General features: G+C 40.9%; 3 protein-coding genes across 22 annotated transcripts; 2 read left to right on the forward strand and 1 right to left on the reverse strand.

Moving 5' to 3' along the window:
* The first annotated feature begins 10,827 nt into the window (after positions 1 to 10,827).
* LOC135256858 (receptor-type tyrosine-protein phosphatase S-like) lies at positions 10,828 to 202,678 on the forward strand. Of its 19 annotated transcripts, none has more exons than XM_064339080.1 (37): positions 10,828 to 11,121; positions 38,684 to 38,801; positions 53,668 to 53,742; positions 96,286 to 96,472; positions 106,506 to 106,651; positions 107,385 to 107,526; positions 124,389 to 124,577; positions 140,127 to 140,237; positions 148,551 to 148,820; positions 149,354 to 149,935; positions 150,716 to 150,852; positions 151,060 to 151,204; positions 159,595 to 159,909; positions 162,680 to 162,873; positions 163,903 to 163,929; positions 165,306 to 165,423; positions 168,379 to 168,972; positions 169,881 to 169,975; positions 170,373 to 170,626; positions 170,909 to 170,996; positions 171,460 to 171,687; positions 171,898 to 172,055; positions 172,675 to 172,710; positions 172,958 to 173,073; positions 176,151 to 176,198; positions 180,425 to 180,522; positions 182,423 to 182,546; positions 184,270 to 184,445; positions 186,231 to 186,350; positions 190,097 to 190,251; positions 190,608 to 190,893; positions 192,370 to 192,548; positions 193,782 to 193,908; positions 194,348 to 194,473; positions 196,641 to 196,795; positions 197,315 to 197,450; positions 197,784 to 202,678. In XM_064339080.1, exons 4-37 carry the CDS (start codon positions 96,391 to 96,393, stop codon positions 197,850 to 197,852), a joined length of 5,826 nt encoding a protein of 1,941 aa, XP_064195150.1. In that variant the 5' UTR covers positions 10,828 to 11,121; positions 38,684 to 38,801; positions 53,668 to 53,742; positions 96,286 to 96,390; the 3' UTR covers positions 197,853 to 202,678. The 19 variants fall into 19 exon arrangements, with proteins under 19 accessions (XP_064195150.1, XP_064195149.1, XP_064195152.1 ...); XM_064339079.1 differs by having other exon boundaries at positions 10,828 to 11,117; XM_064339082.1 differs by lacking the exon at positions 53,668 to 53,742 and having other exon boundaries at positions 10,828 to 11,117.
* A 27,559-nt stretch (positions 202,679 to 230,237) lies between these two features.
* On the forward strand, positions 230,238 to 237,316 carry LOC135256860 (thromboxane A2 receptor-like). Of its 2 annotated transcripts, XM_064339088.1 has the most exons (5): positions 230,238 to 230,595; positions 231,088 to 231,121; positions 231,232 to 231,330; positions 231,838 to 232,700; positions 234,643 to 237,316. In XM_064339088.1, exons 4-5 carry the CDS (start codon positions 231,915 to 231,917, stop codon positions 234,940 to 234,942), a joined length of 1,086 nt encoding a protein of 361 aa, XP_064195158.1. In that variant the 5' UTR covers positions 230,238 to 230,595; positions 231,088 to 231,121; positions 231,232 to 231,330; positions 231,838 to 231,914; the 3' UTR covers positions 234,943 to 237,316. The 2 variants fall into 2 exon arrangements, with proteins under 2 accessions (XP_064195158.1, XP_064195159.1); XM_064339089.1 differs by lacking the exon at positions 231,088 to 231,121.
* Positions 237,317 to 243,351: 6,035 nt separating this feature from the next.
* LOC135256861 (PDZ domain-containing protein GIPC3-like) lies at positions 243,352 to 252,660 on the reverse strand. Its single transcript, XM_064339091.1, has 6 exons — positions 252,256 to 252,660; positions 250,948 to 251,133; positions 249,909 to 250,089; positions 248,059 to 248,168; positions 245,357 to 245,438; positions 243,352 to 244,032 (listed from the first exon to the last, which is right to left on the reverse strand). The coding sequence occupies exons 1-6, from the start codon at positions 252,505 to 252,507 to the stop codon at positions 243,887 to 243,889; spliced, it is 957 nt and encodes a 318-aa protein (XP_064195161.1). The 5' UTR covers positions 252,508 to 252,660; the 3' UTR covers positions 243,352 to 243,886.
* Positions 252,661 to 272,160: the final 19,500 nt, after the last annotated feature.

Consider the following 272,160-nt stretch of genomic DNA (forward strand, 5'->3'; position numbering starts at 1 on the left):
TTCCTCCATTTTGATAATGACAAACCAGCTTTTGCACTTTTTTGATGGACAACGATGCAGCAAAATGATTCAGCAAATCTCCTCGCATTGTACTATACACCTTGCCATATTGGAAAGATCCAACTGAAAGTGAATAATACCACATCCGTAATGACAGTGTGTAGGTGCAAGTGGGAGCAAGTTTCCCAAGTTTCATTATTCATGGGAGTGCAGCATGAATAATGAAACAAAACCATGATATCTCCTCATTCTACAATAAAGCATGTGCTCTAATGTGCTGCTTGACACATTAGTGAAAGCATTTATTAATTAACAGTGCCAGAGGCAGTTAAAGTTGAGCTGCATAATTAGAAGCCACCAATGATAGTTGGTCACTAACAAGGAGTAAAAGGAGTAAAAAATCTTGGGAAGCCAAAAAAGAATGAAAAATAATCTTTTTAATGAGTTCCCACTCATCATTTGTTTGATTTCCAATTATTTACTTCAGCTAAGATTTTAGCAACAGCACAAGAGCCTGTTTAATCAACTAAGGTTAGAGTAATATAGTGACAATGCCACTGTTGATCCAAATTAAAATTGTTGAGAAGATTTCAATTCCAAAGAAACACATTACTGAAGTGTTCATATCTCAGAGTGTGTTACACTGAGATTTAGTGTAGCAGGCAAGCAAGAGAGGCCAAGAACAGATCCCTGGGGAACTCCTGTGGTTAGGCTGTAGGACTTTGAGAAAGTATCATACCAGGTCATCTGTTATGAGTGGTCACAATCTTATAAGGATTATTATTTGTAGGGTGCTTATTTCAGGTGTGAACAGAATGTGGATTTGCATGTTTTTGGGTAGTGCTGGTAATGGGGTGCATCTGTTGGTAACAGGGAATCAGAGAATAAAAAGACCTGAGAAAGTTGGTTTGGGAGAAAGCTTCTGGGGAGGTGAGTTTCCTAGTGGAGATTTGTGGTCTGGGTCTTTGTTTATTTTAGCCTGCTGTAATCAGGATTGGGAGTTTTTTAGTTCATTTTTGTAATTGAATTAGCATGTGGAGAGGGCACCTGGTGGCAATTCTGTGTCAGAATTTGAGGAATGCGAAGCTCATAGTGTGCAGTTTGGGTGCATGTGTCTGTTATGGAATTTCTACTGGTGAAAGTGTTGCTTCTGTCTGTCAGCTGTTGGTAGCTCAGTGGTAGGAGAGAAGACCTGGGGCAGAGCAGAGCATTGGAGGATGTGGAGACAGCAGAAGGCTGACTATGTGTGGGACTTTGGCTTTTATTGAATGTAGGTAGGCCTAGCATAGTGGCACAGACAGTGGCTACATCCCACAGGGTTCACTTCTTTTGCGTTAGTGTGTATGCGTAAGTGGTTGCGTGGGAAGCTCCACCTCCTCACTCAGTAACAGAAGGGTTTCCCTCCTCCAAGCACGGAGTGGTGGAGGGGGTTGAAGTACAGTAGGATTCACCATGTGCTAAATAAGGGTGTTGTGAGGGTAAGCATGGGTTTGCACAATTTTTGTTCAGGGAAACTAATCTTAGTGGAAATGAATACATGCTAAGATTGCAATGTAGCCTACCTGCAGTGTGTTTCTGGGTGTGGGGAGAAGGGTACACACCCAGAAACACACTACAGGTAGGAAGTACACTGAGGGTATGGGGAAAACGGGGCAAAAGGGAGAGTATGGTGTTAATTATCTTGACCATTTTCAGGACTGTGAGAAACAAATAAGCTGGGCTCTTGCCTACCTAGTCCTGCATTGCTTATTAAGGGGCGACATAGCTCAGGAGGTAAGACCGATTGTCTGGCAGTCGGAGGGTTGCCGGTTCAAACCCCGCCCTGGGCGTGTCGAAGTGTCCTTGAGCAAGACACCTAACCCCTAATCCCTAACTGCTCTGGCGAATGAGAGGCATCAATTGTAAAGCGCTTTGGATAAAAGCGCTATATAAATGCAGTCCATTTACCATTTACCATTGTGTGTGGATTCCTGTAAGGTAGAAAATAATATTGGGCTATTGGTGAAGGGGGTCTCTAAGCTGAGTTTGGAGTTTTTAGCTGTCGTTTAGTTGCCCTCATGTGGTCTAGGACAAAGAAGATCCTAGGAGATCCTACTAAGCCTGTGCAATTAATTTTTGTCCCCTTTGTCTTTGGTCTTAATCTCAAGGACCAAACAATGTACTCTGCTGAAACCTTCACCACAAGGGACATTCAATAAAAATAAAAATTTTTAATAAATTTTTTTAATAAAAGTTTTAAATAAATTTTCACATAAGCATGTTTTTGCCATACATGACCCTTGCATTTGGACAGAAAAAAAAAGAAATACTAAAAAAAAAAATGTTTTATGCCAGTTCTCAGGAGGATATAGCCACTGCCTTTACCAGACTCTTAGTGTTTACCTTGTGCTGTATCAAATCTGTGTTTTAACATTTTGCATTGTAATAGCAACATTACATCAATTTTCTCATATTCCCACTGTTGATTTGTAAAAATTACTAGATGTACTTGGAAGATGGACTTACAATTATATCTTTATGTCAGAGCTAGGGTATATTATATATTATGGAGTTTTGTACGCTGTAAAACCTAATGCAATCCAATTTGCTCACTCTAGTCAAAAGTTTATAGGAAACTGCTTGCACACAAAACAACCCAGTATTGTAAAAAGAAAGTTTTGAGGAGTTTCGACACAAAGATAATGTATCACATGGCCACTATCTGTCTCCAGATTTTTGTCAATTCAACCCAAATTTTTTAATCACGTGATTTAATATTTTATGTTTTTTTGTATAGGCTATACAATTCTATGTCCGGGAGACTAAGGCACACATGACAGTTTTTATGTTTGTTAAATAATAATATTTAAAATGTTTTATACTAAATAAATGACTGTACTACAACTTCATAATTTTGAGTACAATTCAGTAATATTATTATATTATACAGATATTATAACTTTACAGTTAACTTAACCCCTTTGCATAAGCCAGCTAGTTGCCAGAACGCCAGCGAGATTGTTCAGCTCATGTATTGCTCCTACAACCATTCTATGAGTGGATGAAAACCCTGTATTATAGATTTATTAGTACACAATTCAGAACACCAATGCTAAATATTGAGTTCTTAATTGCCACTATTGTCATGTAGTTCATCCATTTAACAAGCAAACCCAGCCAATCAACCTTTTTTAATCTCAAGAAACCATTGAGAAAGAATCCTCATTTACAATGGTGTCGAGTTACAGCCCAGTCTCATCTGCAACTATACGAACCAAACACAAAAAAAATGGACAATAGCATCTAGCTGGGAGTTCATAAAATTAATTCCTATTCCATAGCAATAAGATAAATCTATCAATAGGCTGAGAGACTTATCCTCACCAAGTTGGTATGGATTCGGGGAGTGAATCAGTACAGGAAAGCGAGGAGGGCTCCTGTGAGCCTGACAGCTTTGATTCTCTAGAGGAGGACACATACGAACTTGGCAATTACGTCCCCCTCAATATGTTAAGTATTACTGATTGAAATATTTAAATTATATACAATTATATTAATTATATATTTTTCCACTCCAGCTTTGCCTTTTAACATATTTTTATATTATTATATTTGCATTGGCTGTAATTGATAACTGTTAGCCTTATCAGCTCATTGTGGCTAGCTTTGTCAGAATTCATACCACTCACAATGAAATTGAGTGACTTTGAACAGGTTGGTGCTATTGTCTAATGAGGACATTTCATACAGTATGAGCATTTGTAGGTAGCTCAGTCATATGTTATGTGACACACCCCTGGAGTGGACAGAATGGCTGGGAGATGTGGGAATTGTGGTTTTCATCAGTATTTTTTTAGCCAGAGAGAGAGTTTATATTAGACTGCAGCTTAAAAGGTAAACACTTTGGTTCAACTGCAGACAATGAAAAACGTATCTGTATACAATCAGCTACCGAATACACTACATTTCTAAAAGTGTGTGGGCACCCGAACATCACACCCGTACGGTATGTAGGGGAGAGCGGGGAAGTACCAGTAATGGTTTTTGTATTTGGCTCAATTCTGAAAATATTACTAGGGAGATAGATTAATTGTTTATACACACTCACCGGCCACTTCATTAGGTGACAGGAATGGTACCCGGTGTGGTCTTCTACTGCTGTAGCCCATCTGCTTCAAAGTTTGACATGGTGTGCGTTCAGAGATGCTCTTCTGCATACCTTGGTTGTAACGAGTGATTATTTGAGTTACTGTTGCCTTTCTATCAGCTCGAACCAGTCTGGCTATTCTCCTCTGACCTCTGGCATCAACAAGGCATTTTCGCCCAGAGAACTGCCGCTCACTGAATATTTTCTCTTTTTCAGACCATTCTCTGTAAACCCTAGAGATGGTTGTGCGTGAAAATCCCAGTAAATCAGCAGTTTCTGAAATACTCAAACCAGCCTGTCTGGCACCAACAACCATGCCACGTTCAAAGTCACTTAAATCACCTTTCTTCCCCATTCTGATGATTGGTTTGAACTTCAGTAGATCGTCTTGACCATATCTACATGCCTAAATGCATTGAATTGTTGCCATGTGATTGGCTGATTAGATGTTTGCGTTAACGGGTGCAGTTTGCAGTTGAACCTAATGACCTAATGAAGTGGCCGGTTAGTGTACATATATATATAGCCTATACAAACAACCTACATCCCTTGGCTATGATTGCACCAAATTTCTTGGACGTACCTTTCACTAGCAATCTGACCAAAAGTACCGAGATGTTACATTTAACCCTGAGGTTGAGGTAAAAACGTAGCGCAGGGTAGTGTTAATAGCTTTAATGAAATTCAATACAATTCCATGTTGTATGATACAAGCAGTATTTAATTAATTTTTAAAAATAACATTTATATGTTTTTTGTGGCCTACCTATATCGGTGAAAATATATCACAAGACTGTACATTATTCTCCAAGTCTCGTTTAATGTCTGTTCGATCAAAACAGCTGTATCATTCGATGTCACATGTCACCATGTTGCCTAAAGTTAAAGTTGATTTAAAGCTTAGTTAAATAAATGTATGAAGATCCTGTCTGAGTCTAACAAATCCAATCAATTTAATTCATAGGCTACCGAAAACAGGCTAACAAGTCACGAAACAACTGTTTATGAATCTTATACATTCAGATTCCTTGAAATACACACACAATACATTCGCTAAAAAACACTTCCGCTAAAAAAAAATCACTTGCATGTAGCCAAAACAGACTTTTGGCAACATCTCTTAAAGTATTTATTGAAATCTCCCTCTGTTCGTTGGAGACAAAGAGAGCAAGTCTGCGTGTTTAACCTTAAATATGTTGTTTGCTTGGTGCATCTACCTAAAAAGTCTGTGTTACATTTTATGCTGCATTGGGTTTTGCCCTGCTTTTCCCTATTGGTTGAACATCTCATTACGAACCATGGGCATTAATATGCCTTCTTTGCTGCAGTAACAGCCTCTACTCTTCCTGTAGATCTTTCCAGAAGGCTTTCCAGTAGATCATGGCTGTGAGGATTCACTTCCAATCAGCCACAAGAGCATTAGTGAGGTTGGGCAGTGATGTTGAGCCATAAGGCCTGGCTCGCAGTCGGCATTACAATTCATACCAAAGGATTTTGATGGGATAGAGGTGAGGGCTCTGTGCAGGCAAAGCTCTTCCCCACCAAACTCAGCAAACCATTTCTTTAAGGACCTGGTTTTGTGTAAATTGTCATCCTGAAACAGGTAAGGGCCTTCCCCCCTGATGTCACAAAGTTGGAAGCACATAATTCTCTAGAATGTCATTGTATGCTGTAGCATTAAGATTTTGCTTCACTGGAACTAAGGGGCCTAGCCCAAAACCAAATTGTTCCTCCTCCACCAAACATTACAGTTAGCACTATTCGGGCCAGTACAGTTGGTACTATGCATTCTGCCAAACCCAGATTCGTCCGTCAGACCACCAGATAGTGAAGATGAATTTCTTAATATAGCATACTACAGACTGGCTAGGCGTGTCAGTTCTGTCCTAATTATTTATGCATTCACTTTTGATTGACAGCCTGGGCTGCTCACTCCCACTGACCTGGATCAGCGCTCACTCCACGTAACGTCAGTTGTTAGCTAACGTTAGCTAGTTATTACATTACATTACATTACAGGCATTTGGCAGACGCTCTTATCCAGAGCGACGTACAACAAAGTGTATAACCATAACCATGAACAAGTATGACGAAACCCCTAGAGAGAAGTACCGGTCCAAGTGCAGGGAACAACCGCATAGTTCAACTTGGACCCTGAAGGTTAAACTGATTAACACTAAACAACGAGAACGGCAACAACGCAATCTATGGAAAAAATACAAGCAGTAGTTAAGACAGTTAATGCGCCTAAGTCACCTACGAAACAGCTGCCTAGTTACAACCCTAAGCTTACAGTCATTTACAGGGGGGCAGGGAGGGATGGGGAGAGGTGCAGCCTGAAGAGGTGAGTCTTCAGTCGTCGTTTGAAATGGGTCAGTCGTTATCATACGACTGTAATAATGGATAACGAGTACAGCAATTACAGCATTAGACATATTGAGCTGTATAAGTATGAGCCCATTGCTGTTAATCCTAGGACCTTAACGTTATAGGATAACCTACGTTAGCACATACCATTATCGATTGGATTTTTTTTTTTTTGCGGCAGTAACATTATAACAGTCTGGAGAGTAAAGTAATGTTACACTTGCCAGCTACGTTAGCTATATTTACACAAGATAAGTACAGCTCGTTGCTACATTAGCAAAATTATCAATAGCCAGGCAGCAAGTAATCAGCCAGACAGCAAGTAAATTGGGGAGATGAGGTTAACGGTAACGTTATAGTTTGTAGGCTTGATTCGTTTAATAGCAGAACGTCATCTAGTCCGAACGGATGCTTACCGGAACCAGTCCATTCAACCGGTAAGCGTCCATTCGGGCTAAACATCATCAACAGCGAAGTGATGTGAGGTTAGGACGGCTAACATTATGATTTGTAATATATCCTTTTGCGTTAGCTTCGTCTACCCTCTCTGGCGGACCAACCACTGATGGGTGATGGAAAACGCGTCACTAACTATGCGCCGCTTGTGATTTTTTCCCCGGGAATGTCGCCACAGACACCCAGTTCTTTAATCATAAATTATATTATTAATAATAATAATAATAATAATAATATAAATTAATATAATAATAGGCTCAATCACCATTGTGTTACCTAATTCGGCGATAGATAGTGACTTAACAGGCATTTATTTGAATGAAAATCTTCAAGATTATTACTTTAACGTTAACTCATTGTATTAAGCAAAGGCTTAATTAGATTATGAATAGCATCAACGCTATCTAGGATTCCCTGGTCGGGTTAGTTAGCTATGTTGCGTTTCATGCACATTGAGCTAGGTAGCATGCGTAAAACACCTAAAGTAAAAAGACAAACAGACCTTATCTTGATTGATTGTTGGCACAGCATCTGGCTTTAGAAACGCTGTCTTGGCAAAACCCATCCTCTTCTGTTCATAACTGTAGAATGAATCAGGGGTAAAATGTGTACTGCACAATTTTTTTCACCTTTGATATTTCTAACTTTGCACCATTTTGTTTTTCTATATAATCGATCCAAACCTTTCGGAGACTTAGGTCTTTTGGCAAGGCGTTAAAAGATGCATTCCTATCTCTGCAATATTTAATCACACAATAAGGCATTGTGGAACTGGATAGTTAGCTAATGTTAGCAGCAGACTCGCGCAATATGTATTTGAGAATTTGGTCATGGCTTTGAACTTGGGAGTGCACACTACATAAATATTCATACTGGGTGAGTGTTTTGGCCACCGCACATTGGCTAATGCAAATTAGAAACATTTGTGATGTCACGATCTTGGTCTCAAAACCACCAATACCAAATACTCCACCAGGCGGCAATGTTGAACATTGTATAGTTTTTAGGGGAAAAATTTTTATTCATTACATACATGTATGAAATACTTTTAAAATCAATGTGTAAGTAACCTTATAGTCTTTGGTCATAATATAAGCATTTTAAAATCATGATTTTGACTGCACAGGTTCTTTAATGAGAAAATTCCCTGCCTAAAATAGACATGATTTATTGTGTTACCACAACTGCTTTGCCCCATATATAATGCAAGTAATCGTGCTGCTTTCACCTAATATTGGACATAAAAGTGACCATACCACACTTAAAGTTCCCAGCAGCAGCAGATTGGCCACATTTCACGTCAATCAAGCGTTTGTCTGTCAGGCAGAAGTCGTAGCGAATGGGATGAAAACGGCAAGAATTCCGCATTCTTTAAAAAGACACGGCGATCTACCAGCATGGCCTCTGCGATTGACGTATTGGCCACCCCTGACATACAGTACACTTTAATTTCTTTGTCATTCATGGTCAAGGAAAACATCTTGAATCCATTCATGTGTTTCTTTCATTTAGAACATAAATACAGATATAAATTAAACATGTTGAGGTCTATTGCATGCAGTGGGCTCCAGAATTATTGGCACCCTCGATAAATATGCATTAAAAATGCTTTAAAAAAATGCTAAACTAAAAAATAATTTACATATTGACATAAGCTTTATTTCCCAACATGTGTAAACTTTTTTTTGACCATTGCTCCATGTAGAACTTTTCAGAATCATTGATATCTTTGGGTTTGCGCTTATGGGCCCTCCCTCTTCAGTTCAGACCACAGGTTTTTGATGGGATTTAAGTCTGGAGACTATGTTGGCCATTGGAAAACATGGATGTTGATTTCCCTTAAGCATTTCTGTTTAGATTTTGATTTATGCTTGGAGTCATTGTCCTGCTGGACAATCTACCTATGATCAAGCCCTAGCTTCTTAGCAGAGACAACCAAATTTTCTGCCAGAATTTCCTGGTACTTTGTTGAATTCATTGTGCCATTGATCTAAAATAGTGCCCCGGGACCTCTGCAGGCAAAACATCTCCAAAATATCAATGACCCACCTCTATATTTGACAGTAGGTATGAGGTGCTTCTCCTGTATGCATTCCTCTTTTGCTGCCGAACATGTCGATGGTGTATATGGCCGAAACGTTCAATTTTGGTCTCATCTGATAATAGCACTCTCTTCCAGTCATAATTCTAATGAGGTTTGGCAAGCACCAGATTCTTGGTTTTGTTTATTATGCTCAGTAAGGGCTGTCTTCGTGCCACCCTTCCAAAGAGTTAGTTGGTATGGAGGTGCCATTTTATGTTTTTTTTCAGACTTGTTGACCGCAAGAAACAAACCAATCTCTGCAATTCTTAAACAGTGATCCTTGGGTTATTAATGGCCTACCTCACCTTTTTCCTCACCATGTACTTGCTTCCTCTTCCTGGCAAATTTGCAAACATTCCATATGTTTTACACCTTTTTATTATTGCCCTTACAGTGCTAAGTGGTATGTTTAACCGTTTATGTCTTTTTTTGTACCCATTACCAGACTTGTGACGGTAAATTACCATCGGTCTCTTCTGAATTGACAGTTATTTGGCTTTTCCCATGCTGATGGATGACAAAGGGATTTTGTATGCTTGTTACCTCATTTTTATTCTCTAGTGAAACTGGAAGTGATGGAATGACACAATATAGTTCCTTTAGACTGAGATGAACTAAATTAAGTAAAATTGTATTGCCAATTTCATTTTGTTTGATTTTACTTACAATAATAATTATTGTTAGGGGTGCCAATAATTATGGCACCTATGGCTTTCAGGAAAAATTTGATTACTTAATAAAAAACTTTGAAGCATAAGAGTAAATGTATTGAAATAAAAGTATATAGTTATTTGTTTGAACATAACATATAGATTATTATCTGTCATTTATTATATGCAGCCCTTTTTCTTCATTTTTATTAAGAGTGCCAATAATTCTGGAGCCCACTGTAAATATAGAATCTTACAAACCTATCCATACATGTTTTCCCCATTAATGTACTGTATACTTGTACACACAGGGCCAATTTACTTGAAATAATTTAGAAAACATTGGGCAGCATGGCTGTGGAATAGTGGAATACAGTTTGTTTCATTTGTGTGAGCTAAGAGACAATATTGTTTCATGTAACCTGGCACAATTTTTGTATCAATACGTTTAGTGGCAGGCCGATATTTGAAGTACTGACTTACAGATATTGCTTTGTATGTGTGAGTAACTTGGCATTTTTGTACGTTGAATATGTAAATAAATAAATAAATAAATAAAAATCTGATTATATACATCAACTGTTACAAAAATAAAGTCATTGTGTTTTTGAAAGATGCATGTTTCAGACCTAGATGTTCAAGTAGGTTTGTATTGATTTTAGTAATTAGCAAATCTGACGATGTCGGTGGCAGAGCGGAAAACATGCTCACAAATAGCCGGCATGTAGAGTTTAACCAGCATGTAGAAACACACTCACGTTTGAAGTTCTGCAGATCACTTATAGAGCTAATGAACCTCTAACCCTGATTTTGAGTAAAGGTATAATGTCAACAAGGGATTATTTTTGGTTGTAGATACATAATCTTTACATTTAAAAGAAACCCCATAGTTTCTTCTGTAATTGAAATCCCTGCTTTCTGATTTTGGTTTATTTATTTGTTCAACACAAATTCAACGCATTAGAGTTTTATTGGCCAGAGCTATTTGTAACGGCTCTCTGTACATGCAAATCGAATGCATCGATTGTCCGATGACTGGTAGAAGATGCTCGTTGTCGTGGGCATTGGGGAAGGACTAAGGTATGACTGACTTCTACACGTCATCGGAGGAAAGGGAATGACAGCAAGGGAGTAGAAGGGGAGTGTGAATAGGAGGGGAACGAGGAGGAGATAAGGGGGTATCGGTGACATCACCTTACCGCTTCGAACACGGCTAGCTGTGGTTTCTCGTTGTGGGACTGAATAGCAGAATAGCAACCAGCACAGTCGTGGGATTTTAAACAATATTCACTCCAAGACCCCGGCTTCCTGGATCTGTGGAAATTCCCATTTCTACAAAGGAATATTGCTGATTTACATATTTTCGCTGGAAGATGTGAGGGCATGTAGTTATATATTTGCACAATAGAAACAAAAAGGAACATTAATCGAAAAGGTGAGTAATATTTTTGAAAGCAGGCATCAGTTGCTTATACGGTATGTTCATTGTTCCATTTTCACGAAACCCCCCGTGTTTGCTAAATGCCATGCTTTTGATAATGTGAGGCTGTTTTTCAATTCGCTGTTCTGTTTAGTTGTCATTTGTCCGTGTAAGTAAAGGACTGCGAGCACGAAGAAAAATGACACAATAAGATAAGAGCGCGAGGGGCTGATTAGACTAAGGTAGTCCCGACGTTTATCCCTCCCTGAAAGGTTCAGCGCTGTTCAATAGAGCTACTGTATTTCACCATTTCATTGTTAGAGTTCTGTGCCGGTTCCCCTTCAAAAATAAAGGCATGTGTGCATATGTATGGGAAAGATATTTTAGTATACACCCCTTAACATTTGACTTTTGCATTCGAACTCGCTTAAAAATCTGGAAATATGGAAAAAAAAAAAAATTGGTTTCCGCTTTGTTTCCCTTCTACTGCTGTGCACTTATCTGGTATGAGTTCCAGTACAATGATGGGTTCATAGTCTTACAATGATTGACGTCCCTCGTTCCAAGGAAATATTTTTGGCAATAATAAATAAAATATAGGCTATGTTTTGTTCTGTTTCTAACATTTTGTGTTTTACTTTTTTACAGATCCGAATTAAACAGTTTAGAAGGTATATAGTTTCGAGTGTAGGCTAAATATAACTCACATTGGATAATATTTTCATTTGAAATATTTCATTGTGATGATCAGGTCAAATCTTACTTTGGTGAATGAGCCTTTTATTGTTGGTTCTTTCTTTTTGTTGCTGTTGAGTTGATTTATTTAATTTGTCAGTTGAGTTTGTAGAGATTTGCATTATTCTAACATTGCAGTTGAGGTATTAAAATTCTTGAGCAACGATCGGTGTCCATCTCTACAAATCCAGGTGACGATGTAAACGGTTTTCTTTAGCTTTCTATTTTTCTCGCATAAATATATACCCCGATAACGCCCTGGATTACGACAGTGTATACACATGCATGCTTCATTTGAAATCACTAAATCATTACAGAGTCACTACATCTTGCTCCTCAAGCAGCCACACGCATGTTCTTTTTGTTTACCCATGGAGCGCTTGCACAACCTTCTTAATTAACTTTATGTATTTACCTTTATAAATTCAATATTGAGTGTTTCAATATTGAATTTATTTTTAAATGTTCGTTAAACCCCAAAACCTGTTTTATAATGATAATTTCGTCTATTAACTGTTTTAATCTCCTGAATATGTATACATTTGTTTTTACATGGCTTTATATCATGTTTAACATCGTAAAAAACGATCTGCCTTTTGCAAAGTGTGTGCGTGCGCGCGCGCTTGTATGTGCATGCGAGACATTTTCAAAGTGTGTGTGTCTGTGTGTGCAAGAGATTGTCAGAGTGGGTATTGTCGAATACCCTAAACAAACTGACAGTATTGTTCTAAGAATAGTTGTGCACTATTTGTTTTACTATGATCCTGTCGCACTGCCGCTGAGATGAGTCCTCATAAAAATGCGCAATGTCTCAGCTCAGCTTAACATGGGCGGCTCTTGTGCGCCGCTATATTGCAGAATGCTTGAGGGGAAATAACGCAATTTGAGACAGAGTAGAAAGAGAAATAATGTATTAGTGCTTCAGACAGATTCTATCTGATCAGTATCCTACAATCTCGTATTTGTAACCAGATTATTCGAAGTGGTTATGATTATCACTCGCAGAGTTTAATGACTTGGTCGGTACTGATTGCAGGAAGCAGGAAGCATTACCAAGCCCAAGTCAATTCATCTTTCTTCCCCTGTAGTAATACAGTTATTGCTTTATTATCTTGTCTGGAAATAACTTATAGGTTACCACTGTGATATAAACTAATGATGTTTGTAATGATGCTTTGTATTTCAATCTTTACTGCTATCACATTAAGAAATATGAATTGAGCTGATTCTTTGAGGGCGCCAGATGGCAACAAAAAATGCTGTGTGGGATTTGTGCTTGGTTACAGATGCGTCAGGAGCTTTCTACCACTCAGGTGTGCCCATTATCTCAAACTAGAACAATGAGGAAACACTCGGGTCATTTTTAGAGTGAAGAGTATTCCTTTGTCAGATATAGATTCCTGGAAGGCACATTCCATGAAAGATCTTGTTTTAATAGTCTAAAGAGAAACATCTCTATATGATGCACATTTGCCACCAGCTTTCCAAGCCACTTTGGGAGATAGCCATAAAGATCTGGGAAGCTTTCACACCTTGGTGGGTGGTCTCCAACAACAGTGTAAAAAAAAATCTCTTGGCACCTGAGTTCTTGTCACAAAGTAATTATGTCAGGGGTAGGAGGTCTCCATGGCATTTGCCATTGTTTTTATGTGCCATTAAATATGTGTAGAAATATGTGTAGAATTTTTGGTGATTTTGCGATTTAATTATTTTTTATTGAAGGTACATCACAAAATCATCATACTACCTTTGTATTTGATTTTTTGTATTTGTATCTGAACTTGTGAATAAATGTTGACAGCTTGTTTTTTTTTTCTTCTCCAAGCCCAAAATCAAAAGCACATAGGAGATCCGTCTGTTTGATGCAACATGCAAGGGCACAGAAATGTGTTTGTTAGATTTGAGTGGAACATGATTGCTGGGTTTTAACTCCTACCTTTATTTGCATAGGAGTTGATCACTGTGATTATAATTGTATTGATCTCAGTTTTGTCTTTTGGCCTTCAAGGGATAAGTTACAGCATGGGACAATTTAAAAAATATATATATTTAGCAACAACTTAGGCTACATCTTTCTGGTGGCTGGCCCTTTCCATCAATAGCATACTCAGGGATGTAGCAGACTTTGTGGGTGCCCTTCCCCCTTTTAGTCCAGGCCTTTTGAGGGCCCCGCTCTCTGCCTAGTCAGTTCCACTGTTACCCCTGTTGTAAAACCCCCGAGCACAGTAAGAAAAGCACTTCAGTAAAATGCAAAAATTTTGGAGCAAGTACACCACTGCCCACACACTTGCATCATCTTTGGGCACCTACACAATAAAATTCTAAATGTTAATGTAACTATAGATTTTATGAGTGCTAGAGGTATTAAAATGCACTGTATCAGAGTTGATTTAACACCAAAGATTTTGCTGCGTATGGAATATGGAAACCCCTTTGGGTGAAGGACACAGATTAGCTTCTTGTTTGTCTATCAACCCCTGCTCACGCTTGATGTGACTATATTGATTTCCATTGCTACATAAGCATGTTACTATTTTTGAGTACATACATAGTTGACATAGTTGATTTAACTGAGAACAAGAATATTGAGAAACCATTACCATGTACCAGCACAGCTTCACAATACACACCTATTATACACATCCTGCTATGAAGATTGTGAAAGCATTTGATTGTGAAGACAATTGAAAGCTAAAGAAGGTATTTATTGTTCCCTGTATAATATGCATTGATTGCCAAGGCAAAGCAATAGTAAAGACTAGGTTTGGCTGTATGCACTGTAAGCAAAGGTCCCTTTGGCCCAAATCAATCAGCTGAATAGGCCAAGGTTGAGTGTCTCTTGCCTCTCCCACTGCTTGCTGAATTTTGTTGCATGCGGCAAAGATAAGAGTGAGCTAGCTAGTCAACTTGGAAAGGCTTAATACGCTGCTGCACCAGTTGAGGCATCTCAGAGATTAAACGCCTGATATTCCGTAAAGAATGCTAAAATAAACGGAAAACATGAAAGAGACTCATATTTTTATCTACATGATATTAGATATCAAGCTCCAGTGGCAGCTGCTGAGCTGAAAATTTAGAAGGCAGAAAACTTCCCTTCATCCGATCAACTTAAAAGAAATCATTTTCCTTTTTAACAATACAGCGATTAAGCGAAATTGTATGTACATACAGAAAACCCGAAAGCCAAAAAAAAATTTTTTGCAGTAAAAGTCGACCAAAAACATAGATAATATGTTAATAAGATAACTCGTATGTACGACAAACTTGACCGACTCACCGAAATGTTTTTTTTTACCTTGCCTTTCAGGGCCTCTACCAGTTAAGACATAGCGCTGGCATTGGAGCAGGATGTCCATAGCCTAAAACAAATTCATGAAAACAACCAAAATTGGCTCGATTTGCAAAAGAATGCTGAATTAGCATGTGCCTGTTAATGTGATAACCTCTGCGGGAAATATTTCCAAAATTTTTTACAAAAGTTATCTGTCCATGGGGCAGTGAACAGTGGGTAGCACTGTTGCCTCACTGCAAGATGGTCCTTAGTTTGAGGACGGCGCCTTTCTGTGTGGAGTTTGCATGTTCTCGCTGCATGTTTTCCTCTGGGTACTCAGGTTTCCTCCCACAGTCCAAATACTTGCAGGCATTCGATTCCTAAATGTTCATCTCAACAGCCACCACTGCCAAGCTCACTTGCTATGTTAAGCTAGCCATTTAAATAGTATGGGCCCCTCAACACTGTTAGCTAGCAACTGCACTTTGAAAACTCTAAAGCAAAACTGCAAGCTTACATTATATTTGAATTGGTTATGTTGCCAGATATTGATAAAAAAAATTTAATGTAATGAAACATGCTCAGGTTTAAATTGGCTAACATTAGTTTGTTGCAAGCCATGTGCACTTTGGACACAGTATTCCCATTTATAATGAGGAGATTTTTATCATTTAGAAAACCAAATTATAATTCAAATGTGTGGAATTGAGAATTACAATCTGTAATTAGGTGTGGAATATAGAAAAATAATTTGAATTTTATTATAATATTAAATTAATACATATCAGAAACATTTACAGTTATTGATACCACATGTTTATACAGGCTTTTTAAACCATGTCCTCTTTGTCACCATAATGGCACAACATTAATTTGAATATTCCAAATTTTCTAGGATATCAATCAAGTTCAGGATATAAAGTCTCAGAAGCATACTTAATCCATCACAGTTCTGTGCAGAATGTGCAGGTTTGCCAAACATTTATTGTCACTCAGGAGAAAGTGGGTGGTCTTTACACAATAAGGAACTTCCATAGATAACTTTCTAATAAACAGCTTTTTTTTACGATTCTGACCATTTATGAGCACATTCTTATTCTAGCTAATCTCATTTTAAATTCACAGATCCATTCTATCTTTTGAATAAAACCTAAAATTAGATTTTATTAACAGTAGAATATCCCTACCAGTGAAATGTTGGCCATCTTTTTGAGATGTTACATGCTTCTTGGTTTGGCAGGGATAGGTTGGCGAGTTCCACATAATGGATTGTGAGCCATTTGGTTAATATAGGTAATAATAGTGTTAATATTTTCCTTAATTCATTCAAGTATAAATGAAAATACAAACACAATATATATTATGTCAGTAACAAAGGAATACTGATACGCTTACACTCTAATTTTATCTATCCTCAATTTTCATTTCTTTTTTTAATTCTCTGAGGTGTTAATTCATAGGTATTGGATCATTCCTTGATCCAAGGTCTGTGAGATGTGGATACAAGCTTAATAGATTACACACAGAACTGCAGGAGTTGTATATAAACATGCAACTTGCCCTGTGATTCTTCATCTGGATGTCTCTAGTAAAAATTGGATCCATCAAAAGTTATTTGTCAAAAAGAATAGTATCTATAAAGCTCTTCAGGTATTATGTTTTACAATTAAAAAAGCACACTCCACAAAGTTGTTCCAATCCAGTTGTATCATACTTCACATTTACAATTTTACATGTCCTGAACATAACACCCTAGATGGACACATACAGTAAATTCCTCCAGGATCAGCACATATGATTGTCCACTTCTGTTTGGACACTCTGTATAAAGGATTGTGTTTTCTTTTTGAGTACTAATTTCTACTTTTTAGCTGTACCAGGGTTCAGCATGCAGAAGCACATGTTGTTGTTCCTCATATTACATTTAACCTAAATACAGCAATATCTCTCTCCAGAACACAGTTCTAACATTAAATCAATTACTGATTTTTCTCTTTACTGATCAATTACTATGTCTTATTATTCTTTGTCTTACGCCGGTAGTACTCACATGTGTTAATCAGTAATGAAAATTCATAGATCATATGGATGACTTCATAGATATAATGGATATTTTGTTATTATTTGATATATCCTGATAATGCTGGCATTTAATAGCTTTACTATGCACAAACATAGAACTAACCCTACATGAACATGCAATACTTGTCTATTGGTGTTATGAAAAATAACCATGTTTTCTGTTTTCATTTAATACAAAAGTAAATTGATGTTAACTTAGATAACAGGAGAAACAGGAAAGACTGCAGACAAATTAGTTAAATAACGATAGACAAGTAACGAGAGAAAATGCAGACAAATAATGTAAAACACTGTACACATTACCAGCAAACATTCATCACATCTTCATCATGCAGTACATGCTGACACTAGCCACAATTTTTCACATACTTATGCAACACACAATGGCACATGAAGAAAATGAAGAAATTCCAGGCCTAATTACATGAAAGCTTTAGGAAAATTATGGTAGCATTGCTTTCAAATAGTGTTTTTTGAGTTTCTGTGGCATTTTCACAGAACTTTTTTTTACACAATAAATATGTTCCAGGACTGTGTAGGCAGTGCTCTCATCGCAAAATAATTTCACAGCCAATTTTTACAACCAAATGGAATTCTAGCCATAATGTTCTCCAATATTTTTGAAAGGTTTTGTGTTAGCTGAGAGTATAGAATTGGCTGAGGGTCCAATTCAGAGGTGGTTGAGGGTCTAATGTAGAAGTACCGGAAGGTGCAGTACATATAAGTGGCTGAGTGTGCAGTGTAGAAGGCGGGGTGACTATAGTGTGAATGGGCTAGCCTTGATTGAAACTCAGAGAGAGAGAGAGAGAGAATGGCTAGCTGAGAGAGAGAGGGGGGGGAATGCTGTCTTGTTAAAGGTAATTTATTTCCAATGTCACTGTGTTGGGCAAAGAGGACATGACAAATGTTTGGTTGTTTATTACTCCAAACTAAGTGCTCGCGGGCTGGCTTCCAAAGCAAGTGGTTCCTGTATGTCCTTGAGGGAGGTGTGACTGCTCATCTGAGATCCCCCTGGGGCCTGGGCAGGCCCTCCTGTTCCTGCTTTGGTAATTGCTTCTCTTTAATGTTCGTCTGGTAATGGAACTCGATCACGTGTTTTGAATGTAATGGCAATCAACCAGCAAACATACAATGCAACCAAAAGGCCTTTTGGCTAATCAAGATGAGAGGCTTGCTTCCAGATTAACCATTCAAAACAGAACACTTGAAGTCCTCTTCTGCATGATTACAGTAACCTTGGACTGCTTACTTTTCACTGGGTACTTGGCAGCACCTGTGTTCTGCCATCAAAGGTATGTGTCTGATGGGATGGAGGACATGTTTCTGAGGAGGGTCTTGCGGTGGCTCTGAAGTGCAAAATACAAAAAGAAACACAAAACCAAAACTTGTGGTATTGAGGTTCAGATGCAACATACAAAAACAAAAGCCTTTGGCCCTGAAGTGCATATGCAACATATAAAGCCACAAATGTGCAGCCCTGAAGTATAAAAGACATACAGTACATACGAAAAGAAAATATAAAATCAAAAACTTTCAGTCCTGAAGTACAAAACACAAATACAAAAACCTGCAGCCCTGAAGTGCAAAAGAAAAACGTACAAAAAGAACATATAAAAAACTTGCGACCATGAAGTTCAAAACATAAAAACATAAAAAACTTTTAGCCCTGAGGTTCAATAAACAAGTCACATTTTTGTGTTTCAGTGTTGCATATGCACCTCAGGGTCACAAGTTTTTGTATGTGTGTTTTTTGCACTTGAGCCAGCATAGGACTCCTGTCTGTAACCCTTGGTCTTCCAATGACTCACCACCAAAGGAAGAGTGGGTGTTGCTGCAGGAAAAAAAACAGGACAGAAATGTCTTCAGCCTTACCTCTATTTTAAATTTTGTTTTTAGAAAAGAGGTAAGAGAGGCTGAGTTGGGCAAATGTTTTTAAAAATATATATATTTGGGGTGTGTGTCTGTGTGTGCGTGTGTGTGTGTGCATGCATGTGTGTGTAAAAATGTGAGGGAGAAAATTTTATTTAATTAAATAAAATAGTGCATTAAGATTTTAATAAACCAGGAGCCTTGTTAGACACAACAATGCATATATTCCTTTTCTGTTAGTTGTGTGGATTTGTGAGTTTTTTTTTTTTTTTCTGAACCATGTACCCAGCAGAAATTAAAACTTACATTATTGTGACCTTCATCAAAACAATTATTTTGCCTGGCGCATGGAGAAGAAGGAAGGTAAAATGGACAGAATGTCAAAAGTATCCGCCTGGTACACTGCACGTATATAGGTTCAAAGTATGTATACACACACAAAACAATATATTTGCAATAAAAAAATATAGCTTGGGGGCACTGTATGTCCTGAGTAATGTTTGGGACAAATAATTTTTTCTTTTTTTATTATTTGGCTCAGTACTCCGCAGTATTAGATTTGTAATCTAACAATTCACATGTGGTTAAAGTTCAGATTTTCAACTTTCATTAAATGTTAATTTTGTACATCTTGGCTTCACCATGAAGAAATTAAGGGCACCTTCTATACCCCATTTCAGGTCACCAAAATGTGTGGGACAAGTGGTTTCACAGGTGTTTCTGATTATTCAGGTGGATTTGCTTCCCTAGTGGACAGCTTTCAATGCCTAGCCTTGATTCTAGACCTTTGCATTGCCTTTGGAGTCTGTTACTGGTGTTTTTCAACTTAAGTACTAGAGTTGTGCTGATGAAAGTCAAAGACGACATTATGAAGCCAAGAAATAAGGGGGCGAAAACAATCAGAGACATAGGCCAAACATTAGGCTTACCAAAGTCAACTGTTTGGAACATCATTAATAACACAGAGAGCACTGGTGAGTTCAGTAATAGCAAAGGGCCTGATAGGCAATTTCTACTTACCAAAGAATTTTCACCATAATGAAAAAAAAAACCCGAAATACCTGTCCGACATCAGAAACACTCTTCAGGAGGCAGGCGTGGATGTCAGTGACTACTGTCTGTGGAAGACTTCACGAACAGAACTACAGAGGCTACACTGCAAGATGAAAACCACTTGTTAGCCATAAAAACAGAATGGCCAGGTTACAGATTGCTAAGAAAATCAGTTGAGTGGGGTTCACTCTGTGTATTAAGTGAAAACATCTTTACTCTTACAATACTTCAATCAACTGAAAACATCATTTATTTATGCACATCATAGGTAATGTAATTTAATTAAACTGCATTCAAGAGTTTTTATCAAAACTTATTGAAGTAGCAACGAAAAAGTACCAGCTCTCTGTACTAACCTATAACGTGAGGGAAGACAAAGGTGCACATAACATTCCTCCCAACACATTTTAATGTCACTACCTGTCGGAGTCAATGGAAAGCATTTTTGCAGGCGATGACCGGATTTAAAAAATGTATATTACTAGCCATATATATATATATATATATATATATATATATATATATGTTAAAAGTGTGAATAAACATTTTAAAAACCGAATGACCTTCACACAGGATACTGATAATGTGTCACAGCTGCTAACGTTAGCTTGCTTATTAAAAGTGGTCTTTTGAGCACACAAATTTGACTAAAAAGTTTTGGGGGGAAATTTATTCATCGGCATAAATCTGATGCAGCTAACAGTGAAGTTATAGCATCAGATTCATGTAACAGATATCCCTTTATCAAGTCACCACATTAGCTAGGTAATTACTAAGCTGGATCAAGTCTAGTAAATGTAATCTAATTTTCCTTTTTATCTGTCGTTTACACAAGCCAGCTAATGGTTGCTTACTTTACATTTGTCGGAAGTTAATACTTATGTCTTTTTTTTTCTGATACAACATTTCACTACAGTCTGATTTGGTACAATGCATTTATTCACATTTTCTACACGTTCTCATTCATTCACATTGTACAGTAGCAACCACAAAATAACGTCAAAGTAAAAAACTGAGCACATTCCTTTGAAGCGTCTACCTAGAAAAATCTTTTTTTGACTCAGCAATTGGTTGATCAATAAATGCGCCGATAACATTGTACAGAAGTGTGAATTTTTGACTGAACTGCATGGTATTTTCCCAACTATTTCCCCTATTTATGAGACATGCCGCTCATTTCTCATCTCAAGATTATCATTGGATTTGGATCTACATGATTTCCGTGGGTTATCCCTTTCAGGATCAAAACAAGCCTGCAGAGTTCTGGAAAAACATGAGACCAAGATTCACTTGTATCAGAGTCATGGCAAGACCAAAGTGTGGAGGCCAAAAGGAACTGCCCAAGATCCAACACCCCTCGCCCATCTGTAAAACATGGTGGTGGGGGTTTTATGGTTTGGGCATGTATGCCTTGCAACAGAGACTGGCTCACCTATCTTCGTAGATGATGTAACTGCTGGTGGCAGAATTCATTCTGAAGTGTACTGAAGCTTCTTATCTGCTCAAGTTCAAACAAATGCCTCCAAACTCATTGGACGCTGCTGCACCCTACAGCTAGCCAATGATCCCAAACATACTGCTAAAGCAACAAAGGTGTTTTTCAAAGCCAAAAACTGGAAAATTCTTTATTGGCTAAGTCAGTTACTTGATCTGAACTCAGCTGAACATAAATTTCTTATGCTGAAGAGAAAACACATGGCAGCTAACCCCTGAAACAAACAGGGGCGGAAGATAGCTACAGTACAGGCCTGGAAGACCATTACCAGAGAAGATACTCAGCACCTGGTGATGTCGAAGGGTCACAAACATCAGGCAGTCATTGCATGCAATGGATATGTGACAATGTACTAAACATGACTGCTTTTATTTCATTTACATCACATTAATATGTCCCAAACATTGTAGTTCCCTGAAACACTTTACAAAGTACTGTCATTTCTACATAGTGAAACAAAAACTGTGGAATCTAAAACTGTGGAATACAGAGCAAAATCAAGAAAAAAATATGACTTTGTCCAAAACATTATGGAACTCACTGTATATCGCTGTATATATCATTACCTCCTACTCATCTCAGCATGTCAGTGGCTTGATGACATCTTTAGTATTCTAACAAACCAGACTAAGGCACAGTCAAAATCGCCTGTCAGTCAAACCTTAAATGTCAACTGCCAAAGGGAATGACGAATGGTGCCATTGGGTTTGCTTGTATTTATCAACTATATGCCTGACATGATGCCATCTCAACTACGGCAGTTTGCTTCATGGCTATTGACAAGTTATCAGGCAAGGCTGCATAATGTGCTCCATCTGTCACGGCACAGGTTTTGAAGATCTTCTTTTAGATTTCTAGCATCTTTTTTGCATTTCTACAATTTGAATATGGTCTAATGCCATGCATTGGCACATTTCTTTTTGACTGAATACAATATAGCAGTGTTACCTAAATTCTAAAGTGTGGCAGTGGGACTATAATAAATCAGCAGGAATTTTCTGATATGTCGAATGATGATTAAGGATAACAGACATCATAAATACTGTACGTGTCATTCAGCTTGTGCCTAGTTAGCTGCAGTACATCTACCTCTTGAAGATGGCATGCACGGTGGGCCTCAGGTTGCTCCATTCGGACCACCATTCGAAAGTCATCATATTTAGTACTTGATTGCAAATGACTACCTGAAGTTTATGACCCATAGACATCAAAAGACGACAAGTATCTTCCCAGGTGGTTCTCTGCTAGGCCTGTATTACAGCCATCTTGAGTTCCTGTTTGTTTCTGGGGCATTTTACCTTAGGTTTTCATCTTCAGCAAGTGAAACGCATGTACATGAATTAAGAATGGGCACATTACATTGCAGGCATTTAGCAGACGCTCTTATCCAGAGTGACTTACATGGAATCCAGTTATACAGCTGGATATATACTGGAGCAATGCAGGTTAAGTACCTTGCTCAAGGGTACAACGGCAGTGTCCTACTGGGGAATTGAACCTGAAACCTTTAGGTTACAAGACCAACTCCTTAGCCATTATAAAACACTGGCTTAGCCAGTCAAGATCATTCCAGTTTTTGGCCTGCCCTGTCTTGCTGCAAATTAAAGTTCTATCCAAAGAGTTCTGAGGCATTTTGTTGGACCCAAGCAGATAAGAAGACAAGTCAGCCAGTTCCAATGGCAGGGGTTTTTCTTCACAATTGAAAGTATTCCCTTCTCTACTACAGTGGTCTTCTGTGGTCAACCTGGAGTTCACCCGTGCATTCCTGCATCCTAACAGTGTATGAAACAGTTGATTTTGACACAACCAATTTTTTGGCTATACCCCGATCGATATATTATGCTTTACTGACAAAATTCAGCCTGAAGGTGTTCGATGAGGTTGAGGTCAGTGCTCTGTGCTGGCCAGTCAAGTTCCGCCACACCAAACTTGGCAAACCATTTCTTGATGGACCTCGCTTTGTGCACATGGGCATAGTCATGCTGAAAGAGAAAAGGACCTTCCCCAAACTGTTGCCACAAGGTTGTAAGCACACAATTCTCTTGAAGGTAATTGTATGTTGCAGCACTAAGATATTAAGATTTCCCTCAACTGGAACTAAGAGGCCTAGCCCAAACCGTGAAAAACAAACCCAGATCATTATTCCTTCCCAAACTTTACAGCTGGCACTATGCATTCGGGCAGGTAGCGTTCTCCTGGCACTCGCCAAACTGAGATTTGTCCCTCAGACTACCAGATAGAGAAGGGTGATTCATTACTCCAGAGAACTGCTTTCCACCGCTCCAGAGTCCAATGGTAGTGTGTTTTACACCACTCCACCCAACGCATGACATTGTGCATGGTGATCTTAGGCTTGTGTGGCTGCCTGCTCATGGAATCCCATTTCATGAAGCACCCGATGAACAGTTCTTGTGCTGCGATTGCTTCCAGAAGCAGTCTGGAACTCAGTAGTGAGTGTTTCAACCGAGGACCGACAGTTTTTATGCACTATGTGCTTGGCGGTCCCATTCTGTGAACTTGTGTGGCCTACCACTTCACAGGTGAGCTGTTGTTGCTCCTAGACGTTTCCACTTCACAATAATCACACTCAAAGTTGACCGGGGCAGCTCTAGCAGGGAAGAAATTTGACAAACTGACTTGTTAGAAAGGTACCGTTCTGTGAAAGTGCCACGTTGAAAGTCACTGAGCTCCTCAGTATGACTAATTCTACTGCTAATGTTTGTCAATAGAAATTGCATTGCTGTATGCTTGATTTTATGCACCTTTTAGCAGTGGGTGTGGCTGAAGCATTCGGATCCATTAATTTGAAGAGGTGTCCGCATACTTTTGGCCATATAGTGTATTTGGTCCACATGCTGATTGACAACAAGAACAGACTCCAAATGCAGGAAACAACTCAGCTGCCAATTGCGTCCCCTAAAATGGGGGACTATGTGTAGAAAGGTCTGTATTCCTACTCAGATCACACAATACATATGTAAATCTTGTTAAATTAAAGCTGGCAGTCTGCACTTTAACCTCTTAATTATAGTTTTATTTCAAATCGAATGTGCTGCAATACAGAGCCAAAACAACTAAAAATGTGTCACTGTCAAAACACTTAAACACTGCACTGTATATTTCATCTGATGAAATACATGTTTTCAATGTACAAAAATGGCTAGTTACTCGCATGTACAAAGCACTGTCTACAAGTCATTAATTCAAACTGGCAAAATCTTTTTTTTTTCTTCTCACCTGAGCATATGGCCTCATTTATAAAATATTTGTTTGCACAGATTAGATTATGAATTGTGTGTACGCCAACATTGTGATTTATAAACGTAGTACCTGATGTGAAAATACGTGAATCTCAAAAGAAGCTTTATACCATCTGTAAAAAATACTGTTCCTTTGCACTGTGCAGCAGTAATGCAGGTATGGAACAAAGGTTTTACTGTTCTCTTCAGGGATACAGTATTAGAACTTAATGCCTTTTCTAGTGGAACTGGTTTGGTTTTATAAAAGCAACAGCAATATATGAATCTTGTGGGCAAGATTCAAACAAAAAAGCCATCAGCGACTACATATAACTAATGTGGGCTCTTAACACCCGGAAGTAAATTATGGTATTAAAGAGTCATCTGAACATAATCCGATGGGTCATCATGTATTACAGAAGTGGCTCAGTACTGGATTGGCATTTCATCCAAGAGAAGCATGTGTGAATCACTCCTAGAAACACTTTATTCAAGTCAAGGTCATATGAAGGAATGGAAATCTGTTGTTTCCATGGGGTTTGAAGGAAGGATTACATCTTAAATGATTTAATTAGAATGTATCACATATTTGTATCATGATATAATGTATTCCCGAACAATATAAAACCTTTCAGACCCTGGAATATCAAAACAAGTTAAAGATTATTTTTTGTGCTCTAAGTCTATGGTACACTCCACTTGTTCTCAATGGTGAGAGTTTATGATGGGTGAAGCAGTGCTTGTACAGACTCAAATGCAGAAATAACCAGAAAATATCTCATTGATTCCCTGCTGATAGTGAAACATTGTGACTTGGTGGGTGATACATATGTTATTTTCTATTTCCTCAGGTATTGTTAGGATCAGGGCCACTCACAGACTTTTTGGGGAGCATATGCTGAAAATAAAAAACCTTTCAGGCCTAATTTTAGACTGCATTGTGATTATTCTGAGAATTAAACCCTCATTCACTCTGCTTGTAGTTTTGGAGCTTGACAAGTATCTGGTGCTTTCACTTTAAGAAACCGTGCATGTGGATTGCAGAACTGTAAATTACATTTATCCTTTTTTTAAATTCCATGGACAGCATGACAGCTTTGTCAGACAAATAAAAGCACAATTATTGAGATGCACAGCAGCAGCTCAAGTCAAATTATAACAGGCTGGAACTGCGGCATATCAGGAACACCACGCCAGTCCCGTTACAAAAGCACTCACTCATTTGAAGGGCATCGGACGAGCCTTGCGTAGAGCAAAATCATCAACAACAACATTACAACTCCCTGGGTCTAATGCTCTTGATAGAAAGTATAAGCAGTCCATTCAGTATCTCCTGTCCTACTGCTCTGCAGGTAGCTCTTGATTAATTTTCATTTAGAAAATGAGCACTCCACTGTTGCAACTGTGGCAATATAATAAAGAGAAGTGTACTACGCACCTCACTGAAGGTAGGCATTGCTAAATGGTTACACAATAAGCATTTTTGCAAGTTAAGAGACTGAGGTGTGTTGAGCGATCTCACCTCTAAAACAGGTCCTCCACTTTTCTGGTTATAAGGCATTTGATTTTCTACATTTTTTTTTGTTAGGACTCCTTTTCGCTATCTTTCTTTCTCACTTGCTATCTTTCTTTCTCACTAAGTGCTATTTAAATTTCACCACCAAAACTAATACTAGTTCAATTTTACTGCCGAAACTATGTATAGTTACATCATTCTGCATCATGATATTGAAAAAATGGATGCATGACCTTGGACAACAACAAACAGGCATATTACCCAGCAATTTTTGCATATCAGAAAAGAAGACATTACGAAAAGAAAGTACCGCAAATAATTTATATAATGATGTTTGCAATATATTTTCTCTATAAATTTGCTCAGACGCTATTATAAATTTCAAAAAGTGATTAACCCTGAATCCAATAGTTAGTTTAGCTAAGGATATATATAGGCTAATTCATATGCCTGTAAAGGCTTGGCTAATGGCTGTTAAGTTTGTAACATTTTTCATACCATGTTTAAGTTTTCCTTTAATGTTTCTGCATTTTTGGGGAAAGGAGGCAGGCCGCAGAGGGGTAGAAGAGGCATTTTAGGGAGCAATCCCCCAGTGCCCCTGCCTACATCCAGCCCAGGCACTTTTGGTAAGTTAGGAAATAAAAATAAAATACACGGGGTCCAAGTAACCTAACAAGCATTGCAGTGCAAGTACAGTGACTCTATGAAGGCGGATCATTTTCATGCATATGTTCCAAGTGAAATTTTGGACCATGCCATCAACTTAGGGACCTATCTGGCGCAACAGTGATTTCAGGTGACTTTATGAATCTTTTTTGTTATAATTTGACCTATGTAGCGCCACCATGTGGTGGGATTGGGCTATAATTGTATGTTTGGAGCCCTGATCTTGTAACTGTCAATGTACATACCATGTACCTGTTTAATAAATTTATGTCAAATGGTACTGGAATTATTAGCATTTTTGTGAAACGCCACACCCATTGCAAATTCATCGGCTTGTAATTTCTGCCACATTTTGATAGCAGTGCTCAAAAAGTAATACCTGTATGAAGTACTGTGAGTTGACCCAAATTACCAAAATTCATCAAAAGTTTGTTGGAGGAGAAGCATTTTAATAGTTTTTTAAAAAAAAAATCAAGATGGCAGATAATGTCAACATGTACATATTAAATCAGGAATATGTTTTGTTTGGCATGGGCCAAGGAATCTGGTGAAAAAAGAATATTTGGCCATGTAGTGCACTTAAAGGCATCCAAACATTTTCCATTAGGCATTGAAATGCATGCTATGAATGTTTGAATTAATTATAACCACAGTTTATTTAATAATGGCTTAGAAATCCAGTTATCGTTATATGCTGATGGCACCATTTCCCCCCTCCCCTCAATCGTCAGCTCTCCTCCCTCAGTCCCGTTAATCATGACAATTTTGTCATATCTGAATAAAAGCCAAACTGTGAAAATCCATTATTCTTCACATAGGATCCTTTACAATTACAATTTTGCAATACTTAGCATAGCACAGCACTGATTAAATGGCCTGCCTATCAAGTAGTTGTCCTTGGGCTCCACAGTCCATTGAGTTCCAGTTAGACAAATTTGCCATATTGACCCTTAGCATTGTCTCTATATACGTATCTGTTCCAACTAGTGATAGTATGTTTTAAAAAGTAAATGAAAATATTCATTTTGAAAAGATAATTACTCACAATTGTATAGTGTAATAAACCATCAATATACAGTGTAATAAATGATCAAATGAGGAGGAATTTCCTTATTTTAGTACAATTCATGAGAAAAACAGTGGATAATGAATGGATGATGAATGGATGAATGGGTCACAATGGTATCAACTTGGCATGAATATGGTGGCTCAAAATTGATTCCTCAGAGTGCCCAACTCTTGGTTTGATACTGTTTTGGACATAAAACGTTACCCCATGTATTACCCATCATATTTTCAAGATATATTTTTAGATTTTTTGTACCATTTGCATAATACATACAATTCATCATGTTTCTGCGCTGTCACCATTAATGCTTCTCCGTAATGTCAAAAAAGTCCATGGATATGAGGGTAAGGGAGAGTCATTTGTTGGACCTCCCTGGTAAGACGGTTACAATTAGCAGTGTCATTTTCACTGCAAGTTACAGATAGATAAAAATAGACTAGATCATAGCATGTTAGTTGTGTACGAGTCACCTTCTGTCTTTGAAAACCTCAAAGACAAATGGACCAAAAACATTAGTGGCAGCAGTCTGAAATTAACCTACTCACAACATGCACATAACTGGCCATTTGTATAAAATTAAAGGAAAAATGTTGAGTCAAGGATCTTGTGTTTTTAAAAAGAAATCACTAAGCAATGCAGGCCTATACAGTTAGTTCATCATTAAGAAAAATGAAGTACTCGAGTACGACTTGAAAAAAAGAGAAAATAATATAGTTAATATATAATAATATAATAATAAAGAGAGTGGTCCATATGTATTTGGACGATGACACTGTTTTTGTTGTTTTTGCTCTGTACCCCAGCACATTGGATTTGAAAGGAAACAATATGATGATAAAGTACCAACTGTCAGCTTTAGTTTGAAGATATTTACATCTGGGTGATCTGTGTAGGAATTGCAGACCTTTTTATGCATAGCTCCCCCCCACCCCATATTAGGAGACCAAAAGTCATTGGACAGTTGGCTGTGCCACTGTTTCTTATTTGTGTTGTTGCATCATTAGTTCATGTACAAGAAACCTAACAAAAGGTCTAGAGTTGATTCTAGGTGTGGCATTTGCATTTGGAGTCTTTTTCTGCTGTCTCCCAACATGAGGACCAAATACATGTCAATGGCAGTAAAGCAGGCCATCATGAGACTGAAAAATCAGAGATACCCAAAACATTAAGCATGTCAAAATCAACTATTTGATACACTGTTAAGAAGCAAAAAAGCACTGGTGAGCTCAGCAATAGCAAACAACCCAGTAGACCAGGGAATACCACTGTATTGGATGACAGAATAATAATTTCAGTTGTCAAGAAAGTCCCTTTTCAACTGTCAAACAGATCAAGAACACTCTCCAGGAGGTAGGCATAGATGTGTCAAAGACACCCATGAAGAGAACACTACACCAGCATAACCTCAGAGAGTTCACCACAGGATAGATCCTGCTGGTAAGCCTCAAGAATAGAATGGGCAGATAATAATTTAAAAAATAAAAAAACCCACAAAAACAACTATAGTCCTGGAGTTTAGAGTTAACTTAAAAAAATACATTAAAAACTGTAGTCCTAGAGTAAAAAAAACAGTTTAATGGACAGAATAAATGAGCATTAACCTGTACCAAAGTGATGAAAAGATGAGTGATGAAAAAGTGTAAAAAAAGAAACAAAACAACCCACCCTCCTAATCTAAAAAACATCCTGGAGGTAATGTTATGGCTTGGCATGTATAGCTGCTACTGGAACTGGCTCGCTTCTCTTTATCAATTATGTAAGTGCTGACAGCAGCAGCAGGATAAATTCTTAAGTGTAAACAAATGTCTTATTCGCTCAGATCCAACCAAATGCCTCAAAATTCGTCACCTTGCAGCACGATGCCTCCAAACATACTACCAAAGCAACCAAAGAATTTTTCAGCCAAAACCGGGAATGTTCTTGGCTAGCCAAATCAAACACAACTTAAAACTGACTGAACATGTGTTTCACTTGTTGAAGACTAGACTGAAGGCAAAAAGCCCCTGAAACAAATAGGAACCAAAGATGACTGCAGTATAGGCCTGGCAGAGGTAAACCAGGGACAATATCCCGCATCTGGTGATGTCTATGGGTCGCAGAGTTTAGGCAGTCATGGAATGCGAAGGATTTGCAACCAAGTATTAAATATGATGACTTCATTGAAGATTATATTACATTTTTCAATTACAGTCCTCTAACATGGGGGAACTATGTATTAAAAGAACACATTCTCATCCGAACTCGTCAAATATTGCAGCTTGGGCAAGGGCTCTATCACTATTCAACGCGTTGGATAGACTTGGGCGTCTTCGGTTGATGAGTTAGGCAGCCCATTGAATTGAATTACCAAACCTCTGCGGATTTTGACGCTATGGACAGGCAGTAGCCTGAACCTCAGCGCAAATTCGGGGCTCGTATTTGTAGATAATCAATGCTATTGTGACCTATTCTAATTTAATTACTTAAAATCACGTACACATATACCAAATTATACCAGAAATTATTTTATTATAATACTATAGGCTACACTGAAAATTATTTAAAAACATCACCATGAACCTAGGCTAATGCATACTGGGTGACGTAGTTTATTTCAGTAGCCTTGTAGTCAATGGGCTACCTAACTCATCAACCGAAGATGCCCAAGTCTATCCAACGCGTCGAATAGTGATGAGAAGAGCCCTTGCCCAAGCTGCAATATTTGAGTTGGGATGAGAACGTGTTGATTAAAAAGCAGTAATTTCGGAATGGATCACCCATGGATGTAAATACCCTCAGATCAGTGCTAACAGTCTGCACTTTACCTCATAGTCATTCTTTTATTTAAAATCCAATGTGCCGGAGTACAGAGCCAAAACAACACTGGACCGCACCATTTATAGTGCACACTGCAGCATACAAAGGATGGGAAAAGCCTGTAAACTGTATGACATACACTGTGCCCTGAAGAAAAAGTCACCCTCTAAAATATGTGACTGCATCCCCAATCTGAGCAGTCTAGATCCTCAGCTGCTTCTGCTACTGGACCTCAGGCCAGCTATGCAAAGTGTCTGCTACATTTGGCCACTATTTTCCCCAAGCCTCTGATGTCCTAGACTTGGTAAAATCTTCTCTAATTGGGTCCTTGCTTGCTGTCACCAGGGGAACCCACTGCACTGAATCAGGGCCAACTCTTGGTCACAAGCCTCCATGAGCTTCGCCTTTAATGGGACAAATTGTAACACCGAGGTGTCCTCATCTGGCAACACAACCCACTGTTGAATATTCATGAAGAAGCCCATGTGGTAGAGGGGGTAATTCAATTTGTATGCCCTCTTAGAATAACAACACTGCAGGGAAAACTCTTGACTACAGGGATCTCACTAGCCATTGCTGTCATACAACAAGATGGCCTTGCACATGAAACCTCCCGGTCCTCCACAAACACCTTCAACAATATCTATTTTCATTTCACATAAAAGTTTTTAGTTCACTTTCACAGACACAGGCAGGTCACATTAACCTTGTAATTGCAGGTAATACAATTTATCTATTTGCTTTGGTCCCCTCCAGCTGTTTCCCTTGAGCAAGAAGAAGAGTGAGGTAGAGATTGAATCTGACCCATGCCAGTGCTGACTGTGGCTGGCAGGTCCTGCAGGGGTGGCAGGCAATTGGCTTTGTGTTCCCCAAGGGACATGTGGGAGGGATTCAGTTGGTGAGGATAGCAGTGCTCATTGCTCAAAGGACTATTGTTACCCATCCAGGCACCCATGGCTCTCTGCACACATGTATGATTGGGTCTACTCCTCTCCCGCTGTGTATGTGCACGGCTTGTGACTGTGGTGTAAAAAGAAGCATCTGGCTGACACCATGTATTTTGGAGGAGAACCACAATTTGTCCTCACTCTCCCGAGTTGGCAGCAGGGGTCGCATATGGACACACTTGTATATAGAATTCCAAATTCTGGTGCGATTGGAGATGCTAAATTTTTTAAAAAGAAAAAAGAGAGGCATAAGGCAAAAGTAGGAAAAAGAGAGTCACTCTCAAACTTCTAGGCTCACAGTACATTCATGGGGCCTTGCTGTGCAAATTCAACTTCATGATGAATCACCGCAACGTAGGAAGTCTGCATACTCCAATGATAAACAGAGTGCTTGGGTATGGACCAGCTCTGCTCTGGGGGAAGTATGCTGTGCCATCTGGATTTAGTGAGGCAGCCACCCAACTGCTTTCAACCACACAAGTTCAAAAATATGTGCTCATTCCTTACATGTGCAAGGTGTGCATCCTGTTTGAGATTACCCATGTATGTTTGATGTTTGTATTTTAGTTTGAGTGAATGGGATGTGGGTGGCATGACCCTTTCCTTTCATTCTTTAATTGGAAACACATTTAGCTTTTATTACTGTAAGTCCTTTTTTTAACTTTGTTGATTCATGCTGAGGGCCAGATCAATATAAAAAGCAAAGACAAAACTTGCTTACATTTTGTGCAAGAATTCCTTTGATGTTCTTGTGGATGCAGCCATAACTAATGGAAATATTATTTGTTGTTCATTCTAGTCTTTGTGTGCCACAAACCATTTGCACTTTCAAATTGGTAGCAAGCTGTAAATGTTTTATTTTTAATATTGCTAAATAAAAATCTGTAGCCAACATTTTAATAAAATGCAACGTGACATTGTTTAATTATTAAATGAAGTTGCATAACACTAATAGTTTAATGACTAAACAAATTCATATTGACAATGTTTATGTTTTACTGTCAGTCCTCATTGACCATGACACATTATAAATAAATGAGCCACTCAATTTTGTTTTAAAACCGGGTATTTTAAAAACAGGTATTTATATATCAACTCCATAAATAGATGCAGTTGACATATTTAAAATTTGAATGATAAAGTCTGTAAAAAAATTGATTGCAGATTGGAGCACGATGCTTTGTGGAGGTGTTTTACTCCAAGTATCATTTAAGATCTATCAGTCTTGCCCCAATGGTAGGGAAATGTACCCTTTTTCATGATTTTCATTTTTGTTTCTAATTTAACAGTAAATCAACATTGTTAGGGGGAGTGGGGTCCCCCCTACTTGCTGTCCTACTGGGGCAGCCTTATGGTGGATGCCATGGAATGGATACAGCTGAGTTCTTAAAATATAAATTACTTAATGGTCTTTGTTCCGATTCTAACTGATAAATGTGCAAGCTGGCCCGGAAGCCTTACGTTAGAATAGCCTGTCAGGAAAGACACTGCATGGCACAGTTTCAATCCATTAATTCACAACTGTATTGATGTAAGAGGATTTGCAAGCAAGGTTTATCAGAAGGACAAGTGTCATAGGTGCAGCATTTCACACAGTATGGCCTTCAATATTAATGATGAGCCAGGCTATGAAAAAGAGCGGTGTCTGCACAGTGGGGGTTTACAGTGCTCATGGCACAGACGCACTGCAGGGGGGCAGATAACCTTGGCAATTAGCATGTCTCACTGCGTGCATGCATTTAGGGGATTTCTGCTAGTGATGGGGGAAAAAAGATCAAGAGTGAAAGAACAGGGATTTAGTTTCTGGCAAAGTGAGGCCCCTGCTTTGACCTTCCTTCCGACAATTCCCAGTCATTCGGACTCTGCATCCATTCAGCAATTAATTATTCAGAGCTAGCATTCGTTATCTGTGCCTTTCTCATAGTGAGCCCTGCTCTTTGGGAGAGAGTGTGTCTCTCTGTTGCTTCTCTTCTTTCTTCCTGTTTCCTGTTTTTCCCCCACTGGCTTTCTATATTTGAGACCTATGTTTTGCAGGTCCCCGTTGTCGCTGTCATTCTTATATCCTCAGTGCTGGTGTCGACTGTTTCCCATTTGTCGGGTAACTCTCCATCAGTCTGCCATCAGGGATTCATCAGGACATCTCCTAGAGATTACTGAAGTGTATGGTGGTCAGTTGGATTGGGTGGTTGCAACGTCAGTGATTGGTGGGACCAGGTTCCCATTAGTAAAGTCGCAAGGAAAGACAAGAGGTCATACCTTAAAGGAAACAATTATGTTACTATATCGACCAGTGCTTAATTGACTCTGGTCTCTCGTGGAGGGGGCTAAGGCTATGTGACAGATTGCTGCTCATTACTTGTCCTGCCACTAGATAGGAATATACATAACATACACTGATGCCCATGGCGAATGTTAAAAGAGGAACTTGCGAACAGTGAAGAACCTTCCAAGCAGAAGAGCAGCCAATTGTTACATGCAGGAGTTTATGTTTATGACAAAGCAAGATGTAGAGCCAGATTCAATCAAATGCACTTAGACTGTTTAAGGGCAAATTAAATTCAATCAAACCCTCTGGCATATTTCACTAAACACTACTTTGCTGGCTTTATTGAATTATGGTGAACAGAAGTAAGAGGACCCTACTAATGGAAATGAGTTTTCATCAAATGATTGACACTGCTTATTCTGTTTCATTGGTCAAGCCACCTTTAAAATATCCACCTTTCCAGGCAAAAATATCTATTTGGGTTCCACATTTCCCAAGCTTGCTACACTCTGCTCAGTGTTCTTTGTAGCACTGGAAGATTTCAAACCATGGGGAAAAAGACACTTAATTCAAGATAATTTTTATCATGTGTTCAAGATGTATTTTATTGAGCAATTATAGTCATTTTAGAGTTCAATATAAGCAAATTTTTGTTGTAAAATAATAAATAAATATATAAATAATGTACTTACAGTTTATAATATAGAGACTATGATAATCCAAAAATAATTGCAAAGATTGGAAAAATACTGTTTCTACCATTGGTTAATCTAATAAAAAAATATATAAATTCATTTTGAATTGATTTTGTTTCATTTGATTACAAAAAATAAACAAAAAAAGGTTTCCAGGACAAGACCAAGACAACTTGTGTTCCTTAATAATATAGCCTAATGTTTCAGACATTTTTCTCATCAACACATCTCTTTGCTTGTGGAAATCGCAAAAGAGCCACAAAGCAACTATGAGCAATCTCGGTCTGATAGTTTTTTTTTTTTTCAGAAAGTATTCACCCCTTGTTACATATTCATAAATTCAACAAAATAAATTCAAAACAGTTATGATGCAACATTAAAATATAATAATATGTATATTATATATAAAAAAATATATAATACAATACTAAATTTACTAAAAATGCATACTTCTGTAAATGAGAACTGTAATTTACACTTCTTATTGACAAAAGTATTCATTTTTTTCTATTCTTACAATGGACCGAATGGTACTCTTAGGAAGGTTCAAAGCTGTACCAATCTTTATGACCTTCTACAGCTTTTTTGCCTCCAAAGTTTGGTCTCAAAGTTCCACAGCAGCTCCTTGGTTGTCATGACAGCATGTCTCATTTGATCTGACATTTCAGTTGCGCAACGTTATTAAGTCAGTGATATATATTGTGCAATCATGCAATTGGACACAGGTGGATTCAAAATCAGCATAGATGGACCACATTCAAGTATTTAATGTGATCTCTCAAGAAAATGGAATACACCTGTGTTCAGTTTAGGTTGTTAATACAAAGGGTGTGAATACTTATTAATTTATATAATTCTGAAGACCTCTAAATACTTTAACTTTACCATTTAAATGTATTTAAATTAGCCTTTGCAACACAACAAACATAAATACTCAATGGGGGATGGAAACTTTCTGACAGCACTATAACACCTATGAAGATATAGTTTTTGTCTGTAAAGAGAAAACAATTCCCTCCTATTTTTCAAGACATTCTGAAAGCTCCTAGTGAGGGCTAGACTAGGATCTGTAGCATGGCGGTTAGTTAACACCTTCTGCAGGCTTCCAGTAGTAGCCTGAGGGCAGGGGTAAGGGGGGGCGGGGGGGGGGGGGGGGCTGCAGAGTGGAACTCACTATCCAGGCTCCCAGAGGGTGAGGGGGGGGCTCTAAATGGCCTAGAAGAAGAAAGTTTGCTTTGGGAAGAGGGCCCAGACTGCATTTGCACAGAATTTCATGCTACACCCTGCTGAGGAGTGCACATCACAGATAGTGTAATAAAATAAAACAACTCCCCATGGATTGCAGGTATCAAAACAACAAACCATAGAATGAAAACAAGATAAAGTAAATAAAGTAAACCCGCATCCAGAAAGCAGAAACAATTTATCTCCTCCAGATGACATAAGTGGCGTTACCTTTTTTGTTTTTTTTTTGCTTTTCGGGGCTGTTTTTCTTGCTTACTCCATGCGTTCAACATGGAAAACAAACTGTTGTTTGAAAGAAGCACTATAAATCTGGATGTTTTTTAAGCTTCTGGAATAATGTATTCTTCCAAGGGTGTATGGATGCAAATAATCAAAATCTCAAAATCTCCACAATTAATGAGGGATAGGTATTTTGAGACAAATGCCTCCATGAAAGACACTTAATAACTTGCCCTGAAGCTTTTTACCTTCAGCTGTTTGAGACTTGGTTGAATGCAATCACAAGCTTTGTCATTGCACCCACCCCTGCTGATAGCCTGTAGTTCCCTGGGTAGGCCATTTTCCGGAAAACATTGGCTGTCCACACAATCTTATGTTGGTACGTGTGTTTGTACATACGTGTGTGTGTGTGTGTGTGTGTGTGTGCGTGCGTGCACTCCTATGCAAATGTGTATATAACTGCCTGAATAAAGTGTATATGCTTGTATAGTTTAAATATACTGTGAACAGTATGTCTCATAGGAAATCTAACCATAGGAAATTTAAAAAAAGATTTGAATCTAAAAAAATACCTTGACCTTTTAACTCGCTCACCAAGATAAAATGTAATTCTGTTTGCCAGACTGTTAAAGAAGCCTACAGGCAGTAACTATGTTACAGTGTGCAATATTCTTTATATTATTTTAAATTATTTTGGCTTTGTAAAACTTCTAGCTGAGTTTATTTTTTGTAGTCCAGAATACCTGTGCAGTGGGGCACCCAAAGCAATTTCTGAGGATGTTGGGTAAAGAGTGGTGCATTGTTCTGGTATGGGAATGAAGGGTCTAAAAGGCCTTTTCAGTGATGACAGCTTCAATGTGTCTCCCATGCCATTGACTGAGGTGGAATAGGAATGACAAGGCACTCTCAGTGGATTTCATTATTCTCTATGGAGTGGCCTCTGTGTCAGCCCTCTTCAGGGCCTGTTGCTAGGATGTTGGCAGGGAATTTCCTGCCTCTCTGTGACCATGAAAGGGCTCTTTTTCAGCCAAATCTCAGGGATCGGCCGGTGCTTTGTTAGGTGGGGGGAGGGGGGGCGGGGGGTCCGTGGTGCCCCATCTTTCTACTGCGAGACCCAGCTGATTGACAGTAATTGCTAGTATTACACAGTATCCTGTCCTCCTCTGATGTCTCAATCAATGACTGTAAACTCAATGAGAGCCCTTCTCTATCCCAGCTCATTGTGTCTTGTTGGGAAACAGGCACAGAGTAAAAACGACTTTGTCTCATTCACTAAAAAGACTGAAGAGCAGACAGGTGTACACAAATACATCTGCCACAATGTAACACCAATTTCAGACAAATATAATATCAATTTTAGGATGGCTTAATGATCTTCATCTGCACCTTCATTTTTTCACATTATGGGTTTATTAGAATTATTTAATGTAGAGTATCCAATTTCACTTAATAACAGTGTTTCTGGTTTTAGCCACTTTTTTATTATGAAAAAATTGGTTTTATTGGTGAATGCAATAGGGTAGTAATGCTCATTAGTGGATTTATGATACCCTTTATCAGACCCTACCAATGAACTTCAACGTGAACTGTTCTCAGTTGATTAAATTAGCTCTTTTCTTACAGAAACTACTAAACCACTTTTGACACAACACAATACAATGTCTATGCATTCATTGTTCTTTTCAGAATATGTAAACACAGCTGGATTTCAAGCCGTTGGCAACTTTGAACAATCAAACAAAACATTGTTTGCTATTGGCAATTCACAGAAAAAGTGATAGCTCATTTACACCCTATGTGATAGAGTAGACAGGCATGCAGCTGCAACATTATCATCTCACAGTTTTGGTTTTTCTCAGACAACCTCAACTGAAAACATTCACGTCAACTGGAAATATTCCATTCCCATATCAGTTGTCATCTGCTCTCATTGAGCCTGGTGATGGGGTGGTAAACAATGGCATGTTCTTACTATACAATTCTGTCTGGCAAAATAACCATTTCTATTTGCATGATATCTGTCGCCACACGACAGTGGTTGTAACATTACAGAAAGGTAGGGGAAGAGTTAAGAGGAATTATCAAGTTATATTTGTCCCATTCTTCCTGCCACGTGTGGTGACAGTCCAAACCATCACATTCCCTACAATTAATGGTGCTGGGCTTATTTGTGATTGCCTATCAGGTAACTCAATCTGTTATGGCAGGAACACAGTTGGAGGAAAAGCGATGCCTTGGCTATTGGAGGACTAGAGTGGTGCTATTCATCAAAGTGTTATCTGTGGCATTCTTGAATTTGTTCAAATCACAAACAAGACTCAGTTATTTTGATGGACAATCTTGCAACATATACAGGAACTATATTTTTATTGGTGTCACTTGGTATACATTACTCCTGTGTTTCATTACTTTTGGCAGGAGAGCAGAGAGCCAAGTGGAAGACTTGACATTTGTGGAATACAGATAAGTGAAGTTTACACCACGCATAGAGGAATCACTCAACTCACTGGAGCAGAAATACAATATTAAATATGAGGTATTTGATGGATGTGAAAACTCTCTATGTCACTAGACTGTTAACGATTACTGTGCACCTTGCAAGGCCATGCTTATATAAATCATTTCGGTAACAGTCAATGACTCTGTGTGAGCTTAGTATGTCCAACCTTCTTGTTAATTTTATGTATTTATTTTTTTGGGAAACGCTGACTCAAAGGTACAATGCAATGTTGAAGTATACTTGAAGTCTGTCATTTTATACTTTAGCATAATTAAAGTTTATGTAATTATACTTCAAGTATTCTGAAGTATTCTATTTTTTCAAATGGGAAGGCCTTTGAATTTCTATCATGTTCAGTTTTTGTGCCTTTGAGTACTAAGAGTTGCATTGTTTTAAACACAAGGTCATAACAAAACTACAAAAAAGTGTCCAATAAATGATTGGTCCCTCACTGATTTTAACATACTCCCTCTAGAAAAGGCTAAAGTTTATTTTTACTGTTAAACAAGCACTTTACAAATCCCAGCAGGTTATTTAACAAGAATGTGTTTCCCACATAATAAAATGGCCAAATGCTGACTGAGATTTTATGCCAACATGGCCGAAGCACATTCAACAGGGAGGTAGTTCAAATCTTGAAGTGTCAGGTCTGATTGAAGAGTCCATATGTGCGAATTCCCCTTTCCAGTCAATCACTGGGAGGGAAAGAAATGATCTTTATTGACTACATGTCCTGTTTAAACGGTGACGTGCAGCAATGGATTGCAGAACGTGAGGTTAAGCGCTGCTCATGCTAGAGCCTGCATGGTGAATGAGGACATGCATTTGTTTCCAAATAAATTTTATTTAGTTCATTTTACACTGATTGCAGTGTAAAATGTTAAGCTGCTGATCTTTTCCATGCAGCATCATACAGTACAATCCTGAGTTCAGTGTAATTTAGCTGAAAGTCATAAGTTTTATTGAAGAACCCTGCAAATGTGGTCAAATGAAATTAAATCTGTTTCACAGGCGCTTGGATGCTTGGATGCCAGAGTGAGTTGTATTGTGTGTGAGTCATGGTGATGCAACCCACAAAACAGCTTTCATGTTCCGCTTGGACTCCATTGGCTTTCCTGCAGTTTACTTTTGGGAGGGGTGCAAATTCTGATCTTAAGTCTAGGGGCAATGACCAATGCCACAGAAACCATCTTTCTCTGTCTGCAGGCCTTTCTAGAGAAGCACTCCTCTTGTCATGCCTATTCCTGTTGAAACAAACATTCATGACATTATGCCCAGATGACAAGGAGGTTGTGTTTCCAAGCTCTGTATGGTATCAACCTAATCGCAGTCTTCCAGTATACCATCCTGTGTGTTACAGCATCTGTTTACTCGAAACGACAGTGTTTCAAGTAAAGTCATGTGACATGATCATGAGCTCCGTAGAATAAAATTCAGCAGTTGGGGTTGTGGGAAACATCCTTAAAAACGCAACTTTTTCTTGATCTTTAACCTGATTCCCCATCCCTATGCAATGACTTAAGAGTCCAGAATTGCTGCCTTTGGTGTTTAATGTGTGATTAATCCTCTGATTAGCGTAATCCAATGTAGAGATAAAAAGGAGCCTCCCCTCCCCCCTTCAGCCAATAGTGGACTTCTCCATCGATCTGACAGTCTGCAGAGAGTAGTGTCAGCTGAATGCCCCCGTTCTAACCTGTACATACATCAGGCGCAGTGAGAGAGCGCCAGGTAGCACGAAAGCTAAACGCATTGAGCAATGTCTTTGCAAAGCTTATGAAGAGGTGTTCAGTCAAGTCCTACCAAAACATTTCAGTGGAGTTAGGTCCAGACTGACTTTGACAGATAATTTAATGTTTCAAATATTTTGGATCTTTGTCTTGCCGCATGATTCATTTTTGATGCAGCCTCAGCTCACAGATGCATGATCTCATATTTGTCTCTAGAATTTGCCGATGCAATGCAAAATTCATCATTCTGTCAATGATGCTAAGCTGTCCGAGGCCTATAACAGCATCACATCCACAAAACATGATAATTCTGCCGTTATGCTTAAAGGTTGGAGTGAGGTTCTTCAGTTTGGAGACAGGGTTTGTTTTTGCCAAAACAAGACATTGTCACTATAGCCAAGACCAGTTTGTCCAGAGATTCTTTCAGTACTTTTGTTATTGGAAAACTTGATATGAAGCAGTGTCCTTTATATTTGGAATTCACAGACTTTTTATCAGGACTGTAACTGACCTTTCTTTATGACATGGAATCTGTTGAGAGGAGGAAGGTTCTTGTGTTTTGCATCACTTGCTATCAGGCCTGTAAATGGGAACAATTATTTGTTGCTGGAGTCTGCTGGGGTTGATGGATACTTTTGTTTTTTCTAAAGTTCAGGAGAAGAAAACTTATCCCTTATATCATGTGGCTTAAGTGTGAAAACTTGCTTCATTGTGAGAGTTTCACCATCTGCAGAGTTTGCAGAACTCCTTTACAGATTTCGAAGCTGTCACTGGTTTGTACGATGGTGTTTCATGGTGGCTCTATGACAAAATAAAACCCAGCACAAATGGTCAGTTGTATTTGTAAATCTGTTTAGGACCATTTGCTATGTGCTTGGTATTGTCCATGTTAGCCACAAGTGTTAGTGATTGGCTAAAGAATCCAAAAACCTTGGTCTCAAGGTCCGCCTTGTTCTCAATTGGCAGTTGATGGAAAGGAAACCACAAAAACCCACAGACTTTGCGCTCCCCTAGGACCTTAGCTTGACACCCCTAATGTGAACAAACAAAAGCCTTGGGTGTACTTGAGGGGTTACTTGACTTGCGTGTGTAATTTAGCAGTGTAGGCCCTGGGAGAGCTACAGTAGCGCACAAGTTTGACTGATTGGAGAAAAGCCTGTAGGTCTCCTTGATGCCTGTGATACAATGACAGGTGTGGCTACTACACTATGATTGGAAGCAAATGAGAACAGAAAGGACATGCTGAACCAGCCAATTTCCCCTATCCTCCCCCCATAACATAAATAAATCCAACAAAATCATATATATAATCCTATATAGATAAAAATATAAACCTTACAGAGTGAGAAATATGCAGACTCTGGCTTTATAAATGCCCCTAAAAAGGCAAATAGAAACACCTGCTGTAATTACCACCAATCAACCTGCCTAAGAGGTGAAGGAACACCTTCTCCCCCACACTTCTTGGCACCACAATATCCTTGTCTTGTTTTCAGTGCTGCTACCTAGTGCTTAAGAGGTCACTTTTCCAAAATAAAAGGTTTGATATTCGGGCTTTCCAGCATTCTTGACTCTCATATGTCTAATATAATCATTAAACATAATTTAATTAGAAATTGTTTCATAATCCCCATTTATTCATGATCATTGTTGATGATATATATGGATTTAAAATATACAGGATGGTTAGGGTATTTGTCTAAACAGTCTGACTAGGAGTGTTAGATTTGTGTTACTTTGCTTGGTACGATTTTGCGTTCCGTCTGTAGTACTAGCTTGGAGTGTCACTTTGAGGTTCACTACTTTCTGTTCTTTTGTAGAACTTTTGTTTTCATGGTGATAAGTCATAAATTGTACAGGTTTTCCTTGGCATACCAGGCCCATACGATTACTGAGCTCACCAGAGCTCTTAGTGATGTCCCATACAGATTTTGGCAAGCCTAAGGTTTGGTTTTCTACATTTCACAGCCTCATAATGGCTTCTTTGACTTTCATTTCATTTCACCTCTGGTCCTTATGCGTGTGTGTGTGTGTGTGTGTGTGTGTGCATGTGTGCGTGTGTGTGTGTGTGTGTGTGTGTGTGTGTGTAAACTACCCAAGATGAAGAAAGGCAAAGACTGTCAGATCTAACCAAGGCTGTCAGATGTGACAAAACACCAGACAGCTGCAAAGCTCACAACACTCTGCAAAGGGAGGCCAGAAGTCAGGACACAAAGCACTGTGCACCTTTGGTCCCTCTCTCTCTCTGTCTCTGTCTGTTGAATGAATGAGACAGGCTCCATGCCAGTTCTCTGGAACTTAATCCCTACAGGTCTCCTGGGACTCAGTCAATCTGTAGCCTTATTTCCTCATTTCTTCCCCTTTCAGCACTTAAGCTTCAAATGGGACCGAATGAGACCAGACACAGAGAGCCCTTTAAGAGCGGGACTGTAATGGCTGTTCTTTAAAAAAGAAAACAGAGGACAGTACAGTTATCACAGAGCTGTATCACTTCCGAATGAGTAACGGCTCCAGTTGGAGCACTCATGGGAATTTGCTGAGTGTTTTAAGAATGGAGGTGGGGTGAATCTAAAAATAAAATTGCGCGTATATCAGTTGCTGTTGGAGTAATACCTGCTACCATCTTCCATGGCGGCACATTAGTGTCATTATTCTTAGGGACCCTGAGACTCCAGCTGAACACCATATCTCACAGTGACAATGTTTCAAGTTATCATGGGTATCTTGTTCAATACGTTTAAACTTTATATTTAGCCTATCATTAAAGTAATATCTTCAAATGACACCTCAGCCATGATTTCTTAAACATTTTTAATTAAAAATCTACAGTTATTTTGGTTGAACTAAGTAATGGATTGGCTATTATCCTCAAAAGATTAAAAGTGATGAGTCGACAGTGAGTATGTTTAAAAGGAGGAGCTCACAACCTGCACTCCCACACATATAATCAAAAATTATTTTTTTCTTCGGATACCAGATGAATATTTTCAGAAGGCTCTGATTACTGTTATTGTGCACCAGTATCAGTAAGTAGTACTACTGTGCTTTAGTGTATGTTTGCATCATTTATGGATCATAGTCCTTCATCGGGGGAGAATTTCAATTAAATCACTTTCCAAGCTCGGAGTATCGAGCACAGTCGCATGCTATTGTGCGGCTCTTTCTTAATGAAAGCAGATGAGAGGGCTTATCTGGGCTTTACAAACCCCAGGTCCCATGCAGGCAGAGTCAAAGACCACATTCAGTGCTGTACCATGGTCTATCAGCAGACAATGCCAAAACTGGCACCACCTCACCTGAGCTGATTCCTCAGGATTTATTAGTGCTGATTATTTTAAATTTTGCTGCTTATTTCATTGTTAATTATTGGTGAATTAATTATTGTTTTTAGTGACTGAAATGTTGTCTGAATTTAACACTGAAAATATACACATAACATATACATTTCAGTTAATACTCATTTATTCAGACAGGCAGTAAAGTAATCGGACTGAGTGAGCGTGCAATACATCCTTCTGTTTGGTCCTTTTTTCCCTCACCACTGCTCCATATTGCTCTCCCCATTTTTAAATTTGTACATTTTTGGGAGCTTAGACAGCTAGGTGAAATAGATACAATTATATTCAAATACTAGCATCTAGCGCTGCCACATTTTATCATGTATAATTATGGAATTTTATATTGGGTCTTATGTATTGTAGACAAAGTACTTTGGCAGATATATATATGGGTCACAAATCTCTATAAAGAGCAATTGATTTCAATGTCCCCTTGTTACTGGAACACTGTAAGGTATAAAGCGCAGTACCAGGGCTCACAAACAGAATGGAAATTATTTATTATAATGAATCTGCCAGTTTGCCAGTTGGGCCACATCTGTGGCTGGCTGCTGATTTGAATTCCCACTGTCACTGAAGGGCACAGAGATTTATTTTCAATGTCCAGCAGGGCAGTGCTGGCAGGGTCAAACAGAAGCTTTCAAAATGCATGTAGTACTATGAGATGAAAACGAGAACATTTTGTTCTTCCTTTCAGTTCGTTTTGCGAAGTTAATACATTCTAAATATATCAACTGAAATTAAAGGCATGCCTTTTCATTTGTTGTGAACTAACACAGTATATTAAAAGTAAAGTGAATATCATTCTTTTATTTTTAAAAACAATTTTACTCGCCCAAAGATATGTGTAGTCCCGTCCCATTAATTCAATATGCTCTCTAAATTTTTTGAGTGCAGACCAGCAAAAGTTACCTGAAGCACATTCTCCCAGCCACCACTTCCTTTCACTCTGCAGTCCGTCAGATAAACCGTGCAGTTATTCTGTTGGAGGACTACGCATGCACAGTTAGCATACAGACTGCATGTGCTGCTCTCAGGCAATGAAGTGGGGAAAACCCTGTGAAATTAAAGCCTCTGTCCTGGGACCCTCACAGTCAGGATTAGGATCTCCAACCATGGAGTGTACCAAGGACAGGTGTTTTAAGTGGGCATTTTCACATACCTTTTTAATATAATATTGTGCTTGTGAACATATCTTCTCTATTAACTAATTATGTATTTGGTACATTCTAAAGCTCACATTTTATCAAGACTGCCTATGTTGGTTTAAACTGTTTTTGATCAATCATCGTGGGAATCCTCGCCACTCACGCATACAAAGTACTGTCTATAAGTCATTCATTAAGACTTGCAAAATCTAGGTCTGCTATCAAAAGTATTGATATCAAAATAAGGGCAAGTTACAACAAACAATATTGTTTGTTGCACAAGTTAAGCTAATTGCTACCCAATGTTTCCTAAATTATTTAATGTAATTTGGCCCTGTGTTTTTTTCATCTTGCTATCTGAAGAGAACGTGGCCATTCAAACATTATGTGTCATCTGAAGGTGTCAAATTGCCAAGCTATTGTAGTGGAAATAATGTGCAATTCAGCTGTGTTACACTTAAAAATATTAAAAAGGACCACACTATTTGTTATAATCTGCCTCCAGTGCTTTGGGTGTGAATGATATGCATTATTATTATTATTATTATTATTATTATTATTATATTATTATTATGTTTTTAAAATTGTGTTTGCAAAAGGATTTTTATTATTTTACATTGTGTATTTATGTATTAACCCCCCCCCATTTTCTCTAGTGTAAATTATTGTATGTTTCTTGGTATAAATATCTGTTTGTAAATGTGAATGTTACATGCTGCTAGAAAAACTTCCCCATGGGGATAATGAAGTATTCTATCTATCTAATTATCTATCTATCTACAGCAGGGGTGGGCATAGGATATAAAAATATGCCTGCCATGAGAGTGCCAAAGAAAAGAGATAAGTGAATACCAGGGCAGGGGGAGGGGGGAATTTATGATTGCAGGAAGCAATTAAAAACAATGATTCTTGACTTACCCAGGTCCTGTTGTGCTGCGGAATTCAGTGTCCATATCCCCTGGTACTCTAATTGTAGGCTACTGATTTCAAAGGTTTTACTAATTTTCATGGTTTTGTGTTTTTAAGATAATGTCGGTATTTCTAACAAAGAATTTTAACAATTTACCAGATATGGCACAATACAGAATGTAAATTGGTGAATAATGATGCAAGAATGGCTACTCTGAATAGGAACAATGCCCTTATTGTCATTCTGCACTTCATGTTGCAATGCAATTGGAATTCTCTCTAAACTTCGCTGAAATTGAATTATTATTGCTTTGTTGTTCATTAATGATATCTCAGCAGATACCCTACCGTTAATTTTATACAGGGGAAAAAGAGGCACTGAATTGATCGGAACATCAGTCTAAGAAATCTAGGTGATGAATACATTGGATGAAGTGAAACAATTGCATCCATCTGAATGAACTCGGAGGCTCAAACCACTATCCACCCTTCACGAAAGCCCCTTCTGTAGTGTTAGTGCCTTTTCTGTTCCAGCCAAACTTAAACGTATTCTACATGATTAAGGATAGGCCTAAAACATTATTTAAGCAACACATAACTTTACACAGACAATTTACTGAAATGATGTTTTCAGCTATTCCACCTTTGTTTGTGTGTTAAGTAGCCTATAGGCAGGCTAACTTTATAGACTGGCCAAATATTACCGTTAAAAAAACACTAAATCAAACAAAAGATTGAAATTGTCTATGTCAGCAGCTCATTGTTTGTTAATGAATTGTATTTTATCGGTCCAAACTTTGTTGAGTTGGAATTATCAAAAAAATAAGTTATCAACTTGCCACTGATCAAACATTGACTATTTGTGATGGTTAGCTTGTACTCATTTATAATGTAAACACAGCTAGATAGCCTTGCTTCAACAAAACTTCCAAAAAAGTTTTGTAATAGTGTAAAGTGTAATATGACTTTTATTGCCATATATTTTCTATAGCTTTGCAAAGATGAAAGTGAAATAAAAGCGATAGGTGAAGAATGGGAGGTCTCGTTAAGTTCAGGGATAACATTGGACAAAGTGATTGGTGCTTGATTTTTAACAACCAGACAAATATGATCTTAACAATGAGCAACTAGATAGTCGCTATGTTGGCAGTATTTTTCGTTCAAGTAACGAAACGCTCCAGACATTACATTTTTTTCTCAGGCATTTAATTTCATGGTAAAATGAGAAAAAATTAATCAGTGGATACCGTCTTTCAGAAGGAACATGTCTTCAATTTCATTGCCTTGTGATTCCGTTGCAATCTATAACCAATATAAACAAATATCGACAAATATACAACTAGATAAAGTAGGCTCATGACTCCCCATTTTTAACCATACACAACTAAATTATTATCCAGATGCTGTACCCCTCTCAAACAAACTAAATATTCAAACCCAGGAAATGAGCAATAGCTGATTTGAAGACAACTTAGGCAATTTTAATGACTTTAATGATTTTATTATAACCAGCAAGTGTACAGTCAGCACACTTTATGACTAACTTACACAGCTAGGTATACTCTCTAACTAGTTAGTGACACCTACCATATTAGCAATCTAGCTAATTAACCCAAAAGAGATGACGCCCCGCTCATGTTACAGAAATTGCCAGTCCCAGAAAATGAGCGATAGCTGATTTAAATGCTGGCTGTATACTATAGCTCCAGGTATATTTAATTACAAGTCTAGCCAGCTGAACATCAAATACAATGTAACAGAACTACAGCTCATGAGCTTAACTGGTCATGCAAAAGAAAAACAAAACAAATGAAATATCCCGATATTCATTACACATCTGACATCCCCATCTGTGTGATGATATTTTGCCTTGCGAATGCCAAAATCTATTTGTCATCCATGTTGGATGAACAGTTTCTGAGGCTAAAATATCGCCCACTACGATACAATTGGCAGCGCGGTCATTAGTCAGCTACTGCAGAGGTCATAGTTCAAATTATTTTAACTTTGGTGCGAGGCAGGCTCGGGGAGGTGCCCTACCTGGTGCTCCACTTCGCTGGCGGCTTGGTGGGGCACAGATGCTTTCAGCTGGTGTGTTTCCCCTTCCATTGAAAAACAATGGTCCACAAATCACATGGGTACTTTTGTTTGTTTGGTGTGAAAACTGCTTAAATCATGAATAGGGTTGGATACCGAAACCCAGTAGCACTATGGCACCGATTTTCATATGATCAGTACCTACCGAACATTTTGCAATGCAGATTTCAGTGCTGTCTCCACTAACGTTACACTCGCTCTGTCGACTAAGTCAGTGACAGCATGTACCGTTAACAAGCTAGCTATTGTTAAACTCAGTCATAATGCCAAAAACGAAACTAAAGTCTAAAGTGTGGCAGCAATACCCATCCCTAGTAATGAAATTATATTATGTGGCATTTGCATGTGAAATGAGAGAATGCATTTACAGAAATATAAATGACCTTCACGAATCTCCATAGATTATACAGCTGTAAAAGCAATAGTTTTATTTGGCACTTATTAGTTGGCAAGCAAGCTAGCTTCCACACAAAACTAAAATGGTGACCACTAAGTTTTTAAAAACATGTTCTACTGGCTGAAACAGCATCACATGTGCACTTTTTCATATGTCCATTCTTCTTGTGTATCTGAGTATCCATCAATTGGTTGCTTTGGTGTGACTACTTTGATGAGATATTGTTATTGGCAGCATGGCAGAAGAAGCTAAACGTGCAATGAGAATAATTACTGATTGTGGGACTGGAGCATTTGTGATGACACAATCGGCAGGAAAAAGAAGAGGGAGAAAATGTAAAATAACCCAAGTTTGGGGCTTTATTGTGGAGTTGTATCTGAATTCTGTGTTTACATGGGGTCAGAACGTACAGAAGTTAATGTTTTTAATGGCTGAGAGTCTGTGGTCGTTGTGGATATTTATGTAGGAAACCCTGAAAAGTGCCAAACTCACTGTGCTGTATAGGTATAGGGCATGCTCCTCCAAGCCGTAACTTGGCAGATGGCATCCCTGCCATCCCAATGCCCTAGCATTGCCTGAGGGAAGGGAGGCTTTCAGTTGCCTGGAATGACAGCATTTCATTGCTTACAAGTGACCCTCGCTGGTCAGTTGGGCCCTGCAAGTCTACCTATTGAGCTGTATGTGAAGTGTCTTTCTCCATCTCATGTCTGTGTGAGACTAACTTGAAATATGTGGTGTAATAAGATGTAGCAGCTAATGTCATGTGCTTTGGGGGAGAACATATGATTGTCTGCTCTCCTCCAAATGTGTAGCTTGGGTTGTAGCAATGAGGATTGATGAATATTGTAGGGTATTCCAAATTGGGACAAAAGCAGAGGAAACATCCTACATATCCTCATATGTTGCTTCTGTTATGTGGAATAATAGATATCCCAAATTGGCTTTTCAGGGAGTTAAAAAATTGAACATATTATTATGTAACACTGCTGCATTACATAGTAAGATGTTCAGTTGTTTTTTCCTGACCTCGTTTTTAATCTGTCCTTGTTCTGTCCTTCAGCACCAAGAGGTTGATGCAACACTTTCTGAAACCACTTGTTAAGCAATCAACACATTTAGGCTCTGTAATCATCTCAATTAATCATTGATTTACCACATAGGAGTCCAATCTTATGCGAGGAGGGCTGATGAGGGTGCAAGTTATTGTTCTAGCATAACACTACAACACCTGATTCAACTTATGAACTAATCTTGGTCTACAGTCAGGACCTTGATTAGATGAATCAGGTGCTGTAGTGCTGGGCTAGACCAAAAACCTGCATCCAAAACAGCAGGTTTTAGATACGATTTAACGCCTCTGGTTCAGGCCATGGCACCCTTACATCAACAGGCTCTTCAATTGGTCCTTACTTATATAATTGATTGCATTGTTTTGGCTGTTTATCACTGATTACTGAAATTACAGTGCTTAAGTTATACTTTGAGGTTAAGTGGACTGGAATACCTGTAAATGTTTCCTAGGTCCTGTGCTTAGGAAAAAAGCTTGTTGTCCTAGTGATACACTACATGGCCAAAAGTATGTGGACACCTGACGTCCAATATCTCATCCAAAATAATGGCCATTAATGTGGAGTTGGTTCATCCATTGCTGCTATAACAACATCCACTCTTCTGGGAAGGCTTTATACTAGATATTGGAGCAGTGCTGCAGGGACTAGCTTCCATTCAGCCGGAACTGTATTTTAGTGAGGCTGGGCACTGATTGGGTGATTATGTCTGGCTCACAGTTGGCTATCCAATTGATCGCAAAGGTGTTGGATGGAGTTGAGATCAGGGCTCTGTGTATGCCAGTGAAGTTTTTTCACACTGATCTCAACAAAACTATTTCTATATGGACCTCGCTATGTGCTGGGGGGCATTGTCCTGCTGAAATAGGAAAGGGCCTTTCCCAAACTATTGCCACCACATCGTAAGCACAGAATCATCTAGAATGTCATTGCATTAAGATTTGCCTTCACTGGAACTAAGGGGCCTAGCCAAAACATGAAAAACAGCCCCAGACCAAGATCCAGATACTTGTGGTCATATAGTGTATTGTAACACGGCTGCAATAATGTAATGTGTGTAACATGCCTAGAATAATTACTTAACTTACTTGCTGAAGCCCAGCTTAATATAAATGCCACTATTTTACATCTGTGTGAATCCACCCACCAATGAAACCAGACACAGAGTGGCAGCAGCCAGGAATTCTATGCTTGAGATATATCAGCTGATGGGAAAAGCTGCTAATAGGAGGAAGGAAGACAAGCAACCATTCAGTCCATTATTGCCTATTAGAGGCTGGTGTCATCTTAGAGCCGGCCATACACTTGAAAATATTTATGTCATGACTAGCATACCGACTTCCCACCATTATTTCGCTTTGGTTGTCTGTTGCTGTTTGAGGGCCATTATGAAACATTTTTATGCACTTATTATTTTTTAAACAACTAGCCATAGAGGAATGTCAAATAGAAACTACTGCATCAGGTCTAGGCACTAGCCAACACGACATTACTGAAGGGCAAATTAGCTTTAATTTCCATACCGGTTAAATCAAAGGCAAGTTTCAACACAAACCTGAATAAGGTTTGTGCAGAGAAATTAATTCATATTCATTTTCAATTACAGCACCAATTAGGTCTTGTTAGTATGCACAATCTGCACTTAAACATAATCACTTCTACAGGTCTGCCTTGACTTCCTGTTTTCACTCACATTTATTCCTATGCTAGCAAGCACCCAGCTGGTAAAGGGGCAGACACCCCACCGAGTGTATAACAAGTCAAACTATACAGGTGCTGTGCAATCAAAATTAGTACCATTTGACAGAATCCAGGGGAGGGCTTGCTTCTTTTGTTAGATGCTAGCAAAGCAACATAACCCTACGCTTGTTCCGCCTGTACACATCGCTTTGTGGTATTGCAGTTGCGAAAAGGAAGGAAAACAGCACGCAGACTCAGAACATGCTTCTTTGGCGGTGACCCAAGGATCACTTAACTTGGGAAAAACCTTTTTTTAGAGATGTGCTTATGTATCTCACATAGACCTGAAAGACTGACAAAGAGGTAATTACAGATGAAGGCACGTACGCGGCAAAGAAGGGCACCGCACTTACTGGACACAGACTTCATTTAAGACTGATGTCTGCCTCAACTGCAGTCCAAAGATAAAAGAAACAATGTGTTCACAAATATCAGTATTTACTTAAAGCAAGTGAGATGCCATTTGAGATCTTCAATGGACACCTTGATATTTGTTTTTACTATTATTGCTTCAGGTATGTGTTATCACATACTTGCAGTGGTAATAGTAGGAGGACTGTAGTAACATTTCTTAAAGCCAAAAACACAAGGTTAACTGCTCCACTGTGAGTAAATTGCTAATACTATCATTGTTCAGATTACACCCCAATTTAATTTTCTGTCAAAATGAAATGTACTTGTGCTTGTATGTAATTGTAATTGCTTGTGATCATTACTGAAACTTCCTCTGCCAATTTTGGATTGTGAAGACAAAGATGCAATGTCCTAAGCACTGCTTCCTTGCAATCTGCAATCTGCCAGTTTTCACAGACAGTGAATTGGAGGAGAACACTTCTTGCTCATCTTGTGCAGGCAGATTTTGGACACCTAGCTGACCAGAGGGGGGGGGGGTCACTGGTGTTGGAAGAGACACAGACGCGTCGCCATCTGAAGTTGCTCTTTCCCCGGGCGAGGCTACAGCTAATTATGCATCACCACGCTGGGCTGCCAGCCACAGTCAGCACTGGCACAGTCTGGATTTGATAACTGACCATGAGGCCTATCCACACACTAGAACAGTGCCTTAACAGGATGTGTCATCTAGCAGGCATACTAGACTGTTCTTAGTGTAAAATTGGCTGGCTAGTTGTCTAGCTATTGACCTGTTGGAACATCACGCATAAATCTATCCAAAAGAAAAAAAGATTATACAGGATGCGGGGTAAGTTTTTTGGTTTTCCACCACAGTTTCATTTTCTCCGCAATTTTCTGGGCACCATAATCCACTGCCATCTGGCTTGACAGTAACTGCACTCCTTGCTAATATGTCACAGGGTCACAAGAAAATTTCTGGTCGAAGCAACCACCTCAATCTGCCACTTCTATCTTGGCTGACGAATTGGCTTTCCCTCCCTTAAACCTGTTTTATTTTTTAGCAATAGATATTCTATTTGTGTTGCTGATTTGCCACTCCTCTGCCCGTAAAATACGGCGTGGCCAGTGTCCTACTGCTCTGTCTCCGGTCAGCATTCCCCCTGGTCCCCGTAGTGCTGCATTCAGACTGATTAATGAAGCGTCTGACTCTGGAACAGCCGTGTGCATTGGAGCACTGGTGCAACTCAGCATATGCAGAGAATGAACGCTGCACACTGAACAAATTGCCTGGGCACTCATCTCGGCGGTTAGTCTGGGAAGGCTCTGAAAGAGACCCTGCCCCTACCCCAGGTGCCGCGTGAGGCACTTTGGCTGTTATGATTGGGTAGGCACGCATTAAAGCCTCCCGTCAGGATGAGGAATCGTGTCTGCCTGCTGGCTGGTTGTCGTGGAAACAATGCCCTCCAGGGGATCCTGTAGCCTGTCTGAAGGCTGTGCAGAAAGATCAGGGAGCAAGAGGAGAGGAGAGAGGGAACAGAGGTGAAGAGAAGAAAAGCTCTACACGGGCATCAGCTGCAGACGAGGCACCAGGAAATCGAGGCACGCCCTAATAAACAATATTGTATGGAGACAGCAAATCTATCTGGATTGTACTATTACATTCAATAATGGCCCTTATTAATCATGTCCTCATTCAGCAAACTACAGCACAATAAGCTTGTTAAATATTAACCTGTAAGACAACTAGATGTTTATGGAAGCAAGTCATGCACAATCACATGCTCCAGGAACTATGCCAACAACAGCCAATTTTGGTTTAAAGTCAGTTCATTCACTCATTAACAGAGGCTCATTCACTTAGTATTGACTTAACAATGTTGAATGCTAAGTAGTAGGCACTGAGTAAGTGTAATAAAGGAAACCTATCTTTCAGGGCAGGATAATTACTGGATTGCTTCGGGGGTGAAGGAGTAATGATCAGAAAGCAACCTGGAACTTTCAGATTTGTCTTCTTCATTCATCAATCCATTTCCTTACAGTAGTGGTCTTTGCTGTGCATCTCCATCAAACACGCTACAAATTAGACTAATTCATTTTCATCTTTTATTGTCTCTTATAATTGTAGGTATATGCAATCTGACTGAAGAATATAGAGAAAAGGAAGACATGAAGCTAAAGGGTTTCTGAGCACAACAGTGAGGTAAGGCCCTGTAACCTTTTCTTGAATTTTATTATTATTTTTAAATCAGAGTCAATCTTCTACAGAAAGATAATCAAACAAATTAAATTATTTAAATAAAATATGTTTGCATTCTGAACTCCAAAACCAACTGATATTCACGGTGAGATTTTATTTAATCAATGGGCAACATAGCATCTGAAGGTGAATAGGTTCTTCAGTATGTGCTACGGGCTTTGATATGGCTTGCAATATCGATAGATATAAATTTGCCTTGCTGGGTAAGGGTAAAAAATGAAACATTACACTAGGAACATTTCGTTTTGTACAATAAGATGAACAGGTTATTTGTTATTAATGAGTTTTTTTGTATCTAAATGTAAATACATTTAAAACACAATATATGAGACAGATCGCCACCAAAAACTGAGTTAGGCTACAGTCTATTTTTATGCAATCCTGAGAGACTAGTCTTTGGCCCCTTCTTTTTAAAGAAGGGCCATCTAATATTGGGAAGCCTGAGACCAGTGGAACAAAAAATCCATAATGGAAGTTTATAGATTTTTTACAAGATCCACTTCAGGTTGTTTGCACAGGGTCTTCTGCAATTGACTGAGAAGCAAGCCTCTTCCTTTCTGGAGCGCATTTTATCCTTTCATCTTAGGATCGACGCCTGCTCTGTCATCTTGGTACCTTTATATTTCTTATGCTGGTTTTATGAGCCTCTTAATGTGCACTTTATTCTTGGCAAATTTAATGAAAGATTCTCCCGTGTTGCAGAGACACAGTTGAAGGACCCTGGCAGAAAAGGTGCTGGCTTGGATTCCAGCCTTCCAGAAAATAGTAATATTTGAACAGCTGTTCAAAGCATAATCAATTAAATGATATCCTGTCCAGCATGAACTGCTCCATTTAACTGCATTAGCATGGTACAGTACATCCGGACCGGCTCCACGTCAACACTCGTGTGGTATGGGACGGACAGTCGACACTGGGAGGCAGTAGTGTCTCTAGGTTAAGGAGGAACTCCAATGAAATAAGTATTTCAGCTGAAACTAGCAATGCTAGTCCCAAACGTGTTACATGAAGGATTGTAAAATTTGGGCCTCTTCATATTCAACTACTGCAGAGGCTAAACAGGCGTTTCTGTATCAACTGCAATGTGTACAACAGAGCGTTTCCATTTCACTTTAAAAACAAATTGTTCGGATTTTCATTTTTAAAAAAAGAAGCGGGCTCACTTGTGAAATGGACACACTTCTTTTGGCCCAAACAGGTCTTTGTCACGCAGCAACATGTTCAGTATTAAATCAACTCTTCCAGAGTACATATGGTTCCAATTGGAACATGTGTACTCTGTCAGAGTGAAATTAACACAGAACATTTTACTGTGTACTTGGACATGATACTGGATTGCATGAACAATACATTTGGAGGATGATTCTGAATTTCAGTATGAATAGCAAGCTAATGTTAAGCTTTTGTTAATGATAGATGGGCGCAGTTTTGATGGACTACACAACTATCATTTCTTACTTTTATGCTCAAATGCATATTTCTTGCATCCCAGACACAGTACCTCTTGACATATAATTTTCCTACCACAAACAAAACCTTTATTTTTATTTATTATTTTTGCTTCTTGTTCCAAATTTATTGATCAGAGGGAACAGCTTGGTGTGTGTGTGTGTGTGTGTGTGTGCGTGCGTGTGTGCGTGTGTATGTGTGTCATGGGGCGGGGCATGGTGGGGCGTGCAAAAACATCAAGAAAATACCCTCTAGTTGTTTCCTAATCTATTAATAATTACTGTGATTAATCTGTAATTAATCTATATATTAATCAATTATATTCCAAGATTGGGCCATATTTCACCATCAGGAGGGTTAATATTTTGGTTACACTGTATGAACATGACAACAGATAACTTTCTTTCTCCTTTAAATGTCCCTAAATTTACCATGAATCACTATGAACTCCAATAAGTATTTAAGAACAATAGCACAACATTATACTGTATGTATTTGTGTAGATATGACCTATGCATGTTTATTGATATGTATTTACTGTTCTGTGTGGAAAATATTGCCACTTTCCATACTAGCCCATACGTATACTACATTATATCATTTTAACTGTGAATACCCACATTAGGGCAACTCAGAGTCAGTCATGACTTGTGTTGTTCCTGATTATGTGAAGTGGTGAAGTGGTGCATGTAGATAAGCATAAAACAGCTAATTTTACTCCTTAAAATTAGTATTATGGACCATTCCAGAAATGCTGATAACTGTGGCCATTGAATTACAAGAGTCACCGTTTGCAGGTTGCAGGTCTCATTAGTGACAAGTGTAATAAGTACACTTCACTTTATACTTCTTTATGATCATCTTTTCAGTGACAGGAGTATTTTTTACAACACTTTCTACTTCTTAAAAACTTAATCACCAAGTTATTTTAGAAACATCTTCATTGTGTTATTGTTGCTTGAATTTTACTACTGGATTGAGGGACCTTGCTCTGTGTACATAGTGTACATTATGCAGATCAGAAATATTAATTCTTTTTTAGAAGACTGCAAGCTTTGACCAGTACTATACATATCATTAGATAATTGATCTGACTTTCACAATCATATCCAATAATTATTCAGATAAGGAGTGACCATTTCTGTTGCAGATGTTGAACAACTGTTTTCAACCTCTTAATTTACCATATGAAACCCATCGATAACCAGATAACAGTGATGTCATTTGACAATTTGACATTTACAGGACAGTTTTTATATTGTATAAGAAATTCTCCAATAAAAAACTAGTATTATGCAGCTCATGGCTTTTAAAGCAAACCCGCAATCACAGTGTTTCATTCCATCATCAGCAAATAAACTCTTCAGCATAACCCCAGGACATGGAATATGGATCACCAGCAACTCTTTTTGGCTAGAAGACCACATGAGGAAAACCAACCAGTGGGGGCGACATAGCTCAGGAGGTAAAAGCGGTTGTCTGGCAGTTGGAGGGTTGCCGGCTCAATCCCCTCCCTGGGCGTGTCAAAGTGTCCCTGAGCAAGACACCTAACCCCTAACTGCTCTGGTGAATGAGAGGTATCAATTGTAAAGCGCTTTGGATAAAAGCGCTATATAAATGCAGTCCATTTGCCATTTACCAAACATGGCTTTGGGCTGTGAGATTACCTGTCTAACAATGCATGGAAGAATCGATTTCCACTGCATGACAGCAGGCATCTTGCATAGCTCCATCCTCAAATTCCTGTCATCCATGTTGGGGAGAATAATTTGGGCTACCTAGAAGGTGTAGAATATTTTATGGAAGTTGATCTTGAGAACATTATTTGCATGCTTACCAAGACTAAAATGATGCATTTTGACATAAGAGAATGCAGGGTTTTGATGCACAGGAAGAACACGTCCTGTATAGACAAGGCCAGCTGCTTCTTTTTTTTTTTTAGCAGATTGGGGAATGGGAAATCTTGGATACCCTGGTTTAACATTAAATTCATATTGCTATATCTACGTGATGGGGTACATCAAAAATTTAAGGACAACAAATTGTTTCTACAAAACGTACAGGTGGGTCTATCCAGATTCTTGTGAATCAGGAGATTCTACCTATACCAAAATCATTATTTGGCGACCCCATCCGATTGTAGTCCACCTGTGAAATGACATTGAGACTGGTTTTCAAACAGCGATGTCGAGGTTCAAAAATTGCTGTTTTATACTGGAAAGCTGAACAACATAAACATACCCTGAGCTCATGGGAATATTAGTCTCAGTATTATTAATGTGAATTTGATACTTTATTAATTCCAAGTGAATAGCAGTCAGGTTCCTCCATGAAATTCCCAGAAGAATGGCATTGCTTACAAGGTGGCAACAGGTGTATTTCATGCTTTTGAAAAACAGCATGATTTACTTTACACTTTAAGCAGGCTTATGTCTGTTTTGAAAAGGACATGACTCATTCAATACAGTGGACGCATTTGCAGTTTATGGAGACCTGAACCTGTATATTTGGTCTCAAAGCTGTGGGACAGAATTGGCTCTGAAGCCAACCTGAAGCCAGAGTTCATGGGAGGTTGTTTTACTACTTTTTAACCTGAATCAAAGGGCATTCGGTTTAATGGAGCAGTCCCTGCAAGTGATATTTCTATGGTACCGGGTGGTTGTTTAGAATTCCTGTCAGAGTTCCTGCCACCACATTATTGTGTGTGCCTGACACTATGCTAGATGTACGCCTCCATAAAACACATCATAATGCTAAAGCAATAAATGATCACTAGTCAATTATAGACACATATTATTTGGAGCATTTTTACAAGAAAAGGAAAAGAAATTAACCTTGTATCTTGAGTTCATTTTGCTATAGCAGGATATACTATTTCATTTTAATCTGGCGGTAGTATACGTTAAAATGGTGTCACATGTAAAAAAGAAACAAATCCTTGCTTGTAATTATTCTCATGCTTGTTACGTCCATCTTTTCAATTGAGTTTGAAACCTGCTAAAGGGTCAGAGAGCTGCATTAATAGAAGGGAGCTCATTGTGTGAAAATGCCCTGTGGCAAGGAATGGTTGTTTTAAATCTAGTTCATTCAAATCATTGATTTTAACTGCTATTTAAAAACTGTTGGGGTCAGTCATTTTGTGCTAGCTAAGACATGATAAAAATCTAAATTACCTCAGGAACAAACTAGAACATTCATCTATCATAAGAAATGAACTGACTCACCTCTCTGCCTTCTTCATAAAAAAAACAAATATCTCACCATTTCAAGGGCCACTGCACTGAAGTTTTGATTTATCTGAATATAAAAAATCAATAAAAATAAGTTCTTCCCTTTCAGCCTTTCCTAATGAATATATTCAACCAGTCCTGCTGGCAAACCCACCTAATCCTGATTGATGCCTATCATTTGTTAAGCCCCAGCTTGCCAGGCAGAGTTAGAGCTGGTTGAGAACACTCTGCTGCGCGAGCATTTCCTTTCTTTTGGGATAAGGTGTCGACTGGGCAGGACCAGCTCTGCATAGGCATCAAGGGCAGTTGTCTAGGGTTCCATTCTCTTTTTAAAAAAATGACAAATGAAGGGAAAATTAAAGAGAAAAAAATAGACGTTGTGCATCCATGATGGTTGGCAGCCACCCCGCTCCCCCTCCCCCCAGTCTGTGATCTTGCCTAGGATGACTGAAAAGGCTAGAGCCAGGTCAATATGGAGTCGTGGACTTGTTTAATTAATGATTGCTCTACATCGACATAGAGTTATTGGCTGTGGGGTGTGATATTTGTATGTGCATGTGTGTGAGGCCTTGTGCAAAATGTTTGTGCACATACAGTATGTATGTGTCTGTGTAGGAGTGTGTGACAGAGGGCATGTGTGTGGGTAGATTGTGGATGTGTGTGTATATGTGTGGTGTGGGTATGGAGGATTGCTGTGGTGTTACAGGCATTGCTCTGACTCCTCTGTTTCCACGGTTAATGTTCTGTTGACCTTAGTCTTAGTAAACACAGCTTGCTCTCTTTTCCACCAAATAAGAAGAGTCAGTGACACAGTAAGGAGAATGTACCCTGCTTGGCTGACTGTTCAGAGGGCCATGGAGAGGAGATGGCCCTTGCTTTCTCTCCACATCTACAAGAGTGTTAACAGGCATGACATTACAATGAAAGACTTAATACATCATTAGTTCTGCAGAGAGAGAGAGAGAGAGAGAGAGAGAGAGAGAGAGAGAGAGAGAGAGAGAGGAGAAGAGAGAGAGAGAGGAGAGAGAGAGAGAGAGAGAGAGAGAGAGAGAGAGAGAGAGAGAGAGAGAGAGAGAGAGAGAGAGAGAGAGAGAGAGATATTATCTGGTCATAGAAAGAAAAGTTCTGTTTGTTCATGTGGGAAATGCATATGTTTTACTCCTCTTTTCCGGAGACCATATAATTTGCCTTCAGGTAAGCAGTCTGCCTGAAGCATCCAACCTTTTTCAGTCTCTCTTGGGGCTTGCATCTGTGTTTCTGTGCCAAGACACCACCTCTCGTCTGTTGATCACCAGTCAGAGAGCTGCTCATGCATACTCAACCCAATCTTGCATAATGTACAGCTTGGCAAACAGGCCACAACACAGCAGGAAATGTCAGGAAGCAGAGATCTGGAAAGGGGCTGGATGAACGTAAAATGCATGAAAGTATGACAGGGTACGGTTATAGCAAATAAATAAATAAAATCAAAGGAAGAAAATGGTCCATATAATTAATATTTGCACTTAATATTATTCTCTGTGTGTTACACTCTCAAGTCTTAAAAAAAAACTTCATACATACAGAGCATACTTCAGCACTGTATGTCTGGAAGATTAAGAGATAAACTAATATAATCATCTAAAAGCAGACAGTGTACTGTTGATTGTTAGGTGTTGTGTATACCCTATATGACTCTGTTGAGTTGGATTTGTCTAAAACTTGCCAAATGCACAAGTAACATTTAGGTAATTAAGATTTCCATATCTCTCACAGGATGTTCTTATACTTAAAGTTTGTGTACTTTGAGGAAATCCTGCAGGGGAAGCAACAACATGTACAATTACCTTGCAAGCAATCCTGTGTGAGATGGGCCCTCTGAGAACTAAAGGTGTTTAAACTCCTGCATAACATTGGTCAGTTGATTTCAAATCTACACATACCTTTTAAGAAATATAATACAAACAGCAGTGACTACTTCTAAAAAGATGATGCAGTTCATAAATAACATGCAGGTGTAGTGTTTTTAAGGGATAGTAAGGATCTCACATGTTTACCAAAATAGAAATTTACCAACATTAAGATAAAATATTGAGGAAGTAAGTGAGAGGTCACCTTGCAGGTGGGTGGTCGATCCCCTACTGTTATACGCTACATGGCCAAAAGTATGGACACCTGACATCTCATCCAGAATTATGGGCATTAATATGGGGTTAGTCCACCCTAACTGTTATAACGACCTGCACTCTTCCGGAAAGCTTTACACTATATATTGGAGCACTGCCACAGGGATTTGCTTCCATTCAACCAGAAGAGCATTAGTGAGGTCAGGCACTGATTGGGCAATTAGGCCTGGCTCGCGGCAAAGTTGGCTTTTCAATTGATCCCAAAGGTGCTGGATGGGGTTGAGGTCAGAGCTCTGTGGAGGCCAGTCAAGTTCTTCCACAATGTTCTTGACAAAATCATTTCTCGGTGGACTTTGCTTTGTGCCTGTGGGCATTGTCATGCTGAAACAGGAAAAAGCTTTCTCCAAACTGTTGGGGAAGCGAAGAATCATCCAGAATGTGATTGCATGCTATAGCATTAAGATTTAAGGGGCCTTGCCCAAACCATGAAAAACAGCCTCAGACCAAGGGGTGTCCAGGTACTTTAGGTCATGTAGTGTACCTTCTAAGCTGTGATCCCTTCTCTGTTACTCTCTTCGTTTTCTACCTGCCTGAATAAAGCAAAAAATACAAAAATGGGGCAGACTGTCTGGTTTCCTTTAAAAAAAATGTTTTGAGAAAGTGGTGTTCACTGGGTCAGACCCTCAGCTACCATGACGTGTGACATACTGTCCCAACATGGAAAAAGCTTTAAGCACCTTACACAGTAAAATGTTCAGTCTTGAATCAACTCTAACAGAGTACATATGGTCCCTACTGGACTCATATGTGCTCTGTTCGAGTTGAATTAGGACTGGACATTTTGCAGTGTAGAAAAACAAATTACATGTACTGTACATCATCAAAGGTTTCAAATAAATAGAAAAACAACTTTTAGCTGTGAGAGAACATTTGGTGCTCAGTGGATCAAACAAATGAAAAAGGAGAGTAACAAGATACTCTTTCAACCAGAGGAAAATCAACTAAAGCAAAAAAGGGGACTACAAAGCTCACTGAAAAGCATTTGGAACAACTGATAAAATATGAACGCTGGAGTTTATTTCCCAAGTGTACAAGACACTCAAGTGAAATAGGAAAATGAGGAAAAATACCTTTAAAATGTCTTTATTATTTTTACATTTCACACTGAAATATCAAAAGAACATAAAATGAGGACAGTGTGTTCTTTTAATATTCTTGCGTAATATGGCAATATAGTAAAAGCTTTTTAGCTTTAGAGTACTGGCCTATGTACAGTATAATACTAAACATTATGATCAGTCTGTTGATTTGGGAGTGGGTGGAAGGTAGGCTCACCTCTTTACTTTGAGCCCCTTTTGCCTTAGAGACCCTTTGATTGTATTATACACACTTCATGCTCAATACAACCAAGAGCAAAAGGTTGCCACGACACAATCAAGGAACAGAAATGTCTGCAGTTGGCATACTTGGTTTATGTTGTAAACATACGTACGTATATATAATACGATGAAGAATGAGACCCCCTTCACCCAAAATCTCTTCATTTAGCCAATACCAGATACTGTATATACAGCACTCTACAGCCACTTGAGGCAGGTTCAAAGAGATTGCAGTGAAACAAATAAAAGCTTGTTTTAGGCCATTCAAAACTAGTTTTAAACATCAAGGAGAATGTGAATTGTGTGGCAATTCCAAAGACTAATGTGCTTGTATGACAGGGTTTTGGACAATTCAGAATTTTGGAATTGGTTCAATTCATGGACTGGATTTTGGATTAGAATTAAAATCCAGGATTCTGAATTTGAATTTCAGGAAGTATAATGTATAATTATAATAACAACATGAACCATACAGGACTCATTCATTTTGACAAATGTGCATTCACCAGCTATAAAAACACTATTAAAACAATTGAAACAATTCTAATAACTATAGAATTTAATCTTGTCAGATGTAAAACAATGTTATGAAAACATAGTGCAGGTTGATTTTTATTTATCTTTTAAGTAATGCATTCTGGGGAGTAATAAATAAATAAATAAATAAAATTTAAAAAAACTTAACAAAAGGAAATTAATTATGTTAGACTAAATACAAACTTACATGTATTAGCATCTACTGTGTTTCTTAAAAGTATTGGCATTTGTTCAGAAAGTGTTACTTTTCAATAATAAGTAATTTTTTTCAAATCCTTGTAATGATATGCAAATGATATCACATAAGCAAACAATTGTTAATGTGGTAGATAAAATTATTTTGCCACTGCATTGTCATAGAATTAAATATCATTTTCCTGCATTCAAATTCAGTGTAAAGGCTATTCTATATAATATCTGTGTTATTATGAAGGGTTATACAAGTCACAAATTAAAATACAACTGAGTGGGCTATAACAAACCATATATTAGTGAATCAGCACAGGACAGTCTATACAAAACATTACCATTGTTAAGGAAATATATAAGATGTACGACATGATCGTTTTGTGGGCCACCGCCAGCTAAGAGAAGACGAGAGATGCTTTTCATAAATGTTTGGGGTTTGTGCAAACTCAGTATAAAATAGTGTTTTCTAAGCTTACTGGAGATGTTGGTGCTGGCGGATCAGTAGGCTACTGGAATATCTGTCCTAACAGTGCCATTCTATGGGGGGTATTTTCATGACTGAATAGCAAATTAAGTGGTGTTTACGGGGGAGGGGGTGGGATCCCCCATCCCCCCTTCCTTTTCGATGCCCCAATTCTATTCCTTCTTTCCCCACACAGATCTCTATGGTTTCAAATAACGGCTCGGGCTCAGACCCTCATCTGCTTTCACTCCGTAGCGTCATTCAAACGAAACATCTTGCGATCGCGAAGACTACGTACTTTTTGGGTTGTTCGGCGAAGGAGAAAGTGGATTAAAGAAAGATATTTCAGGCTCTGAACGAGAAAAAACTCAATGTGTAGCACAGAGTAATAGCCTATATTGTGCGGCGCATATGGAATCCAGCTGCTGCTAACTAAAACAACGTCAAATCAGTGGGGGCATATACTACGGGACTGTTGCAACTTTTTTAAAATTTATTTTTACTGATAATCGAAAGTTGCGGATTTACAATCCCGAATTCACCGTTTTAAATGGATGCTACATAATCTTTTTTTAAGGAAATTCACTATCCGCTTCCCAGTATACACCATTACAAGGGTCGGCTTGAAATCAGAAGGTACTGAAGTAAGTTCACTTTTTAAAATACATGTATTCAATCAGGATGTGTGTTCGCTTAAAAGCTTGACGTTTTCTCTCCATAAAATGCAGCATGTAGCCTTGTTCCTCGTGAAATAGTGGTTTTCATTGTTTAGACTTGGAAAACATTAACTTTAGTGAATTTCCAACATAAGTAGCCTACCATAAGATTCAACCTTGTTTGCTGACAGAATAGTAAGTGTACGCTAGTGAAAATAACCTAATTCTATAAATTGGAACAAGCATTATTTTAAGGCGGTAATTCATGCATCTTTTTGTATGATTGATGCATTTAATTGTAATTAAATCGAATCTGCTTTTTCTAGAACCTACTGCCTTTACCAGTCTTCACATTGGGAAAATGACAAAGCAAAAATGCACAAACAAGCTGTGCCCACAGAATAGCCACCAAGGTCTATTCTTCACGGTGTTTGCCGTTCTTTTTGCTCCACCTTTGAAATCCAGTGTGTGTGCAGGGTATTAGCCCATTCTTTCGTTATGCTAGACTGTTTTGCTTTGAGAACGGCCCTCAGGACATTTCGAAGTGTTGAAATTTGTGGACATGAGGTAGCATTATTGACATAGTTCGCTCCAAAGATTTTCGACAGAATTGTAGGCTATATGACCGATGGCACGGACCTAGACGTTGCATATTGATTTTTTTGTTCGTGATTTCACTGTTTCGCGCAGTGGCACAGATGTAGTTAATTGCACGCATCTTTTTGTGACTTGCATGTTTTACTTTTAAGTTGCTGCAGTTGGAGACTAAGTAGCCTAGCTAGAGAATGTAAACATTATGACGTGTCGTTATTTAAATGTAGCCTACTTATATAGTAGCCTACTGTTATAAGAAGTAGGCTATGTCTTGCTAGTGTGGTTTATTTAAGAATGAAATAATGCATCAACCGGCGAAGAAGCTTGGAGAAACGCATCAGAGTATGTTTGAGAATATAGTCTGCTTGAGGGAATAAAGCTCATTCTCTGTCCACAAAGCCCGTCGTCAGTAAACAGTATTTTCTTCCCTTACTGAATTGAATTTAAAAAGATTTTATTTATGTCTGTGCGTGTTTTCCCCCTCCCCCCCTATAGGCAACATTATTCACTGCGTTACCATTCCAGAATTTATTTAGACATAAAGAATGCAAACCAATTAATCAATGTCACCTATGCTGGACGAATGCCGATCAGGCTACTTAAACATAACAAAGATAAATTTGGAGACAATGCTGGCCTTTACTAAATTTGTTTAAACTTTGCAAAATACACGATTAGTGATAAATAAAAACTGTAGGCTACATGCAAGACCTGTCCAAATGTAATCGTCGCTCAATTTGACATAGCTAATTGCTTGCCAGAGTGCACTTTTAACCAAAGATGAAGAGTCAGTTGGCTATACTTTCTTTCTTTTTTCTACTTTTGTGGACAGCGGTAATTTGAGAGTTCAGTTAAACGATTATTTAAAAATTGTATCAAACATATACATCAGAAATGTTCCCATACGTTTGAGGGTACATAGTTGAAATTATTATGACTAATGTGAAATCAGTGTTGGTTAATGAAATAAAAGCATTCTAGATTCTGCTAAATATAATTTGTATGATTTCATTTTTTACAGTTATACATTTGATCCATTATAGGAAACAAATTTAATTGACCCACTCAAAAAAGAACTTTTTTGTTAACAGGTTTAAATGGGCAAAACCCACCTCTCCCTGTTGTTTTATTATACTCTAGGAATCATTAGACTTCTATTTTCTAGTCTTCATCTTGTAATGCTGTATCTAATGAGAGGATTTCAGAGGACTTAAGGGACTTAATCTATTGTACTTTTAAAATAAAGAGTTTCAAAACCTTGTCTAAGCTTCAGCCAGTTTAGGGGTTTGAAACACTGAAGTCCGAAATGTATCAAAACAACTTCCAAGTTGATTGAAAAATCTCAGTAGGAATTTGAAAAGCCAAAATCTTTCTCTGTCAGAGCAGGGTACACACAGGGTTTGAAGCGCTGTGCTGCTTGGAGTATTTAGGCCTTTTTTTGCGCCTATAGCTAATGCAGCAGAATTTCATGAGGAGCTATAACTTTCTGTAATGCCCGGGCAAACAGAAAAATGGAGAGCCCTGGTGTCAGTCTTCTAACTGCCAAGGTGTATGGAGTAGACTGCAGCAGCAATGAAGATTTAAACTCTGCTACACTTGGACTTGAATGGAAGAAAGTCACATCCCTTTAACAATAAAGAATGACTTTCTTCCATTCAATCCCAAGCATACAAGTGTAGCTGGAATTCTTTATCCTTATTTAGCACTCCGGCATAAATCATAAATTGATGCGTTGTTTTGAGATGCTCCTGACTAGCACAAACTTTTCTGTTGTTGTTTTTTTATATCTTCAGTCACGTTAGTCACCTAGTCTAGAGCCCTGTCTAAGGTTTGCAGATTTAGCTGGGAGAATATTTTGTCTTGCAATGCCATATTTATCTTTTTGCAGCAGTCGGCTGTATATGTGCTGTTGGAATTGATTCGTAGGGCCTCTGAGTGGGCCTGTGAGTGAGGTACTCTTGTAAATGCTGTTTTAAAAGATCTTTATCTGTCTTAAAATTTTTCATTTCCGTCGTTGTTCTCTGCATCACAACAAATCGTTCCTGATGTGCTGTTAGCACCTGTGTTGCTAACAAGCTTTCCCCCCGCAGCTTGTATCATATTTCAGCTAAAGTATACAAATTTACAAATGTACTTTTTCTCTGCAATGTCTTGACTGAAAATACAGTGTACCTTAATGAATTTCTTTATCTCATGCCCACAACAACATGAAAACCATGCATAACAGTTTGTAAACATGAGGTTGTGGGGGGAAATTTATCGCTCCCTGTCATGTGTGAACTGATATCATCATTACAGTGTAGCCTAAATGCCAGCATCCATTCAAATCCCTGTCTCTTTGGTGGCCTGAAGGGTGATGATGACACTCCATTAAACCAGGAAAATAGTAGAAAGTAGTAGCCTAACTAATTGATTTGTTTCACCCACAATGGTTGACGAAAAACATGGAAATGTGATTCTTGGGTAAACCAACCGCCAGATCACAGTGCAGAATGTGCTGTGGTTGGTGAATGAACCACCAACCCTCCTGTCTTTCAAACTGTTGCATCGAGCAAGCAGAGTACAATTTGGAACTTTTTTGTGGTACAATTTGATGGTCAGGTGTATGAAGCCACTCAAACAGCTCAGAGACAGAGACTGTTGCTACATCGATCTAGATCACAGCTATGAAACCCTTCTGCCGCTTTTCATGAGTTGAAATTTCAACCCGTGATTGATACGCTTCGGCTATTTTCTAATGCCATACATGCAGAATTTGATAACTTTTTTCACCTTGATGTAGAAAACAAGAAACTCTTAGGCTACATCCCGATTTGTGTTTACTGATAGCGCAGTTCACAGTTAAAGCAGAGTGGCTTCTCCGAGTTGTTTAATTAACGCCCGGCTTGGACAAGCTCAGCTGTTTTCGCTCATGTCCCCTCCCCTGCCCCCTTGGCTCAGGCTGTAAAGTGTAAGTACCAGCTGGTGCTCTGAGATTGATGTGCCTCCCTTCGGGCCATCGTGACATCCCTGGTCTTTCATAAAGGCACTCCACCCTTCGCCCAACTTAGCACCTTTACGAGGTTTGGGACGAGGTCGCTGCCCCTTTTGTACTGCTTGGGGTCACGTCTGCAAGCTGCTGCTGGTCTATTTATTTTCCTATTACGCTCGACCAGCTGGTTTATGTGACCTAGTGAATCACACAGACAAAATTCTTATGTGTTTTTGTGGTAATACAAGTTTAAATTAAAAATTTCCATTTAAAACGTGGTCAAGTAGTTGATACGGCACTTTTTTCAGGATATGGGCATTCCTGTAGGTTGGCACTGTGCTGTTTATGTCTTTCTTCATTTATGCTTGATTAAGCATTATTGTTTTATAGCAGTGTCACTGCTTAGTTCAGTCCCTGGACAAGGCTGATTTGAAGAGCTGAATCAGACTGGTGGGCTTCCAGTAGCAGTATGGAATAACAGTTTGGAAACTGGACTTTTATCAAAAGGGCTGAAATTTAAATTCAAAGATGTATTGCTGCTGTTGCACCTTTAAACAAAATACTGAGGGCCAGATGTTCATACATAAAACTTGCAGCAAAATTGCAGCCTGACGAGGGTATATTGGTCCATTCACAGTCTGCGTGAAATTAACATCTTATTTACTAAGGCTACAGCTAATTACACCATCAGTGAATGGGACTGCCTACTAATCACATTTTGTGTATGAAGCAGTGCCTAAATGGCACAGTTAAAAAAAAAAACAAAACAAAAAAAAACTCCTGTTTAGTGCTTTGAATATGTTCATTGGATGCAGGGAAATTAATGTAGGCCTATATGCTGGTGTGCCATAATAGCATATCTCTCGCTATGGACAGTGCAAAAAAAATGTGGACAGTGATATTCCAGCTGTGGCGACAATTGTCGATTGAATTACACCAGATGCAAGAGTGTACTGTTGCAAGGAGCTTGACTATTGCCGGGATGGAATGGGAACGATGTGTGGGAAGTTCTAGGTTATCCTTTGGTTTTTCTTGAGAGTAATTATTTCTGTGGCTGGATGTTTGTCACAGAAGTAGCATGCGGCATGGATTCCATGATCTTTGAACTTTCTTTTGGAAGTTCCCTGTGTTTAGTGCTTTCTGTGATTTTTTTCGGCAGTTTTGGATGATAATTATAACGCAGCGTGCAGTCAGCTATTGTAATCCAAGTACTTGACGGGTCCTGTCAACAGTCTTGATGCTGCTTGCCTCTTCTTGTCTAGCTACGGTAATGTTTAACTTGTCAGTGGCAACAGACACTCCATCAAAGACTCAAACCTTGCAATGTAGGCTACAACATGTACTAAATCCAACTAATTTTAGCAATGCAATTTGAGCATGCCTTGCTTCTAACAATGTTCTGTTAATGGCAAAAAGTCATTTTTGTGATGGACTAAAGTGATTAAATACACCAGCCCATCAATTAATTTACTCATATTTTTTTTAATACCTAGCTAAATGTTGGTTAATATTCCCTCTGTTTTCAGTCACCGCAGAAAAGATTACATTAGGCTCCACATCCAGGGAGTGATCTGACTCACATTAAAATGTTTCCAATAATTGCATAGAAAGCAGTCCGCATATCTAACATAGCTTTGCTAAGTTAGCTATATAGATACTCTAATCACTGAAACGTGTGGTGGTAGGCAGCCAATGCTAGCTAACTTGTGTTAATATTTCCACTGTGTTGTGTTGCTTGGCAACCATTCAGTAATGTTGTTATAGAACTATATTGCTTGGCGGAAGAATGTTATTGTATTTTTTTTTCAATAAATGATTGCTTGAACATTGCTGTCTTTTTTATTTGGCTATAATGTTATTGATATTACCGCCATTTTATAAAAACAATAAGGCACGAGAGACTGTGCTAAATTGTGAATATAGTCAAGGCTAAAGGGTTTGGAGGCACTTCACGTCATGCCTAACAACGCCCTTTAGCTGTGACTATATTCACAATATAGAATGGCCTCTCGTGCCTTATTGCTTAAATGTGCAACTCTCCAAATCCGTCCATCAAATGCCCACCCCCATCCCCCAACTCAAATAACATGAAAGCAGTTGATGGCTCACAGAAAAGATTGGTGGGAAGGAGATCTACTTTTAGGATTCACTGTTGTATTTACAGCTGTCATTTCCTCATATCAGGTCAGGAAATCACTTGTCAATGAACAAGTTATTTATGTTAGGCTACATGAATAGGATTGACATTTTTACAGGTTATCTCACCAGAATATCCCACCCTTCTATTTTTAATGTCGGCATTCATAATATTTGGTTGTTTGAATCATCCAGAAAAAAAGGTGGTTACATGATAATCTCACCTTTTGGGTACTTTTTGATATTATACCAAATTTCTCAGTGTTTGAGCTAATATGAGATTATTATAGGGTATGGAAACACTATGAGGTGTGCTGGAGGGAGGCCTTCTGGAAAATAGAACGGAACACAATGCCTGAGGTGGAGCCTGTCTCTCGCTGCCTGGCAGTGAAATGGGGGTGAGGGCTGTAGGGGATAGTGTGGCTCAGGTGCTGGAAACCACCTCATTTCTCATTCCTGGCAGGCGTGGACATGGCCATCCGGGGCTGGGATGGGGGAGGGGAGGTGTGTGGGATGGGGGAGGGGGAGAAAGTCAGTCTATAGATGCTGAAAGGCGTAGTAGGGAGGAACCCAGGGTGGTGGGGGGGGGGGGGGGGGGGGGGGGTAGAGGGGTGTTGTAGAGAGAGCAGGGTTTTCATGTGCTAAAAGCTGTTAATCCTCTGGCTTTTGTGTGGGGACAGAGCTTAGGGCGATCGGGGTTGGCTTGACCCTTTTCAAAAGCCCCCCCTTTGTTGCTGTCTCTCATCCCAAATTGATGGACATCTGGTGTGCAGGGGGAGGGGGTAGATTGGGCCAGGAGTGATAGGGGGGTGGGTTGAAGGATGATGATGATTGCGTGATTGCGTTGGGAAGAGGGGGGGGGGGGTGGATGTCATTGACTGATGCAAGTAATGGTGTGTAATGTGAGAGAGAAAACATGGGCCCCATGGGAAGGAGGGGGCTATTAACCATCACCCTACGGCCGGGCCACCATTCACACAACCGGAACTGCTCCTAAAATTAAGAGAGATATCTTAGAATCAGGAGGAGCACAGCAAAACTATTGGTGTAAAATCAGCTGTGACAGAGTGCATTTTACTCTGTCAGAGAGAAATGTACTCTGGCAGAGTTCTTTTTTTGGGGGGAGGGTCTGTAAGTGTTGCTTAATTCTCCAGTCTACATTCTCTCATACATTACTAATGTATCAGTCCTGGCCTGTTCCGATGTATTTTCAATGTTTACAATATGTAGCCTAAAGGGTAGATCCATTAGTTATCTGTTTACTTCACTGTTTGTGAGAAATATCAAGGCTTTGCTTGTGCTTTTCCCTGACATTACATTCTGTGCTACTATAGAAAGCAAATCACATCAGAAATACTCTACCGTCTAAATCTCACCAGTTCATACGCAGAGATGCACAGTCATTAATGTGTGGTATAAAGGTGTGGGAGAGGACATTTTGATGAAACAGAATGTTTCTGATCTGTCCTAGCGGGGGCTATTTCAGTGGTCACATTAACGCAGGATTCTGCATTTTTTTACGTAGAACAAGCCACAATGGAGGGACAAAAAAACAGTGTTCTATAAATGCATATATTCTGAGGTCTTTTTTTTTTTTTAAAGATTAGGCCTACATTGCAGCTGATGACCCAGACTTGAACTACATGCAACAAAATAATTACTTGAACCAATCATCTTAAGGTGTCTGACATTTGTGTTTTTTATTTGTCAGAATATTTACACCTGTTGGTAGCATTGCAAGATTGCACAGCGAAAGCACTTAATTTGAATGAAAAGTCAAAAACCAGAAATCACTCAGGGATTTTAATATTAGTCTGTGTTTCAATTTTTTTTGTTTTGATCTGAAAGCCAATCATCCCACTAATTCCACTATTAGGCTATATCCCACTTCTGTTACAAGTGTAATGATAAAATTTACGTACATTTATTTTGTCATTATGTCCTGTGTTCCAACAACACAGCTTTCCATGGGCTAGTGTGACCAGGCAAGGTAGATAAGAGCTTCAGAAGGTTTTTGCCATGTTTCAGACAGTTTCTGTTAACTTGAGGTGGAAACCTTGTGAGTACAGCATTTTACTGTGAATTGTTAAAGGGAGCCTTTAAGTGTCATGTTTTTGAATCCTTGGCCTTCTTCCATTTGGATCGCCATATAAAACTTGGTTCCTGAAGTATAATATGTATTAAATCTTTTGTCCTTACCAAATTCCCAGATATAATTTGGCAAATTGGTGTGTTAGCCATACAGTAAAATGCATCTTGTAGATTGAATATGAATGAAGAAGCTTGTCCTGGCTGACACAGATAAAAGCTCTCAGCTCATGATTCACTTTTTGAACTTTCTGTTTTCACGCAGTCTTTGAAGATAGAAAAGCACTGCAGCAGCATAATTGACAGGAGAAAGTAACCTAAACATATGACTGAATGAACAACTCTGTGTCAAATGAAATAATCACAATTTATAGTTTTGATCCTCTAAGAACAGACCAAAACAATCACAAAGAAAGATAGTGTGTATTAAACAATACATAGGTGATGCATTTTCATTTTGTAGCCTGTGTTTTAATAATTCTGCATATCCATCAGTATAATATGATAGGGTGTACCCAACCATGAAGCATCGTCCCATTTTGGGCTGTGGGCTTTGAAAAAGCTTTTATAAGACAAAACCAAAGGACAAAACTACACTTTATCTTCCTGTGGATGGTAACTGTAGGGAGGGCTTGAGAAGATAAAAGCTTAAAAGGGTTTACTGGGTCAGAAATTGCTGGTATCTGTGCCAGGATGTTGACAGAGCGGGGTAGATGTTCATCAATAGAGTGTAGATGAAAGTAGATACAAAATCATGATGGATATGTGAGTGGGACTGAAAGAATGGAGATTGATTTCCTTTGTGTAATGTAATACATAAGAACATAAGAAGAAAATAATATTTACTGGTAAAACTTCTACTAAAGAGCCTGGTAAGTTGTTCTAAGCATTGTCTTATCTCTGTAATGTCTGGCCAAAAAAAAAGTTGCTCACTCTAATATTTCGTTGGACCGCCTTTAGCTTTGATAACGGCACGCATTCGTCGTGGCATTGTTTCGACAACCTTATGCAACATCACAACATTTATTTACCTCCAGAATTGCATTTATTTTTGGCCGAGATCTTGTATTAACGACGGGAGAGTCGAACCAGTCTGAAAGCCTTCTCCAGTACATCCCAAAGACTTTCAGTGGGGTTAAAGTGAGGACTCTGGTGGCCAGTTCATGTGTGAAAATGATTCCTCGTGCTCCCAGAACCACTCTTTCACAATTTGAGCCCGACTGGCTTTGTCGTCCTGGAATATGCCCATGCTGTCAGGGAAGAAAAAATCCATTGATGGGATAACCTGGTCATTCAGTACATTCAGGTACTCAGCTGGCTGCATTTTATTGCCGCATAACATTGCTGAGCCTAGACCTGACCAACTGAAGCAACCCCAGATCATAACGCTGCCTCCAGAGGCTTGTACAGTGGGCACTGTCCAAAAAAATCCAAATTTTTTTTTGGCCAGGCAGTGTATAATGTATTCAAGTGCAGTGGCCATGTATAGCCTACTCAATGCTGATAAAATTACCATATATTAGTGAACTTTCTTCAGAAATACAGAAATTTAATCTTAAAGCTGCAGTTGCTATCTTTTTTTTTTACAGCGGCATGCTATTGTACAATTAGAATGGCGTAACATAAAGTTACTTTGAAAAATAGTAGTTACTGTAGCTAGTACTGTTAATCTGAAAGGATACACAGTCTGTGCAGAGTGTCAGAAAGCCCTGGGTTTATCATAACGCCGATTCGATACTCTGCTGGACGTTGTACAACCAGACCTGTCTGACTGAAGTTGTCTGCCGAACCTGGGCTTGGTGTATCGGATAACTGTTTGTCTGGGATAGAGGGTAGCCTTGTTCAACAACTTGCATTTATAAAATAAATTAACATTTACAACTTACATGTATAAAATATATTTAGCTAACGTTAGCTATTGGGAACCATCATGGAAAAGAGCTAACTTTTGGGTAGCTTGTGAACTTTGTAAAACCATCACTTCATTAACTACTGACCTGGGTATCTAAATGGAAAATGTGGTACTTATTGTGTTATTGGTAAGCTCTGCAACAATGAGAACGATTCTATTGTTTGTCCTGGAATTGGAGCTGAAATTTTTAGTGTAGCATTAGCTATGCCAGCCTGAAATCCTGCTTGTTGAGGAGTTGCAGTTATAAGTGTTGATGCACATTCATGACAAGCTGTGGGGAGAAGCAGAGTGTGTGTCTCTTTCTCTGCGGGCGGGGTCAACAGGTGTTTTTATTTTAAAGATGATTTCACAACATTGCAACCGTTAAGAACTGCAGCTTCAAGTGAGTCCTTTTACATACCACACTTCCCCTCTGATGCCCCAGATCTTCCCCTCTGCCATTGCAAGCACCCTCCCTGCCATACCAAACATCCTCCCTGTCACCCAAAACATTGTCTCTGTCACCCCAAACTTCTTCTCCATCACACCAAACTTTCCTCGGTGTCACCCCAAACATTGTCTTTGTCACCCCAAACATCCTCCCTGTCACCCCAAACATCCTGTCTGCCACCCCAAATGTCCTCTTCGTCGCTCCAAACTTTCCTCAGTGTCACCCCAAACATCCTCTCTGTCATCCCAAACATTGTCTTTGTCACCCCAAATGTCCTCTCTTGTCACACCAAACTTTCCTCACTGTCTCCCCAAACATAGTCTATGTCACCCCAAACGTACTCTCTGTCACACCAAACTTTCCCTCTGCTACCCCAGACATCCTCTGTCACCCCAAGAGTTTTCTGTCAATCCATCCCTGTGCCACCCCAAACTTCCTCCCTGCCCCATGAAACTTCCTTTCTTCTGCCCCAAACTTCTCCTCTGCCCTGTAACTTCACTTGTGCTGCCCCAAATGTCCCCTCTTCCACCACAACTTCCTCTCTGCCACTCCACAGCTGCCTCTTGCTGAAGAAGACGCAGAAACAAGGAGCAGGAGGTAGATGGAGATTGTAAGGAAGGCATTTGCAATGCAAATAAGAATGTGATTATGTATTTGAACATCTGACTTAAGGGAGGTCAATTATAATGTAGAGAGCAGATAAGGACATCTGGAAGCCCTGTATACTCAATTTTTTAGTCCCCTGCTGATTTTCTGATGTATCACACAAAGAGATGGGCAAACATGCATGAAAATGTATTTTGATCCAAATAACAGAATGTCCAAATATCTAAGTGCATCTGTCAAAATGTATTACAGAATACTAGTTCCGGAAGGGAATTAAAATAATACAGTGTATTGTCTTGTGAAAATACAAGAATATACTTCTTGAAAGACAAGACAAGTTGTAAAATGTTTGGAATTAAATGACAGCATCATTGCTACATGTTTTTTCTTCATAACTTACAATTCGTTTTCTGCACATAAATTTGTCCATTTGGAAAACATTGGCATGGATTCTGTCAGAAAATAGTTTTTTTCTTTAAAGACCCGATTGTGATATGGAAATGTCTGCCCCAGAGGGATGCTGTTACAGTGCATCTCCTGTGTTGCACGTAGCAATCTTGAATTTCAGAAATATCTGGAAAAAAAGAGATGGACAGCTCCCTCATTGCAGCTTTGCTTTTTGTCCCAGCTTTGGTTTGCATTGTGGGTATTATGTATTTTTAAAGCAGAGCCTGTTTTGGCAGTAGGCTAATGGAAAGGCCTCTGCATTGTAAATCACAATACAGTCTTGCTCAGTGTGTGTCTTTAGAGAGAGCTGCATGGAAACAGATTTTGCTGTAAAGAGACTTACATTGTGCTCTTGGAGAGTGTAGAGCAGTAAAACTGATTGATTGAGGCCTTGCGATGCGCTTCACTTTGTTTTTCTGAAGTTCCACAGAGTCTGCCATCTGATTCTTAAGGACAGAGAGAGGCACAGCATAGTTGACTTAAGTAAGCCTTAGCTTGGGAGATTATAGGGATTTGTCCTGACTACATTTGAAGATCATCGTCAAAGTCTGTAGAATGCATATACTGTTTTTGTAGGGTTTTTATAGGGTGTTTTTTAACTTGAGAAGAGGTGAAAAGGCTGCTGTAAAGTTTGTCTTATTTTTTGCTTTTATGGAGTTCAAGATGTCACTAGTCAACCATACAGCTATTATTTTTTATGCATATACCTCTTGATCTCTTCTTCCTTTTGGAAGTTTGGTGATTTAATGAAACAAATAGGCCTAAGTGGAGAAGAGCACAGTTAAGCTCACCATAAGAACATGCTGTTATTACAATGTTATTTATTTACCACATCCGTTGTCCACTGCAGTAGTTGGCTAACTACCTGTCTGAGTCTTGGTTATAAGCTCTGCAACTCCTTATTTAGCATATGGCTAATGATTTCCACTGTAGCCTTTTGTATACCATTGCTTGAAATTAGTTTCCTAGTTAGATATTTAGAGCAAGCTGTAGCACTGAATGCTGTTTCCAAGCACAGCAAGTGTTCAATGATGTAACGGCTCTATAACTGTTAGAACTGCCTTCTGATGTGAAAGTTAGTGAACAAGAATCAAGTGACTCATTCAGTGTTGCCAAGCAGTGTTGTAAGCATCTATATCCGTTTAAATCATTACACCGAGGCACTGACACCCCCTCGTGTTGTGAGCGGAATTTCTATGGAAACAGCGCTACTCTGTAGCTACAATATGCCGATCGAGCAGCCCAATCTGGTAAATTGTCAGCTAGAACGCTGATGTAGCTGGCTTTCTACATGGATATATTTTGGTAAGGAAAATGGACGGAGCTAAAAAGAAACAATCCTGCAGCTGCAGTATATAACCAGGAAGGGAATTTATATCCTACACCTGGGGGAAGTCTGTGCCAGGCGATGCGCGGAGAGGCAAGTACAAATCTTTCTCCATTTGCCACGGAGGGGAACAGTATGTGAAGTGATATGCTGCCAGGGAATCTCACCATAAAACTGCCATGCAACAATTAACAAGCATATCATCAGCGCCTTCACTTTGTATGAAATCCACTGCACGGTTGCAAGAGTGAACCGTCAATTAAAATGAGATGTGTATGAAAATTCTGAGAATTATGAACAGTTTGCAGAACAACAAATGTGTTAATATCCCATTTTTTAACCATTAAAACAGTATGCCTTACTCCTGTGGTATTTTTCACTGATGGTGTAACGGTGTAAAAATCTGGATAATGCCCAACCCTAATTGAGATTTTCCATGCATCTATCAATTATTTGCACTGTAAACAAGTGGAGTGGAGCGAGTGAGAGCTGTCAGCTGTGGCTATAGTGAGCAGCCATTGCCAGGCATTGTTTACTCCAGTGCCCCTCCCACGAGAGAAAGAGGCAACACTGACTTCATTTCTCTAAGATGGCAAATGTCTCGTGCAGGGGACATTGTTAGAGAACGGACATTTTGTGGACATGCTCAAGCTTAATTGAAGCATATCCACAAATGTTTGGTTAGTGGATGATTACTAACACAGTGTAATTTTCTGTTTGTCCTAAGTGAGGATTGTTTCCCTAGTTTTTAATTACTATTTTTATTGCAGTAATACAAAATATAAACAAAGCATTTAAATCTAAATAAGGTCAGTAAATATTATTTATTTTCTAAATTATACCTGATTTAATAAAGCGAATTAGTAATGAAACAAGTGTTGCTGTTTTTATCCCCGAACCTCTGTTAATAGCATTTTTATGGTGACACATACAAATTCTTTCTTTTTTTTTGACGGATTGGCGGATAAGAGTTTTTCAAGGCTTGATGCTAATACTAGTATTTAGAGAGGCGGGAGACCAATATTTTGGCCATCTATGCTTAAGATATAATCTGCTATTTGCCAATCTTTTAACTTTCGTATAGAATATGTGCACTGTACATGCACGTAGTAGTTTGAGTTAATAGTTTATTGCGATTTAACGCTGGGCAGGATACCAATCAGTTTCTTTCATATTGCTCATATAAATGTACATAATAAATTTATAGTGAGCCCCACAGTCCCTCATGTGATTCCCATTGTGTGGATAAACAGAGAGTCGCAACAAACAGTTTACATCACAATGTTTTGTGTGCCTATTTTGTTTTACATTGAACATAAGGCTGTATAGGGCTTCTGCACTGTTACTCAGATCAGTCTCTCGTCACCACATCTCACCACCACCAAGCTTAGATTTAATGCATGTGGGTTGGCCTGAGTCTAAATTACTCCTGTGGCTCCAGCCATTTTAGGAGCATAAGAAAGCATCAAGAGCAGAAAGCCTGTTCTCCAGGGGGTGGGGAGTGACTCGAAAAACACTGTCACATCCAATTCTTTTGTAATTGCCAGTAGTAAGTTGGTTCTTTTCCAAAATTAAGTGTTACCTGGAAAAGTCCCTAAAAGGCAGTTTAAAAAGGAACACTTGCTACCTGGTGAGCCATAAGGGATCTCAGACAATTGGGTCTCAGACATTTTTGGGTGACTGTTATTATTATTATTATTATTATTATTATTAATAATAATAATAATAATAATAATAATAATAATTACATTTATATAGCACTTTTCCAAATGCTCAAAGTGCTTTACAGTGAAGGGGAACTCACCTCACCCACCACCAATGTGTGAGACTGCATGTGTGAGGCTGGCCCAGGGCGCGACATGATCTGTATTGTTAAAATGGCTGAGGTGACCCTGCCCTCACCCACTTCTGCTACTCCACTTGTCTTAATAGTGGGTAGGAACTCAATCACTCGGGGTCAGGTTTGGAGATATGGAAGATGCCAGTTCTGAGCATCTACTGACATGATTCACTTTGAAAAGATAAAACCAGACGTCTCCCTTTGCTAATCCAGTGTAGCAATAGGTCTGCTTTGTTTATGCTCTCAATTATTATGGAATTACGCCATAACAAGGCAATGGTCACACTTGATCTAATCCAGTATGGATCAATTGCTTACATGACTGCTTGTGCTTGACCTATTCATGGGTGAAAGTGTGTATGAGTGGGTGCAGGGCTGGCTGTCCGCTGTGGTACACTTGGGAGAGTGTGGGGATTCTGAGGCCTGCAGACTAGGGAGCATACAGCTAACAGGGAATGGAGTAAAGAAGAAAGTCCAAAACAGGAGAAAAAAAGAGGCAGAGAATGTAAAGTAGGGAGAGATGACAGCCTCTGCTCTCGCTCCTCAACTCTGATATGGTCTAATCAACTCTGAATTACAGTATGCTGCTCTACTGCCTGTAGGTATCCTATAGGCTGAGTGATTAATGGCTTGTGTTTCAGCAGTAGGGTTTTGTAGATATGAATGATGGGACATGTTTTTTCCTCATTAATCAGCCATGATAGATGAAAGTACACCATCAAGAGTGGCTCTAATCCCCCGTAGCTCACATTCAATTCCCTTTTTTCTGTTTCTACTGAAGCTCCTTTTTTAACCCAAAATGCTCAGCATCCTCCACAGAGCAGCGTAATAACGCTGCTCAATGCCATGCTGTGCAAGCTGCCCACTCGTGTGCGTGTTCCTGCATTCATATGTTGGTGATGCAACAGCAGTTAGGCTACATTCAAATCTAAAGGGAAATATCATGTAAGAGTCTGGCTTACGTATTGCTCATCACATTAAAACAATCATGCCATAGTCTTCTGGAGTTATGGCCCGACCCCCCACTATTGCAACAATTCCGTATCTATTTAGCTGTAAATTTTCATTTAATAGCGTGTTGGTTTTGGTTTACCTTGTATCTCCTTGCCTTGGGAGCAAAGGACTCATCTATTGCTTGAGAACAACATTTGAAGCAGCTGCCTTTGAAGATGGGGTGCCAGTCATTGTCTTTAGCTGACTTGTCATTGCGTTCACTTAGCTGTTGCGTATAATCATGTACCGTTGCTTTATAATGCTGAAAGTGTGGACTCATTTCCCTAATTTTAAATTAATTCTAATTTCTGAGCCTGTTCTTCTCTTTAAGGTCATATTTACTGTGGAGGCAGTGGAGGAGTAAGCAGAGTGCAGTTAGCAGGAGTTCAGCTGGCTCCTCCTGCTGTCAGAGCATCTGAGAAAGAAGGGGTGTGGAACGGGTAATTCCTGCCAGATCCCAAAGTCATGACACCTTCATTTACCGGGTCCTGGAGAAAAAACGAAATGCAAATTTCAGTTTGCTCCCTGCTGCGTAAACAAAACGCACTCGGCATAATTGCACCTTTTTCTCAAGGCCTCTTCAAGGAATTGATTTTCTTTCTCTTTTTTTTTGCTCTTGTTATGTTTAGTTCTGGATTTCACTTTAAGATCTCTCTGTCTGGGTGTTGCATCTTTTTTCACTGTACAGTTTTTTCCTTCGATCAGCAGTTGTGTGTCTGAAGTCACCAATGCACAGTAGAAACACGTTAGTGCTTAGTTAATGATTGACCCCATGCACCAATCTTTGATGAATAGGCCTCAGTCCTTTTATAGATTGTTTCTTTGACTGCAGCCAGGACTTCCCTTCTAGTGGCTCTGGTGAGGAATGCCTACAGTAAGCTTTCTTTGGGTTTTGAGCCCTGGAAGGTCATTATCAGGGAAGCAAAGCAGTTTTCTAGAAGCCTGTCGATGCATCAAGGCCATCATTTTGTAAAGTGGAACCCCCCCCCCCACCCAACCCCACCCCGACCCCTACCCCCTGCACTCAATCTCTAGCAAGACTTTGTACTACCATCATACAATTATGCGACTCATTTGCTTCAAATAATTGCTCATCACAGTGCTTGTGAACACACCCATGCAGTCACGCATACACACACACACACACACACACATACTCCTGCTGAAAGGTTTTTTCTCTGAATAGGGTAGAAATGGTGGATGGGTAGCTCAGTGGGTGTGCGCGTGTGAACTGATAGACAGTGTGGCTGGATTAGACAGTGAAATATGTCCTCATTTGATCCCTCTATCTGCTGGCTGGCTTTCTAAGTTGCTTGCTCTCATTACACTTGACAATTAAAGAGGGAGTATTGGAGACTGCTTAATTTTAATAGACTTCTAGACTGCCTGTGGACAGCGCACTTACTGATTGTAAAAGGAAAAAAAAAAAATCTTCTGAATAATCCCGCTGCCTTAATTAACTTGAGAGAGCGGCACATTGCTGTGTGCTCTTTATGTTGCGCGGCTGAAATAATTATTAAAAAGAAGAATAAGTTCAATATAGCCTACATATGGCGTAGTAACCTTTTACTTTTTTGTTCTTTGTTTAAAAATGCAACTGCACTTTATTCCCTGTCAACTCCTTTCCTTCTCACTGTCATTAGAAAGCGGCTCTCAGGCTCTTGTTTTTCATCTTGAGTACTAAAAGGGGGGGGGGGGGAGAGTGGAGAAAATCTTGGTGACTTTTGGCTTTCGGTAATCAGATTAAGGAGAATGAAGCAGTCAGGTGCATTTCACAGGGCCCGGAGTTTCCTTATTGGGAGGATGAAAGGGTTGTGCTCGGGCTCAGGACTCCTGTCAGGATTTACAGTCTCACGGTGCGAAGGCATTGCTCCGCATGCCAGCAGCACAAAGCTACACTTATCCAACCCGGTTATCCATGCTGCACTGATTAAAGCTTATCGCATTCTCATTACACTGTGTAATCAGAGAAATTACTCACACATGCACACTAGGCATGGGCCTGTGTGAGATTTTGACGGTGTGATATAACCTTAGCCAAAAATACCACGGTTTCATGGTATCTTGGTATTACACACTTCTAAAATGTGCTATTGTAAAATCACTAGGTTAACAAAAAATTAATCTTACACATAATTTTTTTTTTTTTAATGAACAAAATAAATATATTCAAATATCAGGAACATTAGTGAACATAATTTACATATAGAAAATGCTAAATAAACATCTTCAATTAAAATTTAAGTAAATTAAGTCTCTCACCAGTTTGTGTAATTTAACCTGTCTAGTTAAGGTTTGGAGACATGCCGCAAAGAGCTCACTTTCAGTCCTGGTTGTGTTCCTCCATTAAGCTGTTTCCACCTGCATTTAAATCTAGGGGCTAAAATATTCTCTGACTTTGTCTTTTTTGATTGGGGGGGGGGGGGGGAATTCAAGTGTTCATGTTTTCTGCCATGATAAACAAAGCTTCCTGCTTACTGGATCCATGCGAAATTACCGCAGGTTTCGTTTTTAAAATATTTTGTCCAGGAAATCACTCCATAAGATAGTCATTATAAATCGCATTGGTTGAAAATTGTGGAGTCAGAGCACCATCCCATGTCTGTGGTAAATATTATGAGTAAGGTCTAGTACCACTTTGTGAATACTTATTGGCTGGACCGCAACAGCAGGGCCAGCCCTACAAACGCGAATGTCTGTGACTGAGTGAGTGACTGAGTGAGTGATGAAATTACACCATTGGTCGGCCGAGTTATGAAGTTACACCATTGGTCTGCCGGAACACGCGTGTTAGGTCCAGCCATACACTAGGTTTAGACCTGGTCTTGTTTTTAAAAAAAGCTCATTCCATTGGAAAGGTATGAGGGGAAATTTCAGTGGTTTCGGAACCGTGGTATACCGTAGTACAGTATACCGTGAAACTGGAAACCAACCCATGACTAATGCATATAGATGCATACCCTGCCCCCCCCCCCCGCCCCGCCTTACACACACGCACACACATACACGTTATACCTCGAGCTCACGCTCAGTAATGGCATTTGAAGTACTATTTAATATTGTCTATGTTAACGTCTCCATTTTAAAGGTTATCTCCCGGTTTAACTGAATCATGCCCACTCAAAATGGATAGCATACAGAGTGGTCTTTATTCTCCCATTTGTCTACGTAAAAAACCTCGTGCCCCGCTCGGTCCCGAATCCCTGTTTGCAATCTGCCAGCGACACCCCTGCCCCGGCCTATAAATACACGCGCGGCTCTCAGGAAGCTCTTTGGCAGGCTCTCCCTTTCCGGTCTCCCGCTTCGGTGTGCGAGGCAGGCAGGAAGTCGTTCGGCCCCCGTGTGTTCCGGACCGCGTGCCGTGTGGTGAGGAGGAGGAGGAGGCTGGTGCGGAGCGCGAAGGTGATTCACCGCCGCGAAGCAGGCTGTCGCTGCGTGGAGCTCGGATCCGCTACCGTTCTGACGAATGCAGTCAGCGTTTATATTTACACGCGAAGAAGCGCTCCTAATTACCTCTCGTGGAATTACCGCACACACGGCTTCTGGCTCTGTTCTTAGAAATAATTGCAAAACAGGCCCCGTGGCCCATATTCTTCTCCTATGAAATTTTGCTTTATCAGCCTTATATTTATATTCGTGTTCTTCTTTTTAAATTGTCTAGCGCTCCTGTTGGTTTTTTATTATGTTGTCACCAGCACTGAGCACCATGCAGGTTCCCTAAGTGAGGGCCTGGCAGGTAACAGGGAGGGAGCCAGAGAAGTGATACACTTGCTTACAATTCACCGGACCAGGCCGATGCAGGAGACAGCCCCAACGCTGTCCTGACTGCTGAGTGAGGGTGCCCTTCTCAATTACTTCACAAATGGATTACCCTGCTCTCTGCCAGTCTTCATTTTCGCTCCGCTCTTGATTTTTTAATTTAAATCATTTATTTGAACAAACCTGCTTTCCAGGTTTAAATCAGCTGGAAGTAGAAAAGGTAATTAAAAGGAGCTGAACCTCTGCTGTTAATTCTTGTAGTTTACCATCTAAATCCAGATTAGATGCCTTTATGTTTTTTTTTCTCTCCCCTGGCCGGTTTTTCAAAACATTTGGAATAGTGCATTTTCCCAGAGGCACTATGTTTAGGACTGGCTGTGGGTGCCAGGGGTCACTATTTTGGGAGGAATTTAGGTTTTTACAAACCCGCTCATTTGCAAGAAAGTGTACATTGCCAGATTTGTCCGACCATTGTCTTCACTGTATGGTCCACGCTGGAATTCACATTTTGGAATTCCCCGAAAGGTCAAGAAATGGGACAAATAAAAGATTTGCTGAGCCCTATTTAACAATCCTTAACTGTGGGGTTCCCAGCCTCATGACAGCCCCATTGCTGTGTTTATATGGATCACTGAGATTGTTACACAGGTACGAAGAGGTGGTGCCTATTGTGATATGAAATGTACTAGAATATGTGAACTATGGGTCATTCTTGATTATTTGGATTGTATATATTGTACCTTTGTGGAAATACTCTTGAAACAGGGTTATCTAAATTTACACAAAAGCTACCGCTGTCTTGTCTGTATCATATATTTGGCTGTTTTGGTCGAGGGATGTAAACGGCTGCCATATTGTTTTCACCAGGCACAATTGTTTTTACACATTCTTGCTTGTGTGTGTGTGTGTGTAATTTTACTTTTTTATTTTTTTTGGGGGGTGGGGGGTGGCGCACTTGAGAGTCAGTACTGCTGTCCAATTACTTCAGCCTTCCAGGATCTAGAAGTTGTCCAGGATCCCGGCTTTATCACAAGTTATCTGCCTGTAATACAGGTGTATTGTTACAGCTGGACGAATGTGATTTGTATCCCTGTGCCTGTTTGCATCCTGCCTCCTGTTTCCTCCTTCAGTCCTACTGTCCTGTAAAGGGGACGGCCGGGCAGCCCTCTTGTAGATGGCCAGGGCAGGCTGTCCTGTGGACAGACTGGGCAGAGCTCTCCTGCCCTGTTTTTGACTTTACTTTTGTTTGACACTCAGATAAGACTGCTTCACTGCAATATGGTTTGCTTTTTCCGTTTGAGTCACATTCAGTTTCTGACCTGTGACGTCTGCATTTCGATGTGGGCTCAAACATTTTATACTTCAGTATCAGCCCTTGTGATGGGAATTGCAGCTGTGTCTAATTTATGTGTGTGTGGATGGGTGTCTGGGTGGTTGTCTGTGTGCATGCGTGTGTGTGTGTACGAGAGTATTTATGTGAATGTTTGAGTTTGTGTGTATGTGTGCGTGTGTGTATGTGTGCGTGTGTGTGTGTGTGTGTGTGTGTGCGTGTGCGCGCATGTGCGTGTGTATATGTACGAGAGCGTGAGAGCTTTAAGCAGGGGTTATCTCCGTGGCCTGAGTGATAGGGGAGTGAGAGATGGGAGTGGAGGTTGAGAGAAAGTGAGGGATGAGGAATGAGACGGTGGGAGAGCGGTGTAGCGGGAGGACTGCGGACAGACAAAAGGGGCAGTGTTATCGGCCGGAGCAGACCCAGCGTGGCTCAGCTGCTTCACATTTCCATGGGAGAGTCAAGGGGGCCAGCTGCGCCCCCCCCCCCCCTCCCGTCCCTCCCCTCACCCCTGACCCCTGCCGTGTCATCCGCGCAACCAGAGAGCCCAGGCGGGGAGTGAGCGAGTGTGTGTGAGTGATGGGGAACACTCAAGAATGACATTTCAGCCCTCTGGTTCAAATTATGCCTTAAAATAGGCTAACCCAAATCATAACCCTGAACGCAAAGCGTAGATATGAACCAGGCCTGGAAAGAGAATGTGCTGGAATTGGTTACAGCGGTCCACACAAAATGACTTTAAGTGTCTTTAAGACGGCTCCATTGGAGGGGGGGGGGCTCCTCACCCCAACACTCCAGGCTCACCATAGCAACAGGATGTCCTATGCTGTGGCTTTCTGGTTGTGGTTGCTAAGTTGCCATATGTGACCATTCCGATTCCGGTGGTAGTGTGGTTGCTACCCTGCCTCAATTCTCCCGGTGCTTTTTGTGGTGGATCTTTACCTCGCCTCCTTTCCTGCATCACGTCTCTTTAAGACGTTCGCTGCTTTGACAAACCCCACACATTGCTGCAAGCAGTTATTCCCTGTCCCAGGAGAGGTGTAAAACAGCTGGAGTGGACCAATTACGCATCACCGTTGTCACAAATGACTTTCTGCCTTACATCTCCCAGGTGAAGAAATGCCTCCATCAGGATTTTTTTTTTTTCTTTTTCTGAATTAAGTTTGTAGAACACGGAGATGTACGGGCCACGTGCCAAGAAGGCGTAATGCCCTGCGGGGACCTGTTAACATTATCGCGCGCGCGCTAAGGCGCTCAATCACTCGCGCGGTTAGCATTAATGCACACGCGCACGCACGCGAAGGCACTCGATCACGCGTGCTGTTAGCGATAGCGCGCACGCAGCCCCGGTGCTCGATCACTCGCGCGACCGCGCAGCTTCTCGCACCAGCCGGGGGATCGCTGTGTTTATTGTTGCTTCGGCGGTGTGCGCTGCCCAGAGGTGATGGATGAGGAACAGATGAAACGGCTGCGTCTGCAGATTTCACCACGGTGTAAATGTAAACACGTGTTACTCCTTGACTTCTATGGTAAAATGTGAAGGAGGCCTGTTGCCTGGGCAGGATTAACTGTTCTCACCGTATGGCAGCAAAGAACAGTGCTCAACACAGAATACACACGAGAGAATTGTCTTTCTTTTTCTTGGTCAGATCGTGGCGTTATATACATCTACCTCACTGCATGCTTATGCTGTGTTCAGAAATGAAACATTTATCGGTACAAATAAAGCTGCACGGATAATAGATTGTAAATACAGAATTCAGAATCACCTTCTAGTTATTCACTAGTTATTAAAGCAAAGATGCATTATTTTGTTGGGGAATTGCAAGAAATTTCAGTAACTTCCACACAATTCCTAAGAATGAGATTTTTTTCTTTCTGTTTTCCCTCTGTGTTCCTCGTACTCCATTTTGTTCAGTAATGGTCGGGGATGTGGACTTTCTGCTGAGGCACTCTTTTGTGTTGCTTTGTCAGGGTGTCTCGCCTTCTGACAGACATTCCTGAGCTTACGACCCAGGCACTGCTGTTCAAACAGGTTCGTGTAAGGAAGAGCGGCTGGCCTCTGTCCACACAGTCCGCTGCTGAATAAATAAGAGTGGGGCCTTCGTTTGTCGGAGAACCAAAGAGGGGGCACCCGAACACGAAGAGCCGCAGCCACATTACTGCAGCCTTTGCCTCCTGTTTTGGTGAATACAGCTATGTCTGAAATGGCCAGTGTCAGGTCAGTGCTGGAGTTCACCACACACACACGTGACAAAGAAGCACGTGTGTAAATGGCCAGAAATGATGGAACTATGTTTGGAATGGGACTGCTATCGTGTTTCAGTAAAGGCTTAAAACTTGTCCTGTATGCATATGAGAGCTATTTGAGAGATTTTTTATGTAGAGTGGGGGCACTGTTTCCAGCTATCTGTCTCCGTATGCATTGTGTACTTGGCTCCCCTGAAAAATGGGGCGATTACCCGTGAACGCCACCAGTTACATGATTGCCTTGATTACAGTTTCAGTGCATTCAGACAAAGAGCACAGAATATTTCCTCCCGTCCTGGTTTTTATTATTCCAGAAATGTGAGGGAATTGAACCCATATGAATCGAGGTGAACCAGAATTATTCACATTCCTTTTGTAGATTTCTCAATCTCTCCCTCCCAATCCCCCCCCCCCTCTCTCTCATGGATAATGTGTAAAGTGTTTGCTGTAATTTGGCACTGATAAAGGTGCCTGTAAAGCAAATGAATATAACGTAATATTTTTCCCCCTTTTGAAGAGGCTTTGCGATCCCAGGCACCGAGAGAGCTGTGCTTATGTGCTCAAAGCGTGTGAGTGAAGGGCCACATTAAGCATGCAGCACATTACATTTCTTCAGAGACCAGGTGGCAGAAGCTTTATCTCCTCACCAACATTATTTTTTTGCACCACAGAACACTGACAGTCACCCTTTCTCAGAGGAATACTGTACACATACACAGGAACGGAGCACCAAGTGGAACAACTTGAGATTGTTTTTGTTGTTTCTGTTGAATTCTAAAGTGTTATTTTACAGACAGAACTTTTTTTAAAATTTAACACCGTTGTTGTTTCCAAGACAACGCCTGGAAATAGTAATCTTAATCTTTTTAAAAAAATTCCTCCCAGATTTTTCACATATTCTGCATCATATCGGTCCTTTGTCTTTCTATCCCAAAATAAAACTAATGCCTCAAATAATAATGACAAAGTGAAGAAGCTCAAATAGCTTTCCCAGCTGTTTGACCTTTCACCTTTGGCATCTCGTGAAGTCTCTCTGTTGTTGAGTTAGTAACACTCGAAGGTGATTAGAAAAGCACGCTTCAGAACCGTAGGAAATGGGCGAGGGCCGTGTCTCAGCCGCGGTCTGTCGCCGACACTTCAGTCCAGCGGGTTGGGAACGTTGAGGGATTTCATGGCTGGCCACGTGGCGGTGGGCTACAACAGTAAGCTTGTGTTTGGGTCCCACACAGAGCCTGTTTACAATTGTCCCTTATCAAGGCTCTGCTCCGAAGGGGACAATATGTGCCTGTGTTCACTGGGCTCTCTTTGAGGATCGCGAATACATTAAAAAGACTCATGCCATATTCCTGCTGTCCCACTGCTGGAGTGAGTCACACTCTATAGCAGTTGCCAGTTTATGCTCCGATCAGGTGATTGCTGTGCCGCACAATTCTTTTCTTGTACTGTTGAGAACCTTTTCATCAGAAAACCAAGGGAACAAGATGTTTCCAGTTTCAAGTGAGAAACGAAAGAAACTGTGTTATGTTAGGATTGTCAGCGGGTATTTCCAAGGTTAGCAAGGAGTGTAATGGGAGATAATCTGTATCTTTGTAAATCTGTATTGCCTTTCTTCTTAACTGCGTCATTTCAAGCATGAAATTAGCTACTGTTCCACACAAACTTCTTTGTTTCACACACTAAGAAATCTCTTTGTGTGTAATGCAAGCGGCTTGCATTTTCAGACATAAAAACCCCTGTGGAACCAAGATATACACAGTTGAATCAGGCTTTTAATCAATTGAGTATAGTCTGAAACAGCAAGAATGCTGCAACAATACAATTAAGAATACGCCTCTCCAAAAATGTCTAAATCCCAAAGTGGTGTTCATGATACCTGTTTGATTCACCCCAAACTGATTATTGCAGTTTTTATTGTTTTCTTTTAAAATGCTGCAAAATAACTTTTTGACAGTTCGAAAGCTCAGGGATCAAAATGGCAGACTATTTGTGTGACGACAAGCACTGTTTTAACTCAAAATGCGGTTCCTTATCAAACTTTATCAAAACACTCAGCATTTATCATTTTCATTGTGAAGTTTCTGTGTTCATCTGGAAAATGTGTGTGTCAATCAGTCGTTGTCACCTGAATTCATTCATAATATTCACCCATAGTATAAAAAAATTGAAGTTCCTTTTCTAACTTTGGAAATTTGAAAAAGGGCAATGCCAGCCTGCCTGATGTGTCTTTTGTGTGCACATTGAAAACCCATGCGCTGTTCCATGAGGGAAAGGCTTCTGTTTTTTTTAATAGCAAGGAAAAAAACACAGGCACAGTCCTAGGGTTCCTCTCTCTTTTGTTCGTCTTTGGCATATTTGAAATTCATTGGTGCAATCATCAGCCGTTCTCTCAGAATGAACATATGTGGCCTTGGCCTGCCCAAACATAGGTTCTGCTCAAAAACACACAGGCTGTCTGTGACCCACTTACACCTCCTGTGGAATAAGCAGGATCCAGGGCAGGAATGCTAATGATGTTCACTGGAACTGCTGTCAGCAATAACCATAACTGACAGCATAATTGTCTCCCATTGAAAAGAGCAATCTTGCACTGTCCCCACCGGGCATGCCAAAAGAGCAGGCAACACTAACTGGACCCAAGGCTGGAATGAGTTAAAGTTTCACCAACATTAAACATACCCAAGACTGGAATGAGTTAAACGTACACACCGCTTTAAACAGACCCAGGACTGGAATGAATTGGTGTTAACTATTCATTGGTGATGTTTACAGTGTGTTCTCTGAGCGATGTACTTTGTGTTCTGAGCATACGGGCATTTTTGCTTCTTTGTAGTCCGCCGGGAGTGTTTTCAGAAGGGTGCCTTCTTTATTTTAGTTTTACGCACACTTGCGCAAAAATGTTCCTCTTCATGTGTTTAGATATCGCTTTCGGTATTTCAGTGTGTGCACCCACACCTCTCCCTCCCACCTCCCCCCTACTCATTATTATAAACAATGGCGGCGATGTGGACCATAAAGAGGCTACAGTCTCCCGTCTTTGGCGGAAGGCCAAGCGTCGATGTCATTGCATCATCTGGGACTGAGGGCTTTCTGTCCCCTGCCGCGCGTCTCAGAGTTGAACCCAAACACGAGCGGTACACCTCCCCAGCGTCTCCTATCTTTTGCTCACATCCACGTGGGTAGCGGTGCTGTGGAGATTTAATGTAAATGCCGTTATTAATAGCAGGGAGGCTGTAGCGGTGGTGTCTGGTTTCACCCTATGCATGGTGAGCAAAATGGCAGTCACAGAGAAACCTTTCATTATGCTGTAAATCCCCTAACCGGCAGATATACCTATGAATAAGGTGGCTGAATTGGTACATTAAGTGTCCCGCTGTAAATGGATTATGTGTAAAATGTGAATGTGTACGTGTACTGTGTGGATAAGGGCGACTGTTTAGTGAATAAACGATCACAGACTACAGCAGTCTTGGGTTTTCTGTTGTACAGACAGACCAGGTTAACCTTCTGTTGGACACCTGTCCTGGGCAACCTGAAGTATTGTGCTAAACACTGTGAGAGTAACACTTCAATTAAACAAATCCAGCCCTGGGGTTTTAGTCTTTTGAAAATGGCTGGTCTCACAGCTTGCTTTTGTCCACAGGCAGTAGCCTACATTTTGAAGCCTTGCTAGCAACAGAGATGAAAATTGCTGTTGGGTTTTAAAACTGCCATCACATATTTGTTTACCGTGTCCCTTTTGGTGAGTTTGCACTAAAACATATTAAGCTTATGAATTATTTCATAAAGTAGCAATTCATTTTTATTCTTTAAAAGTCCTGGTCACCTTCACGGCTTTGATCTACTTGGAGAACAGGTTGACTTAGGAATAAAACAAAAAAAAAGGGGGGGGGGGATCCATATGATAGACAGCCAGGTGTTCTCATTTACATAATTTTCCTGCTGATTAATGCAAATTCATGCAATTCCCCTTCAAAGTTCTGAATGCAAGCTTACTTTTTAAATGTATTACAGTGAGCAGTAGAAATAAGCGGTAAAACAGAATGAAAATATGTCTGGTGAGGCTCAGGGTATTTTTAGCTGAATTTTTGTCTGGTTATCCTCCTAAAAATGTAATCTCTGTCATTTTGAGGCATGAATACTATGGTGCAGTAAACAGTTGGGCAGAACTGGGCCTGATAGGCACCATTTCAGAGCTGCTATATATTTAGCTTGCCATAGGAGGAAGGGAAGGAGGGAGGGAGGATGTGAGAATGTGTTTGTGTGTGAGAGAGAGAGAGAGAGAGAGAGGGGGGGAGAGAAAGAGATGGGATGTTGTGGAAAGATGCTTTTTGGCTCAATGTGATTTGTATGAGATCATCAGTGACACATCAATTAGCACTGTTGTAAATAAATGAATAAAAAAGGGTTTTTTTTTTGCAATTCTTTCATAGCCCACAGGCTTGTAGATTGGTATTTAAATTGACTAGACAGATAGAATTGTCTCAGGTATTCTGTTCATTTGGTAAAATTGATTATTTTAGTCTGTTAGTATGATTCATTGCCATCATGCCAACATGCGGAACCCTATGCACCAGCATTCATATTAAATAATCAGTGTTACAGTTATAGTGTGTGGCACCATGAATATAAGCAAATGGTCCTTTTTATGCATAATTGAGTCACTCGGATTTTGTAGTTCTTGAGTGAGTGATAAATCTTATAAGAGCACAACGGTTGTTTGCTTGTTAGGCAAAGAAAATAACACGTTGTGTGATTGCAGAGGCCCCACTGTGCACCGACCTGACGTTGAGTCAACATTCCATTGACATATAATTTTCTTCGGAATTTGAATACGCCGAATTGAAAGCGAGGTTTCTTTGTCAGGGTCTGCCGTGCTACTGCCATTTTTTTGATTGATACACTCAATTTGCGGCCTCATGCAATGGGCCACAGTGCATCCTGATCGTCCCCAAGGTGACAATTACCGTCGAAACTATGTGAATAGTGAACAATGCCCCATGAAAAACGCCAGTGATGCATTCACGGCCCATTAAATGTAATTGCGCAATATCACTTTATGGACCATTTAAAAAACAAAAATAAAAACATGCACATCCAAAATTTAAGATGGGTGGCAAAAAAACAACAGACTGGATCAGAAGGATGACAAGTAGCCTAACATCTGACAAAGAGCCACAATGACTGAAATGCTACTAGCCTTTGGTACTAATAATTAATTGGATTACATCACTTAGCTTAATACCTATGACCCCTTCATTTAAAGGAAACATGAACAGTCTGCTTTTTTGGTGATAGAAACTTCCACAGGAATATTAGGCTAGATAGAGAGAGAGTTTTTAAAAATATGCCTAATTTTACTAGTGTTTTAGAGTGACAGATATACAGTTTCTTTTTTGTCTGGAAATAAATCCTCTAAAGGTCAGCTGGTCTATAAATATATATAATCCACCACTTTCAAATACTCTCGAGTTTTGCCGAATGCATTTTGTGATTATGATATTTATAGGGCATGTTTTTGGGCTACAAATATAAGAATAAAACATAGCGATCTAGTTCTGTGTTGAGTCGCACATAAATTATGTCCAATTCCCTCCTCCCTTGTGCCCCCCCACCCCCACCCAGGCATTTGAATGGTCCATTTTCACAACTTGCACCTGCTTGCATTTAGTTTGTTATTTTACCGATTTTAACTGCACTTAACACTTTTGTAAAATAAAACATTTGTTATATATTTTGTCTGGATCTCCGTCTTTTCGCTAAGGTCAGTTAAAAGACAAGCATACACTGTGACTTGCTGGGGCTGTGCAAACAGCTGGAGCATGTCTGTTTTTATTCATTTTTATTGGACCTTTATTGCAGACACAGCTGTGTTTTTAAATGGATGTTTGTTTTGATTATTCCATTGTTTCACTGGGTGCCTTTGCATCTAGGCCCTTCCCTCACCCAGCTCCTCTCAGCTGAAAGGCAAATGTGTCCGTATAAATAATTAATGGAAAAAGCCATGTCAAAGTCAGTGGCCCTGATCACATCTGATGGCAGGAATTCGGAGGAAAAAAGGGCCATCGCGCTACTAGGAAGCTTTTCAAAGCAGCTAGGGAGTGGAGGATTCAATGGAATTCTTTATGAGTTAATGCCATGTCCACTTGTCCCATAGTCTGATCCATATAGAAGTGAAGAACGTCTGTGTCTGTGGTTATGGGTGTTTGTTGATAGAGGTCTTTTTTATGATGAATTTTTTATTCATTTTCTTCATAAGAAACAGCGCACACACAGACACAAAATAATTTTCTAGAAGTAGGACAGTCAAAAGGATCATCATCTGTGCTGTAATAGGCAAAACAAAAAGGAAGCCCAAAGAAATAAAAACACCCATGAATCTAATGTAGCTGAACATAAAAAAGGCAGCTGACATGGGAAGATAAAAATGGACTTATACTGCCTGCAATCTAATATGAGAATTACGATAGGAGGTCTTTCTGCATTTTGTATTTCAACAAGGGCTAAAAAAAGGGTCTGTCTTTTTAATGCTTTAGAAAAATCTAAGTTGGCCAAGTTTTGAAGATGTTTAAAAATGATCCTCAAGGAATGTTTTGCTGGATGTCCCTGGTGCACACCAACTGCCAATTGACAGATGCTTGCAACCTCACATTAAACACTAGATGTTTGGTTTCCGCAAGTCAAAATATTGGCTAACCTTGTCCCTGTCTTTGCAAGGCTATTTGTATGCTCTTGTGTCCTGTGCAGACATTGATTTCTTTGATTGTACAGTCCCTTCCAAACGTATGGGAACGGTAGAATGAAATTTGGATATATGCTTAAACAACTGTTTCCGTAAAGTAAAGAGTAAAGTAAAGACTGTGAAATAAATGTGTACTTTTGTTTCATATTCATCTTTTGATCTCAAATACAAATGCCTTATGTAGCAAAAATAAGAAACACTACCGTTACCATACTTTTAGAGGTCACTGTATGTTACTCTGAACAGTGCAGCATTGTTTGGTGCTGTTTTTTTTTTTTTTTTTTAAATAATCCTTAAATTCTTGTACCGGGTGTAAAAAAGTGAACGATTAACCTGTCAACAGTGAGTGGCGAGTTTTCTGTCAGTCGATCAACACGGACTTGATCCATCCCTGAAGGTGAAGCACTTTCTTCTCTCATGGGAGCCTTTCCTGGCGAAGCTCAAATTTTCGCAGTGACATGAGAACAATGGGGGATCACTGCCGGGGCTCAGGAGAGTCGGGTCAAATTTGTGTGGATAAAGCGTCTCCGTATAATGACCTGTGTGTTTGCACACATACAGCGGTGTGCGAGTGCCTTATTGTGAGGCGTGCGGGTGTTACCACATTTGATTTGTAGCTTGGCTCTGGCTGCTTTGGTTAAGAACCCTTGATTGAAACGGTCACCTGTGTCCACGAGCCATGGTAGAGGCATGTAGCGCTGATGAGATGAGCGAGGGCGTGTCTGCTGTTCCTCTGTAGGGCTCTCTGAGAGTCCCAGTTACAGGTGTTGTGCCAGAAGCTCCCATAATCCCCTTCGCCGTGATCTGAATTCCACTGCACGAACGCTGAAAGTAGCAGGGCAAACAAAGCGGCTAAAATTGATGTCAAATATTTAGTGAGTACACATCCCGGCTTAAGACAAACAAATAGCTCGGAAATAGGCTTTTGTGTTGAATTGGTTGAATCGCTCACAAAATATGCCCCCCAACCCACCACACCCAGATTGCCAATTCAAGAATAATCTTGTGTATAATTTTAGAACAGTGGAGTCTTGTCTGTTATCCAGATGATGGCAGTATAGGGGAAGTGGTCCAGAGATTCCTCAGATTAGCCCAGGATGTTAGCATGTTTCCTTTATTTCCAAAAAAGTAGACAACTGTAAAATAAGTTAACTACGGTATATCTTGAAGTGATGTCACTGAAACAAAATAATGGTACCTTGTTAATTCCCTTCATGCAATGCTGCAACCGTGAATAACCAGAAATTAGTACAAAATATTTGTGTGAAAGATCTTTAGGTGAAATGTGTGCTTTTACAAATTAGAAATCAGCCAGACACATACAAAATCAAACCAACTATTCCAAATAGTGTGACATATATGATAATAATCACTTTCTTTTCATATAACAAAATCATGACGAAACGTCCCTCCTTCCATTAGTGGAATATTATTGCGTGTGAACAAATAGGCATCAAATGCAACATTCTGCAATCCTGAATGCAGTATTCCTTTTGTACATAATGCTAGCGTATTTATAAATGGTGAATATTCCAACTGTCAGAATATTAGTATGCATGTATTCTAGACACTAGACACTAGACACTCTACGGATATAGAAATGGCTTTGCAATATATACAGTTTTACCCTATTTAACTAACAACGGGGTGGTTGGTCAGTTTACTGACACACCACCAACAAATATTCCAGTTTGAATCACCACTTCCAATTGCAGTACCACCTACATGAGACTGTGATCTAGTCATCAGGAAAGCGCATTCTGAGAAGTTGGGACACTTCAATATTCAACAGTCAGTGTCAACCTTCTGTTTGCTATTGATAAATCCAGTGCTCCACTGTAGCCACTGTAGTTTTCAGTGAGATTGACGTTCTGGAGCAGGTGTTTTAGTGGTCGTAGCGTTTCCAGTTTCTCCACGTGGGTCACATGAGGGCTATAATAGACAGAGCACCCCAAGCAGAAACTGGGTCAGAATTTTGACTCCTCCCCTTGAGGGAGGAGAGAACTGACCTCTTTGTGAAAGGTTAACTCAGTATTAACTTCTGTCAGATAAATTTATCTATTCCCTTGCCTTGTTTCATTTTTACAACTTGAAATAGTTATATTTGGCTTCCTGGGATAAGATGGATGCACTGAACACAGAGAGGACCATTGCTTGTTAACCATACTTGCCCCTTAAGTAAGGCATAGCATCTATGGTTCATTACTGTGGATGAAAAGCACCCGCTGCTTTAGATTTCTGTACCTTGTTTCAGATTTTATCTCAATGTCAGGAATGGTTGTCACTTGTCACATATCAAACCTCTAACATGGCATGTGCGCAAGGGTGCTTAGGTTCCATGTGGTATGAATGATTTTACATTTATGCTGCCTTGTAGACTCGATGTCTGGTATTACTTTGTGTATCACGCAAAATGCGTCTCTCCCCTGATAGACCTCAGTTTCATTCTGAGCTGTGCCCATGGCCTGTGAGCACCAAGGGTTTCATGGAAATCCTCCTAAAAGAGAGATGTGGTCTCAATCAGTGGGGCCTACCTAACCAATTACTAGATCTGTGGATGAAACCGATAATGATGAGGTCTGTGCATAGTGTCCGACCAATTAAGATACAGGACCGGTTAATTAGGAATTAGGACCTTGTAGCTGCTCGTATTCTCATGCACATATGCATATTTCCATATACAGCAAGGATGGCTTTTTCTGTCTGCTGGTGTATGGAGAGCAATCACAGGCTCACTTTCCTCCCAGTCACTGCTTATCTGAGCCACAGACAATACAGACCCTTCATTTGGATGTTTTTCACATTCAGTTTTAGCAGGATTATAGGCGCACACACACCCATAGTTTTGTGCGGGTGCTTGGCAAATAAATAAATAAATAAACCATAATAAGCAAGAAATACCCCGACACTGCTATTAGACTCAGAAGTGGCTTATTGAATTGAATTTGTGTGCAGCGACAAGGTTCAGGCCATTCAGTATTTGCTATTTTGCGCAGCATAAATGAAATGTTGAATGATTTCTAAATATTTCTCCTGTGTGTTTATTTTTTCTACAGAGGACGAAGAGGTTCTGCGTGAAGCCCCCATCTGCACCTCTCCCCCCGCCCTCGCCCAACCGTGGGGCCTCAGCTGTCCAGCCAGGTCAAAGGTCATTTTCGAGCATGCGGTCCACCCTCCACCTCCCTTGCCTTCTAGTGCCTCTGGTGGCCCTACTAGTGCTGCTTCCAGGCTGCAATGCCTTGTGTAAGTCCCCTTTCCTGGTGATTTTGGTTGTGCGCTCTCTCTCTCTGCGAAGCTGCACCACTCTTCTCCGTTCATCTATCTCTTAGTCCTGCGTTCCCATTACCCGTCAAGTGCATTTACTCATTAATTTCAGAGCTCTGAGTTAGAATTTGTTCTGCACCATTTCTCCCCTAAGATGGATTTAGAGACGCATTAGGAAACAAAGCAAAGAACGGAGCGCTAAGTAAGAGACAAGGTAATAAATAAAGCGGACAAGCCTCCCCATTGTGTTTTGGAAAGAGGGAACGTGATACACGACTAAGAGGAGATGTAGGTGACTGAAGCTGGTTGGCAGCATTGCGTCCGCATGCAGCTTACCTCCTGTGTCACAGACTGATGGGGAGCGAGGGGGGCTTCTGATGTTTTTTTCTGATGGAGTCTGTGGATTACAAGGCGCAATATTGGTTTGATACCCACCGTTGTTGGAGCCAGGACTGGATTATATTCCCCCATGTTTTATGCGGCTGTCCTGGGAGACAGGAGCTTGGGCGTGGCCAGTTTCTGTTTGTCTTTTATAAATCTACCCGTCTGCTCGCTAATTTATCTTTTTATTACAAACAACATTTCTCTCTGTTTCTCTTCTTTCTTTCTGTCTCACTCTCTTTGTAGTCGTCTAAATGTATTTACACTGTCTTCGTTGTAAAGGCCTGCAAGTATCCGCTGGCCATTGCTCTGTTATTTTTAACCATGCCCACATAACCATTTTAACCCACTGTCTGTCACACCACTGCCCACTGCAGCCCACGCTGCGGCTGAATGTAGCATTAGCTAGTTACACTTATCGTTGCCCGGTGTTGAAAACTTCCTCCCTTCCAAAGAAAGGTACTGTTTCCCTCTTATGATATGCAATCAGCGTGGGGGATGGAATTAGCTTTATTACACTTCTAGGGTGTGATATCCTCCGTAGAGCAGGAAGCATAGGGAACCAATCAACCGCTGCTGAGCTGAGCTGAGGAGGCCCATAAATTCTACTGTGTGACAGAAGAGCAGTTAAACTGAGCTATTTTTGAATGTGGATTGGACTTCCTGTTCATGCTGAGCCAATCAGCATTGATTGATCAGTTGGATATAAGATCCCGGTGCGCATGAAATGCAGCGGTGAGTTTCCTTTTCCCATGCATATGAGCAGAACAGATAAAGCCAGGCTTCACCCTGTGATGAACCTTGCACTGTAGGACATGTTGTCTACAGGGCTGAGAATCACCTTTGCAACAGGCAGTGTTCTTTTCCATCCATTAATCGTAACGGAAGACTGAATTAGCCTGAGGTAGAGGTTAGTTTCAGTGGGAAAACTAAACCAATAGGCATGTCCCAGAGATAAGCTCTGAAAGAAAGACCAATCCATAACTAGACAGTACAATAATGTAATAGCCTCAAGTTGTTTTGCCTTCTTATTTTAATAAGTGGGTTCTCCTGATTAAAATGAACACAAATTAAAGATATTTATCATTCCCTCCTGACGTATTATTTGGTGGTTGTTAATGTTAATTGATTTGGTAAGGAGGAAACCCATGGAAGGAGGAAACTCTTGGTCCACTGTTGAGGAAGGTACCTCAGAAGGGCGATATGAATCATATCCAACGCCACTACACCATACAATAAAGTAGCCCACCCAACCTTGATTACCTTCCTCTTTGTTTACATTGCGGAAAAGATGTCAGTTGCCTTTCTCTCTTTTCCTCTCTCTCTCTCTCTTTCTCTCCCTCTCCAGTCTCATAAATCAAACCCCCAAAGGAGGCATTTTTAATCAAAAAGAGGAAAAGAAAGGCAGAATAAATCATAATGAAAACACTGCCCTGAGCCTGGTTTGTGTGTGCATGTGTGCATCCACATTTATGGAAAAAAAAGCCTGAAGAGAGGGTGTAGAGTCACTCTTTCCTTACAAAAGCTTATTCTGTCACCTGTAGCCTTCAAGGATGCACACATCCTTGTCCTTGCAACCCTGTCACTTCACAAACTAATGCTAGCACTTGTGCGCATCTGCTCAGTACTGCACAACAGATGATCTGCATAGGCGCCACGCGATTGACGCTGACTCTTGCCCAAGGTTGACCAAACTGTGCGTTTTAAGTAGGAGTCAGCAGTTGAGTAGTGTTTGTCACGGTGATTGAGGGTTTAGCCGGATTTGCGCGCGGTGATGATGTGGCAGCGAGCGAGCGCCGGAGACGGGCCGCGCTCGACGGCGGTCGCGCAAACACTCGCGGCGTCGCTCTCTGCTGCTGCTCGCTCCCCGGAGAGACGCGCTGCATTATTAAAGCCTGCTGTCAGCAGGGGAAGAGAAAGCAATTTCCAACGTGGCTTCCTGCTTCCCCCTCGCGCTCAATACTCCTAGCGAAGCGCGTACCTCCCGCCGAGCCGGATTCCTGGGCTCGCGCTATAAAAAGCGCCGGCGCAGACAGCCGAGGCGTGTCACGCAGTCTGACCGCGAGCGCAGGGCTGCCGTTGCCGCGTCTGTCCCCCGACCTCTCTGCTGCAGGTGCTTCAGCGGGTGGCGGTCTGTGGCCAAACACAGGCCCGAGCGGTCCCCCTTTTGAATGCCGTCACCGCATCGCCGGTCTGCTCTTTAAAGGCCACCAGCGGACCGAAAAAATATGAACACGCTAGCTCGCATGTATTATTTAACACGTGTTTCAATTGGTACATGAAAGCGATTTTTGTTCTTCAGTCAGTGTTTATCTGAAAGTACGACCCAGCGGACGCGCTCAGTTGGACAGAGCTTCACGATCAGACTCACGCAAGCGCTGTTTATCAAAGTTTGTGAAGGTTTTATTTCTACCTTGCGTGCCTTGTCATTTGGAAAAATGATCATTTTACACGTTGGTAGGTTCAGGTTGGTATTGTTATTTCACTCAACGTGAGGTAGGTACACGTGTAATGTTCATTCGAAACACATCTCCATTTTCTCAGAGCTCATGGGTGTTGCGCATGTGGTCGCTCAATCATAAAGGTGTAGGATCAAGCTTGCAGTTGTCCTTCTTCCATTGTGTTCTTTATGTTGCAGTAAAGTATTTCATTATTGATGTATCTGGTGGTTTACTTCACTCTATGAAACTCAGTCTCGCGTAGCTCTCTAGTTCTAATTGACTACAGCTCAAAGTGACAGGACTGATTATTGTAATTTATTTTCCATTGAAGTTGCCAAGTGAAAATTTGAGGACTCTCAGGGGGTCATTTTTCTCTCTCCTCACACCGTTTCTCTATTTATCTCTCCATCTCTCCTTTTATATCCCTCTATTTATGGGTGTACCAATAGGGAATTTCTGAGCTGGTTCTGTCTGTATGTCTGTCTGTCTTGCCTGTCTGCCTGTACTGATGCACATGCAAAGTGTGTAGTCACGCAGTCAGGCCTGCACATAATTTGTAATAGTCTTATCAGCTACAATCAAATTGATCAGAGCTTTATGTTCCTATCTAGTACATGAGTAATATCTATTTGATCAAATCAACGCTTAAGCAGTTAAAGGGTTCACATTCTGAGGTTGTGATGTTTGATATGGTTTCAGTGTAGGTTTTAGTGTATTGTTGTCAATTTTTGTGTGCAGTGAAGGATACTGTACATAATGTAGAGAAGTATCTGATGACTGGCTGACTTATCATGGCAGGTATAGGGTATTTTAGGGTTTGCGATCTTCAAAGGAGCTGGTACAGCTATGTTTTGTTTACAGTGGCTGTGCATATGAGCAGATTAAATTTAATAGTGTTTATTTGCAATTATTATAAATGTTAATATCAGCTTTTATATCATCCCAGCACTTTTGTCTTTGAGCATAGTGGACATGTATGCGGCATAGAAAATTCCAACTGAAAATTATTTTTAAATGATTATTTTTTAAGAATAACTGGATGATAGGCTATATAAACCTCTGGAGGCAGAATGTCATTGTCCAAGCTGCATTGAAGTTACCTGAAATGTACTTTTGTACTTTGGACCACAAAATGTCCTATACCTGTCTTTGTACAGCCAGCAGGCCGCCAGATGTTTCTTTAAATATCTATAATTATCTTTCCAGTAGTTCCCAGTCCTGTGGGCCCACCGTGTATTCTGGTTTTCATTCCTCCCATCATTGCAACCTCTGAATGTAACAAGCTGCTGAATTTTTTTTTAATGAGATGCTTAATTTCTACTGGAGGATGATTTATCCTCTCAAGGCCATATATGTCAGAAATAGCTATGCACACTATGAAGAATAAATGTTCCATATTCACATTCCAGGACATTTAATCACTCAGAAGGACTTATGCTTTCATTTTCTGTAATGTGCTCAAAGCTGTATGGACTAAATGATTCCATTAGAAGGAGGTAACTTATTTAATTGATTAAATTTTATGCTGGCAGGTGAAATCAGCCAGGTCCTAATTGCTCAAAGAGTGGACACCTGGTCATAGAAAGTAAACCATTTGTGATAAATGAAGAGTTCAAAGACAATTAAGGCCAATGGAAACAAGCCAAACCTGCATGGTGTTAAATTAAGTTCAAGGAACTAAATGAAAGTAATTAAACATGTGTTCCACCAACATAATTGATCAAGGGATTGTAACAAAAACCAGGATACACAGTGGGTTCTGAGTCTGTGAACCACTGCCTTAATCGTTTGGTTTAAACTATGATATTAGCTGTCATGTGAACAGTTATTTCTGTGTTTTACAGTATTTCTCCTAGCTGTAATTTGACTTGGGAGGCCTAAATGTGAACTAACATTGCTACTAGTGGTCTGGGGTCTCATTATGTTACCACGGTTTTAAGTGTAACATTACAGTACTTAGGGAAGTTTTGGGAATACAGGCAAATTCTATGGGTGCATGTTTGGTTATTTTAGCACAGTGATGGTTTTAGGGAACAAAGTCAAGGGGCATCCTGTATGGGACAAAGGGCATGGTGGACAAACCATTGCTTTGGTTGAAATACAGCATGGTTTGCAACCCCTTGCACATACATGGTCTGTTCCAATCAGTTTTTATATACTTTTATTTATGGTGTTTATGGGTAATGAATATTTGTGTCTATGGGGACTGAGCATGTTTCGAACGAGGACCCCAATTTTGTTGTTCAGTGTCAACATGCTTTGGTGTAGCTTAATTCAAATTAAATTAGCCACTGAACCCAATTATTTAATCAGTGAGAGTTGTACCAACAGTTATTTACTCAAATGTATACACATGTATGGTTGCAGTGATGTTCATTTATAATTTTTTCCTTTGAACGTATTTTTCCAAATAACATGGATTGCCAGTTTGTGTAGAAACTCATTGTATTCAGAATTCAGATCTCCATCAAAAATGTGCTTGTAATTTCACGTTTAAAAAAATAAAATAACCATTAACTTTGCTTATATGATTCATTAACCTCAACTGAACAGATTGCAGGAGTGCAACACTTTGAAGATTTTTTTGCCTAATGGCTTGAGTGAGTCATGCGAATGACAGCTTGGTAAAACTGACCCCCTTGCCTGTGCACCAGTCATGAATATACTGTGAACTCCTATTGTTCTGCTGACTGAAGTCAACTTGAAAAAGCCTCTGTTCCCAATATATTTCACCCCTTTCTAAACGAAGAACATTACTCAAATTTTTTGAGCTCCTTAAAGTGTGGTTCCTAGAACTGGACTGATAAGGGTATTTATAATAATGATATAGCTAATATGATATATGGTAGAACTTCTGAGATATGGCAAATGAAAGTCTTTTGGGACTTGGAAATGTCTGTAACTTTTAAAGTGAAGTAAAATACAAGACATTTAATCATTTGAGTCTTCTTATAATTACTTGACATTATTTTTTTAAAATAGGTTGCTGTCACTATGTAGCTACATTAATATTAATCAGTAATTAAGCCGGCAATAATTGGGATCTCATTACTCTTGTTAAGTTATTTCAACATCAGTCGTTTCAATGACCTGATATCTTTGTCTTCTTTTACAAACTATTTGGTTTTGTTCTGCCGTTAATCAACGATATACAAAAACTGCTATTTAGCAATATGATCAGATAGGCCCCTTTGTGTTATTTGGTGTGCCTTGTTCTGGATATTATTTGAATATTAGAATTCTATTTAAGAATAGAATTTGAGTCAGTGACACTAGGAGACTGATAGGGCATGAATGTGTATGCTACCTTCCATTATCCATTCTGTGACGTTTGTATATCTGAAGTTCTGTTGTATAGTCAACATTTTTTAGCTATATTCCAGCATTTTATTTTCCTAGTCATAAAGGTAATTGTGTTCTCTCGTCTATTAATTTTAAGAGTTGTTTTTTCTCTTAAAATTAATTTCGCTGGAAATCTCCGCAATATTAAATAGTTGCCTAAGGGATCACTGTTTTTATGAAATAAGGACTTCTGAAGTATTCATATCATTGTTGCTCATAGACCTGGGAATTCATTTTTTCTGTTATTTCATTACTATATGCATTTTTTTGTGTCTGGAATGGGGAAAAAACAAAGCTTGTTTTATGTGTGAATGCATCTTAATTTTCCCTTCCAATTTTTACATAAGCACAACAAATCTTCAGGTTACCATGCCATTTTAAGTGAATGAATGCATACTTCATTTTCCAAACATGTGCCACATTTAATTATTTTGCTTGGAGATGGGGCTCACAGTAACTCTTTTTCCAGTTGTTTGCCGTTATCCTGAAAAACACCAAACAAATGTATTTGGCAGACGTGGCTCCAAATAAATTGAAATTGCTGTACTTGTTAGTACTGAAACTGAGCTTCTGAAGCTGTTGAAACAGTTCGGTCTTCCCCAAGTAGGGACTGGTTTAGACATGGAACACCATATCTCTAGCATGTGACATTAATCAATCAATCAACTTTTGGTTAGAAAATAAAACCAGCAGTACTACTCACCTTGAGCGACAGTATCCTTGTTTTATCATGTCTTAGTTATTATGGCTTAGTTATTATTTGTACTTGACTTCTCAGTACGCAATATTGTGAAAAGATATTGCAACATTTTACAGCTGGGACTTCAGAAGGCAGTCTGTGTTATGAATTCTGCACTTTAATATGCAGTTAAATACAAAAGTATTGGGACAGTGACACAATTTTTGTTGATTTGGCTCTGTACTCCCGCACACTGGATTTGAAATAAAACAGACTGCCAGCTTTAAATTGAGGGTATTTACATCCATACCTGGTGATCTGTGCAGGAATTGAAGCCCTTTTTTGTACATAACCCTTTTTATAAAGTACATGTCAATGGCAGTAAAGCTTTGGGTGTGTATATCTTAGGTAGTCCTGTTTTCTGATTGATTTTACAGCACATTTTTTATAAGCTGTTAGCAGGTCACTAGAGAGAAAGAGCAGACTATGTAAGATGCATTGGTCCTGGAATTGTCTTAGTCCCATTTAGGGAAATCAAATCAAATCATTTTTATTTGTATAACAATTTTTTACAGAGAACTGTTGCAAGAATGCTGTGCAGAGAAACAAAATGCAAAAACCAGGCCTGAACCCCCAAAAACCAGTGAGATTAAAATAGCCTACTCCTCTGGCTGGCTGGCTGTAAAGTAGAGGTAGAATGGATCGTAACAGAAATGTAATCTATCACAAGGGATAGGGATCTATCACGGCAAATAATCAGTTGGGTTGAGCAGGTTACAGCTGTGGTATTAAACTAGCAGGTGAAATTGAAATTCCAAATGAAGGGATGTATAATATAAAGAAAAACATGGGTGGGATTGTGGGATTGGTCACGTGACCATCGCATGTGTGCTGGGAGATAAGAAATTTAAATGGGGCTGGTTTCCTCAGGGTTCATCTCCTTTCTCTCCTTTCTCTCTGTCATCCCCAATAAACGCAGGAGATATCACAACCTCCTGAATCAGGCTGCCTCTGGGTCCTTAATTATTCATCTGCTGTGTTCGTTGGGTGTTTGATCATTAATACATATCTGTGCATTTTGGATTTAACAAGTTCCCCTGGAGAGCTGCTTCTCTTTTCTTGTTGTGCTGTTGTTGACCTTTTCCCCTTTAAAAAGAAATCATAAAAGGCACAACCAGGGGGAAAAAGGGGGCTATTATTAATAATCTGGGATCCTGCTTCAGCTTTCATTGAGTCGCAAATTTCCGTTAACACTAGAATGGCCTCGATTTCTACTCGGTGTCGCCTTGAAGCGTTTGCATTTTGAACAGTGTAATTACTCCATATAATGCTTAACCTTGCAAAAATGATACATTTGTTGTATTCAGGCATGTTATAGGACACATTGGAAGACAAAAAACTTTTTAATGTACTTCCAGAATGTTTTTGTACAAATACATAGCCTACAACATTCTTCTTTTATTCATTGATTAGCCTAAACACCACATTCAAATGAACACTTCAGCACTTCAGTCGTCAATAATGTCAGTAACTGGATAATTATTCATTAGGAGAGTTGAAATAATAATAGAACATCTTAGAACAGTAGTACTTAAAATTTGCTCTGTTTAAAAGTGTGCCTACAATATTTCTTGATATCTCTTATAGTTAGCATTGGTATGCTATCAGGAGCTTTCTTGCATCTCTGAATTAAGTGTGAGAAAAGTATTACTTTGTGTTGTACATGCACATGATGTCACATCCATACATGCTTGTATTATAAGCATGTAGCACCTACAGTAAGTGTTGCCAATGGCTTTGGTTTATGTTTTATGTCCCATCTCTGTGCCACAGAAAATGTGTGTTGTGTTATTACAGTCTGGGGAAGATCTGATTGTTAATTTATAGCTATAAGTTGACAAAAATAAGACTTTGTAGACACCATAGACTTTATTTTATTTCTATTCATTAGCCCTCCATGAAGCCTTCTGACTGCAGTGATTTTTTGGAATTTTTATAGAAGTTTAGCTAGCTTGGTAGCATTTAGTTTTATCGTTCCTCCTCAACATTCCATTTCTTGAAAAAGCAGGCTCAACTGTCTCCAGCTGTTTCCTAGCAACACCTGCTGCAGGTGCTGACAACACCAGCTGAATTAAAAAATGAGTAACACAATAACCATCCCTTAAATGTAATGCTTTCATTTTGTTGCTATCAAGCTAGCATAGCTGTCTTGCCATCTGTTTATATAGCTACCCTGTGGGCAGTTATGAATATATTATGGCTGGACAGACATTATGAATTTGACTGACCTAACGTTAATATATGATGACAATTTGTTAAGTTAGTTTAATCATTGCAATGACATGACTAGCTTTGTAAGGAATTGCATTAAAGGATTGTGTGGAAATTTGATGGTCATTCTCGGTTTGAATCACATAAAGGCAGGTGATTCAAACCGTTTTTGATGTTGATGTTGATCTAATGTTGGTTTATAGTCAGTCATCTTCTAATGTTGATATTGTGTCACATAAAGGTAAATAGTACTGTGGCACTCTTACGGGAATTTCCCTGCTGTTTTTGGCTTTGTACACAGTGACTTAAAACATAGTTTTTGTCTGAAATGGTACGTTTTAATATATTTCTAAATAAGGACTGGGTTACAGTTTTGAGCCACACACCTTGCAAGATTTCCAGTATCTTCCAGTATGTGCCATTATTTTCGTCCCCATTTGCTTCTGCAGTATGTGAGAGACTGATGCTGGCTTGGGATGTGCCTACTTAGGCAGCATTAAAATCCATAAATAAGCTCTAGCAGTTTATTATTCATGGCTTCATGCAGTATTAATGCAGGGATCAGACTGTCAAATGTGCATGTTTTCTGTAGTGTAATTACTGCAGCATCCGAACCGGGGCAGAGCCAGTTTGTACAAGCTATTCAGAGCCTTCATTCTCTGCAGTCTAGAGTCCCTGCACTGAATGAATGTATTAAACCAACCAAGCGAGGCATCGTGAAGCATCGCTTTTCACAACCGCGGCCATCACGTGAAATGCCATCCCGTTACTAATCTGTACGTCCAGTAATTTAATTACATGTAGAAGAGGCCCCGGCAAGTTACTCGTAACCACGGCTGGTTGGCTTCAGGTTTACGGTGTATATTTATGGTTTCTCCGCCTCTCCTTTTCCCTGCAGCTGCCCCTCGATTCACAAAGATCCCCGTCGACCAGATAGGCGTGTCCGGGGGCGTGGTCTCCTTCATGTGTCAGGCCACGGGTGACCCCAAGCCTCGAGTGACCTGGAACAAGAAAGGGAAGAAGGTCAACTCGCAGCGCATCGAGGTGAGGGCTAAATGCTTGGGTACAGATTCGCTGGTGATACACCGCACCCCCTACAGTACTTCCTCCATGCATCGGCAAGGATGCGCTGGTAATACATGTGTTTGTTTATGAGGTGAGCTTGTTGGGGTTCTCTGCTCTATGGAGCACAGATTGCAGATGCAAGGCAGTGATTATGCTCAGTGTGCCTTAATTATAACTTCCCAACTCCCATAGAGCTTACAGTGTACTAAGGAGATAAAACATTAATGAGAAAAATAAGCAAAATAACTTGGAGTGATAAACAGATAAATGCAATCATTATTAGTCCCCATACAGCATGAACAGAGCACCATCATTTCAGGCCTGCTACATGGTTTTTTTTTAACATGGCTGTTAAAAACTTGTTTAAAAAAAAAAAAGTTTGCATAATGTTACAGATGGTACATTTTTGGGCAGATGTATATATCATTTATTCATTACTGCAACCTACCTCACAGTTTACAGGGCTATTGTCTTTCATAGCCCAATAACTTTTTAGCAAAGTGATGCATATTTCAGCACGTCCTTTCCCAGATATCGTTTGTGAAGGATCACTGCTAGTGTAAAAGCCTGCGGACATCTATAATGTTTATACTCGTCTTTATATTAGTTCCAAAAGATTTTTATGTGTAATACACGTCATGCATGCATCAGGTAGCTAACAGATTGGTCCGCTCTTCTTTGCCCTCACGGTCCGTCCGTTCCTTTCTCGCAGACAATCGAGTTTGACGAGGGTGCCGGAGCAGTGTTGCGCATCCAGCCACTGCGGGCACCGCGAGACGAAAACATCTACGAGTGCGTGGCCAACAACAGCGAGGGCGAGGTCACCGTCACTGCCAAGCTGTCCATCATCCGAGGTGAGTACAGGAGGGAACCGCCAGTGATGCCTCCATTTCTGCCATTAAGCTCATTATATGCATTCTACATCAATAACAACAACAACAATAATAATAATACATATTTATACTAACATGAAGAAGACTTAAGAGTGCAAAGATGAAAATGAAACAGAATCCAGATGGACTATTAGGAGTATAAAAAATATAAAGCACTGAAAAAAGCCCAGTTAAAAAAAGTTCAAAGGTATGGCTACACACATTTTAAAGCAATCTTAATGAAGTTAGTCTTTAAAAGAGTTGTAAAAGATTACAGAGATTCTGTAGCCTGGGGGCCATATGTTTAAGGCTTCTGAGAATTTGCTTTACTTTATATTCATTTAGCAGATGCTATTATCTAAAGTGAATTGCAGTGCAAGCTGGAGAATCACTCCTAAGAATCACGTCAAGAGAGCATTTAAGAAAAAGAAAATAGCTTTGCCAAAAGTTTGCGTATGTCGAAAGGCTGCTCACAGTAATCGTTAGGGAAGAGTAAGAACAATTCTTAGGAGCGGATCTTTCAAAAGACTGTAGGCTACTTGAGGATTTATCAACAGAAATTTGTACACAAATAAAGAAATAATATAAACTCCTCTAGTCAGAATCAAAACCTGTGAAAACTGCATTGATACTGCACTGTCTTTTTTAATAACAACATCTTCAACATATGAAGCCACAATGTGCACGTGAGTACCATCATGGACTCTGACAACTCCAGAGAAGCCGTGTCATTGGAGGACACCTGACCTACTCACTTTGTATGACCTGCCTGTATCACACTGCATATATCTTTATGTAATACAGCAAACATGGCCAAATAGGTGTCATTTTGTGTATGAAATTTTTGGACAGTTTTAGTTAATACTAACTAGTTTTGCTTTTATGAATTAGAATGCTAGTCATGTAGGCCAGGAAAGGTGTTTTATCTCGCAGAAACATACAGGTATATAGCTTGTGATGGAGATTATATTTGCTCAATTGCTAGTAATTGCTGCAGACACACATATTGCAAGATAGCTAGTTAGATTTTACATATGATGCTGCCAATATTTAAGCTTGAGGTCAGGTAGGTAAGGCACATTGTGCCGTAAGATTTTGCATGAAAGCAGCTTGGATTCGCAGGGTTGGTCTCTTCAGTTGGTTGGAAAATCAATCATTTTTTGAGAGGTGAGATGTGAGTTGCAATAAGGGCCATAACTCTCTGTTATGGTTCTAATTAAGACAGTGGGCCGAGACCAAATCATCCTCGCTGCATGTATGTATATTTACCTTCAGCTGAAAGCAGTTTTAATAATGTTTCTTCCATGATAGCAAAACTAGTTTCAGTAGATGGTGAATATGAATCTATGAAAATATTTGTCATAAAAAGAATACATTTTGTCTTATCTGACAATAACAGACAGTTACAATTGTTCTGAACCGGATCTTTCATCAAAACAGCGATCTCAAGCATTGGTTAGTTGTCCACAAAATAGCATCTCATTCTCCAATACTGAACCCAATGAGAAATTTGTGGTTTGAGTTGAGGGCAGTCTGAAAGCACAGACTTTAGGATTTAAAAAATCTTGAAGTATTGTGTAGAGAGGAATAGTAAAAGATCCCCCATTTTTTAGCCAGTTTCATTAAACAGCATAGAAGATGACTCAGTAGTGTTTTTGGTGAAGGGAGCATGCACAAAGTACTTGAAAGAGGGCTGTGAATAATTTTTTCATCTTTTTGGAATATTACTTTAAATATTTTTTTCTGAGCATTTGTATATGTATAAAAGAATAGAATTTTTCAAACCATGCAATATAGCATTTTATACAGCCTTCTTTACTTATTTTTATCAAGGATGTGAATAATTTGAGGCCACCATGTCTTGCTTTAAAATTATTGGTGTGATTTTAAAATAAATTCCAAAATGAAATTCTAGCCAGTTTGGGGTAATATGAATTATTGTATTTGCCTTACCTGAGAGCTAGCTGCCACATATTGTACAAGCTTAAGTATATAAATGATGGCCTCTACAAAAGTAAATTAATTTCAAGCAGTCAATGAGTAGGCACTTGAAACAATGTTCTGTGTATCAAATAACATTGCAAGTATTAATTATATAAAATAAAGGGAACTTAAAATAGCTATATAAATAGTTCTATAAGTGTAGCATTATCTGTAAACCTTAGCTGCAATGGTGTAATGAATATGAGTGTCCGTGATGGTAGGAGTTAGGCACCGTCTGTAGGTGGGGCTGATACTTGAAGAGATGCAGGCAGCTTCTTCCATTGTGGCCCCAGGGTGCATAAGAGGTGTGATCAGGTGTTATGACCTCAAAGGAGTAGCAACCAGCATTAGAAAATGAAGGTGGCCAGATTTTAGTGCAAGGTCTGATACAAGGTTTTCAAATAAAACGAAACCAATTCCTCTCACTGCCCAATTAGCCAGCAAACTGGTTTTTCGAACCTGATGCGAGCTGCATTCGCCAGCCAGTGGAAAGAGGTGAGAGGTGAGGTACCTGAAAGTCTCAGGAGATGGAAAATCGGACGGACCGCCGCTTTCTGGAAGTGCGATAATGGCACGCAGCGGGCGGCCTGCCAGTGGCACATCTCAGAGAGCCAGCACAAGCGTCTGGACCGAGATGTGGGCGGTTATAAATGCGCAGGTTCCTCTCATGTTGTAAAGGGACAGCCAACAGGACTGAGTCACCGATGCAGTGTTCCCAGTGTGGAAAATGGTTGTTCATGACCCCAGTTCTTGGAGATGTGTGCGGTGTGCAGGGCCATACAAGCAAGCTTAATAGAAAGTGATAGAAGGGCAATGCATTAGGTGGCACGTACAGAAGTTCTGTGTGAGAGCGACTGAGTTTTGCATGGTGGGTAGTCGTGGCCTGTGTGTCAGAGTAACATGACTGTAAGAGTTAGCAGCAGTATGAGAAATCACAGATGAACTTTGGCTTGGGAAATGCATTGGCTATTTTTGGCAGAATAGGTTTACTTTTTAGCTGTGGTGGAAAGGTGCACCTGTACAAATGGAAGGGTAATGATGGCCTGGTGAAACAAGGGAGATGGATGGGGATGGAGGCAGAATGTGACAGCGAAATTCATTCAGGTTTGGAATGGCTGACAGGATCCGCTGTGGCAGAGACAAGCACTGCAGGAATTAAAACATGAAAGAGAGAGAAGAGAAAAGAGAAGAAGTATCGGGTAATGGAAACGGGGAGAAACCTCTACAGCGAGGTGAAGATGGAACCGCATCAATTGCTTGTGTATTTGAAAGCCACAGCTTGTTAGCTTTGAAATACATTTATACACTATTCCTCCTGTTGAATGGAATTGCAGTATGTTTTCAGATTTGAGCAGTGTGTCAGAGATTTTAATACGGCTTGATGTTACTGTTGAGTTCAAGCCGTTCCCTACAAACCAAAAGTTGGAGAGCTTTGTGTTTCGTCAAAATAAGGATATCTTTGGGAATGCATAAACAGTATTTATGAAATGCCATATTCTGATTCAAATTGGAAGTTGTGTGCCAGAAATGCAAAGATAACGATCTGTTTCCACTAAAGAACATTTTTGTCTAAGTGTTTGACTTGAAAATAAATGCTTTAGCTGGTGTCTTCATGGCCAGCCATAGTCTTAAATGGTCTAACAGTCCAGAATGTATTGACTTTCATTCCTACTGGATTTTTAACCACATGATCCCACTAAACATGAGACTGATTTAGCCATTGATGCTTCCTTTCCCAGTTCTAAGAGCCTAGGAACAACTGCTGGACTATGGTCCTTCATGACCATTTAAGAACATCACAGACTGGGCATTGGTCCCAATGTTCTGTAAATGCCTGTCTACAGCACTTGGTGTTAGTAGGACCCACTTTCCTTAACCACATAATTAAAGGCTGTTGCAATTGCACCAATGTTATTCATTATCAATAATTACATTCAGATATTTGAATTGTGTATATATTTATTTGCATATCTGCCTTTGCTAAGGATAACCTGCGCAAAAAATGTGTGGTTATCCTATATTTACAAATTCGGCTCCTATGTCCTTGCCACGTGCCTCATTACAGCTGAGTTCTGGACTTGGCAGCTTGCAAGAGCTTCTGACTGGGACACTGTTCAAGCGGAGGGGAACTGTGGGCAGCCCAGTTTTACATGAAAATCTCGGGCTTGGCAGGGCCCAGGTTGACTGCGTAAGGCACACAGACCCAACGCCTGGGGGATTGCCTCCTGTCCATCTGGTCCTGGCCTGTCATCACTGCGTTGTGGTCAGGACACGGTGGGCGAGGCTGAGAAATTGCAGCTTGTTTTATGGGAAAATGCAACATGCAAGATACCACCTACGAGCTGGGATCATTTGTTTCTCTGTTTTTAGAGCATTTCGGAAATGAATAGCAACTTCGGAGCTTGCAAGAGAAACTGGCGCTTCTCTGCCTGAACTCTGCATGCACCTGCAGTTGCCAGGGGAACAGTGAGACATTGCTGCATCGCGGAAAAGATTGTTTAGATAATTTTTTTTGTATTATTTAAACATTCATTTACATGAGTCTTTTAGCTGTAAGTAGCCAAAAGCTGTATCCCACAGTAGCCCAGTCACTGAATTCATGATGAAAAAACACATTGACATTAAACCCCTGCTTTTTATTGAAAAGGCATTCTGCACTTCTGTATGAAACTCTGTCTTTATTTTCTGTTGCTCCATTTAGAAACTGGCAGTCACTGTGCCAAAAATTGAAAAATTATTCACTGACCCCCTAAAAAATTATCAAGCTGAACTCCTGGAAAATGGGGAGGTCTTCAACTCAGCATAAAGCAATGGAGAATATAAAGAAATAAAAACGTAAGGCATGCCAAAGAGACATAAGCTGGCAGTCAAGCCCGAAGCTCCATCTCTGTTCAGAATAACTAGTGCACAGTGGAAACTCTGCCTTGTGGGATTCTGGGTATAAGCAGCTATGTGTTTTTTTAAAGCTTGCTGCGAATGATCTGGATTAGCAGAGCACGGCTGTTTATTATTCTCTCTGAATTCCTGGAGGGCCTCAGGGGCGCTGGAAGAAAGCATATTATCGTGCATTAGAGCTACTGCTCAGGTTCCGTGGGGCTCTATGGGGTCTACATGGAGTATGCCTCTCCAAAATGGAGGCTGTAGGCAGTGGCTAGGGTGTGTGATTAAGTGCTCTGGGAAGGTGTGTGCTCGTGCACACCTCCCTGTGCGCATGCACACGAGCTGGGCAGGCTGGCTCGAAAATTCATCTTTTCTCATGCTGTCAACATTCAGAGAAACAGGATAGAGTTTGGCTTACTGTTTGTAACATGCACCATGGTAAAACCCTTGAAGAAGACAGATGAGTGTAGACAAGTTCCCAAAGGAAAAGGAGAGAGATTCTATGAGAATAAAAATGGAAGCAACCTGGAAATTCTCCATGAAAGAAGAATGCGTTCAGAAGTGCCTGAGCTGACAGGTACGTGATGTTGGTGGATTGGTTGCACTACCGTACAGCGGAACTGCATTTTAAGGCTGCAACTGCAAATGATGATGCGACTGATGCACCCACCCCTCATATTTTTGCCCATTCTTCACCCTGTGTTCCAGCTGAACACCCCCCCCCCCATGTCCCTGTTCATCGATCCACACAACTTTATCTGAGATAATCTGTGTGTCTGATCCCCCCCGCTGGTGCATGGCCGTAATTAGCAGAGGCAGGACAGATTCGGGGTGGCCCGAGGGCTTCCTCTGTCTCCCGGAGGCGCAAGGTTGTACAACATAAAGCCCATGAGCTCAGCGGCGGAATACAGGATAAGCTTTTCGGTGACTTAGCCAGATGCATTGAGAACGAACGTATCTGCGCTTTAGCACGTGTGTGTGCGCTTTAGCACGTGTGTGTGTGTGCAAACTCAGCAGCCTATAGCCTGTGAACCAAACTCAGCAGCCTATGGCCTGTGAACCAAACCCAGCAGCCTATAGCCTGTGAACCAAACTCAGCAGCCTATAGCCTGTGAACCATACTCAGCAGCCTATAGCCTGTGAACCAAACTCAGCAGCCTATAGCCTGTGAACCAAACTCAGCAGCCTATAGCCTGTGAACCAAACTCAGCAGCCTATGGCCTGTGTACCAAACTCAGCAGCCTATGGCCTGTGAACCAAACTCAGCAGCCTATGGCCTGTGAACCAAACTCAGCAGCCTATAGCCTGTGAACCAAACTCAGCAGCCTATAGCCTGCGAACCAAACTCAGCAGCCTATAGCCTGTGAACCAAACTCAGCAGCCTATAGCCTGTGAAACATACTCAGCAGCCTATAGCCTGTGAACCATACTCAGCAGCCTATAGCCTGTGAACCATACTCAGCAGCCTATAGCCTGTGAACCATACTCAGCAGCCTATAGCCTGTGAACCAAACTCAGCAGCCTATAGCCTGCGAACCAAACTCAGCAGCCTATAGCCTGCGAACCAAACTCAGCAGCCTATAGCCTGCGAACCAAACTCAGCAGCCTATAGCCTGTGAACCAAACTCAGCAGCCTATAGCCTGTGAACCAAACTCAGCAGCCTATAGCCTGTGAACCATACTCAGTTCCTCTGAGAAAGAGGCTACTGCATTACCCATTACCCATGACGCTAGCTGACTAGCGCAGGCTCCTCAGTGTATATAGCGTTGACTGGGGTCTACTCAGGGTAGGGCTAGCTCTCCAGGTTGCAGGTGGGGAGCTGCTGCATGTGGCAGTTGCTGCACTTCCTCTCCTGAGAGTGCAGGAGGACAGTCGGTGTTAGCAGAAATGAGCGGTTCCATAATGAGATCTCTCAGGAGCCGGTTCATCGCCTGCTGAAGCTCTTATCCCGAATTACCGCGAATTTGTCTCCGCGTTCCAGATAACCGACAGACAGAGGGAACTGCGGAGCGAGGAAGGCGGAGAGCAGAGGAAGGCTCGATGTGATTAAGCCTGATTTCAGATCGTATGAACACTTCCCTCTGTGTATTATCTACTGCTTCTACATGTTGTTAATTGGGCTGTTCCAAGCCCAGCTGTCAGCTGCTCCCTCGTTCAAAGTGCATTCCTGAAGACCTTTTCTTATTGGGGGAAACATATCTATGTTTCTTCTTCATAGCATTCTTTAAGTAAGGTTTAGAAAGCTGATGAGGTTCTGAAGTGTCTCTTTTGACACTGTTCATTGTTTTGCTTTGTGAGTCGCTTTTGGGAGGTCTGCTAAATGAATGCAATTTAAGTAATTCCTTCACTGTTAATGACAGTGGTGCACATAATCTGCTTGATAAATATTGACTCTGAAAAGCCACTGAACCGTAGTTCATTTGGTGAGAAAAAATGCACTTTGCTGAAAATAGATGCTTGATAAATGTGTTTATACTGCTTGATTCTGTACTGTTATAGGGTAGATATTTCCACTTCCTGTACTTTGAACAAGGGTTTATAGGAATATATATATATAGGTCTCCACATTTAGAAAGGTGGCTTTAAGAGACGTTAGCAGAGAGCATATTGTAAATCATGGTACTTGTCTGGGTCTGGCTCACACTAGGAGAAGTGCACGGTGTTGCGCCTCTATTCTCCACCGGGCTGCCGGCTCTGTCTGCTGACCCTTCACGGGGATGCGCCGGAGGAAATTCAGTACGGCGTGATTTTCCGGACTCTCGATCCCGTTAATCCCGTGAAAGCCGGAGAACAACGGCGAGGTGAGAAACGCGAGATGGCGGGATGCAATCTGCAGCTCTCCCACGCTCATCCGTTCCGGCCCGTGCCAGCATCTCGGAGGGCGACCTTTCCTCCGAACGCTTGGCAGAAAAGGAAGGAACCGAAGGAGAAATCTTCGGCGGAGCCTCCGAAACCGCGTGCGCGCGGCTTTCTCCCGCCCTCTGTTTTTAATGTGTTTTCATAACGCGAGCCCTTTCTTCGGCCTTCTCGAGATCGGCGAATCTCAGTTCCGGTGGTTTTATTGAAGGGTGTGTTTTTCAGAGCGAGGGCTTAGTGTTCTGTTTATCCGCAGCCTCTCTGTGGAACAGAGAAGAGGGTCAGGCCCTCTAATTTGGCTTTCTTTCTCAGATGCACTGCTGAGACTGCTTTCTCCATGTAACCCCCCACCCCCCCCCGCCGTCAGGCAGTCAAATCTTTTGTCACTGAATCTTTCCGCTGAGAACATTACATTTAAATTGAGATGACAGACCGGGCTGCGTGTGGGACGCGGGGCCGGTTGTTGTCTGTGGACAGTCGGTGCGGCCTGTCTGAGGAAAGAAGACAGCCCGTGACCGGTGGAGAGGCATTCTGGGAGCCTGGGCTGTAATTAAAGACCAGCTCTGAAAGCATCCCGTCCCCACGCCCCGGCCGCATCAGTAGCCGTATGCTGCGAGCGCGGATCAGCGCGTGGGCTACGGAGACAGCCGCCAATCTGTGCAGGGAGTGGGATGGCTCCGCCCACGCCGCCAAGTCACGGCGACAAGGGCGGCACCCGGGCTGGGGTTCGGCGCGACCATTTGTGAGGGTAGCAACTCTGAGGGGAGAGTGGATTAGCAAGGCAACAGAGAGGGAGGCCGATGGCTCCCTCAGTGGGGGGTTGAGAACAAAACAAGGAAACAAGCCGAAAATATGCCTCAGCTGAACAAATAGATAATAGGGACACATTTCCTAGTCCTTTTCAGAAAGAAAGAGAGGGCTTGTGGTGAGGCAAGCCCTTCGGCGGTGGTGCCCAAGCAGGCTGCGACTGTGCAACAGGCTTGATGAAGACAATCAGAGACAACTAAACTGATTACTAATCGGCCTCAGCTGTGTGTATGTATGTGAGGGCACTGCTGGTCAAGCTTTGGCTGGTCTCCTCAGTCTTAGGAAGAAGGGAGAAGAGACAGCTGACAAGCACTCAGTGGGGGAGCAGTTCTGTCTCCTCCCCTCAATCATCAGAACCTAAAATACCCACACCCTTTTCTCCTTTTCCCCAGCAGTGCACTTTTTTTATGATTTAAGAGTGATCTTTATGTCACGACCATTGCTCAATTTTTAACATCCTATCCAAGCCGGTTTATTATTCATGTACAATTATTCATCGGATTTCATTTATACAGATAAAACATGTTCTCTAATCAACATTCCACCCTTCTGCTGTCGTGTTTGTGGAGGCATTGCGGGGAGGGGGGAGGGAGGAACCACTGCCTGTCTTTCTAGCCCAAATCCGTCTGATAAAGCGAGCTCCCGTTTCCAAGCGCCGTCTCCGTCTGACTTCGCGCGGCAGCAGATGTTAATATTTAAAGAGCACTCGGCTGCTCAGCCTTAAAGCGGGCGTCGCACGCTAACCGCGGCGGCGGCGCAGCCTGGCGCTCGGCTGGCACGGACGCGAAGCCAACATCTGCTCCTCAGACTCCCTGTTTACTCGTCCCTGCTTTTTCAGGACCGAAATCATATTGGGAGCCGTTTTTAAAGTGCCGGCTGATGTCTGCTCGCTGATAAGCAGCGAGCTTCCGTTCCCAGGTTGTTTACCGTATCCCGAACAGCACCATTAGTTTTGGGATGTTTGACTGGGGGGGGGGGGGCAGACCAGAGATTACATATTTGAGGGGGTCATGCGTATGGGGATGGTTGCATTGGTGACATTCCAAAAAATGAGCGTTGCTTGCTAAACTTATTTTGCTTGTTTTTTCTGCGTATCACCAGAACTGAGGATGAGAGACTTTGGGGTCAGTGCACTCTGGGGCTCTTGCTGTTATTGCAGCGATGTTCCCCACACTTCAGATTGCATTGGTTTAATTGCAGCGATATGCTCCATGGTTCAGACCGCATTGCTGTTATTGCTGTGATGTTCCCCACACTTCAGATTGAATTCATCCTTGCGATAATGTGCTCTGTAATGTGGTTCAGATTACGCTGGCCGCGGCCTTTCTGTGTGGTGTTCTCCCCGTGTCTGTGTGGGTTTCCTCTGGGTACTTCCATTTCCTTCCACAGTCCCACAGACATTCAGGGTAGGTTAATTGGAGAGTCTAAATTCCCCATAGGTGTGAGTGTGTGAGGTAATGGTGTGTGTGCCCTGTGATGGACTTTCAACCAGTCCAAGGTGTATTACTACCTCTCGCCCAATGGGTGCTGGGACAGGCTCGCACACCCCCCTCAACCCTGACCAGAAATAAGTGGGTTAGATGATGGATGGATGGATATTTTGTGCAAGGTTCAGATGGGATGTGACTGTGGTTCTGATTGTGTCAAGACCATATTATTTTCTTCTATGACTGAGTGGAGATACACATTACCTGGTCTTTGCATACTTGAGGGTGGAATGTAGAAGTCAGCAAGAAGTACTCCACATCATCTCCTGATTTTCCTACCTGTGATTTGACTATGCCAGCTGTGCCACCTGAACAGTCCTATTGAACCATAACTGTGCAACGATAGTTATTGCTATTCTACAGCCAAACAGTACAGACTGCAACTCTGGCAGTGAATCAGTGCGCTAAAGTGTGATAGCCGTGCTCTGACTCTGCTGCCTACCCATGATTCCACATGGCTATCCATCTCTGTTTTTTTCTCCTTGCCTGAGTGTCTTCCCTTGGCGCAGTAAGCCCCAGTGACTGCACTAGTTACTTGTGACCCCTGACTCCGTGTGATGCATTAGGTGGGTGATGCGATCTGATATGACGAATGTGAGAGGCAGTCACACAGTACATTACATTGAATGTGTTCCATTAAACCCTTTCAATGAATTGCTCATTGAAGCTAACAAAGGCTCGCCCTTGCATTTGTGCCAGCTGACGCAACGATTATTACTCAGCGCTGGTTATTCCGTCAAAAAGGATGATCTTTGGCAGGGAGCTACACATCCATCCGCGCCGTTACTGCTGATAGGGTTGCGACTCATTGACTCATTGGATCACACCCTTCCCTTCTTGTTCGTCCTCCGCTTTTTAGTGTCTCCTGCTGCTTTCCCCTAATCATCCGAAAAATTCCTCATCTTCGGCCTGATGTTATGTGTTTACATACCTTTCATGTCATGGCTGCCTCCCTGCCACCCTCCGCGGCCCCACCCCCCTTCCCACCCCCATGGTTTTTCTCACCCCCTTCCCGTTGGATTCCGCCTTCGCAATTAACGGCAGTGAGCAATTACTGCTTTCATAAAACTGTGTGTATTTCCTCCTTTCTGTGCGCAACATTCGTTAATTTGAAGCAGCGCTCATGGAGGTGCAGCCTGAGTAGCGATTAGCTGTGTAATTATACAGCACACAGGGCTGGGCCATTGTTCCCCTCAATTGTCAACTGCCACAGCTAATACCAGAGGTTGCTGTTTGTTTTCTTCCAATCTCTGCATTTGTAATCTAGAGTGGAATAGAGCTTGTACACAGCTTCCCTTTAGTTATGTGGATGGGGGTTTGAAGACTCATAGTAGTTAAGTTCAAGCTTCTACCTAATTTGCTGAAGTAAAAAGCAGCAATTTAGAAGGAACCCTCTGTTCTGAAATGAGACTAGGTGGTTCACTTTCCAGGTGAATTGCATCAAACTACCTATCCTTGTACACATTCTTTGATCACTCGCAATTTAAGTGGCCCCCTCTTTCATTGCGATTCAAAAATAAATAAAAAAAGTGGCTCACTCTCAAAGATGAACTCCCTGACTGCGCTGTGCTGCGTTTCTCCTGTGGGGTGATGTAAGGCTCCCAAACACCCACCCTACGGGGCAATTTATCGCTGTGGCCCCTCGCGTTCAGGCTGTTTTGTCTCTGATGCTGTCGATATGCCCACAGACTCGCAACAGGCGAGAATCAATGAAGAGATAGCTCCTATGATCACTGGCAATGGCTCCTCCGGCACTGGGGTCGGGCTGCTGAACAGATGCATCCCGAGCGCAAACTCCAGTATTTTTTGAAAAACGTGTCTCCGCGCACCTTCTTAGTGTCTTCTGAACCACTGCTGGTCTGAGCCTTAATTTGCACTCCGGAGGCGAGGCAAAACTCCAGGATTCAGGGGGGCAGCGGCACATAGTTCATCCGTAAGGTGCGGAGAAAATCGATAAAAGTAGACCATTAGGCAACACGCGCTGTCTTCCACACCTCAGTCCTACGTTGGAACAAATCACCGTTGAGCTTACTTAAGCCCAGAATTCTAACAATGTGATGCCGAGCGCACAGCGGTATTCTGAGGCTTCTGCATTCTGTTAAACGGCACAATGGCTTCCAGTCAGCGCTCCGCTTTAGCATTCTGGCCCATTCGCTTCTTGTCAGAAGTGACTGAAATTGAACATGAATGATGTCCACTGACTCCACTGAATCATGCTAAAGACCCAGACTGCTTGCCTTTTTTACTTGTCCACCGTCAGGTCTTGGAGTCGCCCACATCCCTCTAAATCTCATCAATACTTCTCCATGGTGATAATGTCATGTTCACATTGAAAGATGGGCACTAAATTTAGTATTTTGAAAACCACCTTCCTGCACTATCCCTGCCCTTGACCGTGGCTTTTCCACCTGTTACCTTCTGGCTCAGTGAGGGCCAAGGGAATTAGGAAATAAAAAAGGACAGATATTATGCACAGAGAAGGCACAAAAAAATACTAAATCCTTGAAAAGTTACCATCACTGACACTAAACTTGTGTGTCAGTTGTGTGTTTGGTTATGGAAATGCAGTTAGTGATGTCCATGGTTACATTTCTTCAAAGGTTTGAATTCACTTAAAATATAAATATAAAACATATATTAAAATAATAATTTATTGTTTAATTTTTTTTCTAAATATAGATAATGCTATGAATGCTATTGATATTGATAATGCTTAGTTTGTATTTAAATAAAACAGCTAGCCTATACATTCTTAGCAAGTGCTTTTTCATTCTGTCGAGCAAAGAAAACAGACTTTGTGCAGAATACAAAATATTTTAGCTAAATATTCCCATGGAATAATACATTCCTTGCAGGTTCTTTTTGGCCTGGGCTATAAAACAAATAAACTGTTGCAAATGCATGTATTGCCTAGTCTGGTCACATCTTCCTTAGAGGTGGTCTGTAAACTCCTGGTGAGAAACAGAGGAGTGTACGCTTGCTGTAAGCTTGCGCCGTCCATTACAGTTGACCCTATGCAGGGCCGGAGTGTTTTTCTCCATTATGTTGTGCAGGCCATGCCGACGCCACGTCGTTTGAGGTGACAGGCCACATTCCCAGAGGGCCCCATCTACCCTCCGCAGCCAGCACCCTGTCACCCCCTCTGCCTGGCCTTTCCATTATGTGAAATAACCTGCTTTCGGTCTATGAGCCGAGTGAATGGCCCTGCGTTCTCTCTCTATCTCTCGGTTTCTTCTGTCCCGAAGTCCTCCCACTGTGTAATTTAAATTCTGAGCACTTTACTGGCCCACCGCTAGCCGTGACGAGGTGTAATCAGTTAACTTGATTATGCCACAGATAAAATTTGATTATTTCTGTAAGTGAAAATAATACCATGGCTGATAAGAAGCGAGAGGTGTGTATGACAAACACGCCATCGGCAGCACCAAGCCTGGAAGGGTAAAGGTCAGTTTCCATCAAGCATACTAATGCAAAAAGACATTATAAATGAAGCAAAGGGGCTTGTTCATGTTGACGAGCTAGCGCACGGCATCTGTTTTTATCTGATTGGTCAATAAGCGTGGGGACCATGACAGCTGTAGCACTGCCCCCCATTTTTTTTGCTATTCACATGTAGGAGCCCGTGTATAAATACACTTTTAATTTTAAATTGCAGATTGTAGAAGTAGGCCTAGGAGTGAGGCAGAGAGTCTGCATGGTGCTAATAACCCACTGCGTCTAATCAGAGGTGGGTTGGTAAATAAACAAAATTAATTAATGGAGAAATCAAATAATAAAGTTTTATGTGCTTGTTAGTTTGTAATATATTTAATATGGAGACAGTTTAATTAATTAAAATGACAATATAATTCTGTAGCATTGTTACCAAGATTTCAATATGTATATTACGTTTTGGAAGTTAAGCATTTATTTATAGCCTGTCTACAAGTATAGGCTCTGATTGGCATTTTCTCCCTAATCAAGCTGTACATCTCTGGTGTAGTTTCAGAATTAGGATATGATATATTTCCATTAGCAATATAACGCAATTACAATAACAATAAGTCTGTATACTGAAATGTTTGAATCTTTAACTTCATTTTAATTGAAAAATCTTGAGTGCAGATGTTTTAAAACTGTGGTTAATGGTTAGTCAAACATTAATAAAGGTTAGCAAATGTAATGTTTGCATTTTCCAAAGATTACAATTTGCACAAATACAATAGAAGAATATGTAACATTCTTGTATATATTTTTTTCAAATGACCAATCCTGATTTTCATCTCCATAATTTTGGCGTTTTAAAGGAGGCATAATTCAGTTGTTACTGCTTTCGTAAGTGGAAATCTACCCCATTCTTCTACCTGACTATCTAAAATATGACTATATGAAGATGTGATATGAGCTTCTGGTTTGAATGGAGGCGGTTCTTCCAAAGCAACACATTAGCCTGTTTTAGAATGCATAAATAACCTCATATTCATTCCCCTTTCAAGGTAACCATGGTACAGTCACATCCATTCCCCACTGAGGTAACCACTGTACAAACACTTACGTTCCCCAGCGAATGCGACCGTGACGCAATGGCATCCATTCCTCCCTGCAGATAACCGCGTCTCAATCGCGTTCATTTCCCTGGAGGCAATCGCATGGAGTCAGCGTCCGTGATTTATTTCAGCAAGCAGACCGATCACGGGGAAGGATTTACGCCCGTCGCTCGCGGACTGACATTTAGCAGGGCCACAATTACGGATAATTAATGGATGGTCTCAGTGAGAGGTCAGCTGTCAGCACCGCCCAAATGCCAGGCTTCCACGGTCGCCTCTCAGCGGTGCGTAACAACAACACGTATTTGCACATTTAAGGAGAATTGTCGGGAATTTAAACGCGAGACCCGAAAAAAGCCAATGACAAAAAAACGGTTAAGACCTGAAATGAATGCTAGGAACAGGATGCTTTCAGCACTAGCGGTTGACTAATTGGGCCATTGTGGGGAAGATATTATCAAGATGATTAACGTCACAAAGAATCGTGGCAGTGATGTTCCCGCAAGGTCAAGTGGAAACTAGATGTGTAATATGGCTGAAGGGAAGTTCTCAGCTTGGCAGCACAAACCATTATTGGGGTTCATTTAGCTATTGTATGTGTTTGGATGATGTCATCCTCATTTAAGTAGCAGGTAATGAGTCCCACAATTATGCTGTTCCAACTGACGAACCAGCCATGCGAACACTTGTTCCAAACTGCCAAAGTGGTGTACAGTAGTTTGGTGTTTCTGAGTCAGCTGTTGTGGTTTTTAAAATGTGTGGGATGGTGCACAAGGTCACTGAAACCTTGAACTAATTATTATGGACAAGGAAAAAATGTATATTTGTATGAAGCCTTCATGTTTTAGCCTTGATGGGGTTGGATGCTTTTACTTTTTCTGGACAAACCACACAGTTTGATGGGGATCAGCAATTGCTAGAATTGGAGAGCAGACACAAGAGGTAGCAACAGCCATTGTAGCACAAGAAACAACAGGTCATATTCACTTTCAAGTTAATGGATTTTTGTCTGACGTATCTTTTTGAGGGTAATTTTGTATATTCTGTACAAACTGTCAGGAGTTAGGCAGCTAATGGAATCAAAGAAAATAACTACACAAGCAGTGTTAAAAGCAGTGTGTTTAACTGAGTTGTTTTTTAGTTAAGGACAAAGTGCATTTCAGTCTGGACCCAGGGCTTTGCTACAGTCGATTAAGTTGTGCCACTGATTTAATTAACATCGTGCTTTAAAAAAAAAAAAGAATCCTTTAAGCATAGAATAAAATTTCACTAGCTGTCAGAGGAGTCCCATCGGTGGAGAGCCGGTTGGGTCGAGACAGGCCTCTTCTCTGGATCAGGGAACATTCGCGTTTGGAGATTTATCAACAGGGGAGATGAGAAGGTTCACGGGATCGCTGATAGCCGAATGCTGCTGCAGAGAAATTATTAAACTTTTCATTTTGCTCTTTCCCAATACCCTGGTGGGACCCTGCAGCTCGCTGTAATTACATAATTGCTGGGATTTCGCCCACTGCAGCGTTCAGTGTTGCTTTCTCCCCCAGCCATTTTCCTTAACTCAAACTATATGATACGCTTCAGTGTGAGTCAAATCTGATCACTCATCGCACATTCAGGTTTACTTGTGACTGTTAAAATATGTTGTAATCAAGGATGCCCCTTCCTGTCATCAAAGGCTCTGAGCTGTCCTTGATTGTGATAAGTATAGTGTATCAAAGTAATTGAAGATGAAAATGGGCAAAATACCTCTTTGAGTACCAAAGGTTGTTTTGAAATGCAAATGAGGAAATCGAGTCACTGTTACTGTATCATCGACAGGGCACACTTGCAAAAAAGATGGTAATAATATCGGTGGAACCTTCCTAAAGATAAGGGCTAAATTAAAAAACAAATAAAACAGTAAAACTATAAAACAGTTTGGAATATGTTTCATGTTTTATTTGTTGGATTATGAAAAAGAAATGTAACCACTACATTGGTATGGCTGTACTGGTCATCATGTCACACAAAAGGGATAATACCCCAAAGGCTCTCACTAACTAGCTTACTTTATCATCAGATTTCAAAGTGTGTGTGTGTGTGTGTGTGCGCACGCTTGTGTGCGTGTGTGTGCATGTGTGTTTTTTCATGTGCATGTGTGTATTTAAACTTAAACTGCAATCTTCATCCATCATGCTGTCAAGTTAACCTTTATAATTAAATGTGCTGGAAATTTCAGGTATCTCTGGTGACGTGATGCTGCTGTTTGCATGTTACGTATGGTCTGTGAAGGGCAGATTAATTGTTTTTAAATTATTTATTTTACAGAGGACCTGCTACCAATGGGCTTCCCGAACATTGATATGAGCCCTCAGCTCAAGGTGGTGGAGCGCACACGCACGGCTACCATGCTCTGTGTCGCCAGCGGCAACCCTGACCCCGAAATAACCTGGTTCAAGGACTTCCTGCCCATTGATCCCAGTGCAAGTAATGGGCGAATAAAACAGCTGCGATCAGGTAAGTGTGTGAAAACACTCAGCTGTTCCCCTCGAATGTATGCTTAATGGATATAAAGTAAACAAAGTTCACAGGGGCTATCGATTGCTGTTTGATGTAAAAAGTTGTGTAAGTCGCTCTGGATAAGAGCGTCTGCTGATTGCCTCTGATGTAAGAATGCTCTGAACCACAGAAATTTTGTATTATTTACAGTTTGGGTACTCAAAGAGGTACATTTTTTTTGTAAATACAAGTTGCAAATGACTGGAAGAGAATGGATCACCCATTAATGCATTGTTTATGTTTATGCTTATGTGTGAATACCCCCCAAAAGAAGGTGTTTGGCATATTTAACATGCTGCTTCATGCTCATTCATCTGAATTGTGAGGAACGACCAGCTTAATTACTGTGTAAACCTTGCATATATACTTATATAAATGACTTACTCTGAGCTAAAGCCAATGCGATGCATCTGGAAAAAAAAAATAGTAGAGAAATTCATATTCATACCAATAATTATGTGAGATAAAAGATAATATATCCATCTACTTTCTATGCTTTTGCTTGACATAAAAAAAAAATAAATAAATAATGATAAACTACAATGTAAGTGCGGTTTATTTGTCAAAGAAGATGAAACAATGCCGAAAATCTAGACTTAACAGAACACATAAATAACCTCCCTTCTACCGAGAATAAACTGTTGCCTCTTATCGAAGTAGCATTAGGCTTGGATTTCGTCCTTGAAGTAATATTACACTTGGGCCTTATGTTTTTTTTGGGCTTTGTTTGAAGGCACCGCACTCCCTTCAGAGGGTGGGGGGTGGGGGGGAGGCAGTGGCCATCTGGAAATGTTGTCATGTCTTTATACCGGAGGACAGCAGGCGACCTTGGGGGACTCAGGTTGAGTTTAAGGATGGCTGAGTTTATCCACAGATGCGGATGCCTGCAATCGCTGGCACTCGATCTGCCGCAGAGCCCGGCCCCCAGCGGGCCCCCGCGGGGCTGCGGAAGGGGTCACGCTGAGACGCGGTCCCCCTCGGGTCCCGCGCGGCAATCAAAACCGCTCAGGCCTGCAGCTCTCTGTACGGCATCTGTATTCTCCACCGGGACCCGAGAGAGGGGTGTTTCGCCCACTCGTGTCTCACTAGCTCCAGAGCTGGGCTAGCTCACTGCTGTCACTGGACTTAATGAACAGTGTCCCTCACTCACATGCCATCGAACGTTTTAAAGGACACTTCTGGCTGAAAAGGAATCAGTGGGTTCTCTTACAAGCAGGATGTAGAATGCAGTTATGTTCGTTCCTTCTATAAAAATCTATTTGTAAATTAAATCCAGGGAACATGACGCAGGTCATGTGTCAAATGTCACAGACCTACATCTGTGTAGGCTCTGTCCGTTATCAGGCTGTATAATGACATGGTTCATTAAAACTGTTTACCTGGATTTTATTGTCTCTTGCTATAGTACCAACCAAGTCGTATTAACTTTGACTTTACTTTGACTTGCATTTACTTTGCTGTGCTCTCAGCAACATTGGGAGCACCAATTGTCAAGCCAGAGAATTCTCAATTTCTGTCAACTGAAATCATCTTACAGTCTACAAATTTTTGTGATACTGGTTATTTTATCATCCTACTGTGAGACTGTGTTGTGCACTAGGCTTTATTGGGAGTGCCAATAGTTGAACTTTGGAAGGCCAATCGTCCCTTTATGGACTTCCTGGTTTAGGCACCATTTAGGACCAGAGCAGATGAACAAAGTAGAGTGGCAGTATTTTGCGGTGCAGGGCGGATGACCGTTGTGTCAAAGTATTGGCCTTCCCTCTTGCTCGATACCGCTCTGGCACTTCAACCCCTCGAGCAGATGCTCTCTCAGCATGCGATTGCGTGTCACCGTGGTGCTGAACAGACATAGCTGGCCTGCTATAAGATTGCACTTGCAAAGAAAATGACTAAAAATGCAAGTGTAGAATAAAATATGATGATGGAGAAAGGAGGTGAACAAGCGTCTGGAGATGTTGTTGCCACTAAATTAGCTGGTGGTTTTAAAAATTTTAACAGGGGAGCAGATCTGAGCTATGTTTTTTTTTCATGAGGGTGCTACTGTAATGGAGTGCACCAATGACACATTTAACATACAGCAGGATTTTTGCTAAAAAACACTAAATTCAGTGATGCTCACATGCTCTGTTCATAAATGCCTCTTGTGGTTCACGACTTGGTTTGGGCATTGTGTGTTTCAGGACTTCTTGGTTTTGATGACTTGCATTTATGGACATGGTTTGGGTAGAAGATTTTAAAAAAATGTTCCTTTAAAAGTGTTATTATTATTTCATACTGGTGACTGATCTCTCAGTTCACTCAATGTTATGGTGATAGTGAAGACCAACAAGTTTATATTTGTTGTATATGTATGTTTGTTTTATCTTCACTAGTTTATTATTCCAAATAAAACTAAATATGTTATGTCTATAAAGTTTAAAATGGGTGTTTTTGGTGTTTGTAAGCACATGTATACACAGCAAAATGTGCAGTGTTAATTCAGCTCTAACAGAGTACATATGAGTGCAATAGGGACCATATGTACTCTTTGAAAGTTGATTTAATGCAGAACATTTTACTGTGTAGATAGGTGCACAGAGATAGCACTATAAAATTTCCTAATTTCATACAGTGACTGCAGGTATTAACCATATCACGGTTTAAAAATTTTATCAATTTTGTGTAGTTTTTGCTTAATGTTTGTAGCCACTAGTACTTTCATGTTACTTTGTTATTCCAAGGTTATCCATCAGTCCGTTTATTGGAAAGCAATGTAATAAATCATCTCTTATATTGTTATTGGTTCAAATTTTAAAATAATTAATAATTTCGTAATATTTTGATTGCTGTAATAAACAGTTACAAAGATAAGTGGAGGCATTTGTATCCAAAATTGAGTCTAACTTCAAAGGCCTTTTCAAAACCCACAATAAATCATCAATCATTCTTGGATTCTCAAATTTGTCATGATATTCAGTCATTTTTTTGAGCTGTTGCATGTATCACCAGCAAATATTCCCTGGAGAAACCAGTCTGATCTTATTGAATGCTATCTGATAAAATATTTTTGCATGTTTTGCTATATATTTTGAAAGATTTTTTTACATTGCACCACTGCAGTGTACATGATATCCAATTGTTAAAGTGCACTGGGTCCTTATATCGTCCTTGAGCATTCTGTTTCATTGTGAAACCTTCTCATTGTGTATCTGCTAGGAAGCTGTTAGTTAAAACAGGCGAGCAGTGGATGCTTAAAATGTTTGTAGAAGGTTTTATAGGCTTCAATTGGAATTCCATGGAACCCAGGGGTTTCGCCAGGCTAAAATGACTTAATTGCTGGGATTTCGTTTTCCTCTGAAATTAGACCCTCATAAAAATTCCTCTGTGATTCAGAGTTTGGGGGATAATTATTTGGAAAAAGTGAGTCACATATATTAAGAGGTGGTGGAAGAGCAGATGGAATAGCTTGATGATCATGATGTGATGATTTTTTTTTTTAAATTTTGGAGTAAGCTGGAGTTTTGTTTCTCGAGCTGTCCATGTACTGATTTAAAGCATACATTAATTTGATAGTCTTTTTCTTTGAACGTAAATTTTTATTTGAATTATTTAATTGAATTGAAACTTAAATTGAATGCACTCTGAAAGCTTCTTTAAGAACACCCCATTCAACAGGAGGGTTCACTGATCCAGCGTTATGCAAAAGTAATGATCTCTTTTGTTTTTGCTATAAATATATTATCATCTTTATCATCATATTTTTGGTTAAACTTCCAGTATCTGGCACCCCTTGGGATTTCATTGAGCACTAAATGTAGCATGATACATTGATGATCACATCTAATGACTATTTTTGTTACTTTTGGGGTAATAGAGATTGAAGTCAATGCTATTTATTTATTTATTTATTCATTCAAATTTCCGTGTACCCAAAATACCTCTGGTTCCAAAAGGGTCACAGCCTTACTCTGTACTCTTTCAATGTGTTATTATTCTCTCATATCTGGCACATCTAACTTATCTCCAAGCAATATGTAGGATTCAATACAGATATCTCACCCATGCTATAAACCATTGAAGGTCAAAGTCATTCTGCCTGGTCAGGAGCTCCATTTAATCATCAATTAAAAAGCTATTCAAACACATCCATCGGGGGCGATATAGAATATATAAATATAAGTGCATTTGTTACTGTTTTAAAACAAATTTACTGGAGTGAACATTAAGTTGTGCAGATCAATAATGTCAGTAATGCTTTACAATATTTGGCTTAACAAATTTGTAATGGAAGCTAGTATTTACTGTGGGAACCCGATATATCTTTATGATGTTTATTAATGGAATTATATTCTGCATTAAATGCATTTTAATAGTTTAAGGAATAAATGTTTGCAGGTCACATAGTAAAAGCCACTACCTGTGTATTTTCATTTTGTCTTAGAGCTGCAGTTGGGGTTCCTGCAGTATTACAGTACATGAAGATAATATAAGGAATTGTGCTGAAATATTCAAAACAAATTAGAGACGGTATACAGTAAACTGACCTCAGCCCTAAAACGTATTATTTTTCCCTTTTCTTTATTTTTCTTATAATGTTCAGAAGCCTTTGGTGAGTGAGTCCACAGTCCTTACGCTGCTTTGTAATGCATGCCCTAACTTCCCTTAATGCCTACCTTATTTCCTTTTCTCTCTCTCCTTCCCACTTACATCCGAATCACACTCATCCAACTTGCTCCATGAGAATAAAAGACTACTTCTGATGATGAGGATGAAATATGAAATAAATGACCGTCCATATCTCCCCCAGCTCCTTCTGTGCTATTAGAGTTCCACAGAGCCATCTCGCTGCGCTGCTTTCAGGGTAAAATGGCTCACAGACTTGGGGACAGAAGTGCAGCTACTCCTTTTATTCGCGAAATTGTTTTTAACAGCGGAAGCAACAGAAGTGGCATCGAATTGTCTCATTTGTATGCAGTGCAGTGGCTCATATCCAGGGAGATAAACTTCTGCTGGCAATGCACCGAAGCCATTCTGCTTAAGCGCCTTGTTTATTAATAAAACACCACTCAAGCATTGAACTTTCCGGTAAGAAAACGGGTTCCCCAGCCAGAACTTTAAGGAGACAACGCTTGAGATTTTCAGCGCTATTTTAGAGCAGAGACCCAGAATCACTCGTATTATTCATGTCGTGGTTGACCTGTAATGACGTAAATAAAGCGAATGGAAGTTTTTAGAACTATGGGCGCGTTCCTGAGCTATCCATTTCTGGCGGACAGAGAGAGAGAGAACGGTGAACTGCTAAGATGCAGCTAGCCGGAGCAGCAGCATGGCAGCCCATGAAGATGCAGCAGGGCAGAGAAAATCATGCATTGCGTAGCTTGGAAGTTCTAGGCTTACGAGCAAAACTGCTCCTGCCCCCTCAGTTTCCCTCACACAGCTGCAGGGCGAGAGGCCAAAAAAGCATCGAGCGAGAATGCTGTGGCCCCTGGATGGCAAACCCAGCTCTGAAGCACTAGCTCTCAATATAGCGATGCACCCTATAAACTAACAGTGAAGATTCGTAACAAGCTTTTCTTAACAAAAAGGCCAAAGAGAAAGTCTAAGCATCGTTCCCGGATTCCAGTTTTTAAAATGTCAATGTCCGAAAGGAGCTTGCTATCTGGTGAGGGAGAAACTGTGAGGAGGCAGTAGCATGTTTTGGGTAAACCAGGCATCTCCTTTCCCTTCCTCCCTCTCTCCCTCCCTTCCTTCTCTTCCAGCTCTTCTCTTTTCCTCCATCCCAAGCCACACATTATCTGAAGAAGTAGTTGGCTCCAAGACTGTCCTGCCTTGGTCTCTTGCGTACAAAAAAAGGACTTGAAAAGCTTTGTATCAAAGTTCACAAGTTTGCGAACTCAAGTTTTCTGGAACTGAGATCATTGTATTTTTTTTTTTCCCCTCCAGATCTTATGTTTGCTTCTGCTATGGTACACGGCAAAGTCATTTACCGGGTCCTTGTCATTCTGCTATCTTATTGCCATGATTCCACCCCCTGCTGTCAGATGTTGATGCAGAAGCGCAGAGAGCTGTGAGAACTCTCTCAGATCCTGATGTTCAGGAGCCATCGCCAGAGAGGCAGAGCACTGCTGTTTGAACAATCAAAGCCCAATCTGTCAGCCAGCGCAAGCTACAGTATGCTGATGAGCAAATCGCCTGGAACGAAACACCCCTCACGGCCGTCACTCCCAGTCGCGTAGCCTCCCCCCCCTCCATCTTTAATCTTAACCGTAAAGAACCCTATCCTGTGGTTTACAAGCCAGTTGGTAGAAAAGGCTTAATATCGTTTCCGTCCTCAGGGAGAATGGAATTTTTCAGTATGCCTGCGCAACAGGCTCTTTTCCTTGATTGAGGATGCAGCCTTTAGTAGCGTTTCAGTCAGAGCTGGGCATGTTCCAGTAGATGATATACGGAACACACCCGGGTGTATACACGCTATTTCCGCAGCCTGTCCCTTGAGCCGCAAGCAAAAAAAAAAAACATTTAAATGGTCTGAGCCAGTAGGGTCCTGCTGAGGTGAAATTCGTGCTGGGCTTGATTGTTTTTTATTGTGGCAATCTCTTGCTCTAGTGGAGGGGGGAGGCCAGAGGAGGGGTGGTGACTGATGGGCACTCTGGCAGAGGCAGAGAAGTTGAGGAGGAGAGGGGAGTCCAGTGGCTCGGTTTCCCCCCACACAGCTGTCCCTCCCTGCGTGTGTGCGTGTGTATGTGTGTGTGTGTGTGCGTGTGAGTATGTGCGTGTGTGCATGCATGTGTGTGTGTGTGCGTGCGTGTGCATGTGTGTGGATGAACGTGCTGACACAGCATGCCTAGTTTGAAGCGTTGTTGACTGACTCTAGCACGTAGCAGCGTGCAGTACGTCACCGGTGCATTAAGAATGCAGACTCTCCTTTACCTCTGACTGCTGTATGCTGCCTCTGTGTTGTCAGGAGTGAAAGAATCGGAATATAATGTTGTCTCATTTCTGCCAGTGTGGTTGGATCAATCTGGCCCCGCAGGAGGAATGGAAAGCTGTGAATCCGGAATCCCATCCCTTTGTAGCGCTGCCCTGCGTCCAGCCATTTTGAGAGGGAGCCATTCTCATAGTGTGCGAAAGGTCACTGGAGATGGCTGCGAATCCTGGTTCGGGTTCCCAGAATTCAGGGTCGGACTGAAGGTCAGACCATGAAAGGCAGCTGAGGTGTGAACAGGAATTGCTTCTGCCTTTGAACGGGAAGTGCTCCTGTTCAAAGGCCGAACACAAACTCCGTCCGCAATTTGTCTGCAGGTGTAAGGAGTACAAGGAGCTTCCGTATAATAGCCTGTTATGACCTTGTTACTCAATTTCCCAGTGGCCCCCGGGGTTCTTCCTCTCAATCAGGCCTTAAAAACATCAGAGTTTCTGACCTTTATCGCTGCTGTCAGTGTAGATGTAGTGGAAGATTTAATTCATGGCCACGTACCAGTCTGCTCCTCCAAGGAGAATGGGTCTTTCTCATCTGTTTTAGTTCTTTTGATTTGTCCTTGATGTTGTTTGTCCTAAGTGCAGTGAAATCTCTTCAGAATTTAAAACCACACTTTGAACTCTCTGGAACATAACCCTCTCAAAAACAATCTGACTTCAGCTTTGAAAAATAACCCCCCTTTGTTGTATAATGCATCCTACTCTCTCCTTTCAGCACTGAATGGCAGTGATCCATCATAGCTTTGCTTTCACTAATGTTCCATCTTAACCCTAGCCCTATGTAACCCCGCCGCATTAACCTTAACCTAATATAACCACATCTGACCAAAACTAGGCCTGAACCACAACAATAACCTTAATTGCAACTAAAAACATCATGTATGCTTTAAACTAACTAATGATATGCCTTAACTTCCCCCTTTTTTGTTTACTCCCTGTTTTGCCAAGTTATACAAAATGCAAGATCCTTCACATTTCTATGGTGCCAAGTGCTCAGCACTAGTATATATTTTTGTTAAGTATTGATGGTTGCTAATAATAGATGCATCTAAGAAACTGTCACCTTTGCATTGGGAAAACAGCAGTATGAGATGTGAAGCCCAAAGTGATAATTCCACAAAAAACATCTCGCTCCAAGTATCACACGATAACTGCTCCACCCATATTCACATGAGTAACTAGCTACTCTAACATTCGCTTTCAACTAAACACTTTTATTCTATTTTTATTTTATTTATTTTTTTACAGAGGGTATCCCTGTACGAGGTAAGGCAAGAATCAGATGCCTGAATACTAACCAGCAATTAAAATAGTTAAAATAAGCTTTTGGCTTTCCAATTTCCTCAAAGATAAGTGAAACTGGAGGGCTGTTTTAATGTGTGTCATCCTCTTAGTTGCCCCCCTTCATGTTTTCATGCCTATCCCAGTTGTAATAGTGTTTAATGTGTTGTTGAACTTTCTGTTTTAGCAGTATTCTGCAATCTTTCTCGGTTGTAAAAAAAAGAAATACAGTATGTTCTGTTCTTTCTTCAATATTTGGGTTCCCAAGCTCATTTCTTAAACGGGGGGTGTGTAGGTGTGGGTTGGAGTTGCCTATCGTGTCGACGGGCGAGATTACCAGGCTAATGAAATGTTGGGTAAACTATTCAGTCATCCTTGACATTCTCCACACTGTTGAGGGAGACAGAACTGGGAGCGCCATGCCCACATTATGTATGTTAATGCGCAGTGCAGCGGAATTACATTGCCTGGCAGGAGACGCTGTCAGAATACGGGATAAACCTGCATAATTTACATTTCATTTAAGCCCAGCTGAATTTCAATGGCGTTTCGAGAAAAAGAGAAGCCTACAGGGCAATGAAGACTTTCAAGATGGCCGTGATGCGACTGCGATCTCGGAGGAAACGGTCATGCTGATTCTTTTTTTTCCCTCTTGGCTTTGAGTGGCCAACGCCCAGTTACCTGCTGCCTTTCTGTCTGCTCACTGGGTCGTTGGCGAAATCAAAAAAAAAAAAGAAATGGGTCGTATTGACCCGTCCGTAATGGGTTAGAAAGAAGCTCCGCCCACATATCTTCACTCAGCTATATACTGCAGGGATTAAATGATAAGCTTATTGGATGGGATCAATTCTGGATGAAAAAGTGCGCGTTGTAATAGTTTTCGTACATTGTAGGCATCAAATCTTGTGTAAAATGCCTTTGTTCGGCAGGAAAATAGGCGGTTAAGCTTTTCGATGTTTTTCATGGCTGCTGCTCCCGGTTATTTCACAGCACTCACTCTGTAGTCTGCCTCCATCACCCAACAATTGGCGTCAAATTGTGCACAGAAAATGCAGCATGACTCATGGATTCGTCATTTGCATATTGGCTTTAGCGGGATCCACGGTGGCATTTGTCATGATCGTAGCGCCGTGTCTCCGGGGGGAAAGAGCCGGAGTCCCAGTCGCAGTGCTGCGGCCGCGGTCTCCCCCGCAGGCAACGCGTTTACGCGCGTTAGCGTAAACAGTCGTTCTCCCCCCGAAGAATTGTATTAAATTCCCTGCCAGCTGAGGAAATGTTGCTTTGTGGGTAAATAGCGAGATTACCGGCGAATTCGCCCATAAGCTGGCCGGTGGGCCTGTGGCATGGATGATCGCTGGGTTTTACAAGGGCATTACGAGCCGTCGAGATGGAAAGTGACATCATTGGCGTCGTGATTGTCCTCGTGCTGGAGCTCTCACATTTACCGGCCTTGGGGAGGTGGCTGAGCTCGCTCTTCTGAAAAGAGAGGAGAGGCTCTACATTTCTGCTCCACTTATCAGCACCTTTCAAGGTTTTTGTCCACGGTGCTCTCTCATTCCTTCTCCTCCTCTGCCTGTTCTTCTCTCTCGGTTTAAATAACCAACGTCCTTTGATCCTTAAAGAGGGGAATGAGCTGATTTGATAATTAACAGTTTCTAATGCAGGGGAAGTAGTTCTAAATCCCCTGTGCAATAAAGGTCAAATTTCTTTTTTTAGTTTTTTTTTTTTTTTTTTCAGATGATAACAAGAACAAGATAAGTTTTGTGATCATGCCATGGCACTTGACAAAATAGCGGAAGTTTTAACCCCAGAACCTTGGCCAGATTCCCTATCCAACTGTATACATCCCTATAAGTAACCCCTTCACCTCTGAGTAACTGTGGAATCTTTAGCATTCCCACCCATCCTTGTTTGTCTACAGTATGTTGTCGCACTGAGACAGAAATACGTCCCCATTTAACCTCCCTTTCAAAACAAAGTTAAAATAATTAAGGATCAAATTTAGAAAACACTCAAATGACAGCATAATTCAGTTACCCAGTTAAATAACATGAGCAAATGGTTATGGAGAAACATGAGAGTTTTGAGGGTCAATGGGGCAGGTTGAGCATAAGTGGAGGCTGATTATAGAGGCTGACGTGTTAGCTTTTGGACTTTGACTGGCAGCAAACATTAGTTTGTTTTTCAGTGTTTTTAGTCTGGTGTACAGCATCAGACAGTCCTCCTCTCTCTGTTACTGCTGCTTTCACTTCCCTTTAACCACGAAGATAAGAAAACCTCAAATCTCATCTTCTGACCCATGTGACAGCATGCATGCATACGACCAAAGTCAGAACGGAGAAATGGGTACATTTAATTACGATCGTCTCTATTGTCATCATTACCGTCCGTATCCGTTTTCTCTCTGCCTGAAGAATTCATTACTTCAAGCACCATACAGGCTTCAAGCATCAAACGATGTTTTTTTCCCCCCCATCTTGATTTAGAGTCCTGCTTTTACTGCTGTAAAATAATGAATAATAATGTCTTGTAGCCTCGTGTGAAGGATGCTAGAACTCTTTTTGCTTTGCTTTGCTTTGCTTTGCTTTGCTTTCCTTTGCACAGGAGTGAGATGATTCATTGTTTTATTCTGGTCTTCCTGAAGACAGACTGTGATGCCACTGGCTATACAAGGTCTGCGCAGAGCCACAGGGTCCCAGAGTCGTAAAAAAAGGCAATCTCAGACAATGCTCGGCGAATGGTAATTAAAAGAGCCGGAAGGGTGAGACGTGCGGTGCAGCCCGTAGGGCAGTCGCCTTTCAACCATATGCGGCTCCCCCCCGTGTGGGCGGGGGGTTCAATACCTTCCATGGCACTTTCTGAGCCAAAGCCCTTTCCCTCTCTGTCTCTGCTTTCTACCTGTCTGAAATACATTATAAAAATAAAAAATGCAATGAGGCCAGACTGATGGGAAGTGGAGAATATGTGGCAGCTAAGTACAGGGACGTCAAAGACATTAATAGAGTTTGGATTGCAGGAATTTAAACATGCTCCTTGGTTTGTATCAGTGCACTATGCATTCAGTTGGGTACTGTGATGAAAAGAATGGTTTTTTTTTTCTCCATAACTGATTGTGTACACAAAGATGTGAAGCCATGATTATAATAGTAGTACTTGCATGTGCATTTACCTGTTTAGCAGAATGAATTTACTTGAGGAAATGAGGCAAATTAGCTTACTCACGGGTGCAATAGTAGTAACCCGTTTCATACAGTGTCCTTAAAACTTGTTTCTAGCACCACACATTCTCCTTAGCATGTAACCTTGGTAAGCGTTTAACGTGCATTTTAGTCCTTATCTTCAAGGCATCCCTGCAGGCCCTCTAATTACAGTAATTCATGGGAAACGGACAAAGGATCGGGACTAACTTTACCATTAAGGGGACTTGACACCCTTTGTATAATTAAATGATTAATTGAGATGATTAGGTACCACAACAAGTTGATTGCTTAACAAGTAGCTATAAAAAGCCCAGTATCAACCTCTTGGCGGTGTTGGAGAACAAAAGGACAGGTTAAAAAATAAATCGGGAAAAACCCATTAGCTGCTTACTTTCAAAGCAAGCAGCTTTAATAAATTATTCACAGGAGTCAGCAAAGCGTAACTTTTTTTTTTTTTTACATTGTTTTAGCAACTAGATGTTATCATTTGGCTGGCTTGCTAAAACACATTATTAACTGTCTGTAGCTGAACAACAAAGTAATCAGTCTTAAAACAGAGGAGTCTGTGGGCCAGAATTAAATAGGCATACGAATAAAATGAAAGCTGTGGATGCTGTAGCCGCAGATGAATTGCATGGTCTTGTGACGCGACAAGATCAGGAAGATGATGAGTATTTCAGAACGTGAATTCACAAGCCTGTTTCTTTTGGGATTTATTAAATGCAAATGTCATCAGAGTACATATGTTCTTGAGTCCTGTTGACTGGAAAGAGTATTTACCAAATATCAAAAATGCAATTTTAATCGCAAGCTATCTTTATATCCTATGGCAAACCCTTTATATCTAATAATTGAAATATATAAAGATAATTGAATCTGTTTATCAATTTAGCCATTTCTGACTCTTGACTTATGCCTATATTTGATAGAAATTTAAATTTTAAGTATTATTGTATTAGTATTTTATACTAATAATAATGATCATTTTAAATAGCATTTTTCGACACAGTTACAAAGTGCTTTACACAAAAATAAGAATAATACCGAGATAAAATGCAAATAAAGCTAAGAGGAAGAAACATAGTTACATTTTAAAAGAGGGAATTCAAGCAATATAAAAGAAACATAAAACAAGAATAAAAAATAAACCCGTCAAAGACTAAAGGAATGACGTCCCATAAAAGTACATTTTAGGAAGTGTTTTTTTTAAAGGAGGACACAGAGTTTGCCAGCCTTATAGCCCAGGAAGGCTGTTCAAAAGCACTGGGGCCCTAACAGCAAAAGCCTGGTCACCCTTATACTGTAGGCGGGTCTTTGCAACAGCCAATAGGGCCCTACGAGAGGATCTCAAACTGCGCACTGGCACATGCAGGGTTAGAAGGTCAGAGCTGTAGCTCGCGACCAGACCACGAAGTGCTTTAAAAGAGCTTTTTAAAGTCAATTCTAAAACGTACCACCGACCATTGAAGAGAGGCTAAATATGGGTATGTGAGCAATTTAGCACTTAGGGCTTCATTTTATATAAGTAAAACACCTCATTTACACCTCAGAGAAGACTATTTGCCAGGGTTCTATGGCATTTAGTATAAGGACACCATGTAATCTCATGACCTCATGGAATAAAACAGACAATAATTCATGCAAGGACGAAGCCATGCTATAGCCACTAAAGGAACGAGTCAAATGTTGTAAAATATTGGTGTCAAGATCAAATTCAAGTATTAATAAAAAAGCAAAATGTGGTTAAAAGTTGAAAATGACAGCTAAGAGGCATAAAAAATAGAACATTAATTGGTTTGGCTCATGTGCTGTGCTCTGTTCCAGCAAGCACTCAGAAGCTCCAATGACTGATGGAAGTGAAAAGAAAACGCTGCTTTAAATAGAATAAAGTAAAAATTTCAGCCTTGGGGCCTAGACATTCTCTCTGAACTAATAGCTGCAAAAATGTAATGAAGTCTTTTGGGACCGCACATTCCAGTACTACTGATGAGAGAAAAGTTTTTTACCGAGAATTGCAATGCAGAGAGACATGAATGCGCTTTGGTCTCTCCACCAAAAAAAAAAAAACACATGGATCTACACATGCTGCATACATGCTGCCACAATTGAGTTATCATTTGATTAGCCATATGCTGTTGTTATCTGCATTCACTGTCAAGGCTTGTAGGCACGGGGATGGGTGCTAGAAATCCTTCACTTTCAGTTACAGAAAGAGCTATTGCGCTGTTGCTATGGAACCTCATGAAGATGGATACATATTCTTCAGTGACCTGAGGAATGCAAATGTGACCCGAACACAGACAGCCAGTGCTGCTCTGTTTATGTGACTGACGTGCCTCGGAGCTGAAAGCTCTTCACAGGCTTTCAAACTCATGACGCTCCTGAGATGCTGCACAGTGTGATCCAAACCCACCTTCTGCAGTCCTAGAACATGCCGTACCAGGGACTCCCGCAAGGAACCGCAGCGGTTAAAGCCCACGCAAAATCCGAGCCATTTCTGGGTTCTGTGAGAACGCTTGTCTTCTGGGTGTTTAAAAAAAAAAAAAAAAATCATACGTGATGGGTTTTGGAATTTGGAATAGCGTGAAAGCTACAACCGCCAAGTGTTGCCATAAACTAATTCCGCAGTATTTCCACTGCAAGGTGTTATAAATTGAGAGAGGGGAAGAGGTGATATATGTAAATAAATGCAATAGGGTCAAAGTATGGCTGGCATGGTTTGATGCATGTAGGCATTTTTAATATGTTTTCTTATACTTATCTTGAATTATGGAATACTTGAAATTGAAATTACAATCCTCTTATCGGTTCTCTCAAGACATTTTTGACATAGACATACTGTAATCCTTACCACGGATAAACTGTGTAGATTATTTGGTGTGCGTTTGTGTGTGGTTGTGTGTGTGTGTGTGTTCAGATGTGTTTCAGCGCTAAACACCTCTGAGGGTGGCCAACCAGTGCCATTCTCCTGCTTGTGTGTTTTGAACTGAATGTAACAGCATACCCCACAGCTTGATTATTTATACTGCTTATTTATTTAACTATTTTTTGTGCATGTTAAATGCCATATTCCTGCTCTCATTTTTAATGTATTTCCCATGGATCGAAGCAAAAAAACTGAGAACTTCACATGTAAACATTGCTTTTAATCATCATCTATAAGTGGTAATTGCATTATCAATGTAACTGGTACAGTGGGAATAGTTAATTGACCAAAGTAAATCATTCTTTTGTTGGCCGAAGATTGAAGCACATACAAGAAACAGACTGGTGGCCTAAACCTGTGCATTGAATTGTCAATGTTCCACCGCTAGGGGTCTGAGTGGAACGTGTGCAAAAGTATAACTAATTAGGATAACCTTGGTTGTTAAATAGCATAGAGAAAGTTTTCGTGGAATGTTGGATAGTGGCATTGTATAGTGTGATTTTACATATTTACAAAAATCTAATTGGTTGGCCAATGGAGTAAATAATGTGCCAGTCAGCTGGCTACCTAGCTGAATGATTATCACAATTACTAAGAGCCTTATGTTAGCGATAATATCAGAAGCTATATGGAATATTTGTATATTACAATTATTTTAAATGTCATTATTTTGGTAGTTTGTTTGAACTCATTTTATTAGTATCTTGGTGTGTCTGTCTGCTTAAATTACCTGTCATGTTAAAATTTGGTTAAATTACCTGTCAAATCTGTTACCTGTTACAAATTTCTACACTACAAATATTTTGCAAGTGATAATGAGCTGCAGTGCTACGCAATGGATTTGTGATTTTTGATACCTCACCATTTGCTTAAACAACCTGTTCAGATTCATATTCACCCCCCTGTACTCATAGATCTGCTGAAGAACAGAATACCGCTTGACTAAATTCCAAACGGTCCATTTGTTAATTAATTAATTTATTTATTTATGTATTTTTTCTGTGGGTTGAAGCATTCAGGGGAGGGAAGAGTTGCAAATGTAATATATGTATATACAACGTGATGCATAAAATCCCTTTCTTCTCTCTCTCTTTCTCGCTCTCTGCTTTGTCTTGTGTGTTTGTTTTTTTTTTCCCCCAGGTGCCTTGCAAATAGAGAATGCAGAAGAGACAGACCAGGGGAAGTACGAGTGCGTCGCTTCGAACGTGGAAGGCGTCCGCTACTCTGCTCCTGCCAACCTATATGTGCGAGGTAGGGAGCAACACGGTCCCAGCACCCCCAGGACTACATCAGCGAGCGGCTGTGAACCGTAAACTGCCATAACATTTTCTTCCTTCCAGACAAAATGGATCCCACGCTGCATGACCTCTTTTAAACAGGAGAAAGATATATTTCAGGAGGGGCATTTTCTCAGTTGTCTGCAATGGTTATTTGCATTACTTGTATGTGCATAAACTGCTTCTACTTACTGTAAAGGTCAGCCAGGTAGACTCGAAAGAGTTGGCGTCTGAAATGGGTGGGAACTTAAGTACAAGCTTGGTGTATTAATCCGTTCATACTGTGGCAAAGCAGGCCTGGCCACACACAAAATGTGTTCATGGGGTAGTATACCGTAGACATTCTAAGAACGTTGAGAACTGTGTTTTCAAAATGGTGTCTTTCGTATTGTGGAAGATATGAGAAGATGGTGGAATGTACTGCACTAGTTGCACTGTATCATCACTAGAAAGTGTCTCTGACAGGTGTCTATCCCCAATGATATGTCAGGACATATTGACTGGGTAGCAAAAGGCATGACAAACTAATCAAAATAGTATGCATGTATTATAAAGTATGGTAATTGGTTCTTTAGAACAAGCATGGAACTTTTCGAAATATGTACTTAATAAATTTACATAACTTTCTGTCTACAAATGAATACTTGTATTGTTGTTTCATACAAGTAATGCTAAAGGCTAACTAATCCAAGTATAGATTTTAATGAATCAATTCAAATAAATTTTAACTTAATTTTATTTGTGCAATGCATATTAAAAAGATTATGCTTTTCATGAATTAATAATGGGATTTATATGGTACAGTGGGACACAGACAGGTGAAGCATTTATAAATCATCTGTACTATTATTGAAGTCCCGGATGAAATGGCAAACTAATATTGTAGAGTTGATAAGTCATTGCAGAGTAGGAATCCGTTTTTGGTCTCAAATGGCAAACTAGGAAATGTTAATGGAGGAATGTTTGTTCTGCGTACAGTTTGACAGCTCATTGATTCCAACTGTGGATGAGAAACAATGCTGGGGGAACATAGAGCCCTGCTCATGATCATGGGTTCTTCTTCTGTGTCTTTTTATATAGAAGACACCCCGCCACTACCCCTCCCATTCATGAGCCCAGTACTGTGTGTTCGGTTCAGTGTTGGCGTTGCATACCAGAGCAGTTAAATAGGGTCACTGAATCCAGACAATAGGAATGTTGATTTGAATACATAAATATTCAGTATATAGGATCTGTTGTGATTCAATTTTTGTATAAATTTAAAAGTGTTTATTAAGATGTATTTTTTTGGGAGTAAGTTTCACTTTAAACTAGTAGCTACAGCACAGGATTTACATTGTGTCTAGACTTTGTTATTCAACAGGATTAGAGGGATGTGGAGCCTGGAATCAAGGCCAGTAGCAGTGGGAAAAAAAACTGTCAAAATGCTTAATTTGGGATTTCTTTTCATTGTATCTACTAATTCTAACCCTGACTGTGCCATTTTATCAGTTGTTTGTTTTTTATTTACTTATTATATTTTCTAGCTATTTGATTACTTTTATTTGATTTTTTTATTCTTTCTTTAAAGCAAGCACGCCGTCTTGGGAGCACTTTACAAGCATCTCGGGAGCACTTTACAAGGCCAAAACACAACGGTTATTAGCTATGATCAGGAAATAGTTGATTATATTAAATTCCAACTTCCTGTATAAGCATGGCTACTGTGGGTTTGGAAGAAAGCAGATTTAGAGGGCAGGCTTCTGTATGAAGGATGCCATTGGTATATACAACAGAAAGAGTGGACAAACGGAAAGAGAAATGTAGCAGCTTAAAGCCTTGAGGTGGCCTTTTTTACTCTCTCTGTGTTTCCCCTATTTCTCTCTTCTCCTCATGTCATTGTGTTCTGCATCAATCCCTTTACATCCCTCAGAGCTTCGAGAAGGTTGGTGTGTTTTTTCTTTTTAACGTTTTTCCCACAATAAAATAATGTTTAAAAGGATTCAGCATATTTATCTGATAATATCAACAACAAAGTGAAAATAACCACAGATGTTATAAATATTTAAAAATAATAAATACATAAATAGTTCCAAGATCATTTTTATTGCCAGAATTTTCATGAGAGGAACCGCTCTGGTCGGATTTTGTTTTTCATTTGAGTTTGTTTGCACTGTGGGCCCTTTCCTCCTTCGCATCCTGTTGTATTGCTTCTGTCCAGAACGCTTCTCTGCGCTCGTTGTCATGGAAGCCCAGCACTTGGAAATAGCAGGTCCTGATGCATGATGGGAGAATGTTGCAACGCTTGCATGCCTGAACAGAATTCCTTTGGGTGTTGTCTCTCTTTCTGCATTTCCTGGTTTTTTATTGATATTGCTGATCTGTTCCATTCTAACCTTCTTATGTTGTTGTTGTTGTTGTTTATCCGAAATAATTTTTTGAAGTTTGTAAGTGCGTATGTGTGTGTGGGAACGTTTGCTTTTATTTTGGGTGGTTATATTTTGTTTATTCTTCAGTTCTTAATATAACACTTTATTTGTCTGCTTTTTAACTTTTTAACACAATGGATTTACAATTCTAAAAATAGAATGCACAGCAGCCAGTTTTCCTGTCTTCTGTTTATTAGTAAAGGATCTTGGCAAACACAATCGACTATTGGGCTTCATTGGTCTCAGTAACAATTTCACACATGTGTTTTACAGAGGTACATGGATTAGAATTTAGTAAATTCTGAGTGCGTGGAAGGTTTGCTCTGCTGGTCAGCAGTACCTACAGGAGATGGGATTGGTCTGTTGCCTCAGAACCCCATGTCTCTTGGCAGACAGTGTGCTCTGTCTGATGTTTTTATTTATTCTACTGCATTATGACAAGATATATCTGATTCATTAAAAAAATATATATGAAAGTCAGTAACCATGGTTTAACTGAATAAAACAACAAACAGGCTATTGTTATTCTTACCCATAAGATTTCATTCCAGTATTCGATGATAATATGTATTACTGTTTTAACAGCTGTGTTACTTCCCTGAGGAAGTCATGTATGTGCGCTAGTCTTCAATTAGCTTGAACAAGTCTGAATTGAATAATACATCACGTCCTTCAGTAAATTTGTCCGTATAAGAATTAATTATTTGAATGTTGCTATCGAATACAACGTGTAGAGAATTGCCACACGTGATGTTTTATATTCATTACCTGGGTCCCTGTGCCTGTTGAGTTATGTGCACCCAGGATCCAGGGTGAGCACATCAGTGGATAAGCTAAGGCACAGTCAGGATTCAGTGCAGATACAAATTGATCTTTCCCGTAAATTGAATGTGCTGTGCGAAAGCACGCCCAGCCATTCGGACGAGATAAAATTATGTTTGTCTCCAGTTTCAGTGCAGGGAAACACATCTCACCGAAACTGCCTAAAAAGTGGATATTGGACCTGCTGTTTACTACACAAGTTGACATGCCATTAAGAACAGTTAGCAGCTTCGTACTATTGGGAGTTTGCAATAATGGTGGGAATGAAAACCAGCAGAGACAGTTGGTTGCCAGGGCAAGTTTGGGAACCAAGTGAATCTGTTTCCCACTTTAATTACTGTAGTCATAATGCAATGCATTTCTTCATTATACACGCCTTTTCCTAAGTAGGGGAGTTCTCTCATTACTTATGAATTACATTTTTATATATTTAATATGTTAATCAGTGAGATATTTAAATCTGTTTTTTAAATTGTAAAATTTTATTTTATGCATATGTGAAGTGGATTTTCAGATTAGTAATTGAAGGGATTAATAAATTATTGTAAGAGAAGGATAACTTTCTTATTGATTGAGGCTGACCAAACACATCTAAATGCCCAGATTGAAAGATTGTGCAGTTTTTTTGAGCCTGTCCATATTCGTCTTTTATGAATATGGAAACATATTTCCCAGGTATTGTGATGCAGGAAGGCTGTGCTCTGTACATGTGTTTGTTTGCTGGCTCCGGGCTTGGCTTGCTTTGTTTGGCATCTGCATGATCTGCTGTGTTTTTGTGAAGTCATGGATGACAGCAAGATTACCCCCTTTTTTCATGTATGAGAAAATTTTTAATCTGGTGTAAAAAAAAAAATACATTATCAAATCTTATAAGCCCTCTGACTCATGCTGATTTTCATGAAAGCTCAGATAATATGCAGAAAAAAAGAAATGGCATTCTGTGAAATTTATAAGTATGAAAATGCGCATCTAATAGAGCTTGATTTCAGTTCAGCTAATTGTAGCCTGCCACACAAATAAGAGCAAATGGAAGTCGTATTACGACATGTAATTTGGTGGTATCTTTTTAAAAAAAATTGCAACCTATCAGGACAGACTATACACTATTAGTGATGGTTTATTCTGGCAAAATGAAGCAAATCCAATATGCTGTGCAAATAATTTTCATGCTCACAATTGGCTCATAGCTCCCATTATGATGTCTTTACCTCTGGATGCGATACCCTGACACATGAATGAGAGGCTCTGGGCCTCTCTCACCAGCCTCTGAAGGATCTGAGTGCTTCCGCTGTTTAACGGGCACTTAAGGAGGGTGTAATCTCGGCTTCAAGGTGGCTCAAAAGGCTGCGCATCATTTCTGCTCCGCTCGTTTTATTTTGGGCGGAAGACACGCGCTCTGTCTCGCCAAATTGGCTGGCAGTGCCCGCCTTCGACCTTCCATTTCTGGCACGTCTCTGCCAGCCGTAGAGTCAACGCGGGCCTCTGGCGTTGCCTGCGCCTCCTCACAGGAAATTTGAGCTGTCCGTCTCGGCACCGGGGCTTGAAACAGGATCACCTCAGTACCCTTACTGCTTTTTGCTGTCCTTTGCTAGCCAACTAGACCAGGGCAATTAGCACTCCTTGCTGTTACAAGATGGTTTCAAGAGGGTTAAGATTAAGGCAGTGTGTACACACCCTATAAGGGAGTTAACCTCAGTGATATGACATGGACCACATTCAGCCTGTCCTGTAAGTAACACTGGCCTAGCAGTTACATGACACAGTATTGAATTCAGACTGACACGTGCTACGTACAGGTGCTTTAGACATATTACAAATAATTAGCATATTTTTTGTTTGTTTGTCCAAAGCTATTTTAATCCAAAGCCATGAAGATTCATTGGTTGCTATAGTCTATGTTTCTGTGTGTGGAATTCCCTATAAACACACCTGTGTTCCGTTTACAGAGGTTCTGAGGATTGGGTTTTATTTATTATCTTCTCCCCCAATAAAATGTAAGACTGATACCTGAGAATGCATGCTGGGATAGGCTTGGTGACTTGCCTGGAGAGACAGCACATCTGTTTTAGGATTGGGGATGGTTGGTGTATGGTTCTGACCCTGTAACCTCATACAAGAACCATACATTTGCATGTCTGTATGAAGACTGTGGCTAACTTTGACAATTTGTTGGTAAAAACTGACACTTACTACTTTTTTTTTTTTTTTGAAAGAGGTTCAGATTTTTTTCCCTTTTTTGTGAAGCACTGAACTGGGCAAGTGGCCTGGGAATGTGTTTTGAAGATACGGGTAGAGGAAAAAATATGGGAACACCAGGTTAAATGAGTGACAACTATATGCCAAGCAGAGGCTTACACACAAGTGTGGCTCATTAATTAAGAATCTAACATGTCAGCATGCATAGGGACTTGTAAATTAATGTTGAACAAGTCTGGATGCCTTCAAAATGTATAACAGGAAGAAAGTGACACATGAAAGGAAATGCATCATCAGCACAGGCCAACTGAAATCCAGGATCATGATGTCCATGTGTTATAGGCAAGGCCTTGTGCTTAATGCATAGAAATCATGATCCTGGCATGATGATCACTTGATTGCAAATGCAAATGTGCGATCAGCCAGTTTAATGAAAATTGATGGTGGCCACCACCCTAATAATTCATTTTGCATTGGCATTGCAGTTTTTTCACTACCTGTGAAACGGACTGGAAGATGCATTTGCAAACCCCAGACACTGACTGTGATGTGGGTCCATTCACTGTCCGCTTCTTAGGCAGTATGTTTAGTGTGAGGACTGAAAGCTAAAGACCATGTCTAAATAAGCTTAAACAGTATAGCCGTGGTGTTTAAGTGCAGTGAGTGAATCTCATTTGACTAAACATGCTATACGGAGCTTTTCAGTTTTTGTTCATTTCTTGGATTTGTTTCCACTCTGAAGGGAGGAAGTCCTGGTTTTCAAGCCCTTGTGTGTGAGACCTGAATCCCACAGAGAACTATGATTTTTCTTTAAAACCCAGTCAGTTTTCCTTACTCTCTCTCTCCCACTCCATTCCCTCCTTCCCTCGTCCTTCCCTCTACCCGCTCCCTCCGGTGTCCTTCCCCACGTCCACGAGTACCATTCGTCTGTCCATGCTGCCGCTCCACTGCCCTGGTCCTGTTCGGCCTGTGTCACCCGTTTTTTGACTCTGTCCTCCTGGTCCATCCATCCATCTGTCTGTCTGTCTGTATATCCACCTGTTTGTCTCTAAGCCCTCCCTGGTACCTCAGCTATGCCCACCCGTCTCTGTTAGTTCCTATGAGATCTGTGACCCACATACAGTACATGTGCCCACATATACAAAACACATTTCCAGTTCTCTCCGAGTGTTCATAGTCCTTCTCTTACTTCACTCCCAGATAACAAGACACACTTGCTACTCATCTGATATTCATCTGAACCACCAGGAAGTTCAAAATCAATCTAAAATTGCAATAAATAAATATGTCTAAATTAAAATGACTTACACTTCAAACATAGATACATATGTAACCAGAAGCAAACACACAAATATGGACTTGCCTGTATAAATGTATCATTATGTCATAACAGAATATGTATAATATATTTATATTAAAGAGATGATTCGTTTAGATCTGTGAAAATGGAAGAAGCTTTTATTCCTCCATAGCCCCACACAGCTTCACCTGCCCATTGCCTTCCATTGCTTTCCAAACCATTTAAATCCCATATGTAGGCTTGACAACTGCATCCAAACATCTCCGGTACAGAGATGCACAATATCAATGCAGTATCTCGTTTTCTTTTATCTCTCTGCATACATTTTCTTTATATTGTGGTTTATTTTGATTTTCTTTGTCAGTATTACCACTTTGCTTCTCCTTTTATTTCTATTCTAGACATTGCTTATGATTTTATATATATATATATTTATATTCTGTGTTATTTCTACCAGGAATGTGATACGACAATGTGCTCCTGTCACATTTGGTCACATTGACTGGAGAAAAAAAAAATGCTTTTACAGTACTGATGTGGGTTACCCCTCCCTCCTATTCCCACCTCTCCCATCTCTCTTTCTCTCACTCTCTTTCTTAGATTGCTCTTCTTCTTCAAAATCATTTTTGTCTGGGCATGCTATTGACCCTTCAGTTTTATTCTTCTATGCATTAGTCTATTTATTATTGCTCTGTTATAATTCATTTCTTTATCAATTTAAACCTACAATGCATGATGTCTGAGAAAATGACAGCTGCATCTATCAATGGAACCGTGTCAAATCTTAAGAAGGCTTTGTCCAGTTGATCTATCCTAAACCACAAAAATCATGTTTAAGGTTCTCATCTTCAGTCATGAGTCACAATGAAAGGTTACCTGTTGAAGCATAGCATAGCTCCTTTCTGAACAGTAGAACATTTTTAAGGCACTATGATAAGCCTACTATGATAGGTTCTTAATCTGACTTCTGCATTATGCAATGGTGTGAGCCTTTGAAGTATTTAACACTAATAGCTACAATGACTGGACAAGCCATTGTGTGTATTAAACATTATATAATTTTAATTTGGCCTAAGTTCAGTCAAACATTTTACTGAATCATTAAACCAGTGTTTATTATTTAATTATTTTAAATTATGTTTTTATCTGACATTTCGATTATATTTAATCGAGGCCAACTTCGTACTTTAATACTGGATTACACAGCTTCAAAAAATGAAAGATGAGAAACTTATATAATGGATTTTTGTGTTTTTAAATGTAATGTAATGGGTCAAATTTTGGTCAGTGGATTCACATTGCTCTAAATCATGGCTTACGGTCTTACAGTCTATATTTTTGGTGAAGTAGGTGATGATAGTATATTATTTTATCTCTTTGCCATGAATTAACTAAATTTTTTTTGGGAATTTTTTCTTTTCATTTCATTATATACATATATTATATTATTATATATATATATATATATATATATATATATGTGTATTATGTCATTTAAAGGCATCATTTTCATCCAGTTGTTTTGTTACCTCTCTCTGTTTCGCCCTCTTTCCCCCCGCAGTCCGCCGCGTGCCCCCCCGCTTCTCTATCATGCCCACTAGCCACGAGATCATGCCAGGGGGCAGCGTCAACATCACGTGCGTGGCGGTGGGCTCCCCCATGCCTTACGTCAAGTGGATGCTCAACGCCGAAGACCTGACGCCCGAGGACGAGATGCCGGTGGGCCGCAACGTCCTGGAGCTCAGCGGCGTCCACGAGTCGGCCAACTACACCTGCGTGGCCATAAGCAGCCTGGGCATCATCGAGGCCGTGGCGCAGATCATCGTCAAGTGTAAGGGCCGGCCGGCTGGCGCGGTGCTGACACGCACGTCGATGTGCTGTCGCCCTGTCGTTTCCAGGTTACGCTCGTTTAAACGAGAAATCTCCCAATTTAAATAAAAAATAGCTGGTACCACCAGAACCTCGAAAAACATTTTTTGCCACAATAATGAATACTGTGAGAATATTTTCATGGACTCATATATGAATTTTATTTTATTGTTGATGTTAGCTTGCTATAAGTTGCTATTATAACATTTTGGAAAGCACTGTCTTAACTTAAGACAATTAAGAGTATTTGAATTTTTCACTATATTCCTTTTGAACTCTTACCGTCACTTAAAAACATTTTCTTTGGCTTGGAATAGATTGACATGATTCAGTCAGATTATGTCAGATTCTTAGAGATCAACAGTAAGGTATGGGTGTAATTTTTAGAAATAATGACATTTTAGTATCTATTTTTACCCATGCATTTTGTGGCATTCCTGTAATAATTAGCATGTATTATTCATCCCCTACGTCTTTGTATCTTTTTCTAAACAGCCCTGCCAAAGCCCCCAGGGACTCCCGTTGTGACTGAAACAACGCCCACCAGTGTTACGATCACCTGGGACTCTGGTAACCCGGATCCCGTCTCCTACTATATCATCCAGTACCGTGCCAAGTCCCCCGACAGCAAGTTTGAGACGGTGGATGGGATCACCACCACCCGATACAGCATCGGTGGCCTGTACCCCAACACCGAGTACGAGATCCGAGTGTCGGCCTTCAACACCATCGGCCAGGGTCCGCCTAGCAACCCCGTGGAGGCACGTACCGGGGAGCAGGCCCCTGCCAGTCCGCCCCGAAACATCCAGGCTCGCATCATCTCCCAGAACACTGTGATGATACGGTGGGAGGAGCCCGAGGAGCCCAACGGACAGATCAAAGGGTACCGGGTCTACTACACCGTGGATCCCAGCCAGCCCATGAGCGCGTGGCAGATCCACAACGTGCAGGACAGCGTGATCACCACGGTGCAGAGCCTCACGCCCTCCAAGACCTACACCATCCGCGTGCTGGCCTTCACTTCTGTGGGCGATGGACCCTTCTCTGACGCCATCCAGGTTAAAGTACTACTGGGAGGTAAGAGTACATCGGTCCTTGTGTCTTGATGCACCTGCACGCACTGTCATGTCAATGGAAAAATTGCATTTCTATTTAAAATGATCCTTTTTACAATTGATAAGAAAAGTAGAATTTTTTTTGCATGTAAATATTCTCTCAACTTTTACGTTTTCCTCAACTTAAAGAGATTCACTTTTTTATCTTTGCTTTAAGTGTATGGTTTTAATTAGCCCAGACAGTTTATATGTGTAATTAAGGATATTTTATGTACTTAAGTTTTCTGACAACCGGTCAGTTTTACCACAGCAGGTATAGGGGAATTTGGGGGTTTCTTTGGTCCAAACCAAGAAACTACCCTTTCAAGTACAGTAACTCCAAGAAGACTGTACTGGGATGTTATGTTTTCAGAGGCTTTAGATATCAGCATATATTATAGCATTTATTCACAACTGTAAACATTTATTTCAGTTTTTGTGCCATGCGGGGGCTTTTTCCCTACCCTACGCACTACAAATCGTCCACTCCCAAGGACCAGAGAAGCACGGTTAAGATGCATCTGGTCTGGCTAAGGCCTACCACTCCGACAACATATTTGAATGCTAGTCTCAGATAGGAATTTGTTACAAACAAAAATAAGATTAAACATAGTTTTTGAAAAATAATTGGGTAATAACAGTGTGTGCAGCTTCTGTTATGTGAAGATTTGATGAAAATGTTCAGGTCTCAGTCTCAATGGTAAGGTCTAGCTAACATGCAGCTGTATCAGGATTGATTGCTAATTATTGTCTTGTCCATTAGTTCCTGGACAGCCTGCAAAGTTCCAGGTGGGTAAGGTATCGGACACTAGCATCGAGCTGACCTGGGAACCCGCCTACGACAAGGAGGGCATCGTTAGCTACGAGCTGCTCTACAAAGAGGGCAAGTTCGGCAGCCAGGTACAATCACTCATCCTTTTCTCAAAGACAAGTGTTTGTTTATACTCCAGGAAAAAATGTTGACGCTTCTGAAACATGACAGATTTCTTTTATAAATGGGCCTTGTGACAAATAATGCGAAGAAGAACTTGAATGTCCAATATCGGGCTGGGAGGGCATTTGTGAAGTAAGTTCTGGGTGTAATGCTGTTTCTCCTTCTGCAAACAGATGAAGAAGACATTTGGCCCCAGTTCTTCCTATACTGTGGAGGGCCTACGAGCAAATACAGAGTACTCCTTTTCCCTAGCCGCTGTCTCCAACAGGGGCATCGGTGCCTTCACCAGTGAAGTTGTCCAGAAAACCTCACAAGCCAGTATGTAACTCCCTTTTCCTGCTATTTTCCTTCTGGGGTGGAGTTGTATGAGCGAGAGTTGAACTGGGGGAGGAGGGGTGGGTGTTGCGTTATGTGCCGTGTTATTGGTTTCATGTCTAATCTAAACACAATTCTTTTCAATATTTGACTGTTTTCACCCCAAGGATTCTGAACAAGAAGAAATATTATCTATGTTTGTACCACTGTGCAATGACATTTACTTAAGAACAGTCTGATAACAGTTTTTAAAGTGCAGTAGAAAATATTTATGATTGCATATCAGCCTTATGTCACATGATGGAGCAAGTCATTGACAGTAACAAATGGAAGCAAAAAGCAAGTGCAAAATCTAATAACAGAAAATATTCTATTGTGTTGCCATACAGTTAATATTGTGTTCTGACACCCCTGCCCCTGATGTTTAATTGTGATTTACTTATTTTCCAAATATCATGTAATAGTAATATACTAATTAATCATGGACTAATATGCATATCTGCATTTATGCATGACGTCTGTAATAATGTGGAAATGTTGAAATGGTGATTTCTATTTCTTATTATACCGATGCTATTTTTGTGTTAGGAAGGGTGCCAAAAAAGGTGTGAATATCGTGTTTAGTTTAATGGATTAAGTCATGCCATCATCTAAGGGAAAAGGGTCATTGGCTGCTTGTTGCCATGCCAACTCTTTAATTATTTCTTCCTCTGTCACAAGTGTGTAATACGGTATGCCCTACCATAAACAATGTGTAGAATTTATTACAGAAGAGATCAGAGGTTGGTTATGGTTTCTGTGGGCTATGTGAAGGTCTTTTCATTCATTTATTTTTCAACAGCGAACACACTTTTCCCCTCTTGAATGAATCACAAAAACTGCTGCCATGACTTCCTTATTGGGCTGAGACATAGAAGAATTGGAATGGGACTAGTACGGGGGCCTCAGGACAACAAAATCCTTCAGCCTGGAGCTGGACTATCCGACTGTCCAACTGCCCAATTATAATTATAAAATGGCGCATTGAAGTATTGGGTGGTATCTGTGCTAGATAATACACAGTTAAGATAGCAAGTTTTAGATTGTGGCACAGAACCATGCCACAGCATTGTTTTATTTCACATGGTAGTGCAATAATAATTGTACAGCAAAAGAAGATGAAAAAGACTATTATTGTTTTAATAATCTTAATAATGTGATTATTGTTATATATAGAAATAACATGTAATGTCATCAATAGCCCTTTATCCTTATTTTTCTGGAATGCCTATGGGTACAGATTGTACACAGTTTTACTTAATGACAGTAGAATAACAGTTAAGATTTTTTTTTTTACCCGTTCTGTTAGAGAAGTTTTTTTTTTTTTTTCCCCTGCAAGGATTTGGGCGTTGTATTAGCCAGCTTTGAACATTACTTTCAGACAGCTGCTCAGGATATGCAGATGAAAAGGTATTTGTTGCATTATTCATTCTATGCTAATGAGATTCGTTCACAGCTCTGTGATTTTTCATTTTAAAAATAGGCGGGATTGCACTAATTAGGGTGTTGATTGAAGCCGCACTGTGCCATTTGACTGACATTTGATGTGGGTCCAGTCAATGGAATACGATTTTATTGCGTGTGTGCAATCCTTCAGCCAATCTCTGCGGATTAATTTAGAGATGAACAAGAGGGAGGAAAGTCTGAGCATGGGGAAAAGATAGCATGGCACAGTTAAACCACTCAGACCAGCCAATCAGAGTTATAATGGCCAGCTGAGTATGGTCTTCAGTGAACGGTCCAGAACGCTTCTCTCCGGCTGCAGGGTTAGGCTGTCCTTTTTTTATCCCAGAGTGAGGCTGAGCCTCGCACGGATTGGACGAATTGAAGGGAAGTCATGGCAAGCGGAGTGGGTGGGGGTGTTTGGGGGGGTGGGGTTGGGTTTGCGGGGTAACACGTTGCTGATTCCACAGTGAAGCTTCCTGCAGTTGCTGTAACCTGATGGTCATGTTTGCACCTGGGTTGTGGTCACTTTTTACCCATTAAGAATGCGAGAGCAGAGTCCATCTGTGCCGTCCAGGTGCATGTGCCTCTCTGGGCCCACAAGGCCTTGGGCTGTGTCACTGCATCCCCGCTCACTGGCCAGGCAAGGCATGCGCCAACCTGTGTATGCCCATTGTGTCTCTAGCCCCTTTCACACATGGAACCCGCAACATTGCCGGGTTCAGCGACTCACGTTAGGTATAGTGCTTTTCCCTGTTCACACATAGGCATCCTATATGGAATAATTCTCATGACGTGACCATTCCATTTGGCAAGGCAGGTTGTGTACCCTCTGAAGCAATGAAGGGCAATGTTACAGTTACGTTAGCTCGTCTTCAAAACAGCCAGGTATTTTGCTGAATAATACTTTTTGGATAGATGAAAATCCTACCAATGCAGCATAGTTGAAGTGTGATAGTTTTAACACAACCTATAATTACATTTTTAGCCAAAATATTTCAGATATGATCTCAGATAGCTAACGTTAAATAATGGAAGCATGGCTTAGCAGCTTAAAACCAATACTTACTGTGTGGAATTGTTTTCAATAAAATGCAACAAAAATAATTATGTCTGCCAAGATAAATAGCTAGCTATATGTACTATTCATATATTCATATGTAGCACTAGCCTGCTTGGAACATTGGGTAAAAATGCGATGCAACACCGGAAAGGCCTAGCACTAATGTTTACCAGGGAGTATTGTAATGCACACGAGCATTTTGTGAGGCAGAGATGACAATTTTGTGATGGTATTCTTACAACAGTGACACTGTTTATTCCATTCCTAAAATAAATGTTCAGATTTCCCTCACAAAATCACACAGTGCAGCTTAAATATCTTCCATATGCAAAGTCTCATATTTGTGAAAAAAATGTTGAGAGGGCAGATTCAGTGAAGTATTTATTAAGGAAATCGTGCCGGGAACAAAATGGCTCACAAAGGAGCGTCATGGCATTTTGCATGCTTTTTCCGGATACGTTGCTGCTTTCGTTCACACTAGAGCCATGGCGGAAAATTTCCATGAATCTTACTGAGTACCGAAATGTCTGTAACTCTTACTAGGTCCTGACTCAGCAAATTGGAGGAACGTCTTATGTGGAAAATCAACCTCAGCTCCTGTTCACACATGACGCCAATACAGAAAATTTGGTGGAACATCTAGGAACTCAGATGCATGTGTGAAAGGGGCTTTATGTGTATGCCATCTACATGTCTGTCTGTGCATCTGTGTTTGTATGTGTGCCTGTTTCCTTTGTGCGGCCTTTCTTTTCTGTGCTGCATTGCCTGTGGAACTGTAATATACCTGGAAATATATTAGATCAAATACTTGTATTTATTCTTTTTATTCCTTTCATACTCTCTATTTCTTGCACTCAGTATTTTTCACTCCAAAAATGCAACAACAAAAAAAAACCTACCTTGGAATGGCTTGAGGTCACCCAGCTTTTATTGATTTTCTTATTGTTTTTTTTTTTTGCTGAATAGATTTTTGTTTGTTTTTCTAAATGCACACGGCACGTCTCACAAGGAGGCAGCCTTCGGGGACGGCTGCGGGTTCTGTTCTAGCGAGACAGCCGCACATCACAGCACTTAGTCATTACATTGTCCAAAAAAAATCCATTAAACTAAAGGTAAGATAAGTATCTGCGGGGACCCATTTTAACCTCCTGCTTAAGCTGACGGGCTCCAGGCAGTCTCCAGAGCCACCAGTCGAGGGCGTGAGGGCAGGGCCTGGCCGGTATGCTGCTTGCCAGCTTAGCATGCAGTTCAGAAAGCCACGCCCTTCTCAAACGCGACGTTGGCTCTCCGAGCCCCTCCTCAAGCAGGGCTTAAAATGGCGGTGGTTTCTCTCATTATGGAGGTCAGGAAAGTCACTCAGGCTTGGGAGAGTCATAATGAAAGCACAAAGATAAGAATGCACACAGCGAAAATGTTTCTTGTGGACTCATGGGAGGTAAGTGCTGACCATTTTAAAGCCGATTTTGCATTGAAAGTCCAGGCTGCCTGAGCTTTGATGGGCATTGTTGGGTGTATCATGTGTATGTAATACAATGGGTAGGGGAATAGGCTTGCAGCTTCACAAAGGTTTTTGGTAGATTCCCTGCTGGAGTGTTGCTGCCGTACCCTTGATGTACTTCACCTCAATTACTTCAGTAAATTCCCAGCTAAAGGAAATGTGTTTGACCGTTATCGCAACCTGTGAAATTATTTTATTCATATGTTGTCGTAAATAAACCTTTAGAAACCAATGGAACTGTATAATTCTCCTGGAGAATACCAGGATGGTTCAAGAAAAGAGGCTCTTTAACCAATTTTGCCAAAAACTAAAATTAACTCAAGAAAAAGCAACGGTTAAAGAAAAATGCATCCGTTAAATAACAGTGTCAGAACCTTATGTTTGGTGTCATAGCTTGCTATGATTTTCTAAAGCGGTTCTGCAAATCAGGCTAATCTGGCAATAATTGGTTGCCTGTTTCACCCATCTGTGCATTGAAAATGTAAAGTGGAGGGAGATAAACACCTTTTGTGAGATGGCTTGCAGCTTCATTATTAAAATGATAATTTGCCTCTCGTTTCAACACGCAGTCCTCCCACGGGGAGAGCCAGAAGATACACTCTAATCCACAAAATGTGCAGAAACCTCTTGATTTCTTGAGCACTTTCATTTAATAATTTTTAACACATAAAGTGATTCATTTGTGTTTAGAAGACACAAGTAATTTTGTGGACTTCCAGTTACTGTTTTTTGTACATCCATGGGCATGTACTTAACCGGAGCATGCAAGGATGTGTAATATTGAAGGTTAGCACGTGTTCAAGGCAAGTCTGAATACCTGCGTAAAAAGAACGCATAACTTTGAGCCAGGCAAAAACATGCAATAAGGTGCCTAAGTCTGCCAAGTATAAATAGCATTAAATAAATAGCATAGGTCCTATGGCATTGCTGTCAGTGATGTTTAAAGCTGTCTTAAGGAAAAATTAAATCTATCATTTTAATAAATGATGTGGAAGCATGACTTTTATTGATCACCTCAGTAATAATGTTCATTTAAATATTTGCTAGTATAATTTTTCTGAAATAAATATCCAGCCATTTGCCGTGATTAAAATGTTATTACATTAAAATATAAAGCTTAAGTTCATTGTGCATTGCAGACAACAGAAACCCAGCTGAGCTATGATCACAGAGAGCAAGTGCCCTTGCTTTCGCACATCGGGATGCATTGCAAACATGTTCCTCCTGTCACACTGCTCTCAGGAGGTAGCGCCTTCCCGATTTGGCACTTTGGCGGGAAGGAACAGATGATGCAGCCGTGGTATTAGAAAAAGGTCGCGTACCGGAGTCATAGCACAAACAGAACTTAACCCGATTTGCCTTTTATAAAGACGCGGCGAATCCATCCTGCGCTGAGCTCTCCCTCGTGCTGTGAATGTTATTACCCACCGCCGCGCTCCGCTCTCAGCTGCCTAGCATACAAACAGCGCGCCGCGCCGCCCCGCCGCCGCCGCGCTCGGACCCGCGTTGTTTATGACGGAGGTTATGCGTTTACTCTCACAGCACCTACGCCTATTCCCCACATTAAATTTAAACGCAAATGGTTGCGTGCAAGTTAAAGCCTTAGGAGAACTGCTTTAACCCAAAACCGAAAAGCATTTCAGACACGATCCCATTGGCCTACATTGCTCGGCAGTCTGGACTTTCATTGTGAACAAAATAAAAGGGAGTTGTTTCAGTTTCCGCGGTTTGGGGTGTTTGGTCTGCGCCTGTGAAGCCGTGTTGAGATACGACGTGTTTGTGCGGACAGCGCGGCGTGCCCGGAAGGCAACTGTCAGGAGACCCCCCCACCCACCCACCCACCCAGGTTCAGGGACAATCACAGCTCAAGTGATTGGCAAAACATTTCATCGGCAAACATTTTCCGGTGTCATTATTGTAACGCGAAACTGCGGCTCTTCTGCTTCGAGTCAGCTCTGATGGCCAGGTGTAGACCCCCAGGGCGCTGTCAGCGACAGCTGTTTGAGGAGCATGTCATCAGCTTGACTGTAAGGATTCCTCTGTCCTGAGGGAGCTGGTGGCTATGTTTCAGAGAAGCTAGGCTTTCACTCACCTGCCTTGACTGTGCGTGTGCCATTTTGCTGTATCTCAGTACGGCATGTTTATATTTCAAATGATTGGGTCTCTCCTACAAGTACTTCTGACCCCATTGTATTGTTAAGTTGTGCCACTTTATGCACTAAAACAGGATAGATTTTCTAATGCTAGTACTTGTGTTAAATTTGTTTTGGAGAGACACCAAAAATGTACTATGACAAATGTATGTACAGTATGAGTAGTCACAACAATTTGAATTAGAAACGGCACACTAGAATTTTTTTACAGTGTTTTAAAAAGCCACAATAAATCATAAAACAGACCTATGGCTTGGGTTGGCCAGTAGAAATGCAGCAAGACTCCTGATTGGCGGTCTGGAGGATATAGACGCTTCCTGGTTTGCCTGGGTGGGTGGGGTTTGGCTCCACATGACAGGAAGGCCTGTGGGGAATCAGTGCAGACAGACGAGCTCTGGGCAGTGTCCAATCACAGTCCAGGGAGGAAGGCTCCAGACAGAGTGTACACACACAGAGAATTGGGAGCTTCACCCCACGCTTTGCCAGCGTTCCTCATAACACTGAGAGAGAAGGGGGGGGGGGGGGGGGGGCAAACACTCAGCTGGTGCTGCAGAGGAGCAGAGATTGAATCTGCGGACAAGAATCCCATATCCCATTTAGTGGAATTTGATTCATTTTGTGCCAGTGAGCTGTAAACAGTCCTCTCTCCAGTCACCATAATCAGGCCCACTTTGGTGCTGAATTGAGAATCCCCCTCCCCCCCAAGTGATTCACGAATCACAAACAGCTCCCCTCTCTCTGTCTTGTGGAAACTGGGGCCCGTGAGATAGGAGTAGTATATGGTCTTGACCAAAGCACAGGGTCACCCCCTCCCTCTGACCACAGCAGAAAAATCACATCCTAAAGCTCACTGAACAGACTCCAAACGGCGTGGCTGTTAGACCACAGTGAGTGGCCCCGGGCCTGGGGTGTGGGGTGGTTTGGTACTGCTGTTAGGACGGAGAGGGTTAGAACCCGCCGACTCAGGGGGACTTCTCCTGGGGCTCCGGGTGCTGAGAGTAAGAAAGTCTTTACAAATGTGTGTTAGAAGGAGCACAGGTACGTATCAGAGCAGACTGTGTGACCCGGTGTTTATTCTCATTATTTTCCAAGTCACCGTTCATGGCCCCCTGTTATTCACGCATGTAATGATTTCTCATTGAAACTAATGTTTCCTTTTGTTTGAGTGACTTCAGTTGTCATGGTAATAATTTTCCTATTTCCTTTCTCCCGTTACATTTGTTTGTACCTTTGTTTTGGGATGACAGGTTGTCTTAATTTGTTATTATAAAAGTTCATCCTTGTTTGTTTTCATACTGAATGCCTATTTTGTTATTCATTTACCCTTGTTATTGATTCAATTAAAATAGTGAAATCAGAGCTAAAATCAGAACAATGGACTGAACAAATTAAAGAGGCTTTGATGAAAGCGAGGAAATGGCACACATTAAACTGAGTGTCTTTCCCACAAATCCTTGGTTAAATTGAAACACATATAAATAAACTTACTGGGCACATTTGCTTTATTTGAATAAAAAAAACCTTAACAAAAAATACCCATATCTCAGTCTTAATTCTGAATCTCTGTGAGTAATGTTCTATGGTTTCATTAACTGCCATATGGAAAATGGCTTCAGGTGGCCACACAATTAAACCTTCCTCTTAATTTAGAATTCATTGATGTGTAATTTTTTACTCGATTTCAAAAGAACATTCCAGAAGAAAGACCAATCACTGAATGTAAAGCTTTAAAGCTATTACAGTTACAGAAACACACTGTGTATTTAAATTAAAATTAAGATAATACATTCATTATGTATATGTAGTGGCCAAGAATGGACAAGTAAGAGCTATTTTTAATACTGATAGTCTGCGTGCCATTAGAGTACTTGCAGTATTCAGTATTGCTAATACAATGCAGTGTCTGCCCCTTTGTTGACAACTGCAGGACATAAGGAAAAAACACAGTCATTAACATTTTTATGCATATTGTGTTATTCCTAAGTTTTTTTTTTTCCCCTGTGCTGTTTGCTTGAACCCTTCCAATCTTTGAAACTCAAGCATTTTTGCTATTATTTCACTTCATTTTAGTTGCATTTTCTTTTTTTCCTTTAAATTTCCGTTGGTCATTTTCTTTATCTCTCCCATCTTTTTTGTTTGTTTTTCACCCCTTCCTGCTTCTCCGCCCTCCTCCTCCTCTTCCTCCCTACCTTACCAGGGCCATCTGCCCCGCCTCAAGACGTCAAGTGCGCCAGCCCCAGCCCCAGCTCCACCTCCTTGCTGGTAAGTTGGCACCCCCCGCCTGCAGAGAGCCAAAATGGTGCCCTGGCGGGGTACGTGGTGCATTACCAGGTGGCGGGGGAGGAGGATGGAGCTGAAGCCATGGAGAAGCCCGCTGTGCCCCCCACATCGGGCGAGGTCCTGCTGCAGGAGCTGGAGAAGTGGACCCAGTACAGAGTCACCGTGGCCGCCTTCACCTCCAAAGGCCCCGGCCCGGAGAGCCAGCCCATTCTCTGCCGCACCGACGAAGACGGTACTTCAGCCGCTAGCCCCGCTATACGGTTCATTTCTCTGAAAACTGCAAGTTCTGCCAGACGAAGCTTAGAAATTCTCTGGATGAAACCCAGGAAAGTGCATGCTTAAATGTAGTAAATATACAGAAAGCTGATGAAAGGCTTTGAAACGCTTCTTTAGAAGTGCTTGGCACCAGAGAGCTGCTCCAGAGAATAATCTTGGGTGCACTTTTAACGCCGCCTATATCAAACCTATGGCACAGTAAAGCATCACATACTGGAATTATTTATTTCCTGTTCCACCCAAGGCCATGCTGGTTTTTCCCTTCGATTTTGAAAAGCTAAGTAGCTTTATCTGTGCTGTCTGCGAGCAACCCCTGAGGAGTGATACTTCAAAGTACAGCGATGTGCCCAGCTGACCTCTGACACACAGAACACCCTCCCACTGAGGCTTCTCTATAAAAAAATACCAAAGAACATTTCTCGCCTGTTTGTGCTTCCCGTGCACCACTCTGGCAGGGGTGTTTCAAGTAATGGATGTGTGACTTTTGAAGGAAGAGCTAGAAAATAGGATTAACTTCATGAGTGGGGCGGCGGGGGGCGATGGTTTCAGCGTGTGGTATCGAGGATTGCGATCATCTAGCCTCACGTGGGAAGTCGCGTTCTGTTCCTGACTCTCCGTGGGGATATCCCCGCATGTATTACTCAATAAAGTGGCTCATGGTGGCGGAGAATGTGCCCACACATCGCTATAAGAGAGTGCATTTCCATTAAGGAAGCTGTCTCGCTGTGCGTACATACTCTCTCTGCCGCACATGAACATTGGGCCTCATTCACCAATATCTTCTTAAGCTTTTTCTTAAATTTGTTCTTGAGAAAATTCCTAAGAATAGTCTACGTCAGATTCACGACGTGTTCTTAAACCGCATAATTGTTCGCACGTGTTCTTAAAATGATGAATCCCGTTGTCCTCGTAAGTGTAAAGCGCGTGCCAGTTGTTCCTAATTAGCATAGGTAAACGCCTCGCCAATCCCCATAAAAGTGTATGAGACTGAAGGGCCGTGTGCACAAACAGAAATCGAAAAGAAAAGTTTGAGAGCCAACAAAGTCAATAATGCCCAAACGAAAATCTAAAGACGGTGGAGCACCGGACTCCAAACGTAAGAAAAACTTCAGTAGTTCTGAAGTGGTGGTTTTGCTGTGGGAAGTGAACAGCAAACGACAAACTGTCATATTTAGTCGCGTCAGTAGTGGATATAAAATAACACAAAAAAAGATACATGGGATGATATTACTCGTTCAGTGAACGCTGTATCCGGAGAAGGGCGCACAACTGATGAAGTGAAAAAATGGTTTGATGTCAAATCTGAGGCAAAAAATAAATAAATAAATAAAAAATACTGGTGGGAGTGGGCGCAAGGAATTGTGTGTTATGCATTCAAACGACAAAGCGCTTCTCGTCACATTAATACAGTTCATTAAATCAACCAGCAGTAAACTTCATCGGAGTAAACCCGTCGCTGCACAAAACACTGCACAAAAAATGTATTGCCAGTCATTTTGGTGTCACCCCCCTAGTGACGTTCTCTTCTTCAACATGCCCATGTGTTTAAAAAGTGTTACTTAAGTGCTTAGTTTGTATTAAAAATGTAAACATTTGCTTTTGCAGAATAGACCAAACATTGCATAATTGAAACCCCCAAAAATAAAAGGTCACTACAATGATTTTATTTTTATCATTTACTCCCGCTGAGGCAACCACCCTCTGAGATGGAACCTGGCACCTTAATGCTTTGTAAAATAATGAAAATAATAAATATAAATGATAAAAATATTATTGTAATTTAAATCCTATAATATTATACAACTGTAGAATTGAAGAAAAGGCAATAACCAATTATTTTGCACAAACATGTCAGCACTCAAATGTGCGTAAGTGTGCTCTTGAGTGTGCATAGATTCTGTTCTTACCTAAGAACAAATCCCAAATAAAAACATTGGTGAATGTCAGAATCTTCGTGAAAGCTGCGTAAGTGGATTTTAAGAAGAAAATTATTCTTAAGAACAGTTGGTGAATGAGACCCATTGTTCTGTCCTGTAATTTCCTGACAATTTCAGATTCCCAATTGTATTTTTGCCCTGCCTCAAGACGTGTGCAGAGTTTCTTTTGACTCTGCTCCCCACAATATTAGCTGTATGTTCATTACTGAGTGGGGGATGCCCTTGCTGGTGTTGCAGTCAGACTGCAGTTACCTGACCGATCGATCCACTGGATTTCATTCTGGACCATGGGGTGTGTACCTGCCCTAAGCTGGATATGCCACCCGCAGGTTTTTTATATTTCTCATTTTTCTGTCTATGTAATGTACTACCCAATGGACATTTTTGTGGTGAAAAGTTGGTGAAATGCCAACTGTCTTGGCATTCAGGTCAAAACTCAGCTATGTTTGGTTGCACACGGAAGCTTTCTTGCTGACTACGATGTAGCCAGGCTATATCTGGGCAAAAAAATAAGATATATTGGGGTTTACCTAGACCATCTATTTCAAAATGTCCCTCAACCTTTCCCTCAACAATTTCCACCCCTATAGACATCTAGAATCCAGCTTTTGGGTAGAAGATATAACATTAAATGGATGGAGAAGGACCACTGACAGCAGAGTACCTAGACGATATAGTGTAATACAAGGATGTGACGTCGCCCCTATGGGTACCTGTATGGTTCAGTATGGTCTTCTCTGCCTAGTTGCATATGTAGTCAGTTATTCAAGGTTTCCTTTGATCCTGCAGTACCTGGAGCGCCCCCCCGCCGAGTGGAGGTGGAAGTTATGAACTCCACGGCGATCCAAGTGTCATGGCGCTCCCTGTTGCCAGAGCGACAGCACGGCCAGATCCGCGGCTACCAGGTGCACTACGTGCGCGTGGAGAACGGGGAGTCGCGGGGCCTGCCCCGAATCAAGGACGTCATGCTCGCCGACGCTCAGGTGAGCTCGCCCCAGGCCACGCCCGCGCCCCCGCCGGACCTGCATCGCAAACTGATTTTGTAACTGCTTTGGTTCTACACGAGCTGACATTTTGACACTTTGTTCAAATAGACATTTGCATAGCCACATCCAGGGCATATTAATAGGCAAAACACATAACAACCACCGAGTACATAACAAAAAAGCTGTGGCTTTGGTCTGGCCAGGTACCTGGTCGGCATCACAAAGAGAGAGCAACACGATGACAAATAGTGCAGAATTCAGAGCATCAACAATAATAAAAAAAAGAAATTATTTCACAGGGCTGCCTTCCCTGTAACCACTGAATTATAAATGAACTCACCCCAATGGTTGATTTATGAAGCTTATACCGACAAGACAAGGGGAAAATTGTTAAAAATAACTTTCCAAGTGCGACTGCGTGCAGTCTCGGTAACTTACAGGCTAGAGCTAAATGGAGAAAACACTCTGGAGTGTAAAACAGACTCCGATGACAAATTTTTCTATTTACGAGGAATCCATATGTGAAGGCTCAGAGCAGACTGTATTCAGCCTGTCTTACGCTTTCTGATCTGTGGAAAATGGTTTAACTGCATTTCTTTTAAGACAAATAGTAATTTATCATCTCAATTTTATCTGCGCTTGGATTTTCACTTGTATGGTCTAGCTTTGTTTATTGTTTCACCATTGATTCTGACTGTGACAGCTTGAAGGTTGTACATGAGAGAGCAGGGAAAACAAAGAGACTAAAACCAGGAAATCTCCCAAGAACCAGCACCTGTTCTGCACATCAGTGTCGTGCATGAACGTTTGATCGGCCAATCAGAGCCGTTCCTGTCAGAAGGCAAATCTCCGCAGCTGTTTTCTGTCGAGGAATCTTTTGTTGTTCTGTCGGTGCCTGTATACCTCCTCAGGTCTTTTCTTCCACACCCCACCTGCTGTCACACCTCACGCCCCCTGAAGTTGCTCTCACTTTCTGCTTTCTTCCCTCTTTTTCATCGCTCTCCCACACTTTCTCATGGGGGTTAGTGGGAAATGGATGACACTGCTGAATATGTGAGTATAGAGATTTTGGTGTACCCGTACAACAGCCAAGCTGGGTATTGCATCAACCGGGCTATAGGTCACGTCAGTCGCTATGACCCATTTTGTCATTGTCTGATATCACAAACTGTGTTATTTGTTTTGCATTCTGAATCTCGGAATTACTCTAAATTTGCCTTAGCAGTCACAAGCATGCGCTTGTGTTATGCTAACCAAATCAAGTTTTTATTCTACTTCATTCACAGGTGATAAGCAACTAACAAACAGTGCTGAAGGGCACAATGGCGGGAGATGCAATATCCATTGCTGTGTGTGCCTAAGCTAACGTGTGCTGTGTTGATAAGAATTATTATTAAAAAGAGAGAGGGCATGCAGTGCTTTAGCAATGTACACTGAGTAGGGACACTCTCTCCCTATATTTGCAGTGGGCCATTGCTCTTGTTGTGACGCCATTTTGTTTTTATTCGACCTGAAAAGAACCCAGCAGTCACTCTCAGCAAACTGACCCGCCACTAATACCAAACTGAACCCATCTTTTTTCTTGAGTACTTGCAAGCATCCAGTACATCTCTCCACAGTACATAATTATGCTTGTGAATATATTTCAGAGAATTGTGGCATCTGTGAACCCTCAGACAAAAGAACTGTGAACAAAATTAATTAGCTGAATTAATTTGTGAGGACAATTTATTTTTTCAAAGTTGTGATGTGTTTGGTTTTTTAACATAAAGTAGAACATTTTGGGGAAGATTTGGCTTTAGGACAGCAGAGGACGAATATGCATAAGATAAAGATCCCCATAATAAAGTTATGAAAACAAAGTACACGCTGTTCTGTTTCTCATTTTGAAATAGGGGCACATAGGGGTGAAATTAAGCACAAACGGCGATTGCATGACCCGCAGCGTTCTTATTCAAAGGCTTGACTGTAGCTGAGCTTGGGATTCTGGGTGATAACGCATTGCTACTAAAACATGTCCACATCCAAGCAAAGCATACGTGCAGAAAATACGTAAAAACAACAAGGGAAAAAATAACAAAGCACTATATATTATATATATGATTTTATCCAAAGTTGCCCTCTTAGAATAGTATTCATGAATATGGACTTAAAAGCGTAGGAAATGTACTGGTTTAGGCAGCGCTTCCCCCAGGCCATCATTCCCAATGGCAGGACTAGTCAGTGATTGCAGAAGAATTCCAACCCTGGCAAGAGTTCTCGCATTTCCTTGCTTCGGGGCTTTGAACCTTGACATTTTTAAATAGCATGTTTCCATTGTAGCACTTTGGGAAGAGTGAGCAAACATTGTTTCCTTCCTTTCGTGCCAGAAGATCCAGACTAATGCGTGGCCTTTGAAAGCAGTGCTCTTTGTGTTTATTACCCTGCAGGAGATGATCATTGGGGGCCTGCAGCCTGAGACTACCTACTCCATCACCGTGGCAGCGTACACCACCAAAGGAGATGGTGCTCGCAGCAAGCCTAAACTGGTGGTGACAAGGGGAGCAGGTTAGCAAACAGTACTACCCTGTTGTATTACTCAGCTGCATGTCTCAACACTGTAATTTTTAGCATCATTAGCATGCTTGGAGTAACAAGTAGTTAAATACAAAAGTGCAAATACTGCTCAGAGATTTAAATGCACAAGTAGCATATAATTAGCCATTCAGTAACAGTAATGAGGAGAACGCCGCAGACTGCTGAATAACACTGCATTGATGAGAATTAATCTCATCGTAATACGAAAACATGTGAAGTACTGCGTATAATTCAGATGTGGGAGAGGATATTGAGTTATGAAGCTAAGCGCGTGTGTGCGTTTGCCTGTGTGTGTGTGTGTGTGTGTGTGTGTGTGTGTGTGTGTGTGTGCATGTGTGTGCCTGTGTGTGTGTGGGTCATGGCCAAGTGATGTTGTGGACGTGGATCAATACACATTTTTCTTCAGGGTCAAAGCGTGCTGTAAAAGCTCCTGGAAGCTTCAGTGGTGCTGGCACTTAGGCAAAGAAGGGGGCCCAGTCATGGATCTCTGCTAATTCAATCTTGGCTTCTCTGTGTGAGCGTAATCTAGCATTACAGTAAAGATTCCTCTTCAAATCTGTTGCCATTAATCTCCTGCTGCGGGACTGTTGATTAGTGTGATAATGGCGCATTGGGTGGGGATATGAGTGCAGCCAAAGATGGGTGGCAGAGCCAAAATGTGCTGCTCATTCAAAAATGCTACACATGCAATAGCAAGGTAGGTCTGTTGGTAAGCTAAGGCTTAGTAGTTTAGAGGGGTGTGCTATGGCTCTCTCTGGATAAGAAACTGCGCTCACTGGCTCACAGCATCAGAGTAAGAATTTTGCAGGTCTCTGTGGGTTCTTGAGAAATGGCTCATAGCCACATTCAGACTCCACAGAGTTTTGAAGATTAAATCTTTTTTTTTTTTTTTTTTTTTTTCTGTGCTGTTGAGCAGATGGTCCCAGCAGGTTTTTTTTTTTTTTTGATGTTAATATTACAGGAGCCAAAGAGTGTGTGAGCCTGAAGCCTTCTTTGAAAGGCCATCTCAGAAAGGTCACCCAAATGTGGCGGGGCTGTATGGTTTCTGCGCGGCTCTGTGCTTCAGTGCCCCCGCGACAAGGCTGGGGTTTTGACAGACAGCCCACTGCAAGTGTCAGGCTGTGACATGAGGGAATGCTGGCTGTCACTCAGACCGGGAGTCCCCCTCCCTCAAAGGGCTCAACTCAACCAACAGAATTAAGCAAATGCTAAGTTTTATCATCATATTTGTGTTCGTTATGCTTAATAAGTTAACAATATTCCCTCTTTCTGTGAGAGTTTGTACTCGAAATAAATGATACTGTTGCACTGTATTGTTAGTCAATTCCTGATAATAGTTATTGTTGTAAGCACTATCTCATTTTTAAACAATTTTAGACCAAAGTAGAATTCACAAATTCAGTCATTCTTTTGCTGTTTGAATAGACCTGGCACTGTAAGGTCATTCCATTAGCCTAGCGTACCTTATGCTACACAAGAATCAGACATTCTCACACTTTGAACCCAGGATAGGGTGTTTTCAGTAATTTGTTAGAAAAGCATGGTGACAAGAAAAACACTGATTTTAAGAATAATGAAAAAAGCAACACTTTCTAATGAATAATACCAGAAAATACTGGTGAGCGCTTGAGTTAAATTTCTTAAGGCAGCAACACATAATTGGAAAACATCCATCAGGAATTTCCTTTTGGCTCCCACACAGTCACATTCCTTGATAATTGACATTATTTGAAATTAATACAGGTTCCAATTTAGTAAAAAGATTTATTCATCGTAAAAAGAAAAATTATATCTTGAAAAGATAAAATGTTACAGCCTGGCATTTCTGTTGTGTATTTTCAAAATCACCTCACCCCTTTTTCAAAATCTGAAAGACACTCCTACCTTTCTCGCCAAGGATTTAGTTTTAATCATTTTCAGCCAGGACAGTATGAAAATTAAAGAGGGTTGTTGTTCGGTATTTTAGCTGCTTATTAAAAAGCCTGCTGTTCTCCGCTGGAATAAAAGGGAACAAGGGACTCACCTGTAGTGATATAGTGGTGCAATTTACAACGAGTCATATGCAACGGCCCTTTAGAGCCATGCAGTTGTGGGTAGCATCATTTGCCCTTACTTTGGGTGTGCTTCACTGACAACTGCACAGTAGTACACCTGTGGTGTAGGTGAGCCTTGAGAAAACACAGGAAAATATCAGTCAGAGCTTTAAGTCCAGAGTGAGCCGCAAGATACTGCCCCTCTCATGCCTCTCCCTGCCACGGTCTCTCCATTGAACATGTGGCATTTCTGGGGTGGGGGCTGGTACTGAGCTTGTGTGCAGCATTTTGCCCAGGGAACGACACAAAGGGATTTGTGTGTCACATTTCTGGGCTGGTTGTAGGCGTTTTTTTAATGACAAGGATATGGCTGGAGTCCAGGCTGTGAGTGTGTGTGTGTATATATGTGTGTATGTATGTGTTGCGTGAGTGCGTACATGTGTGTGCATGAGGGCATTAGTAAGGGGGAATTGTGAAGTGGAGCAATTTTCCTGTTGCTATCCATCAAGGAATGTGGTGCATGTCTAATATAAAGCACCTCTCCCTGCACTAGCTCTGTCTTACTGACAGAGTTTCTGCTGGAGAGTGATGGCAAGAGGGAAGTAATCCAGCCCCGAGAGCAGTAATATGCTGAAATAGTCCATACTCACACAGAGCCATTAAAGCGAAATGAAGGCAGTTCAGGTCCAGGGCCATTACAGGAGCGGTGCAGTGGCAGAGGGCAGATGAAATTTGAAAGGCCTGGTCTTTACGAGCAGGTGTTATGATGCAATGACAGGCATGGTCCACACAGCACATAGTGTGGACCAATACATAGTTAGCCTGAGGCCTGTGTGTGTAGTAAGAGCGATCTGCTTCTCCCCCCACCCCCCACCCCCCCTTCTGTCCACAGTCCCAGGTCCGCCTTCCCTGTCGGTCACCCGGGAGATGGGGACGGTCGCGGTGGTGCGGTGGCGGCCCCCCGAGGCCAGCGGCCCGGGCCTGGAGGTGCAGGGGTACCGGTTGCAGTTCGGGCGTAAAGACGTGACCCCCCTGGCCACGCTGGAGTTCACCGCCCAGGAGCAGGAGTACACCGTCAGCAACGTGCACCGGGGCGCCACCTACGTCTTCAAGATCTCGGCCAAGAGCCGCTCGGGCTTCGGGGAGGAGGCGCGGCAGGAGCTGACCGTCCCCGAGGAGGCGCCCAAGGGCTACCCGCAGCTGTCGGAGGGCTCCAACGCCACCTGCTGCTCGCTGCAGCTCTCCTGGCAGCCGCCCATGCTGGCGGAGCGCAACGGCGCCATCACGGAGTACACGCTGGCGTACAAGGAGGCGGGCAGCGCCGCCAGCCCCCGCGAACTGACTCTCCCGGCCGGCGAGTCCGGCTACGCGCTCAGCGGACTCAGCCCCGACTCCGCGTACGAAGTGAAAATTCGCGCGCGCACCAGTGTAGGTCCAGGGCCCTACAGCCCTCCCATGCAGTATAAAACGCTGGCCTTCCAGACAGGTAGGGTATGCTCGTTTCTTCTCTCGTGGGGAAAACACACAGAAACGAAAGCAACCGAACCACCACCAGCACAAAAAAAAAACCAAAAAAAAAACCACCAAAGCAAAACCACGTATGCAGGACACTCACTTCACTAAACCAAAGGTAAACGTAAGTCAGTCAGTCAGTCAGTCAGTAAGACACAGAGCCATTGAGAGGGATGAGGCCTCATGTTGGAGGTAAGTGATGGGTTAGCAGACATACTGTACCTCCACCAGTCCCTGCCAGTACACTCACAATATTCAGCTTCACGCACACCCTGTATGCCAAGGTAGGCTCTCTGCTTCTTCACGTCATATTTATTTATTTACTTATTTATTTATTTATTTACTTACTTTAATTTTTTATATTCTTTTAAAAGTATTATGAACCCTCACGTTAGGAAAGTGTGCGGCATGGCATCCCAAGATGCACTGCTTCCCACTGCAGGCATGCTCTCGTTCCAGTCTGTCATTGTTATTTCATCGGTCATGCTGGCAGTGCCTTGCCCTGGCTTATTTGAACGACTCAATCCGAGCGACAGAATCAGACGGTGCTCGATTTTTACGGGCGTTGCGACTCGAGTGTGAAAACGACAAGCGAGTCAAAAGTCGCGGCTCACGGAGAGGTACTGCCACGTGGCGGAGCCGTCGTCTGATCACGTCCCCGTGCGTCTGTGTCAAAGACTGCGTGTTTTATGTTTAACCTGACGCCATTTCCCCCCCCCCCTTCCCCTCCCACAAACCTCCACAGCAAACACAGCGCACCGAGGGAGCCCCCCTCCCCCCCCAAGGAATGGAACTGCATCTTCTCTTCTCTCCACGCCTGCTGTTCTCTGAACCCTTTAACCCGTTTCTTTTCTTTCTCGTTTGTGTGTTTCTCTCCAAAAGACGTCCCGAAGAACTTCACCGTGAAGTTTGTGATGAAGACTTCGGTCTTGCTGAGCTGGGAGTTCCCGGACAGCAAATACCCCTACCGCTTCACGGTCAGTGCCACAACCGACGCAACCATCTGCCCCTCCCCCGGCAGATGTGCTCAGGCCTCAGCTTCCTCATTCAAGATTCAGGGCTGAGGGAACCTTCCAGATTCACACGGTTGCAGCATTGCATCTACAGTTGACCAACTCAGTTGCATACCTACACAGATTTAAATGATTTTAAAGTGTCCAGCTATACGAAATGGATAATGATTTAAAATGCTAGCCCTGGATAAGGGGAATTATGAATGTTAACGTCTTTAAAGATATAGGTGTGTATAGATAAATACAAGTATTCATGACTCTTTTCCCATCAAACAAAAAGGACATGTAGTATTTGTAGCAATAACTTAATTGTGCACAGTCTGTGTTTCTGTGTGTCTTCATATTTTAATTTCCTCTTTAGGTGGAATACAGTCGCCAGAAAATTGATGTAGATGCCAGGTTAAGGAAAGCTTTGTTGACAAACCTTCGGCCAAACACAACTTATGACTTCAAGATCACCAGCCCGGAGGGCAACATGGGGGGGCTGCGTCACCGCATCCATGCCAGGACCGCCCCCCAGATTCTGAACAGAAAGCCTGAGCTGGACCATAACCATGACCTAGAGCCCACCCTTACCCTCATCCTGCCCCCACTGGAAAAACGGGACATAATCAAGTGAGAGGAAGCCGCAACCACACACACACAAACGCACATGCCAGATGCACACGTGCCCTCTCAGTCATGCACATATACAAACCTACACACACACCCATGCTCACATGCACACGCACCCCAAACACACTTTCATACATCCTAATCTCAACCTCAACAACAAAATCAATGGGATTGGAGATTGTTTGACAGCAGATGCGAGCTATGTGATGTGACACTGAAATTTTGACACGTAACTGTGAAGCATTTGATGGATGGGATTGACTGACAGTGCCATATTTTCAGGAACATCTATGTGGTGGTAGTTCCTCTAAAGAAAGGAAGAGGGCTCATCAGGCACATCAAGAGCCCAGAGGAGATTGACATGGAAGAGGTGAGCACAACTGGGATGTCTATTTACCATCGCATCAACAGCTTAGAGCATTACGTCATCATTTTACAGCATTGCATCAACACTGTTGAAGGTTATAGGCACCAAGAATGCCTCTGTGAGATAAAAAAAAAAAACAAGGGAAAACTTGTAAGAGAGACACTGGAGAGACTGTTTTTATTATTTATGAAGATAGCCGTCTGACAGAATTCCGATGTCAGTGAACTGAGACTATATTTTCAGTTCTGGAGCTATTTCTGTTGTTTAATGAGTGTTTTAACGCTATCAGTCAGTAGAGAGCCGCATGAGTTTAAAATAGTACATTTTTTCACTTTCTGGTTGCTAGTCACAGCAATGTGAATAATAAAAATCTCTCACACACCCTTTCTCTGTCTCTCTCCCTCACTCCCTTTGTCCATCTCTCTCTCTCTCTCTCTCGCTATCTTTTGCTCTTCTGTTCCCTCAGCTCCTGAAGGACAGCAGCCCGAAGCACCGCTACGGCCGGACCTCGCGGCAGCGGAGGCAGGCGGACCCCCGGAAGCCGTACATCGCCGCCAGCTTCAAGCCCTCCACCCTGCCCAGCTTCTTCACCCTGGGGAACCAGGCCGAGTACAACGGCTACGAGAACCGGGCCCTCGAACCCGGCCAGGAGTACGTCTTCTTCCTCCTGGCGGAGCTCAATACCACCGCTGGGGTACGTTCTTCCCCTGCTCCCTCACGGTTATGAAAGCTGAGAGGTTCCCATAGGACACTGTTCTCTTAAAATGAAACGGGTGACCCTCATATCATGTGTGTCATGTCTTGTTATGCATCTGAAATGACGCACTGAAAATTTGATTTCTTACATTGTTGAGTGAGCCTGAAGACTCATTTTGTGTGTGTGTGTGTGTGTGTGTGTGCGTAGAAGATGTACGTGGCCAGCCCCTACACGGACTCGGTCATTGCCCCGGATGTGGACCCGCTGCCCATGGATGGAGGCGACGGGCTTATCTGGGTGGTGGGGCCTGTTCTTGCTGTGGTCTTCATCATCTGCATTGTCATCGCCATTCTGCTGTACAAGAAGTGAGTGCATAGACTACCATGGAGTGGGCAGGGCGGATTTGGAATGGTGGGATCATATACAGACAAAGGACTTTCTGTTAGTCAAGACTGAGGGGCCTGTTTTAATTATTTCACTTTTGAAGGCCGAGGCCTGGGATACAAAGGTTGTACACATCGTAATGGATTTTTACTGCAGTCTGTACTACGACACAAACACTGCTTTTTCTTTGATGCAGAAACATACCATACACTCCATTTTAGCTTTCCATTGTATCTCAAGACAAGTTAAGTTATGTGTATACACTAATGTAACTGCCTAGTATTAAAGGGATAGTTCAATTTCTGGGTTTGTAAAAAAATACATAACTTTGGTTGCAGGGATTCAACAGAAAAGCTAAATTCCATGTTGATTAGCCTGCGGTACACTCTCAAATGCATAAATTTGCTGGACACACGTCCTGGTAGGAGTCAGTTTGGCAGGTTTTTTGTCTTTCATTGCCAGACCATCTTGGGTCTACTCCAGTCTCATAAACTTTATCTATTGCCTTGATCTCTGCAGACCTATGAATTTAAATGCTCCACATCGACTTTTCCCCTTATTTATGTGCTCGTTTATTTACATGCTTATTTGTTTGTGTTGCTCTCGGATTATTCACGGAAGCAGCAAACCGGACAGGTAAGGCTCAACTGTAGTGCTGAATAAGTTTCCACAAAGTGGATAAAAAATACCACATTGACAAAAAAAAAAAGTAATGATATCCAGCCCTATTTTGAGTTTGTTTGAGAAGTGGTGCATGGTCGAGTCGTGCATGCGTGTTTGTGTTTGTGCCTACGTGTAACGGTTTTTGCGAAATCTCAGCTTTTCTGTATTTTTGCCATCATTTTAGTCTCTTGATGGCTGTTCTCTTATTTCGTCCCTGAAGCAGCAAACGGAAGGACGCAGAACCTCGCAACAAATGCCCCCTGAACAACATCGAGATCGTGCCGCACCATCCCACTGACCCCGTTGAGATGAGGCGCATCAACTTCCAGACCCCAGGTACAAACGCACGACTTTCCCGTGCTCATTCGTACAGTCCTGCTGTAGATGTGATACATTTCCGAACTATTACCGCAACAAGGCAGGTCAGCAAGCATTCTGCCCATCTCTGTTAAGTCTGAGATTGGCAGCTGATGCGTACAATAGCAATAAATTTAATACAGTGGCACTGTGCAATGTGTGAATGCATCGGAGAAAATATCAATGCAAGACGTAAGACCAACTGCCCTGAAGGTATCGATCACCTGCATTTCCCCCTCTGCACTGTTCATTCATTACTTCTCTTAAGTTATCTTCATCAGATAAGCTACGACTGCCAGAACAACTGATGGGAAATACGATAAACATCACAGAGGCAGCCACGGGAATTGACTGCCGTTTGGAAAGATGGGGTATTTAAGGCCAACGGAATTATACGGTCCGGAGGGAAGTTCGGGGGGAACAATATGCATGAGTCCAGGGGGATGTGTAGAGAGGTGAATGTGTAAATGTCCAGAATGAAGTGTTCTGAACAGAAAATACAAGTGTGGAGATAAGAAAATACAAGAGTCCGGAGGGATGGTTGAAGAGCAGTACATTCAGGGAATGTTTGGAAGGTAGGGGATGATGTCAGAGGGGAGACAGGAGGGAGAGCAATGGTTGGAACTGGCTCTTGCTAGAAGTTTGGAACAGCACATAAAGTTGAATCTAGAGGGACATTTTCAGAGGTTTGGTCACAGTGGTTGAATTTTAACTCTATCTACCTGACTTCCTTCTTCCATAATCGAGTACTTGATTCAGCTATAGCCAATCATTCCTCTACAACTTCATGATTTGCTTGCAATGAAATGCCCCTCCAACGTTTTGAGCGTCCCCTCCAAACATGTCCCCGTGCCGTCCTTCCCCTTCAAACTCTCCTAATGCACTTCTATCCTGACTATATGGCCTGGCCTCCATCCGGCCATGTTGAGTGAGATTACACAGCTGTCATCGTCATTCACATCAGACCACGTTTTATTCCATTAAAACAACACTCATTTGAAAGAGAAGCACATCAGCTGGATCCCAGCCAGCAAAATCAAACCTTATTGGAAATTTAAAAAAATAACTCGATAGACCTGAAAGAACCCATTTATTGCAGGCTGAGAATCATCCACTTGATGCCTTAAATTTGTGATTACAGTGTTTTCAGGGGTGTAGAAACAATGACAGAAAAGTGAGTGTACTATCATGCTTCTTTTTATTCCACTACAGGCACGAGTGATAGCCTGTAAAAATGTTGACATACGCTCTGTTTACAACTTTCTGCAGCTCTGCTGAATGCCGTAATACCATTTACAGTTTGCTCCAACAATTTCATTTAAAGTGCCATTTTGAGCTAATTAAACAGTACAGTGAGCAATTGCAACACTTCCATTCGCTAATAGGTGCCATTTTTCAAGTGACCACACTTCACTACGCTCAGAGAAGCACCTGGCAGCTCTTAGCATATGGCATGAATCTTTATGCCTGAAGAGTGCCACGGGTAGGCATTAAATAAAGATCATGTGTGTGTTTGTCCATATGACAGTCATGCGTTCTCTCTGTTTATCTGCCCCCCTCTAACCTGTTGAGATGTACTGCAGATTCATTTCCACACATGTTGGTTATTCTGTCTTCTAGCCTTCTCCTCGCAATACCCATCCCCCTCCCACCCCCATGCCCCTCCCCCCCTCTCCCCTTGCCTCGCGCCCTCCATCCCTCACCCCGCCCTCCCCTCTATATATTGTCTTTACTGTCTTTGAGTCCATTTTCCAGAGGTTCCTCAGCCCTGATGACTGACTCTCAGAGACTGCAGTCTGATCTGGGAGAAATTACAGTGAGCTGTCAGCTCGCCCATGAGCCGGAACCGTCTGCCCCCCCCGCCCCCCCGCCCCCCAGCCCCCCTCCATTCTCTAACATCCCAGCCATCCATTTAACTGCCGTGCTTTCCCATGATTCCTGGAGGCAGAATGTCCCCTCAGCCTTTGATGGATGGCATCTTTAGACGGAAGATTTGTGGACCCGCCCCACATCCTTTAATGAATCATTGTCGCCGGTGAAATACGGGAGAGATTCCGCGCTCGCCCGCTCGAGCCGTCGTCTCGCGCAGGATTCGATCCGCTCGACCCTCCCAATTAAGACCGAGCCCATTTAGTTTAATTTCCTGTTTTACAAGTATTTAAAAGGGCGGCGCTCCTTAATGGGACAGGCCGTATTTACGACGGCTGTTCGTCGCCCGTTCCTAGCGGGGTTCCCCGTAACTAGGGTAGGCGCGCCGTTGTCAGGAGCAGCAAGCCTTTTTATTTATTTTTTTTTTTCGCACCGTTCGAGGTTGTTTGCGACGGCGCAAGATGAAACGGCGGCCAGGCCGGTTGCGGCCTACCCTTCCGCCCCGCGGCCGCGCCATGGAGACCGCAGGAGGAGACGTGGGCAGGCTGACAGAATGCGGTTAACAAGGAGGGCTTTAACCACTCACCCTCGATTTTCGCCTGGCTGGCTCTGATGCATTACCCCGGGGGGTGAAGGGGAGCTTCTCCCTTCCAAAGCCCCGACAAGGCAGATGTATGAGAGAGCGGGAGAGGCGGCAGTGAGTGTGGGGAAAACCCTTTTTCAGAGTGCTTTTTTATTTTTTTTTATTTTTTAATTAAGCAGCTTATCAACAATAGCTCCTGCTCCACCGCTCCGGTGCACATTGCGTTTCCCGCGAGTCTTCTTAAATGGCCGGTTCCTTCCAGACTTCATCCAAGCCCTTGGTTAGCCGCATTTGGCGCTCCTGTTTATTTCTTGACAGTGCAGTTGGAACATGGTGCCTACTCTTGAGAATACGCTTTTGTCACACTGCGGTCCTCTTCCTTGGTTCAGCTGGTTTGTGGGCCAGTTGGAGGAGGGTCCGAGCCTCAGCGCAAATCGTACGCGCCAATTTTCCCAGTCCTGAATGCTTGCATTGTGCTCTAGTGGAAGGCTCTCATAATTTTCTAAATTCATTTTTTTTGTGTCTTCAGTGCTGTGCCGGCCTTACTATTGTGCCATAATTTGTTTTCACCATCTATGTTTTTTATGTCTGCTGTTCTTCACAGATTCTGGTCTGAGCAGTCCTGTAAGCGAACCTGGTTTTGACAATGAAAGTTAGTCCCGACGAGTTTGCGTTCTTGTGTTTTTTTCCACTTTGCATTTTGTTTAAGAAGCAGCACTGTGCCACTCACCACTCTGTTTGTTTGTTTTTTTTTTTCATTCTTTTATTCCCCCTGTATTTTTCACCAGTAGAGCACCAAGGTCCCGCGGTCTGCTTCATTTGGTCTGACTTTTGCTCACAAGCTTCTGGCTGCTCATTACTGCACCGCGCGAGCTCTGCAGCTGCCGCGAACGTGGAGGAGAACCGCGTCTCTCCTCCTCCCCCTTTCACCTCCCCCTTTCACCCCAGCACTCTAATTTCAACCTGAGCTGAAATTCGAAGCGGTAACGATAATGAGGCAAATCAATTAAATGAACACCTAAGAACAAACAGGCTTTTCATCTGTCCTTTCCAGTGCTAGAAAAAAAAACAAGAAGAGGGGGGCGGGGGGGAGTTCTCTTACAGTCAATTTGGCCCTTTCTGTTTTCATGTAAATAAATGTATGCAAATGCACTCTCAGTGTTCCGGGGCCATTATCGGAGGGCTGTGCTGCTGAAATCCGCGGGGAACGTGAGATTGGAAACGTGTAATTGGAGCCCAATTTGTTTCCCCTCATTCATTGATCTTCTCTTGATTGCTTGAGAAAACAACAGCTTCATATCAAGGTGAAGGATATTGGATGGGGGGAAAATACCAGATTGCTGATTGCACGTTTCTGGCGCGCTGTGAGGTTTCCGCCGTGGCGGTTCTTGTTATTGTATATCCTTTAGCCGTGTGATACAGTCTGTGATGGCTTGGTTTATGAATCTGCATATTCATAAGGATAGGCCATTTCTGCTTTCTGCCTTGGTACATTGCAATTTGCATGTTTTCGCAAATACAGACAAATCTGTTTTTCTGAGTAGAGCGCACAGAGATGGGCCTGTCTGGGGCATTCTCTTACGGTGTAGGGAGGGGATGATAACTTACCCTGCGACAGGCTGTCACGTAAGTGCACTAGCAGTTCAAAGCCTGTGTCAAGATGAGAGAAATCAGCAGTTTGCCATCTTCAACTTTCGTAACCCAGAGCAATGCAGCGGAGGAGATGAGCAGGAATCTAGATTTAAGGGGTTTTTATGTGGATACATAACATCTGATATTTAGCACATGTCATTTTGTTCAAGTTCTTATCATCACAGATCTACAGTATGTGACCATAAAATTGTACGTGGTGGGTGTGCTCAGTACCAGATACGTTCAGTATTTCATTAGCGTTTTATCTGAGGGGTTTGTTGAACACAAAGAACTGACAGTGATGCCATCATTGTCATGTACCGTACGTGGTCTTTGATTGAATGAGTATCAACGATTATAACACATCAATGGGTCAATCCTGGGAACACAAGCCTAATGTAATGCTCTGGCATTGGTGTGTGTGTGTGAGAGTCTAAAGTCTAGAACACCCTCATCTCAAGCTAGGTTACGAAAACTATGGTCAGGCATATTGCCACAATAGCATGCGAATGCATTCAAGATTCATTTGATCTGTTACTTAATATGTTTGATAGTTGATGTTAGGTTTATATTTATACAGTATGTAAATGAATCATTCGTTTGATTTAGCTCAATGAATAAATTTTTTCCTTGAATTTATATATGCAATTTACGAACTTGAAACTAAAAAGATCTGATTCATAAGTTTTCACGAAGATCATTTCATACAAACTCTTCTGAGGAGTAGATAGTAGCAAGGGATTCTGAGTAGTTTATTATGAAATGACAACGGTGAAAACCGTAAGTTGAAAAGCCTTTGGGAGTGTATGTGCTATCCTATGCTGGCATACTGTACCTCTTATCATCTCTGGTGTTTATTGTTATTTCACAGAACATACAGCACTTAGCTCCTGGCCTGTTGCTTGCTGTCCTGTTTAAAATAACAAATAAGGTGGTCAAAATTGAGGTTGAGGGATTTTTCATCATTTGCCTTGTGAAGGCAATATATTGGGTTGACTGTTGATTCGTTCATTACTTTAAGTGGCTTTACTTATTGGTCATTTGACATCGTATCCTATTATCTGGTGGGCTTTGTTAATGACATTTCCTGCATCTGACAATGGCCACTTATGTGCAAAATACAATTCTATTAAAATATGATCAGCTGAAGTCATGGGTCCGTATCGTCAGAACTAAAAGAACGCTTTCTAGAGTCAAATTCCATTTTTACAAATTTTCCTGTACAGGGCAGGATGAAGACATCTGCCTGCCCTTGGCTGAAAAATTAGACCCCATACTATATGTACGGTTTATGTATGATCTGTAATGAACAATGTTGGTGTGTTCCTTTCCATCCATAACTCCAAGTATGAGCTGAGCTAACCCGGGTCAACTGGATGCAAAAGTTATCGCAAAATGACCTGGAATCTGAGCCAGTTGGCCAGACAAGAAAGACCGTAAAAATAACCTGGAAGCTAATCTGAGCCAGCCAGCCAGCCAGGTTCAGCTGTGTACTGGAAAAGGGATATTTTGTTTCATCAAGGCAAACCAGAAGGGAGATACATTATAGTAAATGTGATTATGCTCATTTTGTATGCTCAATTACCTTTGATCAAAATGAGATCAAAGGACATTGCTGACTGAAGGCAAGCTATCATAATTACTCAAAAAATATAAATGTGCTCTGCAAAGGAAGGACATGACAGTTCAGTTCAAAATCCAGCACACAGTTTTTTTTTTTAGTCTATATTCCCTTCCTAGAGCGCTTCGTGCTCCATGCCTTTTGATTGTTCTTGTATGGAATGTGCAATAGGTCGTGCATGTTTGACTGCCTGATGGGGTCAGCGAGAGGTCCGGGAACTCCACGCGGCGCCTGTCTGTCACTGTGCCGCACCTCCAGGCCACGCCTTTCCATCACTGCGGCGCCTTTGTCTCGGTCACTGTGCCCATCCCCAGGCTAGGGCTCAAGTCACCCCCAACCCCCGGAACCACCCCCCCTTAATGTTTTTGGTTAAGTGTGCCAAAATGCACTCATACTTGCTTTTACCCCATGTATATTACCGTGGTAACATGCTGAGATTAAATGTATACAACACTTTGCTTGTGAAAATGGTAGCTTTGTAGCTGTTGGTACTAGTACATGAACTCCCAAGAGGAAAGTAAAATACACCCCCTTGAGTCAAAGCACAGCTAGTTTGTCAGTGTCATGTTGTGTCGGTTGTCAGTGAGCGGATGTTTGAGAAGGCAGGAAGTCGATAGTGTTGAAGTGTTAGCATTATCTGTGACGGAACTGGATTGCAGTGCATTTTTTTCTTGGTAAAATTAGATTGTACATGTGGTACATTTAAAATGATCCAATTTAGTGCTCTGTCTATAAAAAGTGAAGTGTCTTTAGAAATAGATTTTATTCCATGATTAGTACAATTAAAGTTTATTTTATAAAACTATAACTGTATGGAACAAAATAACTGATTTTTCGTAGTTGAAAAGATATTATGATCTCACTTAAAGGATTGCCATAACGTATCAGAATATTTATCAGACAGGTATTTATAATATGTATCTGAATACCTTGTTAATTTGCATCAAAATAACAAAGTTATGAATGGATTTGAGTGGTACCTGTTTCAGTTACTGCTTGAGGAACCAAGAATATATTTAGTATTTTAGAGCTGCTACATATTGTTAAGTTTTAAAATGAATTTTAAAATGACCTTGTTCAATGCTAAAAAGAGGGTTCCTCGTTTTTTGACAAGGCTCTCTGGAAAGGGGTTTTTGTTGAGGGTGGTGAGTACGTACTGCTTAGTGACTCTGTGTTCTGAACCGTTTGTGAGCTGAGCCCCCTCGGTAAGCTGAATGGCAAAAGACACGAGAGCCCTGGCCTGGCTGCTGACTGCGTCTGCGTCACTCATTAATGCCACTCGGACTGCTGACTGCGTCTGCGTCACTCATTAATGCCACTCGGACTGCTGACTGCGTCTGCGTCACGCGAGCCGCCATGCAGGTGGCGTGTGTGTATGTGTCTCACTGTCCCACCGCGGGTGCTGCTCACACGTGTCCCATGTACTGTACCAGACTCTTCTGTGTTTTATTCCTCCCTCCTCATGTTCTGTGGCCTTGCTTTTCATATTTGTTTTGATGATCTATAGTATCACCTGCCGGACTTCTCACACTTTTTTAATCCCGCCTTTCCCCCACATATCTCTTTCTCCCTTTCTCTCTGTCTCTTTATCTCTCTCTCTCTCATTCTTTCCATCCTCTGAACAGGTATGATGAATCACCCCCCCATCCCGATTTCGGAGCTAGCCGAACACACCGAGCTGCTGAAGGCCAACGACAACCTCAAGCTTTCGCAGGAATACGAGGTGAGGGACTGGGGAGGAATGGAGGTGTGCTGGAGTAGAGTGGGAGTGAGAAGAGCAGAGAGGAAGAGTGGAGTAGGCGTGTAGGAGCCGCCTGAGGAGGAGAGGTAGCATTACACTGAGTTGGAAGGGAGGGCATTAACCTCACACCCCCTCACTTTGTGGCCTGAGAGCTGTTGGTAAAGACCACAGTCTTCCCCAATGGAGTTCTAGAGCTCTGGGGACTGTGCTCTGAAAAATGGATCAGTGGTTTACCTCACGGTTATCGTATAACATGTATATTTAATTGAAGTGAGCATTCTCCCTTCAATAATCTCTCTCTCTCTCTTAGCAAAAAGGTATTTTACATTTTAACCTCAGCAGAGGTGTGTAGTTTCACATTCCAAACCACACCAAACATGAATAAATGGAAGAGCGGAACTAAAGAGAGTGCGGTTGGCTGTGAAGACAAACTGAGTTCACTGTTGACAGAAACACGTGGCCTCGCAGCATTACTGGTACCGCATAGCAGTACCGTCCTCCTGTCTCGCAGGAGACAGATGAGACGCGGAGCAGAGGCAAAGAAAGCAGAGACACACTGAGCCCAGACACGCGCAGATTCAGGGTGTCAGAGTTCCAGTTACTCTTTCCAAAAATAAAAGACAGAATTTAAATTAGGGCTCAGCTTTGCATTTTATTATTCGTTTGATGAATCACCTCTCACCAGGGCGGCTCTCCTGGAGCTGCAGGCTCCTTGAGTAATGATTTACCATGGAGGGGGGGGGGGGGGGGGTTAGGGAGAGGCAAGGTGTGTACGTAAAACATTCAACTGAATGCTTGGAGGTTAATCTTCACACAGTTATTGGCATCTTGCCAGAAGGTACAGAGCGTTTAAATATCTCATTTACACGAACGCGGTCTCTCATATGCTCTGAACGCGCATATATACTGAAATGCATTCTTTCGGCTCCCATCACTTACTCCCAGATTTCACCAAATGTGTGCTCACAGTGAAATGGAAAAGCTCATTTCATTCTGGACAATCTCAGTCATTGGCATATTTGTGATACCCAGTGTATGGTTGAAGGGTTCGTAGATGTGCAAGTGTGGGTGCAATAATGGAAATCTTTGCATATTTTTATATCGCTGACCTTGGATACCCAAAGTCTGGTGTCATAGAAATTACACTGAAAACAAACTCGCAGCCCATTGGCTAGATGAAAGAGAAGGCTTAGATGCATTCTTGTTGAGGGCAGGAATGTCGTTGTCAATGTGTGCTGTCGTTATAAAATTAAAATAAATAAAAAAACATCTAACCTATACATGAAGGCATGTGCTTTTTTAGGACTCATCATCCCTGGCCTTCCCTGTAAACCTGACTAAATGCTTGTGTCATGTTCTGTCTTACACTATATACGTAGAATGGTAATTATATGGTCATTTTGAGGTAACCCACTGATCATTTTCGATGAGTCATTGGCTCCCTTAATGTTCAACATTCTTTTTTTGGTTATTGATAGAATGTATACATAATATGCTTAGCTGCTTTATTTAGCCCCGCTGCCTGCATCTTCAAAGCTTAAATGTGACCATCCTTTATGCCAGGTTCAGGAAGGCATTGTCACCTGAAAGCGAGTACAGAATGGTAATGGAATACGAAATTATCCTGACAAGGGGATGGATTATCTGCTCCCACTTCCTGTATGCAGAGCGGAGCTGGCTTTATCCTGTCTGCGTGAGGCTGGTCTAGCCCCCTTGGGGAGAGTCTCTGGCTCTCACTGTCTGCAGCACTGATCCCAATAATGGATGCTCCGCCATCCTATGATAATTCATTCTCTCACCACTACCAAGAGCGATGTATGGATGTAGTAAAGTCTGTGTTTTGTGTGTGTGTGTGTGCGTGTGTGTGTGTGTGTGTCTCTAGTCCATCGATCCTGGCCAGCAGTTCACCTGGGAGCATTCCAACTTGGAGGTCAACAAACCCAAGAACCGCTACGCCAACGTCATCGCCTACGACCATTCCCGGGTTGTCCTCTCGCCTGTCGAAGGTAAGAGACTCCTCCCCATTTCCAAAGATGTCATAGACTACGGTCATAATCACACATAGCATATAAAGTAGGAGTCTATACGTAAAGTACATTTTCACTGTTCATCTTGTAGTGTTGTGTGTCTGACTACTGAGACACTGGACATGAAGAATATTCAGTTTTCCCTACCTGAAAGTCTTGAGTATTATAAGACGGGAAGCTTAGCCAAGCTTTTCTATTCAGCGATATTTATTTATTTAGATTGTTTGCTTGTTTATTTATGCATTTATTTTGAGCTTCACAGTTCGGAACAGCCCAGTGGACGATGTGTGAAAAAGACCAATATACGAAAGGAATCGGTGAAAAACCGAATCATGAATAAATTAATCAACTCAAAAACTGTCATTTTACACTACAGTGATTTCACCATTAGTCTCAGCAACGGAGCAGTTCGGGCACGCAACGATCCCCTTTGCCTTCGATGTGACAAAAGCAGGACCGGCGCCATCGCTCTGCGGCTTATGGAATATAGCGTTAGCGCCCTCCTTATTGTGCCAGCTGCTTTGTTTTCACCCCTCCCGTGTTATTTTTAGACTCCTAATCAACACCAAACTGTTGTTGAAAAGATGTTGTTTACTGAGCTTTTGAATTTTCTGACACCTGTTCCCAGTACTTTTCAGTACTGTCCTATCTCCCCTGTTTTAGTACCTGAGGAATAGTATCAGATCCTCTGATTGTAGCATAGGAGTTGTGGGGTTTGTCATGAGAGGAGGTGATAATGTTCCCATTGTTGTCCCAGATTCCATAATACTTAGACAAGTTACTTACGTAAAGCCTTTTTTGGGGAGCACCAGCTTGGGTATCGTGCTTAGCTCAGAAACTGTTTTGGTATGATTGTTGGCATGTACGCCTCAGTGGAATAAACAAGTGGATATGGATTGAGCAGTACCATTGCTATTTTTAGGCATAACTCATTTGTTCAGAATTCATAAAACTAAATAAATGTGTTGAAAGACCCTGAGGAAGAACAGTACTTTGTATTTATTCGAGGGGACTTTGAGGCATATTGTGAGCCTGAGAAATAGCACAAAATACATTTCTTGTCAGACAGAATATGAAAATCCAGAGTTTTAGTCCCCAAAAGAACAGCTTGTTTTATTACTCTAATATCATTAGTGTCAGAGTAGCTGTCACTTGAAGTCTGTATTGTAATATAGGCATAATGTCACATCATTTATTTATGAACTGTTCCTTTGTATTCTACAGTAGAAGCTCTGAGATATGAATGCATTGATAGAGGGTGTTTTTGAAATTCTTGAAATGTTTGTAACTTATAAACATGAAGTCATAATGTGACATTAAAATACTCAACATTAAAAAAAGAATTGTTCTAGCCCTTTCTACACATTTCCCTGTATTTTATTCTTTAGCAATACTGCTAAAACACGCCCTTTTATCTATTTTTTATGAATGGAACGTGTGCCTTGTTTCAGTGCAATACTTGAATATTAATAATTTTTGCATCAGTGCTGAAGCAAGGTCTTGATGTTGATAAATCATAATTCCATTTGCTACTTCCCGTTTCATAACGCAGTCGGTCAGCTGGTCAGTCCGTTACTTTGAGGATCTGCTGCACGTTAAGAGTATTGACTGTGAAACGGTGCAACGGCCAGTATCACACTGGTGTTGGTACGTTGCATGATGTCATAAGTGTGCTCTCTTTTCCCTGCTCTGCTGTATTCAGGCTTCATGGGCAGCGACTACATCAACGCCAACTACATCGACGGCTACCGCAAGCAGAACGCGTACATCGCCACGCAGGGCCCACTGCCCGAGACCTTCGGCGACTTCTGGAGGATGGTCTGGGAGCAGAGGGCCGCCACCGTGGTCATGATGACCAGGCTGGAGGAGAAGTCCCGGGTGAGTGGCTCCGCTCGTCTTTCAAATCAGCCCGCAAGGGGTCTCTTAGTCAGCAACACAGAACTGCACTGTCCACCCCTATTTGAATACAATGGCTTGTTTTGGAGAATGATTGAACAACAGCAGGCTTGTGACTTCCATTGTGCCATTGCTAGCTACGGTCAATTTTACCGTTTTCAGGTGTCTGAATCTATGTGGAATTAGTTGAACTGAGTTGAGATACGAAAATTTGAATCTGAATTTATTGAATTTAAAATTATCGAAAGGATAGCCCCTTGAGATGTAGCATCTCATTTTCAAGGGGGTCCTATAGACACAAAAAAATAGATTTTGTATTTGCTTTCAAAGAAACTGATGCTGTATTATGTATAGACATACAGCCATAATTGATTGATTTATTGATTGATTTTGAGGATTATTCCGGCATTGTATCGTTGTCACATTAACCGTCTACATCAGACATGACAGAGTTCATTTACATGTGTATCACAGAGGATTTTGAAAGCTAAACTGTAATACCTGAAAGGCCTGATTTTTAGGATCAGATTAATTTCTGAGTTTATTGAAGATTAAAGAACTTTTAGAAATTGAGGGCGCACGTGTATAAGATCTCATCAACAGTTCTGGAGTATTAGGAAACAGCTTTGATTTAAAAAAAAACCCTTAGAAAACTTACTTTGACATAAAACAGAATTTAAGATGATCCAGGTTAACAGAGTGCAAATAGATATCATTGCAGCTCTTTTAGCGAGAGCAAGAATAGGAGAAAAAAAGACGTTTTTTGGAAGCAAGGGCAGTGGTGTCCTGCCGACTCCAAATGCGTGTGACAGGCCAACTTGGCCGTCCGTATGGCAGAATTGGAGCCTGGCCCATTTTGCAGGGTGAGGACAAGGCTCCCCTGCTGCTCGGGCCAGCCAGAAAGCGAAGCCTTCTGCATAAAGGGACCTTTTCTTAACGGGCTCAGACGCTTCGCGCCTCATACTGATTTATTTATATATCCTTCCACCCTTGCTCTTTGAGTATGATGTAGAATAGTACCGCAGGAGCATAATGAACATATGAGAGCATAGCTGTATAAAACCCTGCCAGATGTAATCAAAATTGCTGGTCTGGATTGAAGTAAACTTTGGGAGGCCATCAAACTTGCCGTTTGTAGCCATGCCTGTCAAGCTTGCATCAAAAAGATCAGAAAAATGCCATTCCGCTCTTAACGTCAGTTAGCCGCTTAGCCTCACACAGCACTCCTCTGGAGCGAAAATATTTTTCCTCGTTGATTGATTGTCAGGCTTATGATGGCAAGGTGAAGGTTATTTTCAATATTCCTCTCTCTTTCTCCACCGCTCTGTTCTCAACATCTGAAAGGGAGGGAGGGGTTTGTGTGTGAGCCCGGACAGGCAGAGGGAGAGCAGCATGAAGGACTCTGTGTGAGCGCATGCTGGCGAATGCCGCAGTCGACGCTGAAACAGCTACACATACACATACACTCGCGCTTGCACACAGACACACACGCGCACCCACCCACCCATCCTGCCAATCTCCACATTCACGTACACACGGGTGAATGTGGTTGTGTGTGTGTGTGTGTGTGTGTGTGTGTGTGTGTGCGAGGTGCCGGTGAGAAAACCGCGTGGGCTGGAGCCGGGCTGTTCTACCCAGCAGGATCGCTCTTCCCTGCGAGAACAGTCACCTCCCCGACTGCGCTTTCCATCCTTTGAGAGACCCGCCCTTCCCCCCTCCGTGACCACGCCGCCCAGTGACTCTCTCTTTGGGACTCCTCCCCCGCAGGTGAAGTGTGACCAGTACTGGCCCAGCCGCGGCACGGAGACCTACGGCATGACCCAGGTGACCCTGCTGGACACCATCGAGCTGGCCACCTTCAGCGTGCGCACCTTCTCCCTGCACAAGGTAGGCCCGGAGGAACCCGAGTTCGCTTACGGTCCCCCTGCCGCTCGTCGTCCGAACGCCGCCTGCCGCCGCCGCCGCGGGGCGACAGCCACGTCCGCTCCGCTAACGAGTACATGACGTGCGCACGCTTGCTCACGCGCGCACGCAGACGATGGAGGAGCGGAGGACGCGACGAACAGGAAACCGCCCGTCCTTGCGCGTCTGCGTCGCTCTAAATGATCCCCCCCCCCCCCCCCCGTACCCTCCCGACTACCCTCCCCGCTCTCCTCGCCGCCGTGCGCGGCCCATCATCTTTTAATGCCCGTCTGCCAACGAGAGTCACTTTGCTAAGTGAGCAAAAGAAAGCCATGCATACGTAATTGGCATTCTGTCCGTTCCCCCGGCGCGGCGGGAGAGAAGGAAAAATCTGTCCTTCCCCTGCAGTCACAGATGGGAGCGCGTTAGCGTCCCTGCTCGGAGGCTGCCGCCCTCCATCTGAAGCGCGGGCCAGAGGTGAACCAGAACTGTCTGAGCGTTTAACCTGCGGCGAGGAGACAGTGTTCTGAGACCAGGTTTCGCTCTGGCGCTCGTCCAGCATATATTTACCGATATTTTTGTTGCTCTCCTTATTTACAATGAAGTCTTAGATTCGGTTACATTCTGATCGTATGCACTGTTATCCCCTTGCCGCCTCTCTCTCTCTCTCTCTCTAATTCTCTCTCTCTCTCTCACTCTCACTCACTTTCAATTTGAATTTCAATTCCAAGGTGCTTTATTGGCATGACATGTACGGTGTTGTCAAAGCAAGAGTTACAGAGAACAACAGTAATAACCACAAACAAACAAATAAATACATTATGAATCAAACTCTAAACTATTATACACATATATGCACATACAACATAACATATACATACTTTCACATAAAATACAGTTTGTAAATAACGATTACATAACCCGGCAGACAATGAATGGAGCAGATTCTGCTCTCTCAGCAAGTGTTGTACAAAAGCCTCTACCAAAGGAGGATGCTTAGAGAGGGGAGACATTACCTATAGAACTGTAGCTGCAGACAGTGCTGCTGCCAAGTTAAATAAATAGGAAGTTCTCTCTCTTCCATAGGGAGTTGGACATTTTCCACTTTTGTAACAAGTGCTGAAGGTTAGGGCCTGCTTTGGACCTTTTAAACAACTGAATTTCTTTGAATTCTTTGGTGTTTGGTCAAAGTACAGCAAAAAAATACATTTAGCCAACCCGGTCATTCAGAACGCCCATAAGGCTAGGCTAGGCTATACAGTGTAACAAAAACTGCTCGGTCTAGTCTTTTTTTCAACCATATATTTACAGATATGCCTTATTAAATGAATTAACGTGGAAAATGGCTGTAGAATAAATATATAAAGATTATTTATTTTTCCGTGATAGATTTAAATATCTTGTAGCATCATTGTGTGGATGGCTCTGGAACATATTTAACAAATATTTATTTTTCTTTTAATCACCCCCATCCTTTTCAAGGATTCTGGTATTGCCTACACATGGCTGCTTTTCACTTTCTTATTTACATTCAAGTCTAGGATTCTGTCATATTTTAATCATATGCACTGTTCTCTCATTGCCCCACTCTCTCTCCCTTCTCCTCTCTCTCTCTCTCTCTCTCTCTTTCTCTCTCCCCCCCACACACACACACATAAATATTCACCCACATTCATCTCCTCCACACACATACGCATTCACCTTCAGTCCTCTCAGACTCCCTCTCTTTCACCCTCTGCCTCCACACACACACACACACACACACACACACACGCGCATATTCACCCTAACTTCTCCAACACTCTCTCCCTCTGCCCTCCCACACGCATACGAATTCACCCTCGCTCCTGTCCCTGGCCCACCCTCCATCTCACTCTTTCTCTCCGCTTTCATTTCGTTTGATCTACGTTCTGCAGTGACAGCTATCATGAACGAATGAGTTCTGTGGAAGGGGTTTTGAAATTTATGCCATGAGCCACGCGACCCATAAGCAGGCTGCAAGCGTCTGAAAAAGAGAGAAACATCAGGAACTAGGCCGGTTCACTTTTAATTACAAGCCGTATTTATTCATGCATTTATTCCTTTCAGCAGTGCAGTAAGGCCCAGTCCCAATTTGCTGGACCTGCTTTTTTTGCACATTTGCATGAGCTAGCACAAAGTTTTAGGGTAGGCCAGTACAAAATATGCCAAATGTTAATTAGGAGGAGAGGATGTTCAGGGCTCTCCAGACTCCTTGATATTAATGCAATTCTTGGCTTAAAATTGAGGCTTCTAGGTTCTCGGTTAATTTAATGTTTACCTATCAGAATGTCATAGATGGTTTAATGCTGCTTTAAAATAGATTTATATGATGTGTTTATTCACCGCACAGCCTGCAGGGACTGCAGTGAGAAAACCTTATATAAGTGAGAGCAAGGAGCTGTTTACAAAAGAGCAGAATTCTGTCAAGCTGGTCTGGGAGTGAAAATGATTAATGCATCAAAGTTTCTACTTTAATTACTACTTCTCGTTATAACTATTATTATTTTATTAACATTACACTGTAATAATATAAGAACTGGTCAGACGTAATTATTATGTAACTAACTAGCTAGCTATAACGCCTTAATTATTTAATTATGGTGTTATCTTCTTGCCAGAAATGGTAGTCAAGACTATGGTGTGTTCTTCTTGCCAGAAACGGTTTTCAAGAACTGCACTGTGAAGTACCACAACTTTGTCAAGAGCTGGACGTGACGTTCCGCCTCACCGACAGCGTTGCCACGGGTGCAAAGCAATGATGGATAAAGTGTGTCCCGGAACTGGGGCGTTTTATGCTCCCTGCCTCTCGCGAGCGGCCCTTTCGGTTACCTTACAAACACTATTAATTGAGTGTCACTCAAAATGGAGGCTGAGTGCTTGGGGAGCAAGCCGAAGCCGGGCTTAAACTGTATTGAAATGTAGAGTAATAGATTCCTGGAGGAAAACTGCACCGGAGGGCAGGGCGGTGAGAGTTTTCTGCTGAGAGAAATCTTTTCCTTTTGGGCAGCAGCCTTCAGACCCATCGCTCCGCTTGCATCCCATAGCTCTCGTTGCAGTTAGCACAATGCAGCGGCTGGGATAGAGGCAGACCGTGAATTAGAAGCATCAGCGAACAGGACGCGGGCATTGATTTTGGACCCCGGCTGGTTTACGCATCACTCTCTACTGTCCTTTGCGCTGGCTGCTCTCTGTGATCTGACAGTCCCTCCATTAAAGATGGAACACCAGCATTAAGCCCTCTGCTGGAGTTTCTCTCTTCTTTGGCCTGGGGTTGCTGCTGGCTCCCTTGAAAGATGCGGTTTATTCCAAGCCCCATTGTCTAGGACCGCTGTCCTTGAGATCATTACAAATGCTGTTGCAATAGGCATATGAGAGAATTCTTACCCATAATGCAAGGTTGACCCGAACAGAATTTTTTCACCTTCATTAGAAAAGAATAACATTGATTCACATACGAAAACAAAAGATGGCTTTATGTAAGTAAGCAAAACAAAAAAATAATTACAATTACCAACAAATGAGCAATATAAAGGAACAGGCTTCCTGAGGTTAATGGACGATGTGTCTGAGGTGGTTGCTTCTGCTAAACCACATTATAACCCCACTCGCTCTTACAGATTGTGCTAATGAGCGATTACCTAACGAGAGACTCAGCTGAGCATCCAACAGGTGACCATATTCGTGTTGCTGTTTCCTCCTGCCCCATCCAGAACGGCTCCAGTGAAAAGAGGGAGGTGCGGCAGTTCCAGTTCACCGCGTGGCCCGACCACGGCGTGCCGGAATACCCCACCCCGTTCCTGGCCTTCCTGCGGAGAGTGAAGACGTGCAACCCCCCTGATGCCGGCCCCATCATTACTCACTGCAGGTCAGAGGAGGCGGCAACCTGTCCCGCCAGTTACACGCAAACCCCCTTAAATGGTGGATTCCAATGAATTTCAATGATAGGCCAATCAAGAGAAAAAAAGTATAGTACAATTAGTGTAACTCTCAGTGGAATGTTGTATTATTGTTGTTCATTTATTCACATAATGAATGAACAACAATTTTCTCAAGTTGCTTCATTATGCTTTATTTTCCCTCTCCCTCTTACCCTCCAAACTTTCTTCTTGTTTCCCTCTCCCTGTAACCTCATCACTTCCTCTTACTCCATTTCCCTTTCCTTCCGTTTCTTTTCTTCTCTTCACCCTGTCCGTCTCTTCTCCCCGCTCTCCCCCCCCCCAGTGCCGGCGTGGGCCGCACGGGCTGCTTCATCGTGATCGACGCCATGCTGGAGCGCATCAAGCACGAGAAGACGGTGGACATCTACGGCCACGTGACGCTGATGCGCTCGCAGCGGAACTACATGGTGCAGACGGAGGACCAGTACAGCTTCATCCACGACGCGCTGCTGGAGGCGGTGGCCTGCGGCAACACGGAGGTGGCCGCCCGCAGCCTCTACTCCTACATCCAGAAGCTGGCGCAGGTGGAGAGCAGCGAGCACGTCACCGACATGGAGCTGGAGTTCAAGGTAAACCGGCCGAGCGGCGTCGGGCGACCGGCCGAGCAACCGGGGCGACCAATCAGCAAGTCAATCTGCCGTCCAGTCAACCGATAAAAGGAGTCAGTCAGCCAACCAATCGACCGGTCCGCAAGTCAATAGCGAGTCAATCATCCAATCAATAGATCAAAATGAGTTAGAGAAAAATGCTTAATGGAACTGGAATAAAGCGGTGGCGGTAAGGGCAGATTGCAGTTTGCAGTTTTTTTTGCGAAGCTTTCGCAAAGGAGATTAAAGAGTTTGCCGTGCTGATTGCCGGGCTAATGAGAGCCCGTGAAACAGTAAAACAACTTGAGTGGAGCTGAGTGGAGAAAGGCATGAAATGGTTTTAGATTAAATGGCAGCAGCGTTGTTGGGCATTTATCTAGTGCTTAATAAAGTTTTTACTCAAATCTGTTCATTCATTATTCAGAGGCCTGGAATGAGTAACGATGTGTCAAGCACTCATTTATTTTTCAGCAGCTATCGGGTGATGTGTTTTCTGACTCACGCTCCTCCCGGTATTGGTGTGGACGGAGATCAAAGGTGATTTTGGCAGGCAGGGAGGCTGGGAGATCTCCAGCAGGTAGATCACACTGTGCTGGAACTCGGGGAGAGGCAGTTTATATTCATCCTGATCCAGAGATACGGAGGAGACGCACATCATTATGCATGATTAAAATCTGAGCCGGAACTTTAATGTTTGTTAAAGACGACAAGAAGTTATTTTCTGAGACCTCTATTTGGCCTTGTGTGTGGGATGAAGTGAAACTGCAAAATGATTATCTGGTACATCGTAACAATAATGATAACAGGAGAGTTCTGAGATTATGGGGAAGCATCACTTAAAATAAAACACTTATGAATCTTAAGAATCAAATTTGCATGTAGCATGACTACAGCGAATTCAGGCAGGATCATTCTAATAGATTTTGTTGGTCAAATTAGAGCCAGTTAAAATTAATCAGAAGGTGATTGTTGTTTGAGTGGAGGTTTTGGAAAACAAAACATTGTAAAAAGTGAAATTAAAATGTTTTCTCCTGGGTAAATGGTAAATGGACTGCATTTATATAGCGCTTTTATCCGAAGCGCTTTACAATTGATACCTCTCATTCACCAGAGCATTTAGGGGTTAGGTGTCTTGCTCAGGGACACTTCGACACACCCAGGGTGGGGCTCAAACCGGCAACCCTCCGACTGCCAGACAACCGCTCTTACCTCCTGAGCTATGTCGCACCTCCTGGGAAAAGCCTTAAATGGCTGAATATGCTGAATGAAGCACAAGCAGCAGGACCTTATGTATATGATGAGCTTATATGACTGAAGGTGGTTGTATGGTATGCCGTGGTAATTGGGTTGTCATGTTGTACCATAGCGCGGACCCACACAGTTCTGAAGGTTAGGGTGTGCCAAGGTCACCAAGCTGTCCTGTGTGAGGTAAGCTCACCTCCGTCTCCTCCATCACAGCGCCTGGCCAACTCAAAGGCCCACACGTCCAGGTTCATCAGCGCCAACCTCCCCTGCAACAAGTTCAAGAACCGCCTGGTGAACATCATGCCGTATGAGACCACGCGCGTGTGCCTGCAGCCCATCCGGGGACTGGAGGGCTCGGACTACATCAACGGCAGCTTCATCGACGGTTACAGGTGAGCCGGGGAGAGTTCTGCTGGTCTAGTGCTGTAAAGACCCCTGCAGCCACCATAGGCTCTAATGCAGGTTCACGTTGTGTTATTTCCCTACCCAATTACTCACTGCAGATTTGCCTTTTGTTATTACCTTAGCTAATTACTCCTTGCAGATTCATGTTGTGTTATTATCCAAGCTAATTACTAATTGCAGATTCGTGTTGTGTTATTTCCCAAGCTCATAGTTGTGACACATAGAGACAAATACTTAACTTTTTGCCATGAAAGTGCCTATGTCACTGTCAACGCTGGAGACACAAATTTAAAAATTAGCGGCTGAACTCATTTTTATCCTTAATCCCTGGGCAGGTTAAATCTAAAATATTACTACCCAGTATTACTCTGTACCAAGCAGTTGGATAGCTAGATTAATGTGTTTTTAGTCAATTAGTGTGCGAAAATTTTACTAACACTTGGTCAGTTAATGGAGTGAGTCTGTAAAGAGATTGAAAAATGATCATTTTTGTGGAAGAATGAAATTTCATTAGGTGAAATGAAAGCATTAGCATTGCCTATGCTATACGCTAGTTTCCTACACTTTATTAGTTTAGCTTTAGCTCATCCTTAAAAATTGATGAGGTGCCATGAACTAATGAGTACTGTCCTAAAATTCTAATTCATGATTGGTCAGTGGTCTCAGTAACCAGTATGATGCCTATGTCATAAGCTTTTCTACTTCTCACGCACAACTCGGCTTCTGTGCTACTAGCTTAGCGACTCCAAACAGAGATTTGACATACTGAATTATGAATTTGCCCTGACTCATCACATAACCTGGTTTTACTCTAAGCATTATTGTTGAACCCTGGTTTTACAGTTTTGTTATTATCCTTCCTAATTTATAATCGAAGATTCATGGTTTGTTATTACCCTGAGTAAAACCATGTTGTGTTACTATTCAAACTAATTATTCATTACTGATTGTGTTAATAAACTAGTTAAATAATGCCATCTGTTACTACCATAGCTCTGTTGCCACCATGCCTCTGTGTTTATCTCCAGTGTGATCGGAGGTTCCCAGTGTGGTCTGTCTTAAAGTGCGGTGTGTGATCCTGTCCCTTAAGTGCTGGTCCTGAATTATTTTCATCCTTTTCTTTTCATAGTGGTTGATGTTTATTATGTTTGAGTGAACTGATCTTGGATCAGCTGTTCATGAGCTTGTGTGTGTGTGTGCGTGTGTGTGTGTCGCCCCAGGCAGCAGAAGGCTTACATCGCCACACAGGGTCCACTGGCGGAGACCACGGAGGACTTCTGGAGGATGCTCTGGGAAAACAACTCCACTATTGTGGTGATGCTGACCAAGCTGAGGGAGATGGGCAGAGTGAGTGTCTTGTTTCTGTCCTTGCTCTGCAGATGTTGTTCAATTTTCCTTCTGTTCTGTTGTAACTCTGTTACAGTTGTAATTTACTACTGTGCATTCTCAGCTGCCTGACCTCATTTTTTTTTCTGACAGGGCAGTATAAAATGTTATGTGCAGTGACCTTGGGCTTTATTCAGGCGCTGTATGGACATTTTATGTTGTACTGTAGGTTTATTTTTAGCAACCATATATCGGGCATTCATTTTGTCTCAAAATTAACATTGCAGTGGTACCGTATGTGTGCCTGTAAGTTTAGCAAAATTTCTGGTTTTATAGCAGAGGCTAGCATATGCATGCTCACAGGTGAAAACCCTGGAGATATATTTTAGTGGATCTGACTAATGTGCTTGGTGTGCGCGTGCATGTGTGTTTCTCACTGTGTGTGTGTCTGTGTCCACAGGAAAAGTGCCATCAGTACTGGCCAGCTGAACGGTCTGCCCGGTACCAGTACTTTGTGGTGGACCCTATGGCAGAGTACAACATGCCCCAGTACATCCTGAGAGAGTTCAAGGTTACAGATGCCAGGGTGAGTGTTACCTCCCCAGCCTCAGAATCGTGGCCTTCACACGTGTGAGCACATTTCTTTGAGTGCGTTACACGCCCGGGGTCAGCAGCTAGCGTCCTACTCATTTTCTCTGTGTTTGGTTCCTCCGAATCCTTAATTACGCAATTAAAGGAAATACTAAATTGCGCGAATGCAAATACCGTGCTGAAGTGAACCAGTATTTTACTCTCTGGAAAATCTGCTGGGTGCATTACGCCAGCGGTGCGGCTCAGCGGCTTGCTCATTCAGCGCCGGGCGCAATTAAAGAGAGCGAGGGGAGTGGTCCGGTGCGCAGGTCTCACACGGTGTAATTGCTGGTTTGCGTGATGCAACCCCCGGTTCATTCCTTGTTTGTTTACCCGGAGGTTTTGCGCCGGGCCCTTTGGGGAGGGTTCATGAAAGGGCAGCGAAACAGCGAGCGGTCAGTCAAAAAACCGCTGTCTGTGGCCTTGGCAACGGCGTTTCCTTGGGAATGCCAAACGTTTTATCGTCCTCCAGCAACAGCAGGCTGGGAGCTTCGCGTCGGAGCCAACAGAGCGCTATGAAAAGGAAACGGCGAGGCAACCTAGATAAAATAGTTCGCTCGGGGTTCGCCGGTTTATCGCATTTTACTGCACACTACCTCCCAACGCTCCTCCCCACATCGACCTCTAGGACGGAGGGGATTGGTCAGCGCGTGCTTCTGTGCAGTGGAAGTGGCAGGCAACCTAAGAAAGGTGAAGCACTCAGAGCAATAATCTTAGCGAGGCCTAATGATGATTAAGTGGTGAGAAGCGGCTGCTTTTTGTGAGCAGCTAGCGTTTCATTTGTAGCTCTCCCGGAGAATGAGAATGGATGAGCCTTTTAATCAGAGGCGACCTGAATAAGCTGTGCGAGCGGAGAGTGGGAGGATGGCTGGGGGCTGAGGGGTGTGCCGGCGCGCGGCTGAATAACAGGAACTCCGTACTCGAGCGCTGCTCCTTTCATTCCGAGAAAAGGTTAGTCACTCAGCGCCGGGTTGAGCAGTTCAGTTCGGTTAATTTCGGTTACGCGGATCAACATGTGGTCGTGATCTCATTTCCTTTCGCTCCCTTTCCCCTTTTCTTACCTTCTTGATTTTTGTTTCACTTTTAATTACTTGTCGGGTGGCGGGGGCGGGGGGGGGGGGGGAGGCTCTTCAGCGACACACGTGATGAAAAGATCAATGGCACGCCGTTGTCTGGGAGGAAGAATAAAGGCCACGCGGCCGTGCGGTGCCTGATGGGAAACTGACGGCGGCGCCTGATTACTCGCGTGTGACTGCAGGCTCTGACACGGGAAGGCCACTTGGGCATTCCTGCCAGTTTGATGCTGAGAGCGCTAGAGGCTAAAAGCGGGCTGGGCTGGGCCTCGTTCGGAGCACGTTGGCGGCGGCAGCCTGTTATGCGTTTTCCCCAGCCGATCGCTCTCCTGTTGTTTGCCCAGCGTGTCGCACCGTGCTGGCTTCCCCTTCCAGTCATCCATCTTAGATCGTGTGCTCAACCGATCGGCCAGATTACTCTGTTTAATCCCTGAATGAAGATGCTCGTCACGCCACATGCATTATTAAGATGCGCCTTAACCGTGATGTTATTCCAAAGAATAGCAACCAACAGAGATTTGATTGGAGCGATACATGAGAGAAGAAGTGGGGGGAATTGGTGTCCTGGTTTTCGACAAGATGAGAAATTTGATGGTGCTATTTACTTGCGGCGAATGTGTAGGCCTGATGGAAAGTTTTGAGGCCACCTGTGACTGCCCAGCATTCACTTAATGTGTATAACATATTTTCTTAAATTTGGAATATTGGGAAGGACCATTTGAAGATATACTTGAAATTATAGTTTGAAAATCTACCCCCAGGGAAAGCATTTAGTTTCACGGTAAATGGGTCTAACCTGACAGACTTATAAATGATATGTACATCCAACTAAAACGATTTAGTCTCTCATAGGACCACACCGATTGTGTTTTTTTCTCACCGAGTCATTTTTCATGAAGTCCTTTAATGGAAGGTGTTTAATCTCTGACAATGAAAGCCACAAAAGCAGAAACAGCTGCTGCAACTTCAGAAATTTGGGGCAGGCTTATTCATTTGGGGCAAGCGCCCTCTTACCTGCGGGACTTTTTTCGCTTCCTCTCTCTCACTCAGGATGGTCAGTCCAGGACGGTGAGACAGTTCCAGTTCACGGATTGGCCGGAGCAGGGCGTGCCCAAATCCGGTGAGGGCTTCATTGACTTCATCGGGCAGGTGCACAAAACGAAGGAACAGTTTGGCCAGGACGGACCCATCTCTGTGCACTGCAGGTGAGTCAGAGCACAAGCCATACATCCTCAGTCCATGAGTGCACTCTTTCTTACTAACCCCACAAGACCGAGGCAAAGATACATTGCTTCACATTACAGAGGATTACAGTTGCATTGTACCCGTGAAGAATTTCATTATTGCTGCTCAGGCAACTGTCATAGTGCACGTATGACAACGTTCAGAGTTTCAACTTAGTTTTAATCTGTTACAACCATATATCAAAGGATTTCCTCACCTTGGAAAGGATCACTTGTTGGCTATGTATTCTCCATACATGTTATACATGTTTGAACTACCAGCTAGCTTAGGTTGTTAGCAGGTTAAAATATGTTACCAGTCTAAACGCTTACCAATATATAGTGTCTGTGAGAGAGGCAGGAGACTTGTGTGAAATGCAGGGTGGGGGACAAAGCTATAACCGAACAAGGGGTCAGATGAGCTGTGCCGTGGAATGTGCTAGAGCAGCAATGTTGCATGGTCCAGGAGTCTCACGTGGGCTCCCATGTCTTGTGTTCCAGTGCGGGCGTGGGGAGGACCGGGGTGTTCATCACTCTCAGCATCGTACTGGAGAGGATGCGCTACGAGGGGGTGGTCGACATCTTCCAGACCGTCAAGATGCTGCGAACACAGAGGCCGGCCATGGTGCAGACTGAGGTGAGAGACTCACTAGCGCTAACTGTCCTGAGCCAAGCTCTGCACAGGACTGTGTCCTCATGGTCAGAGTACCGTTACACAATTGGTTTATTTGCATAGTGCTGTAGATTATGATAAGTCTTCAAGTGGGATGCTTTTCTCTGGCCATGACTCATTCACAAATGTGTTTCTATGCAGCGCCAGCTGTCACTTACGAAACTGTTAATGAATGCTACACATCACTATGCCATTATTATAAAACACTGCAGTTAAAAATTCTTAGCTGTGGAAAAGGTAGTCTGTGAAGTTTAAGTATTGACTGTGTCCACTTTGTGTTTTTTTTTTTTTGGACAGGATGAATACCAGTTTTGTTACCAGGCAGCTCTGGAATACCTAGGAAGCTTTGACCACTATGCAACATAAATATAAGCATCTCATCACTGATTCCATTATCCCCCAGTCTTCTGAGCCATGGGAACCTGCTTGAATTTTTTGATGACAACAACCTAAACCGAATGAAAACTTGAACTCAATTAGTAAAAAAAAAAAAAACACAACATCAATCAAGAACACATTCTGTCTGGACTCACAGCACACTGATTGGATTGTGGGAAGGTATTACAGTGGAAACAGAGAATATACATGCCTTCTCAGGACCTGTCTCGTAAAGGAACCAAAAAGTGGCTCAAGCTGTAAGGAGGAAACTATTAAGTGTTGGACTGCTAACCTGACCTCAAGTCAAGTGTCCAGATGCAGAAGATATACAGTGTTTTGTGAACATCTGCTGAAAAAAATATAAAGAAAGAAAACGTGATATTTAAAAACAACGGAAAAACAAGCAAGGCTGTCTTAAAGGACTAAAATACAAAATGGTTGTGGGAAGCTGGAAATGAAATATAGAGGTAGTGTTTCTTTACTAGATCAGAGGATTTTTCCAAGTTTTGTGGCATACTGAAGCTATCTGGGTTGTGTGCCCTTCAATGTAGCCACTGTGGGCACACAGTTCTGGTCACAAAGGCTGACAGAAGAGTCCACAATCCTTTTCAGAAGTGAGCCGCTGTCACCTTAGCAAATCCAAACCTTGTGACACTACAAAGGGCCTCTGCATCACTGGGGGAGCAGTCCCATTTCACAGAGCCAAGAGGTGTGCTTTGGGCCAGTGGAGAAAAAAAAAACTTTTGTCTTAAACAAGGAAGAGAAGTGTCGAAGCCTGATTCATTTACTCAAAACTCCATGCCAATTGTGTCACTCCAGTTTCGCTTTTATGGATGAGTTCTGAACTTTAAGGCCGCTCGTTTACAGGAACCAGAGAGAAAAGCACAGCTGTTGGCTTGTTGAAAACAAACCCAAAATCCAACTTGCAACTTGAGTCATGACACTTTCTCATTCCTTAGCAACATTAGCCAACAACTGAGTTGTTGGCAGTGGTTTGTGTAGATGTGGCATCATTCCATGGTTGACAAAGCTTGAGAGATCATAATCATGTTTTTTATGATGCTGTTTTTAGTATGATTTACCTTTTGTGCCACTGGTATGTGATCTGGTGTGTAGTGGAGTATCAGGGTGACTGCAAGACTGTAGTAGCGAAGAGGACAATAGGACATTGGAATGGTGTGGACTGGGAGCAAGCTCTAAATCCCGGTCTTCACAAATATGCCCATGATAGCCAGCACCCTTTGCAAACGTGTTACCGTGATAGTCATTATGATGAATATTATCATTTACTTTCATTTTAATTGTGTCTATACCAAACATGCTGCTTTATAGTTTACTGTAATGCAGCACTGCACTGGTACGTGACCATGGGGAAATGTGACGGTCTGCACTTAGACTGTATGAACCATGTATGAACACTGTCCAGGTCGTCAGTGATTAACAGAGGCGTCTTTGCGTGGGTTGAGAGTTTGAGCTGAGCGGCTCCTTCGCATCTTGGCCCTGCCAACCTAGACCTCTCCATTTTAAAATTTCAGAGACTGTTGGCATAATAGGTGTTCTAACACCTGCTCTATCTGTACTTTTGGAAGAAAAAAAAAGCTTGAAAGGACCACAACGATCATGTTTGACTGCTCTCTGTCCTGATGGGAGCTTCTCTGTGGTCGGGCAGCGCAAGGTCCTCCACCCATAAATGGATCCATGATCTGAAAGCACAAGGTTGTTCACCCATGGATGGATTGATAGATTCTCAGCACAAGGTCCTCCACCCACAGATGGATCCCACAATAGGCAGCACAAGGCCCACCGCCCATAGAAATATCTATGATCTGGAAGCACAGCATCACCCACAAACAGATCTACGGTTTGGCAGCACAAGGTCGTTAACCCACGGAAATATCTATGATCTGGTCGTACAACATTGTCCTACAAACAGTTCTATGATTCGGCAGCACAAGGTCTTTCACCCACAGACAGATCTACGATCTATAAGCACAGCATTACCCACAAACAGATCCATGATTTGGCAGCACAAGGTCTTTCACCCACAGGCAAATCTACAATCTGGAAGCACAGCATTCACAAACAGATCCACAATTCGGCAGCACAAGGTCTTTCAACCACAGACAGATCTACAATCTAGAAGCACAGCATCACCCACAAACAAATCTACGATTTGGCAGCACAAAGTCTTTCACCCACAGAAAGATCCACAATCTGGAAGCACAACATTCACAAATAGATCCACAATTCGGCAGCACAAGGCCTTTCGCCCACAGACAGATCCACGATTTGGAAGCGCATCACCACCCACAAACAGATCCACAATACGGCAGCACAAGACCTTTCACCCCCTTTTTTAATGGTCAGTTCTGGCACAAATACACGCAGTGATCCCCGGGACCTATTGCGAAAACTGACATGAAAAGACAAAACAACACGAGGAACCCATCCAATTACCTCTTTCAGCTGGACGGTCATGGCATTGCGTTCATTTGTTCTGTCTGCTGAAACCGCCTACAGTGGGGCTGATCCTCCCAGTTGGGAAAGTGGACATGCGTGACTTGCAGTGGTGACCGTGAATTCACGAAGACTGCCGACCTACAAAAGAACATTCTTCCAGGCATCAGAACGAATGTGTGTGTACACTTTCTGATGTCTGCTTTACTCATAAACTGAATACCTAACCCCCAAAAAAGTTTCCCTGGGGGGGTCAGTGCTTTTGTGTGATGAACAGATATTAATAGGTATGTACACTAACAGTCATAAATGGAGCTGTGATTAGTCTCTTTCTTATTTCCAAAAAAGCCTTATTGTTATTGTTAACATGAAACATTAAAGTTGTCTTATTTTTGTTGTTGTTTAACCTTGCTCAGCTGACGTTTTTTTTACAGAAATATTGTTTGCATTTTGTACATCAGCACGATAAATGCTTATTTGTTCATATTATTTTAAAAGCCATTCTATTTTTCCAGTGTAGAGGTTAGTGTAATGTGTGTTTGTGTATGTATATATATACATATATTTGTATAAATATATATGCTCCTACATACAACATATATTTAAAGTCGGAATATAGATCTATATCATCCAGAATGTTACTATATATTTGGCTTATATTTTTATGTTTTGTACCACTCATAAACTTTGAACTGATCATGTACAAAATATTTCTTCTTTTTTTTTTTAGCTATTTCTTTTCATAACCTTGGGAAATATCGTGCGTTTCTTTGGAAACGATGAAGGGAGGTGTCTGGCCAAGTGCCATTGCAACCCTTTTTAATTCCTACCACTAGGTAGAACTGCCGATTGTGAAGGGAGAGTTGTAATAATTATTGTTAATATTATTATTGATAGTAGTGATAGTGTTGGTACACCTGTCATTTTTAAAGTTCTAGATTAACTGATCTACTAAACATTGAATTTCATTAATAATTAGAGTATTATCAATGATGTATTTGATAGACTAATTCTACTGTACAAGGTGAATATTCATAGTGCAGTGTTTTTTTTTTTCTTTTTTCTTTTTTTAGCCCTACTTTGAAGTTTGTTTTTATATTTAATTTCATTTCTACTTTTTTATTATTTGTCTGTACTAACATAAACCATTTGTTTTATAACAATGACCCTGGATAGAATGTGTATAAATAAACAAATACTGTTTTTTTTAATCTCTTGGACTTGACAGTTTGTTTTGAAATACGAAATATAACTATCAGCTGCTATCTGTGAACCTGCTGGTGTTCTTCAGAAGCCTCTCACCTTAAGCTAAATTGGTTTTATAATTTTTTTTCATTTCTTTTCTGAACCAACTGGTTCCCTTGCTGTGCTTACCCCCGACATAATGTGCTACATTGTGATGGAAGCTGAAGAAAGCCCCAGGTGGTGAATGGTAAAACAGGCCACGCTGAGGGCCTCGTCACAGATTGCGCCGGACATAACCACAGTGATTTCACCGGTAAATGTCTTCTCTTCGTCAGTACACCTTAGAGATGAAGGTGTGGGGAGCTGGTTCTCCCACTGCCCAGGCCAGGTTCAGGCTAGATCATTTCAGATCTTTATTCTGCCCCCACCCCCACCCCACCCTGAAGTCTGAAAGGCAATTCCACGTGAATTAGAAGGGCTATGTGCAGAGTGCCTGAGAAGCCACGGTGTACCACAGTCCACTGCGGCTGGCAGCATTGCCTGGATTAAATGTTTGCTCAGTTAAAGTGCTGCAGGATTTGTTTAGCCTGGAATACAAAGGGTTGCATTGTATGCCTCTGTTCTCATCACTGCCTATGATAAACTGTGTTTGTGTTGTATGGCATTGTTAGAATATTTTTATAGTGTATCAGACCCCCTTTATACTTTCAAGGATGCAGAATCGATTCAAAATTGATTTAATTTCAAGCAGACAAGAACCATGCTAGACAATGAAAAAAGTACAGTGCCAGATATACAAAAACAGAAACGAATGTCTCTGCATTGCTAGAGGTTCTTTGAGTGGTTAGGTGTGCTGGAATTTTGACATTCTGAGAACATAATTTTTATTTTTAACTGACATTAAAATTTAAGAGATTCCCTCAGAATTCAAGACCATGTTCCGTTAGTTCAAAATCTTGTGAAGTTTCCCAAGAGTAACAATGGAAGGTCCAAAATAAAATGAAAAATTAAAAGAATCAGCCAATGACAGGTGTGCACATGAAAATGTTTTTCTTTGTATGTGGGCCAAGTGCTATCGCCTTCAAATTGTTACTTCTAACAAACAGTAATTGGTTGAAAAACACCATGTAATTAGATATGTTGACTTTGTATTAAAGAAAAGGTTGTCTGAACATGTGTCTGTCCATTTCTGTTTATCGAGTTTGGTGAAGTATGAGTGTATGGTTCACACATGGTCACACAATATAGAAGCCTATTGTTTCCGTAGGCTTCTTTTTCCCCTCAACATCCTTTATATAACTCCTGAGATTTAGCGGTCTGGACTGAACTTTGTGTTATGCCCTTGCATGGTGTGAAATAATTTTTGCAGAATTAAACAAATGCACTCCTGAGACCTCCTGTGCCACCATTTGCTCGTTTACTTTTGCTGCAGTGAACTGTTTGGGGAAAAGCTAGAAACAGGGAAATTCACTTATATAGTCTTCTTGTACGCAAAGGTAGAATCATGATAATGATTAAAATGGTTGATGTAAAATTCAAACTAACACATGTCTGGGTGTACAAAATTTTCCAAAAATATCTTCTGGGATGCTTTTTTTTCTTAGTCATTATTTGGTTATCTGCCACACCCAATGCAACCCATGAAGGGCCTGATAACAAGCTCATAAATGGAACCAGGACTGATAGAGCAGGGAGAGATCTACAGTATGCAGTGTTGTGAGTAGCATAGTAAAGGAGTGAGAAAATCTCCAAAGAAAGCAAAATATCATGCAGGGGTTGCTGTCAGAAACCACATAGCTGATCTTCGTCAGGCCAACTGTAGCTATTCTGAAATTTACAAGACACTAAAGGCAGAGCAAATCCCTATTTCTCTGTCCGCTATTGAGAGAATAGGTCAACGCTTTGAAACAACAGGTAATATTGTCAGAAAGAAAGGTTCTGGAAGTCCCAGAGCCTCATCATGCAGGGATGACCACCTGCTGAAATTTACAGTCCTCAAAGACAGGAAAAAAAGCCTAAAAAAACAGCAGAATTCAAGACCTCAGAAAACAAGACTCTTTTGCGAAGAACAATAACCAGTAGGTTATCTAATGCAGGTTTTGTGTCTAGAAGATGTGTTAAAAAGCCATTGCTGTCTCAGAAAAACATCAAAGACAGAATGAAGTTTTTGGCAGAATATGGAAAGTTTGATTCAGAGTGGTTCAGCAGAGTTGTGTGGAGTGATGAATCACGATTTAAGTTGCATGGTGATGCTCCAGAGAGGTGTCTTCGAAGATCTGGTGAGAAATACAACAGTGAATGCATCTCTACCACAGTTAAGCATGGAGGAAGAAGTGTCATGGTGTGGGGAGCCTTTTCAGCTGCTGGTACTGGTGAGCTGCTTTGCTGTGAAAAGTCAATTAATGCGTTGGAATATAGGAGAATATTGCAGAAAGGCTTGCTTCCCACAATTGAAAAGTTGTTTTCTGAAGAGGAACGATCAGATTTTTTTTTTCAACAAGACAATGCTTCTGCCCACACTGCAAAGACCACCAAAAGGTGACTTGAGAACAAGTCCATCAGGCTCATATTTTGGCCTGGTCAGAGTCCAGATTTGAACCCTATAGAGAATATTTGGTTTCAAATTAAACACACACTAAACGGGAAACATTTTTCAACTACTCATCAACTGTTTGAAGCCATCAACATTGAATGGAACCACATTGACTCTTCTTTCTGTTTGCCCACAAGGTTTAAACATTTAAAGAAATCAAAGGCAAAACCTATCCCATACTAAGTTACTTTATCTATTTGTTTAATTCTTGCTAATTTCCTGACCAATGGTTTGTTGTTAAGACCAATTAAATTAATATTTTGCCATTTTTGGCTTGGACCATTTTTTTTGCCCAGGAGTATTCTGCACATACAGTGAGAATCATAATGTTTGGGACACACATTTTTTTCAGCTCTGTACGCCCCAATTTTAGATTAGTATTTTAAAAAAATGAACATGCTTAACGTGCAGATCCTCAGCTTTTTTTTCAGTATTTTTTTATAACTTTGGTTTCACAATGTATTCATTACTGCACTTTTTATGCATAGTCCCCCATATCAGGGCACCATAACATTTGGGGAAAATGGTTTCACAAGTGTTTCTGATTATTCAGGTCCTTTCAATTGCAGGTATAAGTGAGCTTTCAATATCTAGTCTTGATTCTCAGCTTTTGTTTACCTTTTGAGTCTGTTGTTGGTGCTTGTCAACATGAGGACCAGAGTTATGGCAAGGAAAGCCAATTATGAGGATGAGAAATAAGAAAAAAAGCAGCCATAGGCCAAACGCTAGGCTTACCAATATCAACTGTTTGGAACATCATAAAGAAGAAAGTGAGATTGGTAACAGCAAAGTGTCTGGTAGGCCTTGGAAGACCTCTACAGTTGATGACTGAATAATTCTCACCATAATGATGGTGTTATGCTTTTGGGCATGTATAGCTGCCACAGGTACTGGCTCACTTGTCTCCATTGATGATGTAACTGCTGATAGTGGTGGCAGAATGAATTCTGAATTGTACAGAAGCATCGTATTTGCTCACGTTCAAACAATGACTCCAAACTCTTTGGATGGCATTCCATCCCACTGCAAGACAAGCAACAAAGGAGTTTTACAAAGTAAAAAAAAACTGGACAATTTTTTTGACTGGCCACATCATTCGCCTAATATGAACTGAACATGCAATTCATATGTTGAACAGAAAACTTAAGGCCCACAATAAAAGCAAGAGCTGAAGATGACTGCAGTACAAGCCTGGCAGTGCATCACCAGAGAAGACACTGAGCACCTGGTGATGTCTATGGCTCACAAACTTTGGCAGTTATTGCATGCAAACGATATTATGTACTGAAAGACAAAGCACTGAACATAACTACTTTCATTTAAATTGCATAAATATATCCCGAACAACATGCGGCCCTGAAATGCAGGGGGGGGGGGGTTGCCATGTACAAACTGTGGCAATTCTACCTGCTGAAATCAAAATGCATAAATTGATTATAAATCTAAAATTGTTCAGTACAGAGCCAAATCAAGAAAAAAAAAAATACATCCTGGTCCAAAACATTATGAGCTTATAGTATACTTTATATGCACATTACTCTTACAAAAATGATTTCACAGCATGCATGGACACCAAATCGAAATCTCAGGAGTTACGTGAAGGGGAAGGGTGAGGTAGGGAAATAAAAAAACAGAACCTATGGAAACAATTGTGTGACTATGTATGACCGTGAATATTCATAATTCACATCATAAACAAAAGTGTACCATATATGATAATGAGGACTTGCCAGTAAGCTAATCAAGGTACCTTGTTCTCTTCTGGTCTTGCCTTTTCGACACCTGTCATAATTGAGCTCAATGTGCCTGTCGGGGTTACAGATTTTTACAAATATTAAACTTCGAGTTACATCTCTGTAGCACAGCATTAGGTCAATCCATGGGAAAAGTAACTGTTGCTAGTTCAAAATGCATTTCTACCATAATGATCTTGTAATTAAAAAATAAAGAAATTAAAGAATAATAAATCTTGTTGTGTTAATTACAGTGAGGACATTGCACAAATCCTTGATTAAGTCCTTAATCATCCAACAAAAAAGAATATAGATTACCACCAAATACCTGAATCATTAACATACTGGATTGAATACACTATCCGAATGGAATAGTCTACACAATAGAATTTGAATAGTTAATTATACAGCTATCAGTTGAAATGGATTTTACTTTGAAAAACTTATTACATTGTTACATAGGAACCATTTTCGACTTACCCCCAAATGTGAAAGACAAAATGGGGAAATGACTACATTATTTATTTGCTTTGTCCTTATCCTTGAATAAATCAAGTATTATTATATTCCTCAGCTCACAACCTTTCGATTATTTATGTGTTATATTGTATAAAGTATAATACACAACTACGATTGGGGCATTGCAATCAACTCACTTGCCTGGAGACATAACTGCCTCAAATGCTAGAGCAAAATTGTTTGACATATGTAAAGCAATGCACATTCAAATTCCCCCAAATGTGCTGATTATATGTAGGGACATATGGCTGCCATTAGGCTATAAAATAAGCATGCAGTGGCAATGTTACATGGTACTCAAACAACACCCCTAAAACTTCTTGATCTACAAATAGATAACTTGTGCTAATTTATGCTTCAGAAAATTCAGTTGTGAAAATTGTGAGCTAATGGAATTATGTATATGTCCACCATTTTTTGTAGACTGTTTGGAAATGTAGCTATAAAATGCAGATGCTCTAACCCTCAAAGATTGGTATGTGTATTGATGCCTGTGAGAGAGTTCCACACTCCCATTGTGGCACTGACTTTATCATTGTGACGCTGCAAAAGTTTTCGAACTTTGACTTGTAAAAAAACAATAAAACCATAAAACAAAGTATGAAATTTTGTACAGACACATATTTTCTTATGAAAACCATTTTTGCTATTGCCATTTATTAGATCCACCATATTGGATTCTTACAATTGTCTGCAATACTTTGTCAAATACTAATACTATTCATGATAATTAATAAAAAATTATGCCTGTCACTGTCTGTAAAGTACTTCCAAAGTATGTGAGGCACTACCATTGTAGATAGTTATCAGTTCATTTCAGTGATATGCATTTCCAGAAACTTCAAGCAAGATTATCAAAAGGTGTGATATGCATACACAGATGGAAAATCGTGTATGAAAACTGAGATATTGTGTTCAGGTTGAGTCTGTCATTATAGCTGAATACTTCAAGACATTTTGGAAAGAGTGCTTTGAACTTTTTCTTTGATCTGTTGAAGTAACAGAACCTGGTCTCTTCTGTTGTCCAGAATTACCAGTCAATGTCTCTACTGCCATTTCCTCTGCAAATCCCTGCAATTTGCAGCATCTAACCAACACACTTACATCCTGTCACAAAATGACTTTCTCAATCCCTTCCAGTCTGGCTTCAGGGCTAGTCACTCTGTTGAGACTGCCCTTCTGTCCTTCACCAAAACACTTCAGTCGGCAAGAGAACATCCCTGCTTCTGTTCTAATCCTACTGGATCTCTCTGCAGCTTTTGACACCAAAGACCACTGGTTCCCAAACTCACTCCTGGGGACCCCTGTGTATGCTTGCTTTTGCTGTTCATTTTTGTTAATTAGATGCTTGTCATGTTTTGAGGGATTATTTACCCTCTTCGGTCACATTAATGTCAGAAATACTGTAGCTATGCATACCATGAAGAATAAAAGTTTGCATTGGGCTTATTGTGCTGTATTGCAAACAATTACATCAAAGGAGCTTAAAAGTAATGAATTCAGAGAGAAAAAATAGATAACGTATGCATTGTGTTACCGTAACAAGTTGAAGAAAAAGTTCTGAAAGAACGAAAACAAAGAACTAATGTTTTCAGCAACCTTAAATGATCAAGAAAGTGACAAACAAAAACCAGAATACACAGCGTTCCCCCAGACCTAGTTTGAGAACACTGCCATTGACAAACTGCTCATCCAATCCACCCTGACTGTGCTCAGAGTCTCAGGCTCTGCGCCACTTATTTGAGTTGATTGAATGCTCTTTGTAAAAAATATCCAATCTCCTTTTTCACTGGGTTTCACAGTCATCTTTTAATGTTTTCCTCATACTTGTTTTGCTCAAAGATTTTAGGTCTCACTATGATTTATTTATTTTGGTGGCATGACACTCATGCCCCAACACAATGATCAATCATGGGCTCCCGTGAAAATGAATAACCAAAAAAGTGCAAATCATAAACATGTTTATGTGCTATTCACTGATGGTTCATTTATTGATTTGAGCTTGTGAGGACTATTTTGTATTCAGAAACTTTATTAGCCCATTCATTTAATCAGGAGCTTGATGACATACTTCATTAGTAATTCAATTATGTTTGATTTCATAACAAATATTTAAAAACTGCCATGTACTTAAACATTTCTTAAAATTCTATAAAACAGTTTTTAGTGTGGATAGTGTGGAGGAGAGAGTGTGGAGAATGTTTTTTCATTGTGTGAGAATCAATGGACAGTGTGGGGCTATAAATGAACAGTGTTAGAGTGTGGGAAATAACAGGCAATGAAGCACATCAAAAATACAGCTGCATTCAGCAGGGGAGAAGTATAACTGGACACCACTAGTAATAAAGGGCACGCGCATGTTGCGTATACTGCTGCACACATACAGTACTACAAAAGCACTGGATTGGTAGTGAAATAGAATTTTTTTCATTCCGGGAAGGACAAAGCCAAAGCCAAATGAGCATATCATGCCCAAAGCAAGTTCAGTCAGGAAACTCTTGCTGCAGCCGATCATCACCCATGTAGTAGGGGATATGTATCATGGTCCCTGTTTGATAGGGTAATGCACGCTGGTACATTCACAGACATACCTAAGGCAGATTCATTCATTGCCAAACCAAAAATAATTACTTTCCAATTTCATTAATATATTTAATCTGAATACGCGAATTGTCCTGACTGATATTTTATATCCTGTCTTAGAAATTAATATGTAAACTGCTAGCTATTTAAGTAATCTAATTGTCTTCCCTGTCGTTTAAAATCAACATTGTTTGGATGAGTAGCAGAGGAAAAGTTATGTCCACTCTCTTAGCTGCCTGTACATTTCATTGAATCTTGGCTGATGTCATTCAGACATTTCATACATCAAGCAATCCACATTGCAAATATGAGAAATATATTTAATCTATCATGCTAATGAAATTCATTGTGGCAACTCCACCCAAAGAAAGTTTTCTATGATGTTGGGTCCAAGTTCCTTCTTGCGGCAATTTCATCGCCTCAGTTATCAACTGTCAGTACCTCAGCTAGGCTTCAGCTCAGGCCCTGTCATCCAGTCAGACAGTTAGAATTCTCTTCATCCACCCTCATCATAAATGGCATTATCCTTTGGACAAAGAGATCAGTGTAACACAGGGCACAGAAAATATTATTTATTTATTTTTGTTTGCTTGATCATTTATTTGCTGCAGCAACTGTACAGTCCCTATTGACCAAAAATGGTGCTTGGGGTCTGGTTACCTGTCAAACTCATAGAAACACATTTGGTACAGCAGGCAAGGGGTAACTTACTTGTTTTGTTTTTTTCCAGAATTGACTATTCTATGACAAATTTCTCCATACCATCTACAGTATGTTCCCAGGCCTATTTTTTACATGAATATTTAATAGCAGCCAGTTGTCTTTAGCATCCTTGTCTGTTTTTATTTACATGCATATGTAGAACTCTGTTAGGCTGTGCTGATATCCAATCGTTTTAGTTTAGTTCAATGCTCTAAACAAGCATTTATTTGTTCAGTTCATTTAGGCTGAATCTCCATTTAAAGCCCTTTACTAAGCATTTGTGCAGGCATTCAAATGGTTAGGTCTCCACCTTGTGGTTAGATCTTGTCAAATTCATGCTTTCACCATCACCTAGTTGATGAACGGCAACAGGATTCCTACTGCCATTTTGTATATTGTCGGTTGGTTAAAAACATATTTAAGTTATATGATCACCATGACTGAGAGGTTTCATTTTCTCTGACGATGCACAGAACTATTCAGGTAAAGAGGGCCCAGGGTGGCGACACAATATCAAAGGGGCACTTGCCATTTGATTTTCATGTTTGAATGTCCTGTTATCTATGTAATCTATGTAAAGAATCACAGTAATCTGAAATGATCACTTGAAATGATCAATTTAACAAAAGTAATGGTTGTAAAGGCTTCTCTGTTTGCAAATGACATTTTCTACTGGGAAGCAGATGAAAGTGGAGGTCTGCATATCATGATTGTTCTTGCCACATTTATTCCATTTATTTATTGAACCATAGTTAAGTGGTATATTGCCATAGTTGCGCTAAAGCATAATGTAACAAAATTACTGAAATTTAGTTGGACTCGCCGTAATTTTTCAGCACTTTGAGTTACTACTAGAATTTTACAATTACATCTTAACTGTGCCTATTTCAACAGTCAAGGCGCAATTGTTAAAACACCAGCAGTAATTCAAGGTACTGGTGAATTAGGGTTTGTCCAACATAACATTAGTAATTTTGTGACACCTAGATTGTAGAGCCACTATGGCACAGTTGTAAAAGAGGCAGGTTCAATAGGGATAAATTAACAGTGGGTGTGCTGGGGGTTTGGTTTCATTATTGCCAATCAGACTGTCCCATTTCTTTCCCTGTAAATACAGTGTGTTAGCACCACAACTACTTTCACTACTTTCATGGCCAAAGAGGAAGTGCATTATGAGAGGCTTTGTTATGAGCATCATTACAAACTATTACTCATGATATTAAAAAAGGTGAGAAAGTTTCATATGTATTTACCCCCCAAACAAAATATATTTTTGAAATATGCCAATAAATTTTAGATGTACTTGATGAGATGAATACACACTCCCTAGAGAAACAATGAGTTAATTAAAAAAAATTAGAAATAGAAGAAAACCAAATGGTTACTCTCAGTGGCCACATTAAGGTAGAAGGTTCATTTTTTTTTTTTTTTCCTTTAATTCCAGAATTGTCACTGGTATTTTCATATTTATAATTTAGTTGGTGATTTGCCAATTGTTAGAATAAGTAAAACCTATATTTGACAAGATTTTACGAATAAAGTGATTTTAATATTCTTACTTCCTGAATCTTAATTCTTGAATTATGGACCACATTGTGCTTCCCAAATGATCAAGCAAGCTGCTAAAGAAAATATTTGAAAATACAATGCACATTCCATTTTTGGCTTTGGGACCAATGCTACAAAATCAATCCAGTTTGTTTGTGTTACAATTTTGAAATGTATTATCAACAGAGATTTGCATTTTTTCATCCATTTTAGGTATTTTCTCTAATAATGGTGTGCTGAAAACAACCATATATTACATTTTTTTATTAACCCTTTATTTAACCAGGAATACCCATTGGCATCAAAATGCCAATCAAGGAGGACCTGACATAAAACACAAAGTTACCCAACAAGACAGCTGACAATCATGAACACGTCATGGACATACTCATTGAAGAACATTTACCGGCCAGGTAAAGCCAGTCCCAGTGATCCTCAATGATGTCTTGGATTATCTATTTGTAGATAAACTACAAATAGATTACTTGTCTTGTAAAGTCAAAACAAAAGCATTATGGAGTCAATAAACAGACAGAGTAACAAACAGAGAACACAGACAGAGTGTTCAGAGTAACCCAGCAACCTTGCTCAAATCCTTTGTGTCCAGCAAGGTTGCAATTTCTTTGTGTCCTCCTTTGGGGCTTTCGGAGAAAAGTGATACTGCTTGTGGATCTTCAAGATGTTTTTCATGTCCTCAAGTCAACAATTATTTTTAATGGGCTGAATAGCTCCTGTCTTCAGGCATAGTGCTGTGCAGTAAACAGACTCTGCATATCACAAACAGAATTCTCTTTCATTCTGGTTGGCACACTGTAATTGCTCCCAGTGTTCGCCGCTGCACCATAACGGAACTCCCACTAGCTTCCCCTTCCATTCAGTCAGGTTTTGGTCCACAAAAAAGGGTTAAACAGTTTTGCACACCCTCTGGACATTCACAAAGGTTGAACAAGTTTGAGGCTGAAGTAGACTGTCTTCCACATCACTGACAATCTGACATAACCTCTACCAGCTGGAAGCTGCCGGTGGATCCGTCAAACTGACAAGATATCTTTGGCACATTGTTGGGAGGTGGTGATGAATTGGCAGATGCATTCAACAGTGTAGTGAATAAGTTATCTTAGCTAAAAATCTAATTTAATTCACACCAGTTTTAGAGCTGGTCTCTTAAAAATATTCTTAAGGATTTACCTGCAAATAAACATGAATTATCAGAACTTCAATTAATATAATCAAAAAAATCAGAACAAAAGTCACTCAATTGTTATTTATAGCCAGCAATGTGAGAAAATGATAGTATGATATAACTGACAAACAAAAAAACAACAAACAGAATAACAGTGGGATGTAGTTAGGCCCGCGCCTCCATGGCGGGCTGCCCTACATCCCAAAATAAAAAAAAACCAAACAAAACAGCCGTGCCACATCCCATAACATCAGTGCAGTCTCAGGCCTCTCGCCACCTCACTTCCTCTCCTATCGGCAGCTTGGCCCCAGCTATCATTTCAACCGCTCCTGTTCTGAGTAGTGCAGTGACAGGGAAAAACACAACTGGAAAAGTAAATTAAATAAAACAAAAGAAAACAAAACCAAATCACATAAAACATAGCTAACCATCCAAACAACAGAGAACTTATAAAATCGTCCGCATCCAGAACCTATCTGTTCTCTACAGCCATTTCTCCCATTCCCCAGCCTAATATACTTAATCTCCCTGTTGTTTTCTCAATTCCCCTGAGCTGTGCATTCCCCTGCCATTGCAGAATGGCAATTACTCTGGCTGTAGTTTCGTATTCCATACGAGGTTCCCCATCAACAATTACTCTGGCAAATCAGTTTAGGATGGAGCGCCTCCACCAGCGCTACCTCCTGACCACCCCCCTCCTCTTTACCCATAGTCATCCCGAATACATCTCTCTGTACCAGGGGTTTGTCCTCATCTCACACTTGTTGAGTGAAGGAGGAGGACCTTGTCATGCTGCTCAGGGAGCTCTGCCACCACCACCTACAGGACCTGGGATTGGCACCCACACCGGGTTCCATCCCCAGGCCCACCTCCACTCAGCTTGATCCAGAGTCCGAGGGGCTTCCTACTCACCATGAGGCTGTTCCCAAACGTCAGTCACTAGGCAAGACCTGAAGTCATTTTATGATCTATGAGCCACTCGGGGCTACCACAGTGCTGCACCACTGCTCCCCACAGTGCCTTCACCGTCATCTCCGCTGTCTGGTCGACCGCAAACACCGCCCATGTGTCACCAGGGTGCCTCAGCACATGATGGTTCATGCCTACCACCTTCAATGGGCAAAAGTTGGTGAGAGGGACAAGGGGGGCCTTCCCTCCAGGCCAACTTTAGCCACATAATGGCTACACTCTGCCATCAACTGCATCTACTCCCATCACTAGCTAATAAAATCACCACCTCAATGGGCTTCCAGCTTCAACTACAGATGTCCCAGTGCCTGGTGGTACTGTTGCCAGACACCAGGTCACCACCATCCGACACAACAGACCTGAGCCTATTCCATTCCCTCCACCGCTTACACCCCTCTGGTGGTGCTGCTCTTTGGTTGTCCCGCCAGGGGGGAGGCAGCCGTCCAGCCACAGTCCTCAGATGAACATCTTCCTGCGGAAGGGACTTCCAGTCTCACGTGCCTTCTGTGGTGACAGTGCCCTCCTCCTCTGCCACACACACAACCCGGTCCCCTTCTGGCAAGCGAGGCAACATGTCAGGGTGAACATTCTGAGCTCCCAGCCAATATTTCACCTCTACACCAAAGCTTGCCAACTGAGCTACCCATCACTGCTCTGTGCTCTGTTGGTTCCAGCCATGCGGTAGCCAAGTGTGCCAGGGGGGTGTGGCCAGAATGGACGGTGACCTTAGCTTCTCAGCAGACCTGGGTCAAATACGTATTTGTTTTGGATTAAAATACTTTTCTGTGCTCTGTTGACCTTGTCTGGTGTAATTTAGCCTGTCAATATGACCTGAAGGTGGGGTTTGCACTTTTTGAGAGTATTTCATTGGTTCCAGTACACCAGACCAGATCAGTAAAGCGTAGAAAGTACTTGAATCGTATTTGACCCAGGTCTGCTTCTCAGAGATCCTTGAATCCTTGAAATTCTTTGTGTCAGCCCACCTCAGCGCCAGCAGCTCTAACTTGAAGGCTAGTCCCTGTCATTCCACTACACTGGGTGCAGGTTCTGGTTGGCATAGGCAATCACCCTCTCTCGCACTTCTTGGACCCTCGCCACACCTCCCCTTTACCCTCCCTGTAAGAGAGTTGCGATCTTAGTGAAAGCAGGAATGAAAGATTGATAATATCCGGCTAACCCAAGAAACACCCTCAAATGGTGTATTGTCTCGGGTGCCAACTAGGCCCGGACCACTGTAATCTGCTCTATTGATAAGGCTGATTTATGCATTGAACCTAGTCTATCCAGCAAAAGTAGACATTTGAGGATTTCCAGAAAGTTTTTCTTGAGCATGATGGGACAAAGCTGCTCCAGAAAAATCCAGATGCTAAAAAATTACTCCATTGTGTTCCTGATGGATAATGGTCCTCTGTTCTTTTCTTTGTGTCTTGAGCAAAATGTACCAACCAAAGCCTAAGGCATTTTTGAAGGATTTATTGCAAGATTAGATGGGATTTTGCTGTCTCCTAAACAACAAGCCTTTTTTGTGCCAGCCTAGCTCATTTTGTAATAGCTTATACCTTGATACATTTTGATACTAAGCCTATATAACAAACTGCTATAATTTAGAAATACAAACATTGAAATGGGTTCAGTTGTGTCCATTATTTAAAGAAAATATGTTTGCATATGGTTTTGTAATTTTTATGAAATTAGGTTGTTGCTGGTGCTGAAATTGATGCTGCAATGCTGCATATGTCTGTATACAAAAAGCATTTTTTCAGTTTATAATTTACTTCTGTGTCCCTCAGATAGGGGTGGGTATGCAGTGTGTACTATGCAGTTCAGAGTAAGGATAAGTAAAAATTAAAACATTATTATTATTATTATTACAAGTGCAACACACTTCTTATGCAACATTCAACATTCCCTGATTGAGCACACCTACTATAGCATATTTTCTTAGCAGAAATTTAGTCAGGGCATTCAGGGGTTTGTGGTCTAATGCAAGGTAAAGTAGGTTGCACAGAGATGTTTCTATAAGCTTCTAGATGTTTCTATTGAAAGTAGCAGTCCCAAGGACTGGTGATGTAATGTTGATATAGAAAGCCGAGCCACAATTTCCTTATGCATAGGAAGCATGGCCATAGGAAATAGGTTCAACAGAAAACCAGGAAAGACCTAATTTGATTAATATTTCCGGCAGTGTACATGTGTACAACCTTGTGTATGGAGGTAAAAAGTCACCGTAAAAGCTGCCTTGGAGTTACTGAAAATGCATGTTCTTTTTTATTGTCTGATGACCCCTATACCAGCAATTAGCATTACAAATCATTGTAAAGCCAGCAGGTATCAGAAATGTCTGTAAGTGTCCAAAATGTATATCTTTCCATAACTAGCACCTTATGGGAACATGTTGTGTGCAAGGTTTTTCTTTTTTTGTTAATATGCAATTAGATAGCACAGGCATGCCATTTGGAATATTCCACAGTTAAAATATACATAAAATACACAATGATGAGTTGTGGTAGATATAAACCAATATACAAATATTCAGCTTAAACTTTTAGTAATACGTTTATTATTTATTAATGTTTATTGAGAATTTATACATTTTTAAATGTGTCTGTTGGTTCTTTTCAGACTAGATTGCAGTATATAAGGGCTGTAAATGGCTTGTAAAAATTGGCTATGCCCCTGTGTAAGTACTGCAGTAATTACACTACAGAAGACAGGCACATTTGAAAGTCCGATCCCTGCATCCATAATTCAGTGACTTCATGAATAAATAAATGGTTGTGCCTCTGCACCAATTTCAATTCCCTGTGTGAGTGAATACAAAAAAACCTGCTTTCATCTTGCATAGACTGCGGAACCAAATAAACGAAATGAAAAATATTAAACAGTACATGTTTGGAGTTGAATTCCTCAGGATACAGGTCATTTCACACAACAGTAGTGTATTAATCAGCCATTCATTCATTCGGGTTTTGTAACTTTGTATTGAAAACTGCAGGGAAATGATCCATACACAGTAGCTGGAAAATAAAGAACGATATACAGTTGTATCAATGAAACATCATTCAGCCTCTGGTGACCCTGAAAAAGAAGGCTTGAGTGGGAGGCCCAGTTCAGTATGCATGCTGTGTGTGTGTGTGCGTGTGTGTGTGTGTGCGTGTGTGTGTGTGTGTGCGTGTGTGTGTGTGTGTGTGTGTGTGTGCGTGTGCATGCACATGTACATGTACACTGATGTCTTGTAGGTTGTTGGGTTGTATATCCAGTTAAATGCCTAAACCCTGGTGCACTGACATGCTCTTCAGCCTTCAATGAAAAATTGACTATGCTAGTGTTAGCTGTAACAGACAGCCTCACAGGACAGTGCATGATAGACCATGCAATTGCTCAGGGAGGGAGGATTCCATTGTCATGGTATCTTCTCATTAGCAACCTCACTGATTGGTCCTGTGCCTACATTCTGCTGGTGAACTGGTGGACAGCACATGCACTTCTGCACCGCTCCAGTCTTTTGTAAGTTTGGCTGTTAATTTTCAATCCGGTTTCATAAAAACCCAGAGGATTTAAAATAAAGTTTTTTTACAATGCCATTTCATGTGCTAATTTCCATGAAAACTGAGTATGCAGGGTGATGCATTGTATAAAGAGAATACATAACGATGCAGCAAATGCATTACCAATGAATTATTGAAAGATGGCTCGATGAACTGTAGCTTCTGGAACAGCAGCGAGTGTTAGCACTACTCCTAAGGCATTGTTAATACCATGTGATCTACCAGGAGCTCCCAGTACTGAAGGTAAAGGACAGATATATACAAGATTGCTAGAATAAATGCCACGACTTTCTCCTCACATTTTAAGTGTGTTCCTCAAGTAAAAGAAGACAAGACAGTTGGGTATTAAGTAGTCAACATTATGCCGACCATGGCTCCATTTCTGGTAGGGGTAGACCAACCTGCATTGGAGGCATGCCTTGCAGAATTTAAACATGTCTGAAATACATACAGGAAAATATAAGTACTTTTATTTGTAGTTTTACATTGCAGTTCCCATTTGCATCATACAGTACAAGTAGCACAGCCTATGCGTTGGTAATAAATTAATAAACATGTACCGCCTTACAATTATCCCTGTCAAAGTATTGACCTTTGCTTTGGGAGAAATCAATATCTTTTCACTTAGTGAATCTGAGCATTCTGTGCAGATGGTCTCCTTTGGCACTGGTGCTGTGGGAATTTCCTGTTTAAATGGATGGTGCATGTGCATCTTGTCTTCTGCTGGCAGTTTTGTGTACTTATATAAGTCATGTGCCATCTGTTTCAGTCCCTTGTCCCTGGGTGGGCGTTCTGTGTTCGGGAAAGGTCACAAACTCTTGCGTCTCTGGTGTGGTCTTTCAGCTCCTTAAATCAAACTCAAGTTTCATATCAATGTTCTCAAACTTCTTGTGGTCAGCACTTAATAAGTTTGATTAAATACTCATATTTTATTTTTGATGCCTACAGATAATTACTCAAATTAGTTTTACCCAATATGTGTCTGGGCTTGCTTACACTGTTGGACATGCACTATATCTGGTCATAAGGGTCTTATATTGAACAATTCAGTGAAAGACCTTGCAGACTCAGATCACCAAAGCATCACCATTTACTTAAATCAGCAGAAAAAGAGTGTTTTCATTAAGTGCGCTTTTGTATCGTTACTTTATCCAAGGCAGAGTGGTTTCTTAACACTTGATGTTCTGCTGACCTTCTCTCACCAAACTGAAGAATTTGTTATTAGGTTGTATGGTGGCTGTGTGTCAGCCTTGACTTTCAAGCTTAAATCCCTCTTGACAAATTAAACCTGTACCTGGATGAATGAATAAAGAGAGAAAGTTGGAAAGCAAACCAAGGGCCTCATTTATAAAAAATGTTATTGGATTTAAATTTAAATGTAACCGTAAGATATTTTTTCAAGTTGTGCTTATGCTTTATTTAAAAAAATAACTGAGACCAAAAAAAGTTGTTTTAAAGTAAGTTTAAATAAAGGAACATTTTTATAAATGAGGCACCTGGTTATGGATCCTAAGCCGGACAGAGCTGCAGCTCTCCAAACTGGGTGATCTTGCTGCAAATACCAAATGAGAAATAAAAATAAAAAGCTTGATGTTGTTTTTATCAAGATTTGTAACAGACGTATTTCAGCAGTTTCCCAGGCATGCTATTTTAAACTCAGAAACATAGCTAGAATAAGACTGATTTTGTCTTTCAGTGATGCAGAGCATCCATGAATTTATCTTTTCTCGATTGGACTGCTGCAATGTGTTGTATTCAAGTCAGGTTTTATTTCAAATCCAAGTGGTCCAAACAAATCCAAACATACCAGCTAGGCTTCTAACTGGAATTAAAAAGGTTTGCATATAGCAATTGGTATCTCTACACTGGTGTCCAGTAGTATTTAGAATTGATTTTAGGATATTAGATCTCTTCTAAAGAGATCTAAATGGCTTAACTTATGAATAAATCATTATACTTGTTGTACCCTACAAGCAAGGAAAGCAGCTCAGATCCTTTGAGCAGGGTCTCCTAAATAGTATTTCTTCAAGAAACAAAAAGAGATAAAATCTCCATTGCCCAGGCTCCCAAACAATGGAATAATTTATCTGAGACCATTATAAATGCAGAAAGCAGGTTTTACAGTGTTTTTAAAGGTACTTTTTCTGCACTTGATTTTTTATAGATTTTTCTTGTTTCCTCTTTATTTTTTAATGGTCTTGTGATCTCAGTGTTTTGCCTTTTATATTTAACCTAACTTTAACTTTCTTTGTTATATTTACTTTTATAGCATGTTTTTATTTGTACATTTAGATTCCTTTCTCTTGTGGCTGTTGCTCTATGTCCGTTTTTGGAAAGCAGCTTTAGCTCACTTGATGAAATGCGATGTATAAATAAAGCTTAGTTTACAGATGCATTACTTGGCAGGTGCTCTTCAATAGATTACAGCACTGTTTAGGAAAGGCTTGGATTCCGCTTAGAAAATAAATACTTTTTTCAGTACATTTGTGTGTGATTGAAATGTTGGCTTTCCATCACGAACAATGTCACAAATTGTCCAGGGAACTGAGCCAAATCAAGAAAAAAAAAAACATGGGAAAAACATAGACTGCGTTGTTGCCGTTCTCGTTGTTTAGTGTTAATCAGTTTAACCATCAGGGTCCAAGTTGAACTATGCGGTTGTTCCCTGCACTTGGACCGGTACTTCTCTCTAGGGTTTTCGTCATACTTGTTCCTGGTTATGGTTATACACTTTGTTGTACGTCGCTCTGGATAAGAGCGTCTGCCAAATGCCTGTAATGTAATGTAATGTAATGAAAAAGTATTACCCAAAAAGTATTGCTATCTCACTAAATGAATGGTTGACTGGAATGCTCAGAGTCTCTGCTTAGTGAAACAACTCATCTTGAACCCATATTTGTATCACATTAAAGTTGGCAGGCTACTTTCTGTGGCAGTTGAAACCAAAATGGAGACAGAGGTCTTTATATATATATATATATATATATATATATATATATATATATATATATATATATATATATATATATATATATACACACTCACCGGCCACTTTATTAGGTACAACTGTTCAACTGCAAACTGCACCCGTCAATGCAGATATCTAATCAGTGGCAGCAACGCAATGCATTTAGGCATGTAGACATGGTCAAGATGATCTGCTGAAGTTCAAACCAAGCATCAGAGTGGGGAAGAAAGGTGATTTAAGTGACTTTGAACGTGGCATGGTTGTTGGTTTGAGTATTTCAGAAACTGCCGATCTACTGGGATTTTCACGCACAACCATCTCTAGGGTTTACAGAGAATGGTCCGAAAAAGAGAAAATATCCAGTGAGCGGCAGTTCTCTGGGCGAAAATGCCTTGTTGATGGCAGAGGTCAGAGGAGAATGGCCAGACTGGTTCAAGCTGATAGAAAGGCAACAGTAACTCAAATAACCACTCGCTACAACCGAGGTATGCAGAAGAGCATCTCTGAACACACACCACGTCAAACCTTGAAGCAGATGGGCTACAGCAGCAGAAGACCACACCGGGTGCCACTCCTGCCACCTAATGAAGTGGCGGGTGAGTGCATATATATATACATATATATATATATATATATATATATATATATATACAAACAGGATAAACAAAAGATGCATTATTCTGACAATTAATCAACATACTGATTCCTGCCATTTCTAACCCCTTCCAACCAATTTACAAATCTAAACCAACCCTTTACCAATGTACCACCCCCATACAATATCAGTCATAACCATTGTTACTTTGCTTCAATTTCCCTACAATTCACCTTACAGCACAGGTGACTTGCAATATTACTACAGGAGAACATCATCGACAAATAAATAAGAAAACAATTATCTTAAATCAGAGAGAAAAAAACCTCCTTCCTTCCTCTTTCTCTCTATTTTTATAATGACAATAAGTACTTTTCCAAGTAGCTTCATCATATTCTGACTCATTGTAGACAGAGGTCTAACTAAAGTCATAACAGTCTGTTGAGTGTGGATGTCTATCTTTATGTGTCAGTTGATGCATGTCTTGTAGATTTTTCAGAGATTCAGGGATGGGCCATAATGTTTGGTCCAAAACTCGGACTCCTGCAGGAGCTTTCTCATAGTGGGGTTGTATTTCCAGCAGGCCCAACCAGCCCCTGCTTGGACTTCATATTCACAGAGGGGATTTCCAAAAGGACAGTTTAAAAGGCCCCCTTTAGAATTGCAGGGTTGGCCTCGGTCGTTGTTGTAAGAGTCTGGTCCAATCTGTTCTACTACTACTACGTACTGTCCAGCTTCACTCTGTCCCAAATGAGTCTGATGTACTACATTTACATGTTGGGCTACTCTCACGGGAAATTGATTTACATCGTAATATACGTCATCATTTTCAGGGGCAACAATATCATATTCAGGGGCAGTTGAAAGCATGTAATTTATTCTAGTTTCTAATTCTTCCACAACTTCATATTCGTAATGATCTAGGCTAGTATCTTGTTCCTCTTTTTTCCCTATAATTTTTTCTAAATCTACTTTTTCTTCTTGGCTAAGCATTGTATATTTGGAGGCTATTGGCCTAATTCGTTTTTTAATTGTACGGTGAATCAAAGGAATGCTACAGCACGAGAGGCCCATGAGGACTATTAGTACTATTACTAAGACAGCACAAATACGAGTGAGTACTGCCTTCCATTGTCCTGACAATAACCAATTCGACCATGACAACTCTTCCCGTCCCTCAATTGAATTAGAATATAGTTCATTTCTAATGCTATGGTGAAATTTCCCTTAGGGCCAGTATGGAACGGAATAACTGTACAGCATTCTGATCCTACCATGGCACACACTCCTCTTTCATCTGCAAGAATAGTATCTAGGACTAAACAATTTTCCAATGCCATTTTTCAGGTAGCATGTAATTGTTCTCCTAAAGCTTTTAGGGCAGTAGTAGTTGCATTTAAGAATCTTTGTTGATTGTAATATAAATAATTAATCCATTGTGCATTTCTTTGCCCTTGGGCCCATGGAAAAAATGTAAGCAAACTATTTATGGAAGAGTCAGACATTGCTTTATATTCATGAGGTATATTTTTTGGGACTCCAGCCCAATTTATATACACGTTATCTTTGGGCAGGACAGAACGTTTACGTCTACTTTCTTTATTATAGATAACAATTACTCTGGTTGTACTTAGTAACATTACTGGGGCACAAAGTCCACTCCAATCCGGGGACAAATGTGACAAGAGCGTGTCCCCGCAATACCAAAATATGTCTGCCATTGGAAAAGTTCCATCTTTTAAATCAGGTAATTCTACAGTAATGGTCATTCCGAAATTGATAACGCATATGGTGTTACTTGATGAACTATCTAGAATTTTTAGACATTTTAATTTTGGTATCATTCCCACTTCTACATTTCCTTTTCGTTCAAAACAGTCAGGGAATTGGACACTAGGGGCTAGTCTATTCATTTGAGGGGGTTTGTAGGGTGTTTTAATAGTCACTGCAGAACAATCCTCCCATATCCGCTCATCATTCTGTATGACCATAGCCATCATGAGGCAAATGAAATTAAGATCTTTTTGGCTTGATGACCAAGGAATTGTTAATATGGCGGGCCTTTGATGTATTCTAGTGCAAACTAGACATGCTTCTTGGGTGGTTGCCCTGGCTGTATATAATTGTTGTAAATAGTATAAATCAGAAGTATCACTGTTTGTACCTGGTACTATAATTTGTTGTTTTTCCCCATTCTTTTGGTTCATCTTTCCTTCATTACTCACATCCTCTAGGCCTCCCAACAACTTTCTTAATCCTACTGTCACTTCTGCCTTTCCTCTACCTATGTCATTCATAGCTAAGTTCATTTTAAGTGGTATTACTTCTCCAGGTGTCAGGGTTATTGATGTAATAGTGCCCTTATCTATGGTGAAGTCATGGTATGTCTCAGTAGACTTTTCAATCTTACTAGGGTCTGTTTTGTTGCTGCTATTGTTTCTTATGACTATTAGGAAAGTGTTTACAACGAGAAGAATAGAAAGTACCCAGAGAAACTGGCATTCTTTTATTCTTTTTCTATGGTTCTTTCGGCTTCTGACTCTTTTGCTCTGCGATAGTGGTTTAGGTGTACCCATGGTCCAATCTCCTTTACCTTAACTGCTGTTGGTGTGGCGAGGATCACCTGGTAAGGTCCTACTTGTCTTGGCTGTTTCCACTTCTTTTTGAACTTCTTCACGTAAATCCAAATACCTGGATTAACCGGAAGATCAGGGGTTTCTGCTGGTGGCCCCTGTGCTTCTTTAGCCTGTGAATAGATAGATCTCACAACTTCGGTTAGTCCTTTCAAATACCTTCCCAATTCACTTTCCAATACTTCCAAACTTACTTCTCCTTCTCTTGGTTTCGTTACAGGTACAGACAGTACTCTACCAGTAATCATTTCATGCGGTGTTAAGTGTGTAAACCTATTTCTACTATTTCTCATGGCCATGGTAAAAATTTAACCCAATTTAATCCTGTTTGCCTGCAGGCTTTTGCTAATTTCATTTTTAGAATTCCATTGCAACGTTCTACTATGGCAGCTGATTGAGGATGCCATGCGCATGAGAATTTATGTTGGATCCTTGTGATTTTACATAGGTCTGAAATTACTTCAGCAGTAAAGTGAGTTCCATTGTCACTACTAAGTGTTTGGCAGACACCAAATCTAGGGAAAATTTCAGTTGCTAAAGCTTTTGCAACAGTTTTAGAATCTGCTTGGGCAGATGGGAAAGCTTCTACCCATCTAGAAAATCTGTCTATGACAACTAAACAGTAACGCTTTCCTTCTGCTGGGTCAACCATATCTACATAGTCCATTGCCAAATGGGTAAATGGACCCACCAGTGGAGGCATAGTGCCTGGAATTGTTGGGATTCCCTTTTTAATGTTTATTTCTTGACAGATTTGACAATTTGAAATCCAGTTAGTCACATGTTCAGTTAATCTAGGAATAAACCAATGGTTTTGAATTGTCCTCATCATTTCCTCCCTTGCAGAGTGGCAAATTCCATGAGCTCTACAGATAAGGTGTATTAGTGCGGCAGGAGCCACAGTTTTACCAGTTATTGTTTGGCGCCGGAGGCCTGAGGCTTGGTCTAAGGCACAGCCTTTAGATTCCCAATCAGATTTTTCAGAGGCCATGGCTTGATTTTGTGTCTTGATTAATTGTTGTAGAGGTACCTCTTGAGCTTGGAGTACAGATGTTTGGACTGCTATAGGCCAGTACTCCATGCTGGCAGCTAGTTTGGCTGCTTTATCTGCATAATTGTTACCTTGAGACACAGGGTCATTACAACGAGTATGTGCTGCACATTTAATAATGGCTAATTTAGATGGCAGTTTCATGGCCTCCAGCAGTGCAGTTATTTCATTTTTATTGCGAATAGGTGTTCCTCCTGCAGTGAGGAAACCTCTTCGTGCCCAAACTCCTCCCCAACTATGTACAACACCACACACATATGCAGAATCACTATAGATGTTGACTTATTTTTCCGAGGCTAAAATACATGCTTTGGTTAAGGCTGTGAGTTCAGCTTGCTGAGCACTAGTTCCTGGATGGAGTGGGGCTTCTATGATGGTTTGAAAAGTCCATGGGTCAATTTGGGAAACAATAGCATAACAAGCTCATCTTTTTACTGTTGTTTGATCAATAAATGAAGATTCATCTATGAATAGAATTAGACCGGGAGATGGTAAAGGCTCAGAGAAGAGGTCTTCTCTGGTCTTGGAGTCTTGTTCAGTAATAATTTCACAATGATGGGGTGTGCCTTCTTCTGGGGTAATCATAAATTCGGCAAGATTAACAGTCTTACAGCGTATAATAGTAAGGGATGGTTGGGAAAGGAGGATTTCATAGCCTGTTACTCTTCGGTGAGACAATGATGACTTTCCTCGGCTAAGAAGTGCTTCTACTGCATGTGACACGTATAGTGTAACTGAATGGCCTGCCACAATGGGTGTGGCTTTTTCCACAGCAAATGCTGCTGCAACTAATCCATGTTCACAGGGGTGCAGGCCTCGTTCTACACTATCCAATCGCGTACTGTAATATGCAATAGGTTTGTTTTTTCCAGATTCTTGCTGTGTAAGTACTGCAGTGGCAAACCATCTCTTTTCAGAACTAAACAAGTGGAAAGGTTTTGTGTAATCTGGAAGTCCAAGAGAGGGTGAATTTTGAAGGGATAATTTCAGAGCTTGAAATGCTTTTTCTGCTTCGCCGTTCCATTGGGGTGTGGCCGTGGTGCACAAATCATGGAGAGGTCTGCTGAGTTCTGCATAGTCACAAATCCATTGACAACAATAGCCAGTCATTCCTAGAAAATGTTGCATTTCTTTGGTCGTCAGAGGTTTTGGCACATTAGTAACAGCTTTAATTCGGTCTTGAGCGAGGCTCTTCTGTCCCTTGTATAACATGTGGCCTAAGTATTTCACTTGTTCTTGACAAATTTGGAGTTTTGTTTTTGATACACGATGACCTTTTTCCGCTAAGGAATTGAGTGGAGCTTTACTGTCTTGCAGACAACTATCTTTGTTTGGACTACACAGGTAGTCATCTACACAAGGAGATCATCTACATGTTGAATGAGAGTACTTCCTCCAGGAGGATGAAAATCAGATAAATCTGCTCTGACCATTCTGTTGAAGATACTAGGTGATTCGACATACCCTTGAGGTAAGCGACAATAGGTATACTGTTGACCACGATAGGTAAAAGCAAACAAATGGTGTGAGTTTGGATGTAGGGGTATGGAAAAAAGCTGAGCAGAGGTCGATGACAGTGTAATAAGTTGTAGAGCTTGGAATGTTTGTCAATATAGTACAGTAGTTTTTCTGTAAGTCATTAGAGGCTCGTCATCATCATAGGAGCTGGAATAGATTGGTACATCTTTTTCTTATAGTACTTTTGTATTTTTATAGTGTGGTGGAGCGGTTCGTTTCAATGCATCTCGGTACCCCGTAGCATCAAGTCCTGTTTCTGCATGTATAAATGTTGATGCACGCCTTTCTGTTGAGAGCTCACTAGTCATTGTGAATGCATTGTCATATTTACTTTTGCCCAGATGAACTTGACCCTTGACTTGAAGAGTTCCGTGTACACTGGTTGTTTTCAAAGCTGACTGGCACTGTCCATCTTATGAAGCTGCACTAGAGACAACCATTTGGTGAAGTACTTGGCTCTGATATAAAGATGGTGTAGCACTGCTATACGATAGTGGGGGGAGCGAGAACACTGGGGGGAGCGCGGACACTAGGGGGCGAGGGAACACCAGGGGGCGAGGGAACACTAGGCAAAGCATGAACATTAGGCGAAGTACAGACATTGGGCAAGGCATGGACACTAGGCAAGGCATGGACACTTGGCATGGCATGGACACTTGGTGGAGGTGGCCCCTGCGGGGGAGACAGGCAGCGTGGCCTCGACGAGGCAGAGAGCGGCGGTGGCCCTGCGGGACGACGGGCAGAGCAGGCGTGGTGCTGTGGACGACGGCGAGCAGGCCGTGGACCTGCGGGATGACGGGCAGAGAGGCGGCGGTGGCCCCTGGGGACCCAGCACGCGGTGGCCTGTGGGACAACGGGCAGAGCAGGGTGGTGGCCTGCGGCGACGGGCAGCAGGCGGAGGCCTGTGGAACGGGCAGAGCAGGCGGCGGTGGCCCCTGCGGGACGACGGGCAGCTGGACGGCTCAGGGGGCCTCTGCGAGACGGCGGGCTCCGGTGCGCTGGGCTGGGAGTACTTCTCAGCCAGAGGGGGCATATCCGCGGCCCCCCGGAGATACTCCTCCCAGTGGAGTGCCATTGCAAATAGGGCTTCAAAGTCACAACACCCCTCCAGGCCAGAGTAAATTAGCCCGCCGTGGAGTACTTACACCTCATGTTGTCCCTAAACAACTGGCACACTATCGACTGGGGCAGGTCTGCGGCTACAGCGCTGAACTCCCTCGCGTAGTCCAAAAGCGACCCCTGGCATGTATCAAATAGTCTGTCCGCCCACTGCCTACTGGACAGGGGGGCCTGTCCAACGGCAGGACTTGGCCCGGAGGTCCCCCCAGCCACCACCGGCTTGCTCAACAGCGGTGGCATGACTAAAAAACAAAACCTCGAAACGGGAAGTGGGGGGGAAGAGAAGAAAAAAAAAAACTCTGCTAGGTCCAGTAGTGGCTGGATCCTTCTGTCAGGGTAGTGGGGGGTAGGACCCAAACACAGAGTCAAAAAAATATTAAATCCACAGAGTAAACGCTAAACCAAGAGCTGCTTTTAATCAGAACAAAAACCAAGGGAACATAAACGAAGCCGTGCAGGGCAAGTCAAAAGGACAAAGCTTTTGAAGCGCAAAAACAGAGGACGAGCAGAAATTCCAAAAAACAAAGCAAAAACAGAACACGGGCAGGGAGGATAACACTCACGGCAAAAACACTGAGTAACAAGAACGAGCACAAGCTGAAACACAATCCAATACGCACACAAGGAACAAACAACCAACAAGGATCCAGCACCTGAGTCAGGGAGAAGGGAACTTAAATAGACACGACACTGACGAGACACAGGAGGGCACAATGAACAATCAGGCCACAGAGAGGGAAGGGAAAATGAGACAACCAAAAAACAATAATTGAACAATTGAAAACAATAATACAATTAAACAGGGGGAGCAGGACACAAAACAGAAGTGCCGCCATCTGCCGGCCACAAGGAAAGAGAGGGAAACACAGAACCATGACATTTGTCCTCATGATTAACAATTGTTCAATCTTCCAGTTCCAAAGTACATGCCCTTTAAACGCATTCACTACATGCTGTAATCCAAATGAAATATGTACTCATATACACACCACCATGTTCTAACAAACTATGTTTATATCATTACCATTGCTGTCATTACTTTGATTTTCATTCATTTATTTGAATAGAATATAATCTATACATTTACTAGATATAGCAAATCAGTTCTTTCTAGGTCAGTATCCTTTCTCTTCTCTTGCAACTCAAAGGTCTTCTGCACAAGACTGTTTCCCGACAGAAGTTACTTACAGGTAGTATGCATCAGTGTACAAGGAGGCCACTGTCTTTCCTTAGTTACAAATTCTTAGACATAACACAGAATACCTACTGTTCTTCAGTGATCATCCCACAATCACATACATTTAAATATATTCTTCATCAGTACAATCTTTAATAAGAAGAAATGTAAAAACATTAAAAGAATGAATGAGAAGCATACTTCCACAGGCATAAGAGGGTAAATAATCCCTTTATGAAAAGAGTAATTAAGAAATATTAACATCATAAAAATTAAGGGATTGCAATTGTGGTTGGAACAAAAATCAGCATATGCAGCAGGGGCCCAGGACCAGGTTCTAGAACCACTTAAAGAGTTAAAGAGATGGCTGTTCTTAGATGTATTGCTGATACAGATAAGAAAATATTTTATTTTTTTACAGGATGTATTACTAACCCATGCATTCTGGATTATGTTGTTTTTAAACACTTGATTTACTTCCTTCTATTAGTTAAACACATTTACAATAATATGCTAATATACATACAATAACTGAGAGGAAACAGACAAACAAAATTAGTACAGTGGAATCAATTATTTTGAAATAATAGTTAGGAAAACCACACAATACCATTCTTTGAAAATGGTTTGTTCTAGAGCCTAGTGACCAGGGATAACATCAGAATGTAATTTGTAGGTTATTTCAGTTTCCTGTTTATATCTTGGATATTGCAGCATTCCAATCTTGTGCCAAGATTATTTCCGCAATTGGTGTTCTTAAAACCATCTGTGACAGAGGGGAAAATAGGACTAGAAGCCTATGAATGCACTGTCTGAAAATGAGTTGATCTGGAAGAAGGGAAAGATCACCAGTGAAGCAGCTGGTCTTGGTTGACTCTAGTATTGGGCAATGATTAAGCACATAAGCAGTGGATATTTTTAAGCCTTCTTAAAGGGTTCTTTTCAAAGAATCTACTTGGCTGTCAATCCCTGCAGTTGTAATAGTGTTAATTAAATGTACACCAACATACTCCAAAAAAAAGTCTGTGGTGGAAGTGGTCAGCTGAGGGATTATCATTATCACTCTAGGTTTGGAATGATAAAATGGTAAGGCTCTCTTTATTACATGCAGCATGGAGAGATATGCAGTGAGCTCCATAATGTTTGGGACAACGACATATTTTTACTTCATTTGGCTCTGTACCATATATATAATCAAGCAATTCACATGTGGTTAAAGTGCAAATGCTCAGCTTTAATTAAAGTTTATTATTATATTTTTTTTAAATGCATTTTGGTTTCACCATGGAAAAATTACAGCACGTTTTGTCCATAGTTCCTTCACTTCAGGGCACCATATTGTTTGGGACAAATGGCTTCACATTTGTTTCTGATTAGTCAGATGTTTTCAATTTCCCTTTGTTTAATAGCTTCCATGGGAGAAGTCTGAAGTGTACAGAAGAATCCTATCTGCTCAAGTTCAACAAATCCCTCCAAACTCATCAGGCGGTGCCTCATCCTACAGCAATGACAAATATCATTTAAGAAAACAAGAGAATGTGCACTTGAATCACATGTGAATTGTTCGGTTGCAAAGCCAAATGAAGAAAAAAATATGTCTTTGTCCCAAACATTATGGAGATCACTGTACATATCAGTTTATGCTTCTCTCAAGAAAGGCACCATGCTTTCCAGTTACAGTATATGCTCAGTGTTCACATTAATGTTTATGTCAGCCTACGTATATACTGATCGCATTCTATGTTGATTCGGGCACATAGACATTCTTCTCCTTCCTGCTGACTCAGCTCTGAGTAAAACATCTTTATCTCATGGCTGGGCATGCCAACTTTATCTAACTACTGATAAACAAACAAAAGCACACACACATGTGATTGTTTAAAAACAATCTCGTTAGTGTACACAGTGTTCCACAGGATAAACGTCACCAAGTAGTTGGCCATCCCTCAAACCCTAGAATCAGCAGTTTCTAGTTGTCTGGTCTGCTGTGCTCTGATGGTAGAATCCTGTTTAAAATTAAACAAATGCTGAATTCTCTAATCCACAGTAATATTTAAATGCCTGCCCCACAGAAATATCTTTCTGTGATGTACAGCACTCAGAAAAAATATATAAATGTACGTAAGTCCAGCTGTTTGGGTGTACAACTTCAGAGATGATCAAGTAGACGGCCAACAAATAGTTAATGATAGCCCTTGATTCATGCTAAATGCAGTTAGCTGCTCAATATAGGAAAATAGCATGTTCAATGAACCTTTTAAAAATAAAACAAAAATGTTCAAAGAATGTTAAGGAACATTTACAGTTTTCTCTACTTTTGAAGTACGCCCAGAGACTACACCCGTGGGCATTTCACTGGAAGCTCTCCTTCAAATCCGTCTTGTGTGTGAGCTGCTGTGTTTGCCACATCATCGCTGAAACCCACTGTACTTTACCCTCACAATGCATTCATTGAGCGCTTGCAACAGTTGCTTTCATCTCATTTGTAACTTTTTATCCCATTGGGTCAGTGGAGGAAATGCTCGGAGCAACAGCTGGATGACATATTTACATTTTAGAGGAACGCATCTGCAGCAGCAGTTGCTTTGGAGGAACCAGACCAAATTGCTTTCACTCAAATGGAGCTAAAGACAGAGACTCACTGTATAAGGTAGCCTATCTTTCATATTTTATCAATAATTCCTTCATCTTTCACTTGTACTTTTGCTTTTTTATTTATGTATATGTTTCATATTGATTCACTTTGTACTCAAATACTGCAAATGTAATGGACTGCAATGTAAAGTACATGTGTATCATGCACTTTTCATTGCAGCTATCTCTGCATATTATAAAATATTTTTAATTACCTTTTGTATATATTCAGAAATACCTCGTAACCCTGACCAGAATAAGCAAGTTAGATAATGGATGGATGAATGGATGGATTCAGAAATAGTTGGAATATAGCAGTAGGTTGGTACTTTTCTGAGAGTTTAACATGAGCGTTTTAATTTGATCCTATGATGAGTGAATATGAGGTACATACTTAAATAAAGAGATGATAGCATTATTTAAAATAATAATGTTGACAATACAGAGAATTTCTTCTATTCTTTGGCAAGCATCTCAAAGTGAATCACATTCATATGTTTCATTATAGTTATCCTCTGGAAGAAGTTCCAGTGCGATTTACGGTATGGTACTTATGCGATCAATACAGAAGGATTATGGTGTAATATATCGAGAAAAGCTCAATAAAAAGTGATAGAATTCAGTTTCTGCATATGCTTTATTCTGTTTACAGAATGAATTTGATATAATTTCTAAACTTACACGAAGAGACTGGAGTTCAAGGAGTCCTGTGGATGCGGCCGTGTAATCTGTATTACTGATGTGACCTCAAGTATGTATATCGTCTCAGAAGTTACTGGACTATATGGATGACACATTTAGAATTTTTCCATATGTAATAGGATTTCCATATGTAATACTCTGTAGTGACAAGGTTTGGAAGTGATTATTTAGTCACACCCCTGGAAACAGGAAGCGCTAGGAGAGATCAGAGTTTCCGTGCATGGATCTGAGTCAACAAGCTAACCATTCTCTTATTCTGTTCAGCAACACTAATCCCTGAACAGTGTTGTGTATACGTTCAGAGGGCTGTTGAGAGCGAAGGAGCATAACCACAGTCCACATCATACATAGTAAATCTGTAACCTTAAAGTATGTTCAATTCCATGATTGTGAGGTCAGTCAAAAGCACAGTATATTCACATTATATGAATTACTGAATCCCTTGGGGTTCCATTTGTCAACATACTTAAGAACCTATGAAGATCTATCAGATTTATTTGCATGAAATGTTTTGTCTTCAGAAAAAAATGCTTTATCATGTATAAATCTTTTCTAGGGTGGAGAATGGCACATGACTGATTGGAGCTGATTCTTAATTCTCCTGATGATTTAAAAAATACATCTTCTATCACCATGGCTTCTACAAAAAATGAGACTCCGGTATGCTTCTCCATAAACAGCCCCCCCTTCAACTACAACCACACCATTGCCTCCGCCTATTACTCTGCTGTATTCACTGGACTGGGCCTCAGCTCCAACCTGTTTGCCTTCGTAGTTCTGGTCAAGGCCTTCCAGAGGTCCCAGAGTCCCTCATGTTCATCCTTCCTCATCTTCTTGTCGAGCTTGGTGGTGACTGACTTCATGGGGCTACTTGTGACGGGATCGATTGTAGTCTCTTTCCACACAACACGCTTCAATTGGCGTGAGCTGGATCCTTGGTGCCACTTCTGCAACTTCATGGGCATGTCCATGGTCTTCTATGGCTTGAGCCCACTTCTCCTGGGAGCTGTCATGGCTGCGGAACGTTTTGTGGGCATCCACAGGCCCTTCGCCCGCTACGCTAACATGTCAAAGAGCAGGGCCTTGTCCACAGTGCTGGCAGTGTGGGTTTTTGCCGGCTGCGTCAGCCTGCTGCCTCTGGCAGGGCTAGGCAGCTACCACTTGCAGCTGCCTGGGTCTTGGTGCTTCATCAACATCAGCTCCCAGCCTCTGGACATGACCTTCTGCTTGGTCTTCTGCCTGGTTGGGCTGCTTTCGCTTGCCGTGTCCTTCCTGTTGAACACAGTGAGTGTGGTGACCCTGCTACGGATATGCTGTGGCCAGGGAGAAATGCAGCGACAGCGGGACCAGGAATTGGAGATGATGGGGCAGCTTGTCTGGATCATGATCATCACCTCTATTTGCTGGTGCCCTCTGCTGGTGAGTTTGTCCTGTACTTTTATAGCATTTCATATGGTTAACCCCTTCTGTAGTATCCCCTTTTTTGACAAAAGCCTGAAAATTACATAGCCCAAACGCCTTCCAAGGCCTCTAAATGGCAAGTCTTCTGTTTAGACTTAGGCCATGCAAAATCATTTTTTGTCGTAAAACAACCTTTGTTGGCATAAAGTTTCAAGAATGTTAAGAAGCTCATGTGCACTGAAAAAGTTATAGTTTGTTTAAACAGAGGAAACATTGCATGTCCTATTATGCAAGCCTAACAGTCGATACACCGTCATTATCTAAAATGCCAACGTCTGGCAGTGTACTGGGCAGAAGTTATAGTATTCATGTTGAGGTTTTGTGGGTCCCATTGGCTTTACTGAGGGACTGCTTGGCCAGTACTGGTCAGAGAATCTGATAGGTGGACTTGTTTTGTTCCAGAGAATCTATGCAAACCGGAAATAACATAATTTTGTACACAATACTTTTTACATGTATTCATTAGACAATGATAATTCATCCAACAAATGTCTAAGTAAACAATGAGCTTCTATCAAGGTTTCGAGTTAGCATGTTTTTAGATGGAACTTGTTCGCTGGATTCTTGCCGTGATAAGAATATCGACTTTATTGTGATTCATGTCGTCATATGTCGTCTGTGGAATTTAAAAAAGCGAAGAAGGTGCAGTCTCCCTGAGCTTGTTCTGCCACCCTGCTATGTTTCAAAACAAGAAACTGTTGTCCCTAAAACATTGGCATCGTAAAATTATTTATTGAGAACCATGAGTATTAACACTTTCAAATGGTGTCGCCAGATTGATTGAATATTTCACCATAAAAAATGGAATGAATGCAAATTAACCAGAGCCAGTGAGACTTAAGGGGTTAAGGGTATCCAATTAGGCACTCAAGCACTGAAGGTGATTAAGCAACTATTTCCATCTTCTGTCTATATCATCCAATGTAGCACAAATTAGGTGATTACCAATCATTTAAAAAAATCCTTTTACTTGGTCCGGGTCCACAAAATTAAACTTACCACCAACACACAAAAAAAAATAGCACAGTAATTACTGGAAACTGTTAGCTATATCTATTTGCCCTCCTTCCTTATACTTGGTATGCAAAAAATATTGCAAGAATTTTTAAAGCTAAAAGTAATGAAATGACAATTTCCTGTTCATTGGAGTCAACACCAGTCAATACAGTTTGCAGCAAAACCTGAAAGTTATACCATAAAGATAACAGTAGACCAGAATTTAAATAATGAAAACAATGAAAGCAGAAGCTTGAATTTGATGGGAGAGAGTGGGTGTCCCCTGTCAAAAAGGAAATGACAGGGAATGAGCCCAAATATTGAAAAAGTTTGACAAAATTGACAATCTGAAAAATTGCACTTCTCTATATTGGTATTTCAGAAATGGCAGGATAATTCCAACTGTCAACTCAGAAATGAGTATTTACCATGCATCGCTGACCTTGGATTAATCCAATGCTGTGTCTCAATAAAGTGTGCTTTTTGATTCACACCATGGGTTGCATTTGACTGGACAGGCAGCAATAAACATGGAAAACAGTTTGATTGAACATGTATACCTGTAGGTAGTTTCAGGGCATAAACAATTCAATCAAACCATGTTTAATTGAATCAAGCTCATGGTAAATATGATCTTAACAGGTTACCCTGTGCTTTTATAATTATTTTAAAACTATTTTACATTTCAAATCTGACTTTAACCACTGAGTGTGAGGGGGAAGGTTTGCCAGCCCACTTGCTAAGTGGTGCCGGATTTCTAACTATGAGGTTCTGGTTGTGGTTCCCAAAAAATACTATTAGCTGCAAAATATTTTTTTAAATGAATTTTGCATGAAAAGTGTGTAAGTGTTGTACATTGCTGACATGGACACAGCTGAGCACATTTTCCTGGACCTCTCTACAGGTGTTTATTGGGCAGACCGTGCTATCAGGGAGCCATCTCAAGATAGGCAGCCTGCTGCTGTGGCTTCGCTTTGCCACCTGTAACCAGATCCTGGACCCCTGGGTCTACATCCTGTTCCGCTGTTCCATCTTCAAGCGCATTCTCCCAGCAGGGAAAGACAGGCCCCATGTATCCAGGATAAGCCTGTACCGAACCAGCACCACCTCCCAGAGGAGACTTGTGCAGCCCTTGACTGGAGTGGAGGTGGCCTGTGGGGAAGTTCCATTTGTGGAGGACCTTTCCATTCCCAAAGCCTCCTGATTTCTCCTGTCATATCCAAGCTCTGGTTTACATTTTTTGCTAATATTGTAATTATTTATGTTATTCATTTGATGTTGGTTAATGCCAAGCAGTACAATGACAGTTCTCTCATTTTAGTTTGAAATATTAGCATGCATGCATGAGTTTTGTAATCATTCAGCTGTCCAGACAGTTAGGGATCTGTGACTCACTCAGTCTGTGCACGCCATCTGCAACAAAGTCTCTGTGCAGCTTGGAGGAATACTTTGCTTAACATGCTATGGTCCAGATGAATCCATTTGTAAAAGAGACAGTGGGTCTGGTTACGTTATAGGAGATGGAGTAACACTGCACATCTGTGCCATGTGTCTATCATATGATCTGCCTGTGTAGCCATTGTGGAGATAGGGATGGAATGGCTGACTGCAAAGCTGAGGTTGTCTTGCTGATGGACTAACTGATACTTTCATAGTGATGGTATGGCTAAGCTGACCTGACCAATTTGTCTTGAACTGAAAACATGACTCCTACAAATATTGAATAAGTCATTAATTATATTTTTGCTGGGATAAAGTGAATTAATATGAATATAATTAATAAACTGTGTTTAAACTATTTCTTCTTTTCAGAAAATGAGAATGTTGGGCACACAATTCCCCAATTCTATTTATTTACCATTATCTGCCAATAGGGCAAAATGGACCCCATTGTTTTAAATTGAGTTTTCAGAGTTTTTACTGGGGGTCATATTGATATATGACAGAATCTTGTGCTCAGTGATATTAAGTTTGTGTATTGTTCCATTATTTCATATTGATTAATAATTATTTCATATAAATTAATATTTGTATTGCTTGTGTTCATTTGACACCTATAAAAGAACATAAGGCAGAAAACAATTAACCTTTTGTTCTGAAGCCTATAAATGAACGACCTTCTAACACCATTTCTCCTGCCCTAGTCTCCAAATATTGTGTTTCAAGACCAAGCTGTGTACTGAAGGATTTTCTTTTAATGGGCCACACAAAAAGTTCCACAACCTTGAACTTTTTGTGTGGCCTCTCTCTTACTAACTTCATTTCAAAGTACACTGCCTGGCCAAAAAAAAGTCTCATTCGTCGTGGCATTGTTTCAACAACCTTATACAACGTCACAACATTTATTTCTGTCCAGAATTGCATTCATTTTTGGCCAAGGTCTTGTACTGATGACAGGAGAGTCGAACCACTCCATAAAGTCTTCTCCAGCACATCCCAAAGACTTTCAATGGGGTTAAGGTCAGGACTCTGTGGTGGCCAATTCATGCTCCCAGAACCACTCTTTCACAGTTTGAGCCCGATTGGCATTGTTGTCCTGGAATATGCCCATGCCGTCAGGGAAGAAAAAATCCATTGATGGGATAACCTGGTCATTCAGTACACATTCAGGCACTCAGCTGACTTAATTTTATTGCCGCATAAATTAATAAAATGAATGCAATTCTGGACGGAAATAAATGTTGTGACGTTGCGTATGGTTGTCGAAACAATGCCACGATGAATGCACGCCGTAATGAAAGCTAAAGGCAGTCCAATGAAATATTAAAGTGTGTGACTTTTTTTTTTTGGCCAGGCAGTGTATAATGTAGTGGCATACCTTCTTAGCCTTATGTGACAACCCCACCTATTTTGGCCATTGGGCTGGCTGCTTGTCTTTGTCTTTGTGTTTTGTGTTGCAGATGCCCAGTAGGTGTGGTCAGGTTGTTGTTTATTGGGAACACCTGGGCCCGGTGTTCTCAGTACTATAAGAGCGCACCCCACTTGTGCCATGAGGAGAGAGAAAGGGGAAACTCTGCTCCCTACGCGCCACATCTTTGTCTTTGTTTTTCCTTTTACCATACAACACTCCACTCACTATTTTAACATCCATGCATGCACGCCAACACTGACTTACTGACCACCACGTCATAGCACTTTGCCATTTTTAGCCGTTTCAAATAAATGAATGGTTTTTTTTTTTGCTTTAACTTCTTGTGTCACCGCCCATTATTTGTTGTGGTTTTTGAGCCGGCCATGACACTTATCATTCATTTATGCACACATTACTAACCAAAAATATGGTTTCTGGGCTGGGTGTTCATACCGTTAAGGTACTGTATTAGCTACCAATGAAGAGTCCTCCTCAGTCTCAAAGTCTCAAATCTCAACTGCGATTATTTTAAAACAGCGGCTTAGCATCAAATTGTGGAGCAGATCATGCTTACATACTTTTAATGTTGTACTATGGCTTCTAGTCTGGTCTGCTTGTTATTAATGTGTTAACATCAGCCTGCCCAGGGACAGCAGATGGAAATTAGCGATCCAGCTAAATCTGGCAAATTTACGTAACATAATAGTGATGTCGATCAATGCGTATTGTCCCTGTCAAATAAATAAATAAATAAATAAACAAACTTGTCTGCAATCTCTCAAACTGACCAAGGACGCTGGAACAGTGAGCAAGAACATACATCTGCCATTCAGAATTTTTGGGAAAATGCAAAAATTTAAAAATTTAAAAAGTAGGCAATTTCCTCATGGTGGTCACACAGTATCCACTCCAGAAGTTTTCAGATCTGTTTAAGCCAGCTTCTCCATTGACTTATTGCCTTAGTCTCAATAGATAAATAAACTAAGATTTCATTTGTGCTTTATTGCTACATTTGACCAAATAGCTCCTCTCAAGCCTAGACTAAACTCAAAAACAACAGCTTGTTGTTTAAATTGAATATTTGCCAGGTAAAAAAAATGAAAAAAGTCATGATAAGTGGAAAGCCTCCAGTCATCATCTTTGTTACACATTACTAGTTGCAAAGATTCAATGGTAGTGTAAGAGCTGCATGATTCTATTCATTTTCAACCCTCCTTTCCAAAAATAGCTAAAGCAATTTCTGAGTTCTCTTTTGCACTGTAAGTATAATTAATATGATTATAAATCTTTCTCCTAATACTAATTAAGACAGTTCTCCTTCACAAAACTGTGAATTCCCAGTAATGTTCCTGACCAGCATTTATTATTAGGGCTATGATTTTTTCATGACTTCTTTTTTTAATGTGTAATTCTTCTATTCAACATCACCTCCTGAAGCCATTTATTAAGGAATCAACACACTGCAGTACCTTAATAATCTTAATTAATCATTCATCCAAGAAGGGCCAGTGTGGAAGTGAGCATTTTGTTCCATCCCAGCACTACAACAGCTGGTTCAACTAAAGAACTAATCATAATCTCCAATCAATGTTGTTCAGTTGAGTAAGATGTATTAGTGCTAGGCCTAAACAAAAAAGCTTCACTCACACTGGTCCTTTTAGATAAGACAGAAAATCCCTGGATTAGAGACTTAAGCATTGTAAAAGCAAGCTCTTCAGACGGTCCTTAGCGGAAGAATTAGTCATGGTCCTGAGACTGCACCCCACTAATTACTGCACAAAGTGTGTCTACCGTGAGCCTCTGAGGACTGAAATACAGGCTAAATGTTTCCATGGCCACTCACAGCCATAGTCATTATGTCAAAATGTTGCCAAGACTTCATCTGTTTAGACTAATTATGAACTTCAACATTGGAATACATTAACGTGTCTTCCCTGGATTGTGTTGCTGTTATTCTTTAAAAAAAAAAAAGTACAATCATTGCAGAAAGCATATGTAGCATATGTGTAGCATTCGGTCCACCAGAGAGGCGGATTAGTCTCAGCTACACCGGCTGGTGGAGAGAGCACACGCACCTGGGTTGCGTTAGCTAATCAGTCCAGGTGCTTAAAGGTGTGCTGTGCTCCACAGTTCCGGGCCAAGACCGGGAGCTCACACCGAGAGCGTGGTTATGAGTTTTGGTTTGTTTTATTTTTGCACTTTGTTTGAGCATAAAAGAAAAAGACAGTAGTCTGCCACTGGGAAGCTGGAGGAGCTGGCGCTGGCTGGAAAGCGGGCCACCTACAGGCGGTACACAGGAAAGTGTTTGCGCCTTTTTTTCTTTTTTTTTTAACTTTCTTTTGTCTTTGTTGTTTTGGCTTGTTTTAGTTTATTGTTTTTGCCCGGAACCCGTGAGGGGGAACGGTGAAGATAGAAGATAGTCGTTTATTTAATTTTGTGTTTGTGTGGGTGCACTCACTTTCTCTCCTTGAGGCAACCCGACACTGCCGCATCTGGCATGTGACAGCATATTATTATCATTTCTAACACTACTTTCCCCTCCCACACCCTTTAGAGTGCAATTTAAGTGAAATGACCATCACATGAATTGTGGTTCAACATTTCCAATTCCAAGCCCACTTAATATATATTTCTGGTCATTCCTATTGTAACATTGTCCTTTCCACCAAGACGATAGTTTTCCAGTGGTTTCCCCTTATGTAATACTGTACACAAAATACATTATTTGATTCCTTGATTTCCATATTTCCCTGGAGGTATTTACAAAGAATTTGTGACCATCTTTACATTCTCACCATTTCCTAAAATTGCTACTTGAACATAAACTCATCCAGTCATGTAAACATTTGTTACTCATCCAGTCATGTAAACATTTGTTTCACACCGTATGTTAGAATGGAGGGTTCATGTGCATGTAATTATGGTACTTCAGAACTATTTACTCAAAATATGTAGAAAACATGCTTTCGTAACAATTTGATAAAAAAAAATTTTTTTTTAAATAGCAAGGTAAAATAGAACAAAAAGGCTGACTAGTTAATTTTTGTTTAATATTGATGCCTTAATCTAGCTCCTAATTGGGTAACTGGGTTGCACAACAATCCAATATAATCCAAATTTGTGCATTTTTGACTATTTAACTCCTGAGAGTATAGTCCTCAGGGAGAGTCATTTTAGAGACTGCTTGAACAGTTAACAAGGGTTTATGCTCCCTTTTTTGTTGTTTTGCCCATAGCAATAAGGGTGCATTTCTCTCTCTAAACTTTTGTCCACTCATCCATTAGTTTCACAGCCTCATCTTATCATTTCTAGTGTGACATATAAGCTATAATGTATAGTAATGCAAGATTAAGTGTGGTTAAACCAATAAGGGTAAAGAGACTACAATCAGAATACTACCAATCAGAGCTGTCATCTGGCACATGCGACCCATGTAGAACTCAAAGTCGAGCAAATTCTGGTAGTTAATTTCTAGCTCGTCCATAGCACTTGGCTACATGGACTAAGCTGTGTGATAAATAGCTTAAGTGTGAATGCAGATTAATCCAAATATTTTATTCATATATGAATATATAGTGAGCTCCATAATCTTTGGGAAAAATATATATTTCTTCTTCACTCCACAATTTTAGATTTGTAATCAAACAATTCACATGGTTGAATTTCTCGTGCTCAGCTTTGATTAGTATTTTGATTGTAGTCACCATGTAGAAATTACAGTATTTTTTATAAGTAACCTCCACAGATGAAGGTGGGTGCTTTGGATCCTGGGCAGCACATTTTGCCCTTGCCATCACTCTGATACACATGAATTAATACCATTTTCTAGAACTTCACAGGCTATTTTAGGTACTTAATAATAAACAGCAACCTGCCCTCCTGTTTTTGTGGCTAACTAGTGGTTTTGCATCTTGCATTATAGCCTCTTTAGTTTTGTTCCTTAAGTCTTCTGCAGAGAGTAGTCACTGACACATCCACACCTGCCTCCTGAAGAATGTTTCTGATCTTTTGGACAGATGTGTTGGTGGTTTCTTGATTACAAAGGGAATTATTCTGTCAACTGTAGAGGCTTTCCTTAGCCTATGAGGCTATGCTGAGCCCACCAGTGCTCTTTTTCTTCTTAATAATGTTAATCTGATTCTTCTAAACATGTGGTATCACAGCTTCCTTTCACACTGCAGCCTACAGCTAAGTTTGCATAGAGTTGAGTCAGAGGAAGTCATATTTAGCCGCGTTTCCACCAAAATTACCCGGAACTTTTAGTCCCAGGAACTACTTTTCAAGGAACTAAAAGGTTCCTTCAGCCCATGGTTGTCTGCGTTTCCACTGCGGTCTAAAGTCCCACGAAGATTAGGCAAATTAGCCCACTGACGTATGAAAAAACGACATTGTCGTCGGTCCATCTGTCCTATGATTTCTTCTGTAACCCCATACTACCACCGAAGTAGCCTACATTATTTTCTAATAACCGGGACAGCCCAGAGGGGTTTATTCCACTTATATACAACGGGTTACCAACAATGATTATATATGGTTACTTTTGTATTTATTTATTTTTTTATCGATTTAATCACCTGGAATTGAAATATTCTTCTGCAGCCGTTTGGGCTTATTTTACCGTTGTCAAGCAAAACTGTCGTTGGTAGTTGAACTTGGACCGTTGTTATGCAACAAATAGGATATAACAGGCCAATAGTCAGATTGTAACTGTTTTATATATCCTCTCAAACACATTCATTATGTTTTTATGCGAACATTCGCTTTCATGTCTTGACATCCGAAGCGACCGAATGCATTCACATTTATATGTATAACTGGCAACAACAGCAGAAAACATGCACACGTTGTAAACAATTTGCTGTTTGATTACTTTCTCATCGTCAATTCCATATCGCAAATCGCAAAATGACAAGAATAGAACGAAAACTCGGACTTGCGTGAAAATTTAAATTAGTAGTGGTACAGCCACCGTTTGCTTTCCTTCAAAGTTACTGCTAGCCGAGCAGCGAAGTGTGCCCTCCAGATGCGAACCATGCACCATAAATTAGTCCATAGTCTTCCTGGTCTTTTTGTGGAATTGAAGAATGGCAGAGTAAAATTACGGCAGTCTGAAAAAGCTAAAGGGACGATTACTAGAATTAACCTGTTATTTTACCCTGACAAAAAGTGCGGAAGGTGATTTCCAGTTTACTTTTACTGTATCACCAATGTGAATTAAGCAGAACTACCGCATACCTCACATAACTGTATCAAACGTTTTGAGTCAATTACAACGGGCTAACAAAGAAAATCCGGAAGAAAATATTCAGCAACCGAATTAATCCGTTTGAATGTTTTGGTACGTAATATGCTGTCCCAGCACAAATGCTTTTTATAAAAAAAATTTATAAAACGAATACTAAAGCAAGAAAAGAACAGAAGAGCACACGTTATAATTCCAAGACGTTGGCAGGCTATAACCAAAACTAGGCTACTGCGCCGCATAACATACAAGTTTGATTTGAAGTTATTATGAAAATAAATTGGTTTGCGGCTGCATATTTTTAAACATGGCGGCTGAAAACAAACACAAAAAAAATGCTGCGAGTACTCGACCAATCAGAAATGTTCAGCGCTGCAAGCTCCACCCAAAAGGTTCCTAGTTCCGGGGTAAAGTTCCTGCGGTGGAAACGCGGCTTTTGATTTGCAGTTGACAGATGACCAATCGACCAGAGGGGGTTGCTAAAGAGCTATGAATCGCAGGCGCCTAATGCTAGTGAGCAATCAGCCACAGCACTGACATGACCTGGATTCAATCCAAGGCCATAGGGCTCTCCCATACACCACAGTGTGGTGCCTAAGCCAAATGAGCCACCCAGCAGCCCCCTTGAGACAAGTACTTTATTTGAGATGCCATCTGTTGGTCTTGTTTCATGGTACCCCTCTGATACTGGTAAATATGCAACAAATATGCAGTTTTGTGAAAGAAACACCCCACCAATAATCCTTTATAACATTTATTAGCAATTGTCAGAATGCAGCATTGGAAAATATGTGTCTTGAACATTCAGCTCTTCTTATAGTATAATCACCTCATATATACAACTAACAACGCTATTCCTGTACAACTCTCATCTATCTTCTGTACCATATCCAGACCATGTTGTCATTTGACTGAACACCTAACTTTTTGACTGGCAATATATAAAAATAAACCACAATATATTCCTGAACAAACAAACAGGAGTATTTACCTGCACACATAAGCATATGCAATAACAGTGACAGGATATGGGTAAATACATAGGTTATATGTAGGACATATTCCACATCAACAACAATGTAAATTAACCAGCTGCTTACAATTGTGATTAAAGCTTATGTTTAGCACTAATTTTCTTTACCCTTCACTTGAAGAAACAATTGAAATGTTACATTTCTCCCTTTTGTGTATTTTTTAAACAATGATTGCAGATCTCACATTGCATGGGTGAAGCAATGGAATAAATAATACTTTCTAGATTAATGTGAAGGGCATAGCACTTGTAGACATAGCAGCAGTGAGATTTACAGGCTAAATTGCAATCCTCATGAAAACACTGAAATCAGTGACTATGTTACATGCAGCCCAATATTAATTGGAATACTCAAGAATTCCAGGAAAGACAGAATCACACATTATGTAGAATATCAAATTGGAAAACATTCTTCTAAAACAGGCATACAGTAGAAGAGGTTGGATAAAGCATTAAAATTCTGTTTTTATTTGTCTCTGTCTACTTGGTTTGGTTGTGTGCATGGTTGTATAATCTTTCTTGTGGTTTACAGCAGCAATGGTATTTGGTGTTAAAGCAAAGGCCTACAGAGCTAACTGTGCAAATCAGAAAATCATCCAGGGAATTTCAATAAAGCAGAGGTGTTCCATGAAAGCAAATCATTTAAGGAAAATTTTATATTGTTTACGGGTGTGCGAGAGCCAAGGCTTAAATTTCCAATTTGTGTAGCCCTGGAAATCATATTTCTTTAATCATTATGCCTAATCTTGCAGTGGATAAAGTGCATTTTCAGACTACGAACATCATGATTGTTGTTCAGACTAATACTGCTACCACAGACCTTAACATGAATTAAGTTAGTTGTTCATTTCCAAGGGAAGCACACCTCCCGGTGTGGATTGTCAGTAATTTCTGAAAGCTACTACTAGAAAATCCATTAAAGCCCTTTTGAAAGTTAAAGAGTATTGTACAGTACATGCATACATTGTGTGTGTTAGAGACCTGCCCCACCCCCATGATTTAGAGCATGTGGTCACCTCTCCTCATCCACTTTTCACATCCCCAATGGCGCTCCACACATCCAGCAACAGCACGTCCGGGAAGGCAAAGTCCCCCAGAACCGAATCCAGAGCCTGGGCAAAGTCGTCTGGGTTCTTCTTGTCTTTGCCTGCCTCCACTATAGTGGCCGCTACAAGAGAGAAGTGCCATACTTGAGTTCCCTGCTGGCGAGTGAGACCCTTACAGATCCTCACATAAAATTTCAGTTGGACAATTACCCATTAGCGGAACACATTGCACCATTTCCAATGGTCTTTAGCGTTGCTAACTCTGACCTCTAAACCCATGCTGATACCCCTGAGCCAAGAAAGGTTCTTCAATGGATCCCAATCTGATAACTTGCAGACACCACTGACTCACAAGCTAATCTTTCCATCTTGTCATCGCCATCTTAGGCCCTATCCCAGACAGCATCACAACACTTCCCAATAATTCCACGAATCACCATGGTCAATGAACAGCCACCTGTCTAATATTTGGCAATATTGCTGCCAAATTATTATTATTATTATTATTATTATTATAATAATAATTATTATTATTATTATTATTATTATTAAGCAAATAGGTATTGGCATATCAAGGCATCAAGTCTATCAAGTTCTCAAGTCTGGAAAATCAAGTATTTCTTAATCATTTTATATTTCCAATTACTTTAGCTTTATAGTCAACTACTCAAATAAGCATGAGTGCAGCTCTCTAAACAAGTTAATAACTTTCAGAAATCCCAGCTGAATCATTCACACAGCACCCAGATAGATATGCATATACCTCTGCTCTACAGGATATATTACTGCCTCAGAATGGTCTCCTGGGCACTGTTGTACTGCGCGACCACTGGAATATGTGAGGGTAGCGACACTCAATGGTTTTAAAGTGCTGCTTTAAACCACCTCTCAATCCCTCAATCCCTCAAGCGTCGGAACGACTGCTTGTTGATATCTTTGCACATAACTAAAGGGAAAACCCTCACCAAGGGCTTAAGGGATAACACTGCTAATGGTTCCTGAGAGCATGTTTAAGTTCCCGTCTTCAGATGCTACGCTTCAGTTTATTTTAGTTAGTTCAGTAAAAGCTGCCTTTTATAAAACATTAAGTTAGCCATCAGTACTTTATATGTTTGCATCGGCATTGTGCTACTCTGAAAATTTGGTGAGTTAAGGGAATACATTATTCTAGGTTGGGGAACATTATTCTAGGTTGGGGATGTCACCAACTGATACTGGCTGTGTAACTCAGTGTGCCACAACCCAAAAACATGTATGGTGTACATACAGTATTCATTATTACCTTGATCTGATCATTACCTTGGCATTACCTTGGCATTCCTTGTCTTTCCATTCCTTGCTATTTTCCAGAATTTCTGACACATGGTCATTGAAGACATTTAAAGGAAAGTGCTGACCCAGAGCTCAGTCATTTCAGCGGGGGAAAAAAGAAGCAATCCACCTCACCCAACTCCAGGTCCCGGATGCCCATGTAACTCTCTAGCAGGTCATCCACTGTCTTCACAGCTCTCTCCTCGAACTCGTCCGGCTGGGGAAAGGAAAGTCTCCATGACTCAGTATCAAGAATCAGTATCAAACATTCAATCAATTAGATGAAGTTAATAAAATGGAAGCTTGTTATTACCATCAGTGGTAATTTACAGTTTGATCTTTCTACTCAGAACAGTGCGATATGTACATTAATGTCTAATCATGGGCAAATCATACAGTATATATTCACAAAACATTTATTGTGCTGAAACTTAAATATGAGAGCTCATGACATAAAAATGTAAATAAAAAAAAAAACATATTTCCATGTTGCTATATACAGATTGAAAAAAAACAATTATAAAGTGGACTTTTCCTGCTTTTGCTCTTAAAAGAACCCACGAAAAACCAATGTGGGATTCATGAAATATGCACAGACCTTTTATGTTTATCCAAAGTATATCAGAGGATGAATGCTAACTGAATGCGTGTGCCTGTTCATGTTGATTTGCATAAGGAAGCACCCTAGGGATCCTATAAAATGTATTCCACTTGCAGAGTTGTGTGCAAACATCAGCCATTCATCGCAAACGTATCTGTGCCTCATATGCACGGCCCCTGAAGACGCGCTCTCTCTCCAAGGCACGATCAGCCAAGTAATCCAAAAGCAATAAAAATGCCATTGCTAAGTGCTGGCTTTGGCTGCACGTTTCTGGGTCTTTATATATCATTATCAATCATCATAAATGCTCTTTATAAATAATCTAATTAATTCCACATGTTACTATCATAAAAAAAAAAAAACTAATACGAAAAGTATGTGGGGAAAAAAACACTGTAAACTGAAATAGTAATTAAAACAAGAGGTTCTAAACTAAAACTACCAAATCTGTCCTTAAATCTAAATAAATAAATAAAAAATAATAATAATAATTGAGGCTATGCAGATTAGAAAATGTAGTTAAAATCAATAGCAAAGCAATATACATATAAAAATTGTATCGATAGACATTTGTTGTCAATATGAGATATGTAACTACTTAAAATTACTTTGCATGAATAATAAAGCATTCCAGTTATAAACAACTTCTGCACATGCTTTTACACATTTCCTAAATGGTAAATGGACTGCATTTATGTAGTGCTTTACTATTTATGCCTCTCATTCACCCATTCACACATACACACTCACACACACACCAACAATGAAAGGCTGCCATGCAAGGTACCAATCAGCTTGTTGGGAGCAATTAGGGGTTAGGTGTCTTGCTCAGGGACACTTCGACACGTCCAGGGCGGGGGATCGAACTGGCAACCCTCCGACTGCCAGACAATCACACTTACCTCCTGAGCTATGATGCCCCTATAAGAACAAATTCAGATTAGATTTTAGCTGAAGCTACTAGCTAGCTATAATTATCAGGAGACTGTTCACTCCTGTAGCTTTCACAGAGACAAGCTGGAATGCTCGTAGAAGCTGTTACGTAACTTACCAAGTCAAAATAAGCTCCCGGTGTTACCAATATAACATCGTAGTGAACAAACTTACGTCTTTTGGATTTTATTTCTTGTAGCTTAATTGTGTAGCTATTAGCTAACATTAGCGAAAGATCTAAAATTGTTTCATGCTTTTTTACATCAATGCCAGCTTTCAAACATGTGGAGTCGAGTATTTGCGGAAGACACATTGATCCACAGCCAGGTAGCCTTTTTTTTGTGTGTGTGCGAGTAGGACTACTTTATCTATTTAATCACTTCTACTTACTTCAGACATCGGTAATTATCAGTGGTGACTGGTGAGCTGAAAATTGGTGGGGCACAAAACTTTCCTTTAAACTAATCATTGATCTCAACCTGTTTTCATTAATTTTCCTTTATTATCAAGCGTGCCAATGATCAGACTAATCAAATGGCAAGTAGCCTAACACACAGCGTCTTCGTACCGTGTTAGGGGATTACATCAAAAAATTCAATTTATCTGTTAAAAATCTGTTTTAATCACCAAGTAGTCTACACTTAAGATACACCAGTCTGTTATCTACCATGATCGCTTTCAGAATAACCAGCAAAAACAAAACCTGCACTTCAAGATTGTTTACAATCTACGCATTAGATATTTGCCATGAATCAGCGAGAAAAGGCATGTATCGCAAATAATGTTGATAAAAATGTGCACAAAATTGATACTCAGGAAATCGAAGTTTCTGCCACTGCTAGTGATTAAACTAACTGATTTTCAAACGCATTATCATTAATCTCCCTACACAACGCAAGAAGCTTCACTTTCAATGATTAGTCAGATCATTTGCATGCTTGTTAATCACTGAAAATTAACTCAATTAGTTTGACATCAATGATTAGTTTAAAGGAAAGTTTTGCGCCCCACCAATTTTCAGCTCACCAGTAAATTAGTGTGATAAAAAGAGGCAGGAGATTTGTAAATCACCAGCAAAGGATGATTTGGTGCCTGGCTGATTGTGGTGGGCTGAACTGGACAAAAGTCCATCCCTGCTATCGCTCTATGGTATTTCAGTTTTTCTGCTAAAGCACTGATCCTCTAGGGTTATATCCATGGTCACTGTCTATGGGAAATCTTATCGGTGAATAATTATTTGTTATGGGTTACTCACCGTCCATGAACATGTCATCCGTGTCTGCGTGTGCCAGTGCAAACTCACCTCTTCCTGTACAGTGGCAGCCCCCGTGGTTCGAAGGCGGAGGGTCTCTCTCCCACTCGTCATCTTTCCCTCACCGGACTTGGGTGCCTTCGTTCTCTGGCCAATCATATCTGACAGAGAGGGAGACTTTTGACTTTTAATGTTCTTTTATTGGAACACAGAAACTTTCTACAGTTGCCTGAAAACCTACCCCAAACCACTATTTACAAACCCAAAACAAATCCAGAGAGAGAGAGAGAGACTGACTTTTAGGTCTCGTTTATTGCACAGAACAAAAAAATAAATAAGTTAGACCAACATGTTCACGACATTATACAAAATACCCACTCACATGCACACACAGACACGCACACACGCACACAGAAAAAAGGAAAAAAGTAGTAAATAAAATCACAGAAAAGAAACCATTGCAAGAAACCTAAAGAAACAAAACAAAATCAACCAAACTACACAGTCACAAAATCAAAACAAAAAACCACGATTGTGAAAATAGATCTTCATACCAATACTCAGTTCTAGTTTTCCTTCCACATTCAGCATACATAGAAAACCCCCCACTCCCCAAATCCTCCTGAAGCCCAATGCAAAATATGTCACCTCAGTGAGCAATTGCTTCTGAATAAATCCCTTTAAAACATGTCCATGTTCCAATGAACCCATGCCACCTATTCTATTTTTCAAAGTAAGCCAAATGGCTGTCTTTGCCTTTCCCAGCAAGAAGTTCAGTAGCACCACTTTTTGGATATGCTGGCCCATAAATAATTAGTGTATGAAAATCCCCCCTAGATAGAGTATACATAAAAGCTACATTTGATATTTCTGTTCAATCTCTACATTATTGTTCATTCTTCGGTTTTTGTCCGCAGTAGAATTATTTTCTGTAATAAACTAATTTCCATTGGCAAACACCTGCCTCATTTTGCACTGCCAACCTATTACCACAGCAAGGCACTGTTTCAACAGTTTTATAAAACTCTGATTTGCTCTCAGTTTAATGTCTACAGATAATTTCAAACATATAATTCATAAACTAATTTTAGTGTTCCTTTTAACCTGATAATAATTTAGTGGTGTATTCATATTGTGTGTTGCACATTTATTGGAATCTTATGCACACTGTTCCTTTTTCAAGGAATTCAATATTCAACTGATCCATCATATGTTAGTTCAGCGTTTCCCAACCGGTGTGCAGCGGCACTCTGGTGTGCCGTGTGAAAAATCCTTTAAAAAATCTTTTTATGTTCAAATGATTAAAAACAACTGAACAAATCCCATTCACAAAAGCCTAAATAAATGTCATTAAAATGCATATTGCTTAATTAAAACCCCAAAATAACATTTAAGCCTACTGTTGGCACATCACATCAACGTCATTACGTCGCTCGCGTTTTTTTTCTTTTGAGAGTGGTGTGGCATGAGATTCTGTAAATTTGGAAAGTGTGCCACGGAAGGAAAAAGGCGGGGAAACGCTGTGTTAGTTTGCTGCTGAATTAATCTCCATTACACTAAACAAAAGGTAAAATAAACTGTTGTTTGCTTGAGTGCTTGAATTTTCGCAAATTGTGTTTGTAAATAAACATTCATTTCACGTGTCATAGAAAGACTTGAAGTCTCGATGAATGTAGAAAATAGAACAGGGTGGTATTTTAATGTTCAATTCTCCCTGGAAAACACCTTTTGATCAGTACTTTGTGACAAATCTATTGTAAAACAAAAAAAATGTGTTATAGCGAATGCATTGCCAGATTTATTTATTCATTGATGGATTGGTTAGTGTTATGTACATCACCCAGTCTTAAGAGTGAATGAATTGCAGAGTCGTGGCTCTATGTGTTAGCGTGCCCTCTCACCAAAGGCTTTCTTAGGCTCCACCAGGCGGAGGGTGAAGGGTGCTCCTCTGGGCAGCTCCTTCAGCATCTTGGCCACCTCATAGTGCCTGCACCCAACGATGCTGCATTCGTTGATGGCCTCAATGTGGTCGCCTACACATACTGTCTTCAGCTTGTCAATGGTACTTCCCTCTTTGATTCTCTGTTTACATAGTGAAATTAGGACAAAGGGTGGAATCCGTCACTAACTATGCATCATGATTTTGTAAATGCTCCATAGTTTGCCCTCTTTACAATAATCAATTAACATGGGCAACTAATTACAACTGAACTCAAAGTAGATCAAAATAAACAAGCTACAAAACAAAGGTTTTTAAAATAAACTCCACAGAAAATATTTGGTAGTGTTCCAAGTGTACCCCACATCTTTGGTCTTTTGGAGGTCAATTTTCCAAAGGACATTAGATTACATTACAGGCATTTAGCAGAAGCAACTTACACAACTTTTACATAGCATTTACATTGCATCCATTTATACAGCGGGATATATACTGAAGCAATGCAGGTTAAGTACCTTGCTCAACCGTACAACGGCAGTGTACCACCCAGGACTCGAACCTGTGAACTTTAGGTTATAAGACCAGTTCCTTACCCATTATACTACACTGCCTACATACAGCCTTCATGCAGTTTTGCCTTCTCAGAATAGCCAATTCTCATCCAAACTCTTTTGCCCTGACTTTCCACTTGCAGACTGCTGCAAATGTCAATTGGCAAAACAATGGCAGACAAAAGGATGCGTTGGCAGAAGGACAATAGTAGGCTGTGTGCTTCTTCACTGTGTTCACAGTAAAATAAAAAATAAAAATCTACAGTAATGTTAATAGTGATTACTATCAATGGCAAATTCAAATCCTCAAAATTGGTGCACTAGATGCCACTTTCTTAAGTTATGAATGTTATCGCAGAGGTTCTACTGCAGTGTGCAGTAAATGTGTAATCATGTGTGATGTCCTCCCTCCTCTGCGAAGCTGCTTTATTTAGCTCGGAAAGGCCCAACCTTAATGAAAGCATATCCTGCGCCGTTGTCTGTGATGGTCAGGCCAAGCGCCTCCTCCGTCTTGGTGACCTCCACCTCCTTTGTTTCCCCCCTCACGTGGGCGAAGATGAAGTCCTCGAGACCGATCTGTCCCCCCAGCAGTTTCTGCATGTCCGCCTTATGTGTGTTCAGTGTACAGAACAGGATCTACGAGGGTGGGAGGGGGGGATACAGGTCATCTCTATCAGCAGACATTGATTGTGGCATCTAAATTGAATGTCAATGTGAATATTCTTTAAGAGGCAGTACATGATAATCATCGGTAATAACCTGCCCTACAGTTTATACATAGGAAACCTGTTTCCAAATCAAGATGTATTACATTTTTAATGTACGTACTGTAATGTAATGTCTCTCCTATCAAAGCATGGTCATTTCTCCCTGCAACTACACTCTGAAAATTAGCTTTCAAATTTTCATGTGATGGTGTGATCCTTTTTCACATTGGCCAGAAACATTGTGTCTTGTACTCATGCTTTTCACTCCTGTGCTGAAATCTACTATGTGTGGCTACCACTGCTCATATCAACTGAAGATGCATGGCAGAAATATGGCAGACAATTGTGTACAACAAAAATGCACATATACATTTCAGTCATGAGAACTGAGCATTTCTGGAACCATCTACAAAATTTATAAAGGTGAGTAAACGGAACTACACTGGTTAATACAGTCACACTCACCTTTCAACTTGCCAAATTGTAAATATTTAAGAGGATTCTTCTGAAAATAACTCTAAGCAAGTTCTAAGATTTCCATATGTGCTGGTAGATTGTGGTACAAACATGCAGTTTAACACGTCTTGAGAAAACAAAATCAGATCAATGTTCAAACCATTTTGATGATATAGATTTCAAACCCCCACTTAAAATGCTTCAGAACCATTACTGTTCATTTGATAGCTTAAATGACCACATTAGCAACCGAGAATACTGTCGCGCAATGTGACATAAATTATTAAGATTCAGATTCATGATACAGGCAAAACGTTCTAAGCGACCTTCAACAAAAACACACAACAGAAAGAAGTGTGTATTGTTCATGACTAGCCAGATACCCTTCTGTGTCATGTGTGGTCAATTAAATAACACCATGATAACTAAAACTTCCTCTACAGTCACTTTATAGCAGAATTAAATTCTGACAAATGACTGAATCAATTGTCGTACTGCACTGAAGACGCAATAATGTTACACTATTTGATGCATGTCTCACAACAAAAAACCTTTGGATGAGTTTTTGAAAGGGAAGCAGCGGACTATGGCCTACCTCTGAAGCCGAGATGAGAAACACCTCTGCAATCTTGACGTACAGCTCCTTGACGTTGGTGAAGCCGTGGATGGTGCCCGTGTGGCTGCCGTGAGCGAGCTGGGTGTGGAACACCAGCCTGGGCCGGGTCCGGGCGGGCGTTCCCGGGGAGGAGGGGAGCGGAGGCGCCGAAGGCACGGCCTCGCGGACGGCCTCCTCCCCTGCGCCCGCCGGACCCGTCGCCAGCAGGCCCGCGGATCCTCCGTCCTGCATCTGCCTGGATTCCGCGCTCTTCCGGGACTCCTGCGACACGGCCGGGGCTCTCGGTGCCAGAGTTCACCCGCTGAATTAATGAAGAGCGTGACCAGGTGACGGGTCACCTGAGAGCCCGCAGGATATCCGACACCCCTCAGGAGAGGGATCTTATTCATGTCACCAGAGATGAGTGCAAGAGCTCTTCAGCAAGCGAAGCACAGTAATCCCCAACTACCTGCTTTAGAACATTAGTGCACAGGCCCTCCCGCAGGGCACTCCAGCACATCAGTCTGTCAGTCAAGTATAAAATTCTGAATGTGTTTTAGTTTCTTTTTTTTTTACACATTTTCCCCTCTTTTCTAGGAAATCACCACCTGTGTCACTAACATCACTGTGTCACCCACAGAGCCAAAAACACTTTGGTTTTTATACTATAGTTTTGTCCATACTGTACGTGGCATTTAATGGACACTGCAATTGCACACTACAACGATGCTTGATTTAAAGGTTGGTTTGTATTACCAAAACAGAATCTTGATCAATATGATCTTATTTTGCATTGCATTACACAATTTGCATTGCATTACAGTGAGTGCACATTTCTTGCTTCAATGACTAATTGTATATATATATTTTTTTAAATATTTGACATTATATAGAATTCTGAATTTGTCTTATTTGTAAATAATGCAAGAACTGGATGCATGTGGTTTAGCATGATGTGTGCTTTAGTCATTTTTATGGTTGTTTGTTCATTGTACAAAAGGTTTTGTAGAGTTTAAAATAGAGATACTATGCAGAAGATGGAACCATATATTTTGACAAATAAGGTGACAGGCCCTGGTGTCATACATCCACGCACCCTTAAAGCGCTACAGGATATTATCAGTAGACTACTGACAGGTACTCTCTACAAACCGGAGTAAACTGCACTGATCCAGGAAAACATAGCCTTGTCGGTTCAACTTGTATCTCATGTAAAATACTACAGTTGTTACATAGGTGCAAGTTTGAGGTTCTTGACAAAAAAAAAGCATCATCTTCAGCAGGGCCGGTCTGTGGCATAAACGGTCTATGTGGTTGTTTAGGGCCACAACCGAACATTTCATAACAATGTAATGTAAGAAGGATCGATGGAATCCAAAAGCACCCCGCCCCTCACAAATTTGCTTAGGGCAACCAAAATCCTAGGCCCGGCCCAATCTTCAGGCCTAACCGACAAGGTTGTCGCAGGGGGAAGTCATGCCTAACAAACCTATTGGACTTATAAATTTGAGTTTCATTTGGACTGAGTGCAATACGAGAGGCTCATTTTCAAAATTATGTCAGTGGGAACAACAAGTTATTTCAGAGTGGGTTCAGAATTGGCTCCAGAGCTTTTCCTTATTTATTTAGCGCAAAATTCTGCACAATGGGAATAAATAAAAAAATGAAGGCAGGAATTTGGAAAAGAGAAAAAAAAGATTTAGTAGTTGATTGGGGTCAAGGCATTGTTTTGCAGCAGGAAAACAGATCATCAGGATGCTGGGATGTATAGCAAGTATTGAGTATAAATCAAAGGATATTATATATACTTAAAGCATTGTGTCGAGTTCTGTGCAGCACACCACAAGAAAGCTAGGGAATCTCTGAAAGTTCAAGAAAGGGAAACTAAATTAGTTCCTGGCATGGAATATAAAAGTTACAAAGACTTCAAAATTCATAATTTCTTCAAGTTTAATAAAAGGTGTGTATGGTGTTTAAATTCATAAAAATGATCAAAAAGTAAACTAAAATCGATTTTTCAAGTTGAGTTCTGTCAGTAAAACAAGTGAGCATAGGAAATGAGCGTACTTTGACAGGATATTCTATTCTGCACCTGTTCTGGGAATAGAGAAGTTACCTTCCACAGGATTATAATATTCATTCTCTTCCTAAATAGCAAATAACTATAGAACTGCTTGCTGTTCTTTTCCTGCCTGCCAGGTGTAGCCTAGTTGCCATGCAATGTTAAAATTGTGATGAACATACAGAGAACTACTGTCATGTAAACATGGCTTCAATATAAGCATGTTATGCCCTTATTTGTGTTTAATGATTGCATAAAGGGCTTGCTTGAAAACTGTTTAACCTAGCAAATTAAAAATGTATACCCATCTAAAAAAAACAAGTAAGCTGCATGTGGACAAACTACAACTGCAATAAAGACTTTCCAACGTGAGTATGTTTAAAGCTTGTTGGCTATAATACATCTTAGCCTAAATATTATTTTCATGGAATTAGTCTGCCTGTGGAAGGAAACACATTTCTTCCCAAGATAGGGAAGATTAGTACAACTGTAAGAAATTCAGGTTGGAACTATTTTTACAACAAACAAAATAACACCAAACCAAAATTCCACAAGTCATCGATTTGTTTATTTAAAAGGTGCATTGAAAATATCCTGCAAAATTGTATTCATTTTCACATCACTTTGGTCCACAATGACACCACATTAGGATGCTTTTTTTCTCCAGTTAGTGGACCACACAGTCAAAAGCTGAAGCCCATCCCCATACTTACATATGAATGAATGAATGAATGAATTCATGAAACATTGCATCTATATAGCTCAAAGTGCTTTACAGTGATCAAGAGGAAACTCTCTTCAACCACCACCAATGTGTAACACACAAGCCAATTTGTGCCAGAATTACACATCAGCACAGGTGGAAGTGGAGAAAACAAGTTTGAGCCAATTAAATTAAGGGATGATTAGGTGGCAGGTTGCAAGAGCCAAGTTTCATCTGACAGATGGCGTCTCCTACAGCACAGTGTCGCCATCACAGTCCTGGGGCATTGAGGATTATCTGACCAGAGGGCCTACACCACTATCAGCAGCAATTTAGTTTTCCCAAGAGGTCGGCCATCCAAGCACTAACCAAGCCCACAGCATCCGGCTGGAGCGGGGTGCATGGTGACATGGCTGCTGGCACTGGAGGTCACATCTCTTACAAGGAGTATGCAGACTTAATAATGAATTGTCTGTGTACCAGCTTGTAGCACAGTAAGTTGTAACACTTCAGGACATACAGAGAAAAGGACCTTCGTGATATATTCCAATGTCTTGTCCTCCAGCACTCTTAAGAGCTACCTTTTGAAATTAGATTAAAAAGCATTATCAATATAAATCAGCACCAATATGGAAAAAATATATACAGATTTCATGTTTCAAATAGAACGATTTTTTAAAATATACTATATATAAATATGCGTGTCTCATACACTGCCTGGCCAAAAAAAAAAGTCGCACACTCTAATATTTTGTTGGACCGCCTTCAGCTTTGATTACGGCACGCATTCGTTGTGGCATTGTTTCGACAACCTTATGCAACGTCACATTTATTTCCGTCCAGAATTGCATTCATTTTTGGCCGGGACCTTGTATTGACGACGGGAGTGTCAAACCACTCCGTAAAGTCTTCTCCAGCACATCCCAAAGACTTTCAGTGGGGTTAAGGTCAGGACTCTGGTGGCCAATTCATGTGTTAAAATGATTCCTCATGCTCCCAGAACCACTCTTTCACAATTTGAGCCCGATGAATCTTGGCATTGTCGTCCTGGAATATGCACGTGCCGTCAGGGAACCTGGTCATTCAGTACATTCAGGTACTCAGCTGACTTCATTTTATTGCCGCATAACGTTGCTGAGCCTAGACCTGACCAATTAAAACAATCCCAGAACACTGCCTCCAGAGGCTTGTACAGTGGGCACTGTCCAAAAAAATCCAAACGGCAACATTTTTTTTTTGGCCAGACAGTGTATTATGATTATGGCCACTTTAATATTCAACAACATATACAAAATCAATTGAAACAAAACGTTTTGTATCGTGGTTTGTTATAAGGAACACTGTATAAATAGTTAATCTCTGTATGAATCACTTTAAAGAATGTAATGTCATATCATGAAGTGGAATTGACTGAACAAAATATTGACAATAATTATATTTTCTTTTTTTATTACAAATGTCTAACCTGCAGAAAATAAACTATGATTACTCATTACTACTGAGCAAGTATATCATCGCATATAGGACTTCTGAACAATTTTACACCATTTTTTAATGGAGATTTCTAAATTGAAATAAATGTGTATGTCTACATATAAAATCCACTGTCTCTGAGACTCCAACCCACATGTTAAACCTAGTATTGATTTACTATAAATAAATTCATTTTTTACATGGCACATTAAATTATTATTTGATTTAGATATACCTTCTCCTTATGGAATGAAATCATTTTTTTTCTATACATAAGAATGTGTCTTTGCCACAAAAAATACAAAACATGTAGGCGCAATATGTTCAAGGGCCAACTAAGAGAAAGTGTAGGTATCTTTTTTTTACCTTTTAATAACTGTCAATCCTCCACACCCTCAGCCTAAAAATAATCTGCTCCTCAGTGCAGTGCTTTGTGCCATCTTTTCTTCCCACCCACTGTGGCACATCCAGCCGTTTCCACGGTAACTTAAGGAGGTGAGCTGATCGTGTGGGTGCACAAGCTGCGCCCGGCTACAGTGTGGCGTTGCTCTGCTGGGGCAAACCAGTGTTGAAAAGAGATCTGTGCAACACTGGCCTTTACACCGGACACTGCTCTGTCCTTAATGGAGAAAAGGAGAAGGACCTGGTGCCACCACGTGTCTATAGACAGTGTGGACATGCCCACACCAGAGGAGCAGGGAAGGTAAGTTGCTCAGGGGTTAAAAACCTGGTGAGATATGATTATTTCAGAACAGAATTCCAGAGTTTTGCATGTTCAGCTTCCTGGTAGGGAAGTCACTGTTGCACTTGCCCTTGCTACTGAAGAAACAACTAGACTACAAGAAGAATTCTGTGATTAAATATGGAACCTTTCATGCTGACATAGAATTAAGGTGAAAAGTAAACATTTTCATAGGTTTGTAGCACAAATATACTGATAAACAGGTATTTCTGTAAAAGTAAAGATGGCATATAGGAAATTATATTTTTTCTTCAGTTTTGATGAAAAAGTAGGCTACTGTAGATTTTTAAATAGCATATACACGAAATAATTCATAGTTGACTGACAATAGGGTTTTTTTAAAATCTGCTTTTGAAAGGAAATGGGAGTATTTCAGAAAAGTACTTTGTTTTAAAATGAGAAATCATTTTAACTATTAAAATGTTCAAAAATTCTGACAGAGCCGGACCGTGAGTCTCTGAGGCCCTCGGAAAGATCTTGAAAAACAGCACATGAGGGGCCCTTAATCACACCAGGCCACTAGTGGGTCACCTACATGGCCTACTGGACAGGCTGGCTTTGTTCTGTGATGGAGTGACAGACATTGTTTTTAAAGTCATTATGGTTGAGGTACTCCATACGTGTATGTGCTGGGTGACACCCCTGGGAGGGACAGAATAGCTGGACGCGAGGAGATGCGGTAATTCTGTAATTAATTTGGGCAAACTAAAAGGTAATTTTCGCCAGCGTTTGCCAGAATGTTTTCTGCAAAATTTAGGTTAAGTTTGGCATGATCACAGACTACTGTACAAAGAAAATATACTGACCATGAGCATGATTAAAGTTTGCTTATTGAACGGTATATAAAGCAGATGGTATTATTAAGTGATCATATATACAGTTGTGAAGGAAAGCGTGGAATTGCATGTAAGAACTGTTGTACAAATGTACTTTTTTCACATAGACTACTACTAGTTATAATTATGTTTTTAGTGGGGTGTTGTTGACACTACAGATGTACTAATTGTTTTTATGTCTGTAGATAGAGAACAGGGCGAGGTAACATTAATATAGAAACATGACGTTTGCTGATAAGAATGTTTTCTACAGCAGCCAAGTGACAAAGTAGTTAGTAGAAATGCCACAGTGGTCAGCTGTTGTAACTTCTGAAGAAAATCAATAAATCTGCCGTCATGAAATGCATATGGTTCCCCATGCGTGACTTTTGCTAAACTTTAACACCCAACAGGTCCTCCAAGTTAGGTGTTAAAGTTGATGACATAATTGTTGCTTGTTGTTGGTTGCTGGGATATTCCACATGCTCTCACATGTATACATGTGTACATTGGTGTTTGCAACCATGTAATTGTCCTTTTAAAGTGAATCGTCAAATGAATAAACTAAACTAAACTAAACTCTCACATGTATAATTTTTCCCCCCCGTATTGAACTATGCAGCTGGAGTACAGGGGTACAAAAAGGCTAAAAGAGCTATTTCTGTCCAAAATAGGGCAATTCAATATTTTCTTGGGGTACACAAATGTGCCCCCTCTATTGCAATACAAGGAAACATGGGATGGGAGGCACTGGAGATCAGGCAAATGGGGGTTTGGCTTATGAATATGCCAGAGAGAAGGATAACAAAAAAGGTTTTCAATTGGGATTTAGCACGAAACCACCCCTGGACAAAAGAGCTGTGCTCTATTTTTAGGAAGGCTGATCTGGTGTATATCTTTAGGAACAGGCTGTGCTGCAATGTTAACATGGAGAATCAGAAGCTTTTACTTAAGTTCAGGGAGAAGTGGTCAAGTGACATATGGACTAAATGAAAATTTAGATCATATGTTCAGGTGAAGCAATACTATGGCCTTGAGCCCTATATTTACTTCTATCTATCTAGAAGCCAGAGGTCTCTGTGTGCTCAGTTGAGAACTGGTATCCTGCCCCTTGCCATTGAAGGAAATCACTGTGTGTGATTTGAAAGATGTTGAAAATGATTTTCACTTTGTGTTATTGTTCACTGTATGACGATCTGAGGACTCCTCTGCTTAATGTAATGCAAAAACAAAAACCTGAATTACTCTGGGCTGGTGATGGTGCGGAATTACAATGGCTATTTAAAAGTGAAATATTTAAGATGGCCAGCTGAAGCACAGCTCTATGTATAAATAGTAAAGTAGATGTCTGTGATTATGTCACTGGTGGGTGTAGCCTGTAAGCTGCCGGTTGTACCACAGGTTCTCTACCTTCCACAGGAGAGTGCATGCAATCTTAATCCAAGTCATGTCCACTCAGTGCTACCTGCAGTTGGAAAGCATAAATCTGGCTCCTGACATTCACCAGGCCCTCCCCTCCTTCCTGAACCAACAAATACAAGGCAGGTGCACGCATCCAGTGCTGCTCTGGCCAGAAAGAAATGATCAGCCTCTTCTAAATTTGATAAATTGGGATGGAAGCTATGACCCTGTTACGTCCCAGTCTTTTTTGGGCTTTGTGTTTTGTTGCTGCCGCGTTGTTTCTGGCTCCCCTACAGACAGGACCGTGACATCATTATGTCCGTCTGTAGGGGGACTGGGGGCTCTTTCGTGAACCGTAGACTTGCTGTACTTTGATGCTAATTTGCAACTTGAGGGACTACGTAATGCCAGAGCGTTGTGATTTGTAGCACGGTTACTTCGTTGCTAGGTACTACTTTGTACAAAGTTCGTAGTACTGGTTTTAGAATTTGTAACAGTGTTACTTTGCTTGGTACAATTTTTTGTCCCGTCTGTAGTACTAGCTAGGAGTGTCAATTTGAGGTGTGCTACTTTTGTCATTTTGTAGCGTTTGACTTGCCACATACCACCTATTGTACTCGTACCAGTTGAGTGTTGCCATCTTATGATTTCTTTGCCGCCGGCATTTAGAGATACAGCTTTGCTTTTGAATTCTGACAGCCTGTGTTTCTGTTGCTAGCTACGTTACCATGGAGTTCAAACTAGAACGGTTTCTTGATGACCTAACATTCGAACAGCTGGACAGCTGCCGGAAGGCTGACCTTCTGTTAACTGAAGATTAAAATCGATGTGATCTGCTCTGAAAGGAAACTGGTCATTAAAACTAAGGTAATGGAGGGGTTGCTTGAACAACAAATACTGTCTGTGAAAGTTAACACCAGGGAAACAACCCTTATTAAGTCCAAGAGCCCCAAAACTATGATTCAGTTTGTACAACTAGAGCTGGAAATGAAATGTTTAGAGCTGAAGGAAAGCGAGATGGAGGCATAGGTGTGCCTAAGAGAGTTAGAGGTAGAAGCTATGTGGGCTGGTTGCGGAAGGCAATCACCTGAATTTGATGTCAACATTAGCTAGGTTCCCCCTTTTCGTGAGGCAGAGGACGGTTCTGTAGAGGAGCCAGAAACAATGCGGCAGCAACAGAACACACAGCCCAAAAAAGACTGGGATGTAACAGCCCCATACCTACATAGCATCGAGAGTTTGGCACTTTTCACGGTTCCCTACAGAAATAACCACAATGGCCACAGATGTTCAGCCCTTAAAAGCCCCATTTCTGTACATTCTGACCCCATTTTAACATCCACACAATAAAGCCCCAAACTAAGGGGATTTTGTGTTGTCTTCTTCTTTTCCCTGCTACAAATGCTCATAGCCCACAAAGAATATGTCTCGCATTGGTCATTTTAGGTACATTTATACAAGTGTGCACGTTTAAAACAGTACAACTTTGCAGCTCTGAAATATACTTCCCTTGTAGCTCACTGGGTAGTGCCTTCACCTTTTAGAACTTTTTTAGCGGACTGATAGATTGGGGTTCAAATCCCCACTCTGACTGAAGCAAATCGCTAACTCATTACACTGTCTTGCTGGCTAATTAAAAATAAAACGTTTAAACTCTTGCTTTTGCATCTGAATAATCTTTCCGGGAAAGTCATTTATACAACTACAAATAAAATATACCTACAATTTAGAGCGTTGCGCGTTTGGCATTTTGGCTGGCATTTTAACGTTAGCCACCTTGCTAACCAGACGACGGACAGTGTGTAAGTTAGTAGTTCACCGGGTAGCACATCTGCCTTCAATAATTTTGAAAAAAAAAAAAAGTATGAGTGACAATCAAGTATTAAAAATGACAATTTAATTTATGATTATGTTAGTTTGTCCAATTACTTTTGAGCTCCTAAAATTGGGGGGGGGGGGGGGGGTGCAATGCATAAAAATGGCCGTAATTACTACATTGTTCATACAATATTTTTGAAAAAACCCTTAAATTAAAGCTCGAAGTCTACACTTAAATCACATCTTGATTATTTCATTTCAAATCCATTGTGGTGGCGTACAGAGCCAAAAAATTGTGTCACTGCCCAAATACTTGGACATGGACCTGACTGTATTTTAATATCAATACTTTTAATGGGAGGCCTAAAAATATTGATATCAAATTGATACTTGGCATTTTTGTACATTGAAAATGACCACTCAGCTCTGCTGCTGCAGGGAGGCTTGCACTTCCTGCCATCTCGGTGAACGGTTTTTGATTGTCCTGACCACCGATCTTCTACACCCTAGCTCCCTAGTTGTGGGACAAACTCCGCATTGCTGTACAAACTACTTGGTCCCGGCTCATTTTCCATCATAGCCAGAAAACGCATCTTTTCAGACTGTACCAATCTGTACCACTTCCTAATCTAGGATCGCTTCTATCACATGCATCCTTCTATCTTGATCCTCCAGCACTTTCATATTATTTCTATCTTCCTTCAGTACTTACATAGCTTTTTATCTTAATGTTGTAGGTCTTATATATCTTGTTGTTGAGACTCATTCTAGTTTGACTTGTCATAGCTTTCTGACCTTGCCTATGCTCACTGTATGAACTGGACTTGATGTTCATGGCTATAGATAACTGTTACATGATGAGTGTTGTACCTAATTGAACCTGTGTTGTCCAATGACCTTCAATATGCACTTATTGTATGTTGCTTTGGATAAAAGCATCTGACAAATAAATTAAATGTAATGTAATCCAGCATCTTGCTCCCTCAGAATCCCCTGTAATTGGAAAACCTCCCCAGTCTATAAGAGAGGATTGATACCAAGGCTGTATAGCTGCCCTGAGAGTGGGCAACCCTGCTTGATGCCTCTTAAAACAGGAAAGAGGCGGCTCAACCCACCCCCCACCTTGACCATGATTGATGCTCCAGCATACAACAGCTTGACCAACAAAACAAACCTGTCACCAAAGCTCTTACAATATTAAAAAGGCATTCATGCCTCGCCCAGTCAAAGGCTTTCTCTTGATCAACAGAAAATACACCAATATTTTGGTTGTTCATTATATTAAAATCAATAACATCTCTCATCACAAAGAGGTTGACCATAATTGACTGGTCTGGAATACATCTGGTCTTCATGAATGAATGAAGACCATCCAGATAACCCCCAAGTAAGTTTTCCAAGAACTTTGAAAATATTTAATGATCCAGACATAACAAAGTGATCAGTCACCAGTTTTTAGAGAGCCTAGGCTCTTTGTTAAAACTGACAAAACAGCCTGTCTATAGCTACTGTGTAGTGAGCCCCTTTGGAGACATTCTTTGATCTCCTCATAAGAATCCCTCCTTAATAGTCCCCATAAATATTTAAAATATTCTGCAGTGACCCCATACACTCCTGGTACATGCCCTGGAGACTGTCACTGAACCAACTCTGGTAGCTCCTCAAAGCAGCCTTCCTCATTTCAGTTGGGTCTGTGGTCAATGTCCCATTGGGGTGACAAAGGAAGTTTTTTTCTGAGCAGCTTTCCAAGCCCTAACCAATGCCCCCTTCACCCACCCAAATTTGCGTTTTTTTATTGTTCAACAGTTCTTCCAAACCATGAAAATTCACCAAATCTCTTTCAATGCCCTTAATATCCTCCTCTTGCCTTTGAATAATTTCCTTTGCCCTTTGTGTTCTATGAATTGTATAATTTTTAGAAAACATCTTGATTTGTGCCATTGACCCAGAGAACCATTTCTATAACAACATCAACAACAACTGTGAGTGCTATACTGAAGGCCAGTTCAACCATAATGTAAAACTGGAAGGAGTATTATCACTAATACACTTTAACAGTAGAAGCCTCTACAGTAACTTTGAAAAAATCAAAGATTATTTGAAGCAATTTGATAAGAGGTTCGATATAATTGCAATATCTGAGACTTGGCTTAGTGATGATAAAGATGCTGATGTTGAACTGGAGGGATATGAGATGTTTTGTGTTAATAGGACCAACAAAAGGGGAGGGGGAGTTGCCCTGTATGTTGATACAGACCTCAAATGCAAAGTTGAAGGCAGCATGACAACAACCATAGATAATTAGATAATGTAATGGAATGTATAACTATTGAAATCGATGTGAAAAATCCAAAAATATAAACATAAGCTCTGTATATAGAACACTAGGATCATGCATTGACCAATTTAAGAATAAGATAGCTGGAATTTATGATAAGCTAAATGAGAATAAGGTGGTTTTTGTATGTGGTGATTTCAATATTGATTTGTTAAACCCAAATGGTCATAAAAAGACTTTATTAACACGATGTTCAGCACTAGCCTATATCCCATTATCATAAAGCCAAGCAGAATAACAACAGATAGTGCAACATTAATAGATAACATATTTACAAACGTAATTGATAGAGAACTGATGGGTGGATTGCTTATAAATTGTGACCACTTACCAGTCTTTACAATTCTTCAGAAGGATCTTAGATTCAAAGCTGATATTAATGATTGCAAACTGGTACGACACAGAACACAGGAAGCCACCAATGCATTTAAGGCAGACTTAATGAAACAAGACTGGAACAAGGTATATGTTGATGATCCAGATAAAGCCTACAATGCATGCCTGGCTACATTAACAGAACTCTATGAAATACATTGCCCGTTAAAAAAATCCAGAGGGAAGCATAAATATGTGGAAAAGCCATGGATTACTAAAGGGTTGCAGAATGCATGCAAGAAGAAAAATACACTCTACAGGGAATTCCTCAAAAGTAGAACAAAAGAAAATGAAAATAAATATGAGATATAAAAACAAATTGATAAGCATTATGAGATGTAACAAGAAGGAGTATTATAGAAAATTGTTAGAGGAAAACAGCATAATCAAAAGGGGTACTGGGAAAGCAGATTACCCTAGTTATTTTGTTAAAAATCAAAATGTAAACATTAATAACATAACAGAGGTTGCTGATGAATTTAATGATTACTTTGTAAAAGTTGTACCTACTTCAGCAAATGAGATTGCTGAGCCGAGTAACAAGCAAGGTATAGAAGACGAGAGCTCTGATAAAAATGTTCATGTTTCTCAGTGGGGTTCACGAAAATGAAGTTATTGATATTGTTAATAAATTCAGGAATAAAAAGTCTACTGATTGTAATTCCATTGATATGTCACTAGTTAAATACATTATTTGACGCATCGTAAAACCGTTGACACATATATGTAATCAATCCTTCCTCACAGGCCAACATGTTCTCATTCCCAACTGGTCAAATATCGCAGCTTGGGCAAGGGCCCTTCTCGTCACTATTCGACGTGTTGGAAAGACTTGGGCGTCTTGGGTTGACGAGTGCGGTAGCCCATTGAATTGAATTAGCCTTCCACATCGGCAGATTTTGACACTATGGACAGACAGTAGCCTGAACATCGGCGCAAATTCGGAGCTCCTATTCAAATTCAATTACTTAAAATCACATAGCCTACACATATACCGAAATATACCAGAAATTGTTTAATTTTAATAGTATTAAAATGAAATAATTTCTGGTAGCCTATATTTCGGTCTATGTGTAAATAGTGTGACAGTTAAAGGGGTTAAATTATGGAATAGTTGTAATAATGAACTAAAAGAATGTAGTAATATGTGTAAATTTAAGAAAATGTTTAAAAGCATTACATTAGAAAAATACAGAAATATGGTGTGACCATCAATGAAAAATGAATGACACTTACGATCTGTAAATGTTTGTCTCTGTTTTATGCTAATGTGTTGCTTTATTTCAGTATGTTTTTTTGGTTTGTTTTGTTAAACTGCTATTTTGGGCAGCGTAAGGATAATGTTTGTATTAAGGGTAGGCACAATAAGCTCAGGCTTCAGCCTATACCCTTTTTTCAGGCAGAGAATATTATGTTTTGATTTTGGTTTATTTTTGATATAATGACTTGGTATCATTTATCATTTTTTTTTCATAAATGTATGGTAAAATTGCTGTTAAGACCAAAAAAAAAAAAAAAAACTAATTAACTAACGAACTAACTAACTATTCAGCTACCCTGTATCTGTTTGGCACGCTTCATATGCCATTGTTTCTCACTAGCTTTGTCTAAATTCAACCCCCCCCCCCCCCCATTCGTACTCCATCTTGTTCCTTTGTTCTCCGTGAACAGGTGTCCGCGGTACACAACCCCCCACATAGGAGAACATCCAACATTCCTCACTCACATACTCACGCACACACACACACACACACACACACGTGCATTCACATAGTTTGTTATACATTATTGTAGAGAATTGTGCTTTGTCTTTTCAGTACTATGTGTTAATAAACTTTATTATATATGGTTGTCTGTATTTATATGACCCTTGTGTTGAATTGATTCAGCTGCTGCTAATCCAAAGAACTTAATAGAATACCTTCACCTCTTAGCTAAATCATTTTCATTTAGTATTAGCTGAAGGTACATTATGATTTGGTTAAGATAGACTATTATTGTGTATTTTTGATAATACTTAATTTAGTTATTAATTGAAATTACCAATTTATAATTTGTATATTTAAAATTATGAGACTGATTATTAAATGCTGGCACCACCTGTGGGGATATTGACGTACATCTCCTACAGTTTGGTGCCCAACTATGAGAAGTAGCGGCATGTCCCCTACACATCCTTGGGCTGACACATTACACCCTATCATACCCGATCTCACCGCATTCAAAGCAACACATATTTCCTGTACTTATGTATATGACTCAAAAAGAAAAGGGAAAAAACCCTTAAAAATTTCCTTCTCACAGTGAACAACCTCCAGCACACCAAAATTCGCGGCATGCACAAAGAGAGGGACAGAGAGAGAGAGAGATTTTATTCTGATGTCCTTTTTATTGAAACATTGCAAAAACTTTCACTGAAACAAATACGCAATGACGTTGAATCTATAACAATGTTCCTAAAAGAAATTAAAAGGGACAAAAGGCCAAGAAGGATTTAAATAGAAACAAACCATTTTAACAATAAAACCATTTAACTGATTATTAAATGCTGGCACCACCTGTGGGGATATTGATGTATATCTCCTACAGTTTGGTGCCCAACTATGAGAAGTAGCGGCATGTCCCCTACACATCCTTGGGCTGACACATTACACCGTATCATACCTGATATCACCGCATTCAAAGCAACACATATTTCCTGTACTTATGTATATGACTCAAAAAGAAAAGGGAAAAAACCCTTAAAAATTTCCTTCTCACAGTGAGCAACCTCCAGCACACCAAAATTCCCGGCATGCACAAAGAGAGAGACAGAGAGAGAGAGAGATTTTATTCTGATGTCCTTTTTATTGAAACATTGCAAAAACTTTCACTGAAACAAATACGCAATGACGTTGAATCTATAACAATGTTCCTAAAAGAAATTAAAAGGGACAAAAGGCCAAGAAGGATTTAAATAGAAACAAAACATTTTAACAATAAAACCATCAGAAAACAGATATTCAATAAGACCATGATAAAACCAATAAATAAAATAAAGCATTAAAAACACAATGAACCAAAACAGAATGAAAACCAAACTCATTCCAGCCCACCCATGTCTTACATTGTGTTTAAAAACATGTCTTGTAGCCCCCTCCATCATCCACAACATAAATAGCCTAATTTAAACCCCAATTTTTTAGGAAATTCTTACATTATTAGTTCATCTAAAATACACAGGTTCTATTTGCAAACTTTCTAAAACCACCCCCCTAGAATCCAGCAATGGATCAGTTGCCTCCCCCTATTGTATCTTGTTCCTCCTAGTGATCCAAACTGCAAGCTTTGCTTGTCCAAGCAAAAAATCTATCAATGAGAGTTTATATCTATGTTTACCATAGTATCCTGGACTCCCACACAGATCTTTCTACAATACAAACAATGATGACAGACAATTGCATTGCACAAACAAGTGATACACCGATTCCCCCTCCCCACAGATAGGGCAGCCTTCCCCCAGAGCATGTGCCAAGTGTCTATTTGTGGCTATGGCTCCATCGATAAGCCTCCATGGGAGGTCTCCTGAATGCTTTGGTACTGTTGTCTTGTACAACATTCTCCAGTTCCTCAGAGTCGGTACAAAATTTGGGCCCAAACACCGGCCCTCACCCCTCTTAAGGAAAGAAAGAAGGTGCCAAACCTTCACACAGACAGTTTACAAGGCCCTCTTGCTGTCATCCTTAAAATCCCCCAACAAGGGTGTTAAATGTTTCCCTGTTCCTCCTGCCAGTCCCCCACCGCTGCCTGCACGTAGATAGGTGGGAAAGCAGGGGCCTCTGTAAACTGGTGCAAAACTGCTCTTATTCTCACCAGAATCTTCCCCACCAGCCACACTGAGTGTACCCCTGCCTGTGCAGCAATGGCTGCTGTGTCTCTTGAGCCAGTGCCCACCGAGCTCCACAAATTCACCAGCTTCATTATACCAGTCCTTAAAATGTTGCCTCTAAGGCTGGAAAATTTCTGCGGTGACAGTCTCAACAGTGGGTTACTGAACAGAGGCTCTTCCAGCCCCTTAAGGGTCACCTTCCGTGTAATAAAAACGTCCGACCATGCCTTCAGCAAAGAGGAGTAAAAATCAGGAAGGCCTGCAATATTTGCCCGCTGGACGTTCATCAGAAACAGGTGCCGGTCCAGCCCCCAGCCACCTCAGCAGTGCACAGTGTCCCTCCAGCACACATCAGCGAGGTACAGCAGTCTCTGTGCAGCTTGCAAACGGAATGCCATCACACGGCTCTCCAGGTCAATAAGACCCTGCCACCCTTCCTGCAAAGGCAGACACAGCACTGCTGCCCTAAGCCAGTGCTGCCCTGACCAAAAAAAAATTAACAATGGCCTTTTGCAGTGTAGTCAGGAAGCCCTTAGGTGGTGTTAGAACTGTGAGCTTATGCCAAAGAGCAGAGGCAATTCAATTCATTGTTGAGAATCAGCACCCTCCCCCTAAAAGAAACCTGAGAAAGGAGCCACTTCCACTTAGACATTCTGGCACATGCTTTATCCAATGCACCCTCCCTAGGTGCACCCTGAACAACTTAAGTCCCACCCTTTTTCAGGCTAGGTTTCCAGGCAGCCTGGGAGGAGGCCTATCCAGCCATGACCCACAGAGCAGAGCACTCTTTTCCTGGTCAACCCTGGCAGACGAGGCCTGTTCATCGGTCTGAATCCAGCCAACCAAATCATGTAGGTCCTCCTGACTAGTCACAATGGCTGAAATGTCGTCCGCATAAGCGTAGACCTTAATTGCCTCTTTGGGCAAATATGCACCAGGCACCCCGAGACCCCCCAGCCTGTGCTGTATCTGGCATAACAGTGGATCAATGGCCAAAGTGTACAGGAGCCCATACAAAGGGCATCCCTGTCCGATACCTATGTGCACACTTATTGGGCTACTGAGGCCACTCGCCACCTTCACCAGGAAGGAAACATTTTTGTAGAGCAGACTCACCCACAAACACAGGCCCTCCCCAAACCCAAAAGCCTTCAATGTCTCCGGCAGGTACCCGTAATCAACCCAATCAAATGCTTTCTCCTGGTGTATGTAATATAAACCAACACACAGGTCACCCATCTTTTCCAAATCTATTACATCTTGTATTAAAAAACAAGTTATCCCTAATTGTACGATAGGACTGATCCTTATGCACAAATTCTGCTAAAACCATCTTAACTCAGTTCTTAATAGCCTTTGAGAGTAGACACAAATCCCATTTTTTGGCTGGAGTGTGAGAATGACCTGACAACAACTCTGTAGCAACTCCCCTTTTACTGCCAGCTCATAAAATTGCTCACCAGTACATGCCCAGAACATCTTATAAAAATCAGCAGGCAGCCCATCAATACCTGGAGAACGTCCAGGTGCCATCTGTGCCACCGCCTCAGTGAACTCCTGCAGGCTGAGAGCGGAGTCCAAAGCTGCCTTGTACTGAGCTGTGGCAAGCCTCTGTGGAGGACAAGTTAGCATGAAACTGCACTGCTGCGTCACAGATTTTCCCAGGGTCAGTGGTCCTCTCATGTAAAATACTCTCCAAATGTTCTTTCTTATCCTTTAACCCATGCACCAGCCCCATCTTTTTGTTGTTAACCATTTCAGCCTCCCTTTGCAACATGCTCAGAACCCATCTTATCTTAGCCGTAGTGTAAGCAGTGTATTATCGGCAAAAAAATCTAATCTGCGCCTTCCCGACCTCCCACCATAGACTTAGAGTATCATACTTCTCCTTTTAACCCAACCACAGTTCCCAAAAGGTCTCAAACCTGCCACAGACGTCCATATCCTCCAGCAGTTTAACATTAAATTTCCAATAGGTTTTTGTTCTAGACATTTCCTGCAAAGACAGCAATTGACTTAAATGAACCAAATCCACTTTATTAATTTGTGAAGCTGAATCTACATTTCCACCTCCTACCTGCTCTGAAATTGCAACCAGCACGTCTTCTACAGACGAATCACTCCCTGTGACAACCCTTGTCCCATGGAGTGCAGTTTAATTAAACAAAATAAATTCATCAACCAAAATCTTCTCCATTCACCCTATGGGTTGGTACAAAAAATAAAAATAAACTGTACGTATAAAAACAAACCACAGTACCACAAAAGGTTCTCAGATTATTTTCTAATTTCTTTCATTCTCAGTCTGTCTCTTCAAGCATACCAATTCATATCTCTGTTTATACATTGTATGCTATATGCTCAAATACATTTACTCCTTAAAGCAGGGGTCCTCAATCTTGTCCAGAAAGGGCCGGTGTGAGTCCAGGCTTTTGTCCCAACCAAGCAGTAACACACCTGATTCTACTAATCAACCCCTTGGAATCTTTGCTAAGCACCTTGATTAGTAGAATCAGGTGTGTAACTGCCCAGTTGGAACAAAAGCCTGCACCCACACTGGCCCTTTCTGGATAATGGTAAATGGTAATGGACTGCATTTATATAGCGCTTTTATCCAAAGCGCTTTACAATTGATGCCTCTCATTCGCCAGAGCAGTTAGGGGTTAGGTGTCTTGCTCAAGGACACTTCGACATGCCAAGGGCAGGGTTTGAACCGGCAATCCTCCGACTGCCAGACAATTGGTCTTACCTCCTGAGCTATGTCGATTGAGATTGAGGACGATTGAGCTATGTCGATTGAGAATGAGGACCCCTGCCTTAAAGCATTACACATCCTTAATCTCCCTCTTGCACACTTGACGCTTTATATTGTACGTTTATGTTATGACTTACAACTGGTTGTCACACTACTCAGACTGACAAGAATGTCTACTGAATGTACAGTAAATGTAATGTAAATGCATTGTATGAGGAAGGGTTTGGGGCATGTCCCTCTGTAGACATTGTGCTCCTGGCCTGACTGCCACCAGGAAGATTACAAGTACAAAGTTCACCGGCATGCCTGTGATTGGCTGAATGATCTTAGGCTATGGAATGCAGCCTCATTCTTACAGAAGATGATTATCTCTTCACATGTTGTTCTCAAATAGCATTAAGAGTATCGTGACAAGATTTCACTACCAAAAAAATTCAGCTATGGGAACGGGTGCAACCTGATCCCAGAAGCCTGATGCAAGATATTCACTACACATTCAATGCACAGAACATGTACACACTCTTGCTTTTTGTCCTTAATGGGAACAGGAAGAAACTTTGAGAACAAAGAAAAAAGTCCCAAGATCAACTAGCTCCTTTCCCATTGTCATTTACTGCCATCCACCCACCCAGGGATGTATTCTCTGCATGTGGGCTAATTGTGATACCTATGTCAACTGACTCCCTGGGATTGTGGCCTTTCATGTGGCTCTTTGTGCAGAGGAGACTAAAAGGAAGGAGCTGGTAACCAAAGCACAGATTGCACACAATGGGGCAGCAGACTAATAATCGAGCTGTGTATCATCACTTTCAGTCTGTTGAAATTAGAACTGAGATGAACAATCAAACTGTAATTTTGATGGGGGGATTAGGTTACACTTTTTTTGTATTTTTCGGAGTTTCACAAGCATCAGATCTGCTACTAAAAGTGGGAAAGAAGGTGCTTGAAACAGCCAGACCCATGATCAGTAAAGAATTTCCTTACCCAAGCAACTTCTCTAAAGTGACAGACCAGCTACATAAAGCCTTGGAACATAATTGCATAACATAACACATACATATACATAACACTTATTGGAACAGACATTCAAGCACAGTAAGCTTCTATTCTAGACTGGTTGTTCCAGAGACAATGTATTCTAGCCTCTAGGTGCTTCTAGGTGATATGATAATTACAATGTAATATATTACTATTGCTAAAATAAATAACTCCTTAAGATAAATGTACAATTCCACATATTCTGGGATAATGTAATTATACTGAATCATAATTCTTAAACTTTTATAAAAATAAAAAATAACCATTTTTTTTTACAATGGTATGAACTTGTATTATGACATTGACAGTATGACATATGACACTGTCACAAATGACATATGATAGCATTATAATTCATTTTACAAATATGCTTTAACTGTGCTGGGTGGAATGACTGCCTTTGCAAAATTAATTTGAAAGGACAGTATTGCTGCCACCCACTTGAAGTGATAATGTTTAATGCAACAAAGTTTAATGCAACAAGTTTAGCCTGATATGAGAGCAAATGAGGACTTCA

This window comes from Anguilla rostrata, chromosome 6 (genome assembly GCF_018555375.3).
Source record: "Anguilla rostrata isolate EN2019 chromosome 6, ASM1855537v3, whole genome shotgun sequence".
Classification (NCBI taxonomy): Eukaryota; Metazoa; Chordata; class Actinopteri; order Anguilliformes; family Anguillidae; genus Anguilla; species Anguilla rostrata.

Bases quoted from the DNA above. Each gene is read 5' to 3' on its own strand.
- LOC135256858 (XM_064339068.1), top strand. From the start codon at position 63,706: ATGCTACATAATCTTTTTTTAAGGAAATTCACTATCCGCTTCCCAGTA. The intron at 172,056-172,674 runs GTGAGTGCATAG...TTGTTTGTGTTG, and splicing joins GCCATTCTGCTGTACAAGAA to CTCTCGGATTATTCACGGAA. The intron at 176,199-180,424 runs GTTAGTCCCGAC...TCCTCTGAACAG, and splicing joins ACCTGGTTTTGACAATGAAA to GTATGATGAATCACCCCCCC.
- LOC135256861 (XM_064339091.1), bottom strand. From the start codon at position 252,507: ATGCAGGACGGAGGATCCGCGGGCCTGCTGGCGACGGGTCCGGCGGGC. The intron at 251,134-252,255 runs GTAGGCCATAGT...CCACCCTCGTAG, and splicing joins TTCTCATCTCGGCTTCAGAG to ATCCTGTTCTGTACACTGAA. The intron at 245,439-248,058 runs GTGAGTTTGCAC...TCCTTTCCCCAG, and splicing joins CTGCCACTGTACAGGAAGAG to CCGGACGAGTTCGAGGAGAG.
- LOC135256860 (XM_064339088.1), top strand. From the start codon at position 231,915: ATGGCTTCTACAAAAAATGAGACTCCGGTATGCTTCTCCATAAACAGC. The intron at 232,701-234,642 runs GTGAGTTTGTCC...ACCTCTCTACAG, and splicing joins TTTGCTGGTGCCCTCTGCTG to GTGTTTATTGGGCAGACCGT.